General features: G+C 44.0%; 3 protein-coding genes and 1 long non-coding RNA gene across 23 annotated transcripts; 2 read left to right on the plus strand and 2 right to left on the minus strand.

Moving 5' to 3' along the window:
* Positions 1-4,904: 4,904 nt before the first annotated feature.
* On the plus strand, positions 4,905-9,384 carry TMEM200B (transmembrane protein 200B). 3 transcript variants are annotated; one of them, XM_019979791.2, is made up of 3 exons: positions 4,910-4,994; positions 6,363-6,461; positions 6,978-9,384. In XM_019979791.2, the coding sequence occupies exon 3, from the start codon at positions 6,998-7,000 to the stop codon at positions 7,919-7,921; it is 924 nt and encodes a 307-aa protein (XP_019835350.1). In that variant the 5' UTR covers positions 4,910-4,994; positions 6,363-6,461; positions 6,978-6,997; the 3' UTR covers positions 7,922-9,384. The 3 variants fall into 3 exon arrangements, with proteins under 3 accessions (XP_019835359.1, XP_019835350.1, XP_019835341.1); XM_019979800.2 differs by lacking the exon at positions 6,363-6,461 and having other exon boundaries at positions 4,905-4,994; XM_019979782.2 differs by lacking the exon at positions 4,910-4,994 and having other exon boundaries at positions 5,003-6,461.
* Positions 8,774-190,410, minus strand: EPB41 (erythrocyte membrane protein band 4.1). 18 transcript variants are annotated; one of them, XM_070775013.1, is made up of 23 exons: positions 190,255-190,410; positions 110,054-110,514; positions 106,634-106,846; positions 103,874-103,978; positions 100,900-100,942; positions 89,702-89,777; positions 87,720-87,938; positions 79,711-79,798; positions 76,234-76,386; positions 74,135-74,232; positions 69,972-70,144; positions 57,499-57,692; positions 54,169-54,225; positions 53,944-53,985; positions 52,762-52,824; positions 47,742-47,918; positions 45,932-45,982; positions 25,507-25,956; positions 24,245-24,373; positions 16,548-16,649; positions 15,343-15,423; positions 12,464-12,568; positions 8,774-11,814 (listed from the first exon to the last, which is right to left on the minus strand). In XM_070775013.1, exons 3-22 carry the CDS (start codon positions 106,685-106,687, stop codon positions 12,470-12,472), a joined length of 2,454 nt encoding a protein of 817 aa, XP_070631114.1. In that variant the 5' UTR covers positions 106,688-106,846; positions 110,054-110,514; positions 190,255-190,410; the 3' UTR covers positions 8,774-11,814; positions 12,464-12,469. The 18 variants fall into 18 exon arrangements, with proteins under 18 accessions (XP_070631114.1, XP_070631137.1, XP_070631070.1 ...); XM_070775036.1 differs by lacking the exon at positions 190,255-190,410 and adding an exon at positions 186,185-186,201; XM_070774969.1 differs by lacking the exon at positions 190,255-190,410 and adding an exon at positions 185,250-186,173 and having other exon boundaries at positions 110,054-110,531.
* A 97-nt stretch (positions 190,411-190,507) lies between these two features.
* Positions 190,508-199,228, plus strand: LOC139178172 (uncharacterized). The gene is made up of 2 exons (XR_011562560.1): positions 190,508-192,642; positions 198,931-199,228. It is a non-coding gene; the product is annotated as an uncharacterized lncRNA (long non-coding RNA).
* Positions 199,229-210,837: 11,609 nt separating this feature from the next.
* Positions 210,838-250,991, minus strand: OPRD1 (opioid receptor delta 1). Its single transcript, XM_019979809.2, has 3 exons — positions 250,499-250,991; positions 214,240-214,589; positions 210,838-211,413 (listed from the first exon to the last, which is right to left on the minus strand). The coding sequence occupies exons 1-3, from the start codon at positions 250,723-250,725 to the stop codon at positions 210,872-210,874; spliced, it is 1,119 nt and encodes a 372-aa protein (XP_019835368.2). The 5' UTR covers positions 250,726-250,991; the 3' UTR covers positions 210,838-210,871.
* Positions 250,992-287,134: the final 36,143 nt, after the last annotated feature.

The raw sequence follows: 287,134 nt of genomic DNA on the forward strand, positions 1-287,134 counted from the left end.
GATGCCTCTCTGGTCCCCAACAGCCAGCCCAGAGGAGGTGGCTAAGGAGACACAATCGCCAGCCTCAGCTTCACGTTTTATTGGTGTAAGAACCAGCTAAAGGCCAGAAAAACTCTAGCGTGGGGCTCCATCCTCATCGTAGCCCTTTGGGGTCGTTCCAGCCATTGTCCCCACTTTGCAGAGGAGGGAAGAGAGGCAGAAAGCAGGGGAGCTGATTGGGCTGCAGTCACGGGACTAGTGGCAAGCTGCGTAACATCGTGGTTAAATCCGGTCCCCAGCGGTGCCACCAACCGGCTGTGTGACCGTAGGCAAGCCTGGACCTCACTGTCGGGTCTCTGTACGTGTGACAAGGGGTGACGACGATGCCTCACTCTCAGAGCTGCCTGGCACACTTAGGGAGGTTAACAGGTATGAAGAGCCCGGCAGCAGGGAGCTCTGCGCGGTGGTGGTATTCTTGCTGTTGTCTCTCTGTCTAGGGGCTCAGGTAGGGGGCTGGCCTCATCCTGTCCCCCCAGGGCGGGGATCTCAGCTCCCTGCCCTTCCAGTGTCACATCGGCTCGTCTCTGGACTGCGGAGGGCAGCGGAGATGGGGAGCTGGTTCTGCCTGTGGCACCAAGACACCTGGTGAGAAGCCCAGCTTGCCAAGCTCAGAGCTTCCCTGGGTGGGAGGAGATGGCTTTGGGGTCCATATCCCAGAGCCGTCTAAGGCCTTGAGCCCCAGTGGGACCTGTGACTCTGGGGCTTGAAGCCCAGCTCGATATTACCAGCCGGGTCACCCTGGTCGAGGCCCCGCCCCTCTGGGGCTGTTGGTGTCCATCCCTGTAACAGGGGGCCTCGGGACTGGGCTTCTGGACTCTACTTACCCATCAGTTCTCTCTGAATGGGCACCCCAGCCCTTTCCTCCCTGGGAAGGTCACGTTACACAGGCAGGGGCTGTGACCTGGCTGAGGGCACCCAGCAAATGACTGAGCAGCATAATCACACCGGGGGCTCAGAGCCAGGCTTCCACTCTGAACCAGGGTTCTGGATTCTTAGTTGAGCCTGTGGTTCCGTTGCAGGTTGGGGGGAAGGGGAGCCCACTGGCACAGGGTTGTGAAGGTTTTAGAAACCTCTGGGGCTCAGGCAAGAAATCCAGGGCACACTAGCCCCAGGCAGATGCACTGTTCTAAAAATGATGATGAGAGAAGATGGATTCCCAGGTCCTGCGGATGTGTGGCCCCAGGGTGGGGCTGGGACATGCAGGCGTCACTAGTCGCTTCCTCCCCATGGTGGCTTCTGGAAAGCACCTGGAGCCTCAGTTAGGCAGGGACCTCAGGGTCACCGTGTCTGTTTCTCTGCCTTCACGAAGAAGGCTCAGGGTAGCACGCTGACCACTGTGGTCCCTAGGGGACAGCTCACCCAGGCCCCTCCTGGTTCAGAAGTGGAGGGGTCCAGGTCATACAAGACCAAGGCACAATTTGAGATCAGTGTCCCAATATTGAGACACTGGCTGTCTACACACCTGCACACCCACAGGGCTAAACCATCAATGGACTTCCATCTGTGGAAGGTTGGGGGGCACCAGTCAGTCTGACTGCGTGTCTGTGGGCAGGTCTCTTTGCTCCTCTGAGCCTCATCTGTAAAGTGGGCATAATATTGACCTCCCTGAGCCCTCAAGAGAATTGAAAAGGGTTGTGTCCAAGAAGAGGGGCCCTTTTCTCCCCAACCACCCCAAATGACCAAAGAAAGTTTCTCTGACCCACAAACTCTGTCTTTGGGGTCTGAAGCCCACAGGCAAAGGGGGAGCGGCTGTTCAGTGGATGTCCGCTTTGTGCCAGGGGCTGAGCACGTGGACTCTAACCTTCGAAACACTGGGAGTATTACTCCCCGCTTTTTTGCAGATGGGGAAACAGAGAGTTTTGTTTCTTTTCGTTTTCTTACCTCCTGTTGCCTGAAATGGGCCCCAGGGGTAGAAATTAGGAGGGGGCCCAGTGGCGGGGGAGATGGGCCAGTTGAGGGCCAGTGGTGGGCAGGCACTGAGCTGGGCACAGGGGTGAGCAAGAAAAGCCGAGTCCTGCCCCTCAGAGCTCATGGCCACAGGGGACACAGACAGGACATAGACTCAGTTCCCTAACACTGATTCCAATTCATCTACGTGCAGTGCTGCTGCGGGGAGTCTTGTGCGTGTGTGGGTAGGTGGGGGTGGGGGGGGGGCGGTGGTGGGGAGGAAGGTAACAGAAGGGTAGAGGACGGGCTGGGCTGGGCTGGGGGCTGAGGGGAAGCCCTGCGAAGGTCTGAAGGATGAGTAGGAGGCACGGGGACAACCAGGGGCGCGGGAGCTCCCGACAGGGGGCAAGGCACGTGCCAGAACGCAGAGGATTTGGGGATAGAAACAAGCTCAGCTACCCAGGAGGCATGAGTGAGAGGGGCAGGGCTGGTTTGTGGAAGGAAGAGGGATCTAAACTCAACTCCAATACTCTTGCCCGGAAAATCCCATGGACAGAGGAGCCTGGAGGGCTACAGTCCATAGGATTGCAAAGAGTCGGACACGACCGAAGCGACTTAGCACACAGTACACAAACTACACTTGGGAAAAAACTGGGGAGCCCCCTGAGGGCTTGAAGCAGGGAGTGAGTGAGGAGTTCAGATTCACCCACCTCTGAGACCTGGGTTCATCTGATCGTGAGTAGAAAGATGCTTGGTGCCCACCTGGGGAAGAGCAAGGCCTAGCCTGCAGCAGGACAGGGGCACTGGGGCACTGATTCAAGATCCCTGGACCAGGGTCCACAGGGGCTTGATGGATTAGACAGAACCGGGAGAGGAAGGTGCCCAGATGACCCTGAAGTATCTGGCCTTAGGCTGGGTGATGGGTCCACTCACAAAGTGAGAAGAAGGGAAAGAGCAGGAACCGACTGCTCCCCGCGGTCCAGGCAGATGGCTGGCTGCTGGAAGCGGGGTTCCTCCTGGGGCCCAGAATGGAAGAAGCCCCAACACTGGGGAGGGCAGAGTCCTGAGGAGGGCAGAAGGCGGGAGGAACAGGTGGTAAACGGCGGGGCAGAGGGGGCAGCGGGACGAGGCCCGGGAGACCCCGGGTTGGCCTCTGGAGTTGGTGACCCAGTGAGCCGAGAGGGGCAACGGGGTCGGGTGGGGCTTGGGGAAACGCTGAGAGGGCGGATGTGGGGTCCGTGTGTGAGGAGCGCACCGAGGGCGAGACGAAAGGTTCTCCAGCGGAGCAAGAAGCGGGAGGAGGCAGGAAGGGGGCTGCGGCCCCTGCGGAGCGCCAGCCACGGCCCAGACGCGAGCTCGGGCCGCAGCAGCCTCGCGGCCCACGCGGGCGGCAGGAAGGCGGTCTCGGACCCGCAGGGATGTGGCTCCGGGGGCCGAGGCTCGGCCTTGCCCACTTGCGGCCTCCTCGGGGACCCCGGCCTCCGCGCGGTCGGCCTACGGGGGAGGCCCCGCCCCCGGCGGTGGCCTCGGTCTCTCCCGAGGATGCTTGGTCACCGGTGGCGGGGCAAGGCGGCTTCCGGGGCGCCTACGCCACCCCTGGTCTCCTCGGTCGAGCCAGAGGACCGGAGCCTGGGTTCGAGGCCCAGTTGTGCAGTGTGGCTCCAGGACCCGGCAGCGGGCTTGGGGGTGGGGGGGGGACCGAGTTTCCCCTCCTGGCCCCCCGGCGCACAGCCGGGTCTCATTACCGCCCATCCCCCTTCACGAGCGCCCCGAGGGCCGGGGGGTCTCGGCGACCCGGGGAGGGGCGGGTTATAATCAATCCCAGGCCGGAAATTCCTCCCGAGGGGCCCTAGCTGGGCTGCGGGAGTGGGGTGGGGGGGCGGCCGGCGCGGAGGCTGGCAATCTGCCCGCACGTCCCCGCCCCCTCCTCCTCCGAGTCCGCCCCCCGCATCATGGAAACTGGGCCGCCGGCCGACCCCCTGGCTCCGCGCCACATTCTTGCCTCTGGGGGCGGGCGGGACACGAAGGCCTGGCAGCCCCCTTTGGGCCGGTCCGCGGGGGGCGCCGCGGATTTCCGAACCCGCCTCCTCATTTGAGACCAGCACCGCCTCCCCACTCCCGCTAGGCAGCATCTTCTTCGGGGAGGCTAGGGAGGCCGGCGACGCTCCATCCGATTCCCTCGGCTCTGAGAATCCGGTTCTTCTCTATTTACCTCCCCGCCAACGTGATTGGAGCAGGGCATGGCCACACACTCCAGTATTCCTGCCTAGAGAATCCCAAGGATAGAGGAGCCTGGCGGGCTACAGTCCATGGGGGTTCCAAAAGAGTCAGACACTACTTAGCAACTAAACAGCAAAGTGATTCCTCTCCCGAGCGCTCGGGGGCGTACCCCGGGCTGTGCCCCTCTAGTGTGCCCTGCCCTTAACGCCGAATTTTCACCCCTCGGCATCTTGTGAAGCAGAGACCATCACGCCCATTTTACAGGTGAAGACTGTGAGGTTCAGATTCAGGAAGGTTCAGATAGTAAGGTCGGGCGGAGCAGGAACTCTGGCCGCCTCCTCGGGAAGCTCCCCGGACGGCGCTTGGCACCTGTGGGCTCTCAGTTGCCCGAGGGTCCTCTCCGGGGCGCCTGGAAGGGATGGACTGTGCGAGGCGGGGGAGGACGTGCGGCTTGCCCTGGGTCTGCTCGCTCCGGTTGCGGGGCGAGGCAGGGGTCTCAGTCTTCCCACGTGGGGAGGGCACCCTCCCAGGCCTTCTGAAAGACGTCAGCCGGGGACTTGGGGCCCTCGGATCCTCCGAGTCACCGGGCGCGTACACAGCGCTTACCTTCGAGCCTCGGCCTTGAGACTCGCTGCCTCCTTCCAGCCGTGGGGCCGGGCCGGACACTGGCTGGACACCGGCCGAACTGGCCCCGGGGCTCCCGGTGGGCGGGGCGGGGGCGGGGCCGGACCGGGGCGGGACCGGGCCAGGGGGCGGGGCCGGGCGCCAAGAGTCCACGGAGACCGCTGCAGGGCTGGAGCCCAGGCGTGCGGACTCGGACCCGGACCCAATCCGGCGCTGAGCGCCAGGTAAGCGAAACTAGGGGCCTGGTGGGGTTCGCCTCTCCACTTTCCCCAACTTTTTGTTTGGTCGCTACCTCCAGAAAGGCCCTGGGGGTTGAGGGGGAGCGGGAACGGGGTTCCCTTTTTTCCCGCGGCAGGAGTGTGGACGCGCGTGGAGGCGGGACCCCGGAGTGTTAGGAATCCGGCCCTCGGCAACTTCCTGCGACCACGGATCTTCGAACTGTGGCTCCAAGTTGCTGCCTCTCCCGGGGTCCCCAGCGTCGACTCACGCCCTCCAAAATCTCAGTGTCTCTGAGCTTGTCCCCATCCCTCTCTCTACAGGCCTCCGTTTCCTTCCCTACCCGCCGGGACCGGAGGGTGGCTCGAGAGTTGGGACGGGGGCGCCAGCTCTGGGCTGGGGCTGGGGTGGTCATTTCTCCAGTTTGGGGCTGGGGAAAGAGCTCCATACTCAGAGACCAGGAGGGGAACGGGCCTCCCCTCCTCCCAGGACGCTCCCAGGGCTGTGCCGAGAAGTGCCCGGGGTTGGGTTCTGTGTGGACGTCCCCCCGTCCTGCGTGGCGTGCGCTGCGTGACCCCAGCAGACCCGTCCACTTCTCCGGGCCGCAGTTTCCCTCTGTGAACCCCAGGCCTTGGACGCGGAAGACGCCGGGCTCCATGCTAGGGCCTGGGCCTTCAGCGCTTCTGTCGGAGGCAGGGATGGGATGTCCTGCTTTGAGCTTTGGGGTGCGGATGGGGAGAGAGAAGGGTAACAAGGCCGCCTTGCTGGGGCCTCAGCTACGGGTTCCAGCGATGCAGCTGTTGGGAAACCAGACTGGGGCAGTCAGGACGCACTACCGGACAGCGAGGTCCTAACCCTCCTCTCCTGCGGGGCCCGGAGCTCCTGGGCCGGGGCACCGTTTCCTCCCACACCCTGTCTTTCGTGGGGGCTACATCACACGTATCCCGGCTACTCCCGCCCGGCCTGGATTCAGTCCCTCAGGCCGCAGGCCGGGTCGCACCAGCAGCTGGGAAGGGCTTACGCCTGGCGGCCCAGACCCTGGGGTGCAAGGGCGGTGCTGCTCTGGCTGGGACGCGGGCCACTAAGGCCTCGGGCTGAGGAGGCCGGAAAGGAGGCCAGGCGGCGGGAAAGGGGGATGATTCATCCGGAGGAGCCCGAATTGGAAACGCTGCAACCTGGGGGCCAGGAGAAGCTCACCGGCAAGGCCCGGAGCCTGGCACCCATGGGCCCCTGCCTCCTGCCCGGACCGTAGATGGGCGGCTGGAGGAGGGGAAGGGGGCTCTTCGCGGAGTTTCAAGAAATCCTGCGCAAAGTCTGCCGCTGGTTTTGGTCTGAGCGGTCTTCTCAGAGTCTAGCTCAAGTCTGTCTTGCTGCAGCTTCAGTGCTGACTGAGGAGGTCTGGAAGGAGGGGGCGGGCAGGAAGAGGCTGGAGTCCGTGACAACCCCCACCACCACCACCACCTTCCTCCGCTGCGGTACGTGTAGCGCAGAAGGGGGAAGGGGGGCCCGCGAGCGACCCCGGCGGCCCCGGGCGGCCAAGTGCCCCCTCCCTCCTTTACTATATGGTGCAGCCACGTGCGGGGGTGAGCTCGATCGCGGGCGGGACTTACCCTGCAGACGCCGCTGCCGGGGGCCCTACGCCTCCCTGAGCCAGGGACCTGCAAGCTGGCCAAGAGGGCGCCGGCGGCCGGAGCCCCGCAGCCGAGGATGCGCCAAGGAGCAGCCCGCGCCCCCCTCCCTCGTCTCCGCCCGCGGGTCCGGCCAACTCCGGCTTCTGCCGCGCGTCCCTGGCTCGGAGCTCCGCTGCGGAAAACCCGAGCGGGGGCGGCTCCCCGCCTCGCAGCCCGGGAAAATCCGGGGGTGGCCGCCAGGGATCTCCAAGCGTCCTGGGCGAGGCGGCCCCATCTTCCCTCCCAGACTGGGGCCCCCGACCTGGCGCTCCGACCGTAGGCCCGTCGGTTCACTCCTTGCCTCCCCACTTCTCTCCGCAGAGCGCCCAGACGGCGGCGAGATGACGGCCGGGAGCCCTGGAGACTGCGGGGAGGTGCGGAGGAGCCCCGAGGGCCGCGTCTCGCGCCTGGGCCGCCGCCTGGGCCGCCGCCGGCGCGCGCGCTCCCCTCCTGAGCCCCTGCGGGTGCGGGCGCGGCTGCGGCTGCGCTCGCCGTCGGGGGCGTTCGCGGCGCTGGGGGCGCTCGTGGTCCTGGTGGGCATGGGCATCGCGGTGGCCGGCTACTGGCCGCACCGCGCCGGAGTCCCGGGACCCCGGGCTGCGAACTCCAGCGCGCCTCCCCTGAGCGAGCTGCGGCGCGAGGGTCGCGGCGCCGGCCGAGCTCACGGCCCGCACGAGCGGCTGAGACTCCTTGGGCCGGTGGTCATGGGCGTCGGCCTGTTCGTGTTCATCTGCGCCAACACGCTGCTCTACGAGAACCGCGACCTGGAGACGCGACGGCTTCGCCAGGGGGTGCTGCGGGCTCAGGCGCTGCGGCCCCCGGACGGCCCAGGGTGGGACTGCGCGCTCCTCCCCAGCCCCGGCCCCAGGACTCCCCGAGCCGTAGGCTGCGTGGAACCAGAAAGCTGGGACCTGTCCCCGCGTAGGGGTACCTCACCCGTCCCGTCAGTGCGGAGTCTGCGTTCAGAGCCAGCTAATCCTCGCTTGGGGTTACCTGCCCTGCTTAACAGCTACCCACTGAAGGGCTCAGGACTGCATCCACCCTGGGGTCCGCGGCCCCAGGCCGGCCATGTGATCATCACCGTGCAGCCCTCTGGCTCCTGCATCGAACATTCCAAGTCTTTGGATCTGGGCCTCGGAGAGCTCCTGCTGGGGGCCCCAGCGGCTCGGGACTGTGCTCACCGAAGCTGGCCACGGCTGGACCGCCTCAGTCTGGGGGGTTATGCCAAGTTGGGAGCAGGAGGGGACTTGGGGGCCCGGGTCTGAGGAGGAGGGGCACAGCCTGCTGTGAGGCTGCAGCGTGGACCGTGGTACAGCCCTAGGAGTCCTGATGTCTAGTAGAGGTTTCAGTCACATCCCAGCGGGGGAGGGGGATGGATGCTCCAGCCCCAACAGCTGCCAAGGCCTCCTGACTTGCATGTCGGCAAAGAAATGCCAACTGCACAAGGGTTCAAAAAGCTAGAGAGGTTGTGTTTTAATGTGGACTCTGGAGACCAGCAGGACTCAGCCTCAGGAATTCCTTCAGCCTCCAAAAGTGGCCTTAGCCCTGGACAGATATGAGGGGGCTGGAGGCCCAGGGGATACATCTGGTGGGTGTCTTGGCACACCCCAAGTGATGGGTGAGGGTCCTCAGACCTGGAAGGTAGGTTGTGGTGTTACAGGCTGGGACAGGCTCCCTCCAAGGTGGCACTGGTGCTGGGGTTTGGGCCTCTGGGAAGATGGGCAACGCTGTAGAGTTGAGACCTTCCACTGCCATCTGGGACTGAGCCTTTAACTCCCACCACCTAAACCTCTTTCGCCCTCAGCCATGCTGGGTACATCTGGTAAGGGCTATACTACTGCCAATGCCTCCGTACTAGGCTCTGGCCCTTCCCCAAACAGGCCTGAGAAGCCCCCTTCTCTCCTTTGTCGTGTGGCCCATGCCGTGAAATCTTTCTCCGGGTGGCAAAATGCATTTGTCAGTTCTCAGAAATCCTTTTATATGTTGAAGCACCCTTTTGGTCAGTGTGGATAGCCTTAGAAAATGGCTTGGATTTGGGTCTCCCTGACCCATGTTTTTCCTAAGTTGCCAGTAGGGGAAGAGAACTTTAAAAGTTGATCAATCTTCACAGAGTCAGGTTTTTTTTTTTTTTTTGAGTTTATTGAAAAATGCAATACAAGAGGAAGCAAGACCAAACTAAACAGTAGTATCTAAACACTACCACCACTTCTCTTACTACAAAAGACCCAGATGGCAGACCTAAATATTGCCTATTTAATCTAAGGTTGTTGTCAATTTGATTCGGCTGCCATAGTCTCCTATTTTGTTGAGAAATGAAAACAACTACTTGATATGATTCATAATTTTTTTTTTTTTAATTTACAAAGCTCCTTCATTTTTGTCACCAAAATAAAACATTTGAGAGAGATTTGTAAAACCAGCCAGCCCAGGGACTGAGATACTGGGCAGGTATTTCCCATGAGCATTCCTTGGTGTTGGTCAGGCCGTAGCTCTGGCTCCATTTCCAAAGGTGGACTGTTGCCTCGCCACCCTTAGCTGCCCTGAAGAACACACGGCGGGGACTGGGGGCGGGCAAAGATTCCCTGACAGGTCCCTGCAGCCAGGCTCTGTGGGGCCCCAGCTGATAAATTCAGGTTCTGCTTTGTGGGTGGGTGGGTGACAGAGACCTCAAGTGGCTTGGAGGAAATCTTTATTTCTCAAGTGGAATAAAAATCAAATTGCAGCGAGAGTTGGTACTGTGGTGTGTCTGAGTCACTTTAGGAAAATGGCTGCTAAGTTGTTGACCCTGGAAATGAACTCTTCTCCCCTCTTCACCATTTCCACCTGGACAGTCTGTTTTTCTTCTCACGCACGCACGCACACAATTGCAAGAAGGAAAAAAAAAAAATTCAAACAACCGCCAAACACCAAGTTCGGTAACCAGAGAGGGAGGAAGGTGAAAGAGGCTTGGGAGGATACCCCTCGCATTGGCTTGTCCATATCATGGCTTCACAGTGCGGCAGGGCATTGGAGATCTTCTGGTCCAGTTTATAGTCAGGGAAGCAAGGAGAAGTGAAGTGAGCTGGTAACAGACCGAGGGGAAGTTCAGGCCCCCGATGTGTGGTCCAGGGCTGTGAAAGCAGCCACTCTGAGCAGGTATCACGGGATACAGGGGCATCAGATTCCTGACGCACGTGCCCTGCCCTCTTCCTTTGCCCATCTCCATTCCACAGGTGTCAGCTCTGGGCTCCTGCAGGTCTTCCAAGCAGCAGAGCTGGCCACTGGCAAGCAAGCTCATCTGGCACATCTGCTTGATGTGAGCTGGATTCCCAAGGTCGCCACCACTCCGGGTCACAAAGCCCTTGGCTTGGGCACCGCCCAGAAAGCCCCGTCACTCCAGACCTACACTCCCAGGCTGTCAGTCTGTTCCTGAGACAGGGCGCTCTCCTTCCCCTACGGCCGGTGACACATCCTACCTGAGCTCCTCCCTGTCCCTGCCCAGAGAGAGAGCTACCTGTGGGTTAGTAACAGTCTCAAGGAAGGACTCAGAGAAAAACGCACACACGTGAGATCAGTTCAAACCAATTGCATCTGTTGAGACAAAGTTCAGCCAGTGGACTCCAAGCATGTGCTGCTGGGTCCCATTGCGGGGAGCAGAGGCTTGTAGCCGCCTCTGCTCACCGCCCTGGAGCCCCCAGCGATGGCTGGGTGTGACCCACTGTCCACCTCAGGGAGCTGACCTTCTGTCCTAGACTTAGGATTCTAAGACCGTGTAGGCAGATCTGTCTACTGGAAGATTAGAGAAGGCCTACTGAATAAAAATGCCCCCCGCCCCCAAATCTTTACCAGGAATAGTGGGATTGGGGACATCAGTTCCTCATTTTCAAAAACAAACAAAAAGAAACCTTAAACACACCACAAAAATCAAGCCATGAAACTGGACAGACCTCAGATGGCAAGTGGGGATGAGCGGAGCTGGTGTTTGTGCCCCTTTGTCAAGGGAGGTTTTGTGGGGAGGGAGGCCCGTGAAAGCCATCCCCCTGCTCCAGAAAGGATAATCTGCAAGCAGGTGCCGCTGGTGAGGAGTAAGGTCATGGACCACAGTCGCCTGCTGGGTTACACTCCCTGTCACCCGAGGATTAGAGAGAGAGGCCCAGGGGTGGTCTCCTGGAAATACATCCGAGCAGATCTGGCTGAGTGAGGCAAACCCCAGCACACCCCCGTGTCAAGTGCACGTTCCCAGAACTAGAAAACCTTAAAAAAAAAAATCTCGTCAGCTTGCCTTGTCCACATCACCAGTAAAAATGTGCCATCAGTGCTTCTGGCCCAAAGTGCCTATTTCCCCGTGAGTTTTGGTCTCCTGAGATGGGAGGTGGCGGGGGGAGCTCTTAGCTGAGCCACTGCTTCTGATGAGGTAAGAGGGGAGGGAGGGCAGGAAGGTGAAGGCCACGGATACAGTCAAACATTCACAGTATCAGATATGTCTGAAGCAACGTCTTATGTCTTTGATCTAAAGAGGCTCCAAAGAGAAAGAGTTGGGGGAGAGGAAGGGAAACAGCGCTGCATTCTGAGCAGAGTCTCCACCTCCGCAAAGGGATGGGGGGCACTTGCCTAGGGCCTGCGCCTTAGGGCAGCCGCCCTGCCTGACATTCTGGTACAGGGACATCATTGGCTCTGAGGAAGGGCTGGTTTATGAAGTTTCTGCAGTCGCCTACAGAGTATAGACTAGGGGAGGATCGGGGAGGCCCCGTTAAGCTGGCTTTGTCCCCCCAGCACAGCTGACAGTGTCATTGGAGGATTTCCAGGATGCTATGGACCCTGTCAGTGTAAGTGGGGAGGGGCTGGTCTGAAGGGGTTCCAAACCACCCCATTTAAAAAAAAAAAAAAAAGAAAAAGAAAAAAGCTCTTTAAAAACAGTCCATAGAGTGAAAAGTTGCACAATTTCTGGTATCACAATATAGAAAAAGGTATTCAAAAGGATCAGTGATGTCTAGAAGACTTTCTTGGTATAAACTCCAAATAGAAAAAGAAATTGATTTTCTGGTGGTTTAGAATCAATCATCTTAAAAGTCTGAAGTCTAACTATTGCTGGTTAGCTTCTTTATCATTCCGCTGGTTTTTCTCTGGGATGGCAGACGGGCAGGGGGTCAGGGGTTGGGGGGAGAGGGTGGGAGAGTTCCTAGAGGGAAGAAAGAAGCAAAGTTTTAAAATCTTGCAAAGGAGACCTCCCTGTCCCCCTGCCAAGTTCTTGAGGCCACAGGTGACAATCAGGGCCTGAGTGGGTTTTACAGGGCCCCGTCCTACCTGGTGACTGATGGCTTCTTCAAATTATTTGTAAACTACTTTTAGGCATGGATTTATCTGGAACCCTGGCTCCTCAAAAGTCAGCTACCCTGCTTCCAACTCTCTAGTCTGGCCCCAGGTCTTCAGCCATCTCTCTCCTACCCTCCCAAAAGCCTCATTTCTGGACAAGTAGTCCTGGTTTTCTTGGTTTTGTTCTCTTCCTCTGACCTCCCAGGTCTCGACTCAGAGAGCCCTGTGACAGCAGAGAACACAGCAGCAGGGAGAAAGGGAGGTGGGAAAGCAAGAGGGTGAGGGATGATTCAAGAGGTGGGTGGGGTTTACATCCACGTGTGGGGAATCTCTTCCAACCCATCACTGACGGGACTGCTGGGGCAGGAGGAGGACATCTGGCTGCTTTAGTTGGGCGCCAGGGACTTAACAACCACCCACACCCTCCTCCTCAGCCTTCCTCCGCCTTCAGTTGATCAAGTGCTGATGTGGACCCCTCTGGAGGGATAGGTCCGCCCCCCAAGAACAGCCCCTACCTGAGCTCACTCCTCAGAGATTTCGGTTTCCTGGTGGACGACCACCTTGGTCACTGACATGTCTGGGTGCTGCTCCTTGGCCTCCTTGATGGCCTGCACCAGGACCTGAGGAAGACAGAAACGACGCCCATCAGACAGAAGGCAGGCTGGCTAGTGAAGAAGGAAAGGGTCACGGGACACCACTTCTCTGGCAAGTTCAACCTTGCTGTCTGAAGAAGCAGGGCCGAGGGCGGGCTGAGCCACACTGATGACAGCTGAACCCATCCCGGGCTGCTTAGGGAGGGCTGGACACAGGGAAAGCTAAGAGCTGTCTTCAGGAAGTCAGGGGGACTTCAGAGGTGACAGGCTGGGTGGCTCTGGGAGGATTCACTCAAGACAGGGTGTCTAAAGAACAAAGCAAAATCTGTGCTCAGTGCAGGGTAACCGGGAGGCTCAGGTCAGGAGAAGAAGATAATAAAGCATGCTACAAGAAGGAAGAGATGTCTTTGGCTGAAGTAGAGAAAAGAAAGGAAGGGAGAGTGGGAGGGTGTGTGATATGCCATTACTGATTATTATTTCTTGATCTTCACAACTCAATGAATCAAGGTAGTATCCTTAATTCCATTTTATAGAACCAAGGTTCAATGGTTAAAATGCTTAATGTTTCAGAGCTAGTAAGTAATACAAAGGGGATTTTCACTTACATCCATCAGACTTTCCCCTTTACCAGACTGGTTTTCAGTTTCAGCAGGAGGTGGAAGGGCATGATGACCCTGTTTTAGCATCTGGAGGAGTTTTGATCATTTTAGGAAAGCAAAAAGGAGCAGATGAAAAGTTAAAGAAGAGTAATGACACCACTGGGCTTCCCTGGAGGCTCAGCGGTAAAGAATCCGCCTGTGATGCAGAAGACACAAGAGACCAGGTTCAGTCCCTAAGTCAGGAAGATCCCCTGGAGGAGGCCATGGCAACCCACTCCAGTATTCTTGCCTGGAGAATCCCATGAACAGAGGAGCCTGGGCTACAGTCCACAGGGTCGCAGAGTCAGACCCGACAGAAGTGACTGAGCACGCATGCACGCACAATGACATCGCTACTCCCCTCGGGCTGCAAGTCTCGGAGCCTCAAGCTCAGAGCACCCCAAGGTGGAAGAGCCCAATACAGCCTTTGGGGGATGGCTGCATGGGATTCTCAGAGACAGCCTGTGCCCCACCCCACTCCTCCATCAGAAAGGGCTTGAGCTAGATTTGACTGGCTGATTGTTGAATCTGGCTCTTAAGACTACCCCTAGGAGGGATGGGAAGAAGGGAAATCCCTCTTTTGGTCTCCTGACTCCATGAAAGCCATTCCTGGAACTGCTACCCCTACAGAGCCCTGCTCATCCCCCCTCATCCTGTTTGCTTAACCAAGGCCCCGCCCAAGCCCTCTCTCTGGTTCCTCTGGTCTACACCTGCTCTCTCTGACAGCCTGCATCTTCTTCAAGAGCCCCCTCCCCATCCAGAGCCCACCATGTCTTGTTCCCTCCACGTGTCCCCATGTCTCAGGGACTGGAGGACAATCAAGCACCACTCTGAGCTATCAAGATGTGCATGTCCCTTTGTCACCTGAAAGAAACCTATGATTATTTTTGTTTTACAGATGGCAAAACTACAGAAGAGAAGTCAAATAACTCACTCAAGGACATATAACCAGTAAGTTACAGAGTCAGGATTCAAGCCGGGTCTGTCTCACAGCAAAGCCAAAGCTCCTTCCCAGGCCATCTAGCACACTAAGCACGTGGCAGGGGCTCAGAACACATCAGGCCGCGTGGGTGGATGCAGGCTGGTAACGCTGCACGATCCCCTCAGCTGGGGCAAACAGGCTGCCAGGGCTCACACCTGGGCTTCTGCAGCCTCGCTGCTGGGACCCTCAGTCCAGTGTTTTTAGCTGTAAGTCTCAACCCTGCTACCAAGGGAATGGTCAGCACTGTAGCTCAGTTTTGTGTTTTTTTTTTTAAGGCACTCAGCATATCAGCATAAAGGCCACAGAACTATGGCTCCGCGCTCCTGTCAATGATTCCAGAAGCATTTGCATGCAGTCTCTTCCACCCCCTCTTCTCTGCAGCTTTACTCTTCTAACTTCAGCTCCCAAAGAATTGGGAACATTAATCCTGACCTTATTATTTGCTAATTGCTTCAAGCACACAATTAGCACCTAATTAACATAAAAGCATAGAATTTTAGCACTCACAAGGGCCCAGAAATGATCTAGATCAACCTACTCTCTTTTAGGAGACGAAACAACAACAACAAAAAATCAGAGGTAAAGTGATTTGCCCAAGGTCACACAGCAAGTTCGTGACAGGTCTGGGAAGAAAGCAGGTTCCAAGTCTCCTGAGTCCCATCCTCTCACACGCTGTCCCCGCTGGCTGGCCCCTCCCAGTGCAGAGATCACAGGCTGGTCTGATCGCCTCTACTGCCTCCAGCACAGGTTACAGGATCCCCCCCCGAACAGCGGCAGTTTTTCCATTAGCTTGGAGTCCACCGCGTGCCACACGATGTACATCTGTATCTCACTTGATTCTCACAACATCCTTGAAGGAAGATCTAGCTTATAGATGAGGAAACAGAGGCTTGAGGGAGTTAGAGCTAAAATCTGGTAAGAACTAGGATCCGAGCTCAAGTCTTTTTGAGTCTACAGCCCATGTTCCTTTTATTCCACTTCGCTGCTTCCTCAATCTGCAGTGCCCCACTACCCCAACAGGTCTCGTGGTCTGATTCCCTTTGTCCTCCTTAACTGAGGACTGGAGAAGCTGGGGGGCTATTTGGAGATAAAGCTGTTGTCTTGTGCAAGCCAACTCTGGTATCCATCGGTCAACCCACTGGGAAACCTTCCCACATTCAGAATCTCCTTGGCATCCCTACCTGATCGTGGTCAATATCTGCATCTCCTGTGATCACAATTCTCTTTTCAATCCGAGTCTCTGAAATCCCACCTTTTACAGTCTGCAACCAAAGAGAAAAGTTATCATGTAAGAAAGAAATAAAGAAAGGAAGGGAGGAAAGAAGGAAGGGAGGAAGGAAGGAAGAAAAGAAAAACCCAAATAGCAAAACAAATAACATCAAGCAATCAGTCTGAAAACTATACTCCAAATTTTAATCTGCTGTGGGGTACTGCATAGATAGCCTTCTCACACACTTATTCACAATTTGGACTGGATCTGCTAAAATGAGCACACCTCTGTTCCTCTGTATTGCTAAAAATTCTTAATAAGCTAAACATAATTCTTTGAGTAAATAAAACAGGTGTTTCTTTTTGCTCTTTTCCTGTATATTTTGATTATTTTCAAGAGGAAAAAACTCAGAAGACTATAAACAAAAATGTCATGCAGCTTGAAACTAAGCTCTTTGTTTTAAAACAGTTTCCTATGACTAATGTCAAAAGATCCTCAAATAATGCCCCTACTTGACATATGAGGAAATCAAGGTCCAGATACACGAAGTAACTGGCTTCCAGTCATCTGTGTGTTGATGAAGGAGTTTGGTCAGGAATCTAGATTTCTTACTTACAAGAAAATGCTTTTTCCTCTAGTGCCACTGCAAACATGGATTCTCTATAATTTTCTGGGAGTAGTTCCAATTTTAGATACTTTGTCCCTCTTGCCCCCATAAACAATAGTCTAATGATTCTAATATTTTAGCATCTGAACTAGTTCCCATGGCCTGGATCCTCGATGTGGCATAAAAATTCTTTGTGAGACCTTCTTTGTGAGACCCCCAAGTTCTGATTTTTGGCTTAGAAAATACGGTTGCTTAATAATCCCAACAAAACTTGCCTTTAAACTGACCTCCCCAGCCAGACAGAGGAAGCACTGACCAGGGAGACAGAGGAATGTGTAAAGAGAAAAACATGTGACTCTATGAGACCACTAAGGAGGTAGGGATGCTCAGGGTCTCCCTGGGTTTATTACTGGGGAAAGCACCAGGGCCTTTCCACCTGAACATGGGGAATAACTTGCCTCAGTAAGGATAAAGCTGAAAATCCTTGTTTATGGACTGGGGTTCTTGCAGAGAGGCAGGAAGCCTGGCATGCCACTTGATTTCATAAGGAATTTCTAGCTGTCTGTTACCTTGGTAATTTGAGTTGTGGTGGTGCTGCTGGTGGTCTCGGATGTGATGGTCTGAGCTGTCAGCAAAACTCCTGGGTCCAAGTCACCGTTGCTGTCATCCGTCTGCAGAAGGAGACACAACACATCAGCATGCCTCTCAGGAAGCCTTGGGGGCAGATGCTGGAGATGCAGCTTTGCTCTGCAGTTGTGCATCCTAAAGCAAACCCCCAATTCCCTTCCAGTGATCTCTTACTTAATAAATAAAAATAATCTCCTGGGAACAAAGCTCCTTCCAAAAAAGCTGGACGAGTCCAGTTTCCTCAGCATTGGGTCAGGGATAGGAGTGGATCAGAGACCGGAGGAGGCTGTGTAACCACAGATTCAAAACCAGTGACAGTAACTATGCATAAGTATACAGCATGTGACAGCTCACAAATGACTTTCAAAACTTCAGCTTTTTTTGATGCTTACATGAGTCCTATCAATATGAGTAGAAAAGGCAGAAACTTAATAGCACTCCCAGGTAAGGTGTGTGTGTGTGCGTGCTTCAGTTGTGTCCAACTCTTTGCAACCCTATGGACTGTAGCCTGCCAGGCTCCTCTGTCCCTGGGATTCTCTAGGCAAGATTTGAAGTGGGTTGCCATGCCCTCCTCTAGGGGATCTTCCCGGCCCAGGGACCTAACCCACATCTCTTATATCTCCTGCACTGGCAGGTGGGTTGTTTTTTTTTTTTACCACTAGAGGTTAAGACTCAGGCTCAGAGAAAGTGAATGGTTTGCCCAAGGACTCAAAACCAATCCTCTCTACAAATCTAGAGCTATTTACACACCACCCAAGGCAAGAAGGAAAGGTATAAACTCTTGGTTGCTAAAGCAAGGCTAGATTCTGAGTCATATGCCAGAACTTTCCAGAAAGAACCAGGAAAGGTCCCTGATGGGGTATAAGGAATCTCGGGCTATCTTCTTTGAAGATCAATATGAAAGACTGGAGCACGTGAGGTATGTTCTTTCAAGGCTAAGTAGGGGGAAATACATAGAATATCTCAATGACACTTACTGAGACCAAAACTATCATTGAAATGGGTCCTCCTCATTACAGGAGGAGTTTAAAACTATTTAAAATGCTGGGCTACACAACTAGTCTACATAGAGAACAAGGGCTGGGGCTACTTCTTGTTTCTCTGGAGCTCACTCTACTAGGACCAAGATAAATATATTATGATCAGGCTGAGAAACGACATTAGCAAAAAAGGAAAAGAAATGTTTGGCAGGAGCCAGACTCCGCCTGATGAACAGTTATCAGCAACCATTTGGGCCAGTAGCAGACTCAGAGCTGCTGACAATCCCTGACCAAGATGAAAAGAAACGAGGGGAGGAGGATGGAGGCTACCTACAGCTACACGCTTTTCAGACAGGCGAGGCCGGAACTGCCTGACACTGGCATCAAACACTGACTCAGCAGGGGATTTAGAGAACTGCAATTGTTTTCATAAAGTATCCTGCAGCAAGCAATGTGTTGGTTACTCTCTTTCTCTGCCTCTTTACAGAAGTCATTTATATTATAAGTAGAGGCCTCCAACCCTTTTGAGTAAGGACCACATTTCATTGAGCCAAAAATTTGAGGCATTGAGGGGAGGGCAGGAGGAGAGGAAGAGCATTAGGGAAGAGTCCCTGGCTGGGCTCCCTTCCAAGTAGTGAAGTGAAGTTGCTCAGTCGGGTCCGACTCTTTGCAACCCCGTGGACTGTAGCCCACCAGGCTCCTCCGTCCATGGAATTCTCCAGGCAAGAATACTGGAGTGGGTTGCCATGTCCTTCTCCAGGGGATCTTCCCGACCCAGGGATCAAACCCCGGTCTCCCGCATTGCAGGCAGACACTTTAACCTCTGAGCCACGGTGGCTCAGATAGGTAGGAATCTGGATAAAACAGAGGGAACTTGATGGTGTCATCTAAGTCTTTCACTCATGCCAGCCACCTCTTACCATATTATTGACTAGTTCACTAACACCTTCTTCAGCCCAGACCCACTGATCTACCTTAGATTCAGACTCAACTAATATTTATTGCACTCATGCTATATGCCAAGCATATAATGCAACTGTTACCTCAATCACACCTATCGATATCTGAAGTAGGTTCTATTATTACACTATATAGAAAGTTAACTTTCTGTAACTTAACTATATAGAAAGTTAAGAAAACTGAGGTCCAGAGAAGTTAAATAAACTGTCAAGGTTCTACACTAGTAAGTGTTTCAACTAGGACTGAGGGCAAAGACATCTTGTCTAAAGACTGGGGTTCGGGTCCCAGCTCAGACAGTGGATGGCTATGGGATCTTGGCAAGTCATTCTGACTTTTCTGAGTTTTAGTTTTTCTCACTTTTACAACAGGAAGTCTTGTGCTCTGCTTCTACTGTAGCTGTGAAGATCAAAAGAGATTTGAAAAATAAAAGTATGTTGTAAGTTGTTAAGAATTTGTGTCCCAATATATACACAATGGATATTACTCAACCATAAAAAAGAATGAAATAATTTTGCCATTTGCAGCAACATGGATGAACCTAGAGATTATCATACTAAGTGAAGTCAGAAGAAGACAAATATTATATGATATCGCTTATATTATGTGGAATCTTAAAAAAATGATACAAATGAACTTATTTGTATAACAGAAAAAAATAATAGACACAGCAAAAGCAAGCTTATGATTACCAAAGAGGAAAGGGTGTGTAGCAGGGAGGGATACATTAGGAGTCTGGGATTAAAATACAAACTATTATATATAGAATAGATAACCAACAAGGACTTACTGTTGGTTATCTATAACCAACAGGGAACTATATTCAATATTTTATAATAACCAATAATGGAAAAGAATCTAAAGAATGTATATATATACACACACACACACATATACACACATACACACACACACACACATATATATATAACTGAATCACTTTGCTGTATACCTGAAACACAATACTGTAAATCAAGTATATTTCAATATTTTTTATTTTAAATTTATTTATATTTCAATTAATTTATTTTTTAATTGAAGGCTACTTGCTTTACAGAATTGTGTTGGTTTCTGCCAAACATCAACATGAATCAGCCAAAGGTCAATAACATTTTTAATTAAAAAAAAAAAAGAATTTGTGTGCCAGGAGGTCTAAATCTTCTTGAAGAGCTCCTCCTCTGCTAAACCTGAGAATCTATTACCTCCACCCACCCCCTTATTCCTCCTTTTCTGTCTTGAGAAGGTAGAAGAGGGAGGAGACACTGTTAAGATTTCTGACTTATGCTCTTCCCACATGGGGCCTCTTTTCTTGCCGGTGTTTCCAAAAAGGGTTCTGTGGCTCTCACAGTTGCTTATAAAGTTAACCATTCCCTCATCCTATGACACAGCAGTTCCCCTCTTAGGTGTTTACCCAAGATAAGTGAGAACATGTGTCCACAGAAAGACTTGCACGTGAATGTTTAAAGCAGCTTTATTTATATTTCCCCCAAACTGGAATCAACTCAACTGTCCACCAAGAAATGAGAGGATAAACAAATTGTGGTATATTTGTACAACGGAATACTACTCAACGATACAAAACAGTGGACTATGGATTCATATAACGTGCGTGACTCTGAAAAAGCATCTTTAGACAGAAAAGGGTATGACTGTATACTTCCATTTATATGAAGTTCAAGAATAGGCAAAGACTGGAAAAGGCTATGAAGAAGTTTTCAGGGGTCATGGAAATGTTCTGTGTCCCCAAAATGTCTTGGTTACACACATAGACACATTTATCAAAACCAATCAAACCGAACTCTTATCACTGTGCATATCGCTGCATGTAAATATTACCTCAAGTACACATACATACGTATACATGAAAAAAGTAAAAAACCCTATTCTGGCTCCCCACCTCCTCTCACCATATCCCAAAGTGTAGGAATTATGGACCAATTGAAATAAGGTTCCCAGGTTTACTTGTCTGGCAAGATAATAAAAACAGGAGCAGAAATAATTATAGTAAATAGTAACAATAGCAAATAATTATCTGGTGCTTATCATGTGCCAGTCACTTTTTTCTACATATTACTTATACCATCTTGCACTGTGCTTTTTCATTTACCAATTTATCATGTAGATATTCCCATTAGAAGCTTAAAAAAATAACTGCAAAGAATTACCATAATTGATGTACTATATATAATTTATGTAACCCGTTCCCTATTGAGGGGCACTTGGGTGGTTTCTATGGTAGTGACAACTTAATCTGAAATGCACATTTTATGTACATTAACTTATTCATTCCTTGCAACAACCCTATGAGGTAGAACTATTATTAGCCCCATTTTACAAATGAGGAAACTGAGGCACAAAGTGATTTAGTAACTTGACTGGATACTAGTAAGTGATGAACAGGTTCAAATCCAGTAAATCCAATTTCAAAGTCAACACTTCCCCACCATACTTCACTGCCTAGTCAGTAAGAAGTAAGACAAACTATAAATTTGTCTTAAGCCTGGTTAAAGTGAAATGAAGGTAGATGTATGCAAGTGAAATTCACTCAGTTGCATCCAACTCTTTGCCACCCTGTGAACTAAAGCCTGCCAGGTTCCTCTGGCGATGGAATTTTCCAGGCAAGAATACTGGAGTGGGTAGCCTATCACTCCTCCAGGGGATCTTCCCAACCCACGAATCAAACCAGGGTCTCCTACACTGCAGGCAGATTCTTTACCAGCTGAGCTACTAGGTAGCTGGTAGCTGGTTAAAGTGTCTTAAGCCTGGTTAAAGTGAAATAAAGGAAGATACATAACAATATAATAATAGCTACCATTCTGGAATAGCCACTATGCACCAGGAAAATATTATCTTTATCTCAATAACCTTATAAAGGTATTTCTCAGAAGAGAAAGCTAAGGCTTGGAGATTGACTTGCTAAAGGTCACAAAGCTAGCAGGTGTTGGAATTAAGATCCAGGTTTCTTGAGGACTTCCCTGGTGGTCCAGTGGCTAAGACTCTGTACTCCCAGCACAGGGAGCCTGGGTTCCATCCCTGGTCAGGAAACTAGATCCCACAGGCCACAACTAAAAGTTTGCATGCCACAGCTAAAGATCTCACATGCCACAATGAAGACCAGCGCAGCTAAATAAATAAATGACTATATATATATATATATATATATTTTTTTTTTAAAGAAGATCCAAGTTTCTCTAACTCCAGGGCCCACAGGCTTTATCTTGTACATCATGGGGCCTCTGTATTTCTCTTACATGCTAGCATATTTTAAAATGAATTTTTGTATGGGATACACTCAAACCATACATGGGCTTCTGTGGGCAGAATGGCACTAACAGTTTTTTAAGTAATTTATTTTGAACCATTAAAAATTTTTTTGATATGCACATTACAAAATTTAAAATATTCAAAATGGAGATGAAATGTCAGTGTCCCTCCCACTCCTGACCACGGACTGAAGTCCCAGGCCTCTTCATCCCAGGCCATCCAGTGGTGGGTTTTTGTGTTTTTGAGCACCCACTCAAGAGACAGTATATTCACATATAAGCCTTTGTATCCATACCTATACATACAACCCTTTTCCCTCACATAAACAGCATATTATTTATACCATATTGTACTGCATTTTCTTCATTTACCAATTTATCACATAGATTATTCCCATCAGAAGCTTTTTTTAATGGTTGCACATAATTACCTTAATTGGACGTACTATAAATTGCAAACCTGCTCTCTATTGACAGACAGCTGTTTCCATGGTTTCCATGGTAGTGACGGCTTAGAGAGTTCCCTCCCATATGCAAGTGCTTCTTTCAAAACGCTCCTGGCTCACTGTGCTCAATCTTAAAGGGACGTCCTCTGCCTTCCTCTGCAGTCCCCGCCACTGCCAAGTCCTGTTCATCCGTCTCTGTCTCTCCTGACATAGCTCTTTCTTCTCGTTTCCTCAGGCTACACTTCAGTTCTTCACAAGCATCCCCCTAAACCTGCCAGAAGCCGTATCCCTGTCTCCAGGCAGCCCCTCCTTTAATAGATTCAGCACACAGCTTTAGGAACCATCTTCCAAAACCACTGCCTAAATGAGGCTACTTTATCACCACTGCCAGAAAACCTGAAGCCATGGAGCAAGTCATTATTTACCAAACTCAAATTCCACAGCTGAGACCACAAGAGGGAGAAGCCGGAAGCACACCACGTTAACTGAATGTCTATGAACACACCAAGCGCTGTCCAGACGCCACTTCACTTCATCCTTCTCCAAAACCTGCAGTGGTAGGTAGGACTATCCCCATTTTACAGGCAGGAAACAGAGGCTTAGAGATTAGTGATTTGTTTAAAGTTATCCAGCTAGTACATGGTTGAGCTGGGATATACATTCCACTTGTCTAATTGCAAAGAATGTGCTTTTAATTGGCAAGTGACACTGCTGCCCAAAGGTGGATGTCATCACCCAGCTTATGGTGATGTGAGGATTAACCGAAAGGATTTGTGTGAAACCAGCCAGCCAGAGCTCCACACGGCCGCCTCCTTCCCATCATGCAGGCTTCAGCTAAAATGTCACCTTTTCAGAGAGGATTTCCTTGACTATTCCAGGCCCAGAATAGCAACTCTTCATGTTATCGCATATTGTCTGACTCTTGATCCTATTTTAGTTCCTTTAAAGCACTTATCACTGTCTGAAATATATACATCTGGGTTTTATTGCCTGTCTCTCCAGACTGGAACGTCAGTTCAGAGAGAAGGGCCTGTGTCCACCCTGTACATTGCTTTGGCCTAATACATAAATGCTCAAATACTTGCTGCAGTAATGAATAAACAGTTCAGTTTATAGACGGAGAAGTTTTTTGCACTTTTGGTTTCTGTGAATGAAAAAGGAAATGACTCAACCTAAGCAAGACGAGTTCATTCAAATTATCAACAAGGAAGGAGAAATTTTACTAAAAGTAGGAAGTAAACAAAATTTTAAGCACTAAATTCTTATATGATTTTAAATTTAATTGTAATAAATTGATTATAAATATTTTAGCTCTTACTTCCTTACTTAGACTTCCCTGGTGGCTCAGACGGTAAAGCGTCTGCCTACAATGTGGGAGACCCAGGTTCAGCCCCTGGGTCAGGAAAATCTCCTGGAGAAGGAAATGGCACCCCACTCCAGTATTCTTGCCTGGAAAATCCCATGGTTGGAGGAGCCTGGTCCTCCATGGGGTCCATAGGGTCACAGAGTCGGACACGACTGAGCAACGTCACTTTCTTTCTCTTACTTACATTTCAGGTGTGGTGTTCAAGTACCATCTTACACAAGTTTCACAACAGAATCATGAGGTAGATACTACCACGGTGCAGGCGGGTATGGGGGGTGCAGCGGGGGCATCAGGGCTCCCAGATGCTCAACCGCTTGTTTAAGTTAATATATGGAGAAGCTGGGACCTGAGCTCAGGTTTGTTTGACCCAAAGCCCATGTTCTCAACCATCACACTGGATTGTCTTCCCTAACTGAACTCGGTGGATATAAGCCATCAGATCCAAGATAATTTTGCTTTTAATAAAGTATCTGGGGACATCTTGAGATGAGTGATCTCTTCTGAAAAGGACTGCCCCAGAAAAGCCTAGTATTATTTGCAGCAAGTGATGAGAAACCCTGTGTAGAGAGGTGATTTATCATGTTTACTGGATAGTCTCTGGTTCTGAAACATTGAACCGTGTCCCACCTGGGCAGCCTCGTACGTGATGGTCTTGGTCTCCGTGTGGACGATAGGGACGTCTTTGGTTGGAATTTCACTTTTCACAGCATTGGCAGTGTCTGAGATCGTGACGGTCTGAGTCTTCACCAGGGGAGGCTGTGAGGCAGTAAAGAAAGAGAGTTACCGGAGTCCTCTGGAGGCTGTGGCTACCTAATCTTCTGACATTGATCTGATCAAAGTGATTGCTCTGATCAAGCAAAGGGCTAGCTCAACCTCTGCCCAAGCCTTGGACACTATTCCAGTGTAGCCCTGACAAGGTGTCGAATCACCAAGGACATTAAAGAACAGCACTACTGTTCACTTTCGCAGGCTTAATGGAAAGCAATGGTATCAGACAGTTACGCGTGGTGAAACAGAACACTTCAGATGGACCTTCAGAATTTGAATATAAAACTATTTGCCAAAGAGCAATCACTTCTGTTTGTCCTTGTGACTGTACCATTAAAATTAAGGAAATCAGCCACATTTCCTCCCCTTAGTACAAATGGTACATGACATAGCACTGGCATTGGAACACATTGCCCTGCAATTCATTAACTTCTTTCAAATCAATGTCAGACATTCACTTTGGAGTTACTGAAAAGAAAACAATATTGGAAAAAGTGGAGAGAAGATAATCAGTTTTACCACCACCTGGTGATTAATCTCAGAATTTCCAGAGAATGAACTTAAGCGAAATATCAAAGGTTTCCTGTCCATCAGCTCACCTTCCCCAAGACTATAAATCACCCTGAAACTAGCATATGATTGTGGTAAAGTTAAGTGGCCATCCACCTTAGCATAGGAGATTAGTGCCTATGATCATGGAAGCTCCCGTGAGTGCGGTCAGTGGGAGTGGTGGGCTGCACTATTTGGTGCAATACATAAGCCATTATTTGGGGCCTGACTCCTCATTTAAAAAGTCAGTTACCCCTTTTAATTGATTAAGAGTATTTGAGTTTGGGGGGCAGGGTCTCAGAACACTGAAGGCCCCTCATCACAGAAGTCTCAGAAATTCGCCTCTTTACGAAGCCCGTTCTCAATCGAGGAAAAGAGTTTTGGGGGTAGTATTAATGACTCTGAATACATTTACTTGTAGTAATCAAGAACTGCAATTTTACTCTGTGATTTTTGAAAAGAGCCAAGAGGCAACTATCCTCACCACTGCCACCACCACCTCCTCCGCAGAATAGATTCTGGCCCTCTCCCAAAGTGAGTCGTTAGATCTGCATCACTGAATCAGTTACTACCTGGAAACTTCGAATGAGGGTGGGGAATTGGTTACCCACACGAGAGTCAAGAAATGATCCGTTTTGCTTTCCAAGTGGCTTTCCTGGTGCAACACGTTGCTCACTACTCTCTGCCTTTTTCTCACCAAGTTGCAGCTGGGAGGAAGCTGGTGATACTGAGGCCCGTAAGGCACTGGCCTGTTCCTCCACTCCTACACACTCCCCACTGGGACCTCTCAGCTCTTCCTTAATATCAAGAGAGCCAGCTGCCCCCAGCTCCTTCTCTTCTGTCTCCTTGCTGCTTACAGGGAGGGAGCCAAAGTCAAAGATTTTTGGAGACTCCGGTGAAGCGGTCATTTGGCTCTTACTAGGAATTACTGAACGCTTGGGGCCCTCCCATTCAGAGTCAGGGTTGGTAGATGGCCCCGTGGTCACGGCAGCCACCTCCTCGGTGCGAATGCCATTTATATTCTACAAATGAATGAACACACACAAGAGTGAGAAGATTAGGAGTAGGTGGGGAACACAGTGAACTCTGAGAATCAACAATGATTTCTAAGAGGGCTCAAAAATATTAATACTAATATAAACCAGGAATCTTAGCTCCTGAAGGTGGTCAAAAGGAAGAATTACTTGCTGTTCACTAAACATGTCAGCAGCTTAAACAATTCCAACCCCATTTTAGTCATAGTTCTACAGCATGGTTAATCTGAGAAATGATTCTGATGTGCCTCGCAGAGGAACAGTTTGTGTTAACTATGGACTTCTCTGTAAAACATACTCTTCATACTCAGAGGGGAAACTGTTCCTAAATACCTTACTCATTACTATGCACAGGACACAGGGCAATTTATGAGTCGATAAAACATAGCTGGATGAGTCTGCTCAGATTGAAAAATGTTCCATACATCTCCAAGCCATATGTATCATCATGCTGGCCCATGATGGAGAAGCTGAAATCTAGACTTTGGTTGGCAGAGATATGGAAGGTGAGTACATCCAGCACAGACAATCCAATCATGGTCAAAGAATTAACTATAATATCAGAAATAGTGAGACAATGCTTTTAAACAGAATAAACATGATTTATCAGTAGTTGAGAAGTATTTCTCCATGGATGAATGACAATGTCTCCAACTCCTGAGAGAAATAAATCCTGGAAACACAGAGTTCCCTCTTGGGCTACATGTGTCACATCAAAGGATAAACAGATCTAAAATAAGAACTTTGAAGAGAACGTGGAAGAGAAGGTAACATCGCAGTGTGTGGACCTATTCCTAATGTTTAAAGAAAAGTGCTGTGGTTGGAAGAAGAGTAGGAACTCACATAGCAGGAAAAGAACACGAAGCATGTGAGAAACGAACAATCTAACAGAAGCCAAATGTTAGGAAAACTGGCATGCGCTCACCAGAGAGCTATAAATAAGCCACGTAGGCCTGAAATTTTGGTAAAATCAGTTTACCATATTACATGCCATATAGGAAATGAACAGAAAAGCACTCTTTTAAAAAGGTGTTCCTGGAATAGACAACTTATGCTTGGACCAGCCTACACGTTTTAGTGCTGCAATCACACTATGTGTATTATATTAAAAAAAAAAAAAATCGTTGCTGCTCCTTAAGTTGTAAACCAGTCTACACTGTGATGAATATAAACCAGCGGCCTAGTAAGAGAAGAAAAGATGCACTGCACTTCAGAACTCCAGGCCAACTTTACCTCTAAGAACAGTCTAACTTAAGAGCATTTCAAAGTGGTACAAGTTGAACTCACAGTAGGTAGGTCTTTCATTGACTGATCATGAATATTACGTAGGACATGAAAAACGGGATTGAAAGATGACAAGAGAAACTGTCTTTGTCTGAAGGTATATCAGAGATATATAAACTATTCATGCTAAGCATATATGAATTTCCTCATATTTAAAGTGAGAATAATACTTGGTTTGACTCACAGGGTTCTGAAAGATCAAATACAATAGTATAGGAAAGCACTCTGTAAATTCTCAATTACCATGTAGATTCACTTAATTCAATCAACATTATCTGAGCACCAATAATAGGCTAGGGCCTGGGGGACACCAGAATGAGTTTGTTGTTACGTTTCTAACACTCTGTACTACTTTCTAAGGCACTTATCTCACCATTTCTTTCGAGTCAGACAAGCTGTTATGGAGCTGCCCAAAATAGATTCACTGGTAATAAACAGTTGGCTTTCTCAAATTGCTGTATGCTAGCTCTAATGCTGTGAACAGCATATCCAAACCCAGTCACATGGAGAGGCTTCTCCAGATAATTTTGTCACAACTGAGAAGGTTGATTAATAACCAGGAAAATGCCTAAGATAATCAAGGAAAAGCCAATTTTATACCAGTCTGACCAACTGATAATCAAACATTGCTGAGGCCAGCACCACCTGGCCCAAAGTTGCCTACTGCTGAGTAAAATTAGATAGATTGATCATTTTTTTTCCAAAGCAGGAATTGAGGAGACCAAGGGTAAAAGCTGTGGCCACAGTAATATCAATTCAACAAATATTTACTGATCACCAAATACGTATTAGTCATTGGAAATAAAGGAAAACTGATAACAGTTGGGTTGGATTACTACTTAGAGCACTCTCACATATGGTCGAATCAGCCGCTCCAGTTGGCTCCGCTGTCGAGATCTCTGGGACAACACAGCCAACTACTTACTGGACACTCTCCCAGGCATATGGGATACAATATGCCCCAAACTAAACTCATCCAGTCCACTTTAGTGTGTCCCTTATCTGCTCTTTTCTATTCCCACACTTAACGTCTCCATTCAGGCTCTTATAATGCCTCACCCAACTTACTGCTAATGCCCTAAACAAATTTTCTTTTCCTTCTTCCTTTCTCATCTCAATCCTTTCCTGAACACATCCTTTATTCTGCTGTGAAAGTGTTTATTTCTAAAAATGAAACACTGAAAATTCCATTTTTCAGCTTAAAGTCCTTCAGTGACTCTTCACCGACTTTTGGTTAACATTCAGGTCCTTTTCTAACACACAGAACATACTTTAAAATATGACTCTTCTCTCTCTCTCCAGCTTCACTCTGCTACACCTCCACACACACCCTTCTCTCGACTAACTCAAGACAATTTGCAATTCTTAGAACAGAGCATGCTTTCTTTTGCCCCTGTGCCTTTGTCAATATTGTATTGTTCCTTCTGCCTGCAAGTCCTTACTCAGCTCATGTTAGTTCTTCTGGAAGTTTTCTCCTGGATGCCTAAAGTATGTTTAGATACCGCGACTTTCATTCCCACTGTACCCTGCCATCATTGGTTTAGTCATCTGTCTTTTCCATCAGACTGAGCTCCATGGGGGATAAAAACTTCTGTAGTTCTTAGCTCTATATCTCTCTTGCACAGTTTCTGGCACATATAGATGTTCAGTAAAAACTTGCTGAAATTATACTAGATAAATTCAGGAGCCCTGAGAACTGTTTTGCCTCAAGCTATTCAAAAACTGAAAAGGCTCGTTTAGAAAGAACATAAAAAGTGGCCCCCTTGACCAGACCAGCATTCAGTGTTCTACATCAGAGGAAAACTAACGTTATGGCATGTTCACCATGTGCCAGGTACTCTAGCAAGTTTTCTCTTTTCATTTTTCACAACCTCATTATGAGGTAGTCACTATTTATATTTTATAGATGAAAAAATGGAGAGGGTAAGCAGGCGAGAGCTGGGAACTAATGGAACTAGAGTTTAACCTAACCCTAAGGTCAGTGTCTGATTCCAAAGGCCATTTCTACCCATGGCAACAGAAAGTATTTCTAGTAGGCCCAAAGGACACATCCTATTACATTCAAAACAATATACAATAACCCTGACTTTTCTTTTGGGAAGTACAAAAATTGCCCAAAGTCCTCTCAGCGGAGTCTGATCTTAGTGGCTGACACCATACTTAAGCAGATGGCTGGAAAGCCAGAAGAAGTGACTGGGGCAAAAAGAAGATATAAAATCCTTATGACATAAGACACACACAATTTGGCATCTAACATGAGTAAAGAATTTTAACTGACAGTGCTGTGCCTTTGGCTATGACCATCAGCATGGACCATTGGATTATGTAAGATTCTGCACAGCCCCATACACCAAACTGGCCTGGAAACTTTAAACAGATCTTCTGAAGGATATGTCACAAGGTTGTCTAGTTGGTTTCAAGAATATGAGAAGGAAAAATGTTAGACCAGTATTTAAGTGAGCAGGAACATTGTTTGACTGAAAACTCTGTTTTACTTAAGAAGTCAGTAGTTCCTGCTAAGTATGATAAACCAGTATTTTCTTTGGGGGAGAAAAAACTCTTGATTTTTTTTTTTTGGAATTTTTTTTTTCCTCCTAAAGGCTTTCTCTTGACAATGACTTACTCAAACAGATTATGTCACAGGATCATCAAGCCCTGAGCATGTATGTGCTTTTATGAGTTATAAATAACCTCTCTCTTGACTTAGGGATTACAGATATTATTAAAAGTGGGATATGGGTGTTTTATATGTATTTCGCTGTTATTTCATTAAATGCAAACCAGTGTCTTCCTTTTTAGGTTATTTTTGAAGGAAGGGATTTATCTATTTTATTGAAATAAGTACAGTTATGCTGACAAGACTCTCTTATCCTATAAGCATCACAGTGAAGATAAATCCTGAAATCGTTCTAAAATTTTGCTGCATAAGCAAGAGCCATATACTGTTTTTTTTTTTTTTTTCTGGAGGGTCTATGTAGTAATTCTCTCCATTTTGTCACTTGTTCCTTGCCTAGTAAAGTCCAATTTTACCTTTAGTTGGCAATGGGAAAATAGTTCCTTTCTCTGTTAAAAAAAAAAAAAAAAAGAACCTGCTATTGTCTCACTTTATCTTCGTATATATTAAAACCCTGGGTAGGCAGTTGAGGACCAAGTGAAGAACAGCTTTTTCACTGTCAACCTTGTCACATGATTCCAGGGATACATTTTGATTTCAGGACCATGATTAGATTGTTGGAATGAGGGAAGAAGGCAAAAATGCTAACTTCAAAGACTAAATCTTCCTCTTGATAATATACTATGTTTTATTTCTTATCCATTTAAGAATTATACTTTCTAATATGTGTAATTATACACATGAAAAAGACCTCAAGGTATACTAAAATATCAATAGAGGTAGGACTGCAAGTAATTTAATTTCTTTCTTTGTGTTTTTCTGTATTTCACAACCTTTTAAAAATGAATATGCATTACCTCTATAATAAAAATGCTATTAAATGATTTTTCTTATGCAAGCTTTTACACTGGTTTCATAATGAAATGATCTGTAAAACCTGAGGAGTCTGGTAAAAAAATCTATGAAGGAAGTGCTAATAAATCCTTAATATCCTCCAAGCCTTTGAAAACAGTTAAAAATAAACCTTAATGGTTTCCTAAATGAAGAAGTAGTTAATGGAAAGAATAATAAGAAATGTCAGCAACTGGTAATGGTATACAAATTCTTTTATATGGAGAATATAATATAAAACACTAGTAATTTAGTGTTTTGAGTGGGTTTTGAAAGTCAAAGTCAATGGTGATGGACTTAATCTATTTGAGTGGAAAAAATAGCTCATATTTAAAGTGTAGCTTAATTACATTTTGTTTAATGTTTTCTGATTTAGAGATGGCAGTGATATTCTCAGGCATATGAATAAAAATATGGCTGTATCTGTGAGTTGTCACAGATTTTCTGAGAATGTCTTATTAGACATCTGAAGACACATGGAAAATGATCATTCACTTGCCAAAGTCACAAAAGCACTGGGAATATAAAATATTAAAGTATCCCAAGACCTGATCTGAACATTAGCTCTAGATTAGTGATACTGACTATGGATAAACACATACTTCACATCAGAATGCTTTATATTTCTTTTGTGTGTGTGGGTTTTATTTGTTTTGGCTGAGTGCTCTATACCTCAGGTTGAAATCTTCTCTTACTAAAATTAAGTACAAGACATCAGAATGAACTGGCCAAATTCAGTAAATAGCTGTTTAATTGTCACCTCAGAAGAGAATCCTCTTTTAGGAGATTTTGAGATAAATAAAAGAAGGAAGTCATCCAATTTCCAGGGTACTTAGATTTAGCTGAATGAAGATATTAACAATGATATATACAAACAGCAGTTAAGTATGTCTGCATAATAAACTCGGAGCTATGTGGTGGTTGGGGCAATGATGAAAGCTTGGGGAGAAGGCAAACTTTAACAGAGCTGGTGAGTAAGCTTAATTACGGTGTCGTGTGTGTGTGTGCGTGCATTTTCAGGTATTATAACATGACATAAACACTGAAATAAGCCAGTCAACAATGTTATTGAGTCCACCATTAGCAGAATTAGACAGCTAACAGAACAATGTTAAAAGAAGGAAGAAAATAGAGTCACATCAGCTACAAAGCTAACTTCTAAAGAGAGCCTTGGAATCAAGGTATGCTTACGTTTTCAGAAAAATGCTTCTCCTTCATATTCTACTCAGTGGTTTCCAGGATCTATTTTTAGAATACCAATGAAAATTGTATCATCAAATATACACATGCATGTGCAGTCATTATAGACAAATTAATAAATATTGCACTTGCTGAAATCATACAGGACAAATTTTAAGAGAAGGGCAATTAGCAGGATAAGGTGACATTTTGTTTTATCAAATTGATTAAATTGAGAAGCAGGAAACATAAATGATGACTGTGAAATAATTTTCTTAGTCTGGCCAGACCAAAATACAAATTCTGTCACTAAATGCATAACTATCCTGTCTTAATCCACTTTACCAGTGCCATCTTAAAGAGTCTCTAACGCTCGCTTCCAAATCAGCAAGAGTTTCACTTTTACATAAATATACTTAGAGGCTTAAGCACAAAAAAACAGAAATACTCTTTGATGAAGAACAAATAATTATTACCGTTATAAAATGTCTTTTGGTTTGATGACATCATGTTTCTAGTTTGTTTGCGTTTGGACCCAAATCTGATTTGCCTCAGAACTGGTACTTGAAGTCTGATTTAATTACTGGGAATTTGAACTATTAATCTATCTGTTAATAATATTTCCAATAAATGTGTAAATGAAACAACTATTTTCTTCCAAACAAACTATTTTCTTCCAAACAAACTATTTTCTTCTGAATGATTTTAAAGCCAAGAACCAGATTACCCCCAAGGCCAAAAAAAGCTGTGAGACTCTCTGTCTCAACAGTAGGCAAGGCTTCTTTTCTTTTTTTCTTCTGTATTTTGGCTGCACCATGGCATGCATGATCTTAATTCCCCAACCACGGATCAAACCCATGCCCTCTGCAATGGAAGTGCAACATCTTAACTGCTGGACCACCAGGGAAGTCCCAAGGCCTCATTTCTCATGCCCATCTGCTGGTTCCTACTGACTGAAAGATCCTATTTCAGGTTCTAAGACTTTCTGTGAAATAACCTGAGGGATTTAAGGCAAGTTAAGGGCAGTCCAGGGTTAATAAATCAACTCATTAGTGGTTGGGGATCTTAAAGCACCATTTTTAATATGTAGTTTTATAAGTCACTAGAGTCTCACAAATTCCAGCCTTCTTAATTTACTTTCTGTAACTTTCATCACATTTTTACCTGGGGACTAAGTGACTTAGGGTATAGCTGTGGCATAACAGAATACCATTGAACTGAAACATCAAAGACCTGCGTTGCAGCTCTAGTTTTCTCACTTAAAAACTGCCTGTTCTTGAGCAGTCCTTGAACTGCTCTGAGACTCAGTTTTATCATAGAAAGCCAGAACACCACTATATACCTGATATGGGTATTGTGAGGGTTAACTGTGTACTGTGTTCAAAATGAAGTGCTAAGCAAATACTAGATATTATTTGTCGTTGTATTTCTCAAAATATGCCTTTTTGCAAAGAAACACAACCCAGAACTAGTCCCTATATGAGTGTTTCTTAAGTATCCAAATTAGCCAACCCTATGGATTTAACTAATCGTAAAGGAAAGCAACCCTGAATATTCACTGGAAGGACTGATGCTGAAGCTGAAGCTCTAATACTCTGGCCACCTGATGCAAAGAGCCAACTCACTGGAAAAGACCATCATGCTGGGAAAGACTGAAGGCAGGAGAAGAGGGCGACAGAGGATGAGATGGTTAGATAGCATCACTGACTCAACGGACATGAATTTGAGAAAACTCCAGGAGATAGTGAAGGACAGGGAAGCCTGGGGTGCTGCAGTCCACGGGGTCGCAAAGAGTCGGACACTACTTAGTGACCGAATAACGACACCATGGGTTTAACTGAGGCCGGTCTTCCTTGCAGCTTAGCACGGTCTGAGTCAGGTTCTCGTTATATTTTAGAGGATATCACCAGGTAGAACTTAGAAGAAAGAAACTGTGACAGAAGATAATAACTAAAACTGATACACTCTGAAGATATTTAAGTATTCCTGAGCCAAGATTCTCATGAAGAACACTGGATAGGCTGTTTTTAATAGTTTTAAGAATATTTCTGATCAGTTACAAAAAGTACTATTTTAAAGCTTCATAGATTTATTGCTGTTTCTAAGCCTAAAGTATATCTTTTTGTGTTACTACCCAGATTCTGTTTCCAGAAATTACTGAATTTTCTGTAAAAAGAGGCTCAGAGTCAGCATACTGTCTCTATAATCATTTCACCCAAAGGAACCCTAAATCTCCTACATCTGTTAAACTATCATTGGTTTTCCCATTTTCTTCCTTCTATTCTGCCGTTCAATCAAGTAAACCGAGAGTCAGAACTGACCTTAGAAATCATGCTTACTGATATGATCAAATCTGTAATGTCACCATCATCTTTGCAATGACTGTGTGGCCTGGTGAAATGCAAATGTCTCAGGGAAAGTTAATACATTAAACGTTTATCAGCTTTTCTGTATGTCTGAAAAAAAGGGGCTTGGGGGACTCGTTAGACTTACTTATACAATTTTAAAAAACAGGTTTTGATAAGGCAAAGGGAATGAGCAGAAGGTGGCAGTGGGATTGAGGGGGAGGGGTGTGCACAGACACACATACGCCCACAGAGCACATTACCCTTGCTTTGCAAACCCAGTAAGAAACGCTTTGCACTGCAAATGACCACAGAACCAGCAGGAATCGAGGTTATCTTGCTAAAGCACAGAAGGAAGATACCCAGCAGAAGAGTCCAGCTCCTGGTTCTGAACTAAAGTAAACAATAAATATTACAGTCACTTAAATGATCAAAATGTATTTAAATAACACCCCCAAAAGGTCTACAACATGCAAACTAAAAAATGTAGACTCCAATCCTGATAAAATCAGTTAATTGCGAGTGCTTTCTTTCCACATACTTCTCTCTAACAAAATATGGCAAGTTTATGTCTTAGCAAAGAATGGCTTTAAATGCCTTGGGAAAAAGCTCTAAAAAACAGAACATATGTCTTTATACATTTACTATATTATTAATAGTTATAATCTTATCCCTATTTTGAAAAATTAATAATATCAGTATTTCCCTTGGTTGTATGACAATGCTAACTTGGTGATTTTTTTTTTTAATGCTTTTAAAGGGGCACTTGCAATAAGAGATAAATCAGATGTGGTAATAGCTTCTTTTGTAAAAGCCATGTGTAAACAGCACATAAAGATGACAGGTCAAGCAGCAGTAGCCCATTCTTCAGCCAAAAAAGGAAACAAATGAAGAAAGGAGAACAGAAATCACCCAAAAGAAAAACGCCCCCTGGCCCCTCCACTCCCAAAAGCTTCATAAATAATAGGTTTGATACACTTTTGGTGGAAAACTCAGACCAACTGGCAGTTTAGAAAAGGATATTAGAATCACAAACACTCAAGATGGGGATAAACTAACAACAGAGTGACCAAGCAGCTAGCAAAAGATGATTCTAAAATTCCATCTTTCCTCTCTAGCGTGTTGTTTTTTTTTTGGCCACACCACACAGAGAACAGGGATGGAACCCGGACCCCTGACAGTGAAGCGCAGGGTCGTAACCACTGGATTGTCAGGGATTTCCCCTCTATGGTGTCATTCCTAGTCATACAATATGTTTATCTTCATCCTACATTTTCTTTCTTGTCTATATCCTCTCCTGCTCTTTTTTTTTTTTTTTAAATAAAGCTAGTGTGCTACTGGTGGTCCTTGGCTAGAAATACATCCTTGGGGTGCTCGCTAGCTTCTCCACAAAATTTGAGTCATTTTCATGGTCCACTACTATTCTGTCATATAAAAACTACATCTGGATAAAGGAGCTTATTTAGGAAGACACTGGCCTTTATTAAATTACAGTTGGTAGAACTGCCTATTGCAGGAAAATCACTCGAATGCAGCCTTTCATGAATGCCAGCAAATGGAATTTGCCAATGACAATTACCCTTCAAAAACAGTTTTTATCATTTCCTAAATAGAGCTGTTATTAGATTATCCCCAGAATAGGTGAATGCAAAAGCAAATTGCTGTAAAATATCAGTGCCTGATGCAAAATTTTAACTATTACATAATAGAAAATTTTGCCTTAACACTGCACTCACCAGCAAGGACTCCACAGATCAAATGAGGGCTCTCAAACCTGAATAGAGCTACAGAAATCAAAGTGATTGAGCATACATTAAAGGTTATACTACACACGTCTAGGAGACCAGAAGCCTTTGGTCAGCCAATTTTATTTCATTATACTAAGAAGGGTTGAGTTGAAGAGATGGAAAGCAAGAAGCTATAATCAGCATAAAAACTCTGATCACTTAGTATGGAACACAAACATATTTGGCAGGATTTCTCAGAAGTCCCAATTCCAAAAATGATTAAAGCCAATAATAAGCACTTAAGAAAAACATGATACCCCGATCTGATATCTAGAAAACAGCATCTTGGTTCCACAGAACTACATACAACAGAAAACAAGGATCAGATATTAATTAGCTGTGTCTTCTTTTCCTGAAAAATCCTATAACAATGAAGATGGCTTTCCATGTTAACACTTTCAATCAATTCCCAAGAGGAATGTAGAGAAACACTACAAAATTGTATATTACTCAGACATGGCCACAAGGTACATGCTTTGTGCTAGTAAACAGACCACTTCAAAGTGTGTAATGTTGGTTTTAAGTAACCACCTGCGTAATACAATAGACCCTAGGACTGTGAGAATAGATAAGAGGTAAGGTTTGCCCATGGTTAAATAAGAGATTGAGCAGTGAGCCTTCTGTTAATTATAAAAGCAAGCTCTCTTCACACCCATATGTCCATACCTGTCCATCTGCTGCAGTAAAAAGAGAGAAAAGGAAAAAAATCTCTTTTTCCTGCAACATATCTTCGTTTCTCAATATGATCAGAGAGGTATTAATAACTACTAATTTGTAGAGTGCTTCTTAAAAAAAAGACAAATTCAGCATATTAAAAATGCTTCTAACAGATGTGATAATTACATGTGTTGTAGTGACTGATTATGTGGGTTAGAAAAAAGTTATTTTTAAAACTTGGTATAAATAAGTCAAATCGTTCCAAAGCAGATTTAAAACATTAATATTCTCAGAACTGAATGCATGTCAATAAATTATCTCTGTTTTAGGACTGAGCGTAAGACAATTACTGGGCCACAGAAAAGAGTGAAAATATGGGGAAAACAAGAGAATTGTTCTACAAAGACTGGCTGACAGTATCTCTTGCTGATCTGCTGAAGCAGAGGTTCCTCCTCACCCCGCTTTTGGGTAGTGGGTCTATATATGTGCAGTTTCGCTGACTCCTGTTTCTTTAATGATTAGTATCAACCAGAATCAGACTTGCAATAAGATTTATTCATGACCAATTTACATAATAACAGAGCAAATAACGTGAAAAAACATCAAAGAAAATATCCCCCAAAGAGAAGTATATCTTGCTCAACTGCTAATGGATAAACAATTTATTCCACTGAGTGTCGTAGCTGAAGGATCCTGGACCAGGGCACTCAAAGGAACATAGTTTTAGGAATGTATTACAGAGCACCTCCCAAAGCTAGTCACAGATATGAAGAAATCCTTTAGAAAACAACCATGTTGACTAGGGCACAAAGATGCCTCCAAAAGGATATAACTTCCTTTTAACTTATTGATAAATACTGCCCAAGTAGGCCCTGAATTAAGGAATTCCTCTCAGAGAAATTTCTTTCTTTTGAAAGGGGAACCTTTCAAATACCTCCTTTAGTCACCCAACCTTAAATTTATACACTTTTGGTGTACCAAAAGTTCAGAGTGAAAATCATGTCATCTTCTTACCATGTTCACTAGATATCTTTAAAACCTGGCTAAAGAGAAGGTGAATTTGGGAACCTTAAAAATCCAACAGAACAGAGGGGTTAACTGAATCTGTCACTGAATATGTTAAGAGCACAGTTAATAGAGAACAGTCTAGAAACTGCCAGAGGCAGGGGTGCTGTGGGAGTGATGATATTTTAGCTTTTAGTTCACGTGTATCCTGGCTGCCAGATAAATAGGAATGAGTGCCTCGTCTTTTGTTTTCCATTTTCAATCATAAACAAGACCAAAAATACTTCAACACTGAATGAAGATGCTAAGGTAGTGACTACAGCTCTTTGAAACAATACAAAGGAATAAAGTCTAACTAATCAGTTTTGTTTCTCTAGACCTATGTTGGGGGGTCAGCAGACTACAGCTCGCAGCCAAAGCCAGCCCTCTCCTTGCTTCTGTACAGCTGTGAGCCAAGAATGGTTTTACGTTTTTAAGTGGCTAGGAAAAACAGAAAAAATATTTAGTGACACAAATGATAAGAAATTCAGATTTCAGTGTCCACAAGTAAAGTTTGATGGGAACACATTCATGTTTCTTGGTTTATTCTTGTCAATGCTGTTTTTACTCTACAATGGCAACGTTGAGCAGTTTTGACAGAGACGCTATGGCCTGCAAAGCCTAAAATGTCATCTGGTCCTTTACAGAAAAAGTTTGTGATCCCCTGGCCTATCTGATACACAAAAACTCTTGACAGCTCAACAGTTTGATACATTTGGTGTTTTTATAGCATGTAAAACACAAGACAAATGTACCAAACTGCTCTTGGAAATGTATTTTAGATAAACAAAATGTCAAATAACAGGTACTCTTAACGACATCACACCCCGGGATGAATTTACACATATAAACAAGTACCCTGGTCTCGATAATATTAACATTCTGTAATGAAAATAGTTGATTATTACCGTGATAAATGGACAAGAGCTTTTAACTGCATCAAATTATAAGACATTAACAAGAGAGATTGACAACATCATAGAAGTATATGTAGATTCTGTGAATAAACCAAGGACTGTGCTACAGGATTAACAGGAGGGAGAGAGGCTTCTGGGCTGAAGAGGGATTGTTTGGGCTACCTGCATGTACTGACTGCGCGTGTGGGGATCACTTGGTACAAATTTGTGCCCCAGTACAAGAGATTCTAAGTGAAAAGTTAGACTTTATCCATTACTGTAGAACTATTTAATTCAATTTAACAAATATTAATTATTTGTTATGTATCTGAGATACAGAGGTATCTTTGGCAAAGAGATGAAACAAGGTTTCACACCTCTGAGAACCTCATGGCTTTGAGGAGACAGGCAAAACTAAAAGAGAGAGATTAACATTTCAAAATTTTAGTATCACTTTCTCTGGTGGGGCTCTACATCATCATCAGAATGTTATAAGTTTCCGTAACTGTATCATATCAAAGTGGAATACATCAAAGCATGTGGGGGTATTACAGGATGCAAACCAGAGAAGGCAAGCCCCAACTCCTTCATCTAACAGACAAACACCCCCGTGTGCCTTGTGATCTCTGGTGAGGCTGAGATCTCCAGGAACTTCACAATGTTCTTTTAGAGAGGGAGAGTCAATGGGAAGGGACATAAAACTGAAAAAACCACTGGGAATTAACCAAAGGATAATGGAGCCAGAAGGAAAAAGAGCCGATAAAACAAGAAAAGCTAGAGGAAGAAAGCAGAAGGATAATCTGCTAGGGGGAAAACTGGGACAGACCTGGATATCAGATGGCAAGTTATCTGAGGGCAAGAACTGTGACTCGTTCCAGCACGACTTACTTTTAACTCTGTGAAGAGCTTATAACGTGGGAAATGGAAAATTCTTCAGAATGCCTCCATTTAGGACCCAGACTTTTGAAAGCTACAGGGAAACAGACTTTGACTGAATACATCAGTGATTAATACCCAAAGATCTGGGATGTCCAAAGACACAATGTGTTATATCCTGGGAAATAATTCATCACAGGCTAATCTAAATGATACAGCACAGAAGAATCAAGCACTGGAAGGGAGAGGAGTTGGACTGGGGACCTATCCAATCCTAAATTTCTGATAATGCTGCTTCTTTGCTTCCCATCCCTGCAACACATTGCCTAGAGGGCAGTGATTGAAGAATGGATATCAGTAAACAGTGGTTTGCCTTTAATTCTAATCCCCTGTGTTGCATTGAGATGGATTCTGTACATATGGAAACTCTTCTTTAAAGAGACAGTAGAGGAGAAGGCAATGGCACCCCACTCCAGTACTCTTGCCTGGAAAATCCCATAGATGGAGGAGCCTGGTAGGCTGCAGTCAATGGGGTCGTGAAGAGTCGGACACGACTGAGTGACTTCACTTTCACTTTTCACTTTCCTGCATTGGAGAAGGAAATGGCAACCCACTCCAGTGTTCTTGCCTGGAGAATCCCAGAGACGGGGGAGCCTGGTGGGCTGCCGTCTCTGGGGTCACACAGAGTCGGACATGACTGAAGTGCCTTGCAGCAGCAGCAGCAGAGGTGAAAATGAGAGATTTAACTGCATCCTTTATTGATTTGGGGGACCTGAAAAGAGAGTTGGGACTCTATGCCTCTCCACCTCCTTTAATCTTTAAGAGTAGATTTAATCCTGTTATTTACCCCAAATGGGATTCTGACTATGATAAACTGGAGGGCTCCCTTCTAGGATATCAATCACAAAAGATTAGAAAAGCATTCTCAATGCAGATGTTTCCCTGGCAATTTGTCATCTGTATGTTTGGTTAGACTATTATTAAAGTTATTTAGCTTTCAACCTTTATTTCTGATCTGTGGGAGTAATAAACCACTCTACTTTCTCTTCTTTTTATCTTTCAAGTTCTAGTATGGCAGGAATTTCATTTACATAATGAAATACTCCATGAATCATAGCTACCCCCACTTCCTCTTCCAACCTAACTTTCTATGGCTTCCTCACTTAAACAACTTCTTAACTGTTTCAGGCATCCAATCCTAAGGTCCACACCAACCTGTTTCTTTTTGCACTGTTCTTTGTTCTGACACAGTAAAAAGAAGATCCCAAGGCATGAGGGGTAAAAGCAGCAGAAATGAACCAGACTTATGGATACTCTTCCCTACAGTGTAGCGGAGGCAGATTGAGTCATCCCACAGGTAAAGAGTTGTCTCTGCTCCTACTACCAAAACTACAAACAACAGGGCTCATTTGAGTACAGTGGGAAAAGGCAGAATTTCTATATGTAATAGAATCAACATAACAATAATCTCTCTCAGTATGACAGAGAATGCTGCAAAGAACTTTGGGACTTTAAAATTTCTATGAAGAAGAACAAAAGTGAAGAAAACTTGGTAGAAAAGTTCTATATAGCTTTACTCTGCTCAATACCCTAGGCAAGAAAAAAGCAACTTCCTAGTGTTTCATACTATTTTTGAATTTTCTGTCTTCCTTTCATAATTACATGGTCACTGGTAAAGGCTAAATATAAATTTTGACTGGTTATGCCTTCAAAAAATAACCAAACCTCTGATGCAAAAAATGTCTTATATTCTCTTCTGTAGGAAATATTACAAGAGTGACTTAGGAATGTAGGAAAAGGTGAACTGTCTTACATCCACAGGAATTTAAGTAGTATTTAATAGGAAGAAATGTACTAGGATCTAAGATGACAACAAAATCTAGTCCACAGATAATCCCTAGTCTCATGTTACTCAACAGAGTTGGTATCTTCTCCCTTCAAAACTTTTGCTAAAGATACAAAGAAGTAATAGAACTGACCCATGAAAACTGAAGCTCCTTCATAATCCACATGTCTAATAATCCATATGTCTAGCATAAGAAGATGGCTAAAAGACAGGTCCAAAATATAGATGCGGGATTTATTTTCAAGTATGGTCCACTCGAAGTATACCACAGAGGTAAGATGAATTGCTTAAGAGTAAGAGGAATTCTTAACTTTAGTTGTTTTAAGTGTTTGCTCAAATGTCAATAAGGAGTAGATGGAAATAAATACAGCTATCTAATTGCTTACTTTTATTTTAAAAAAATCCAGGAAGCAAATGTGTCTTTGCTTTTTTTAAAAAATTTCTAGTCCCTAAAAGGCCAAGCATTCCATGCCCACCAGAGCTCCTGGTTCCTGGAACATTCTCAAGAGGTAGGTTTGTCTCTACGTTATTAGGTGGAACTCTGGGCACCAAGGAGTTAAGTCAGCTTCTCAGAGTCACCCTAGGAATAAACTACTAACAAAACCAAGGCAAAAACCCAAGACTTTTTACTTAGTCCCAATTGTTTTTCACTCATCAACCTATTGTTAAGAAGGTTGAAGAAAAAAAAAAAGATTGAATCAAGCTAAAACCAACACACAGTTCTTTGGATCTGTCTCTGGTATCAAGAATGAAATGAGATGTGAGAGGAAAACCAAGACTATTTACAGCTTTATGTTATACATATGGACAGCAGTGTAAACTATTTTCCCTAAGATAACTGTGACAGGCGTATCTTTTGAGACTGCACCAGCCAGCTTATTAGTCAAAGGACTGGCCCTTCTCTTCTCAACCATTCTTACTCTATTAACAGAAGAAAAGGCCTCTCCTTTGACCATCTGAGAACTCCTGCTGCACTTCAGAAAACCGAAAAGTATTGCTGGCTTACACTAGAATTTTAATGGACTTGAAATCAACTCCAATACAAAGGGAAACACAACTCAAGGTGATGCTTACAATAATGAGTAAAAAGCTATGTACAAGGATGAAAACTGGAAATATAATCTGAAACAGTTATAAAAGCATCAATAAAATCCTAAGGTTATTTCTTTGTTTCTTGAAAAAAATTTAAAAGAATCTAACCGATAACTATAGTTTTGTTATTTCATAAGGAAAGTCCCCATGTCTATTTCAGATAAAGAGGAGTATTATTACGATCACTTTCTGTCTTACAGAACAGCTCTGCAATATCTCAGGTTGATTCGAGGTCTCTCTCTCCTTATTATTAGTATAAACAAATATGCTTAATTACAAAATATTTCTAATAAACAGACGTAGCCTGTGACATGAAAGATATACACTTATACCAGATTTTAAATTTTAACTTGCTTCTCACTTCTTTCCCATCTTTTTGGAGAGCCTATAATAACCTAGTCACAGTTTTCAGGAAATGCCATAGTATTATTTCTACATGTCTCCAGAAAAAATAGAGTAGCAGTGGTGGGTACTGAAGAACTAAAGAGTCTTGGCTCTACTGTTCTCTCTTTTTTTTTTTTTTTTTTAACTCTAAGAAGCTACCACCTTAAAAAGTCTTGTTTAGAAGTTTCATCAGCTGGAAAGTGTTGAGAAGTAAAGTGCAATAATCTCAGTTTGACAACTCTATGAAATCAGATTTCAAAACAATATTTGAGACATTAACCAAATCATCCACATTGGTACATTCAAGTGCCATAAAAAACAGGCTACATGCAAGATTTCATTAATACTGAGGGGAGAAAAACAGGTTAGGCATCTGAGTTGGGTTGTGAAGAGACAACACACGCATATTTACTTCAGGGAAGCCTTAAAAATCAACATGCAAACAGAAGACACGTACTTGTCACAACAGAGCCTTAGCTCACAAGACCATGGATTAAAGACAATTAATTTCAACGCACATGTAAGAATAAACAAGTCTGAAGTTTATCAGAAAAACAAAATATATCAATATATACTTTAACCTTATCATAATGGCTAAATATTGCTTTTAGCAATATAATTACTTAATTCAATAAAGAAGTAACACAGTATTCTAATTCAGAGAAGGGTATGCATATGTCCAGATCTTCAAGAAATTTGTTATTCCAGGACTTTTGAAGATGGGCAGAGTAGTCTGGAAAATTCAGCCCTGGCTGGAGGTTAAAGGGCACCAGCACCATTTTCCTTATACCATCAACATTACATTTGTGGAAAATGCATTTAACTTTTGCAGACCTCTTCTGTACATTGGGCAGGATAAAAGTTGTTTGTCCCTGTACACCTCAAAAACATACATAAGAAGGCCACGGAAGTCAAAAGCCCTTTTCAGAAAAAGGCTTTTTTATGTACTGACTTGATATCTCAAGAAAAGGAGTGGTTATGGATTCATAGATTAAAATGTACCATTTTAAGGCTTTGGAAAGTTTAGCAAGTTGAATTTTTTCTTAAACTACAAAGCCCATGCCACACAAGTAACTATCAAGGATTGGGAAGACATTCCATCAAATGTGTCTACAGGATACCCTGCTTTGTGAGAAGCACTGGAGAGGAGTACTGAGCAACAGTAAACAGTAAGAACATGCAGGATAAGAGAATTAAAGCTTCTGGGCAAAGTACCAACCTGCTGCATGCTTAAATCCAATTTGCCTAAACTTGTTAAACTTCAGTGAGGAAAACTGGCTTTGGCAATCCATGGCTACTCCTTTGTACCCCATGATATATCGTCTATAAAGAGTAACATTGTATTCACAGGACATGATCACAAGCGCTCCCCTGGGACAGGAACTATCAAGATCAGAGGGTAACACACAGGAGGTAACACAGTAGAAGCAAACGACAAAGTTCAATGGTTTTAGTCTTGACATTTCAGACGAGCCCCCTGTTTTCCGATCACAGAAAGACCAACCACCAGACAGCCAATGCAAGAACCAGGAGAAAAGACATCACGAAAGGAACACGAGGAGATGAAAAAGTACTAGAGTAGAGGTGGCACTTTTTGAGAAACTTGTGATCCTCAGGGATTGGAATAGAAACCTTGGGAAGAGTTTCTTCATTTTCTTGCTGGGGCAAGGCTCTTTCAGTAGATCTCTCTTGCCTTTTAACTTTCTCTTCGTCCTGCACTAACAGAGCACGTTCCTGTGTCTGCTTTCACGGTAGAAGATCAAGAAAGACAGAGAAAGATGAACAAAATGACAGATGGAAAATGCTCAAAAATGATACTTGGGGATGTGCAAAGGATTTGGGAAGATCTTTTGGACACTGTATTTTACTTTGCTTTGGCAATTATCCTAGCAAAGTTTCTAGAACACAGTAGGGTACTCAATAGGTAATTTTTTGAGTGAATGAATGAAGATCAGAAATCCTCAAAGTTCAAGGAATCACTGGACTTCATTAGTTACAGTATTTATTCCTCTTTTAAGGATATTCACACCAATTTTCAGTCATATTTCATTGCTTTGGTGCTGCCAGTTTTTCTTAGATCAACTGGGCAAAGCCAATAATCAAGCATTCTTCTTGCCATCAAAAAAGTTACTTTTATTACAAATAGAATGGCAGAATATAAAATGTTATCCTCATATCTCTTCATATAGGCTTAAAAAAACTGCAATAGTTCATTCAGTATGGCAATTAGCTTTTGCTCAAGGGAATAAAAATCTTAATCCTATACATTTCAAAGATTGCAAAAGAAAAACAAAAGTATAAAAGTTTATATGAGCCTCCAAGATCTACCAGAAAAAAAACCCTAACCCAAACCCTCACAAATCTCAATAGTTACAAACTCCCTCCCCACCCACTCAGAATCATGATTTAAAATAATAATAAGGACCATCACAAAGGTTTATACATCACATTAAGCAAATGTTTTTGATACTTTTAAGGAAAATTATTTTTTCCCAATTGAGAAATTTTTCTCCCCCAGCAATTCCTGTACTCTGCCATCCAGTCAAGACAGATGTTTGCTATGAAAGGAAAAACTTGGCTCTAAGTTCTCTCAGTTGAGCCAGCCTTCTCTGATCTGTTGGGAAGTTCGACACTGGTTCTTTGCACGCCCCTAAGTGATATGTATCAGGGAGAAAGTAGCTGGGGGACTGGTCAGCAAAACAAGGAAGAAAAGGAAAATAAAGGATGCAAAATTATAATGATTTTTAAAAGAACATAAGAGGGAGAAGAAAGACAACATAAAAAGAACAGGGTACAATTAAATTCGTTTTTCTCTCTGAATACATATTTACATCTTCATGCAGCTTTTCAACCAGCCATGCGCCGAAATAAGCAAATTGAAAGCTGCAAAATGCAGCAGTGAAAATGCTACATGTGTTAGGTCCAAAGGCGGTGGATATGAATTTACTAGTATTGCCAAAAGAAAAAAATCACTGAGCAGCTGCTGTTCAGTTTGGGGCATTATCTGCTTAGTGCCATGACAAGAGCAAATTCTGATTGAGAAGCACAAGTCATAACAGCAGCTTTACCTCTGGCCCACCAACCTTTCTTTCCGAGGGAAGGACAGAGGTTTTCTTCACCTGGTCACACACAAATTATATAAAATTCAGTTGCCTTGCAATGCAACAACAATGCTGTCAAAGGTGGAAGAGGTATCCCCAGAGAACAGAAATACTGCCCTAATTATCAAAGAAAAAGTAAGATATGCCAGAAAGTGGGATTAACCTATATAAAAGGTTATCACAGTATAGTCCTTATGTATTACATTATTCATTCAGGGGGTAACACCATAACCCTAGAGCTAAAGTACTCCATATTGATCTAATTTAATTTGTAAAAGTCATTTCTTCAAAATCCACAGAATGAAACAGATATTCCCTAAACCAGCCCTGAGATGGTTTCTGAAGGGTTTCTATTAAGACACAAGATTATTTTCTGGAAATGGAGACTGGTTTGAATTTACCAAACTTCATCCAAGAGAGTACTAAGTTACTTTTTCAAAGTATTTGAGCATCTTTTATTACCTGCAACGAGTCAAAAAGAAAACATATTTAGAAAATATGCAGTTATAGGTTGCAGGGTTAGCCAGGTGAGGTAGCAACAAGTGCTTTCTCATGAGGTCATGGGCTTATAGAAGGTAGTCACTGTCTCATGCCCCAGATTTGGGATATGGAACTAAGGACCAGGGAGTGGAGGCTGAGAGGACAGAGAATAGGAAAAATTGCATCCTATCATCCCCGGTAACATTTTCACTGCCCATCATTCAGGAATTCTCCACCCTTCTTGGTGAAGTGGGTTCAACTCTCTTTGGACAGCTGTTAGCCAGTTTTAATCACATTTTGAAAAATATAAAATGTATCCTTTGTGAACAAACTTTTACTATCTTCTCCAGTTCCAGAAACTAAACAGTAAGTTGGAATAGTTTACTATGAACTCTGAATATAAAAACTAAATTTTGAAAAATTATTAAGATATCATTTTACCTTTCTTAAATAGAACTGCTATTGTTTTTAGGGAAAATAAACATATAATTTTAAAATCATTACACTGTGACTATGACTATATATATACATACACACACGTACATACTTAACCTGTACAGGGTAAAGATTAAGTAAAGGATTTTTGAATACATGCTCAAAGTAACTTTCAATATGTTCTCATTACACAGATTCATTTATTCAGGTGTAGGATTTCTAAAATAGGGAATGACAACAATAATAGAAAAAGGACAGCCTCTAAAAGGTATCACCACCTCTAACTGTGACTATCTTAAAAAAAATAGTATTATTAAATTTGACGTTACTCATAAAATAAATCATCAATAGTTCTTCTAAAACTGACATACAATCATTAAGACTTGGTATTCTCCATTTTCTGGCTTAGAGGCCGCCTCAGTTTATTATATAATTGTGGTCAACCATTCCAGACATTTCTAAGTTGTGCAAGTGTTCAAACAGAGTTTTTAAAAAATGCTTATCCCTTTCCAATTTTGATCTTACTAAATTTAGTAAACTCTCTGGCCCTTGAAGGCACAGTTTGGACATAAAGTTCTACTGGCTTATGGTCAATTTGTAAACATACACTAGCCAGAAGCATGCAGCTGCAGAGACAGATCTCAGGGCCTAATCATCAACTGGTCGCTCTAAATGGCTCCCATAACTGGACTGGGTGGTCCACGTGACTTAAAAAGTTAAGTGTCTGATCACGAATGTTATAAAGCTGGAATGAACTGATGAGACACCAAAGCTAAATTTCAGCTCTAAACTTTCAGGTACAGATTATCAATATACAAAAGCATTTATTTCACTCATTCTCACAATTCATCAAAGTACTCACTCCTTCTCCTGTAGGGATCTGCCCATTGATGTTAAGTGTTCGAAAGGGAGAGTGAGTGGATAAGCGTTTATCCCATTCACTAGGCCGTGGTTCTGGTACGGATTCCATGAAGTTCTTTTTCAGCTCACTGATGCTGGCATGATGTTTTTTGATCTCTTCTTGACTTTTGTCTAAATCCTGTAGTTGAAAGGACAAAGATGCAAAACAATGAATACTCATGGAAAAGACCACACCAATGGAAGCCCACAGAATACTATGGGCACTGGTAGAAAATAACTCCACATCCAGGATAGATGTTATTAATCCATAAATTACATTCAAATTGTAAATATACAATATGGTATATTTTCTTGTTTTTTTTTTTTTTTTAACATGGTGCTTTTCTTGGAAGCAGTAAAGCATCATCACTCTATAGCTCTTAGCAGTTATAGAACCTATAAAGAGCTCACTCCTTAATGTTACAACTCTTTTTCCCATCATGTCACAGCGCTGGATCTCCAACTCCTCATCCCAAACAGGTAATCCTACAGCCCAATCAGCCTCAGCTTGATAGAAACTGATTAAGGCTCAGCTCAGGCAGGATGGAGACAGCAATAGATAAGGAGAAACTGTTAAAGGAAGGACATGGTGAAAGATTTGACTCCCACTACTGGCTGCCTTGCCTTAATGAACTGTTACTGCACAGTATCCCTCTATCTCTACCTGGAGAGAGTTTTGCTTTCTTAATACCTGGTAGCTGTTGCTGGGTTTCGGTAAACAGGAATAACCCCTTCTCGATACAAAAATGTATTATTGAAATTCCTGGCTCAAGCCTCCAGAGCAGATTGTTACTATCTCTGAGTAATTACTCAGGATATACAGTATAATGGAATTTTTTTCTTTGTCAATAGTATCCACACACACTAAAAGCCTTATGTTTTCTACCTTCTGACAGCTTTACTTCATCCCTTAGTACCATTCAAAATAAGAACTGTCTTCTAGTAACTGTCAATGGATAGGGAGCAATTTAATAAGAACTTGTCAAATACCTTATTATATCTCACTGACAACTTAAAATAACTATTCGAGCAGATGTGACTACCGGACAACTAGGGGAAAACTCTCATGGGGGATATTCCAAGGAGAAATGATCAAAACTGGACAAATAAAGCTAGAAATGATATAATAAATAACATTCAAGTTTATGTAACAGGAGGCAGTAACCAACTTTCAAAAGACAGACTAGGCCAGAGATAATCTGGGAAATACAATGTGAAGACAAAACCTCAAATGTTCTTTGTCCAACATATTTCTTCAAAAAAACTCAAAAGATCTGTGCTTGAAATCAAAACATGTGGGAGCCTGTCACTTGATGACTGCTAAAAATTCTGTGTTTATTATATATCAAGGCAGTTCTGTATCCAAGAAAAGCACAATACTAAATATATCTCTTAATACGCTCTGTGAATTTTGAGGATTAGTCTTTTTTTTTTTTGGCTCCATGGGAAACAGCCTCATTTAGGGGGTGGGGTGGGGAAGGAACTTGTTTAAACAAAAAGTTGCTTAAAAAGTTTCTCCTGGGGCAATAGAGGCTTCAATTAAGTAAATTTTCTTCAAAAGCAATGTCAAAGAGAATACAGTAGAAGAAAAAGAATCAGTGAAGCATATGACACAATTTTGATTCAGGAGATATTCATTCAGAAAATTCATTTAGTAGTCTATTCTTTTTATTTTTGCAAAACTGAAAGAGGCTTACGTGATCTGAGATCCAAGAGAAAACTAACCCCAAAAGGGCAATCCTGTAGCTCCCCCATTGCCTGCTGGGGTGACATGTGAGTATAGCTCATGAAAATGGGCATCACCATGGGGAAACCACAGTTTGCACTTTTGTTCTAGCTGAAAGCAAGAAAATCATGATTACTAGCTAAAGAAAAGCAGAAACAAGCTCTGTCAACGACTCCGAAGTTGGCTGAACAACTGAGACCCACCAGACATGTCCGGCTCTTGACCTAGCTTCTGAGAAAAATCAAATCTGCTCGGGCCAAGAACAACTAAACAGATTTGGGAGGGTTAAAGGTGGGAATGGAGCAAAACAAAAATGATCAAGAGATGCTACGATAAAACCATAACTCTCTGGGTTATTAGCCTCTTACTTATGAGAGGCTGGTGATTTGTTACTTGGCCTGCTTAGCTTTTGTTTGGCTTGGCATCTAAGAAAATAAATGTTTCAATAAAATCAGTAGCTTCTGAGGGAGCTTTCTCCAACCTTTTTAGCTGGCTCTGTTGGAAACCTGTGGGGGCACGGAGGAAAATTAAGATTTCAAAGGGACCTGTTCCAAATAGAAATTGTCATAGACACTTGCTACAGGTTCTCTTTGGGAGATGGAGGAGGCGGCGGCAGATCTAAAAATGAACTCGACCTTATTTGTGCCAGAACAAAGCATTAGTGGGGGTGGGGTAGGAGTAGGGGGAGGAGAGAATACTTTTAAAAATCTGCTAGTATGACAGATAACTTGAGAGAACTTCCTTAAGTGGCGGGGGTGGGGGGGAGCGGTGTAGGGGGGAACTTTTACAATATAGAGAATGATGGTTAGCCAAACTGTTTTGGCTGTTTTCAGGTGAGACACTTTTTGATGCCTATCATCCTACAACTTGAGCAGCAATCAAACCAAACACGTCATTAAATAGAAAATATTCTGAAAAGGTAGTTAGTAGCTTTAATTTTCACACACACACTTGTTTAGAAATCCCCTCTCATGGCTGTCAATGAAATGCTGGGAAAAACACATCACACACAGGGACTTTGTGAGTCTCAGAAGCCATAACACACCTCACGGAACAAAGGACAAATATATGATTGGTACTGCAGGTTCCAGTTAAGAGGAGGGATCAAAGACGGGCAAGCCAAGAAACAGGCATGTTTGGAATTGGGAGACGTTACACTGCTTGATAATAAGGAGATCAACTGACATCTGTTATTCTTCCTAATCTCAGAAGTGGAACCATTCAGGTCTAGTTTCAGTTACATGCTAAAGCAAAGAGATCTAGCTACCAAGTTTAAAATGTCTTAGGATCCAGCCTAAGAAACTCCATGTTACATGAGGTAAATATATATAAAGTACTTGGTATTGTGCCCACCATGCAGTACACGGTTAATGAAAACTGGCCATAGTTTATTTTTATCAAAGTATATTATATTATACCTAGCAGGCACTCAAAATATATGTATTGATAAAGAATAAGATGAGATTAATTAATTCCTGGAGGCTAAGTTCTATCTAAAAAAATTTCTTCAAACTTCCACTTTAATAATACTTTCTGTTACATATGTTCATCTTTCAGGTCTCAGCGAAGTGTTACCTCATCAGAGACAACTTCCCTGTCCACCTTATTTGGAGCAGATCCTTTTTATTAGCATGGCATACTATTTTCTTCATAGCTTTTATAATAACTACAATCATTTTATCAGTTTATTTATTCACTGTTTCTCTCTTCCACTTGTCCCTACACTGTATGCTTCCTGAAGGCAAGAGCCATTTATCATCTTCCTGCTGCTGCTAAGTTGCTTCAGTCGTGTCCGACTCTGCGACCCCATAGATGGCAGCCCACCAGGCTCCCCTGTCCCTGGGATTCTCCAGGCAAGAACACTGGAGTGGGGTGCCATTTCCTTCTCCAATGCATGAAAGTGAAAAGTGAAAGTGAAGTCACTCAGTTGTGTCTGACTCTTAGCGACCCCATGGACTGCAGCCTACCAGGCTCCTCTGTCCATGGGAGTCTCCAGGCAAGAGTACTGGAGCAGGGTGCCATTATCATCTTCCTACACAGTTATATTTCCTTTGTACTTGAGTTAAATCCATGATGTCAGAATTTATATTTGTTTCTTGTGGTTCTGTCTTGAGTGGAGTCATAATTAGGTCATTAGAGAAGAGTTTCTGATGTGTAAACATGATCTGTTTTTTCACAGAATGACTCCAATTTCCTTCATTTTTCCTCATAGAGTTCCTCCAATCTTCTAGTTAGTTTTATATTTCCTTATCCAGTGTGGAGTCTGAAACTAGATAAAGTATACTAATATAAGTTTGGTGAAAATCTGATCAATATTGAATATAATGACCTTACAATTCCTATAGCAGATAGTATGTTGCTATTTCTGAATGGGAGAAAAGTGTAGTTTAATAATTATATGGATCCCAACACAAATCCGAGCTTTACCAATTTACTAGTCTATAACAACCACAAATAAATTACTTAATTTCTCTAAACCTCAATTTTCTCTTTAAAATAAAAATTCCATACCCATAGACTTGTTTTGGGCTTCCCTTGTGGCTCAACTGGTAAAGAATCCGCCTGCAATGCAGGAGACCTGGGTTCGATCCCTGGGTTGGGAAGATGCCCTGGAGAAGGGAAAGGCTATCCACTCCAATATTCTGGCCTAGAGAATTCCATGGACTATACAGTCCATAGGGTTGCAAAGAGTTGGACACAACTGAGCGACCTCCACTTTCAGACTTGTTTTATAATTAAACTATCTTATATCATACGAACTACTCATTAAATGCCAGCCTCCCTTCTTTCCTTCCTGTATTTTACTTTTTTTTCCCTGACTACTCTTTTGTCATTTTCACACGTCCATTTTGAATTGTGATCATACTTTTCCACACTCTCTAGGTTCAGAAGATTAAAAAACCATACAAATTTGATGCTTGAGACATATAGGAATTTATACTCTTGGACAAGTCAAGAAACTTTTAAACAGTGATACAGTTCTTTCTGAAAGTGGGTAAAACAATGGAACCATGGGATGCAGAGAGGTAGTCCCAATCATATATTTTGGATAAGTATGAGAAATGGAAACTAAAGATTCACAAGTAGAGATGGTTGCATATCTTCATGTTTACCAACATGCAAAAGCATCTTAAACCTAAAGTTCTCTCATGCAATGGCATGCAAAACCAAACGCAGCACAGAAAGAAGAAAGGGGATCAGCGAAGAATGCAGGTTACAGGCAACCAACTGAAATAAGCTTCAAGTTCATACAAACCTCCAACATTAAATTGCTATGTCTGATATAAATGTTTTCACCATCTAGTCTCTCTCTCTTTTTCTGTGAAAATGAAAGAGGGAAAAACAGAAAAGCATAAAAAATTAAAATGTTGTTCTTGCGGGAAAAAACTGCAAATTGGCAAACCAAAAAAATATTTAAAATTAAATGTCCACAGCGAAGCATATGCCAACATGAAATGGTCACAGAACCACAAGGACACACAGAGGACACAATTACCAGCAGAAAATGGATGGCCTTGTTCATGAATGATGGGAGAATGCGATGATGATATTTAAACAGACAGTGCTCCTGGCTTCATTGGCTTCTTACATAACAAGCTGTTTTATGTTGCTTTTTGAAGCTAAGCTGTTTGAGGGTTATCTTAAAACGCATGACTTTAAGAAGTCTTGAATCTCTGTGTTCCATGGAGTAGGCAAATGCTTTAAAATATTATTTAGCTTTTTGACATTGTTTCGTATTTAGTAATACTGCAGGACATACATCTCTAATGCCTTCCATAAGAAAGATCTAAGGACATTTTATACAGAGTCAGTCAATATTCTATTCAGTAAAAACATTCATCCCACTCCCTAGCTAAGAAGAGTGAGACACAGAACAGCCAAACCCATAATTATTAGCAATACTGGGAGTTGCTGCTATGATGGTTTCCATAATGCTGTTGTTTAGTTGCTAAGTCGTGTCTGACTCTTTATGATCCCATAGACAGAAGCACGCCAGGCTTCCCCATCCTTCACGGATCCCCAGAGTTTACTCAAACTCAAGTCCATCGAGCATAAATACTGAATGCATAATGTTGATTCCAAGCATATGGTGCCACTGTGAAATATTTCTTATATAGTTTAAAGGATAGATTTGGCCTTCACTTATTTCATTGTATTTAAGAAGGTGTTTTCATACTGAAAAAGTTTATTTTAATGACATTTTTCAATATACAGTACAGGATTATAATTTCTTTAATATACATATGTGTGTGTGTATATATATATATATACTTTTGTGTGTATATATGTGTGTGTGTGTGTGTATACATCTGCTACTTGAAAGTACCCTAGCTTAAGAGAAATCAATGAAAAGAATGGATCACTGTCTTTTTAATGCAATATGAAAGTCAGCAGGGGTGATGGTAATATGATTTTGTGAAAGTGAAAAATGGCTAACCTTCCTCATTCTTATCAGATCTTCAGGTTTCTCTGCAAGCTTCTGTTTTGCCATTATTAAAAAAAAAGAAAGAAAAATGATAAAGTATTGTCTCATTGAAGTTTGTTTGAACCTTCATTTTATATATATATATAAATTTTTTTTTTTTTTAAGGAGCAGGGAAGACGGGAGAAGAAAAAACTGGGGAGGGAGGGAAAAAGGAACAAGCGGCCCGCTGGCACAAACCTGCGTTTGGTCACCGTTTGGGGTGGGTACTGTGACCTCGATGTGGGTTTTTTCCACCTACATTTAAGAAATAAAGTGGTAAAAACATTTCAGGTTAGTAGGTTTCTATGAATGGCAATATTTCCAAAACAGCCACATCTTTAGGTGGTTATGAAATAAACTGATATGATGCAATTGTACAGGGGGTGTTACAGGGAAGGCCGCTGTTCTCAATAACAATCTGTCAGTTCACCATCACATTCTCAAGGCTGAAGAGGTAATATGGACAGCCAAAGGATAAAAAAAAAAAAAAAATTAAGGTAATTATTCTATTGATGAATAAAACATGTTTCTACTTGTTTCTTAAAAAGTATTTACTAAAAACAATAATTTAGGCTTTAAAAAGTCATGTTTTCTTTTTTAAAAAATGATGTAGAAGTATTTTAAATGACAGTTAAAAACAAATTTACAAATGAAGATACACATGTGTGACATATATGACAGAAACAAAAACAAAGTCTTTACACTTAAAGGACACATAAAATAAATCACATATGACACCAAACAGGTAAATACAAAAAAATTCTGTTAGTTGATCAATCTACTTAAGAAAGCAGTTTAACCCTTGAGTTTATTAGGCAACAACATATCACAATAAACTCAATGCAAATGTTACTGATGCATGCAGTTACTTCCAAGGCTGATTTATAAATAAGCACACACAGGGCTCAGCTGCAACATTCAACACACTGTACTCCCCTCTCCAGGGAGTGGGAGCCCATGTGTTCGGTGGGTGTGAAAGATTCATCCTGAGTAGTAGGAAGATAGTAACTAAGGCCTCCTGCTTAGCTTTGAAATACCTTTAGTAGCAGTCATTGTATATGCCCCAAGTGGAGTAAGCATAAATTTAAAAAACAAGACTGTTAAGAGAAAGCATAATAGTAAGCAATGCCTAAAGCACTGGATATATCAAAATGAGAAAAATGTTTTTATTAAGGGTCAAATCAATCACTCTCTATCTTTACATTCTTCACAGAACTTCATTAATTTGTGATTTTGACATATTCTTTGTTTTTGGCTTCCAAGCGGCTTGCTGGATCCTAGTTCCCCAAACAGGGATGGAAACCTGGGTCCTCAGCAGTGAAAGCGCAGTCTTAACCGCTGGACTGTCAGGGAATTTCCTTGACATCTTCTTCTTGATCACATTTGGCAGCCTTACCTCAGAATATTATGTCATTGTGCTGTTTTCTCTGGGACTGAATATAAGGAACATAAGATGACAACGAATTTTGTGATGCTGTCAAATCATAAGCACATCTGGCTACAGCCCTTTTAACTGTGGGGGTAAGTAACAACTTGGGTTACTTCTGCTCTGAATCCCACCTGCTGTGTGGCTGTTCACAAGTTATTTCACCTTTCTGAGTTTCAAGTTTTTTATTGATAGAATGGAGACAATATCTCCATAGAGTTGTGAATGCTTAGCAAATGTAAGTTTTGAATTATTTGGTAAAGCTTAAATTACTTGTTTAAATGAATAATGACTTCTTGCTTTGGGTCCTTAGCAATCCAACAGCAAGAAGTTGAGAGCCTCTACAGTTTAAGAATGGAGACCAAGTAGTTCTGCATATGCTCCTATAGAGAATATTAACTGAGATAAATATGCACACGAAGAAAGGTACTGTCTCCACACCTGCAAAATAGGTCTTGTCAAATGACTCAAGATGCCAAAAGCTCTCTCTATCTGGCACCAAATTAGTGTTAGGTAATAAGATTTCCACAATTACAGGGCTACTTTATTACTACTGCTGCTTTATATAGTAAATACAGCTTCAGGCACATGTCATAATTAGTTTCTAACTGCTACAAATAAAATTAACTCAAGTCACTGTTAGCTCTGTCACTAGTAGTAGAAGGTTATCAGAAGTGGCTTTCAGTCTGATCTCAATACAAGTATCTGAAAATGTATTTATATAGAATTAACCAGCAAGAAGGCCCCCTACTGGCACCTAAATGGTGAGCATATAGCAGGAAGTGATCTCTCCACTCTGCTGAGGTCCCAAGAGCAAAGGGAGGGAACCTATTCATGAAGATACTTTTGTCTGCCAGATAGGTGAAAGAACAAGGAAGTAAGCACAAAGCCAAAGGAATCTTAGCCACCAGAAAGATTCCCTTGCCACTTCTGGTAATTCAACATTTTCAGTTAGCAATATAAATGAAAAGATAGTCAAAGTGCCAGGTGAGCTACCCTAACATTAAAAACTGAAGTAGTCTAGCATCAAAAAGGCACGGTTGATACTGAACCTTGTGGCCAATGTCAAGCACATTTGGCTAGATACAAAAATGCAAACACTTACCCTTCATTCAATCTCCCCCTACCTCTGGACTCGAGTTGGTCTCAAAGGACAGTGAGAACTATGTCACACTGAATACTTTTTTAATACAATCAAAACAGAGCCAGAATGGCCACGCTTTATAGATGAACTAGATATTGAACTGGCTCCAAAAGAACAGAATTAATCAATCTATCTGCCAAGGTGAGAGCATTTACTAAGGTCTTACACAGTTTTACATTTCTTAACAGACATATAAAAATGTAGCTTTTCTTATAAAGATTGTTTCTATTAACTTCTGTTGTCAACAGTGAGACTTGTATTTACTTTAATAAATCTGAACTGACACCTCAACTCCATAGCTGCTTAAATGCATTTTTAAAAGCTCATCAACATATAAAAGACTAGTTCAGGTACAGTTACTCCTGGGAAATCTACTAATGAAACTTGAGATTTTTCAACAAAGTTCAGTGACTGTGGTACAATCAACTCAGAACTATAAACAATTCAGTAGCATAACTTTCCTTACAGAATGGATCTTCTTTTTATAAAGTTACTTAAGATTTGAACAACCACATATATGTGCTTCATATAGTATCTGGATATTCTTCGGGCACATTACATATATATCCATTTTAGGAGATCAAATTATATTTTAATCATACTAGCTGAGCTTACTCTTAGAAAGGAATGTGGAGATTCCTTCTGGATGAGTAAAAATTATTTTTAAAAGCAGATGATCACAGTGCTGGTGACTTTTACAGACTCAGTTTTTAAAATTTAAGTTGGGTAAAGCTGTGTGTCACCTGAAAACATCTGGGAGAGCTTACAGTCTTCATGACATAATTCTTTGAAAATATTTTACAGGTTTACAGGGAGTTACCTTGTTTCAGAAAGAGTAAGGAAGAAATAACTTCGTTAGGATTTAACAAAAACCAGTGCTTTGAGAACCCTCCTGCTCAAGGAGTCAACACCTCTGAACCAAAAGTGAGTGAGCTGGACCTCTGGGCTTATGACATACCTTCCATGCTTCCGAGGGCTCTGGCTCAGCATCCTCAGGCGGTGCCTCTTCCTGTTTCACTTCAACCTGCACTGTTTCTTTCTGCGCTTTCTTGACAGGCGCTCCTGGGACACCGCCTTCTGCGGCTGGGCTCGGAGCAATGGCTGGTGCAGAGGTGGGCCGAGGACTTCGGTCTGCTGGCTCAACGGCCGCTGCTGCATGAAAGAGACAAAAGTGACAGAGAAGTGAAGGCGAGAGTCACTGTACCACCTTCACAGCCACCAGGTCAAAGAACTGTGGCTTCAGGACACATATGAGTGTTACCGTGTCCAGTGGTTAACACACAGAAGGTAAAAAATGAATTATCAGTGTTCTGGCAGGAGACCAACGGCTATAATGGACAAAAAAGTTAGAAGAACCCTGACAGAAAAGCTAAAAAACTCCTGATGATGATCATATTCTATAAAGGGTGGGATGGGAGGCAGGACGGGGGTGAATGTGGACAACAAAATATTAAAAAAAAAAAAATGAAAAGCTCATTTTATTAAAAAGTTGGCAACATTGTTTAACCTTGTAATCTATTAGCTTTAAGAACTTGTTAGGTAGTCTATGAAGGAGAAAAAGGGTTAATTAAGTCTGATTTCTTCCAAGAAGACTTTTTGAAATAAAGATGCATTTATTAATAGGTGATTTCAGTAACCTAAAAATATATTCTAGAAAAGAGGATTAAGTCTGATTTTTCTGTTAAGCCTCCTTGGAATGATTACAAAATAACTTGGGATAAAGGAATCTTCTTATAAGACATGCACACTTTTTGATGGTTATTTAAGAGCAAATCTTTGAACCAGACACTTTCCTTTTTAACTTTTTCATTAAAAAGTAAAATTCAATCCATTCAGCTAGTTTATGCCTTTCGGCTGGGGCATTTAATCCATTTGTAGAATACTCTCTGACATAAATTGAAGCAAGATATTTTTTGATCCACTTCCTAGAATAATGAAAATAAAAACAAAAATAAACCAAGGGAACCTAATTAAACTTAAAGCTTCTGTGCAGCAAAGAAAACTATAAACAAAACGAAAAGACAATCCACAGAATGGGAGAGAATATTTGCAAACAAAGTGACCAACAAGGGATTAATTTCCAAAATACACAAACAGCTTATGTAGCTCGATATCAAAAAAACAAACAACCTAATAAAAAAATGAGTGGAAGATCTAAATAGGCATTTCTCCAAAGAAGACATGCAGATGACCAAGAGGCCCATGAAAAGATGCTCAACATCACTAATTATTAGAGAAATGCAAATCAAAACTACAATGAGGTATCACATCAGTCAGAACAGCCATCATCAAAAAAGTCTACAAACAATAAATGCTACAGAGAGTGTGGAGAAAGGGAACCCTTCTACACTGCTGGTGGGAATGTAAATTGGTACAGCCACTATGGAGAACAGTATGCATGTCCCTTAAAACACTAAAAACGGAGCTATCATATGATCCAGCCATTCCACTCCTGGCCATATATCTGGAGAAAATCATAATTCAAAAAGTTACATGCACCCTAATACTCATTGCCCCATTAGTTACAACAGCCAGGGCATGGAAGCAACCTAAATGTCCATCGACGGATGAATGAATAAATAAAGAAGCTGTGGTATGTATATACAATGGAATATTACTGATCCATAGAAAAGAACAAGAAAATGCCACTTGCAAGGACACAGATGGACCTAGAGATTGTCATACTGTGTGATTAAGTCAGACAGAAAAGACAAATATCATATGTTACCACTCATATGCGGAATATTAAAAAAAACAGTGTTATTGGGTTGGCCAAAAAGTTTGTTGAGGTTTTTCCTCAACACATGAAAAGATGCTTTTTGGCCAATCCAATCCAAATGAGCTTATTTACAAAACAGAAATAGACTGACAGATGTAGAAAACAAACTTACGGCTACCAAAGGGGAAAGGGGTGGAGAGGAATACATTGGGAGATTGGGACTGACATATACATACTACTACTATAAAATAGATAACTAATAAGAACCTACTGTATAGCACAGGGAATTCTACTCAATAAGCTGTGATGACCTATTGGGAAAGCAATCTAAAGAGAATGGAGATACATATATATTATATATATATCAGGTGCATATATGCACCTAATTCACTGTGCTGTCCATCAGAAACTAACACATTGTAAATCAACTACACTCCAATAAAAATTAATTTAAAAATAAAATAAATTCAAAACCTTTGGTCTTTACTCCTTAAAATAATCAAAACAACACTTTGAGTTCTACCCTACTCTCTTCCAGAGTCTTATCAATCTGCATCATCACTCCCATTCTCTAATATATTCAGAGCAGCAGTTCTCAACCAGGGGTGATTTTGCCCCCCACTCCATGAACATTTGGCAATATCTGGAGACATTTTTGGTTGTCACAACTGAGGAAAGACGTAGGAAGGGGTACTGGCTCTAGTGTGTACAGAATAAGCTTGCTGGTTCAGTTCAGTTCAGTTCAGTCGCTTAGTCGTGTCTGATTCTGCGACCCCATGAACTGCAGCACGCCAGGCCTCCCTGTCCATCACCAACTCCCAGAGTTTATCCAAACTCACGTCCATTGAGTCGGTGATGCCATCTAACCATCTCATCCTCTGTTGTCTCCTTTTCCTCCTGCCTTCAATCTTTCCCAACATTAGGGTCTTTTCAAATGAGTCAGCTCTTCACATCAGGTGGCCAAAATACTGGGCCTTCAGCTTCAACTTCAGTCTTCCAAAGAACACTCAGGACTGATTTCCCTTAGGATGGACTGGTTGGATCTCTTTGCAGTAAAAGGGACTCTCAAGAGTCTTCTCCAACACCACAGTTCAAAAGGATCAATTCTTCTGTGCTCAGCCTTCTTTAGTCCAACTGTCACATCCATACATGACTACTGAAAAACCACAGCCTTGACTAGATGGACCTTTGTTGACAAAGTAATGTCTCTGCTTTTTAATACGCTGTCTAGATTGGTCATAACTTTCCTTCCAAGGAGTAAGCGTCTTTTAATTTCATGGCTGCAATCACCATCTGCAGTGATTTTGGAGCCCAGAAAAATAAAGTCAGACGCTGGTTCCACTCTTTCCGCATCTATTTCGCATGAAGTGATGGGACCAGATGCCATGATCTTCGTTTTCTGAATGTTGAGCTTTAAGCCAACTTTTTCATTCTACTCTTTCACTTTGATCAAGAGGCTCTTTAGTTCCTCTTCACTTTCTGCCATAAGGGTGGTGTCATCTGCATATCTGAGGTTATTGATATTTTTCCCGGCAATCTTGATTCCAGCTTGTGCTTCAACCAGCCCAGCGTTTCTCATGATGTACTCTGCATAGAAGTCAAATAAGCAGGGTGACAGTATACAGCCTTGACGTACTCCTTTTCCTATTTGGAACCAGTCTCTTGTTCCATGTCCAGTTCTAACTGTTGCTTCCTGACCTGCATATAGGTTTCTCAAGAGGCAGGTCAGGTGGTCTGGTATTCCCATCTCTTTCAGAATTTTCCACAGTTTATTGTGATCCACACAGTCAAAGGTTTTGGCAATAAAGCAGAAACAGATGTTTTTCTGGAACTCTCTTGCTTTTTTGATGATCCAGTGGACGTTGGCAATTTGATCTCTGGTTCCGTTGCCTTGTCTAAAACCAGCTTGGACATCTGGAAGTTCACGGTTCATGTATTGCTGAAGCCTGGCTTGGAGAATTTTTAGCATTACTTTACCAGCATGTGAGATGAGTGCAATTGTGTGGTAGTTTGAGGATTCTATGGCATTGCCTTTCTTTGGGATTGGAATGAAAACTGACCTTTTCCAGTCCTGTGGCCACTGCTGAGTTTTCCAAATTTGCTGGCATATTGAGTGCAGCACTTTCACAGCATCATCTTTCAGGATTTGAAATAGCTCAACTGGAATTCCATCACCTCCACTAGCTTTGTTCATAGTGATGCTTCCTAAGGCTCACTTGACTTCACACTCCAGGATGTCTGGCTCTAGGTCAGTGATCACACCATCATGATTATCTGGGTCGTGAAGATCTTTTTTTGTTTGTGTGTGAAGATCTTTTTTGTATAGTTTTCCTGTGTATTCTTGCCACCTCTTCTTAATGTCTTCTTCTTCTGTTAGGTCCATACCAATTCTGTCCTTTATCGAGCCCATCTTTGCATGAAATGTTCCCTTAGTATCTCTAATTTTCTTGAAGAGAGCTCTAGTCTTTCCTATTCTATTGTTTTCCTCTATTTCTTTGCACTGATCACTAGGTTAATTAACCCTAATTTAGGGCAAAGACTATATATAGATTGCTTTAGAGGGAATATACAATATATGCTTATGACAAAAGCTTGATCTCACAGAGTTAAGAGCTGTTTTGGTTTGGATTACTGGGCATCTAAGTTTCACATCACTCACTTTAAAACAATCACTCATACTCTTTTTATGATTTTTATCTTCATTCTTTCAGGAACTAAAAGAGGACATCCATATACTTTGTAGTAAGAGCTCGCTGGCAATGTTTAGAAATGCAGTGTGTTTCCATATGATTTAATAGTTCTGATCATCAACCTTCATGTGCTGAGACTTTAAAATCTTAATTAAATTACATAGAAATCTGTATAAGTTTTTATTACACACTTTCCAGCATTCTTAAATTAAGTATACTGAATTTAACTTTTCCTAATAAATTTAGACTCATAAGCAATACAAATTAGGTAAAATAAAAGGAATTCCAAGAATCAGGACAGATTAAAAAATTGAGATTCACAAGTATGTCATATACACAACACCAAAGAAGAATTGCTTGATGTACTGTAATGAGCTCTAGAGAAAGAAATCACTCCTCAGGGCATACACAGGAAAAAAACAACAGAAACCCAAGGATCTAATTTATCTTTCAGTAGAAACTCTGTAGCCTCTTGCAAGTCCCTGCTCCTCATGGGTGCTCTAAGCCCGTCAAGGCAAGAATGGCAGATGGCAGACCAAATCTAACAACACAGGGGAATGTGACAAAATATTTTGCTCACAGTTGTGTTAAAGTATCATTATACATGTGTATTCACACCTCCTCTCAAAGAATTAATTCGACTCTGTCTGGCATCAGAGAAGCACAGCCCATTCTTTCACCATGTGTTATTTTGCCACTTGCATTTGGTTTTAATCCAACACTAATATTGCAGAGCCAAATGATTTAAGTTTTCAGTATTCCTAGCCCTGGCAATCTGTGCTATATGTGGAAAAGTAGGTATAAGTGTGGTAACTGGCAGTTAGAAACAGAGGCAGAAAGTTGCAACATTTGCAAAATATGGAAGATATTAACTCTATGGGAAGTTCAGCTCAGCTGCTCAGTCGTGTCCGACTCTGTGACCCCATGGACGGCAGCACAGCAGGCTTCCCTGTCCATCACCAACTTCCGGAGCTTGTTCAAACTCATGTCTATTGAGTCAGTGATGCCATCCAACCATCTCATCCTCTGTCCTCCTCTTCCCACCTTCAATCTTTCTCAGCATCAGCATCTTTTCCAATGAGTCAGTTCTTTGCATCAGGTGGCCAAAGTATTGGAGTTTCAGTCATTTCAATGAATATTCAGGACTGATTTCCTTTAGGATGGACTGGTTGGATCTCCTTGCAGTCCAAGGGACTCTCAAGAGTCTTCTCCAACATCACAGTTCAAAAGCATCAATTCTTTAGTGCTTAGCTTTCTTTATGGTCCAACTCTCACATACGTACAAGACTACTGAAAAACTATAGCTTTGACTAGACGGACCTTTGTTGGCAAAGTAATGTCTCTGCTTTTTAATATGCTATCTACATTGGTCATAACTTTTTGTCCAGGGAGCAAGCATCTTTTAACTTCATGGCTGCAGTCACCAGCTGCAGTGATTTTGGAGCCCAAGAAAATAAAGTCTCTCACTGTTTCCATTGTTTCCCCATCTGTTTCCCCAACTCTATGGGAAAGTTGGATATAAAAATACATTACAAATCCTAAATATTAGTAACTTTAAAGTCACACCTAGATCTTTGTCTTTTTTTCTTACAGGTTAATATTATCCCAAAAGTATGTTGAGCAAAAACTTAACTATGTACACACTGATATGCAATTCAAGCATAAAATATCACCTAGGACCTCTGGAGAGAAGCAAATTCCTTTTCTCCATAAAAAGTTATAAAAAGTATGGATCACAACAGAGAATCATGGTAGTGACTGTGGTTCTTGTCTTTTTATCTTTTTATTTTTCTTGTATTTTTAAGCAACTTGATATATAAGTCACATACTATAAAATTCACCCATTTAAACTGTATAATTCAATGCTTTTTCATATATTCAGTGTTAGAGGTAGTGATTACTTTTTAAGATATTCTGGCTTTTCAGTTTTATGAGTTCATTTGTTAGCTATTAAAAGATTTTGGTGCATATATAGAGAACACTTAACTCTAAAAATTTGAATTATTTCCCATTTCTGAAGGTCTAGACAAAGAAGAGTCCTGGTTGTGATCAGTTTGTGGGCCCATTAACTCCAGTATTATATTGCTCTTATCTGACAACAATAGAATCAAATTATTTATTAGAGCAGTGATGAGTAAAACTCAAAGCGATCATATTGAGTAAAAGGACTCTTAAATTCTAGTTCTAGCTCTGTTCCTAGCACAATTTCTGCTAGGATGGCATAGGTACAATGGGTATGCAATGGGTCAGTGGTTCCATTATCAGAGGAGCATGATTCATCTTTGGATCTTGAAGAAACGAACAAAAAAACCCAGCTGATGCTCATCTCCACCACAGACAGATGTGGTATCTAAGAGTGAAGCTTGGGCATTTGTTTTGTTTTAAAGCTCCAAAGATGACATGGACATATTCCCCCAGCAAGAATCACTGCAACCAACTACTCACAGGACGGATACGGCTTGGCATGTGAACCTGGGAAGTTATATGACTGTTCTGTGCCCCAGTTTCCTCAATCATAAAACAAGAATTCCTAAACGCTTTTTGTCCACTAGATTGTTGGCACTAATAAGAATATATAGAAATGATTTGAAAATCAAAAAAATGCAACAAAAATATAAGCTGAAAAATCCTTGTCATCATTATTAAGCATATTCTTGTGACCTCCTACTCTATCATATAAATTGGGATCTGAATCAGTTTTAGTTCTTTAGCTGGTGAAGCAGATGCTCTGAGCACCAGATATAACAAAAGAGAAAGGGAGTGTTCATTAAAATGAGGTCTCTTATAAGTAATACTTACTAAGTTTCCCTAATACACCATCTTGAGCTTAGAGGGTTATATTATTGAAAAAAAAGGGAGGCCTAAGAGGGGAAAGTTTCTCTGTTAAGAAGAATGGAAAAGGATCTGGGCAAAGGAGGAAAAATAGTTTTTATAGACACGTTTTCAAATTCTTATACTGAGCAGACAGTACGCAGAGAAACAGAAGATGTTTGAAAACAGAACTACAAAAAAGTCCTACTCAGTTTATATGCAATTTAGATGTTTAAAAGATAATATATAAAAAACATTTAGAACAGTACCCAGAGCACGCTAAGTGCTCAATGAACTGCCTAATGAACTCTTTTATCCTTCCTCTTCCACAGAAAAGAAGTTATCCTGGTGAAGGATAAAAAACATGGCACTGGCAGAACAGTTTTAGATATTCTTAACTCTGTCACTGACTATGTGACATTGGGCAAGTCACTTAAATTCTAAGGTTTAGAATTTAATAATGATGAAATAATAAACATCAATGGATATTCTTTTAAGAAATTAGAAAAAGGACAGTTCAAAAAAGTAAAAAGAAAATAATAAAAATACTAGCTGGCAAAAATTAAATTAAAAATATATTACAGGAAGAAAACAAAACCCAAAACTGGTTCTTTGGAAAGATTAATAAAATGAACATATCAGTTGCAAGCTTGTTAAAAAAAAAAAATAGGGATAGGTGTATAATACCAATATGAGGAACACAGAAGGGGACACTGCTGTAGATCTTACAAATATTAAAAAGATACAACTTTACTGCAATAAACTTGAAAATTTAGATGGATTGGGCATTTCCTAGAAAAAGCACAATTACCAAAACTGAAACAAGAACTAGAACATCTTAATAGTCCTTTCTAATAAAGACATTGAATCTGGAAGCAAAGAACCCTGCCACAAAGGGATCTTTAGAACCAGCTGGCTAGAATTTATAGGTGAATTCTTCCCAAACATTAAGGAAGAAATAATACCAATCTTACCCAAACTCTTCCAGAGAGCAGAAAGAGGGAATACTTCTCAATTTACTTTGAGGCCTGCATAAACTTGATACTAAAACCTGACAACATTTACAAGAAAGGAAAATTACAGGCCTATCTCTCATGAATATCATTGCAGAAAGCTTTAAATGACATAAGAAGAATATATTATGATCAAATTGAGTTTACTTCAAGAATGCCAAGAAGGCTTAACAATGGAAAGGCAATCAGTTTAAGCCATCATGTAACATAAAGAAGGAGAAAAATCCTACTACTATATGAACTAATGAAGTGAAAAGCATTTGATAAAAATCACCATTCATTCATGGTAAAAACTCTCAGAAGTTTCCTTCTCTGATAAGAGGTAGCTATGTAAAACCCAGAGCAAACATCACACTTAATGATGAAATACTGATGCTTTCTCCCTGAGATTGAGAGTAAGACAAGAGTATATAAAGAATACCCACAAATTAATAAGACAGGCAGCCCAATAAAAATACGAGCAAAAGATTTGAACAGGCACTTCAGAAATAATGATATGCAAGTAGCTATAAATTATGAAAAGGTACTTAAGTTCATTAGTCATCAGGATATGACTGAAAACTTTTTTATGGTCAAAAAAGTTCATTCAGGTTTTTCTATAATATCTTACAGATTTCCCCCCTAAGAACACAGTGTATAACTTAATAAGAACTGGCCAATATTAGTCAATAGACAGAGACATCAAGGTTTTTTAAAATCTTGAACTATGAGGTTTCTACAGCCAGAAAAAGAGAAACAGTCAACATATGATTTCTATAAGTAATAGAAGAGTATTTCTAAGTAAAACTTTCTAAATTGGTCAAAGTACCAAAGCTCAATAACCCTTGAACTGTTGATTATTTTGCTATTAGAAAAGATACATCAGGCATAATATCTATATAACAAGGAAATTTCATTAAGTGGAAAATGCCATGGAATATGGTATTGGATAGACATGGGTTTTTGTTTAAGCTATCTGTGAGATCTTGAATAAGCTGCTTAAAATTTCCAATTACAGTTTTCTCACTAAAAAATGGGGATAAAATAATGGGAATGATAGCTCTCCAAAACTAAACTGGAGGTAGGGTGATTTATTGGACAAGAAGGCAATGCCTGATGCCGTTATAAGAATATGGCAGGATTTCCCTTGTTAAGGGAAGAATCTGGTTGAGAATCCAATCGCCAATGCAGGGGACATGGGTTTGATCCCTGGTCCAGAAAGATTCCACATGCCACGGGGCAACTAACCGTGGGCCACAATTACCAGGCCCGCATGCTACAACTACTGAAGCCTTTGAAACTAGAGCCTGTGCTCAGCAACGAGAGAAGCTACTGCCCTGAAAAGGCCGTGCACGGCAATGAAGAGTAACCCCTACTCACCACAACCAGAGAAAGCCCACGCAGAGCCACGAAGACCAAGTGCAACCAAAAATTAAATAAATTCTTATTTTTAAATAAGAATATGGCAGACATGAGGACTGAGTCTTCATACCTTAGACTTAACTTGTCCAACTCTGCTCCTCTCTCAGACTTTCGCACTGTACTAAATGATCAAGCCTAGGAAAAACCTTGATTTTCTTTTCCTTACCATCTCCAACACTTAATTTACCAGTAATCCTGTCAGACCTGGCTTCTGAATTATATCCCTGATCAGTTCGCACTATCTTTAATGCCAATATTCAAGTCCTAGCTGCTGCCATCTCTCATGCAAATCCAGCAACAGACTTCACCATTATTCTGCTTTTCTACCCCTGGAGTGGAGTAGATCTTTGCACTAGCCACATGTGTCTATTTATATTTAGTTAAAAATGAGTTTCTCAGTTTCATAGCCACATTTCAGGTTCATAATGGCCACAGGTGGCTACTGGCTATCAAACTAGACATCACAAAATAGAAGAAAGTTCTATGGGACGGCACTGATCTAGACACCTGCCAAGCTCACTCCTACCTCCAGGGCTTCATACTCACTGCTCTCTCTTCAGGAATGTTCTTCCCCCAGATTTATTTATTTAACCTCGTAATTCAGGTTTCAGTTCAGATGAGGCTCCTCAGAGAAACCTTCTGAATTCAGATTGGACCACTCAGTCTGACTTATTAGAAAAGACCCTGAAGCTGGGAAAGATAGAGGGGAGGAGGAAAAGGGGACGACAGAGGATGAGATGGTTGGATGGCATCACCAACTCGATGGACATGAGTTTTAAGCAAATTCTGGGAGATGGTGAAGGTCAGGGAAGCCTGGCATGCTGCAGTCCACGGGGTCACAAAGAGTTGGACACAACTGAGCGACTGAACAACACTTCAGCCTGAAGCAGCTTCTCAACTGCCCCATCCCCAGACACTGTCCCTCCCATCACTCTGGCTGTTTTCTTTACAGCGCTCACCACTATCTGAACGTGTTTTATTCTGCTTCTGTTTCTACCCATAATCATAAGCCCCATGAGAGCAGGGCCACGTTTGCATGTTCACACCTGTATCCCCAGTAACTAGAATAATACCTGACACACAGAAATGTACAACAAATTGCTGAACAAATAAATGAGTTAAGTATCCAACAACCAACATGTACTCCAATCCACTTACCTGCTATCATATCTTGAGAAAAATTATTTAATCTCTGAGCTTAATTTCTGTGTGTGTGTTATCCACTCAGTTGTCTCCAACTCTTTGTGACTCCATAGACTATAGCCCACCAGGCGCCTCTGTCCAAGGAATTCTCCAGGCAAGAATACTGGAGTGGGTTGCCATTTCCTTCTCCAGAGAATCTTCCTGACCCGGGGATCGAACCTGGGTCTCCTGCATTGCAGGTGGATTCCTTACCATCTGAGCCACCAGGGAACTTAATTCTTAGTGCTATCATGAAGAATAAATAAATCAAAGACTACAATCTGCCTTGTAGAGAAAAACCAGAAAGAAAGAAACCTGACGTGCAGTACAGGAACAGAAGTTCTGCTGCTTGATAATTTCCCAGCGTGGCTAACCCGTTCCTGATTCCTTTAAAGTGAGTTAGGCGTTTCTGATATATCCTCCCACAATGCGACAAACCAGAATACAGCAGCATAGTTCTGGATAATAATTAACAAAATAATAATTCTGTGGCCAGAACATTAACAATATCTTAATGATACTTAATATTTTAGTATCAATTATTAAGTGCCAACCACTGTGCTAAGCAGATCATCTCATTTAGTTCTCATGAAAATGAGGTAATATTATAGCCTCATCACACCCACTTTATGAATGAGAAAACTCAAACAGATGAAGTAACTCATTCAAGATAGATCATAAATGTAGTGGCCGAGACTGGGAACCAGGTCTGATTCTGTAACTCGAACCTTTAACTACCGTACCACGCACCTTGCTTTTACAGTAGACAACACAGAGCTGCAATCAGCGATACTCTGTTTTGTTACTGCCTTCTGAACTTTTATTTATTAGCCACCTCTTTTTAGCGGCATAAAGAACTGAATATGGCTTGGGAACTCCCTGGATGTTCAGTGGTTAGGACTCGGCACTTTCACTGCTGGGGCCTGGGTTCAATCCCTGGTCAGGGAACTTAGATCCTGCATGCCATGCGGCACAGCCAGGGAGAAAAAAAAGAACTGAATATGGCTTATTACTTCATTTCATTAATGTTAATGCTCTAAAATCCTTAAGACTAAACTTAGAAAAACTGAAACAGGTCTTCTGTCAGTATATACAATCATGAAACATTTATTTCCTCCTCCTTGTATTTAAACAAAATTTGGAGACTCCAATAATATGATTGTTTTTTCTGTCTATAATTGACACATGACAAATATTCTAAACTTTTCCAATGATTGCCACAGCACTAGAGTGAGGCAGACTCTCTCCTTCTTTTCTACTTCAAAAATAACTATTTAAGAATGTCCAAGAGGGCGTTAGTATAGTATTTTACATTCGGTTTCTCCCTGTGGCAGAGAATTTTGAATTCTAATTCTAGTGGTATTTAACCCACCACTACCTGGCAGTGGGACCCTGATCTAGTTACTCCTCTCTCTGAACCTTTTTTCTCCTTTTCTTAAGGTGATTTCACTAAAGTATACAATTAGTAAGATCCTTTTCATTTTCCACTGACCTTCTTTGATTCTTTTATAGATAACCGTACTTTCTTTGCACCTGATCACATCCGATAACACATTTCCTTTCTCTCTCTCTAAAGAGTTAGGATGACAAGAAATCATTAATTCTCAGTACAAACCTCCATCAAGGCTTCGGGATGCCCGTTTGCTTGCTGTGCGCTCAAAGTGTGGGGCAGGCCTGTCAATCAGAGCACTAGCTTGCCTGGTCTGAGCCTGAGTTCGGCCACTGTATCGGAATTTGGATCCCAGGGCAAGAAATTTGCTTTTAGGAATGGTGTCTGTAGATGTCAGTCTGGAGGGAAAAAAACATAATAATCATATATTATATACATTATCTTACTCTAATGAGACTGAAATTAAAGCCAAAATCAAGAATTAAAAAGTTTCATAACTCTCATCACTTCAGTTCAGTCGCTCAGTCCCGTTCGACTCTTTGCGACCCCATGGACTGCAGCACGCCAGGCTTCCCTGTCTATCACCAACTCCCAGAGTTTACTCAAACTCATGTCCATCGAGTCAGTGATGCCATCCAACCATCTCATCCTCTGTTGTCCCCTTCTCCTCTAGCCTTCCACCTTCCCCAGCATCAGGGTCTTTTCCAATGAGTCAGTTCTTCATATCAGGTGGCCAAAGTATTGGAGCTTCAGCTTCAGCATCAGTCCTTCCAATGAATATACAGGACTGATTTCCTTTAGGATTGACTGGTTGGATCTCCTTGCAGTCCAAGGGACTCTCAAGAGTCTTCTCCAACACCACAGTTCAAAAGCATCAATTCTTCGGCACTCAGCTTTCTCTATAGTCCGGCTCTCACATCCATACATGACTACTGGAAAAACCATAGATTTCACTAGAGAGACCTTTGTCGGCAAAGTAATGCCTTTGTTTTTTAACATGCTATCTAGGTTGGTCGTGGCTTTTCTTCCAAGGAGCAACTGTCTTTTAATTTCAAGGTTGCAATCACCATTGGCAATGATCTTGGAGCCCAAGAAAATAAAATCTGTCACTGTTTCCATTGTTTCCCCATCTATTTGCCATAAAGTGATAGGACCGGATACCATGGTCTTCATTTTTTGAACTTGAGTTTTAAGCCAGCTTTTTCACTCTCCTCTTTCACTTTCATCAAGAGGCTCTTTAGTTCTTCTTCACTTTCTGCCATAATGGTGGTGTCATCTACATATCTGAGGTTATTGATATTTCTCCTGGCAATCTTGATTTGAGCTTATGCTTCATCCAGCCCAACATTTCATATATAAGTAGGGTGACAATAAACAGCCGTGACATACTCCTTTCCCAATCTGGAACCAGTCTGTTGTTCCATGTCTGGTTCTAACTGCTGCTTCTTGACCTGCATACAGATTTCTCAAGAGGCAGGTAAGGTGGTCTGGTATTCCCATCTCTTGAAGAATTATCACTATACCCCTGTAACATTTTCATCATTTTATATATAAAAGAAACTGAACCTCAAAAAAGGCTACTTGCTTAAGGTCACATAGCTGTTAAGAAATAGGGTAGTCACAGAATTCAAGCCCAGGGCTCTTGTTCTACACTCCTAGAATAATTTTGTCAAACGCACTCCAAACTCAATGCCTGGTAATCTATTTAATAGGTTTTTTAGTGTATTTTCAACTCAGAAACCTCATCTTCTTTCTACACAGTACTCTCTGCTCTCTTTTGTCATGGCATTTACTCCACTGAATTGAAACAATCTATGTTCTAGTCTCCACTATGAGACTGTGAGCTCTCTAAGGATAAAGAATAAAGACTGACTTATTCATCTTTGTGTTTTAACTTCTGGCATAGTGCCTGGCTGAATCTGGCCATTCAGTGAATGTTTGCTGAATAAATGTATACATACATTGCTACATCAAATACTACCAAAAAGAGAGTCCTCCCCGCCCCTCTTTGGGGTAGCTTATTTTAATTCAGCAAACACTTTCTTTTATGTAATGAAGCATTGTTGTTTAGTCACAAGATATGTCCAACTTTTTTGCAAGCCCATGGATTGTAGCCCACCAGGCTCCTCTGTCCATGGGATTTCCTATGCAAGAATACTGGAGTGGGTTGCTATTTTCTTTTCCAGGGAATCTTCTCAACCCACAGATTGAACCTGAGTCTCCTCCACTGGCAGGTGGATTTTTTTACCACTGAGCCATCTGCTGCTGCTGCTGCTGCTGCTAAGTCGCTTCAGTCGTGTCCGACTCTGGGCGACCCCACAGACGGCAGCCGACCAGGCTCCCATGTCCCTGGGATTCTCCAGGCAAGAATTCTGGAGTGGGTTGCCATTTCCTCCTCCAATGCATGACAGTGAAAAGTGAAAGTGAAGTCACTCAGTCGTGTCCGACTCGTAGCAACCCCATGGACTGCAGCCCACCAGGCTCCTCCATCCATGGGATTTTCCAGGCAAGAGTACTAGAGTAGGGTGCTACTGCCTTCTCCAACTGAGCCATGAGGGAAGCCCAATGAAGCATTACATGTCAATATATCCTCTTATTTTGATGCAGTGGATATAAATATGCTATCCTACAAGCAAATACACCAGATGCAACTGAAATCTATACCATAGATATTAAACATTAAAAATAACTCTTTTTTTTTTTGGTGGGGGGATAAACTAGGAGTTTGGGATCAACATATACACACTACTATATTAAACAGATAACCAACAAGGATCTATTATATAGCACAGGGAAGGATACTCAGTATTTGGTAGTCATTATAAGGGAAAAGCGGAGAAGGCAATGGCACTCCACTCCAGTACTCTTGCCTGGAAAATCTCATGGATGGAGGAGCCTGGTAGGCTGCGGTCCATGGGGTCGCTAGGAGTCAGACACGACTGAGCAACTTCATGCATTGGAGAAGGAAACGGCAACCCACTCAAGTGTTCTTGCCTAGAGAATCCCAGGGACGGCGGAGCCTGGTGGGCTGCCGTCTATGGGCTTGCACAGAGTCGGACACGACTGAAGCGACTTAGCAGTAGCAGTAGCAGTATAAGGGGAAAGAACCTGAAAATATATATATATATAACTGAGTCACTTTGCTGAACACCTGAAACTAACAGAACATTGTAAAGCAACTATCATTCAATTTAAAAAAAAAAAGAAAAAAAGTTCTTTTTATTCTTCCTCACCTTCATTTAAAACTATTTCTTGGTTTTAAAGTAGATGATGGAAGCATAAAGAAATATCTTAATGTCAATAATTAAGATTTTTTAATTTAGTGTAACGTGTAACCTGATGGTTTATTTGAAATGAGAATTGAAATGTTATTTTCCCTGACTTATTTTTCTGTACACTGTTCTTTAGTGCGAAGTATGACATAAAAAATACAAATAGAAGAAAAAGATATCATGGTTCTCTCTCTTGAGAACCATTTAAAAAGAGTCAAGTTTATTTATGAATGACATGGCATAAGGTCTGGCATTTGCTTCAAAATAATCTGGGAAGTAGTAGGAAAGAGTGGGTGGGGATACAGATGAAACGAGATTGGCACTGGGGTGATAATTATTGAAGCCGGGGTTTGGTACAAGGAGAGCTCATTATATTATTCTCTTCACTGTGCTATACATGCAATTTTCATTTTCTTAAAAAGGCTAAATGACAACAACTAGTTGGCTCTCCTTTCAATGTGAGTAATGATCTGCCTGCTGGATTTTAAGTTCCATTAGGACTGAGACCAGCACTACTAGAGGTTATTCCCAATGTCTGTATGAAGGGTAAGCACACAGGAAGTGCTTGGCAGATGAACAGAGGGGCTAAGCATGTGGCCTCAGGAAAAGTAAAGGAGATGAAGCTTTCTTCTGTCTTCTGTTTATCTGATACAATTGGGCTTCAAAGGTGGTTCTCTCTGCTCCCTTTCTGGGGTTGATTAGAACCAAGATAAGGATCAGCTTCAAATCTTTAACCTTGTTAGAGTAAGAGACCCACAGCAGGTAGTTAGGCACTCCTTAGAAAAATTGCACATGGAGGTCAGTCAGAGTCCCTCTTCCTGGTAGGGCCGGATTTAGCCCCCTAGGGCAATCCCAGAGCCTCTTTTAAACACAGGCTCCTATTCCTCACTCCCTCCTCCTTCTGCCATACACAGAAAGATGCTCTGGGTGTGTGGAGGCCGTGTTTTTCAACCCAAAGGAGGGAAACTAGATTCATTTTGTCTTGCTTAAGATGATCTCACCTCAGCTAAAGAAAAGACTGCCAACCATACAAAGAAGGGAATTTCAACAGCAGGCTTAAAATAGAAACACGCATAAATAATTTAATCTTGAAAAATACTGAAGTGAGAACAATACCTGAAAAACGTGTGATGCTCTACACAGACTTTCCATAATTTCTTAGCTGCTCGGTAACTGGGAAGTTTGAATCCGATGGTACTTTCGTACTGTTCTTGCTGTAAGTATACAGATAAACACGGAGCACAAAGTATTAGTCAACTACTGAAACAGGACCAGAGAAACGCGGTGCTACGAGGAGATGGCTGCAAATGAAAGAATGTTACTAATCTAAGGACATAAAACAGCACTTGAAATTTCTTCCAACTTAACAAAAGAAATTTGTACACTGAGGGTGGTTTTGCTATACTATTTACACATCTTATTTTGTTCAGAAACACACACGCATACATACACCGTACATTTTCTGAGACATAAATAAGTCATGTTTTGATTATCCAGACACTGTTCTTCCTGCATTTAGGATACTAGGCTACTCAATAATCAGGGACTGGGATAACAGATGATTCTTCCAATGAACTAATATTATTATGCAGTCATTTTTAGAAATAGAAACTAAAGATTGTGGTTCAAACCAGATTCTTGAATTACTAAATATTTTTTCTTTGATTGCTTGTTAATTTATCTAGATAACCTCTTTGACTGAAACAAACCACATCCTGCAGGGCTACTGGAAACACTGTCCTGCTCCCCTTGCCTCTGTTAATGTCAGTTAACTTCTAGTGCCTATTATGGCCAATAGCACTGTGATTGGATAGTATCATCTATATTTTTACACACGAGTTTCTTCATGTGTAACTGAGATTAGAGAAGTTACTTGCTCAGTCTCACACCTCTTAACTGGCAGAACCGGAATTTCATGGTTTCCCCTACACCACACTACTTCTAAATCATCTATTGCAGTCATAATACTACATTACACTTCTCAAAATCCTCCTGTTGTTCTTTATTGCTTTCTAAAGTAAGACTTTTGCATTTTTAGTATATATTATATAGTTAACATTTAAAAAAACAGAGGACTTTCTGTTTTTTAGTATATATTATATAGTTAACATTTAAAGAAACAGATGGGAAGTGTATATATATATATATATATATATATGGTGTGTTTTCTTTTCTGCCTTCCAACATAAAAAAGGAAGCCTGCAGAGGGAGAGACTCTTCTATTCACTGTTCCTAGCCCCTAAAATAGTGTCTGACACAAAGAAAGCTGTCAAAAAACATTTGTTGACTGAATGACTCTTGTATTTGGAACTCTTTAACTAGGCACAGGTAAATTATTACAGTCCTAAACAAATGCTTCAGCGATAACCCTTATCCGAAATTTTAAGGCTGCACATTCAGTATTTCCATGCTGAAACGACGAGTCATTTTTCACCAGTAGATGGTGATATACACACAGAAAAGCTTCTTTACATTAGTAGGGTGCTTTTCTGCTGAGAGCTTTTACAGCTGTCATCTCATTTGATCTTCAAATCAACCTTGACAGAAGAAGGTACTATCCCCCTTGAGTGATAAAGAATGCCTGAGATCTGTCAAGGGTCTTTTACTTAGTAGGTGGCAGAATAAGTGTTGGAACTTTTTTTAAAAATTTAATTCCTACGTGAACAAGTTTCTGCTATACCATGACAGGGCTTTAATATAAAAGTTAGACTTAGCCAGCAATGGTATATCCTGAAAATTGACTAACAACTGAGTTATCTGGTACAAAGTTGAACATCCAAGTCTACTACAAATCTAGAACTTGACCCTGGAACACATTTCCAGTCACTACCAGAAACTACACATACAAATAAATTTATTTATATAGATAAGGGATTTGTGGTGCAAAATGAAAGTAATTTAAACTCACAGGTTAAATATCTCATGCTATTTAATTTAAAAATATTTTCCATCAAGTTTTTACCTGAAGCAAACAAGGAACAAGTTTATTAATCCAAATTTCACTGCTGGCCTTGGTGTATTTGCTTACATGAAGAGAACTGTCCAGAAAACCAACAACAGTAAAGGAAGGAAGAAGCATCATGGGACTGATTACTTTAGGAAACAAAATACCAGCGCCTAAACAGTTGGCTGTAGAGAGGGAAACAGGCGTGAAGAGCTGTTTTAGACATGATCTGTGTTTGATTCAGGAGGAAAGGGAATCATGAGCTCTGTACCTCTCCAGGCCGAATCTTAATGAAAAAGCTGCTACGTTTGTAAGAAATCTTCAGCACTTTGGGCCAAGGAAAGCGGTTAATTCTCAGCTTTTCTTTGTAAACCAGAAGGCCACTAGAGCAGACACCTAGGATGATATCCACGCCCTCCAAGTCCTGAGGAAAAAAGAGTTAGAATGTCAGTCTTGAGCCAAATGCTCAACATAGCTGACTCTTATTAGACAATCTGAAGCTATCAACAACCCAAAATAGTTACCCTAACAACTGTAACCCATGGAATTACTTGGTCTACGTCAAAATGTTGTTACTATACCGCGTTTTAAAAAAATCATCATTATTACCTATCATAACTATCTTTAAAATTCCAAATGACACTCCTTAATACTATTTCTATAATCTGCTCTAAGGAAATAATTCAAATCACAGAAAAAGCTTTATACATGATAATGTTCAGAATGTTTTAAGAGTGAAAAACTGTATATAACCTAAATATCCAAGCATTAGGCTTAAATTTTGTCCATCCATACAGTGAAATATGATGTAGCTGTTAAAATAGTTAGATTAGACTTTGGAAGATAAATGGGAAAATAACTATGTTGTTAACATTAAGTGAAATAAAGCAGGACAAAATTGCATATATAATTTGATTCCAAGAATATAAAAGATTTTCATAGAAGAAAGATGTGTACACCAAAATGGTAATAATGCCATTCTTTAGGTGGTACAATTACGAGAAATTTTTTTATTTTAGTTTTCTATACTTTAATTACAATAGACATGTATTGTCTTTTAAAAAGCATTCAAATGTCAAAAAACTAACACATGTATGTAAAAAATTCAAATAATACAGAAATGTGTAAAATTTTAAAAATCTACCCTCATCCTTCCATACTCTTTAACTGTAACCAGTACTACTTTGAAAATTTCCTGAATTATCCTATTTTCTAGGCACATACAATTATGTGTGCATAATACATATGTGTGTGCTGTGTGTGTGCTAAGTTACTTCAGTTGTGTCCAACTCTCTGTGACCTTATTGACTGTAGGCTGCCAAGGTCCTCTGTCAAAGGATTCTCCTGGCAAGAATACTGAAGTGGGTTGCCATTTCCTGCTCCAAGGGATCTTCCCAACCCAGGGATCGAACCATGTCTCTTATGTCTTCTGCATTGGCAGGTGGGCTCTTTACCACTAGCACCACATGGGAAACCCCAATATATACATACATACATGTAAATGTATTACTTATATATATATGTCACCTTTATAACGGAGAAGGCAATGGCACCCCACTCCAGTACTTTTGCTGGAAAATCCCATGGACGGAGGAGCCTGTTAGGCTGCAGTCCATAGGGTCGCTAGAGTCGGGCACGACTGAGCGACTTCACTTTCACTTTTCACTTTGATGCTTTGGAGAAGGAAATGGCAACCCACTCCAGTGTTCCTGCCTGGAGAATCCCAGGGACGGGGAAGCCTAGTGGGCTGCCGTCTATGGGGTCGCACAGAGTCGGACACGACTGAAGCGACTTAGCAGCAGCAGCACCTTTATAATGAGGAAAACAACTAGAAAAAAAATTAAAATTCAGTCCTTGAGGGTGGAAACTATATCTAACTCATTTCTGTATCACCCCAAATCCTGTTATTGACAATATGCTTGGTAAGTGTTTACATTGAGTTTGTCACCTGCCCGTATTATCAATCACAATTGATTCAAGGAAAATAAATTTCACCTGAGTTCATCTCTACAGCTGACTATTTATTTAGATAAGTAATAAAAACCCAACGTTACATGCTTCTAAATGACTCCTTTCCCCAAAATGAGTACAGAGAAACATATTAGTGTCTACATGTGCTATGTACAAGCACAACAGAGAGAAAAAGAAATAATATTCAGCTTCAACTCAATGACTACATAACACAATTTCCCAGAAGATGCCCCCTTAAGTTCTTAAAGCCTGTGGGTACAATTACATCCCTCTTTTAACTAGATGTTTTGAAGAAATAATTTGCTTTACAGCATTTGGCAAAGGAATATGCTGCCTGATTGCTCATGCATTCCTGATACCTACTGAATTCACACAAGCCTCCAGCAGAAATTGAGAAGCAAAACCTCACCAGTTCAGTTCTGGACCTGACCTGATCTTCCTACCATCTACTTCTGAGAGTCACAGAAGTTACAATACCCAGCCCCAAACAATCCAGAGCAACATCAAGAAAACTCACTAACATACATAGGAATCTTATTAGGGTTATTAGAAATCCAAATAAGGAAGAAACTTCAGATACAGATATTCAAGTTGGGAGAAGCCTGAAAGGTCACTTTAGTCCAATTACCACAAAATGTTTGAAGGTCCTTTTCTAAATTGCTACCAAGTGATTATTCTGCCTAACCTGGAATATCTCCAAAGAACTCTGTCCCTTCTGAGGTAGCCCATCCCACCTTTGAAATAGCTCTGTTAGACAAACTGCCCAACTGAGTCAAACAGTATCTCCCTGCAGCTCCCAGTTTACCTGCTCCAGTGCTACATCTTAGAGGCACAGTAAAACCTCTGCTTCACACACTAAACCCAGAAAGACTGCTATTATATCTTCCCTAAACTTTCCCTTCTGTGGGTTAAGTATCCCTATTCTTTTGCCTGTTTCTCACTGGACATGGGTTTGATTCATCGTATATCCTAGTTAAATTTCACTGAATGAACCTCCGATCATCCCTTGAGTCTTTTCCCTCACAAACTCCTCAACCTCCCCAGCCACTTCAGTAGCTGAAGGTGAGAGAAGTCAAGCGACATCCTGGCATTATTCACTGTGTTAGACTGTCTTGGGTTGAATGGGGATGAAAGCTCAAGTTTCCAGTTACCAGTGGTTCTCAAGTGAGCCATCTGTGTTCCTCCTGTGTGCATCAGAATCACCTGGAGAGCTTGTTAAAACAGAGAGCTGGGCCCTACCCCCAGAGTTTCTGATTCAGTAACTCTGGGATGGGAACTGAGATGAGCATTTCAAACAAGTTCCTAGACAATGCTAAGTGATTCTCAGATTCAAGCATGAAGGGATATTCATTAAATCTGGAGACTAAGCCTCTCCTCCACAGTCAATCAGAATATCTGGGAGGAGCTCAGGAATCGGTATACTTAACAAATACCCCAGGTGATTCTGAGGTAGGTAACTGGCTATGAAACAAGCCTCGCTGTCACTCTGCATTTGCAAATGTATCTGCATTTTAGGAAGTTACCATTTCTTCTGCTCTTGGCACTGTATCTTTTGATCTTTACAGTTGCTTAGGTGTGAAACCTCGTTCTGCTGGTGGAATTGCAAACAGGCAACTCAACTCATATACTTAATACCCTTGACTGATTCAATGGACAGACAACATTCTAACAAGAATTACTATCTCCTCTGAATGTTTCATAATACCCTAGGTAAAGGTTGGTATGAGGTACTATATGACACAGGTCTGATACATGCATATTAATAAGTTACCATTACCTTTGCTTTATGAAGGTCAACACCATACATAGACAACTTTTTGGCATTCTCAAGAAATTCCAGGTCAGCCTGAGCTGGAGTCATGGACCTTTGATAGAAGAAAAAAAAAAGCTTTCAGTGTCACAGTGTCAATGTTTATAATAATAGCATTTGTATATCACTTTTACTTTGCATAAACATATAAATGTATACATACCAATAGATATGTAGATGTATTTCATGTTCCTAAAAATAGAATATTATATATGGAAAAGGACTCATCCCTACCTGTGTCTAAATAATTGAAATATGCCTTAGAAAAAGAGCTCTTGGAGAAATAAAAAGTTACCAAAAAGCTATTAGAAGAAAAGTTTTTTTTTAATCCTACTAAAATTCTTTAAAACTGCCTCATCCACCATTAGTTCTGTTCCTCTCTCTCCTTAGCCCTTTTCTTCAACACACATAAACTCCTCCCACTAATTTATCTTGCCAAGGAGGTGACCAAATTAAATCCTCTGAGGGCATGATACAGTTTACAATATCCTCTTAGCTGCCCTTTTCTCTCCATATCCCTGAATTGAGTTATTATGGAAATTAAACAGGAGGGCAGCTGAAGTTGCTTAACTGGGGATTCTTAATGGGGGCAGGCTTGATGAAAAGAAAATTTCTGGCAACAGATGGTGTCCTGCCCACTGATCTAAACAAAATAAATTGGTTAATAGAAGCATGTAGATAAAAGGGCTGCTCTCTCTGTTATTAAGATGTCTTCATTACAAAGCATATAATGAATCAAATTTGTTTGAAAACAATCAGCCTCATAGTCTAAACACTCACTATGACAGTCTTTCCTTCTTCTTTATAACTTTCTTCTCTTTTGAAAAGAGCTCATGAGCTAGGTTGAGCTTTAAAGAAAAAGATATTACTCTTAGTGCTGCACAATTCAGGACCAATCAAATAGAACTTCATAGTAACAATAATGCAGCCACACCCCTGAAGAAAAACCACCGTAAATGCCTGTTTCCCAAAAGACTGCCTGCCTCAAGCTATGAAAAAGCAGCGGTGACCTATTCATTTAACAAGAGAAAGTCTCTTTCAAAACCATCTGTCTTTATCCTCATTAAAAAGAACAAAGGAGGACTTCCCGGTGGTTCAGTGGTTAAGACACCATGCTTCCAGTGCAGGGGGTGTGAGTTTAATTCCCGGCTGGGGACCTAAGATCCCACATGCTGCCTGGTGCCGCCAAAAAAGAAAAGAAGAACAAAGGGTTCCTTGGAATAACAAACCCCCTCCCCAATTAAAAAAAAAAATCTGGAAAGAAACTGCATACTTGTTAATGACTCAGCATCCCTGAATAAAAACTTCTGCAAGCACAAAAATATCACACCTGAATGCTATTAATGACTTAAATTGAACATACACACAAAAAGAACGGGGAAATAAGCACTTGAACAAGCAATTTTGCATGTTCAACTCATTAAGAACGTCTCAGGAAAGTTTTACAGTTTTTTCTCTCACTTTAATTATACACGTTTCTAGTTAAGGTTACTCCCACTTTCCAGATTTGGGGCATTTTGTTGTTGTTGTTAGTATTATTGATAGCTTGAAGTTTAGAATTTGAAGCTGGAATGGAGCTAGATTATAGAGTCCAACACTTTCATTCTGCTGATAAAGAAATAGGGCTCAAGGGATTACATGCTCATGGGCAAGTTATAAGTCTTAGTTTAAGGCAGCAGGCTTTAGCCAGGACCCAAGTCACATCATTAGAGCTGGCTCCTGCACTTAAGAGTATGACATCAATCTCCTATAAAGTAAGAACTGTAATAATACCTACTTCCTGAGACTAGTATCAGAAATGATTTTTTTTTTAATCTTTGGATGTAGCTGGAGCGTGTATGTGTACTTATTTACATCTCTATCTATCTATCCATCCATCTATGCATCAGAAACAGTTATTGCTGAAACCTGCAGTTTTAACGCAATACCATAGGAGTCATTTTAGTTTCCTTCTCACTGTAATTTCTACCTCCCTTTACTGACAGTCAGAAACTTGACTCCCATTATCCTTACTACACTAATTTGATCAACCCCGCCCTGCTCCCCCATACAGAACCAATCTCTACCTCCTGCCACTGACTCCTCCCCGACATGGATGCCCTCTTCACTGGCTTAGACTCTGAATTCCCCATGCTAGGCTGCTTCCCACACGTGTCCTCACTCAGATTCTGACCCCTGGGGTTAGGCTACCCCTTCCATAGACATCTTCACCCTGCTCAGGATTCAACACCAGTATCAGGTACCACTCCATACGGATGTCCTCTGCAGGCCTTACCCTTACATGGACGCCCTTCTCACTCTCTTCTGCGTCTGATAACCACAACCACGTGCCCACCCATGACTCCCTTTTCATCCTATTTGAGCTCTGACTTCTCCTGCAAGGCTGGCCCCCCACAACAAACACTCTCCTCACCCTGCTTAGGCCCCAGTATCCCCAACCAGACTGCCTCCCAGCATGGATGACTATCTTGCTCTATCCCACCTAATGGCTGTAGAACACAATTGATTCAGGAAGCTTTTTCTGATTATAAAAATCATACATTCATTGTATAAAATTTGGAAAATATCTTTAAGAGCATAAAAAAAAAAAAAAAAAACAGAAGAAAGTTTCCCATAATCCCACCAACCACAGATACCTGTGCATGTCAATGCAATCATATTTTACAATTAAACCACAAATTAAACTTAATTATTTTTGACTTAATGTTTTAAAGATTGTGTTTTTTCCTATATTTTCCAAGACTCTTGAAAATAGTAACAAACTAGCTGGAAAGAGATTAGACAGCTCTAAACTATTAGGAGTACTGTTTTGAATTAATTCAGTACCACTTAATAATTTACTATTTGAAATTATTGCAGCTTACAAGAAGTACCTAACTGGAGAGTTTGGCACAGGTTAATTTTCGCTCATTAAAAAGAGAAGTTATAACAAAGTTTCCCTGTATTTATTTTGAGCAAACTGAGTCAGGATACAGAGCCACTCAGTGAGTTCCAGTGTTAAATGACAGCTTTTTTTCCTTTTTTTTTAAAATGGGAAAAGCTGCTTTATTCAGGAAGCCAGCAACCTAGGAAGATGGTGGACTAATGTCCTAAAATCATCTCCAAGTTGCTCGTTAGGAGACAAGGGTTTTTAAGGCATCGTGAGGGAGGGGGTACAGTTTGCATGATCAGCTCGTGTACAATTCTCAGGTTGGTTGGCATAAAGGCAAAGTTTCAAGCATCACCCATCTTCTGGATTTCAACCAATTTGGGGTCCACATGCTTGCAAGTCAACAGTTTTCATCTGGTGGGGGATGTGACAGCCTTTTAATAACATTGTTGCATCTCCAGATTAAAGACTGTGGTTTCAAATAATTACGTAGGGGACAAGTGACAACTTTACATTATCTTCCTAGTCCCCATAAATGTAGGACAATTAATTTTAAGCCTTGATTTGCTAGTGTACGTTTAATGTGAATTATAGCTTCACAGTTTCTGTCTCGGCAAACAAAGAGCCACTACTAAGGATTCCATGTATGTAGACTGTCTTCTCTTTATCTGAGGAATGGGATCAACACATAGTAAATGCTTCTGCCTAAGCAGAAGTCTCTTTGGACTGGTTAAAATGTCACATTGTCGGGACATAATTAAAATTCCCATTTGGCTTTCTGTTTGTAAGGACTGCCAATCTTTCCAAAAAGGAGCAAGTAAATTCCAAGATGACAGACCTCTAAATTTTCTGATCATGGAGATACATCACTGCTCAATTTCTACCCATACACCTCACAGAACATCAACTGGAACATATCCATCCATCTGTCCTCTGAGATCGTTTCACCTATTTGGATTTAAAGTCAGTTCCCAAAAGCAGTTCTCTAAACCCAGACTCACACTCATTACTGGCAAAATGGAATAAGAATTATTATTTTCCTAACAAATATTGGAAATTTTATTATATACTAATCATTGTGCAAAGCACTTTACATGAATTTCTGATTAAATAATCACAAAATTCACAGTATCATCCTTTTGTTTCAGATGGAAAAATGGAAACTTGGAGAGCTTAGGTAACTAGCATGCATGTGTGCTACGGTTGCTGCAGTTGTGTCCAGCTCTTTTCGATCCTGTAGACTCTAGCCCGCCAGGCTCCTCTGTCCAGGGGATTCTCCAGGCAAGAGCACTGGGAGTGGGTTGCCATGCCCTCCTCCAGGGGATCTTCCCAACTCAAGGACTGAACCTGGGTCTCCTGCATTTCAGGCAGATTCGTTACCATCTAAACCACCAGGGAAGCCTGGGAAGCCCTTAAGTAACTTACTAAGAATCATAAAGCTAATAAGGAATGGAGACTGAATTCAAAGTAAGACAGGCTGACTCCTGAGCCCAGGCTTTTGCCTTAGTGCCTAGCTCAGTGGTTCTCAAAATTTTGACCTCAGGATCCCTTCCCTCTCAATAATTACTGAGGACTCTAAAGAGCTTTTATTAAATGTGGGTTATTTCTATCAATATTTACTATAATGGAAGGTAAAACTAATAAAATTTGAAACTGATTAAATCTTTAAAGAATAACAATAAAAAACTCATATTTTAACAACTTTTTTTAAAATAACAACATTTTCCCAAACTGTTGTTAAGCAGCGGCATTGTTTTCCATATTTATAAAATTTTTTTTAATGTGTGACTTAGAAGACAGCTGGATTCTCCTGTCTAACTACTTCTGAATTCAATCTATTGCAATAGTTGAATTTGGTTGTAGTATATGAAGAAACCTGAGCTCATACAGATATGTAGTTGGAAAATGAAGAATTGATGATTAAAAATCTTCTTTGATACTTACTACACTAAAACTCAACAATGGCAATTTTCTAAGGGGGTTTCCAATGTGAAATCTGAAGACATAATGGTGAACTTCTGTAACCTGTTATATTAAAATCCATTGGCCTATCTTGCCTTTTGAATGGACTTTTTATTGTTATGCATGATTTTGTAACATCATGCATTTCATATCTGAAAAATATTGGCTGACTGAATAATCCAAGTCCTCCAAATGCTGACACATATCATTGTACAGTATTAAAAGAAGATAATCACATTCATTAAAGTCATCACCAACTCCATCAGAAAAGTCTTTTAAGTAGTTGGAGCCTGTCAAGACCATGATGGCAAATATAAGTTTTACAAAATTCTAATTTTCTCTTAAAAGCTTGAATTTTATCATTAGCAACAAACAGTCAGTTGTTTACCAACCCTTAAAGGACTGGCTCATTTCTTTTTTTTTGAGAAAATGTATGCCAAACAACCAAGTCTGAATAATCATAATCATTAATCATAGTTATTTTTTTTCAAACGAAAAAGGTGTTGCACTAAAAAAAAGTGACGAATTCAGCTGAGAATGTAAAACGATTATACAAGTGTTTTTCCTCAAGATAACTGTTGTACCTCAGTATGTAGCACAAGTGCTTTCTGGGTACTTCCTGTTAAATCACACAGAATATTAAACAGAATGTATTTAAGATTTAAAATAATCAATACTTTTTACTACTTCATCATGAAAATTTTTAAGTGAACAGGCAGATTTTAAAATATTTCACCTTTCAACTGCAAGTTAAAAAATAAAAGTGCACCCTAGTGAAGCATACAATGACCAGTAGTACAGTTTGGTGCCAACTGCCTTGATTTGTGCTCCACCATTTCAACAAAGGGCTTCCCAGGTGGTGCAGCAGTAAAGAATCTACCTGCCAACACAGGAGACACAGGTTCAATCCCTGGTCAGGAATATCCCCTGGAGTAGGAAATGGCAACCCATTCTTGTCTGGAAAATTCCATGGACAGAGGAGCATGGCAGGCTACAGGCCATAGGGTCACAAAGAATCAGACATGACTGAAGTGACTGAGCACACATGGCTTAATTCAAACAGTGGTTATAAAGACTGAATATGATACTATACATAAAGTGCTTAGCATGGTATCTGGCACATAATAACACACACATAATAATTAGCTGCTTATGATATGATGATGACTATGTTAACAATGCATAAAGGAGAATAAGCATTGCATGAAATTTAGACTGCAAAGTCCTCCCAAACCTGAAATTCCATTATGATCAAATATATGTCAAAATCATCAGAGACAGAAGTAAGGCATCAATCATAATCTAACACCACTATTTTCTGCTGTTGTGCTCCACAGCAGCAGTAAAATATTTTCTTTTACCATTTTATTGATTGCTCAAAGATTATACTACTAATAAAAATTATTTTTAAATTATTAGATAAAAAGAACACTTCCCTACAATCCTGACATTCTAACAAATAATTTTAATTGCTTCTTCTACCACTTACTTTTGCATACATGTATTTGTGTGCATAATTACATATTTTACATATATATATAAATTTCTAGAATTATAATCAGAATATTAATAAGTTTCTTAAACACATATTTTGCACTTCCCTGGTGGCTCAGCAGTAAAGAATCCACCTACAGTGCAGAAGACATAGGTTCAGTCCCAAGGTTGAGAAGATCTCCTGGAGAAGGGAATGGCTACCCACTGCAGTATTCTTGCCTGGGAAATCTCATTGACAGAGGAACCTGGTGGGCTATAGTCCATGGGGGTCACAAGAGCTGGATACAATGTAGTGACTAAACTGCCATCACCAAACACATATTTAAGGACAATACAACATCCTTTAAGTTAGAATCATCAACTAGTTGACAGTGATTCATTAGTGCTCTTAGATATCAAAGTATTGTAATGTATATACCCAAACTTGAAAAACTAACCTTGGCAATTATCTGTAGAAACAGCATGATCTCATTAGAGTGGGGTAATTGTTATAAGACTACTGTTACATAGATGAAAGACTTTAAAGTTCTTATTATGGTTCTCATGACTGAGGGACTGGAACCTACAGCGGGAATAAGGCAACTAGAACTGGGGGACCTTGAGTTAACACTCTTTTATCTGAAGCATCTTAATCCATGCAATCCTATTGAAACCACTCTAAGGAAAATAAGATGGTTCAACAGCTAGATAGACTACTGTATGACCATTCGGGATTTCTCAGCAGTGTGACCTTCAAGGGCATCCTAGCCTAATTCATGCTAACATAATTCAAGGTGCCAACTCAAGGCCAGGATCAGACATTCTCCTTGATATGCCTTAGGCAGCTGGTAAAATTTAGCTCGGAGAAGTCACTCATATAACAATGGGATATATTGTAGAAAGAAACACTTTTTTTCTGGGACATTAATATTAGCTAATGTTTATTAAATTTTTACTGTGTGTAAGACGTTGTATTAAGTTTTTACACCTATGACATTTTCTAACCCTATGGATCACCCTATTTCCTCTGAGGTAATGATCTCTATCAGACATATAAGGAATCTGAGGTTCAGAGAGATTAAGTGAATTACCTGAGGTCACAAGGCTAGGACCAAGCAGAACAAAAATTCAACCCAGCTCAGTCTGACTAAAGCTCTTGTTCTTGACCACTGTGTTATATCTCTCACATTACCAATTATTTTCAAGAAAAAAAAAATTAGTGAATTCAAGAAAGAATTTTAAAATATCTTCAGGGGTTTTATGAGGCCTCTTAAGTCTATTCTTGCACAAAGACCCCAAGTTAAGAACCTCTGCTCTAAAGATCTCAAGGTCATCTAATACAGTATAATACATTTAAATCTAAAAAAGAAAAGGTAAAAGGCAATAGTAATAATAGCTTCCATTTATTGAGCACCTGCTATGTGCCAGCCACTGTGCTTAGTGCTTTACATATATTACCTCATTTAGTTTTCATCCAACAGTGCAGCACCATTACTCCAAAAACTTAGGTTCAGAAGGCCTAGAATCCCAAAGAACTGGGAGGGGACTGAGCTCAAGCTGACTCTTTCTCTGTCACCAGTTCCCACTGAGACGAACACTAAAATCATCCCAGGTCAAGGATTTAAACTTACTGTCAAAGTGAAGATAGCTCAAACTCTGGAAACATATTTACCTGTACGACTTATGCAGTTCCATGACCTTCTCTTCAAGTTCCTTGGTCTGATTTGGGGCCAGTTTAAAATCACTAACATAATCTGCACCATGGAGTTCTGGGTCATAGTCTCCCAGCTCAGACTGGATAGTGTAAGAACCTAGTAACGCTAAGGTTGCGAAGGAACAGGGCAGACGTCCTGAAACTATGTCCTGCCGAAGCTGAAGACATAGGTAATACCTATAGCCAAAAGAGAAAAGACGTTACTGTGTCAGTGACAGAAACAATAACAAAATATATAGAGAGAGAAAGGAAGAAAATGGGAAAGACAGGGAGGGAGGGAGGAAGAAAAAGAGCAACTAAGTAAAGATGAGTTAATATTAACAAACTGTTCAATCTAAGCAGAAGGTATATGGTTGTTCATTGTACTGTTTCAGTGTCAGATAGCCCAAACTGGGTTCTTTCAATTTAATCATACCTTCCAGTTTTCCTGTTTGGTAAAAGTCTGAATTGGTTAACTCAGTCAGAACAAGGGCTAAGGAGGTCAGGGCCATGATTAATTAGAATCATATCTCGGCTTTGACTATAATAAGATATTGAATAACATATGCATCAGCAATCATTTTTGCTGTCTATGATTAGTCACTACATACATGTTTTTTAAAAGTCAGAACAATGCCAATCAAATCATTTGCTGCGTCGCTTCAGTCGTGTCCGACTCTGTGCGACCCCATGGACTGCAGCCCACCAGGCTTCTCCGTCCATGGGATTCTCCAGGCAAGAACACTGGAGTGGGTTGCCATTTCCTTCTCCAATGCATGAAAGTGGAAAGTGAAAGTGAAGTCGCTTAGTCGTGTCTGACTCTTAGCGACCTCATGGACTGCAGCCTACCAGGCTCTTCCGTCCATGGGATTTTCTAGGCAAGAGTACTGGAGTGGGTTGCCATTGCCTTCTCCAATCAAATTATTAAGAGTCTTCAACTCCTCTAAAACATAGGTAGTTAGTACAGAATTTTAGGGATTTGTTATTTGTATATATAATAAACCTTAACAAAGAAAGATGAGTAAGCAGCAACTCTAAGAGAAAGTATTACTTGTGAAACAGAAATAACCAAGATAACTTTTTCAGACAGAGATATGGCATCTCAACTTCAAGAATGTACTAAGAATAACTAGATAACTTTTTTAATGGTATAGATACTTAACAACCAGACTTTTTAGGAGTCTTAGGTTATTCTCTTATTTGGGAGAGTATATGTGTCTGAAATCAGACGGTTGACAGCAAAATCAGAATTAGAAAGTAGTTTCTCAACAACAATTTGATTGAACAAACACTGCCAAATACCTACTATGTATATATAAGGCTCTACATAAGATGCTATGAATAGAAATATTTACTGTAGTACTTTTTATTAGATATTGTTCTTCCATTTTCCTTTTTTGCTAATATTTACATAGAATCCAATAAAGGACACTTTCTTAAAAGGAATCAGTTAGCTGTTTTTAAAGAGTACAAGATTTATTTCATAAATTAAGCAGGCCCAAAAATTACTGAGAAAGATCCAATTCATGTATCTAATCCTACAATTTAAAAGAGGAATAGGAAGAAAAAATAAGAACACTGAGACTTTAGTTTTTTTGATCCCTTAAAAAAGAACATCACGAGAGAAGAGTATTTAAAACAAAAAAACAGCAGAGCCCTATTCTGCCACTCTATTTGTGTCCTATTCTTTGGAGGATGGCATGGTTTATAGAGTCCCTGTCAACAGCATGGCATAATATCCTTGATAAGCAAGGTTAATTCCCTGCCAATTTCCTCCAGGTAAGTCACAGATATTTGAGGTTTTTTGCCTCACTTATTTGTAAGCCTGCCTTGAAGTAACTAGAAATTTTTTATCTTAGGTTTAATAATTCATCATTTTTCTTTAATTCTGAATGAAGAACTCCCTGGACCTTATGATAATGAAATTACTTATTACATATTTAACTTAATACATTATTTACCTTGTTATATCTTCTGTTAACTGTGCTGGGTCAGGTGGGTAAAACTTTACATTAAATGTGAAATTCCAGGGGACACCTGTAAAAATAAGCGAAGAATTTTATACTTATGTCCAAGTTTCTGGTTGTTAGAATTACCTAAAAGTATTTTTTTTTGATCTTTTTTTCCCCTGAGGTCTTCTAATATTGATACTTCTTTGCTCTGTGGATAAAATACTACCCTTATTTAAAAAGAAAAATAAGAAAGTTGTTTAGAGACCATCTAAGAAGTTATCTCATTTTTTATTACCAGACTTAATAGTTTTGCTTATAAAATAATATAAGCAAAATAACATGAAACTATCCTCTAGGTCAACATGTTTGTAGCAATGGTTTTCAAAATGTGATCTATATACCACTCTGGGTCCTTAAAAGCCCTGCAAGTGATTCATGGATGTTTTCTTTTGGTATTGGTATTATTTATTTGTGACATCTCTCAATATTATGTCAAATAAACAAAAAACATTCTTCCCAGTCATATGGGTGAGATTAGGAGATTACTTTAGAAATAGGAAGGAAGAGGCAATATACGTGGCTCTTAGAAACTATAGCTCTAATAAAATATTTTGGGTATGAAAACTACAAGAGTTCAATCCTAAAACTCATACAAGTGTTTTACACTTTTCATATGCAATGAAAATCAGGGATTATGAGTAAAAATTAAGTGGAGAATGCATTTCAGTTTCTCCAGCTATGTGCTACCAGTTCTAGGTTTTTCTAACGTGACTGTTAGTTTCCCAAACGGCAGTGCCTGATCTTAGTAGGATTGGTTATGATGCTGAGAGCTGCATTTAGTTCAGTACTTACTGCATTACCAGGCATTAAGCTGGCTCTCTTATACTTCATTTTATTTATGAAGAAATAGAGGCTTAAGAAAATACATAGCTAATGAATCCAGGGTTCTCTTACTCCAAACCCCATGCTTTTAACCATTGGACTCTATACCCTATAACATACATCCGTTTCAAACATTGTTATGTTTTACATCCATAGTATTTAATCTCCAAATATCATTTTTATTACTATTGGTTGCAATGACAAAATGCAAATTACAACCTGAAGTAGTTTGAATGTCTTAATGAATATGTAGTTTTAAACATCTGAAACATTTAATACAAGAGTCTCTTGGAAATGGTTGAAATTTTCCTTCAAAAATTGAGTTAAAAGGCAAATTCCAGACAGTACAACAAACCTGTCTCAAATCTAGTCACTCTTAATGTCTACTATCAGCTCACTTTCAATGCTTCTTCATATCCCCAAAACTTAAAATGGAACTTAGATTAGAAAAGCAACCACATAATTGTTTCTCATAAAAGGGGCAAATGGATAGGGGGGCAGTATTTACAGTTCAAATACTGTAAAACATTGTCTATTGTTTCATTTTCTGATACGATAAAAACATCAATCTAATCACCGTTAACTCATAATTCCCACATAGGCTTTTTAAAAAGGTGACTTCCATGCTACCTATAAAAAAAAGTATTGGCTAAAGGAAATCAATATGGGAAACAAGATAGCTTAAAAAATGTTCAATAAATGTGAATTCAGCATTTAAGAACTTTAAACATAAATTTAGTTGTTTCATAACATACATAAATGGCAATTTTTTAATAGGGTAGGAAGACTAACATTAAGGAAAGCAAATAAGCAACAGTTTACAAAGTGTGATTTTTTCCCCCCTCTTTGAGCTAACTGATATAAAAAGCTTGATATCACCCACAGTTGGTAGGGAAAATAAGTACTTTCTTCCATTGCTGATGTGAATATAAAATGGTAGGACACTGCAGAGAACAACTGACAACGTCTATCAAAATGTAAAATGTATATGCCCTTTCACCCAGCAGTTCCACTTCCATAAATGTATCTAAACACACACTTAAAAGTGGTCACGTGATACACGTGCAAGACATTGTAACAGGGTCTGGAAACAACCTAAATGTACTTATTTAGCAAGCAAACGTTACATCAACGTGACATGCTGTGGAGTGAAAAAAAAATCAAGGCAAAGAACAGTACACATAGAAAGCAACTGCAAAAGGTGGGGGTAGAAAAAAGTACATATTACAGGAATGATTATCTAGGCAAAGATTTTCCCTATGAGGATACACAGTAAACCGGGTACAGTAGCTACAAAACTAGAAAGGGGAACTCCTGGGGAGAGAAACTGAGAGGTGAGGGGAAAGTGGTGAGAGAGACCCATTTTCACTATATACTCTTTTATACCACTTGAACACACTTTGTGTGTGTGTGCATGCACACACATTTTCTAAAGGGTAATCTTTGTCTCCCACTATAAAGGAAATTCCTGAAGGTAAGATTTTTTTTTTCTGTTTTATATATGGTATATACCCCGAGCACCTGTAACAGTGCTTGGCATATCACAGATGCTCAAGAAATATTTGTTGAGTGAACAAATGACATAAAGTAATGATCTCACAGCTTTGTTGTGAAGGTCACATGAGAAGGCTGCTGCCATTGGTGCGTCACTAAGTTGTCTCCGACTCTTTGTGACCCCCAAGGACTGTAGCTCGCCAGGTTCCTCTGTCCTCCACTATCTCCTGCAGTTTGCTCAAATTCATGCCCATAAAGTCAGTGATGCTATCTAACCATCTCATCCTCTGTCACCCTCTTCTCCTTTTGCCTTCAATTTTTCCCAGAAACAGGATGTTTTCCAATGAGTCAGTTGTTCACATCAGGTGGCCAAAGTATTAGAGCTTCACCAGGACCAATTTCCTTTAGGACTGACTGGTTGGATCTCCTTGCAGTCCAAGGGACTCTCAAGAGTCTTCTCCAGCACCACAAGTTGAAAACATCAATTCTTTGGCGCTCAGCTTTCTTTATGGTCCAACTCTCACATCTGTACATGACTACTGGAAAAACCATCGCTTTGACTATAAAGACCTTTGTTGGCAAAGTGATGTGTCTGCTTTTTAATATGCTGTCTAGGTTTGTTAAGCCTTTTCTTCCAAGAAGCAAGTGTCTTTTAATTACGTGGGTGCAGTGACCATCCCCAGTGATTCTGGAGCCCAAGAAAAGAAAATCTACTGCTGCTTCCACTTTTTCTCCTCTATTTGCCATGAAGTAATGGGACTGGATGCTATGATCTTAGTTTTCTGATTGTTGAGTTTCAAGCCAGCCTTTTCACTCTCCTCTTTCATCCTCATCAAGAGGCTCTTTAGCTTCTCTTCACTTTCTACCATCAGAATGGTGTCATCTGCATATCTGAGGTTATTGGTATTTCTCCTGGCAATCTTGATTCCAGCTTGTGATTCATCCAGCCTGGCATTTCACATGATATACTCTGCATATAAGTTAAAGAAGCAGGGTGACAGTATACAGCCTTGTTGTACTCATTTCCCAATTTTGAACTAGAAAAAAATGGAGACTGGAAAAGCTCTAATATTTTTTAACACTAAAATTTCTGCCTTCTACCTCAGCAAAACTTTAATGATGTTCCTGACAAAAGTGTGTAACCTGAAGATTCATATACCATGAGGAAACATCAGACAAACTCAAAGTGACCACTCACAAAATAACTAGCATGGACTCTGCAAAACTATCAATGTTATGAAATATTTTAAAGACTAAGGAATTGTTTCAGATTAAAGAAAACTAGAGCAATGTGACAACTGAATGCAAAGCATCACCTTGCATTTTCGCTATAAAGAATATTATTGACACAAGTAACAAACAAGGTCCATAATTTATAGTATTGTTTCAATGCTAACTTCCAGCTTTTAGTAATTGTATTATGGCTATGAGAGAAAAATCCTAGCTTTTAGGATATGCAAACTGAAGTTTTTAGGGGTAGAAAGCTATTGCAACAGTAATTCACTCTTTTTTCTTTTTAACTGAGGTGGAATTCACATAATATTAACCATTTTAAAGTATACAATTTAGTACATTTAATGATACAATTCACTGGCATTTAGTATATTCACAATGTTGTATAACCATCACCTCTATCTATTTCAAAACATTTTCATCACCCACAAAGGAGACTCTGTAGCCATTAAACAATCGCTACTCCCTTGCCACCCTCCTCCTAGCCCCTGGAAACTTCTAGTCTGCTTTCTGTCTCTATGGATCTATACTTCATATGAATGGAATCAAACAATATGTGGCCTTTTACGTCTGGCTTCTCTCATTTAGCATCATGTTTGAAGCTTATCTATGCTGCAGTATGTATCAGTGTTCCATTCCTTTTTGAGAATAAACAATATTCCATGGTATACATGGAATATATATAACATATATATATATATATATATCCATCATTCATTGGTGGACATTTGGGTTATTTTCTCCTTTTTGCTATTGTGAATAGTGCTGCTATGATGCAACTTACTCTTAACTGGTTCAGAAAAAAGGTCATGTGTGTGTATAAGAGAAAAAAAGATAAAATGAATGTAGTAAAATACCAACATCTGAGGAATCGAATGTATTCCTGAAGGGTATCCAGGAGTTCTTTGTACCACTCTTTCAACTTTTAAGTCTGAAATTATAGCCAAACATTTTAAAAATTTCTGCCTTCTAAGTACACAGGAAAACAGGAACTATCTCATACACTATTGGTAGAGATGTAAGCTAGTACAATCAATTTAAAGGAAAGCAATTTGGCTATATCTGAAAAAACTGAAAACAAACATACTCTATAATCTAGCAATTCCACCTTAAGGTATATAGGTTAAATCAGGGCTGGTTTAAACTGTGAACTCATGATCCATTGTGAAATCAGTTTAGTGAGTCAAAATAAGCATTTTTAAAAACGAAAGAGTATAAAAGAAAAAAATTCAGAAGAGGAATTCCCTGGTGGTCCAGTGGTTAGAACTTGGTGCTTCCATTGCCAGGCCCCAGGTCCAATCCCTAGGCGGGGAACTAAGACCCTGCAAGCCACGTGGCACAGCCAGAGAAGAAAAAAGTCAGAGGATATCACTTATAGTGAAGAATAAGAACTGTTTTTTGAAATTTTCTTTTCAACTGAGATGAATTTCAATATCATGTTCATAAGAAAAGCTAGCCACTATGATTGCTATATAATTTAATTTATATACATAAGAAACGCAGGTTCAATCCCTGAACCAGGAAGATCCCCTAGAGGAGGGCATGGCAATTCAATCCAGTATTCTTGCCTGGAGAATCCCACGGACAGAGGAGCCTGGCAGCCTCCTGTCCATGGGATCGCAAAGAGTCTGACATGACTGAGCTATTTGAGCACACAGCACATGATGTTCAAAAAGGTAAAACGTAAATTTTAAAATTTCAATATGTATTGTATGAAACATTGAAACATCAGGTACTAAAAAAACATTTTAAAAATACAATGGAATCATTAACACAAAATTCAGGACTTCTGCAGGGGAAGGAGAGGGGGGTGCATTTAGAAAGAGCAAACTCTGGGCTACAGAATTTCTTAAACATAATTTGTGTTCTTTTATATATCACTATTTTTCAGCGGTATAAGGATTTCTTGCTTTTGCTCTGTGCTATGTCAGAAAGAGATGGAAGTAGCTAGCCCAACTCAGCAGGTAAGAGCACTCTCATTCACAACCAAGGAAGTTAAAGAAAGCTAAAATCTAAGCTGGGAGAAGGGAGAGAGACTGATTGACCTTGAAAGAAAGTTCAAATGGAAAAAATTAGGTTGGAGGGAAATTTCAAAAACACAGCCAAAGCAATACTGTCTATTGTATATGGGTATGTATATATGAATGAAAAATATAACATGGACTGAATCACCCCAAATTCATTAACATACATTTCCATGAATAGATTTTGCAGAGGAAAACAAAAGAGATAAACCTTACCTGTACTGTTCTATTTTAAATGTAAAATATTAACCCATGTTAATTCTGGGGGATGGGTACATGGGTATATGGTACATTAACTTAATACTTCTCTATATATTTTTTGAAATACAGAAAAAAATCTTGCTGGTGAATGTCTATTACAAATTTAGATATTCATACTTTTTTATTCTACTTCTAGGAATTTACTACAGATACATCTAGGTGAATGAGTGCCAAGTGCTAAGTCGCTTCAGTCATGTCCAACTCTTTGTGACTGAATGGACTGTAGCCCATAAGGCTCCTCTGTCCATGGGATTCTCCAGGCAAGAATACTGGTGTGGGTCGCCATGCCCTCCTCCAAGGGCTCTTCCTGACCCAGGGATCAAACCCGCATCTCCCATGGCTCCTGCACTGCAGGCAGATTCTTTACCACTGAGCCACTGGCCAAGTCCCCACATCTAGATGCACATATACATATATATGTTGCACATACACACATACTATACATATATATATATATATATGTACATGGAACAACAGACTGGTTCCAGATAGGAAAAGGAGTACGTCAAGGCTGTATACTGTCACCCTGCTTATTTAACTTCTATGCAGAGTACATCATGAGAAACGCTGGGCTGGAAGAAGCACAAGCTGGAATCAAGATTGCCGGGAGAAATATCAATCACCTCAGATATGCAGATGACTCCACCCTTATGGCAGAAAGTGAAGAGGAACTAAAAAGCCTCTTGATGAAAGTGAAAGAGGAGAGTGAAAAAGTTGGCTTAATGCTCAACATTCAGAAAACTAAGATCATGGCATCTGGTCCCATCATCACTTCATGGGAAATAGATGGGGAAACAGTGTCAGACTTTATTTTTGGGGGCTCCAAAATCACTGCAGATGGTGACTGTAGCCATGAAATTAAAAGACGCTTAGTCCTTGGAAGGAAAGTTATGACCAACCTAGATAGCATATTCAAAAGCAGAGACATTACTTTGCCAACAAAGGTCCGTCTAGTCAAGGCTATGGTTTTTCCACTGATCATGTATGGATGTGAGAGTTGGACTGTGAAGAAAGCTGAGCACTGAAAAATTGATGCTTTTGAACTGTGGTGTTGGAGAAGACTTTTTTTTTTTTTTTTTTCTGGGTGACTTAACAACAAAAGTTTATTTTCTCACAATTCTGGAGGCTGAGAAGTCCAGGATCAAGGTTCTGACTGACTCCGTTTCTGGTGAGATCTCTCTTCCTGACATGCAGACAGTGCCTGCTCACTGTGCCCTCACGTGGTGGTGAGAAAGAGAAAGATGCCTCTCTGATGTTTCTTCTTGCTGCTGCTAAGTCGCTTCGGTCATGTCTGACTCTGTGCGACCCCAGAGACGGCAGCCCACCAGGCTCCCCCGTCCCTGGGATTCTCCAGGCTAGAACACTGGAGTGGGTTGCCATTTCCTTGGAGAAGACTCTTGAGAGTCCATCCTAAAGGAGATCAGTCCTGGGTGTTCATTGGAAGGACTGATGTTGAAGCTGAAACTCCAGTACTTTGGCCACCTGATGCGAAGAGTTGACTCATTGGAAAAGACTCTGATGCTGGGAAGGATTGGGGGCAGAAGGAGAAGGGACGACAGAGGATGAGATGGCTGGATGGCATCACCGACTCGATGGACATGAGTCTGAGTGAACTCCGGGAGTTGGTGATGGACAGGGAGGCCTGGCGTGCTGCAATTCATGGGGTCGCAAAGAGTTGGACACGACTGAGTGACTGAACTGAACTGAACTGGAAAAATGAAAGTATTAGTCACTTACTTGTGCACAACTCCTTGCAACCCCATGGGACTGTAGCCTGCCAGGCTCCTCTGTCCATGGGATTTTCCAGGCAATAATACTGGAGTGGGTTGCCATTCCCTTCTCCAGATCTTCCCAACCCAGGGATCAAACATGGGTCTCCTGCACTGGCTGGCAGATTCTTTACCACTGCACCACCGGGGAAGCCCTTTATATATATTCACTGCAACCCAAAATATATATATGGTGCTAAAACTTTATAATCATTAAAAAAAATTTAAACAAATGAAATGAATTTATATATGTTAATATAAAGAGTACCCAAATTATATTAAAGATTGCTTGCATATGCATATTAAATACATATCGAATATACATATTTATCTCAAAATATATTTGTAAAGTATATTATATATAAAATATAATATACACATTAAATACATATTTATATTAAAATGTATTATCTATATACACTCAGAAAATCTCTGGAAAGAACACAAGAAGTTAGTTAAAGGACAGGGGAAGAAGGGAAATTTATCTTGTTTCATATTCATCTGGGTCTTTTAATTTCATACTTCATATTTTAAAATTTTAAACTATTAATACATATGACATAATACACAGAAGACACAATATAAAACAATGTACAACATAACTGTATTTTTAAAAAGCAAAATTTATATATGCCTAGAAAAATCTTGCAGATTACACCAATTTAATAGTGATCCATCTGGAGGGTAGGATTTAGGGGTCTTTTACTTTCTTCATGATATATTTTCATTATGTTTCAATTTTTCACAATGAGTATATATTACTTATAGGATAAAATTATCTTTTTAAAAACCCAAAATCTTTCCATGGACATCAACAGTGGACTGGTTCCAAACTGGGAAGGGAATACATCAAGGCTGTATATTGTCACCCTGCTTATTTAACTTATATGCAGATTATATCATGTGAAATGCTTGGCTGGATAAAGAGTAAGCTGGAATCAAGATTGCCGGGAGAAATATCAATAACCTCAGATATGCAGATGACATCACCCTTAAGGCAGAAAGCAAAGTGAAACTGAAGAACCTCTTGATGAAAGTGAAAGAGGAGAGTGAAAAAGTTGGCTTAAAACTCAACATTCAGAAAACTAAGATAATGACATCCAGTCCCATCACTGCCTGGCAAATAGGTGGGGAAACAATGTAAACAGTGACAGACTTTATTTTCTTGGGCTCCAAAATGACTGCAGATGGTGATTGCAGCCATGAAATTAAAAGACTCTTGCTCCTTGGAAGAAAAGCTATGACTAACTTAGACAGCATATTAAAAGGCAGAGACATTACTTTGCCAACAAAAGCCATCTAATCAAAGCTATGGTTTTTCCAGTAATCATGTATAGATATGAGAGTGAGACCATAAAGGAAAGCTCAGCGCGGAAGAATTGATACCTTTGAACTGTGGTGTTAGAGAAGACTCTTGAGAGTCCCTTGGACAGGAAGGAGATCAAACCAGTCAGTCCTAAAGGAAATCAGTCCTGAATATTCATTGGAAGGACTGATGCTAGAGCTGAAGCTCCAATACTTGGGCCACCTGACTCAAAGAACTGACTCGTTGGAAAAGACCCTGATGCTGGGAAAGACTGAAGGCAGGAGGAGAAGGGAACAACAGAGGATGAGGTGGTTGGATGGCATTACCGACTCCATGGATATGAGTTTGAGTAATCTCTGGGAGTTGGTGATGGACAGGGAAGCCTGGCGTGCTGAAGTCCATGGGGTTGCAAAGAGTCAGACACAACTGAGTGACTGAACTGAATTGAAAATCTTTGCAATCGGTAAATATCAATCTTCTCTTTGGAGCAATGAAATATTTACATTTTGATATTAAGATTTTTGTTACAGATATGGTTTTTCTTTCCCATATTGAAGGAAAGAGGTTTATTATTTTGAAAAGTTCTTTTTTAAAAAATGACACTTAGGTTATTTTTCTTAGTAAGAGTTTTCTTCCCCAATAGCCTGAAAATCTACTAGATAGTCTTCTCTACTCATCATAAACTCTGTTTTAACTTTTCTCCCTAAAGAGTTTTCTAGTACAATCATTTACTCCTGAGTAATATTGAATATAAAAAGTATCCTCATTGAAAGGGGCTTGGAATCAAGTTTTTTCTTGTCATGTCTCAACTATTCTAAATATTTTTTACTCTGACTTTCATTTTAAAATGAGATTTTACAGGCAGGGAACAAATATGGAGAGTTGCCAGTCCAAATTAAGAAATATAAATAAACAGGGTCTAAAGGGAAACATTCTACCATAACAAAAGTGTTTTATTTCAAAAACAAATGAAAAACAAAATTTGTTTTCAGGTGATACAGTTAAAATTTACTAATCATGATTAATAACATTTACTGCAGTTCCTACAAGTTTACTGAAAAATAAACAAAACTCAGGAAGGCCTGGCATGCTGCAATTCATGGGGTCGCAAAGAGTCGGACACGACTGAGCGACTGAACTGAACTGAACTGAATTGAAGGACTTCCTTGGTGGTCCAGTGGCTAAGAATCCACATTTCCATTGCAGGGGGCATGGGTTCAATCCCTGGTCAGGGAACTAAGATCCTGCATGCTGTGGTCAAAAAATAAATATAAAATAAAATAAAAGGACATCTAGTCATAAAGGAGGGGAGAAGTCTCTACCCCTTTAGATACTGGACCAGGGGCTACAAAATACCATGTATGGGCTTAGTCATGTCTGATTCTTTCTGACCTCATCAACTGTAGCCTGCTAGGCTCCTCTGTCCACGAAATTTTTCAGGCAAGAATACTGGAGCGGGTTTCCATTTGCTATTCCCAGGGATCTTCCCCACCCAGGGATCGAACTCACGTTTCCTGCATTGGCAGGCAGATTCTTTGCCACTAGTGCCACCTGGGAAGCTCACAAAATACTAATCTAGACATTTTCAACCTAGAAAAATCTATCCCAAGGCACAAGTCTGAGCATGGTGTTTAGCAGTATTTTGTGTCAATGGGCTCAGGGCAAAGAGAAAACCACAATGACAAAGGGCCACTGGCAAAGGATTTCCATTCTTCGATCCTTTTTGTTCCTTCCACAGTTCCTTACATACTTTGATTTGAAAGAAGACTGCTGAAAGGGAACAAAAAAGAACTACAGAGAGGAAAACACGGAGAAGGTTAGAACTCAATAGTCCAGGACAATTTAAATGGAACAGGATCAGGCAGCAGCTCTCAACTGTAGGCTGCTACAGTTTCAATCACTACCATTTTGAGAACTGACTTCATATCCTTTTCTTTTCTTTGTTCGTCTCCATCTTCTGTTTCTCTCTGTCATTCCTATCTTCCCCTACTTTGCCTAGTTGTAAAAAAAAAAAAAAAAGAAAAAAATCAAGATCTGACCTACATCTCAATAGTGTCTACCTCTGCTGTGCCTTTCTATTATGGAATCTCTACCTTTCAAAGGAAGGCTTTATCTCAATTTCAAAGCCATATGCCATAGCCAGGATTCTAAAGTGACTCACCACTAGAAAAGGTTGGAAATCCTCTGACCTACTTTAAAAAAAAGAGAGAGAGCCATAAAATGGCTATATTCACTTACCACGAACTTGCTTTTTTATTTCTTTGGCAGAATCCAGCCATGTCTGTAAAAAGAAGAAAAGGCATTCACATAGAACTCCAAAATACATTAACCACAGAGTACCAGTAGCAGGGTTACGGACCATCTCCAATAGTGTCTCCAGGTCAACCTACATTTCCAACGTTCTTTGCATTTGTTTCACGTAGCATAGGGCTTCTGATCAGAGAAACAAGGAGTCAGACAATTGGGCTTGAATCCTAGGTCTACTACTTCCTGGCTTAGTGATTTTAAGCATCTCTGTACCTCAGTTTCCTCATCTATTAGAGGAAATAAAATGCGATATTAGAGGTAGTGCCTACCTCAGAGTTATTGTGAAGATTAAGAGAGTTAATATATCAAGTTTTTAGTAAATAAGAAATGTTAAATAAGCACTTGCTATTTTTATTATTCTGTAAAGCTCTACAACCAGGATTATTGATATCACCCGGACCTTAATTTTCACTCCAACTTTAACCTCCAGTATCATTCGAGTTCTCCATGTCAGCACAGTACCTGGTACACGGTTCCTGCTCAGTTAACGTTTACTGAATGAATAACTATTTTGCTTTCTCTGACTACTCTTGCCCACACTAAATTCTTCCTTCCCTGTTCTCCAACCACAGTTAAAGTCTGCACACCATGAAGGCAGGACTCCTCAACCCACTGTGGACCATGCAAAACTAACAGCACTTAAAAAGAGCCTCACCATTTCATAGGCAACTTGACTAAATTGAATTGTCTAAGAGATTTTTTATTGACATAAGACATATACAAAAAAGTACATAAAACATACGTACAGATCAATAAATTATCAAAGTGAACATACATCATTATAGGTACCCTAGGAGCCCATTCCATGCCTCCTCCCAATCCCCGCCCCCTCACTATTCCCTCTCCCAAAAGTTTAGAATGGAATTTCAGTTGTATTTAGAAGAGTTAGGTATCTCTTCCTCACCCTGTACCACCCAGGGCAAAGTCCAAGGTGGCCATCCCTGCTCTACCCAAGGAGTGGGCTTGATCACCACAATCTTACATTATATATTATATTATTTTGAGGGCTCCTTTGGTGGCTCAGATGGTAAAGAATCTGCCTGCAATGCAGGGGACCCAGGTTTAATTATTCAATTCAGAGCATTTTATTTAGCCAAAAGGTATTTGTAGAATACCTCCATGTGCTAGGCACCAAAGTTACAAACAAGAATTTAAAAATAGTGATTGTCCTCAAGGAGCTGTCAGTCTAATGGAAGAGGTGGGTGGGGGTGTGTGTGTGTGTGTGTTTGTGTGTGTGTGTGTGTGTGTGTGTGTGTGTGTGTGTGTTAGCCACTCAGTCATGGAAGAGGTGTGTGTGTGTGTGTGTGTGTGTGTGTGTGTGTGTGTGTGTGTGTTAGCCACTCAGTCATGTCTCACTTCCTGGAGAGGAATATCAGAGAAGGCAATGGCACCCCACTCCAGTACTCTTGCCTGGAAAATCCCATGGACGGAGGAGCCTGGTAGGCTGCAGTCCACGGGGTTTCAGAGAGTCGGACACGACTCTGCGACTTCACTTTCACTTTTCGCTTTCACACATTGGAGAAGGAAATGGCAACCCACTCCAGTGTTCTTGCCTGGAGAATCCCAGGGACGGGGGAGCCTGGTGGGCTTCCGTCTCTGAGGTTGCACAGAGTCGGACATGACTGAAGCGACTTAGCAGCAGCAGGACTGTAGCCTGCCAGGCTCCTCTGTCCATGGGATCTCCAGACAAGAACGCTGGAGTGGGTTGCCATTTCCTTCTCCAGAGGATCTTCCCAACCCAGGGATCAAACCCGGGTCTCCTGCATTGCAGGCAGATTCTTTACCATTTCAGCCACCAGGGAAGCCCATAGAAAAGGTTAATAATGAACAATCAATACGTCTTTAATTCTTAGAGACAGTTAGAAAATGTTTCTCAAAAGAATGTTTAGGGGGGAAAGGCCCTATGTTTCCCAGGATTCACTAGTCCACTGGCTTCCCCAGAAGGGGTTTTTGCAAAGATGAGAGAAGCTGAAACTAGATTATGATTCAGAGACATCAACTTTTTTGCCCAGAAATATTTTATCTGAGGAAGGGGGACAATAAGCCCTTTTTTACACAGCCAGGTTTGTACTTTGCTGTATAAATAAACAAATTCAGCTTTTTTATTGGACACTTTTAACATGACTTTATACATAAATATATCAATGAATATAAATAAAGCAATTTAATGTTTTCTCATTAAAAAATAAATAGGCTAGTAAGAGCTACTATAAGGAAATAAAACTTGCTGATACGACACAGGGCAGATGACACTAACAAAGGCGAAAAGTTTTCAATGCAACTAACAGTTTTGTACCAATGTAAGCCCTGGAAGTTCAACTGCAAACTGAAAGAATTTTCACTGCTGAATGCCTTCAGATGAGCCAGTTCCCAGCAATTTAAGAATATTGGGTTCATAGAAAAATTATAACAGTGATTTTTTTTTTAAAGTAGGTACCAGTACTTACTGACTTTATTTATATGCCAAATTCAAGTGTTCTCAGATACTGTAACATACACCTGAATGGGGTACACACACATAATATAAAAACATTCGATTTTATCTCACTGAGACTGTATAACACAAAATACTTCTCAGAATATTTTTCTCAGTTCATGGGAGAATTTGCTAACTCACAGCGGCAGAAAGCTTTTCCCTGTGGTTTTAGAGACATTGAGTTACCTTCGATCTTCCCTTACTAAGTTACACTATATCTTGGAGAGGCAGGCAGGCATAAATACATTCTTAACAACAATAAATGAATTAAACCAATTTTGGCAATGAGGACCAACCTAATTGTTGTAGTTATCTGCTTCAAAATCAGCATAGGAAGAAATACAAATATATGTTTAATAAATACTTTCTGATAAGAAAAAAAAGCAAGTTGGGGAGGTCAGTTTCTTATATTACAAGCAGTCTTCTCACCTTTGAGGTTGCATTATCCCAAATGGCCAGACCAAAGTAGTCTTCTTCCAAAAGATTGAGGTGTTCACATACTCGTTTAAGTAAATCTTGTCCCTTAGCATGTTTCTGCAAAGATATACATATTTTGGTTGAGGTTTCCACTTATTCTTTTATTTATTATGAAATAACATAAAACATCAGGTTCCAATTTCCTCTTTTCTCCTTGGTTACTAACACTTTCAGATGGCTACCCAGTGTAAACAGAACAATGTAACGAAAGTCCTGTTTCTTAACTTGTCAGTTTAAATATGCATCACAGAGATGGTTGCTTGGAAATGGTGCTGCAATTCAAAGCAAAATCCCACATTCCCTGCATCAAGCATCCCCCATCCTCCATCTTAAACATTACATTCTTTATTTTTGGTGCAATATTTCCTGAAGCTTGCTGTGGGCTACTGTCAGTCACCGTGAGCACCTGAAACAGCTAAATCAGCTGTCGACACTGATGTTAACAGTGGCTGTGGAAATCATCAAGACTATCATTCCCAGATCAAAAGTCTCAAGTCAATGAGCTGTGTCTCAACTCATGGCCAGCTCTTTCAGAAAAATGCATAAAGTATAAGATTTTAGATGCTCTATAGACATTACTCCTACAATTGTGCTCCAAATAATTTAACATTCTTCTACCTAGAAAATCAAACCACCACCAATTTGAGATACTTATATTCCTGTTTATAGGGCTGCTGCTGCTGCTAAGTCGCTTCAATCCTGTCCCACTCTGTGCGACCCCATAGACGGCAGCCCACGAGGCTCCCCCGTCCCTGGGATTCTCCAGGCAAGAACACTGCAGTGGGTTGCCATTTCCTTCTCCAATGCATGAACAGAAAAGTGAAAGTGAAGTCACTCAGTCGTGTCCAACTCTTCGCGACCCCATGGACTGCAGCCCACCAAGTTCCTCCATCCATGGGATTTTCCAGGCAAGAGTACTGGAGTGGGGTGCCATCGCCTTCTCCGGTTTATAGGGAGGAAATGCCATAACTTAGAGACTGAGATTTAGAGTCAAAAAGTCCCAGCCTTTTCATTTACTAGCTAAACAACATGAGTTGATTCAATTAATATTTCTGAACATTACTTTCTCATCTGTAAGATAAGATTATTTATATCTGCTCTACCTAACAGCTGGAAATGTTGAAAAACTTAAACATGATAATACCTTTTGAGAAATAGTTTTAACATTTCAAAAAATTAGAAATCATTGGCACATCTACATGACACATACCCTTCTCTCAATGAGCTGTTATTTTTAATGACTATTAGTAATTCACATAGTTGCTAATTCATTTTTAGACTTATCCCATATCATTACATCATTTTCTTCATTTTCTCCCTTCTGTGTTTCTAAAGGACAGAGATGATTTGAGAATTCTTCACATACAGGTCCCTACTCTCTTCTTTATACTTCCAAAATTCAGAAGTCCTAAAAAGTAAAAGGTGACGTTTATTTTGTTTTTGTTCAAAGCTCATCTGAAGGGAAATTCTAACCTGATCCATTATGGGCTACTTTTCATTTTTATTTATCCAACTTAGAGTCTTCATATATTTTACCATAGAAATAACATGCTTGGTCATGTGCCTACTGCTACACACTTGACTGGGTGTATTATAAAATTTCCATGCCACCAGGGAAGCCCGAAAATTTCCACAGTATGTACTTATTGCTTTTCTAAAGCCCCAAATATTTTGAATACCGAAACACATCTGCCCCCACGTGCTTCAGATAAAGGGATTCCTATCTAGATCTTGATCTGAGTGTGAAGAATGAATGCGGAATAGCTTTCTCCATCTCTAGACTAGTTAGTAGTGAGAAGCAGAAAGAGCAGACCCTAGATCTCCTCTAGTTACCAGGAATAGTAGCCATTTTTAAAATGCAACAGTGTATTTTTCTTGTTTTTCAAAACTTCAAAGGGGAATTTCTATTAATAAATACAATATAATATTTTAGACTACTTATTTGTGCTTTGATATATTTGCATATAAATAAATCAAATTCAAAATAATGTTACATACCTAAGATACAAGTATATATGAGTTATATGTATTAGAAATAATCTCAATAATTGCTTTTTATCAAGCATATTATAATTGATAATTACTTCTCTAATTAAAAAAATAGCTGATAGATTTTCAAGGATTTTAACTTGTCTTGAAGCAAAAGAATAATTAAAATATTAATAACTCTGACATTTCTATTCTTGATTCAATTATTTATTCTTCCTGGAAATAAGAGAATTTTAACAAATGGCATTACTTGATGTAAGCTTTTTATATCCTATCTCATGGAGCTAAAGAAATACATTCAATAAACCAAAGCTTATTAGAGTTTAGATCTGGGAGAGCAAAAATGAACAGGTAGTAATTTTTTTTTTTTTGACAAGTACAATTATGGGGACTGCCAGACCTAGAAACTGAGGCCATCCTGGGAAATCTCGTCACGGAAGGCCACTCTATAAATAACCTTTTTTTTCTTAAAATTATTTTGGGTTATAAAAGTAACACATACTCAATTCACAATACATGTATTTGGCAGATACAGAAAAAACTGGAGATGAAAATAAGACTCACTCATAATCCTTCCACACCTCCACCCCTAGAAAATCACAATTAACATTTCAGTCCATAGAAACAGTCATTATACAGGGTCTTACCTCAGACCACAGCACCGCTTTGAAACATGAAACAATCTGTACGCGTTCTAACTACTGGAAATCGAAACGCACCCACCTCCACCACACATTCGTAAACTGTGTCATCCAACAGAGAAACCTTGCAGTGCATGCTTCCGTGCCTTCTGAGGGATTTCTGGGGAGCTTTTAATTCTCTCTCTGCTTTTGATTCAGGACCTTCTTCTTTTACTTCTATTTTAGAGCACTCCTCAAGTCCTCCTTCTTCCTTAGTCTCAAAATCTGGATCTTCTCTGTGTTCTTCCTGAGCAGGCTACATAGCCATGACATCACCAAGTCAGTAATAAAGACACTTCACACAACATGCTGTACACATGTTTGCTTATAATGTGGCTACCAATAAAAGCACTAACTGTAGAAGAAAACTGTTAAATACAAGTGATAAGAAGATTAAATAATTTTTTTCTATAAGAGATAGGATCTCCCCAAAGATCCACAGATTCTGCTAGTCTCAAAACTTTATAATATAAGGTAAAATTTGCTCTTTTTCCCCTAAAACTGAAGTGGGTAGCCATTCCCTTCTCCAGGGGATCTTCCCAACCGAGGGATCGAATCTGGATCTCCTGCATTGCAGGCAGATTCTTTACCAGCTAAGCCACCACGGAAGACCCCTGATACAAGGTAAAATTCTATCTTCAGGTGGAATGTCATTTTTCAAATCAATAAATGAAGGTTTCAGGTAAACTAGAGCATACCAATCTGTTGCTCTCAGCACTATACATTTTTACTGGCTATACCATTATCTATTCTTAAATTCTATCAAAATCTAAACATCTTTGCCCCTTGCTCCTCAATTCTAATGAGGTAGCCTTATGAATTGCAAAATAGGCTGTTATTTGTCATGCGGTCTAAATTTTATGAATGGCTAAGAGGGGTTCCTGACCAATTTAGAGCAAAAGGCAACAGATGTAGTAGGCTAACAATTGCAAATACCAGTGATCTAAATTTTTACCAGGTATCAACCATGACAAATGCAAAGAAGATTCAGAGAAGCAAGAGATCCACTGAAATCTGGATCCCCTAGGGCAATCATTAAGTCATTCCAAAGCAATACAGGTAAGTGAGACATTTTCGCATACCCCTACTTACTTTTTACACAATAAAACTGCTGAAAGATTCTTAACCGAACCTCACTAATCCTTTTCTTTCAAAAGAAAACATAGTTGACATTTGAGAAGGAGGATTTAATTATTTGGCTCCTGCTCCTCCTGCATTAGATACTAGTGAAGTGAAGTCGCTCAGTCGTGTCCAGCTCTTTGCGACCCATGGACTGTAGCCCCCCAGGCTCCTCTGTCTGTGGAATATCCTATCTGGCCTATCCCCACTCTACTAGTACTCTTCATGTCAGTACCCTGTTTGTTGCCTTTGTAACATTTATGACGATAAATAATTATTTTGTATTTACTACTTTTTTTGTCTCTTCCATTAGACAATAAAGTTATCAAGAGTAGAGATCATGTTTGTTCAATAACAACAACAAACATTTATATAGAAATTACAATGGGTCATTACTGTTCTAAAAGCATTACTTATATGAACTCATTTAACCCTGTGGGAAGTGTACTATTGTTATCTCCCCTTGACAAATAAAAAATTGAAGGCAGAAAAGTTAATAAGGTAGGATCATACAGTCAACAAGTCACATACCAGTCAGACTCCAGAATTCATGATCTCTTTGCCGTATTGTAGTTTTTTATTTACCAATGTCTGTCCAGCTTAGGGCCTGGCACACACAGTAGGTTTTCAGCAAATTTGTTGAGTGAATAAATTAAAAAATATTAAAAAATGACGCATGGTTTCCAAAAAACCCAAAGTACCCTAGATGAAGGCCAGTGCAATCCTACAATGCAAACTCAATTTTAAAAAATCCTGTATAGAAAAGGACCATTAAAATGAAATTCTACTATGAAATCAATGAATAAGATTTTAGTTAAATCTAAAATTTGTCATTTGTTTCAACTTTAGTACAAATGTTATGATCTTTAGACAAAACAGACTAATCCTGATTCAAATGCTAACTAAAACAAGATAGAGATTTTTCAGTACATAAAGCAAAGGGGGAAAAAGGCAGCTAAAAACCTCTTGAAACTACCAGGCTTCCTGAAACATAACATAATTTAACTCCTTTGGTAGTCCTAAAATTAAATTAAATTAATGACACTAAAATATGTGGTTTCTCTGCCTTTACTGTTTATATATTTTATTAACTAAGTAATAACAACTAACATTTACTCAGTGCTTATAGTATGTCAGACAATGTCTCAAGAGCTTTACATATGTATCTTTTTTAATCCTCATAATGCCCAAGTATGGTGAATATTATTATCCTCATTGTACGGAGGAGAAAATTAATAAAGCAAAAGTGTCACTTGTCTGTGACTGAATCTTCTAGTCATGTACTATAAATAAAACTTTGTCTTCAGCCTACTTTAACTAATAACAAATACATAATAACAACTTTATCCTAAATTTTACTTAGAACTTTTAATATACACACAATATTTTCATAAATACATATATTATTTTTTAAATCTAATAAAACTATATAGCCCAAGTCTGAAACCTATAATAGAAACATATAGGACTTACACATTTTACAATGTATAATGCCCACATGTTTCAAAAATAAAATACTTAGAAAACAACTCTTAATTTGTAATTTATTAAGCCTGAAAACAAATGACATGCCTAGAAAATAGTTTGAGTTGCAGTACTAATATTTTCCCAAGTGTTTTGGACCGATGACCAGGCTCACACTCATTCTCAGTTTAACTACACTAACAATTAAGCCTCCCCACAACTACTATATATTACAAAGGTGATATAAAAGAGCTAAATTTCTGCATCTGTATCTTACACTCTGTGGAAATATGACCTAGTTGTAGAAAACAACAAAGATAAGGTAGACACAGTTCAAACTTATTACCTACTTCTGGGTGGCCTGAATCTATCCCAAGGCTTTTATAAAGATTTCCATAAAAGAACTATGTTTGTTGATAAATTATCCCATTTCTAATAATTCCACCAAAATGAACTCTGAACCACTTCACTTCCTTCCCCCTCACCATTAAAACTCCTGGACTTGTTCCATTATTATAGCAAAATGTAAATTCATTTGATACATTTCTTTCATTTTCTCTTTTTTGATTTAGACAGTGTAAGTATCTTTTTTTAAGTCTTTATTGAATTTGTTAAAGTACTGCTTCTGTTTCATGTTTTCATTTTTTGGCCAGGAGGCACCTGGGATCTTAGTTTCCCCACCAGGGATTGAACCTGCGACCCCAGCACTGAAGGTGAAGTCTTAACCACTGGACTGCCAGGGAAGTAACATAAGTATCTTGACCACGTGAATTTCTTTAGAGCAGAAATTCCAAAGCATTATGTTACTTATTACTAACAATACTTCAATCAACTAGCTAGTAAGAAATCCTTCACCTCCCACTCAATCCCATCCTCTTACCTGTGTTTCTGCACTGCTTAATGAATGGAGATCCAAGGATGGGTCTGTTTTGAGCTCAGGTTCAGGAGCTGCAATTGGGGCCTTTAAAATGATTTCTTCATCAAGACTGGCTCCAAATTCTATCTCCTTCTGGCCTCCTTCACCTTTCTCTTTAGCTGACTCTACTTCTTTGCCTTCCTCCTCAGACACCTGAGATTTAGGCCTTTTGAGAAATGAGGAGAACAGCCGTGACAGGCCCCTGTTTTCTGATGTCCGCTCCTTGTTCTTGGTCAAGTCTTCATGTGTCGGAGTGTCTCCATTAGATGTTTTCAGCTTCTGCTCACACTGATTATCTCCCTCAGCTGCTGCTTGAGAAGCCTCTTCCAACTGAGTTTCCTGTTGACCGGAGCTTGTGGCTCCCTCACCCTCTTCCTTCTGCGGTTGGTGCTGTGGATTTTCAGCCTCAGCCACTAAACTCTTCTCTGTTGTCATGATGTTGCTATTAAAAAGAAGATGGCAAAGGGGGTCTCTTAGAAACAGAATGCATTACTGAAGGCAAAACCCTCAATCAGGTCAAGGGTGACAGAGTTAGTATCTTTAGGTATTTAACCACCAACAGACAGTGCTCTCATCCATTAAACATGAGACTTTCCATTAAAGCACAAAAATATCTTACCTATACACCCTGGATAAATTATTAATGCTTGACTTGCTAAAGTTATGACATAGAGAAATTAGCTTAAAATAGGACCCCCTGAAAGCCAGCTTAGTGAAATGCATATTTTAAATTCAAAGCTCAGAACTATGTATAGCACAGTTTTATCCCTCCTAAAAAAAGATCTTATTTATACACTGTTCTTTGACAGCATCAATCTGCGGGTACAAGGTTTGTAGAAATTATCTGCAAAATTCTCTACATCCCAAGAGATGATGGGATTAAGATTCCCCAGCTCTTCAGTCTTATTGTTTATATTTCTCAGAATGCATATTAAGAACAGAAATGTAGAATTCTGATCATTTATCAGGCTTAGCAACAGCAATGACAAGTATACAGTTAAAATAATCACAAAACAAATCCTTAGGATTTCGTGTTACAACATTAAATCGCCAAAGTCTCTGACTTGAAGTTTTTTAAGATCTTTTTTCCTTCTGACAAATATGATTTAGAATACTCATCATTTTTAAGAGCAGCAGGTAACTATTACAAGAGAGGAAAATAGATAATAGAGAAAAATAAAGATGCAAAATAGAGAAGAAAAATATTGATTAGAAAGCAAATACTGATTCAACTGTAAGAGAAGAGAAAGCAAGCTGTAGGCCTCACATATTCAAAAACTTGTTGATTTCTAGCTTCTTTCTCTCACAACTCCCAGTGCTATTAGTCAAGTTGCATAATAATGCCAAAGAGTAATGTCACTAAAGGGTAACCACCATACCAGGGAACAACTGAGTAATGAAATTGACTAATTACTTTGCCTAGTCAAGGCTATGGTCTTTCTAGTAGTCATGTATGGATGTGTGAGTTTCTTCACATGTATGGACTGTGAAGAAAGCTGAGCGCCAAAGAATTGATGCTTTTGAACTGTGGTGTTGGAGAAGACTCTTGAGAGTCCCTTTTACTGCAAGGAGATCCAACCAGTCCATTCTAAAGGAGATCAGTCCTGGGTGTTCTTTGGAAGGAATGATGCTAAAGCTGAAACCCCAGTACTTTGGCCACCTCATGCGAAGAGTTGACTCATTGGAAAAAGACTCTGATGCTGGGAGGAATTGGGGGCAGGAGGAAAAGGGGACGACAAAGGATGAGATGGTTGGATGGCATCACCGACTCGATGGACATGAGTTTGAGTAAACTCCGGGAGTTGCTGATGGACAAGCAGGCCTGGCGTGCTGCAATTCATGGGGTTGCAAAGAGTCGGACACGACTGAGCGACTGAACTGAACTGAACTAAATAATGACCTTACATTTTGATTCACTGCTATACCTAAAAGTACTCCACCCAAAAAGCAGTGTTTACATTGTCTTTGCTTCTGCTCCATGCTGTTTAGATGAAGTACATCTAGTTTGGATGCCAAAAATCTGAACTGATGAACCATATTTGGCCCATTCCATCCTCAGACCCTTTACACTTGCTGTTCTCTCTCTGATTTTCCACTCCTGTATATTAGAAAGCAGGTCCCTCCTCCTCATTACTGCCTCTGCTCAGATGTCACCTCTTTACAAAGGCTTCCCAATCACATCCTATCTAAAATAATGGCCCCCCAGATGGTCTCATAGCATTTATTACTATTTACAATTATCCTGTTAACCGGTTTTTGTCTTCTTTCCCCCCAGCTAAAATTTAAGTTCCATGAGGACAGAATAGTACCTGGCACATTACAGGTATTTAAAAAGTCTGTTGAATAAATTAATTTCAATTGAATACACTTGACAAAAACTGCAAAGGTCTCCTCTAAATTATTTAAGTAAATCTACTTCAAATGCATAGGTCCTATGCTAGGGATACAACAGTAAACAAAACAAGTAGGTCTATGTCATCATGGAGTTTATAGTCTTGATTCAACTTTAATCAGTATAATGAAAGAATATTTAAGAGAATTCTTATTTACAATATGCTGCTGGCTGCTGCTAAGTCACTTCAGTCGTGTCCGACTCTGTGCAACCCCATAGATGGCAGCCCACCAGGCTCCCTTGTCCCTGGGATTCTCCAGGCAAGAACACTGGAGTGGGTTGCCATTTCCTTCTCCAATGCAGGAAAGTGAAAAGTGAGAGTGAAGTCACTCAGTCGTGTCTGACTCTTAGCAACCCCATGGACTGCAGCCTACCAGGCCCCTCCATCCATGGGATTTTCCAGGCAAGAGTACTGGAGTGGGGTGCCATAAATCTAAATAATTGTGTATAAGTGGAACAAAGTAGTGCAAAGGGAAGGAAGCTAATGGCATCAAGCACTATTTCTGTGTCAGGCCCCGGGGTCAGGGACATTATCTACATTATTTAAAGTAAGCCTTTCAATAACCCTGAAAGGGAAAGTGGAACTGCTTAATCTCATCGTTGAAGAAACTAACTCAGAGTAAAACTGGCCCAAGGTCACACTGATAGTAGGTGACAAACCACTGTAAGTGATACTGAAATAAATAAAGGCATATTAATAAAAGGAAAAGCCTTTATATGAGTTCTTACTGCTGATCTACTCAAATTATTCTATTTTGAGCATTAAAAATATTTTTAAATAATCAAAATATTCACAGAAGCATATTCTCCAGTTTCATCTACTAAGTCACCAAAACTAGTCTATGCTAATAAAAAACACAATAAGGCCTTTATAAACACTACTTAAACATTTACCAACCAATGTATATTCTGAATTTGCTACCCTTGAGTGAGGTACACTTGTCTTAATTCCTCCTTATATTAGGAGTAGGCAATTGATTTTTCCAAGGTTCTTTTTCTTTAATCTCTAAATAAGCAAACTTGACCCAGAAAGAAAACATGAATATCAAACCACCAGTTACTCTTAAAGAGTTATGATTTAAGAGCACCAATTTACTTCAAACTTCCTTCGCAAAAATAAACAAGAGGACAGGCTGAGGATTGAGTGCTATTTTCCACAGATTTTGGATATGACTTTATCATTCATCTTACTGAAAAGACACAGAAACCACTTCTACATTGAAATGTTCCTACACAACAGACTTTACAACAAGGTCTCTCACAAAGATCCATAAAAAATTATAAATCTTTCGTGAACATTTTAGCAGACATGAAAATCGCTTAAATTCAATTCTAACAATCTTTTACTTGTATTTTTCAATAAATAAAGAGTATTTTTCTTGTGTTTTCAATTTTTTATCATTAAAAAAACTGAAAAGATCTTCTAAGGATATTCCTATAATTTCTTTCCCATGAAAAGATGTCATCTCAAAATAGCTGAATGAGTATGAGTACTCAATTGTTTAAAACACACACATGGTTACAATTTGTATGCTATATGTGTGCTTGTTAAATTTTAATGTGTGCTGAATCACCCAGTAATCTTAAAATACAGATTCTGATTCAGCAGGTCTGGAACAGAGCCTAAGACTCTACATTTTTAACGAGCTCCCAGATATTGCCAAGGCTGCTGGCCCACTGACCACACTTTGAGTAGAAAGGCAGAGAAAACTATTATCTCTTTGGAAACATACTCAAAATATCTCAGAAACAAAGATGGGAGAAAGCTACCTTCAGAAAGTAGAATGTGAACAGCGAGAAATAGTTGACACAATAAATGCCCAACAAATGCTTGCTGAATTAATGAATGAATCAGCAAAGAATGCAGTATACTATTAAATGTGGAAGCTGACCACTAACATGTTTTTAGAACTCATTTGGTATTTAATCAAAAGTTAATCAAATCCTTCTACCACAGATCTGTGGCAATTTCAAGTTGTCCATGCAGCCCTGACACCTGATTACTTGACACCTGACTTTCTCCATCGATATGATCTCTTGTGAGGCTTCCCTGGTGGCTCAGCAGGTTAAGACTCTGCTTCCAATGCAGGAGACATGGGTTCAATTCCTGGGTGGTTAGACAGCTCCATTGATATGAACCTCTTTGCCACATTTAGGAAGGAATGATCAAGACATATGAATAAAGAATTAGAAAACAATATCTATCAATATAAAACCAATATACTTTGCCACACATAATTACACTCATGCTTAAAAAAAAAAAAAGCTAAACACAAGTAAAAAAGAGATGAGAACACATTATAAAGAACAGGTACACAAGCAGAAGGGTAAAAGAATTCTCTTAGAACATACAGAAACCAACCTCAGGTAATACCATAAATGCAAGAAAACAACCAGGGAATCAGACGACACATTTTCAGCAGAGACGCTACAATTCAGTCTATACAAGGATAAATGGAATAAAATTAATTATTAACAACAGTTTTCATATATGTCCTTTCCAGCCATGCACACGTGGGTAGCAATGCATTTAGTAAGCGTCACAAGAGCAAAAGGAGGTAGGGAGGATGGGGAATATTACAACTGAAACCAATAAGTCAGGCAAGTATCTCCAGTTAACTCTGAGACTGATGAGAATTAAACAAAAAATAAAAAACACACACAAAAAAGTCCTACAGGCCATTTCCTAAAAGCTCAAATAAACTCATCCTGACAAATCTGTTACACACGCAGCCAGGTTCTTCACAGTACAATAGGTAGGATGGGTAACCAGGAACAGAGATACAAAAAAGTCAAGCAGCAAAGACAGGATAAATGCTCCATAAACAGGCTCTTCCTGTGTAAATGATACTATTTTTATTCTGGATACAAAACCAAAAGGAGTTGTCTGTTTATTTAATGTCAGAAAAACGTCTTCTGATTTTAAAAAAGGGAATAAAAGATCAACATAGCCAAGAAGACAGTGATGAGTGGTCTCATTCCATTGTGATCCTAATCCTTCAAACCCGAGGAATTATACTCCATCTGTTCTCAAAGATACACTTACTTTAATAGTGTACATCTGTTGACTTCAGGCAAATCAGATCTTCACAAACCTGATCCTGAGCAGATTGCAAGGGCCGGATGACATCTTTCATTTTTTTGGTATCTCTTTCTAACAGTACAGTCAGTGCCCCACTAATGTTTTTTAGGTGGAAAACTTGGTAAAAACACGACAGTTTGAAATGACTAAGAAAATTTCCCTTACAGGCACCATTTAATGATAAAATTTAATTATTGGTAATACTCCTCAACTTAGTTCACTGAACATCTATCAGTGTTTACTGGGTGCTAATCATATATAAGGTTTTGGCTCATCTGAGAGGGAAACAAAAAGGACAAAATACAATTCTCAAGGAGATAAGACATATACACAAATAACCAAGACACAGGTAGTACTTGGCGCTTAATCAGGCAAGGCTTCATGAATGGAACCAATTAAGCACCAGAGAAGTACAAAGTACTTTCAACTAGAGTGATCACAAAAAGTCTTGTAGAAACCGTTTTTTAAGCTGTGCTTTGGAGGGTGAGCACAAGATGTCAATAGAAAGCAACCTGAAGTGTGAAGAACAGATGAAATTCCAGATGTGGAACTGAACCAGCACTAGTAGAATACTGTAGCTATCCAAGAACTAGTTAAGTAGTCCAGACTAGGTAATATGGGGCTACAAGGACATAAGGTGAGAACAGGTACAATTTAAAATGAATCATAGGAGAAGGAAATGGCAACCCACTCCAGTATTCTTGCCTGGAAAAGTCCATGGACAGAGGAGCCTGGCAGGCTGCAGTCCATGGTGTTACATGACTGAGCATGTGTGCATGAGGGTGGAGGGTCACGGGTTGGTAGCAATAAACTGGTAGAACTAAAAAAATAAAAATAAAATGAATCATAACTGAAATACTAATAATAGTAGCTACCATTTATTGAGTACCTATGAAATACCATACATTACACAATTTACCACGTTATCCTAGAATCACTCTAAACGGTAGGTGTTTTCATTGCCCAGATAAATATAAACTGGTTCTGGGAGGTTAAATTTTTTGTCACAGATCACAGAATTAAACCATGTTTTAATGAAACTATTAATATACTACAAGCTGATGGTTCTATTGTAAATTCCCAGAATAATGTCTATCTTTCCAAATCTGGGTACTTCTATCCACTGTTCTCTGCTAAAGAAACCCCTATCTGGAACTCTCCTACGCTGTTGGTGGGAATGTAAATTGGCACAGTCACTATAGAAAACAGTATGGATGTTCCTTAAAAAACTAAAAATACAGCTACCATATGATCCAGCAATCCTACTCTTGGGCATCTATCCAGAAAAGACAAAAACTCTAATCCGAAAAGATACATGTACCTCAATGTTCACAGCAGCACTATTTACAATAGCCAAGACATGGAAATGACACAAGCCCCCAACAACAGGTGACTGATTTAAGGAAACGTGGGGGGTTGTGTGTGTATGTATAATGGAATATTACTCAGCCACTAAACGAATAAAACATTGCCATTTGTACAACATGGATGGTCCTAAAGAATATCACACTAAGTGAAGTAAATCAGAAAAAGACAAATATTATATCACCCATATGTGGAAGCAAAAACTAATGCAAATAAATCCATACACAAAACAGAAACAGACTTACAGACACAGAAAACAAACTTGTTACCAAAGGAGAAAAGGGAAGTGTGGGGAGGGATAAATCAGGAGTACTGGGTTAACCAGAAGCAGAAGATATTAGGAAGAGGGGGCAAGAATACACAGAAGAACTACACAAAAAATATTTTCATGATACAGATAACACGATGGTGTGATCACTAACCTAGAGCCAGACATCCTGGAATGTGAAGTCAAGTGGGCCTTAGGAAACATCACTATGAACAAAGCTAGTGGAGGTGATGGAATTACAGTTGAGCTATTTCAAATCCTAAAAGATGATGCTGTGAAAGTGCTGCACTCAACATGCCAGCAAATTTGGAAAACTCAGCAGTGGCCACAGGACTAGAAAAGGTCAGTTTTCATTCCAACCCTAAAGAAAGGCAATGCCAAAGAATGTTCAAACTACCACACAACTGCACTCATCTCACATGCTAGCAAAGTACTGCTCAAAATCCTCCAAGCCAGGCTTCAACAGTATGTGAACCGTGAACTTCCAGATGTTCACGCTGGTTTTACAAAAGGCAGAGGAACTAGAGATCAAATTGCCAACATTCACTGAATCATCAAAAAAGCAAGAGAGTTCCAGAAAAATATCTACTTCTGCTTTAGTGACTCTACCAAAGCCTTTGACTGTGTGGATCACAACAAACTGTGGAAAATTCTGAAAGAGATGGGAATACCAGATCACCTGACCTGCCTCCTGAGAAATCTGTATGTAGGTCAAGAAGCAATAGTTAGAACTGGACATGGAACAACAGACTAGTTCCAAATCAGGAAAGGAGTACGTCAAGGCTGTATATTGCTACCCTGCTCATTTAACTGATATGCAGAGTACATCATGAGAAATGCTGGGCTGGATGAAGCACAGGCTGGAATCAAGATTGCTGGGAGAAATATCAATAACCTCAGATATGCAGATGACACCACCCTTAAGGCAGAAAGTGAAGAAGAACTAAAGAGCCTCTTGATGAAAGTGAAAGAGGAGAGTGAAAAAGTTGGCTTAAAACTCAACATTCAGAAAACTAAAATCATGGCATCTGGTCCCATCATTTCAGGTCAAATAGATGAGGAAACAATGGAAACAGTGAGAGACTTTATTTTTTTGGGCTCCAAAATCACTACAGATGGTGACTGCAGCCATGAATTTAAAAGACGTTTGCTCCTTGGAAGAAAAGTTATGACCAACCTAGACAGCATATTAAAAAAACAGAGACATTACTTTGCCAACAAAGATCCATCTAGTCAAGGCTATGGTTTTTCAAGTGATCATGTATGGATGTGAAAATTGGACTATAAAGAAAGCTGAGTGTCAAAGAATTGATGCTTTTAAACTGTGGTGTTGGAAAAGACTTTTGAGAGTCCCTTGGACTACAAGGAGATCCAACCAGTCCATCCTAAAGGAAATCAGCCCTGAATATTCACTGGAAGGACTTATGCTGAAACTGAAACTCCAATACTTTGGCCACCTGATACAAAGAACTGACTCATTTGAAAAGACCCTGATGCTGGGAAAGATTGAAGGCAAGAGGAGAAGGGGGCGACAGAGGATGAGATGGTTGGATGGCATCACCTACTCAATGGACACGAGTTTGAGTAAGCTCTGGGAGTTAGTGATGGACAGGGAAGCCTGGCGTGCTGCAGTCCATGTGGTGGCAAAGAGGCGGACATGACTGTGTGACTGAACTGAACTAAAAGATACAAACTCTTATGCAAAAAATTAGATAAGCAACTATATAACACTGGGAACTATATTCAGTTCCTTTTAACAACCCAAAATGGAAAATAAGCTGAAGAAAAAATATATATATATAACTGAATCACTTTGCTGTATACCTGAAACTAATACAATATTGTAATTCAAGTACATTTCAAGGAGGAGGAGGAGAAAGAAAGGAGCAAATTCCTATCTGTTAAGAATTTATGGATAGGCTTTCAATCTGGCCAAGACTACCCCTATTGCCACCAATTTCAAGTTCACAATTTACGTACATATTTCTCTTCCCATGGAGTGTATGTGAAGGTGGAATGGGGAGACAAGCAAAGACAGACAAAGAAAACAGATTATGAAAGAATGTTATGAAAGATTATGAAAGAAAGGCTAAATAGTTCAGACTTTATTCTGAAGGCAGTGGAGAACCACTGGGCATTTTTAAACAGGGAAGCGGGTAAACAAAGTGGAAGCAGGACAGACCTAGACGCAGAGAGAGGCTCAACAAATGACTGGGTAAATTCAGGTTATCAGTGAATAAATTCACAGTGGGTATCCCTGGGGAAGATGAAACCAATCCTGAGCAGATAAACTTGAAAAGCCTTGCAACTGCCCTTAGTTTTTCTAGCTTGTTCTCATTAGCATGTTTCTCAACAACCCAGGCAATTTTATGTCTGAGCCTGAAGGCATTTTTATAACACTTCATTAACCCACTCTGATAAATGGCTTAACAGACGAGGTCTAGCATTAGATCCAAAATAGAAAAGAGAAAAGAAGTGAGATGGATATCTCACAGGCATCTTCAATACATGTCCAAAATTAAACTCTTGCATTCTTTTTCCTATACCAAGTTCAAACACACCATCCAGATGTTCTAACCAGAAAACCTAAGTGCCATCCTTGGCTCAGCCTCCTCCATTTCCCTTCCCAATCAAGTCCATCTGTTAGTCCTATAACCTCCCAAATAGATTCAGAACCAGTCTATTTTCCACCTTCTGCACCACTATCCCATTTGTGCAAGCCTCCTTCACTTCTCCTTGTATGATCTCAACAACCTCACCTTGTTCCGTTTTCCTCCTGGCCTCTATTCTATGGTCACGCTAGCCAAGTGCTTTCCTGGCTAAAGTCGTTTGTGCGTGCCATTTCCTTGGACTGGAATACACCCCACCCCCTGCAATAAATCTGGTTTCTTCTTATACCTTGCAATTCAGCTTGAATAATTCCTCCTCAAAGCAATCTACCTTGACAACCCTAATGTCTACATAAGTCTGTCCATAAGTCCCTTCCCTAGTTCTCTATCCCAGTACCTACTTCCTTCCTTCACAGTCCTCTTCTCAATGTATACAATCACACTTGTCATTTACCTGTTTAATGTCTGTCTGCCCCACTCCAGCACCTCCAGCCACACTGTAATAGCCCTGAGAGAAGGGCTGTTTTCTCTTCCATGGTATACTTAGTACTTAAAACAGAACTGGTGCTGCTACTCAGCATAGAACCTAGGACTTTGAACAGAACCTAATACCTAGCACAACACTGCAGACACTCAATAAACATTTGTTCAGCAAATGGATAAATAAATAGGAAAAATAATAACATACGTTTGTTGTTGTTCAGTTGCTAAGTCATGTCTGACTCTTTGTGACCCCATGGACTGCAGGATGCCAGGCTTCCCTGTTCTTTACTATCTCCTGGAGTTTGCTCAGATTCACGTCCATTGAGTCAGTAATGCTAGCTAACCATCTCATACTCTGGCACCTCCTTCTCCTTTTGCCTTCAATCTTTTCAAGCATCAGGATCTTTTCCAGTGGGTCGGCTCTTCTCATCAGGTGGCCATGGTATTGGAGCTTCAGCATCAGGTTAAACTTAGGTTTAACCACATTAATTATACATATACAGGATGGAGGTTGTCCAATTTAACAATGAAAGTGAAAGTCGCTCAGTCGTGACAGACTCTTTTCAACCTCATGGACTATAGTCCATGGAATTCTCCAGGCCAGAATACTGGAGTGGGTAGCCTTTCCCATCTCCAGGGGATCTTCCCAGCCCAGGGATCGAACCCAGGTCTCCTGCATTGCAGGCAGATTCTTTACTAACAGAGACATAAGGGAAGCCCACTCAAGTGGGTAGCCATTCCCTTCTCCAGGGCATCTTCCCAACCCAGGGATCGGACCCAGGTCTCCCACATTGCAGGCAGATTCTTTATCAGCTGAGCCACAGGGAAGCCCAATTTAACAATAGTTCATAAGAATTTTAAGGTTTTGATTGTACACACTCCAACAGAGATAAAATCCTAAAGGAGCTAACAATCTTTAGCTACATTTCTAGATTTACAGTGGCCAAAATGCTCATTTGATTCTTCAACATATATTTTCTGAGAATGTCACAGTATTCTAGGCAATATGGTAAGCAGTGGGCTACAATACTGAGAAAGATAAATGTAATTCCTGACCTCCTGGCCCACAATCTCCAATCACAAGATCATGGAAAGTAACAATGTCTCAGTTCTTGTTATATATATTACATCTTAAACCTTACATTCAGCTCTGGGCAGTTTAAAGAAGCCAGAGTCTGTCCAAAGAAGAGATATAAAATGATGATGGAATTTGAAAACATGTCATAAGGTAAATAATTGAAAGAAACTGGGATACTTAGCCTAGAAAAAGAGAACAGAGAACAGGGAAGTGATTGCAGCCCTCACAAATTTCCAGAGTTGCCAAATTCTATGTGATTCCTAAAAGAAAACTCAAATTAGTCAGTGGAAATTACAAAGACACAGTTTTCACCTCAATATAAAAGGAAGAGATTTCTAATAATTAGAGATACCTAATAATTAAATGACTTGCTTGAGAATAGTGAGCTTATTATCACTGGAAATATTTACTTAAAAGCTGAATGACCGTCTGTCATGGATGCCAGAGAAAGGATTCTTCCACTAAAGTGGGTTCTTGCATTAAATGACCTCTAAGGGACCCTGGGTGTTCTTTGGAAGCAATGATGCTAAAGCTGAAACTCCAGTACTTTGGCCACGTCATGCGAAGAGCTGACTCATTGGAAAAGACTCTAATGCTGGGAGGGATTGGGGGCAGGAGGAGAAGGGGACGACAGAGGATGAGATGGCTGGATGGCATCACTGACTCGATAGACATGAGTCTGAGTGAACTCCGGGAGTTGGTGATGGACAGGGAGGCCTGGCATGCTGCGATTCATGGGGTCACAAACAGTTAGACACGACTGAGCGACTGAACTGAACTGAAGGGACCCTGATGCTGGGAAAGATTGAGGGAAGGAGAAGAGGCAACAGAGGATGAGATGGTTGGATGGCTCACCAATTCAATGGACATGGGTTTGAGCAAACTCTGGGAGATAGTGAAGGACAGGGAAGCCTGGTGTGCCACAGTCCATGGGACTGCAAAGAGTGAGACATAAATTAGCGACAGAAAAACAAGGTTCCATCCAATGCTAAGATTTTACAGATAGGAAGGAAGGTAAGGAAAAACACAAAGGGACATTAGAATAGTGGTGCAATTGGGTTATTTTTTAAAAGACTATATTATAAAGTCAGAGTTACTATTTGGGTTTAAATAAGAGGGGAAAAACCAAAAGTAAAAAAAGGATAAAAGGCCATTTTACTTCTCTAGTCAGAAAACAGAATTCAGTAACATTCCTTCACACAGAAAGAAAACAATGTTCAAGTACTGAAGTGTCAGAAAATCTGCTATAAAATAGTTTGTTTCCCAATAAAATCAATAGTTTGTTTCCCAATAAAGTCACTCTCCTCAAAACCACAGGGAAAGTGTCTTTCATTTGTAACTCAATTTAAGTAAGCTAATTAGCACTTTTAGAAAAATAGGAAAACTATTTATGTAAAATATTAAAATGGTAGCTTAAAATATACAAAAGAAGTTCTTTGTGATTCTTCTTTCATCCTCCCCAAATTATTTGGACCTTAAAGTACTCCTTATGTGAACTTTTCTTGCCATATTGAGTGAATCAGGAATGTCACTCAGCATGAACATGCTGTTTTCAACAACTTTATTTTTAATTTAAGTCATTTCCATGGTGACTAACACCATTGAACCAACTCATTCAAAGATATTTTTAAATAAACAAACTCTTACTCATCTCCTTCTAAGAAGACCAAAATATACTCTTTAGTTCCCCACAGAATTCAAGCTTGTACTTAGATGATGTCTAGACATATTCTCAGAGAAGGCAATGGCACCCCACTCCGGTATTCTTGCTTGGGAAATCCCATGGATGGAGGAACCTGGTGGGCTGCAGTCCATGGGACTGCAAAGAGTAGGACACGGCTGAGCGACTTCACTTTCACTTTTCACTCTCATGCACTGGAGAAGGAAATGGCAACCCACTCCAGTGTTCTTGCCTGGAGAATCCCAGGGACAGAAGAGCCTGGTAGGTTGCCATCTCTGGGGTCACACAGAGTCGGACATGACTGAAGTGACTTAGCAGCAGCAGCAGCAGACATATTCTAAAAGTATAATACCTGGGCTCTCCCAGAAGAGTGCACTACCCTCATGATAGTGCTATCACAATAGGAATCACTGAAGATGTGACACCAAAACATTCATTTCTCACAGAACTGAGTTTTACTCCCTTTAATTGTCAAAATGTGTTAGCCATTCTGAACGGAGATCTTTATTAAATGGATTATATGCCCCTTGTTTCATTTAAAAAAAAAAACCAGAGAACATATTAAATCTTTATTGACTTAGTCATCATTATGAACCTCAATTACTATGCAGAGCTAATGTCCTCAAGGACTAGTTGGGTTTATAAGGATGGTGAACTCTGCCATATGGATACCTGAGAACTGGGGTTGGGGGGCGGGTTATGTATGTATCTGCCTTTAACAGTTTTCCTGTTTGTTCATTTCAACAATTAACTTGTATTTCTTGCTGATGTCAAGATGGTCTGCCAATGAGTTGTTGTTGTTCAGTCGCTTAGTTGTGTCTGACTCTTTGCGACCCCACGGACAGCAGCACGCCAGGCTTCCCTGTCCATCACCATCTCCCGGAGCCTGCTCAAACTCATGTCCATTGAGTCGGTGATGCTATCCAACCATCTCATCCCTCTGTCATCTCCTACTCCTCCTGCCTTCAATCTTTCCCAGCATCAGGGTCTTTTCCAATGAGTCAGGTCCTCACATCAGGTGGCCAAAGTATTGAAGCTTTAGCATCAGTCTTTCCAATGAATATTCAGGACTGATTTCCTTTAGGATTGACTGGTTTGATCTCCTTACAGTCCAAGGGACTCTCAAGAGTCTTCTCCAACACCACTGTTCAAAGGCATCAATTCTTCGGCACTCAGCCTTCCTCATGGTCCAGCTCTCACATTTATACACGACTACTGGAAAAACCATAGCTTTGAGTAGCTTCCGACATTTCCTTTTCTAATCTGCTGTTAGTCTACCATTGAATAGGAGGTCAAATTGACAAATGTGTTAAAATTGTGTAAAAAATAAAAGAAGTGCAAAGGAAGAGTAAGATTAATGCTTCACATTATTCATTGAAATAATTTAGTCCCATGGATTTTGTGGTATCTACTTCAGCCCTTCAAATATAAACCTTTGAGGTTACCATTATACTGTGACTAGTTGAGACTGTTGGATGACTTTCAGATAAATCACTCCAATATAATGACATTCTCTTTCTTTACAAGTAGAGATCAAGAGTCTTTAATACTATTATTTATATAAAGTGTTACATTTCATATAAACTCTTTTGGAAAACCAAAAACAAAGTAACAGTTTAGCCTGAAAATGTAACAGAAAAGGAGGAGAACTACTTAATAGCATCAAAAATCTCAAGGCAGATACGGGAAAATTTCTAGCTGCAAAGGGGGTTTGGCTAAGACTATGGAACTTTTCTTACACTCTTGTTTTTATTTTATTATCTTAGAGAATTCAATCTAATAATACTTACTAATTTTAAACTCAAGAAATTCCCTAAGATTTATTATACTGGCAAACTTCACTTTAGCCAGAAAACTACAGTAGAATAATTAAATATCAAATGTCATCTGATTAGAGTGTACGTATGAATAAAACACTGGATCATAGCTTGCATTAGCAGATATTGTGAAGATTGGAAAATGTGCTGTGGCTGTCATTCAGTATTGTTAAATGTGAAAAATACACTATAGTCTATCAGAAGATAAAATGCTTTCTCATACAGTGTTAACACTGGCACAGAAACAAGATTCAATAATGATGGAGTATTTCAAACAATCCACTATTTGCTAAAAGCATTCAGTAAAATTATTGACTAAGCTTGATGACATTTTTCTCTCTCAAAAAGGAGATGTCCTATTATTGTGTTCTTAATTCTGAGCAATACAGAATAATTTGTTGGTGACATGAATGTATCAGGAAACTTGGCAGAAAAAATAATTTCATAAAGTTTTTTTTTTGGCCACCCCAAGTGGCTTGTAGGATCCTAGTTCCCCTACCAGGGATAGAACTCAGGCCCCCTGAGTGGAAGCATGGAGTCCTAAACACCGGACTACCAGGGAATTCCTCACAAAGTTTTTGTACTGAGAAAAGAGGTAGGTCATAGTCAAATATGTGAGCTTATTATAAACAAATTTTTAATTGTTTTAAACTTATTTTATTTAGCTGCATTGGGTCTTAGTTGTGGCTGCTGGCTGGCTTAATTGCCCCATAGCATGTGGGATCTTAGTTCCCCCACCATGGATCGAACCTGTTTCCCTGCATTGGAGGGCAGATTCTTAACCACTGGACCACCAGGGAAGTCCCCATAAACCAATCTGTAAACACTTAAAGAAAAGTAAGGCATGACTGCATGGCCAAGGAATCTACACGCATATAGAATTTGTAAGGATAAGGCAATTCTGGAAAGTAAAGTTCATTCATTACATTTCACAGATATACATTAAGTGCCAGATTCTTTTCTAGGCCCTGGGGATATGGCAGTGAAATTTTCTCTACATGATCAGAAATTTTTAGAAAACATGAGGAAAGTATTAGAGACAGTCATGAACAGCAGGGAGATTATAGAAATATATAATGAAGTTTTAAAAATAGCATTCCAAAGGACTACTTACAAAAATGATCAACAGTCTGAACCCTAACAAAGGCTAGTGTGATTCCCCCACACCCGAAGGCAAAAAAAAAAAAAAAGAACAAACAAAACAAAACTTCTAAAAATGGCAAAAAAGAAAGGAGAGGGGAGGAAAGAGACGAAAAAAGGAAGGTCAAATTCAGACTATAGCTTTGAGAGAAAAACAGAATAGTGTTAATGTGTGCCAGAGACAAAATTAACTGTGCTCTTTGAAACCAAACAACATAAAGGAGGGTTTATAATCAAAGATAATTTAGGCTATTATACGTAACCTTATATGTTAAAATGTGTTTAGTTCTCCAATCCCAGAAAAACCTTATTTCAAAGTTCAGAAGTGACTTGCCAAATTTGATCTAAGATTCACTAATAAACCTGAGTCTTTACCAAATTCACAGTTAGTATGACTGAATCAGAGTTCAAAAATATCTCAAGCTGGAAAGATGCATCAAAACCAACAAGAAGGAATTTAAAACAATGTAAGGTTTCCACACTGAAGCTTGAAAAATAACGACAAAGAAAAAGAGTGGAAACAAATGTCCGTCAATCAGGGAACAGATGGGGACTTCCTTGGTGGTCCGGTAGTTAAGACTCTGTCTGTACTTTTAATCCAGGGGACACAAGTTTGATCCCTGGCCAAGGGATTAAGGTTCCACATGGTGTGTGGTGCAAGCCCCCCAAACATTTTTTTAATAAAAAAAAAATCAGAAAACAGATGAAGTTATTAATAATAAATTCATAGGATGGAACTATAGCAGTGAAAATGGACTGTAACTATACATATGAACACAGTGGAATGTCACGTTTGAGGGAAAAAGCATACTGAAGAGTATGTTTTGTGTAATACTACCTATATAGAATTGAAAAACATGCACTATCATATAAACTGCTTAGAAACACATAGGTAACAAAAGTACGAAAAAATGCAGTCACAAAATGTAAAAGAGTGGTTATTTTTGAAGAGCGGGAGAGTAATGAGAATGGAGACAGGTACCGCAGGAACTCAGCTTTATCAATTATGTTCTATTTTGTAAACTGGGGAATGTTTATCTCCTTCTATTTCTTAAACATTTTACAAAAAAATTTTTTTAAGAATTACATAATTATATTATGGGAAAGACAACTTGGTAGCATTATTTTTAAAAGATTTCTTATGAGCCAAAAATGCAGTGTGGTTTCTAGAAAGATTAACATAATCTTGATGAAAGTGTGGTATCCAGATTATGGAATTAACTGAACTGTTGCATTCCTTATAGTTAACCACAGAGTATTATTTCATTCTGAGCACTACAATTTAAGCAGGACATTAACCAAACCGAGAATATCCAATGACCAGAATAATGAGTAGTCTCGAAACCATAACTGCAGATAATCCATCAAAAGAGGTGAGGATTTTTTTCTCATTTTTTTTTCCAGGAGGCTAGAGACTGAAGGGAGAAACTATAGTTATCTAAATATAAAAGCAAGAGTAAGATGAATGGATAAAATATGGTGTATATATGAAATGGAACACTACTCAGTCTTAAAAAAAAATGAAATTCTAACATATACTAGTATGAAATGGCTGAACCTTGAAAACATTATTCTAAGTAAAATAAGGCAGACACGAAGGGACAAATATTATATGATTCCACCTACATAAGGCTCCCAGAGTAGTTAAATTCATGGAGAGGGCAAGTAGAATAGTGGTTAGCAGGAGCTGGGGGGAGGGAGGAATGGAAAGTTATGGTTTAATGGGAGAGTTTCAGCTTGGGATAAAGAAGTTCTGGAGATGGACAGTGGTAATGACTGTGCAATGATGTCAGTATACTTAATGCCACTGAACTGTACACTTAAGATGGTAAACTTTATGTGTGCTTTCCCTTTTTTTTTAAAGGGGAGAGTACATCCTTTCTAACTTTTCAAATCCTCACTCGCATGTGCCCTTGCAGTTCTAATATTTTCATATATATTACACTGTCCTTATAGCAATTGCTTATTTAAAATGTTTTACAAAGGCAGCAATTGTATCTCTCTTGCTAATCTTTACATCATTTGTGTTTATCACAATGACTGACACTCAGGTTACTGCCGAATAAAAACACTTTCTAGATACGTGAGGGAATACAAAAATGAAAAAGATACAGTTCATTCATGTCTTCAAGGAATTTACGATCCAGTAGAGGAATACATTTTTTGTTTTCTGACTGATAACCCAGTGTTGAAATGGCTATTCCTTCATTTTAGTTAGTTTGGTATCACTATTAAAATCATGTATTAATAAATGTATAACTGAAAAATACCTTAATTATCAACTATCTTTCATTGAAATACAAGGTCACTATGGTTCAAAAAAAGATAAGCAAAGTCATTTACCTAAGGTCACTCAGCTAATAGCAACTTAAATAACAAATAACTTAATAACTATTAACTCAGCTAATAATTAAGTCTGGGTGGTAGGAATGCAGGCCTTGAAACCTTCAGACCAATGCTACTTTAATTTCATCAACATAAGGCTTTATCCCTATGAACTAACTCAGAGTTCCCCTGGAACTCAGGGTAACAATGCACGAGACAGAGTTAAGGAAAATGAATCTCCTTCTTAGCTACAATGATCTCAAGTTAACACCAAATACCCTGAACGATGCTTTTAATCCAAACACCACAGTCTACCCAAATGGAACGGGAAATCCTACCCACTGACCCCAAACCCTCCAGGACATTTCATATCATTCGGAAAAATAGCAAGTCTTTCCCACCACCTCCCCTGCTCCATCCACACTGGTCTTCGCACTGTTCCTGAAACACGCTAGGCACTCTGCACGCAGCCTTTGTGCGTGCTGTTCTCTCTGCCTGGAAAGTTGCTGCCCAGGTAGCCACAAGGCTTGCTTCCTTTGGGTTTTTACTCCAATACCACTTTCTCAGTGAGGCTCTACTCAACCAGCCTACCTAAGCTGGAGTCCCCACTGTACTTCTCCTTTTTCTACGTTAATTTTCTCCATAGCAATTACTACTCCTGCTGCCGTCTAGGGGTTCACACAGAGTCGGAAGCGACTGAAGCTACTTAGCAGCAGCAGCAGCAGCAAGGACATACTATATAGTCTTTACTAGTTTGTTTTTTGTCTGTCTACCCCACTAGAATATACAAAATGAAAGTGAAAGTCACTCAGCCGTGTCTGACTCTTTGCCACCCCATGGACTATGCAGGCCATGGAATTCTCCAGGCCAGAATACTGGAGTGGGTAGCCTTTCCCTTCTCCTGGGGATCTTCCCAACCCAGGGATCGAACCAAGGTCTCCTGCATTGCAGGCAGATTCTTTACCAGCTGAAACTCCACTGGAAAAAAGAATTTTGCCTGTTTTATTCATTACTACATCCCTGGTACCTAGAATGCGGAGCCAATAAATATCAGTTGAAGAAATAAATGAGCAAATGAAAGAAACTGATACTGATAGGCTTAAAGGCCAGAAACTATCTTCCTCATGATAAGAGATATCGTACATCATTTGGTGAAGGATAAAGAAATTAAGATACTCCAGACACTCGAGAAGAATACAAAAGGTTTATTTACATTAACAAGATACTCAGATACTACAGATGTGGACATGTTAACTCCTTCTTTCAGGATAAACTGAGGATGGGCAATATATTAGAAACTTTGTGTTACTCTTCTAAAGTTTTGGTTTTTTTTTTTTAACTTACAAATACTATCTGAAAGAAAAACATTTGCTCACAGGAAAATGTTTTTGTTATTTAATTACAAAACAATTAGCTAAATTACTGTGTCGCCTAGCAGCAAAATGAAATCAATGTGCCAAAACCTTGAAAATGCTTGTTCATTCTAAATATTTCTTGGGTCATCCAGATAGTCTATAACAAAGGTAGCACATAAAGGAAATCAGAATGATGAGGGTCAATACGAGTGGTGAAGACCTCAGATTCCCTAAGGGTATACAGTTCTGGGTCAGCTCCCAGGAGTCTGAGTCCAAAAAGAAGCAGGTCTAGCCATTCCTAACTAACCTCTAGGTCATTCTTCATTCATATGTGTTCTAGAAAAAAAAGAAAAAAAACGAGGTTGTGTTTCAGTGCTGCCGAGAGAATTGTGAACCAAACTAGATACCCAGAAACACTGTTAACTCATTCTGTATCTATTCTGATTCATTCATCTTCTCTTGAATACAGTCTCAGAACTAAAATTGATTCTTTTAAGTAATTACCCTGTAAGAAACCCTATCAGGAAATCACTTTCGAAAAAATTCTTTAAAAGGTAATTATATAAAAAAATAAATAAGTAACTATAAAGTGGTTCCCTGCATTAGATTCTATGAACATTTTTAAGCAGTATCATAAAATTCTCATTGGATGCCAAGAAAATTATAGTATCGAAAACAGAATTTTCCCCCTTCCTTAAGTAACTAACTAGTATTGTAGGCACCAAGCTAAAAGCTCCTAGATGTGGCTGCTATTCTTAAACAATGCACAATCTATTTTTAAAAAGACAGGCAAGAATAAGCACTAATGTAGTAATATATGCAGAAACTAAGTAGGGCAGAAAAAAGTCATTTAAACCAGCTATCAGGGAAGTCCTTTTAGAGACAATCCATGCTAAGTCTTAAAGGATGAGTAGAAAGAGGTGAAGAAAAGAGGAAAATGCACAGTCATCTGGATGAGCACCTAGAAAGGGCATGAATACCTGAATGGGGAACAATCAGCGGTTTCCTACAACTGGAGTGTAAAATTTAGGATGGTAGAAAATAGTACAGCAGTCCTCCCTTATCCTCCCTTATCCATAGGGATACCTTCCAAGACCTCGATGGATGCCTGAAACCGTAGACAGTACCCAAACCAGACAGAACCAAAACCTATATATACATATAAACCTATACATACGTACACATACATACACACATACATACACACATACACACTAGGTTTTTCCTATACAAACCTATGATAAAGATTAATTTATAAATTAGGCACAGTAAGAGATGAACATCAATAACTAATAATAAAGTAGATAATTATAAAATAAAAGTTAAGTGAATGTGATCTCTCTCTCTCTCTCAAAATACCTTATGCAGGTATTTTCAGGAAGCAGTTGACTGCAGATAATTGAAACCACAGAAAGCAAACAGTAGAGAAAGGGAGACTACCGTAGAGGATATGACAAGCTTGCAACTATTAGAAAGGGGTAGATTAGAGTAGACCCTCCTCTGCAACTTCAAAAATCTATACTTTACTCTCTGTAATACAGGGAGCCATTAAAAGATTTTAAACATGGAAGTACCACAGGAAAAACTGCTTTAAGAGAATCTTCTTTGGTGAGTGAGTACAGAAGATGGGAGAAAACAGAAACACAGAGACTGGTCGGAAACTCGCAAAACAAGCCAAGATTGAGCCAAGATTGTTGAGGCAGAAAAAGAAGATGGATTCTAAAACTACTGAAAAAAAAAGACAGCGTGACAGAGTGGGCTACAACCAGCTGAGAGTCAGAAAAACTACTCACTGGCAACATGGCCTTTGGCAAATTAACTTTTCTAAGCCTCAGTTTCTCCATATGTAAAAGCTTCACAGTGTTTTACAAGGATTAAATGAGAAAATGGAAATCACTTAGTTCAGTAATTGCTCTTGGTAAACACTAACTTTATGGTAGCAATTACCATTCATAAAGTAATGTGACCAGGCCTTCATGACTGAATATAAGTCATGAGAGAGAGGAAATTAGGGTTGATGCACAAGTTTTTACCAAAGCAATAGATGAGAAAAGTACAAATTTAAAAGAAGAAACAGGTTTAAAGTGAAAGATGGTTATTCTGTTTTTAGACATGTTAAGGAGTCTATAGGACATCCAAAATAGTTCTGAGTTTTCAAAAACAATCCTGAGTGTAAACACAAGTATACATGCTTAACCTTGGGTATGTAAACTGATCTACCCAGGATTATAATGAAACATCAGAGAATGCTAAACCTCAATCAGAACTCATAAATCATCTAGTTGAGTGATTCTTAATCTTTTTGTTATCATGAGAATCTGATGAAAGGTAAAGACCTTCTCCTCAGAAATCTTCAAAAATAAAACTTCCCAATAATTGGTTAAGAACCTCCTGGTCTATTCTCCTCAAGGAACATGGAAATACAATTTGGCTGTGTTCACTTTTACTGCAAACAAAAGCAAAGTCCAAACCCAAACCCAGGTTCTCAATTCCATACGTTTTTTTCTCCACTATTCCAGCAAACTGACATGATCCTCTCAAGCTACGACAAACCTAGACAGCATATTAAAAAGCAGAGACATCACTTTGCTGACAAAGGTGTATACAGGCAAAGCTATGTTTTTTCCAGTAGTCATATATGTGAGAGCTGGATGTGACAGTTGGACCTTAAAGAAGGCTGATCGCCAAAGAATTGATGCTTTTGAACTGTGGTGCTGGAGAAGATCTTGATAGTCCTTTGGACTGCAAGATCAAAACAGTCAGTCCTAAAGAAAATCAACCCTGAATATTCACTGGAAGGACTGATGCTGAAGCTCCAATACTTTGGCCACCTGATGCAAAGAACCAACTCATTGGAAAAGACCCTGATGCTGGGAAAGATTGAGGCAGGAGGAGAAGGAGGCAACAGAGGATGAGATAGTTGGATGGCATCACCGACTCAATGGACATGAGTTTGAGCAAACTGAAGGACAGGGAAACCTGGCGTGCTGCAGTTCATGGAATCGCAAAGAATCAAACATGACTTAGCAACTGAACAACAACAAATCAGTTATGCAAAGTTAAAACCACACACACATGCAAATTTAGATTTTACTGACTACAGCTTGTAGCCCTCATCTGGCTTTCTAGATCCATCGGCATTTCCCAATAGTCAATTGTTTCCCATTTGTGCTAAGAGAATAGGCATTAGCACATCGAAAGAAGTAGAAGCATTGGTTGTGGGTTGTTTTTGCTATTTCCCTTTTCTAAAAAAATGAAAAGCTGTTTTTACTTCTGAAATTTTTCTTCCTAATGAGAACTGATTATTTCCATGTAAGAGAATCCTATTACAATTTAATTCAATAAATGCTACTACCACCTACCAAGAAGGTACTAAGAACACAAAGATATATAAGAGTCCCAAGGTCATCCATTAAAAGCAAAATAAATAAATGCCTAAAACTTTAAGTGAAGGAATAAAAAACACCTTTATTTGTGCCAACATTTATTTAATTTTGCCTAATTAAAAAAATAAGATATGTGGCAAAAGAGAGTCCCATACTCAACCACTGACAGTTCAACATAGCCTGTGAGCTCAGTCATAAAGACCTTGACTGAGGAGCAATGGCTCTGCATTTTGACAGATCTGAGATCTAATCCCAGTTATGTTTCCTCTAACTTGGGAACCTGAGAAAATTACCTAACTTCTCTAAACCTGTCATCTCATTTGAAAAACATTAATGAACTTAGAGAACTGTTGTTAGGACTAAATGAGAAAATACACATTATAGTCAGCTATCATTCTGATAGAAAACTAGATTAACTTTTATATATTACATTTGTAAGTTATATAAATGACAGGTGTCCATATTAGCTGATAAATTCATTCTGCTTCATTAAAGTGGAATCTGCTTTTGTATCTATACTATATTACCCACTTTATATGTACACACTTTACTGTATCTAGAGTAGATAGGTTTTATGATATTGTCAAAAGTATGAGTGAGTGAAGTCGTTCAGTCATGCTAATTCTTTGCAACCCCATGGATTGTAGCCTACCCAGGCTCCTCCATCCATGGAATTTTGCAGGCAAGAGTACCGGAGTGGATTGCCATTTCCTTCTCCAGAGGATCTTCCCAATCCAGGGATCGAAACCAGTTCTTCCACATGGCAGGCAGACACTTTACCATCTGAGCCACCAGGGAAGCCCAAAAGTATAAATCAAAAGTATACTCTCTCTTAAAAATATACTGCTTCAGAATTCAGTACACTTTAACACAGGCTAGCGTGAACAGATTAAGCAGATATCAAAATAACATAAAAACATATAATACCAAATAAAAGAGATAAGATTTCAAAAGATTATCAATTCCAGTTACTGATAAACATAGTATAATATTTATATTTGGAGTTAAACAATGACAGGCCAGTGGAACAGCGGGGGCCTAATTCTCTCAGGACTAGTCAATATATTTTATTAGGTATCACTAACACACCGTTCTTTCCTTTACATGAGAATACAACACAGAGACTTTTGATTTGCCTTTGGTTAATCATTTATATCAAATAAAACACTGAATTTTTAACTATACCGGTATTGTTAACAGAGAGAAAAGCTGAATAGAAGTTAATGGCATGCAAAAGCGAATAGCCATTTCTCTTACAGCACATTTCTGGTGGTGGTTTAGCTGCTAAGTTGTATCCGACTTCTTGCGACCCCATGGACTGTAGCCTGCCAGGCTCCTCTGTCCATGGGATTTTCCAGGCAAGAATACTGGAGTGTGTTGACATTTCCTTTTCCAGGGGATCTTCCTGACCCAGGGATTGAACCCAGGTCTCCTGCACTGCAGGCAGTTTCTTTACCAACTGAGCTATTAGGGGATTCCCTAAGAATATATAAAGAACTCTTACAATTCAACAATGAAAAGAAAAATAATCCAATTTTAATACGGGCAAAGGATGTGAATAGACAAGTCTCCAAAGAAGGTATACAAATGACCACCAAGTACATGAAAAGATGTTCAACATCACTAATGCAACTCAAAACCACAAGGAGATAACACTTCATACCCACGGGGACAGCTACAATAAAAACAATAAAATAAATAAACAGAAAACACCAAGTGTTGCTGAGGATGTGGAGAAACTGGTACTCTCATACTTTGCTGGCGGGAAGGTAAAATGGAATAGCCACTGTGAAAAACGGTGCAAAATGTAAAGTGGTGGGGCCACTGCGGAAAGCAGTGCGGAAGTTCCCTATAAACACCGTTACCATAACTCAGCGCTTCCGTGTATGAACCCAAGAGACCGAAAACATGTTCACACAAAAACCTGTACATGAATGTTCACAGCAGCATTACTCACAACAGCCAAAAAGCAGAAGCATTCCAAATGTGCATCAACTGAGGAATGGACAAACAGAACATGGTATGTATATATCTATACAGTGAAATATTATTCAGCAATACAAAGAAATGAAGTACTGATACATGCTATCACATGGGTGACCCTTGAAAACATTATGTTAAGTGAAAGAAGTGAAGTGAAAGTCGCTCAGTCATGTCCGACTCTTTGCGACCCCATGGACTGTAGCCCCCAAGCTCCTCTGCCCATGGGGATTCTCCAGACAAGGATACTACAGTGGGTTGCCATGCACTCCTCCAGGGGATCTTCCCAACCCAGGGATCGAACCCAGGTCTCCCGCATTGCAGGTGGATTCTTTACCAACTGAGCCACCAGTGAAAGAAGCCAGACACAAAGGCAATGCATTGATGATTCAATTTACATGAACGTCCAGACCAGCAAATTAGTAGAGAAAGAAAGTAGATTAATGGTTGCCAGGGGCCTGGGGGGAGAATAGGAAGCGATCACTAATATGTTAAGATGTTTTTTGAGGTGATGAAAATATGCTGGGACTAGATGGTAGTGATGGTTGTACAACTTTTGACCATATTAAAACCCACAAAATATAATACTTTAAGAGCAAAAACCATAACGAAAATGTGTGTGTATATCTATATATATGACACACATAAATGTGTGTGTATATACATTTAACCATAAAGAATACACACACACAATGGAATACTACTCAGCCATAAAGCAGAGTTAAATAAAGCCATTTGCAGCAACATGGATGGACCTAGATATTATACCAGAGATGATTAGTGCAGTAAGTCAGAAAGAGAGATACAGATACCGTAGGGTATCATTTGTATGTGGAATCTAAAATATAATACAAATGAATCTATCTACAAAACAGAAATAGATTCACAGACACAGAGAACACACGTGTGATTGCCAAGGTAGGAGGTGGAGGAAGGAAGGATGGGCGTTTGGGATTAGCAGATGTAAACTGTTGCATATAGGCACAGCATGTATGCTCGGTCATGTCTGACTCTTTGCAGCCCTGTGGACTGTAGCCCGCCAGGCTCCTCTGTCCATGGAATTTTCCAGGTAAGAATACTGGAATGAGTTGCCAGTTCCTACTCCAGGGGATCTTTTTGACCCAGGGACTGAACCCACATTTCTTGCGTCTCCTGCATTGGCAGGCGGATTCTTTTCCACTGTACCACCTGGGAAGCCCATTATACATACGATTGATAAATAAAAAGGGCCTATTGTATAGCACAGGGAACTATATTCAATATCCTGTGATAATCCATAAAATGGAAAAGAATACAAAATATATATATATAAAACTGAGTCACTTTGCTGTACACAAAGTCACACATTGCAAATCAAAAATATTTCAATAAAATTATATTTTTTCTTCAATATTTTTTATTGGAGGTAAAGTAAGCTTTCCTTGCTAAAAATAATATGTAATGCAGAGAATTTAAAACAATGAAAAGCATGAAAAACAATAATTTAAATTATATAAACCCTCACCACATATAACCATTGCTAACATTCTGGTGTATTTCTTCCTATTTTTTCCTATTCTATGGTATTCTAGTCTACTGATATGTGTCTGTATTGTTGTAAAAGCATTATATTGTTACAATAAACTTTAAGTATTAATATAGCAGAAGTTCCTCATTTATTATTTCTCAGTTTCTAACCTTTCCTGGCTAGTCTGTTTATTCCCTTAGATGAACCCTAAAATTTTTTCAAGTTATCAAAATTCCACTTATATATTTCTCATAATATTAAATTTGTAAATCAATGTTTGGAAAATGACACTTTTACACTATTGGGCCTTTTAACTAAAGTATGCTATATCTCTCTATTAATGAAAGACATTGCATATCTTCTTTTGTATAAGAAGAACAAATTGATAACAGTTTCCTCTAAAAATTTAAAAGCACTCTCAAGACATACAGAACTCCTGGATCTGGATCTGGAAAGGAAGACTCAAACTTGAGTTATGACAGTAATTTGCACGAGTATAAAGCTGAATTTTTTATTTCTCCTTCATGAAAGTATGAGTTGAGATAAACATTCATATACATAGCTTTTAAAATTGTATTACACGTTAACACACACGGAAGACACAACTTCAGCAGTCAACAATGGTACCTCACTTCATCCTATGAAGTAGACAGAACAGACATTATCCCCATTTTATCAAAAAATATAATCTTAGAGTGTAACACAATCTATTCAAGATCCTAGGATGTTAAAGCTGGGACTGTAAACCAGGTGCTCTGATTCCTAGGCTGGTTTACATTCATTAGGGCTTCCCTGGTGGCTCAGCTGATAAAGAATCTGCCTGCAATGTGGGAGACCCAGGTTCAACCCCTGGGTTGGGAAGATCCCCTGGAGAAGGGAACGGCTACCCATTCCAATATTCTGGCCTGAAGAATTCAATGGACTGTATAGTCCATGGGGGTCACAAAGAGTCAGACACGGCTGAGAAACTTTCACTTACATTCATTAAACTAATGTTCTTTAGCTTTAGTGTGCTACTCTCTCCTTCATTAAACAAACCACTCAACCAATGCAATACATTGTTTATGGGGAAACAGAACTAATCTCCGCATTCTTTTCTTTCTTTACTTTGGCTGCGCTGGATCTTCACTGCTGTGCACACAGGTTTTTCTCTAGTGGCAGGAGCTACTTGCTCCTGTTGTCCCGCACAGGCTTCTCATCGCAGTGGCCTCTCGTTATGGAGCACAGGCTCTCGGACCCATGGGCTGTGGTAGTTGCCGCTCCCAGGCTCTAGAGCAGAGGCTCAATAGTTGTGCACAGGCTTAGGTGCTCCACGGCATATGCGATCTCCCCTGGATCAGGGATCAAATCTGTGTCTCCTGCACTGACAGGTGGATTCTTTACTATTGAACCACCAGGGAAGCCCCAGCTCATTGTTTTTAATAACTGAACAGTATTCCACTGTATAAATGTCACAGGTTTTACTCAAAAAGTGCCATACACTTTTTTTAAAAGCAAGGATGCGTGTTCAGTTGCTCAGTCATCTCTGACTCTTAGAGACCCCATGGACTGCAGTCCACCAGGCTCCTCTGTCCATGGGACTTCCCAGGCAAGAATTACTAGAGTGGGTTGCCATTTCCTAATCCAGAGGATCTTCCCAACCCAGGGATCGAACCCATGTCTCTTGTGTCTCCTGCATCAGCAGGCGGATTCTTTACCACTGCACCACCTGGAAAGCCCTTTTTTAAAGCATTACTTTTTTTATATGAAGAAAAAAGTTCTATAATCCCACTGGCTGGATAATACCTGTTGATCCTTAAAAAAAAAAAAAAAGTAATATTCGAAAACTCAAACAGCACAGAAAGAAATTTGCTAGAACTATAACGGTTACTTCCACTATATAAAAGGTTAAGGTAATCAAACTATAGAAAGAAAAGGGTATGAAGAATTGAGGGAATAGCACAGGTTCATTAACTGTTCACTGAAATTGACTTTTTTTTCCCCATAGTGAAACTGGCTATTTTTAAAGACCCATTCTTAAAACCAACAGCCTGTCATAAAAATGTTCTTGCTATGTTTCTGTCAAGCAGATTGAGCATTCTTTTCTTCTTTTGCTTTTTTTTTGACAGTCTCTCCATATGCCACGATGACGTCTAAAACTACTTCAAACATTCTCTAACTTCCCCTGCACAGCATCCCTCATGGGAAAGGCTTTTACTACATAGTGTGGTTCGACCCCATCAAAATAGGTATGACAGACCTAAGGTGCGCCTACAGGGTACACTGCTCACACCAACTCAAGCTTCAGTGCAAAAGTCTCCTAATAGGACTGACATTCCAGATTCAACCACACTCCAACCCATTCTTCACACTACATATGATCTAGTCTTTCTCAAGCAAAGCTTTCTTCATGTCTTGCTGATAGAATTCTCACTGCTTATTTCAAGGCCAAACTCAAGTTGCAGCTCTTCCAGGAAGCCTTCCCTAAACTCTGCTGCTGCTACTGCTGCTAAGTCGCTTCAGTCGTGTCTGACTCTGTGCGACCCCATAGACGGAAGCCCACCAGGCTCCCCCGTCCCTGGGATTCTCCAGGTAAGAACACTGCAGTGGGTTGCCATTTCCTTCTCCAATGCATGAAAGCGAAAAGTGAAAGTGAAGTCGCTCAGTCCTGCCCGACTCTTAGCGACCCCATGGACTGCAGCCTACCAGGCTCCTCCATCCATGGGATTTTCCAGGCAAGCCCTCTGTAATTGCTCTTCCTCTTTTGGGAATTTAGAGAGCTTGTTTATGTCACATTATCCAGCATTTTATTAAATTCTGCTTTGCCCTCTTTATTTCATGAATATTACTAGACTGCAAACTCCTTGATGGTGGGGTTTATATCCTAAATGTCATTACATCCCATAGAGCCTAATCAGAGGAACTGTACAGTAGGCACTCAGTGTTTTTAGATGATTCTTCCTGTGAATTACCTTACAGTCACATAAATAGTAAACCTTCACATGTAATTTTCTAATCGTGGAACTCCTAAAGGGTATTTGTAGTTATGTGTTGCATAAAGGCCGTAGTAGTAATACTGATTGCAACCCAACACAAAGATTAATGTCAAGCAGCTTCCCAAGAGACAAAGAGATCAATCTGTGACAGTTCTATAGTTTCAAGGAAAAGTTCGTGTTCTTAGATCTGCTGAATAAGCCGGCAGTTATTTACTTTCAGTTCCTCAAAACTAATTTTTCCATACAGCTGTGTTTACTCACACCATGGCTCATTTATGCGAGAGGTGTAAAACAGCAAAGCCCAGATCGCTCCCTCTTTTCTCTTCATATTTTCCCTCGCCTTTGTTATTTGCCTTTCCGCGGCTTGCTAGCCAAAGCTGTAATTAGTACCCCACAGGGATCTATACTTTTCTAATAAAGAACAGCCTACAGCACAATGACATTGTATACACACACAGCCATGTGTGTTCCTAACAAATTAGGAATATTTTGCACATGCAAGACTTCAGTAGCTGAATGGGAACGTTTTACACAGCAGCTGCAACTGACTCACAACACTGACAGCAGATTGATGCATCCCTTTCTCTTACCCTATCCACATCTAATTTCAAGGAGGGACTCATTTTACTTGAGACAAAGCAAAATTATGAATACAGGTCCTAAAGCAATCCTTAATAAAGTTACCTAAGATTTGTTGAGAAAATTGCTTCTCAAGTTACAACAAAAGTTATAGTATTTGTTACTTACCAGTTTTCTGTGATTTTCCTGCAAAGTCATAGTTTTCAGTCAATCTGATTGATCGGTGCTTAAGACAGTTACACAGACAACATATACAAGCAGGATCTCTGGACCTTGTTTACAGTCCCATCACTGCCCAGTCTCCTCTGACTCCCACCCAGCATCACTGTTCAGTCTTCTCTGCAGCTTGTCATTAACCTTGTCAAATTCCGAGCCACACCCATTCAGAAAATGGAGGAGAGCCAAGCAGCAAAATAAATCATCAGATTTTAAAGAACAAAACAACAACAACTCACTTCTTAACATTTAATTTACAAGTAGAAATAGGAAGAAAAGATTTGCCCCTTTTTCCCTTATGGCAATAGGAATGAAAATTCCTTCATTCTTGTACAAACTCCCATTTTAACTGGTCTGTGAGCCTGCACTAGCAAGTGCTGTTAATAATAAAAAATAATAACCAATTTTATTGAAAGTAAAGGCCCCATGGGCTGTTGGAAGCTTTGAAGTTTATAAGACGTTCAAAAAGCCACTATTGCCTGTAGACTAAATAATGACTCCCATATATATTGGTAGTTGCTCAGTTGTGTCTGACTCTTTGCGACCCATGGACTGTAGCCCACCAGGCTCCTCTGCTTACAGAATTCTTCAGGCAAGAATACTGGAGTGGGTTGACATTTCCTTCTCCAGGGGATCTTTCCAAATCAGGGATCGAACCCAGGTCTCCTGCATCTGAGCCACCTGGGAAGCCCCCGATATATATTACTGTTTCTCAAATGTATACAGATGTTGTTACGCTTAATAAAATCAAAATATACTTAAAAGATGTACTGATTTATAATAGCTTTGTCATGTATTTTGTTAATCAAGAATTACTAAAATTATAGCTACAATCCCATGAAGATCTACTAAAATGTTTTATCTAAAGAGGAGTCTACAAAATTAATGGTTATTGAGGTTGAAAATAAGAGTTGAATATCTTAACCTTAGGTAGAAAATCACTTCATGAGACTGGGCTCCTTGAATTAGAACTGTGCATAAGTCATTTTTGTTGCTGGTGACACATAGAAGTTATTTAATAAATTAGTTCTTGAACTAAACTGAACATGGCCTTAAATTAAGTATGTGAACTCTGGAATCACCCTTCTGCATGTTTTTTCAAGTTGGTGAAAGAATTTTTCAGCCCTAAAAGTCGGAGATCTGTGGAATGTAAAATAGAAATATTAGGGTATCATATGAAGCTAGAGCCTTTCCTTAGAAAAATGTTACTCAGGAACTGGAATTTTCTTACCACACTAATGGCATGTCTAATCTGTTAAGATTCTACTGCAAATGTGATTGAAATGATATTACTCACCACTGGCTCACACAACACACACACAACACTGGATAATGAAAGTTCAGGATCTAAAGCTTTTTAAAGTAGAGTTATCTCTAAAGAAAAACCAAACTATTACATATAAAATTATATGTCTTGGATTTGCTTCACAATAACATGGGGAAGAGAAGCAGGTAGATGATAGAGATGAAATAAGATTGTCTGTGAGTCGATAGCTGTTGAAGCTGAGTGATGAGTACCTGGGGTTCATTACAGTATACTGTCAACTGTTCTATTATATATGTTTAAAATCATTCAAAAATTTTATGTAAGTTTTTAACTAAATCAAGTTTAAAGAGATTGGCAAAGCTATGACAGTAACATTTGTCCCAAGTATTACCTGAAATACTGCAATCAGGAAAAGACTCAACATTTATGTCTATTTAGGACTTTTAGAACTTAAAAACACACATCTGAGCACTGTACTTTGCAATTTAAGGGAAGAAATGGCTAAAGTATATTCTTGTGACGAGATCAGCCTTCCAAAGTCTTCATAATTCTCTAGCAAACAATATGACCAGTATTTTACCATCCCAGGGTCTAGGTCCACACAGATAATTACGCTGATGACCTCAGCTGCCCAGGGCGTTATTAAGTGTTTGTAGTGTGTAGACATATGCTGGTTCTTCCCTTGAGCCACTCTATCAACTTATCCCCAAATGGGGAGATGGAGAAACCACAGCTGAGGTCCTGCATGAAATCTGTCACACTGTTTCCAGGAAAAGACAAGTTAAATCTTTATCTTTAGTCTAATTTATACAAGTAATTTATTAACAAAAAGAAATGGGTAAAAAAAAAAAAGAGAGAGAAACTTCTAGAGAGCAGCCACTATCTATAAATGCTTTTCTTTTGAAATGTGTATAATATACAAAATTGGTAACCTAACACCAACATTATGGATATAGCATATTTTAAAACAGTCTCTTGAATAAATGGTGCTTATCTTTCTGTAAAGGGATGTTTTTCCTTTCCCCTTTCTTGTATCTTCCAGATTTACAATGATGAGTATTATCACATTGATACCCAGGGGAAAGAAGGGTCCCTACAGTTCAGGAACAGAAGAAAACTTAAATTACCACATTATGTAGTGAATTATAAGTCCCACTGCACAACTCAATCTGGCCCAGTTTAATACATAGGCTACAATCTCGTTTTCTTTTAGTCCTGCCCTTGCTCACAGTCCCAGTGTAAACTAGACATCTTTTTCTTCATTCTCCTCATGAGTAAGAAGACAGAGTCATCTCTGTTTCTCCATAGGTTGATTTCAAAGGGTAGGTAACATTAATCTTCAAATAATTTCCGAATTTGAAATCTCCTGGTTTCAAGAAATATTCAGAACCTAGAATCTTTTACTAGACCAATTCTGGGCCATATAACTATCCCTCTCATTTCAAGGCTTTCTAACTGATTTGCTTCTGCTCTATTATTGTTCTCCTGTCAGTCTCTTGCTTCACAGTCTCCAAAATATATCAGATCACTTCATTTTTCGGTATCTTTTTTGCTTAAAACCTGCCCTACTTCTAAGCACTAATATACAATGGGATAATGCAAAAATAAACTAAAATTTCATGAGTCTACCTACAATGTTCAACCTGATGCTGGGTTCAATCTGATTATCTGATTCAATCTGATTATTATTCACATGTAGAAGTAGGTTTTTATAAGCACATTTTTCTCAATAATTAAAAAGCAACAACAATAAACCATCCTTAGTAAATGGAAGAGGGCTGTATTTCTTCACTTGGCCTTGATACGCATGTGTGGAAACTGCTGGGTGCCTATCCTTTATGTCACTTTTTTCTTATTAACAAAATCCCCATATAATTAAGGGCAGAATGTGCTCAACTAAAAGGCTACATTTCCCAGCTCTCCTCACAGACAGAGGCACCCATAGGATATAAATGGAAGGCACTGCCCTTTGGCCTTTTACCCCTCCCCCCACTGCCTTCTAGCCTAGAACACAGATGGCTGGCTACAGTATAAGTAATCATCTTACGACCTTCAGAATAGAAGCCATATGTTGAGGCTGCTAGAGCATAAATTTAGAAGACCAGGTCTCTAATTTCATGGGACCGAGAAAGTTTGTTTTTTTTTTTTTCAAATATACACATAGGCAAAAGGTGAACAGGGCAGCAGAGGATGAGACGGTTAGATAGAATCACCAACTCAACAGACACAAATTTGAGCAAACTCCAGGAGATAGTGAAGGACAGGGGAGCCTGGCATGCTGCAGTCCATGGGGTCGCAAAGAGTCAGACATGACTTAACGACCGGACAACAACAATACACATAGGTTTTTCTCTCTAAAATAGATCCATGACTTGAACATTCACACGAAAAAACATTCTGATACACCATATCAAAAATCTGGCTATGGACACTTACCATAGACAGGCAAAACAATTGACTGATTTTTAAGAGACTGGTTCTAAATTAGACAAACATTAATCTGAACCTCTTCAGCCAACTGGCTACCATGTGGCTTCTTGGACACATAACATCTCTAAGCCACTGTTTCTTTGTTAAACTGTTGCTAAGTCATGAGCTATTCTGATTATTAAATACTAGCTCTTAGTGCCATGCCTGGTATAATCTTGCAAAGCCAAACATGTATGCTCTCTCACTCGTGTGCTATCATGTCTGACTCTTTGCCACCTCATGGACTATCGCCCGCCAGGCTCCTCTGCCCAAGAAATTTTTCCAGGCAGCAGTTCTACTCCTAAGTATCTACCCTAGAGAAACTCTGAGGTGCTCATCCACGGCTACTCATCCAATACCCACAAATACAAGTAAATATGTAGAAGAATGTTTATGGCAATGTCTGTCCTCGGGAAAATGAACACATTAATTGAGGAGTAGTTACACAATGGAATATTATACCATGGTAAACGTAAGTCAACTACAATCACATGAAGTAACATACATGGGCCTCTTAGAAGCAACGTAGAGTGAAAAAACCAAATAGCAGAAGGATTCAAAACACACCATTTTCATAAATCTCCAAACAAGCAAAACTAAATGCTATAATTTTAAGGATACATATTAATAGATTATTTTTTTAATTACTGTAAAATACAAAATGCACAGCAGCAGTTGTCTCTGAGGGGAAGACAGGAGAATAGATAGGGGAGAGGAGTAGCATTGGTAATGTTCTTGTTCTTAAGTTGATAGTAGGTTCACAAGCATTCCTTTTATTATTATACTTCCTAAATTACATTTTGTTTCACATATTCTTTTAATGTATCAAATGTCACATGTTAGGCATATAAAAATAGTGTGAAAGAATACTGAGTGCTGATTTAAATCATTAAAAAAAGACACTTCAGGAAAAAAAAAAGATATTCCATTCTTGTTCCACTCACATACTTGCCATTTCAGAGCCTCAATAGCCAATTTTTACCATAGTATTGTCCTTCCCAGCTTTCCAAGAACTGTTGATATGCTTTGTTTCCTCTCAAAGTCATGACAAATTTCACTTGAAGAAACAAAATTTCTGGGCTTCCCCAGTGGCTCAGTGGTAAAGAATCCACCTGCCAATGCAGGAGACACGGGTTCGATTCCTGGTCCGGGAAGATCCCACATGCCACAGAGCAACTAAGCTCCTGAACCACAACGACTGAGTCTGTGCTCTAGATAGAGCCCAGGAACTGCAACCACTGAAACCCGCGCCCTCTAGAGCCTGTGCTCCCCAACGGAGGCCACCGCAGCGAGAAGCCCAAGCACCACCGTACAGAGCAGCCCCCTTGCAGCAACTAGAGAAAAGCCAGGGCAGCAGTGAAGACCCAGCACAGCTATAAATTACTTAATTAAAGGAAACAAAATTTCCACATGATCTGAGACATACAAAGTATAGCTTCTATAGTATGAATAGTATAAAAGCTAAGGTATGACCATCTCCACAAAGATGTTTTATAAGGAATCAGGGGAATGTTTAAAGAGAACATGAAAAACACATTTGTAATTAAGTAACTTCAATTTGTGGCAAACCAAAATGCCCTCTAGTCAATATACTAAAATAATTTAAGCAATTTAGTTAACCAGAATTAGTACAAAATACCCTAAAAAGTAAACATTAAGATCTCCAACCTATTCTGTAGAATATCTAAAATTAGCTGCATTTTTAATAGCATCTAAACACTGGAAGAGTCCCTAGCTGTACCTAACAAAAAGAAAGCCATTCATCCTCCAAGGATTAAGAGATCTATTTAAAATTCATAATTAAGCAAAGAATTTGAAGTTATACACATCCATGAATTTGGTCTCCCCTTTTGCACATGCCCACAGCTGCTGCATGCCCACTTCTGAACAAGCATGCATTCTCCCTTGTCTCACTTTTTCTGGTTTTGCCTCACTCTGCCTGTCCTTGCCATACACAGGAGCTTTCCTTTCAGCGTGATGTAGGCTTCTCCACCTCTCTCTTTTTGTGTGCGTTACTTCATTCCACATTAAAAACGTAAAACACCTGAGGTATTCACTGAGCCCCAACGTGCCCTTATAAATGTCTTTAATAGATCAGTAGCACAAATGAGGCCAGTGAACCCTTGGAGAGCCCTTTGAGAGTTGAACCAGCTAGCCATCTTCTTCATTACTTGATTTTTATCGGTCAGAGCTTTATGCTGAGTATTGGGGAGAGGAAGGCGTACAGGAGGAGGCATTGAAACAAAACACAGTCGCTACCAGAACGAAAGGAAAAGTGGAGTCACTATTGCAAGTGCAAGTCTGAGCAGCTGTTAACAGATCGAATGATAACTTCATAATACACATCAACACAATAAGTATAGCTCATCGTTTAACTTAAAGAAAATAAAAGAAAAAGAACATTAAATACCTACACCTAGTACATTCTACTGGTGCACACTGCTTTCTTCTTTTAAACTCCTTTTGTTTCCTTTAGAGTGTCACTATGTTACCATGTAAGATATTCTTCTATCTATTCTCCTTTACAATATTCTGGGTGGGGAAACAACTCCTTTAAAAACCATCAGTTTAAAAACTGCCAAGTAGTCCTTATCATAAACAAACATTAACTGAACTCATATTATGTAACAGGTACATCCTTAAAGATGTACACAACCATCTTTATCAACATGAAGAAGGAGAAGAGGGAGGGGGAGAGGGAGGGAGCAAAGGAGGAAGAAGGACAAAGGGAGGAGGAAGGAGAAGAAAGAGAAGAAGGAAAAGATGACAACTTACGTTCTAGGTGAGGTTCTCCTTAGCAACATATATTATACAAAGAATGGTCTGCATGTAATTATCGCCTGAGAACTAACCAAGTAACAATAGTAGGGGTTGCATGGACATAAAGCCAATTATAGCATAATCGGAGATAATTCAGTTCATATCACTATTAAAAACTACTTTTATTACTCCCAAATTTATAGATGTTATAAATAGAATTATAGTCTGCTTCTACAAATTCATTTTGAAATCTTGATTTTCTCCCTTAGAACCAAATGAACTGTTATCTTCAAAGGCTTTTACCAAACTAACATTAGATTTTCTTTGTTTGTTCCATAGACCAGGGTTGAAAGCTATACTCCTAGCATGTGTGTAGGGAAGGAATTTTTCTTTTCTCTTTTTTCTAATAAACTGAGTTTCCTATTATTATTCCTATTATAATTAAAAGAACAAAGTAAGACTTCCCAAAGAAATCAGAATGAGAGGGGCTGGAGGGATGAAATCCATAAGGCTCCATATTATCTCAAAAAGGGAAAATATAAAAGGCCAGAGAGAAATACCATCAATATGTTTACAGTGCTACTGATATTTGATGATTACGGGTAATTCTTAATTTTGCATTCATACTTTTCTTTTTTGCTCCAAATTTCTAAAATTCTAGTTATTACTTTTAAAATTTAAAGACAAGACATTTTAAGTCATTTATTTCTATGGATCTTCTTTGCAGAAAACTATCTCTGCTGATAAATTAATACCATGGTATAGGTAATTTTTGAAAAATATGTCTTAAAACTCGGTGTAGACTCAATAAAAAAGCTCTTCGTCCAAAGAATATTCATTTAATAAAACCTGCCTACAACTACCTACAACTCATTCTTCCTCATCATTTGTCTCCACAACAAAAGTTATTATAATCTGATATACTCTCAAATACTAAGAAATGTGTCTCAAAGACAAAATCACCATCTAGTGATTTTCCTTGAGGCCTTCTTGTTTGCTTTTCATATCCCATACCTCTGGGTAATGGGTAATTCATTCGTTAAGACGTTGAGACATGAAAAGTCCCCAGTAAAAAAAAAAAAAGTAAATGTCATGCTTTCATTTTCTTATCAAGCAACACATTGAATATCCTAATACATATTTCCTGGCACATCACAGGTCAGACAGTTGTAAACATTTTCTTTTAGTCACACAACATACAACCAATCTCTGAATATTTTGGTTGCCCTACTTAGGACTAGAGTAACTCATCTCATAATTTAATGTAATTGGAACCAGACTAGAACAGTTTCCCCAACAGACTTGAACCAACCAAACATAATATCAAAACTGGTTATTTCAATCATTTCCCAAGAAATATTTTGCTATCTGATTTCAGGTGACATATTTTAATGTTAGTTACCTAACTTTCATCAGAGCATTAGCAAGAATTATTTTGAAAGTAGTGTACAGAAAAGGAAAGAACAGTTAAATTCAAGATTTAAGCTCTCAGTTCAATCCCTGGGTCAGGGAGATCTCCTGGAAAAGGAAATGGCAACCCACTCCAGTATTCTTGCCGCCACCCCCCGCCAAAAAAAAAGGCAGCTCAAAGATTTAAGCTCTCAACCCAACTTAACATTTGTTTAAGAGCTACGGTAGTTTGCTTACAAAGACAGCCACCAACTCTTCCTATCAAGAATTAGAGTCACAACATGAGGCCCTGTTTTCCAGCCAGCCTCCAGATGATGAACCACCCTAGCTGAAGCATCAGACATGAACCCAAGCCCATCTTGTGCCCTCCAGCTGCAGCCCCGCCACTGGTGCTCACACCGCATGAAACAGAGACAAGCTGCCCGAGCTCACACCACATGGAGCGGAAATGAACCACTTTCACAAAGTCCTGCCCAAAGCCTGTCAGGCTCGTCCATCCCTGGAAGTTTTCAGGCAAGAATACTGCGGTAGGCCTTTAAATTTTTAAATATCAAGGTCTTAAAAGTACTTTCAGTGATGGACAGAACAACTAGACAGAAGACCAACAAGGAAAAAGAAGAGTTTCAGAACAGAATCAACCAACCGACTGTGCCGCACAGACATCTTATAGAAAACTCCACTCAACAACAGAAAACTACATATTCTTCTCAAGTGCACACAGAGCATTCTCCAAAAAAGACATAAATTAGATCATAAAACAAGCTTTAATACATTTGAAATGATCAAACTCATACAAAGAATATTCTCTGATCACATGGAATAAAATTAGAAATTAATAATGGGATGAAATTTGGAGAATTCACAAACATAAAAATTAAACAATACACTCCTAAATAACTAATGGATCAAATAAGAAATCACAAAAGAAATTAGAAAAGACTTTGAAATGAATGAAAATGAAAATACAACATACTTATGCAGAGAAACCAATGCTCTGAGGGAAACTTACAGCTATAAACAAGCACACTAAAAAAGAAAAAAGGTACCAAATCAATAACCTAAACTTCCACCTTAAGAAATTGGAAAATAGAAGAGCAAGCTAACTAAAACAAAAAGAAAAAAAAAATGTAAGAGTGGGGAGAAAAGGTAAGAGTAGAAACAGACAACATGGAGAACAGAAAACCAATAGAGAAAACCAATGAAATCACATTTTTTCTTTGAAAGTTTGGATCAATGTACAAAAATCAATGTAATACACCATATCAATAAAAGTTCTTCATGATCATCTCAATAGATGCAGAAAAAGCATCTGACAATACCCAACACCCTTTCATGATGGAAAAAACACACACAAACAAGGAAGAGATGGAAACTTCCTCAATCTGATGAAGAGTATGAAAAACTTACAACTAACATCAACACATACCACACACAGGGAAAAGCTTTCTCCCTAGTATCAGGAACAAAACCAGGATGTTTGCTCTTACCACTTCTATTTGACATTGTACTTAAGGTTCTAGCCAGGGCCATTAAGCAAGAAAAAGATATAAAAATGATTAGAAAGGGAGAAGTAGATTATGTCAATTTACAGATGACACAATCTTGTACATTGAAAATTCTATGGAATTCACACACACACACACACACACACCTACTACAAGAAGCAAGTTTAGCAAGATTGCAGGATACAAGGTCAACATTCAAAAAGCAATCGTATTTCAGACTTCCATGGTGGTCCAGTGGTTAACCAATGAAGGGGACACAGGTTCGATCCCTGCTCTGGAAAGATTCCACACGCCATGGGGGCAACGAAGCCCATGGGCCACAATGAGCCCACATTCTAGAGCCTGGGAGCTACTGAGCCCACACACTCTAGAACCCATGCTCAGCAACAAGAGAAGCCACCGGAAAGAGAAGCTCCCGCACTGCAACTAGAGAGTAGCTGCCGCTGGCCGCAACTAGAAAAGGCTGATGTACAGTAACCAAGACCCAGTGCAGCCGAAAACAAATATTTTTTTTTTAATGAATTCCATTTCTATACATAAGCAATAAACAATGCAAAAATGAAATTAGGAAAACAATTCCATTTATAATAGAATCAGAACAACGTTATTTTCATGTGTCCTTCAAGAATTTACTCAGTCACTTCTTGGAAGGCCTTCCCTTGGCCACTCCCTGGTGCCTAGTAGAATTTTCTTTTCTTCCTCGGTTTTCCTCCTCTGTAATCCCATAATGTCCTGTGCATATCTCCTTATGGAGCTATTCCCACTTTTACTGGTAGTATCCTTGAAGGTAGCAATTGTGCCATTTTCATCTCTGAAATTCTTATTTCTAGTACAGTGACTAGCAAAGAATAAAATATTGGATAGATGAATGGTGGAGAGAGATGATGGCACAAAATATCCAAACGGAGTTATCCCAGAGACAGTGAAAAGACAGAAATGGAATATGGAATATGGGTGTCAAGATTGGAAAATACAGATCTTCAACTGCTTCAGCCAAGAATCGTACCCTCATTTCTTGCATCTCCTGCGTTGGCAGGTGGATTCTTTACCACCAGCGCCACCTGGGAAGCCCCAATAGAACCTCTAAGAATACATAAAATCTTAGAAAAATAGATGATGAAATATGGAGAAAAAGGCAAAGTTTTTCAATGTGTGAAGGGTTACTTTTATACACTAAAGTAAACCCAGTTTGTCTTGGTCATAGAACATGGTCTCTAATGAGTCAATGATCTATCATTTGTCATACCTGTTTTTCTAGATAATTTAAAATGAAGTAGAAGAGAAACCTAAATGAGAAATCGTTCGCTATTTTAAAGTTTAGTAAAAAGGGAGCAAGGGAAACAAAAAAAGACTTTAAAAAATCAATATGGACTTCCTTGGCAGTCCAGTAGTTAAGACTCTCCACTTGCAACACAAGGGCCATGGGTTTTAATCCTGGTGGGGGAACTAAGATCCCTCACATGCCAGGCGGCATGGCCAAAAAACAGAATATGTACTGACCATGTCTAAGATTTCTAGATGCCACAGGGAATGTGACAAAGTACAAGACTAAGTCCCCCACTTACAATCTTGTCACATACAGGAAAAATGATACAAGGCAGCAGATGTCACATATATCTGCAAGTTTTCAGAAGAAAATGAAAGAAATCCTTCTTTGATGAGAATCAATTCTCCCTGGGGCTTCCCTGGTGGTCCAGTGGTTAAGAATCTGCCTTGCAATGCAGAGGACACCGACTGGACCCCTGGTCTGGGTTCCACATGCTGTGGAGCAACTAAGATCACGCACTACAACTACTAAGCCCATGCTCTAGGGCCCGAGAGCCGAGACCACCGAGCCCACGGGCTGCAACTACTGAAGCCCGAGCGCCTACGGCCTGCGCTTGGCAACAAGAGAAGCCCCTGCAAAAAGCCCACGCCCCGCAAGTCAAGAGTGGCCCCTGCTCACCAGAACTCAAGAAAGCCCCTGTGCAGCAAAGAAGACCCAGCACAGCCAATAAATAAATAATAATAATAAATTTAACAAACAATCAACTCTCCCTAATTTACCTTTTTTTTTAATTTGGATTTTCATCAATTGAGCTTTCCTAAAAAGATTGATTGTGTTTAGAATGTAACTACATAAAAATCAGAACAGAGATTGCCTCCTAAAGTGGGTAGGGAGGCAGGGATTAGCTGGGAAGGGAACTTGCTGAGATTGTGATAATGCTTTCTATTAGTGATTCTCAGATTCCCAGAACAGTATCAATGCGTCACTGGGGACTTGCTAGAAATGCAAATTCTCAGGCCCCACACAGACCTATAGAATCAAAAACTCTCAGGATAGGGCCCTGTAATTAGTTTTTAGAAGCCCTCCCAAAATAGAAAATCACTATTAGAACACCACAGCAACGGTCACTGCAGGCAACATCCCTGATAAAACTAAAAGTAGGCAGCAAAACTTTACAGAGAAACATACTTGCAGGGCCTCCCCCATGGCTCAGCTGGTAAAGAATCCACCTGCCAATGCAGGAGATGCAAGTGACGCAGGTCAGAATGATCCCCGAAGAAGGAAAGGGCAACCCGCTCCAGTATGCTTGCCTGCAGAATTCCATGGACAGAGGAGCCTGGAGGGCTACAGTTCATGGGGTTGCAAAGAGTTGGACATGACTGAGCGTGCACACACACACATGATATTTGCATAGCTTCAAAGTATGTCCCCCAAAATATTTATTAATTCCTGTGGCAGTTTTAACATATGCCCATAAATTTTTTCAGATTCTCCCCTTCAGGAGATGGAGCTTGATTTCTGCCACCTTGAATCTAGGCTGGACTTAGGGACTCACTTTTTAGGAAAAGTAGATATTTAGAAAAGACACAAAAAAATTAGTAACTTTACAGTGGAGAAACCTAGCAGACTTTACCTTAGTGAAACTGAAAGTCACTCAGTCATGTCTGACTCTTTGCAACCCCATGGACTATACAGTCCATAGAATTCTCCAGGCCAACATACGTAAGTGGGCAGCCATTCCCTTCTCCAGGGGATCTTCCCAACCCAGGGATTGAACCCATGTCTCCCACATTGCAGGCGTACTCTTTTCTCCCACATTGCAGGCGTACTCTTTAGCAGCTGAGCTACCAGGGAAGCCCAAGAATACTGGAGTGGGTATCCTATCCCTTCTCCAGGAGATCTTTCCAACCCAGCAATCGAACCGGGATCTCCTGCATTGCAGGTGGATTCTTTACCAGCTGAGCTACCAGAGAAGCCCAGACTTTACCTTAACCAGGAATAATAACTACTGATACCATATATCTCCTGACATGATGTGATGAGGACACATTACCTCTGTGGTATTCTCCGCAAAAATGCACAACCTATCTAACCATGGGAAAAAAAAAAAAAAACTGGCAAACTTAAAATAAAGGGCATTCAACCAAATACCCAGCTAGTATCTGCATCTGGGATGGGCGAAGGAGTTAAAAAAATACCCTTTACAGTTTAGGATGATTCATTAGTACTGTACACTCCTGAAGGAAAAGATATTATAAAAATTTACAAAGATAAATGGATAAGTAAACATTAAATCCAAGAATGATTCACAGGAAGTATCTTTCAACAAATAATTGTAATCAATGATTAGAACACAGAATAGGCATTTTACAATCTCCTGGATAATATCTTAAGCTTATTTACTATGCAGAGGTAGGTTTACTATAAAGCTAAAGAAGCTTAAGCTTCAAGGTCCTCATTTGTATTGGTCCCTGCCAAGGCCAAGTGGTAGAAAAAAGACTGAATTATCTTTCTATGGTCTCTATAAAAATGATATTACAAAGTCATAATATGAAAATCTTTAGTAGCATGAATATAGGGGAAATTATAGCAGTGTATAAGGTAGTTAAAAAATATTATGCTGTTTTTCTGAATTTTGTGATGTTTGGGTTTTTCAGCTTTTAAAAGATATAGTTTAGGGAATTCCCTGGTGGTCCAGTGATCAGGATTCAGTGCTCTCACTGCCAGGGGCCCAGTTCAATCTCTGGTTGGGGAACTAACATCTTACAAGCCACTTGGCACAACCAACAGAAAAATAAATAAAATATATAAATTTGTTGTGGTTTATTTTCTCATTCTGAATAAACATTTGTTTTTATCTCTAATTTTGTATTCTTTTTCTTTTAAAAGCCCCTGTTGTTAAGCATTTTGAATATGGATGGAATAATTTAGCCTGCCTCATACATTTAGTACCAAATATTCATTTAAGTCTCTCTCCTCCTATCATAGATCTTCAGTATTATTCATAACCAGGTAAAGTAAACCGAAGTATGGATCAAATTTCAATAGAACTTATTTAGAACTTTTATTTCTAAACCCATCTTCAGCCGGGGAGAGACTACAAGTAACAAGGGTGATGAAACAGAAAAGAACATTTCATGGATAGGAAGCATAATCTATTAAAAAAACACAAGAGGTTCATTTGCAATGACTAGCGAGCTGAGCAAAACAGGGTACAGTTGAACAGTAAGAAGATAATAAAAAGAAATTCAGTAAGCTCTTGGTAACTAACAGTGAAGATGGCTATGGCTGTCAGCCATAGCAAAAAACAGAAAATCATGCAGTCAAAGAGGAAAACATGATTAAAACCAATCAAGGACAGTTCTACAAAATGTTAACATAGAATTACCATAAGGCCTGGATCCACTCCTAGGTTCATACTCAGGAAAAATGAAAACATATGTTCACACAAAACACTGTACGTGATTGGTCACAGCAGCATTTTTCATAACAGTCAACAAGTGAAAACACCCCAAATGTCCATCAGCTGATAACATGAATAAATAAAACGCAGCATGGCCATACAATGGAATATTACTCAGCAATTAAAAGGTATGAGCTACTGATACACTACTGCACAGTCAAACCCTAAAAATGCTATGCTAACTGAAAGATGCTAACCACAAAAGGCCAGATATTGCATGATTCCATTTACAAGAAAAGTTCAGAACAGACCAATTTACAGAGACACAAAGTAGTTAGTGGTGCCTAGTGCTAGGATTATTACAGGTTGGGGAATGGGTATTGACTGCCAATGGGTACGGAGTTCTTTCTTGGGGGAGAAAAATAACCTAAAATTAGATTGAGGTGACAGCTGCACACACTAGAAAACACTGAATTGTATATTTAAATGAGTATATTGTTAATTATATCTCAATAAAGCTATCAAAAATAACAAGGTCAGAATATGTATAAATCAGAGAAGATGGATTTTACAGAAATGTCACTGAAAACCATAATTATTTTTTATTCATTAAGTGCCCACTGTGTCCTGGCACCAGGTGTTGTGTGTGTGTGCGCACGCTCAGTTGTGTCCAACTCTTTGCCGCCCCGTGGACTATAGCCCACCAGGCTCCTCTGTCCACAGAATTTTCCAGGCAAGAATACTAGAGTGGGTTACCATTTCCTACTCCAGGGGATCTTCGTGACCCAAGGATTGAACCTGTGTCTCTTGTGTCTCCTGTATCAGCAGGTGGCTTCTTTACCACTAGTGCCACCATATTATGTATTATTGCGTCTTTTCAGCAGTTCTAAAAGGCAGGTCATGTTAAACTTTATATAAATTTAACAAAGAGAGACTGAAAAATAGGGAGGCTAAGTTACTTATACACAGCTGCTGCTGCTGCTGCTGCTGCTAAGTCACTTTAGTTGTATCCGACTCTGTGCGACCCCATAGACGGCAGCCCACCAGGCTCCCCCGTCCCTGGGATTCTCCAGGCAAGAACACTGCAGTGGGTTGCCATTTCCTTCTCCAATGCATGAAAGTGAAAAGTGAAAGTGAAGTCGCACAGTCGTGTCCGACTCTTCACGACTCCATGGACTGCAGCCTACCAGGCTCCTCCATCCATGGGATTTTCCAGGCGAGAGTACTGGAGTGGGGCGCCATTGCCATACACAGCTAAACAGTATCAGAGCCAGGATTATAAAGCAAGTTTGTGACTCCAAAGGTCTTTGACTCTGTTGTACTTTTTCTATATTAAAACAAGCCAGAAACCTTGTATCAATAGCCTAGTTATATGTCCCCCTCTGGAAATAATAGTCTGTGATACGAGAGACACTTCCTTTAACATTTACACTTAGACTGCTCAGAGCACCCAGTGTTCCATCTGGATCACAACAAGTTACATTTATTGCCACTGTGCTCAGCCCAACTCTGGACCTGATTAAGGACTAGGATCTCTTCAAGCAAACCCTGAGATAAAATTACAACAAACGCAAAGGATAGCTCCTTAGGCATCCAACGATGTTAAGAATCAAAACATGGGGAGGGAATACTTACTGAGAGCTATTTTGTGCCAAATTTCTGAGTTACAATCAGAGATTATATTATCTGAGATAAATGGTCAAAAAGAAGCTCCCCCTCCCACCTCTATTCCCAAACTCCTCTACTGTCTTTTTTTTTTCTACGAATGCTAATTAATAAGCTATGAGTAACAGTGGTCTCCCTTAAGGGTTGTATACACCTAGTGTTGATCACAAGCAAGAAGTGGCTCCTCTCTCAAATATAACCAAAGGCTGGCAAAACAGAGAACCCCTTTTCACCTCTTGGCCTTCCCTCGGTAGAGCACTCTGTATATGATGTAGGCACTCTCAGGTAGAAATATTAGTTAAGACAGCTTCTGCCATTCGAAGGCAGACATGTGCGTTGCAGTTAAAAGGCGAGGCATCCCAAAAGAAAACCACCAATTAAAGAGGAGTTTTATCTTGTGAAACAGATTATACAGAAACATTCCAGTAACTCAGTGCTCATTTCTCTTTTGTATCTCCTAGACAGAGGAGCCTGGTAGGAGGCCATCTATGGGGTCGCACAGAGTCCGACACGACTGAAGCGACTTAGCAGCAGCAGCAGCAGCCTTTAGCAAAGCCCTAAATGTTCCAGCCTGGTCTCAGCTGTGTACTACAAGAGTATTAAGAGAAGACTCACCTCTGGGGCTGAAAATTAAAAAGAAAGCAACACTCCCTGAGGCCAGCAAAGGATTCCCCAGGGAAAGCTGAACCTTTAGGAACAAAAGTCCTTGCTGGGAGCTCCAATTATCCCACCCCATGTGCAGAATCTCCTTCAAAAGCCAACTCTGGAGGAGCCTGGCTCTTATTTACTAAGAGAGAACGTAGTTTTTTTCTATCAAAACAGCCTAACTGTAAACTCAGGTCTATCTGATTCCAAAATCCATATTGTAACTGGCTGCTACATCACACTGCCTCCGAAATAATATTAACAGAAAACTGTTCAGCAAAAATATGGGAGAGAATGATTTAGGAGGAGGAGGAAGGGAAGCAGAGAGGAAAGGGAAGGAGGAGAAAAAGGGAAAGAGGGAGAGATTTCTCCAAAGCAATGAAAACAACTCATTGCAGACTGAATGTCAAAAATGGAAATAGTTAATAGTAATGTATGCACTTAGCATATATGAAGAGCAGTACCTACTACACAGCTAACATTTAACATGTGTTAATTCCTTTCCTTAAGAACAAAGAGCATAGTAGAAAAATGCCGTCTCAAGTTTTGGATTTTAAAGAAGTTAAAGTGTGATGACATTAGAACAGATACCCAACAGCAACGATGACAAAAACTCTGTATCTCCTTCTTGAAAAAATACTCCGCAAGTGAAAAAAAACAGAATGGGGCTGACTATAAAGCTATTGATCAGTCCTCTGTTTCAAACAAAAAGAGGAACACATTATCTCACTTCTCCAATATGTTTAAACACAGAAACACAAATTCACGAATTCATTAACTGCACAATCATTTACTGTTTTATTAGTCTACAGCAATAAGGTAGAACATCTTTTGTATCTTCTAACAGTCAGAAAGATTCAAGGCACTTCAAATTTCAGGTGGCTTGTGTACAGTTCCCCTGCAAAAACACTCTCCCAACGAACACCAGCCAGACCTCTTCCTGTTTTTCAACCTCGTATGTTTACTTTCACATCTGCTGTGAAAGATAAAAGCAACAATGGGGACATCAACCACATGTCTGCGTCCTACCAACCCGGAAATGAAGCTCTGAAGCCAGAGGTGCTGTGAAATGGGTCTTTAGAAAACTCACACGCAAGCTTAAAACTCTTACAGCGTAGGTCTGAATCAAATCCAAAGGTAGACAAAACCATATATGTTTCTAAAGAGCTATATTGTATTTGAAAGAAAGTGGAAGTGTTAATTGCTCAGTCATGTCCGACTCTTTGCAACCCCATGAACTGTAGCCCACCAGCCCCCTCTATCCATGGGATTCTCCAGGCAAGAATATTGGAGTGGGTTGCCATTTCCTGCTCCAGGGGACCTTCCTGATCCAGGGATCAAACCCAGGTCTCCAGCACTGCAGGCAGATTCTTTACCAACTGAGCACCACAGATGCCCAATTGAAGTATGGAAAATGTAAGGGGCAAGATATAAAAATTCTTCTTCTTAACCAAAGATTATTTTCCCCATGTTCACAAGTCAGATTTTATCAAGGGTAAAAGGGAACTAACGTTCACTGATTACCTGTAGATGACGGGCACACTGCAAGGTTTGTTTCTGTCATTATTATGTATTCTGCGTAATGTATCATCCTTATTTTATAGAAGAGTAAACTGAGGCATAGTAAAGTACTTTCACAAGATCACATCATTAAGAAATCATCTCAGACTGCATCTCTCCTAACAAGTTTGTGGTTGTACTAAGTAAAGCTGCAGCAGTAAGGAATCTGGGGGTCTTCCCTTGGAGGTCCAGTGGTCTTAACCACTGCACGGGGCATAGGTTTGATCCCTGCTCAGGGAGTTAAGAATTCGACTTTGAGGCCAATTTTCACTTGCTAATTATAAAACTTTGGACAAGTTACTTAACTTTTAACCTGCTACTTAAAATATAAAATGGGATGACTCACACCTACTTCACAGGGCTGTGGTGAGGCTTAAATGTAAAAATAATGGCTAACATTTATCTGGTGCCAGACACTGTCCCACATACCTCGCATATATTAACTCATTTAATCATCATAACAACCTTAAAAGGTATTTTTTATCATCCACACGTTATACAATGAGCAAACTGAGGTACAGAAGTAACTTGCCCAAGGTCACCACCAGTTTAAAAGTGACACACCAAGAAATTAAAACCAGGCATTTAAACCCTCAGGCTCAAACCTTCAATACCTATGTCATCCCTATAAAGAACACAGTCCAGAGCACGGCTCATAATAAGTCATCATTAAATACTAGCATTATTACTTTATCAAGCACATACAATGCCCCAGTAAATTGTGGCTGAAGGTGTTAAAACAAAGAGGCAGAACGTTAACCCAGGTTATACTCCATGCTCTTCCCATAACCATATGTCTTTTGGACCTAATGCCTCTATTCCTAAGCTTTAGGCATACACTCAGTCATTTTTTAAATTAATTAATTAATGTGACTGTGCCAGGTCTTAGCTGCAGCATGCAGGATTTTTGGTTGAGGCATGAGAACTCTTAGTTGTGGCATGTGGGATCTAGTTCCCTGACCAGGGATCGAACCCGGGCCTCCTGCATTGGGAGCACAGAGTCTTAGCTACTGGACCCCCAGTGAAGACCTGCCCAGGCGTTTCTAATACTGGATCACTAAACTTCCTTAGGAAAGAAGTCATGTCTTCTACATTTTTGTGATCACATACACCCACAAGGTCCTGCTCATTGTAGATAATCAATTGTGTGTGTGTGCCCAATCGCTCAGTCGTGTCCAACTCTTTGTGACCCCATGGACTATAGCCTGCCAGGCTCCTCTGTCTATGGGATTTTCCACCAAGAATACTGGAGTGGGTTGCCACTTCCTTCTCCAGGGGATCTTCCAGACCCAGGGGCTGAACCCACATCTCCTGCATCTCCTGCACTGGCAGACAGATTCTTTACCACTGAGCTACCTGGGAAGCCCAGACAACCAATTAATACATATTAATTAAATGATCATGCCACTCCTCTGCTCAAAACCCTTGCAAAAATTCTCATCTCAGAAAAAAGTGCAGTCTGTAGCATAGCCACCAGGGCACCACACCAACTGTTCCTCTCACTTGCAGACTCTCTGAACTCAGCTCCTACCATTTGCCCCTAGATGATCTTGATCTTGCCATGCTGGCTTACTTAATGCTTCTCAAACACACCAAACATCCTTCACCTTTGCGCCTGTTGCGCCTGGAATGCTCTTCTCCAGATACCATTCAGGACTCTGCTCAAAAGTTACCTTACCAGAGAGGTTGTTTCTGACCACTGTACCTAAAATATCCACCCCACTTCCCTCCCTCTTCACTCCCTTGTTCTGCTTTCTCTGATCCTCACTAAAACCTTATATTTTATCCCTGATTTGTATACTTTGTTATTTGTCCTCTCCCACTAAATGTAAACTCCACAAGAACAGACATTTCTAATCTACTTTCTTCACTGTTATGTCCCAGTGTGCTTAGGATAGGACCTGGTAAATAGCAGATGATTCATAAATTTTTATTAAATTAATAAATGGTAGATGTATTGGGGCTTTCCCAAGGGCTCAGTGGGTAAAGAATTCACCTGCAATGCAGGAAACGTAGGAGATACAGGTTTGATTCCTGAGTCAGGAAGATCCCCTGGAGGAGGAAGCAGCAACCCACTCTAGTATTCTTGCCTGGGAAATCCCATGGATAGAGGAGCCTGGCAGGCTACAGTCCTTGGGGTTGCAAAGAGTTGGACACGACTGAGCATGAATAGATGTATTAGTTGTCTCCTGTCATATAACAAATTACCTCTGAAATTTGGTGATTTAAAACAATAAACATTTATTATCTCCATTTCTATGGATCAAGAATTCAAGCGCATGGCTTAGTCCGACACCTTTGATTCAGGGTCTCTGGTGAAGTTGCAGTCAAGCTGTCAACCAGGTTTACGCTCCTCTCAAAGCTCAACTCTGCCGGAAGAATCTGCTTCCAAGCTCATTTTCATGGTAGTTACTAACAGACTTGGTTTCTCACCATGTGGGCCTCTCCATAGGCTGCCTGAATGTTCTTAGGATATAGCAGCTGGTGATCCGAGTGACAGGAAGAGAGCCAGAGATGAGAGATGAGAGAGCCCGAGGGAGAAACCACAGCCTTTTGTAACCTAATCTTGGAAGTGACATCCCACCACTGTGCTATATTCTATTCATCAGAAGTAAGTCACCAGGTCCAGGGCACACTCAAAGGGAAGGGATTACGCAAGGCATAAATACCAGGAGACAGGAATCACTGGGCCATCTTAAAGGCTGCTTACCATAGTACAGATAACAAAAATCCAAAAACACCCTGCCCTTTGGAAGACCAGCTTTTATCCTCATCAGTGGATATCCTCAACTGTGCAGTAGAATTTCAAATTAGACCAGATGTGAATCTCAGGTGGCCTGGGAGTTTGTTCACTGCTGTATCCCCAGGAAACAGAACCACACTAAGTCTTTGTTGCATGAATGAAAACAAAACAAAAAAACACCTTGACCTTTGGAAACCCGGTATATCCTTTAAGATATGCATTTAAATATGATGCTATGGTCATTATGCAATCATCGCCCCAATGCTAGTTTTTTCAATCTATAAAACACCAAAGGGAGTACATTAACTATTAAACATTTCTAGTTAACCAGTGTACCTTAACAGTCATGTTAGAGATAATACAACTAGCAAAGAGACGTCAACAAAAATAGCATCTGGAGAAAAAGGATACTATTGGATGACTCTTTCAGTAGATGAGATACATCTTTTTAAAAATGGATTGGATATTGATTGTTATTATGTAAATATTGTTCATTTTCTTAGGTGCGATAATGGTACTATGATTATGTAGAATAAAGTCTTTATTCTTAGAAGACGCATAATGAAGTCTTTTAGGGGTAAATTTTCATATCTGCAACTTACTTTCCAAGAAAACACACATACAGAAAGGGAATCAGAAGCAGTCAGATTCATAACCCGGTCTTAAATCTCAATTATGCTCGAATTCACATTCTCACTACACTTCTACATGTCTAGGATGTCCCCAGTGTTATGTATCTAACTACCGTTCTAAGCAGTGTCTGTGTCTGGGGGGCTGAGGAGGGCAGTGAAAGACAGGATATTGACCCTCTGCTCTCCAGAAGCTGACAGTCTTACTGGGAAGCACCAGTTTCAAGTGCAATACAAAGCAACACGTGACAAATCGGGTTTGTAACAAATGCCACAAGAGCTCAGAAAAGGACATCAATAAACTCTCAGAGAACAAAATACCTTTGAAACCTCTTTCTTCTAACAGTTCTCTTATTCTTGGCATCCTTTTCCTTTAACCACTTCTCCTTTACTTTATCTACTTGGCAACAACTGAGTGATTATTTCCTACTAACAAAACTATCTTGAGATGATCTAAACATAAAGCACATATTTTGCCTGTTTGGAATGCAAGATATGATTTTTTAAAATAAAATACTATTCACATTTTCACTGGAAAAAAGCACTAAATATACTGTGTGAATTTTCTTGCCTTCAAAAGCAATTGTGTTATTTCAAGTGTTGAGGATGCCAGAAAGCTTGAAGATTTAAAAATAACCTCACAAAGAGCTTGTTTCCAACACCAGATGGAAAGAAATTACTCTAAAGACACACGTGTGGGAGGACATATATACAATACAACATCATATGACACCATGCAAAAGGTTTATATAATTATGTAATACCATCAAGATTCGCAGGACTCTGCAGGTAGTAAGTTAGCAACAGTGTCGATTCTCTGAATCATTAAAAATCACAAAAGGGCAAGAAATTGCAAGTGGGTGGTAGCAAAAAAAAAAAAAACAAAGAGCCTTCACTTTAAGCTGCCTTCCATGTGTCTCCACTACATGATGAAATGGTTGGCAGGTAAAATTTGAGAGCTTAAATCCTTGGAGCTCTTGACAGTTCTGCCTGTGTCCATATGGTCAAAACAACCAGGGGAAATGAATTTCAAAAATCTGTACCAAGTGTATTATCAAGGTGAAACACTTTTAACTTGAATATATGTAGAATTTCAAACTGGTTAACTGAAATACATGCCTGACATATAAATTAAAATAGCATTTCTTTATAAGATGATGTACTGTTAAAATCCCATTGCATTAAAATGATTATAATAGTGTTATTAATTTACACAAGTATTAATAGCTGAAACACAATCACAACTGAACTTTGGCATAGTACTCCCTAGTCACAAATTAGCAAAAGTATACATTTTGTTACAGTTTTGGGTAACAGGCTCAAATGCAACCAATTCAAAATACTGCTATGCTGTATTGTTGCTAAATCACAGAATTTCTCACTTAAAACTTTTATAACTTTATAATGGTGATGCTATCAAAATATAATATTAAAGTGTCTGAGTGACTATTAAGGCAGAAAGTAACTAAACCTTAGTCTATACTGTGTCCAATGTTACAATTCAGACGAATAAAGGGCCTACCAAAAAGTTTATTTGGATTTTTATAGGGGATGGAAGACACAAGGAGAGACAGATTACATTTATAAATCACAATAAACTATAGGAATATATACTATTCCCAATTTTTTATCTTATTATTTCCACCTAGTTCCAAAAGAAATTGAGGTGTTCCTGTCCCTATTAATAGATAATATTTTTAGATAATACAGCTAATCCTTGAATAACAGGGGTTTGAACTGTGTGAGTTCACTTATACTTAGATTTTTTCATGCGTGAACTCTACAGTACTACATCATCCAAGGTTGGTTGAATCCTCAGAGGCAGAATCACATACAAGGAAGAACCACACATACAGAGGTCCGACTATAAGTTACACATGGATTTCCAACTGTGCAGAACGTTAGCACCCCTAACCCCTGCATTAAGGATCAACTACAATGCAGAATTATGGACATACATTGAATGTAGATAGAACAGAATTAGATAATATAAATAGAGCATCTGTTGCTTCTTCCAATTTTATCATTATATTTAATCACAGTTTCTATTTTATCAGATAATCTTGCCTCTTCCTCCCCACTCTGCCAAGATTACACTATCCCTATCCAAGCTCTACTCTACACAGTTCAGAAACAACGTTAATTTCTATAAGCAGACGTTGCCCTGAGAGGTGAGAAAGAAGACAGCCTAGATTAATTGGGAGGAAACGACCAAAAGAACCCTCAACCATGGAAGGAAGAGAACGGCAATCCAATACACAAATCACCATTTAATCCACATGGATTTAGGTTGGAGATAATCAAGAGGTACCTGCAGAATCAGGACTGGTCTTAATAAATACAATAATAAAACAACAAAGAATGAAATAAACAATAAACATGATACCAGAATGGCTCTGGAATTTCTCCTTGGAAAGGACTTTTTTAGGGGGGCATACTTACTTAGGGTGACTTGGGGGAAACTGATGAAAATTAGGAGGTAGGGTATATTAAAGTCTCTCCAAGTCATTCCTTGAATTGTTCTGGCCACAACCATGGAATGTCGCTTTTCTTTAAAGTTCAAAAAGTAGTCAATTTATTTTCAAATACTTCAAGGTGGGTACAATCCCACTTAAATAAAAATAATTAGCAAAAATAAGTGTAAACAGACTTTTATCATAATCAGATTTTCCCACTATAACTTCCCTAAAACCAACATTTGAAGTAGTGTCAGTGAGGAAGTAATTCTAAGACCGGCACTCAAAACATCCAAGTTCTCTTTTCCAACACCTCCAATTTCTGAATAGTGTTTACTGCTATACCTCTTTTATCCTTCTCCCTGTGTATTCATTAAATAACAGCACAGTAAATCAAAACAGAGCGTAGTAAATCAAAATACTGATCTAATGCAGTGTGCATACCAGGCAGATTGTTACAGTGCATTTCCTGCGCACATTCTGAAGCCACTCATAAAGAGTCACCAGTGACGTACCGACAAACTTAAACAACAAAACTTAACATTCTATTTAGAATCTGGCTCTTCTCTAACTAAAAGCTATTACAAACACAATGAACCAATTACCTTCCAGTACTTCTAGATTCTCTACATAAATAAGACTCGTAACTTATCAATTCACAGGGCCCTTTAAAAATTTTTTTAAATTTAATCTTCGGGGGCTTTATTCAGAGAAAGAAAGCAAAGTTGTTCATGAGAAAAAAACTTGCTAGAATTATTCTTGTTTAGCTCACAAATAAAATTAGATGATTCTAAGCTTAAGCAGTAGGTGGGAAAAAAAAAATCCTTTAGAGGTAGCAATGAATCTGTATCTGAATAGGCATGTGACCAATCACAAATTTGATGGGACTTTTGGAAAAATACACTGGCAGCATTTGCTCTGATCTTCTTAGATAATAAGGAAACAGATTGTGATCTAACGTATGCACCTCTTGATTTCAGAACCACATTCAGCCCCTGATAGCTGCCAACATTCCCAAGTTATAAAACCGGATCACCAATATTAAATTAGATTTGGACATTCAGAAAACAATATAAGCAAGCCCTATCACAGACTTCGTATTTTAAATCACAATCTACTGATAAGCATATCAAAGTACCTAGAGAATTCAAGAATCCTGTGACTTGTAGGGAACTCTTCTGACAAGCTTAACTCCGAAGCTTTTTTTTTTAGGAAACCAAACAACACTGTAAGCACACTATCTCCCATAAAATGAATCTGTTTAAAATGAAGTCCATAAGCTAAGGAATGAAATGGAAGGCTGGCTCTGTAGTTTCCAAAAATGTTAAAGTCAAGCTGCATACAAAACAACACACTGCTGAATTCTAAATGTGAGGTGCAAACCTGACAAAAGAGAAAAACAGGAAAAACACATAGGTCATATCTCAACAAAATGCCACAACTATTTTTTTTAGAGACAGGAATCATTTAAAATCATTTTTTAATTTAGATATTAGCTTAGAAATGTTTCTAAAAAGAAAAAGGAGATACAAGTACCTTTAAAATGAAAAGAGGAAGATTTGTGTGCTATTCTGTTTATATATAAATTATCATATCACATTATTTTATATATTATATTGATGATAAGCCTACTTTGTAAGTCCCTTGGACTGCAAGGAGATCTAACCAGTCCATTCTAAAGGAAATCAGTCCTGAATATTCTTTGGAAGGACTGACGTTGAAACTGAAACTCCAATACTTTGGCCACCTGATGTAAAGAACTGACTCATTTGAAAAGACTCTGATGCTGGGAAAGATTGAAGGCAGGAGGAGAAGGGGACAACAGAGCATGAGGTGGTTAGATAGCATCACCGACTCAATGGACATGAGTTTGAGTAAATTCCAGAAGTTGGTGATGGACAGGGAGGCCTGGTGTGCTGCAGTCCACGGGGTCACAAAGAGTCAGACACGACTGAGCGACTGAACAGAACTACTTTATTAAGGCTTCTCAGGTGGCGCTAGTGGTAAAGAACCCACCTGCCAAAGCAGGAGACAATCCCTGGGTCAGGAAGGTCCCCTGGAGAAGAAGGAAATAGCAACCTACTCTACTATTCTGGAGAAACCCCATAGAAAGAGGAGCCTGGTGGGCTCCATGGGGTTGCAAAGAGTCAGACACAACTGAATCAACTGAGCAGGCACACAAGCTTACTTTAAAATATAGGCTTGTTTACCATATCTACTGCTGCTGCTGCTGCTAAGTCGCTTCAGTCGTGTCCAACTCTGTGTGACTCCATAGACGGCAGCCCATTAGGGGCCTCTGTCCCTGGGATTCTCCAGGCAAGAACACTGGAGTGGGGTGCCATTTTCTTCTCCATACCATATCTACTACTTCGACACAATAAATATGATTTGAGTGTTTAACAAACATTAAGGAAATGTCAGCTCTTAGACCACCAAGAAACGGAAGAGATGTAGAGAAGCCCACTTAAGAGATAAAACTTTCTTCTATTAGTTTAGTCTGTTTGTTGACAGCCAGAGTTTTCAAGTGTCCAACCAGTCAACTGGTGGAGTTCTTAGCTCTGAGCAGAATGGAACCCTAAGAGGTTTTCTTAATCTACCACCAGCCACCTTCTACCACAAGGGTTGCGCATACTGATGGGGCATTTAGGACCTAATCCTTTTAACAAACACCACTTCAAATTCAACCAGCTGGCCATATTAATGAAGCTCAAAGAAAACTCAAAACAAAACCAAAAGTTCCATCAAGTCCCTTTCACAAAGGGACATTTTCCCCACACTTCAAATTATTAATATGGAACATTCTTAAAGAGAACTGAAAACAGAAGGAATATACTGATAAACGACAAGCACAGATGGAAGCTCATGGCCAAAGGTACAAATGAGAAAGCATGGGTTATTACTGAGTAGTTAGTTCTTTTTTGACTGGAAAATACAAGTAATAAAGAGAATAAAGGTAGAAAGGTAGACCAGGGCCACACTATGTACAGACATACCTAAAAGACATTTGGTTATAAAACACTGGTATAAATGTTGGGAGAATTTTGGTGAGGTCTAAAGAGTCAGATCATTTATTGATATTTCTAAGCCTGAATTCAATTATACAAGGGGAAAAAAGTATAGTTTTGTTCTAGAAGAAAGAGGAATCAGAAGGTTAGCATGCTGCAGGTAAGTTCACTTTTAATAGTAACAAAGATATACCATACTTCAGTTTCCCCAGGGATATAAATAATGCTTATCTTTACCTTAATTATAATCTTGCTGTAGAACGCATTCTGAATTAGCACCTTGATATCAAGGCAATGTGATGCTCAGTGTTTATATTCACTTTTTAATCTGTCATTTATTGAGAGCTTATTGTGTACCATATATTGTTATGTACTCCACATGGATTATATTAATAACACCTCAAGAAACTATTTTATATAGCCAAAATTGGTCAGCTAGCAAAGAACTTATTGTTTCCAACTTACAGAGCAGGAAAATGAAGAGTATGTCAAGTTTCCCTAAAAAGTAAGAGTTAATGCTGCATAACAAAACTGAGATGAGAATTATATTGACAGCACTGGGTACAGTGTACATCCTCAAGAGAGTATAAATTCACTATAATAATATCCAAGATAGAAGACATCACCATTTCTTCCAATCTTCCCTAAAAACAGAACAGAATAGCAGCTGTGAAATCACACAGACTACTAAAAAAAAAAGAAAAGAAAAGCTCGGCATCTCTTAAAAAGAAAAAAACTAACTCCTAATCAGCAATACATGCCAAAAAACGACAAGTCTCCACAGACTAGTCATTTACGGTTGGGTACAGCTAGAGAAAAAAACAGGATGAGAGTCGCTATTCATGTGGCCAGAAATCAATCCCTCGGCAATTTGTTTCACGTGAGATCACTTTCACTCTCAAGAGAACGCTGGTTTCTGGGAAGAACAAACCTGTTTTGGCAAACCCCCACCAGGAATAACAGCCTGGCGATACATCTCGGTGGACAAGCCCAGATACTACCCTCTCCACAGGTAAAGGCAGCCCAGCGAGCAGGAGGAAATACGTCCAAGCCGACAGATGCACAAACTGAAAAAGGAGGTCACGAAGCTGGGAGTCGGTTTAACCCCTTGGTCTCTGGGACCCGGGAAGACTCAGTGGGAAAGCATAGAGACTTGGGGGTGGGGGGGGGGGATTTTTTTTTTTTTTTTTTTTAATGATATGGGTATCTGTGGCGGGAAGGCCTTCAAGTCCTTGCAGGCTCCCTCCACCCCTCACAACTGAGCCTGACTTCAGACCGCCCAGCTACCTCGTCACCGAGAAATCGCTCTGCGGCTGCACCCCACACCTTCACCACCCGAAACCTGCAACTCGCCCCCCACCTGCTTTCCTTCAAGGGCTCCTGCCCACTGTACCATGACTGCCTGACCAGACGGTACCGATCGCCCCCTCGTCAAAAATGCACCCGGAGCCTAACTTTTAAACGCTCCCCTCCAGCGCCACCCCGGCCTTATTTCCCCCTCAGGCCGACCGCGTCCCGGCTCCAAGCCTTCGGTCGCCGGCTTGCAGAGAGGGCTTTGCGGAGGCCGTGCAGCCCGCGCCCCCCGGCCCGGGCCTGCGGAGGGGCTGGAGACAAAGAGGCAGGGGCACCGCCGCGGCCTCCAGGACCGTCCCCTCGGGGACAGCTCCGAGCCCCCCACCCTCCTACCCTAGTTCCGCTCGCGCGCCGCCACAGCCTAGCCTCACCGGTGGTTCTGGGGCCCGGGCTCCTCGCGCCCGCCGCCGCAGCCGCCAGACGAACAATGGCAGGAGAAGGCGCGGGCGTCCGAGGCTCGGCCCTCTGCGGCTCGCTGGCCCTGCGGGCTGCAGGCGGACTGACTGACTGACTACTAACCCGCCGGCCGGAGGGAGGGAACGAGCGAACGAGCAAAGGGAGCGAGCGGGCGGCCCCGGCGCGCGCCCTCCCGCCTTCCCTCCGCGAGGCAAGGGCTGGCCCGGCCCGCAGCCAGCCCGCCCCGCGAGCCCCTCCCCCTCTGTTCGCCACAACATTGTAGTAAATTTCTATTGGACGGCGCCGGAGGGAAGGAGGGGGCCGGGCCCGCGGCCCGCCAGCCCATTGGCTAAGGCCGAGTTCTCGCTCCTCACGTTTTCCCCCGCCCTTCCCTAGGCCGGTAAAGAGAGGGGAGCGGAAGGGAAAAGAAGGGGAAAAGGCCAGGGGCTAGCCGCGTGTGCGCAAGCGCAGGTCGAACCGGCTCTCAGGTCCTTAAGTTCCCAGGGGCCCCGCGCTACCTACGTGGGGAACAGAGTAGCTAGTGCCCAAGACGAAGGTGACGCCCTTTCCCGCTCCTCTCCCCACCCCTTTACCCCCCAGGAGGGCCAGATAAGGGTCCGAGATTTGGAAGTTGCTCCCAAGCTAACCACGCTCGCTGGCTGTCCCCCAAATGCACCTACTGACCTTGGATAAGTCATTCAGTTTTTCCGGGCCTCGGTTTCCCCACCTACTAACTTGACATCTCTAGGCGCCATTCGAACCCTGACAATCGATGAGACTTTACCTCTCCTGGTAGCTGTGTTAAGACCTGAAATGGATGCTGAGTGTTGCGGCCACGCCAAGATTTTAGCTGTCTTCTGCATTTACGGGTCTCCTAATTTTGCTGTGGCACCCTCAAAATCGTGAGAACTTAGCTTCAGAAATCTGGTCTCCAGCTGAGCTTAGAATAGCTCTCACAATTGCCTGATGTGCCCGTTATTTCCTTTCATTAGCTTCAGAGGCCACTTGAACCTTCCACACTCCCTGCCAGGCTGGTGTCTAAACCAGGGAGCAGAAAGAAGGCTCAGTTTTAAGCATGGTAAGAGGTAAGAGAGTTCTGGTATTCCCATTTTAGAGATGAAGAAACCCAAGCAGAGAGGCTTAGACCTGCCAGGATAAGAAGCCAGGCAATCTGACATGGGAGCCTGTATATGCCAGCTAGGCTGTCTCCTTGTATCTAATCCTAGACCCCTCACAACTCAGCTTGGCCTCTAGAAACAGACTGCTGCTAAGTCGCTTCAGTCGTGTCCGACTCTGTGCGACCCCATAGATGGCAGCCCACCAGGCTCCCCCGTCCCTGGGATTCTCCAGGCAAGAACACTGCAGTGGGTTACCATTTCCTTCTCCAATGCCTGAAAGTGAAAAGTGAAAGTGAAGTCGCTCAGTCGTGTCGGACTCTTAGCCACCCCATGGACTGCAGCCTACTAGGCTCCTCCATCCATGGGATTTTCCAGGCAAGAGTACTGGAGTGGAGTGCCATTGCCTTCTCCAAGAAACAGACTACTTGAATTCAATTCTCAGTCTCCCTGATTGTTTGGCCTACTCTGTGCTTGTTCCCAACCCATAAAAGGGGATAGTAACAAACTCCTACCTACCTCATAAGAGTTACTGTAAAAATTAAATGAGTTAAAATATGTAAATGGCTTAGCTCACAGTAAGATCTACCTAAGTGTTAATTATTCCTGCTATTTGGAGACTAAAATATTGACTGAGAGGCGTGGGGCTCGCTGACATAACAATAATATATTTGGTAAGCACTAAATTGTCAGCACTGAGCTGAGCACTTTACATGGTTACCTGTTTGAAACATCCTAAGAGACCCTTTAGGATCACCTGATTACCCTATCTAAAACAGCCTCCACTAACACACCCTTATTGGAGAAGGAAATGGCAACCCACTCCAGTATTCTTGCCTGGAGAATCTCAGGGACAGAGGAGCCTGGTGGGCTGCCGTCTGTGGGGTCGCACAGAGTCAGACACGACTGATGTGACTTAGTAGCAGCAGCAGCACACCCTTGCCATGCTTTAATTTTGCTTCATGGCACTTCTACCTGACTTTCTACTGTATACTTATCTGTTTGTCCCTCTCAATAAATTGCTGCAGTTTAGACTCACTAGATCACAAGCTCTGGGAGGGCAGGGACTTTGTCTTTTTGTTCATCCCCCAGAACAGTGCATACTCAATAAATATTTGCTGAATGAGTGAGTGAGTTATCCCCATGTTATATAAAAGGAAGCTGAGACTTAGGTGGCTTGGCCAAGGTCATTCTGTGTAGTAGGGTGAAGCACCTGTGCTTGAATATTCTAGTCCCCTGCCTCAGGTCTTCAGGTTCAGGGAGCTCTAGCTCTACCACCTATGTGCCTCAGAGGTCCCCTTCACCTGTCAGACCTGGAAATCTGGTGCCATGAAGGATAAATCCTGAAGATCAATCACAAGACAGCTAACCACTACCATCCCCGTGTTATCCAGCAAATACAGATTCATGAAAACCAATATTCTCTATGCCATGAACTGCTAGGCAAGGATAATAGTTTCTGTTTAAAGAGGCTTGGTTGGAGTGGGTAATATTTAATAATCATCACCCTGAAAAAAAAAAGTGGGGTTCTCAGACTAGAAGAAAACAGCGGAACATAAGGCAGATGTAAACCACTCAAATTTAGACTGCCGTGTGACACCACATCAAAAACTGTTGGCGCAGGCTTTAGAATCTTAAAATATTTAAGTCCAGTCCTGGCTTTTAATTCTTAGACTGGAGATGAAAGGGCTTTGGAAACTGTAAAGTACTATCCACACATGAGGGATTTTTGTTAATTAGTTAGGTATACACCATAGCTTGTTAGGCTAAGTGCCAGATCCTTGGGCATAACTGGGCCTAACACATAGTACAGAATGAGAAGAAAAATCATGCCCAATCAAAGGCAGAGAAACTACTCTAACTCCTGTGCCCATCTGCCCTCTCAGGAGAGGCCTCTGCAAACCAGACATCTGGTCCCAGCTCACCCCACAGAGGCTGCCTTTGAGTACAGGGTAAAAGGTCCCAAGCACCATCTCTGAAGCTAATTTCCTTGGAAGAAACTCAGCTCCCTCCTCCCTCCCTGTCCTATGCTCACACCTGGGTGGCGGCTGTGCCACGCTCCAAGCCCCAAGACGGGGTCTCTAGCGGCCATCTCTATGCCGCCTGCCAGCTGAGCCCGTTGCTGCCTCCCCCACCATCCCTCCTGTTTCAGGCCCTGCAAGCCGCCTCTCAGCCCCTGAGCGGTCAAGGGCACTAAGGGGAAAAAGAAAAAAGACGGCATGAAAGGGTCCTAATCCTTCCCCATTACAAACTGAGCTCCAGCAAAAAAGCAACACCAGCTGCACAGAAGAGGGTGAAATTAAACGGTGAAATTAGGTGGTGACCACTGAGGAAGGCCAGGGAGGGGAGATGGGGCCTCCGATGACCTGGAAGAGATGAGATTGGAAGAAAGCAGGGGTAGGTGGGGGAACAGTTGGAGACTGAACCATTCCCAAATCTGGGACGTGGGTGGATTAGGGACACAGCTGGCCTGAAGCTCCAGTGATAGGGCTCATGGAAAGCATTTGTTGGTTATGGGGGTAGCAAGAGATGAAGAAGGCTTTGAAAAGCTGGGCCCACCAGCAAAGTGTTCTGAACAGTCACTACTGAATAAAAACCAACCCTGGTACCAAAAGTACATGAAGAGTAGAGCTTTCCATACGGCCCCTGATAATAGAATTGAAGTCATTTTATAGCTTTTAAACACAAATTATAAACAAGCTATAACAAGGCAGAAAAACTGCTATTTTTACAATGATATGCCTTTCTAGGGGATTACTTTTAGTAGTACTTGCATTGTTCACAAAAAAATAGTCAAATAATTTAAAAATTTTAATCAGCATAAAGCCATCAATCAGAAATAACTACCATCAATATCTTAGTGAAAGATTTCCCTTCTAGTACCTCTCCTATCATATACTTTTTTGTATATATATATTAAGTCACATGAAATTGCTGATTTTATAAGTTATTAGCAATTGCATATGGTTCGGCCTAATGCTTTTTTAAAATTTAGATCGTATTGTTTCAGAACCAACTTTTTTTCCTCCTAATAATATATTATGACACCCACAGTGCCCTCAAGTGGATGTACCATAATTTAATTAAATTTAAATGTTAATCATTTAGGTTATTTCCCCTTTTTCTCTCTTTTTACTTTTTTCTTTTTTCTCTTTTTTCTTTTCTCATTTTTTTCTTCTTTCTCTTTTTCTGTTTTCCCATTTGTCTCTCTTAATACTTGACAAATATCCTTTTTATATCTAAATTATACCCATGATTATTTTTTAGAATGCATTGACTGCAACATATGTATATATATTTTTTAGTTACAGCATACAAAGCTGCCTGTGCTAGCCTTTGTCAAGAGAAAAGCAAAAGAAATCAGCAAATGCAATGAAAGACAACATCTTAAATGAATACTCTTACATATTTGAAAACACAGAGCATGTTTTGACCCCTCTGATAGAATGCACTTTGCTTACAAAAACTGTGTTAAGCTCTGTTTTAGAGAGTTCTCTGTGCATAGTAAAAGAAAAAAAAAAAAAAAAACAGTAAATATGATTAAAATACATATATTGGAGTTGGCAAGTTATGTCCTTTCTTCTATGAAGACACTCCAAGAAACAAGGGGCAAAAGGGAAGGAAATTGAAATTGTAAAAGAGATTCCAGTGGACAGTCACTGAGGTATTCTTTAGGCCTCCAGATTCACAAAATGTAGAACTAGATAGGCCCTCAGAGATCAACAAGCCCAAGCTACATGTAAACAATTTGGAAAAGGAGTCCAGAAACTGGAAGAGGCTTGCCTGAAGTCACACAGCACAGGGGTGGCAGAGTCCAAACCAGGACTCAAGTTTTCTGACCCCTACTACAGATTCTGTTCACTTCCTTCTTATAAGTCCAGCTCATTCCTCTTCTGAAGTTGGAGGCCACAATAAATTGTACAGCCATAAAACCTAGGACTATCTGAGCCAGAAGGGAAATAACTTATTATTAAAAATAATGACCATTATATTTATTAGATATTTACTATGTGCCAGGCACATACTGAGTACTTTATATGCATTAATGCACTTAGCCTCATAGCACCCCTGAAAAGTGTTATTAGCCTCAATTATAGTCTAAGAAACTACAGTCTAGAAACATTAGATGATTTGTGCCATGTCACACAGCTTTAACTAAATCTGTCTTCTACCTCTGTCCTCTGCTACACACGGCTTTCATGTCACTCTCAAGAAAGCACTTTGGAAATTAGATGAAGGAGCAACATCAACGTCTGTCCCAAAACCCCAGGGAAAGGCTGCTGCGGCTGCTTCTGACTGGAGCCCTGGGACATTTAAAGAGGGACCCAGGGATCTGACCTCCCACGACCCTTCCAATCCCCTTCTCTCACCAGCTGGACTGAGCCTAATGGCCCTGATCCAGCCAAGCTTCCAGCTCACTCAACCTTAACCCACTAATTCTCTCTCTCTCAGGCAGGGAACCCTCCAGGCCCAGAGGGTTTCCCAAGAAACATGGGGACAGGCTCAGTGCCACCAGCTAGCTGAGCCCCTTCTAAACCTGCTGAAGTCAGCCTGCCCCAACCCTCCCTTGGGAGAGGGCAGAGGAGGAGCTATGATGAAGCAGGAAGGAACTGGGGGCCAGGCTTGACTTGCCCTAAGATCCTCCAAAGTTGCTGAAGCAGGACAGTTCCTGAACTGTCTGTCCTGCATTCAGCTAGTCTCCATTTCTAAGCCTTCCAGTGACTGAAGTTTTTCCGTGGGGGAAAAAAGAGAGAAATCACTACAAATAAGCTCCAGCCTTAGCTCTGCAGTAAGTTCACTGTGTGGCTCTGGGCAAGTCACTTACCCTCTCTCTTAGCACAGGCTGCCTTAACAAAATGCCATAGACTGGGTGGCTTAGGCAATAGAAATTTATGTTCTCACAGTTCTGGAGTCTGAAGTCCAAGATCAGGGTGCCACCCTGGTTAGATTCCAGTAAGAGCTTTCTTCCTGGTTTGTAGACAGCCACCTCTTCTCAGCCCCCCACATGGCAGAGAGACGGGGAGCTTGCTGGTGTCTCTTCTCACAGGGACACTAATCTCATCATGAGGGCCCCTCCTCATGACCTCGTCTAACCCTAATCGCCTCCCAAAGGCCCTGTCTCCAAATACCATCACATTGGGATTAAGGCTTCAACGTGAATTTTGAACAGGACACAAATATTTATCCATTACACCCTCTCTGGGCTCCCATTTCCACATCAATCAAACGGAGGTGCCTATCCAGGATGTCACAGTGTAGCAAGAAGGATCAATTATGTAGGAGGTGCAAAGGGTTTTTCAGATGACAGGCCCACATCTGCACTGAGTATGAGTTATATTGTTTATTTTTATTTTATTCTGCTGTCAACCAAGCAAGGAAAAAACTCTCAATCCCAAGGCAAAAGCCTCCCTGGAATTGAGGACACACTGGTCCCCCTTTCCTCAGCCCGCAGACATTTATTGAGCACCTCCTGTGTGTGGGCACTGGGGACCATGGAATGAATGAGGTTAGTCCAGCAGCCCCAAGAACAGACATCCTCCTCCTCATCCCATATTTGGCTGATGGCAAGAAGAGGTAAAAGGATCGGGGGCTTTTGAGGTAGGCAGACCTGGGTTTAAATCAAGGCTCCACCAGGGACTTCCCAGGTGGCCCAGTGGCTAGGACTCCACACTCCCAGTACAAAGGGCCCAGGTTTGATCCCTGGTCAGGGAATTAAATCCCACACGCTGCAACTACAGATCCCACATGCCACAACTAAGATCTGGTGCAGCCAAATTTAAATATATACATTTAATCCTTATTAAAAACAAAACAATAGCTCCAGCACTAAGATGCTATGTGAGTTCAGGAGAGTCACCACTCCTCTTCCTTATCTATAAAATGGGGATGACACGTGCCAACCATTGTACCAAGTACTTTTTATGCAACATGTCACTGAACCTTTCCAACAGCCTCTGGAGGAAGGTATGACTATAATGCCCATTTTACAGATAAGGAAATAAGAGTCTCAGAAGTGAAAAACTTCCCCAAGATCACCCAGGTAGTAAGGGTCAGAATTAGAATTCAAACCCACATCTGCCTGGCTTTATTGCTGGTGCTCTTACAGCTTACAGATTGTTTGCATTCCTGTAATGGTCATTACAATAATACCAGTGTACAGAGCACTCTCTGTGTGCCCAGATCCTTTACCTGCATTCTCTGATTTAGTTCTCACAGCCCTATGGAGTGGGTACTATTTTAACCCCATTCTTTAGCTTTGGGAACCGAAGTCAGAGAGGTGAAGCAATTTGCCTAGTGTCACACAAGCTTCCCTGATAGCTCAGTTCGCAAAGAATCCGCCTGCAATGCAGGAGACCCCAGTTCGATTCTTGGGTGGCTTGATTCCTGGGTTGGGGAGACCCCTGGAGAAGGGATAGGCTACCCACTCCAGTATTCTTGGGCTTCCCTTGTGTCTCAGCTGGTAGAGAACCTGCCCCCAATGTGGGAGACCTGGGTTTGATCCCTGGGTTGGGAAGATCCCCTGGAGAAGGGATAGGCTATCCACTCCAGTATTCTGGCCTGGAGAATTCCATGGACTGTATAGTCCATGGGGTCACAGAGTCGGACATGACTGAGCCACCTTCACTTTCACACAGCTAAGGACAGGTATAGTGGGGAAGCCAAGTATGTCTGATTCTAGAACCCTATCCTTGCCCACTACACTATCCTGCCTCTCTTTCCCAGTGAAGCCATGTAGGTGTCTTTATCTGTTTATCTCTGGACGAGAAAGCTGAAGCCCCACAAAAGTTAACAAAAAGCCTATGGGGACCCAACAACTCAGCTAGCAGCTAAGCAGGGACTTGAACTCAGGCTCCTGAGTCTTAAACACTGGATTATTTCCTTTACCCATAATACCAGAATCCTGGGCATCAGAAAATGCCTCTATGGGACTTCGCTGGTGGTCCACTGGTTAGGAATCTACCTGCCAATGCAGGGGATATGGGTTTGGTCCGTGGTCCAGGAAGATTCCACATACTTCAGGGCAATCAAGTCCGTGTGCCATCACTACTGAGCCCACACACCCTGGAACCTGTGCTCACAACAGGCGAAGCCACTGCAGTGAGAAGCCTGAGCACCGAAACTAGAGCGTAGCCCCCGCTTGCCAGAACCAGAGAAACCTGTGTGTAGCAACAAAGCCCCAGAGCAGTCAAAAAGAACTTTAAAAATTTTTTTTTAATTTTTTTTAAAGAAAGAAAATCCCCCTGTGAGCTAGACCTTTGGAAACCACACCCAGCTTCTCCAGGGGCAAGGGGATCCCTTCTGAACCAAGCCAGGCATGGAGAACCAAAGGTGTAAGGGAGAAGAAACTTTCCAGAACACTGCTTGGAAAAGACAGCAATTAAACTAGTTATGCAGCTGCCCTTAGCTTTGGGCACCTCTGCCTTGGTCTCTCTAAGCCATGGACCCATAGCTGGAAGTGGGGGGTTATAGAGGAAGCTGCTCCAGGCCTGGGGCCCCACTGGCCAGCACAGCTGTCTGCTGTGATTTCTGCTGAGAAACAAAAAGCTCAATCCTCTAGGCCTAAGTGCTAATTACCAATAATGACATAATAACCATGTGGGCCCAACAGCCAAACAGTCCCAACTAGAAATTCTGCATAGCTCAGACTTAGGAACAAAAGATCTGGGCACTCCAACGGAAACTGATGCCCTGGCAGAAAATGTCAGAAGCTAAAGGGCTTCAGGATTGACCCAACCAAAGTATTATCTGGCAAATGGAGAGAATGATGACCACTCACGCAATTATTTATTAATTTATTGTGTTTGTGTGTATGTATGCATGCTCAGATTAGTGCTAGAGAAGAAAGCTTCATTTATTCATTAATTCACTCCACAAGGACCTCCCTGGTGGGCTAATGGTTGAGAGTCCACCTTCCACGCAGGTGTTTGATCCCTGATCTGGGAAGAGTCCATATACCACAGACCAACTAAGCACATGTGCCACAGCTACTGAGCCAGCGTTCTCAACCCTGTGCTCCGCAACAAGAGAAGCCCTCACAAAGAGAAACCCGTGCACCGTATCCAGCCCCTGCTTGCCGCAACTAGAGAAAGCCTGTGAACAGCAACAAGGACCCAGCACAGTCAAAAATAACTTAATTAATTTTTAAAAATTCACTCCACAAATATTTGTTGAGCACCTACTATGTACCACAGACTCTTCTAGGTACAGGAGATATGACAATGAACAAGACAGACAAATATCACCATCATCTCTGAGCTTACATGCCAGTGAGGGGAGTCAAACAATAAGCAGATACTCCATAAAATATTGTAGGTCAAAGAATGGTAAGAGATGTGGATAAAAATAAGCCGGGAGGGAGGAGAGGGAGTGTTGGCATTGCAGTGTCACACTGTTAAACAGAGCTGTCTGGAAAGGCCTTACTGAGCAGGTGACATTTAAACAAAAACATTAAGAAGATGAGAGAACAAGTTATGGAAGGATCTGGGGTAGGTGTTCCAGGTTGAAGGGCCAGCAAGTGCAAAGGCCCTGGGGTTGGCGGTGTGGCTGGTAGATTCAAGGACTTGCCACCTGAGATCAAACCTCCAAGTCGTTAACAGAAATAGGAAAGAAAAGGCATCAGCTAGACTGATCACCTACTGTATACTTGAGCTCTCTTACACCTTAGGACAGTTCTGGAGGTAAGGATAATGCTCACTTGTCTCGCTGCTTTACGGTTGAGGAAACAAGACCCAAAGAAGAGAGGTAATGATCCCACAGAGGCTTCCCAGGCGGTGCAGTGGTAAAGGATCCACCAGCCAGTGCAGGAGACTCAAGAGATATGGGTTCGATCCCTGGGTTGGGAAGATCCCCTGGAATAGGAAATGGCAGCCCACTCCAGTATTCTTGCCTGGAAAATTCCATGGTCCCAGGAGCCTGGCGGGCTACAGTCAACGGGGTCACAAGAGTTGGACACGACAAGCACACACACACACAGTGAGCCCACGCCACACCACTAGAACAGGCAGGTCTGCTTGCCTCCGGTTTTCTCCAGCCTCCCTGCTGCTCTTCTCTGTGCCCCGCCTGGGCGAATCTAAGTATGTCTGTGTTGAGTGAATGAACAGATGGGTGAATCCTGCACATTCTCAAGCCCTGCCTTCTTCATGAACTGCTCCCTAACTGGCCTTGGCTGATTTCTTCTTGCCTCTGCTAATCTCAGAATGACAACAATAACAGTCATTTCAGTGTGCCTGCTATGGAAGGAGTACTCTACCTGAATTATCTAATTTAGCCCTTAAGTACCCATGAGAAGCTGCTAATATTTTTCCCATTTTACAGGTGAGAAAACTGAGGGAGAACACCTTGCTAGGGGCCCCATGGCTGGTCAGTGGTGAAGCTGCAATCTAAACGGAGCTCTCTCTTGGCCCCCAAATCCCTTCTTTTAATCCTGTAGTGTTAGTAGAAACCTCTGACATCAATCCATCCCCTTCCTTTTATAAATCAAAAAAAGGCTCCAAGAGGGCGTGGGGAAGGGACGCCGCCCTCCAGCCCCCAGTGTAGCGGTCCTTCCACTCCACCAGATTTGGGGCCTGGACCAGGTCTGCCCTTCGAGACCTATCTCGCAGCCTCTGCGAAAGTCTTCATGTCGCCTTAGCTCCCTGAAGACAGTGCCAGAGAGCTCAGAAGCCACCTCTGCCCCTGAGCCCTCAACTGTCCCCACAGTAATAAAACCAGCCAAGGCCTGGGTGACGCAAGATCCTCCCGACTCTGCTTTTCCCAAGCACTTGCAGTGGTGATGGAGCAGAGGAGGCTGCAGAAGGGCAACTCTGTCCTCGTGTGACTCCTGGAAGAGAGGCCGTGCTAGGCATGGTGCCAGGAGGGCAGAGACGGGCCAGGGGCAGAGGCCAAAATCAGGCCAAGGGTGAGGCTAGAGTGTTCCAGCCAACCAGGAAGGGGGAAGTGGGGGTGTGGGTGGGGGGGGGATGCTGAGCCTCTGACTTTGAAACCAGTCTACTGGATGTCATCTGTTCAACAAGAAACTATCGACTACTCCAAGTCCCTAGATTGAGACGTTCTCAGAGGCAGCAGTTATCACAGTTGCTATAACAGCTGTCACAGCAGCAATCACAGTTGCTCCCTACCACTGGGAATTCCCAGGTGGCTTGGTGGCAAAGAATCCACCTGCCAATGCAGGAGATGCGGGTTCGATCCCTGGGTGGGGAAGATCCCCTGGAGAAGGAAATGGCAACCCACTCCAGTATTCTTGCCTAGGAAATCCCATGGACAGAGGAGCCTCGGGGACTATAGTCCATGGGGTCGCAAGAGTCAGACATGACTAAGCAACTGAGCACACACACACACACACACACACACACACACACACAATGATCCCGTATCAGTGAGCGACTAAACAACAACCTACCATTGAGGCCTCATTGTGCTGAGCCCCGGACTGAGTGCTCTATTCACCTTACTGCCAGTCCTCACAGTAAAGTCACCCCGTTCCACAGCAGAGGAAAGCGAGGCTCAGGGCGGTGCCATAATAGCCAGCATCACAAGCATTCACAGGACAATGCAAAACAGGTCCGGAGACCTACGTTCCTGCTGTGTGACCCTGCGCCATCAGCCGCCTACTCTGATCTGAGTTTCCCACATCTGTACCAAAAGAGACTTGGTCACCAGCCTCTGCTGTAAAATCCAAGAGACTCAGGGATCCAGTTCCACCCAGACTACGGGGCCACCCACAGATAACAGGACATGACATTTGCTCCTCTCCCAATCACACAGAAAAAAAAAAGGGCCTGATTATCAGCTTGCAGGGAAAAAAATTAAGCTACATATTTTCAAAATTTCAGTCCCCTTTTCAGGGCTGCTGCTGCTTTTGGCCTCTAGTCTGGGAGGAGCTTCCTGGGTGGGGAGCTGGGAAGAGTCCAGGCCTTAAGACCACATGTCCTAGAGCCTGAGGCCAAGGGGGGCAAGGGACAGGAGGGAACATGCTCGGCTGAGGGCCAGGACCCCTCTGGAGATACGGGGCTGTTTCTTAATCCTTTCCTTCCTTTGTTGGCCAGCGCTGGCTGCCAGGAGAGGCAGGGGAAGCAGTGGGCAGAACCAGGGAGACCAAGAAGTCCAAATCATCATGATTTCAGTAAAGCTGCCTTTGACGGGGGCCTATGACATTCAGACACCACACAAGGCCATTTGTGGGGCTTACCTCATTGAAGCCTCCACCCTTCCCTGTGAGGAAGACCACTGTCCCCATTTCACTGAAGTGGAAACTGAGGTTCAGGGAGGGCAAAACAACCCATAAGTGGCAGAGCCAGCAGGGACCCCAGTTTGTTGACTCCTGAGAGAGGCAGCTGCTGGGTGTGACAAGAGTTGGGGTGAGAGGAACAAGGAGGGAAGCTGGAGGGTGGGTGGGGAGAGGGCACAGTGGAAAGGGCCCTGGCAGTCTCGGGGGGTGGGGGGGGCGGGGCCAGCAGTTACGAAGGCGCAGGAAGAAAAGGGTACCAAGTGTGGGATCTGGGCCTGCCTCCCTGTCCAGCCTCATCGAAATCAGCACCGACCTCTCCCTTCCTGCTCCGGCCATACCAAACTAGGTACTTAGGACCTGAGCACATGGGGTAGGTTCGAGCCTTCACACATGCTGTTCCCTGTGCCTAAGAGTCTGTTCCCTCCACTGCCTACCTAGAGAGCTCTTATTCATCCTTCAAATCCCAGCTGAGCTATCTCTCCCCCTGATGCCCAGTGTTAACCACCTGCTGGTCTGGGCTCAGTCACTTCATGCTTCCTGAAGGGGAGGAACCTCCTCTCTGCATCATCTTTGTGCCCCGCTAGAACCTGGTACACAGTCTATGCTCGATAGATGTTTGTTGTCTCTGCTTGTATTTTCTCATTGAAACACTGAGGCAAGCAAAACAGGTTTTCTTTTCTTGAAAAGTTTATTACTTTTCACTTTTTTTTTCCCCTTTGGCCTCACCTCACAGCATGCGGAACTTCCCCAACCGACTGACCGGGGATCAGACCATGCCCTCTGCAGTGGAAGCACAGAATCTTAACCGCTGGACCACCAGGGAAGCCCCCAAAACAGGTTTTCTCATCCACACTTCCAAGGCGAGGACAACAGGGCAAGAGAGGAGGTGATTTCCAGGGGCCACACAGACATCAATGGCATTGGCAAGGCTAGAACCCAAGGCTTGTCTGCATCTCACAGCCCCACCCGGCCTCCACCCCCAAAGAGCTCCCATCCCTGCCAGAGTCACCACAGGGGACCCCTAAAGCAGGAGGAGGGGAATGGGCCCTGGGGAACTGAGGCAGAAGGTGCCAGGAGCAGACAAGGGGCTTTTACCCCCTGACCCAGCTGTGTCCCTCAGCAGAGACTCCAGCAGGTCCCATCACCCCCTGACCTAAGACATCACCCTCACCTCTGTCCCCTCCTGCCTGCCCACAGGGGTCCTTTGACGCCCTGCAGGCTCTGGTTCTGCTTCCTGGACAGAGCTCACAACCACCCATGGTGCGTGTTCCCCGCTCCCCAGCTCAGTCCCAGGCCCCATATCTCAGCACCGCTCACCTGGAGAGTTGCCCTGCCCCTTCCCTCCTGTCTGTGTCCACACCCAGTGATCCAAATGCAATACAAGCCTGACCACCCCCTTCCCCAGCTTCATGTCCAATGGCCCCCATGGCCTCCACGTCAAGTCCCCTAACTCCCCTGAACCTGTCTCTCCAGCCGTGTTCCCCCAAGTGCAGGTCACGGCTCTGTACATAGCCAAGCAATTCCTTCCACTAGGATGGCTCTTTCTCCTTGTCTTTGCCTGAAGAGACAGTCGCAGGCCACACTTTGCATCCATCAGAGGTGGAGCTGGTAGTTCCCGTTTCCTCCTCCCCAGCCAGGCTCCGACATCCTCAGGGCAGGAGACAGTGGGGGCAGAGATGACACAGATTCACCTCTGTGCCCCATGCCCAGCACGGGGCCAGGCACAGAGTGGGTGTAAGTGAAAGCAGACAGATAGGAAAGGAAGGGACATTCTTACTTCCAAGAGGCCTCCTCCCTTCCCACATGTGGGCGCCTTTCAGAACCTGTTAGATTGGTGACTACCTACCCATCCCCAGCGGGTTCCTCCCAGGCCTGGTCTCCACTGTCTCAAGAGGGATGTTTTTGTAATCCCAAAATAACACTCATAATTATAACTATAATAACAATAATTGCTATCATTGAGTACTCACCGTGTGCCTTATGTACACTATTTAATCCTCATAAGAATTCTTAAAAGGTAGGCAGGTTATTTCTTTATTCTCATTTTACAGATAAGGACAGTATGGTTCTAAAGGGTTAAATGTCTTGCCCAAGGTCACAGAAAGAAAAGCAACAGAAAGCAATAGATCCAGGATTCAAAGCCATGTCTATCTGACTCTCGACTGCCACGCTATCAGGGCTTTGGCTTTCTGTTCTCTCCTTTCAATACTTTTGGAGCACCAGACTGGGTGGGGGTGCCGTGTGTGTGTGTGTGTGTGTGTGTGCGCGCGCGTGCGTGCAGCAAAGAGTCCAGCAGCCCCCACCAACCCTGTGCTGGGCGATGGAGACAGACAGAAAAGACTCAGACCCAGCCTCTACCTTCGTGGGGCAGGTGAGTTACACACAAAGAACTGTGGCCATGGGGTGAGCAGACTTGGGTCTGAGCCCCAACTCTACCCCCAAATAACTCTGTGACTCTGTAACTCACTTGCTTTACTCAGCACCAATTACATCATCCATAAAGTAGGGGCCATAATGCCTACCTCATAGGGTCACTGGGAGGACTAGATGAAATAATGTGTCTGAAATAACATATAACAACCAGCCCAGCATATTAAAAAATCCAATAAGCAGCAATAGTACATATGAGGACTCGAATCTCAGAATCCCCAGGCCAAGGTAGGATGCAATTCTCCAGGCTCCCTCACTGGAGCCTCCTCAGCCAGGGCCAAACACTAACAGTGAGGATAGTCCCTGCTCCACCCCGTTTGCTCATTGAATAATCCTTTGAGGGAAGTATGTTTTACTCACCCTATTTTAACAGGTGAGGTAACCAAGGCCCAGAGATGGTGGGTTATTGAATCAAGTCACACAACCAAAAAAAAATGGCAGAGCTGAGTCCTCCATTCAGCTACTTCCACACTGGGCAGAAGCCAGCCCTTATCCCTGGACCCTGGCCAGCCTGCTGGGGAGTCTGGGGCTCCTGACTCCTAGATTCTAGTTCCTCCTGGGTGTGAAGTTAAAAGTAGGAGAAAGGAGCCCAAAAGAGGAACCCTTTACTTTGTCCCCTCCCAGAATGAGCCCAGGGTGGGGAGGAAACCAGCAGTTACCAAGCAGGGCCTTGTGCCCAGCACTTCTCACTAGCTCTTCCCGCTGCCCACGTGGGGCAGGTGTTAGGATATGCATGTCTCTGATGAAGTCTCCAGGACTCAGAGAGGGTTGTGTCTTGTCCGAGGTCACACAGCTAGGAAACTGGCAGTCTTGGGAGGCAGAGTCCCTCCTCATCCCTCCCGCCTTCAGCCCTAGACCTCCCCAGCAAGCAGCCCCACCCTGCTGATGAAATCCAGAAGCTCCATCACTCCTTCCCCAGACCTAAGCAGAGGGCCCTGAGTCTAGCTGCCTAGGCCACTATCTCTGCTCCCTGATGCCTGCTTGGTACTTGACCATGCTCAGTTCAAAGGACTCAGGGCTCACTTAACAGAGACCTGACCCCAAGGAATTCACCATCTTGGGAGCAAAGCGAGGACTCGTGTTCACTGAGCCCCTATAACGCTGGGCACTTCACATGTGTTAGCCTTTTAATCCAATACAAAGCACATTGATGGGTGCACCGTGACTCCGAATTTATATGTGCTTTCATTCAGAAATATTCACTGCACATCTACTACAAGCCATTCTATCCTCAGTGCTGGGGGACAGCAGTGAGCAGGAGAACAAACATCCCGGCCCCTTGTGGGGTTCACAGGAATAAAACAACAAACATGCTTGTATCAGGCAAGTGTGAATATTCCCACCTCACAGAGGCAAAACTGAGACGCAAAGAGCCACCTAGCTTGCACATGGCAGAATGAGGATTCTAGTCCAGGCCAATCTGCCCCAGAGACCTTTGCATTGTGTCACGTGACCCCAAAATCACCACATCAGCATGCCAGGCATCCGGCGAGAAGTCAGCTGGTTGCGACAGGATCCTAACTTCAGAGTTAGGACCCTCCCTCGTCTCTTCCTCCCCAACCCCAGGCCTCCCTTTATACTTCCCAGTGGCCATTCCTTAGGAGAACCAGTACTCACCCAGAAGCAGCCACAGGATCCCGCAGCCGTCAGGGAGAAGCCATGGAGCCATCGCCACGGTGACACATGGAAAGAAAAAACAGCAGTGAGACACAGTACAGCCAGCAAATGCATCTTCGGGGTCCCTCCTCGGCCTGAGCGTGGGCCCAGGGGAACCCTGCCCTCCCTATGACTCAGGGGTTCTTTGGCACAGATACCCCCTTAGTCAGAAATCTGATAATCTACCTTGAGCTCACGAGCTCTCCCAGGGCCCAGCCCACTGGAAGCAGCAGGATCCCTGTGCACAAACATTAGCTGAGCACCTACTGTGTGCCAGGTGTCAGTCCTTGCCCTCATGGAACCTACAGTCAGTGAGGAGGCAATCTTACAATAACTGAATTGCAATTGTGATGAGCGCTTCAAGGAGGAGACTTGAGAACTTGGCTCCGTACCCTGGCTCTACGACATACTAGCTTTGTGATACCAGGCCCATTTCTTCATTTCCTTGCACCTCAGTTATTCTTCTGTAAAATGGGGAAAGTATTGGTACCCACCTCCAGGGCTGTTGTGAAGATTGAGTTAATATATGTAAAACATTTTGAAGAACGCTTGGCACACAGTAACAGAGGAAACTCTTCAGAAATGTTAGCTACTGTTACCATAGGGAGCTGTAGGCGTGGGTTTCAGAGACCTCTAGTGTGGGTCAGGCCACCACTGACCTGAGAAGGTAGAGATGAAAAGAGATGAGAGGTGAAGCTCTGAGCCCAGTGCCTGGTGTACGGTAACTAATTCCTCAATAAATAGTGGTGACATTTATTGGTGACATAAATAGGACTGTTCTCCAGTGCAACCCCAGGATAAAGCATCCCTGCAGAGCTGCTGTCAGAAATGCTCCCTCCCCACAAACATGCACCTAGAACTACAGCTTTGAACTGAAAAATAACCAGCCTTCTCACCTGATTCCACAAACGCCTCTTCTCCTTTGACCTTCCCAGTGACCAAGGAAGTGGACAAAGACAGAATGATTACTATTCCCGTTTTACAGATGAAGACAGTGAGGTGATGGAACTCTTCTCTGTGTGTTCTTGGGCCCTCATTTCACATCTCCAAACCGAGTTAAGTGGTTGAGCCAAGAGTCCAGCTGGCACCTGCCTGGATTTTGCTCTCCCTTCCATTTCCCCTTCAGTCTCTGCAATACTATGTGTCCAGTCCCAAACAAGCCTTTGAACATCTCCAGCTTCAGTCCCTTCCTCTGAAATCTCGAATCATAATTAGAACTGCAGCCTCCTGAGCACTTACTGTGCATGGCACTCTGTGCCAAGCCTTTCAAATGTCAAACAGCCAGCCCAGGATCCAAGCTCTCCCTCCACAGGCTCAGTCACTGCTACCTGACCCCTCCTCTAACCCTTGACCCCATTGCCAACTTCAGCCACTCACCCACAGGCCAAGGAATGTCTGCACTCAACGACTCCAAACCCATGCTTCACTGATGGAGAAACTGAGGCCCAAATTGGCCACATACCCCAGGGTGCCTTTCATGCCTAGCTCTTGCACTGAGCATAGTCAGGCGGGGCTGGCCCTTTGGAGAAGTTCCCTGTGAGGCCCTGACCCACAGTTGCTCTTTCTGTTCCTTACTCCCACCCCCGCCCCCGTTCATTGGGCCCAGAGTGCACCCACACAGCCTGTCCCCCACCTCCCTAGCTTGAACATCTCAGAGCTGTGAGCTCACCCAGCAGGGGTCAGGCAGGTTCTGCAAGTAAGGGTTAAGTAATGCAGGCACCTCAGTACCTACTGGGTAGAGTCACCCTCTTGTAGCTGAATCTGGGCTTTGGAGTCAGACAGACCTGGCTTAGAATCCCCAACCACTTCCTAGTTATGTGACTCTGCTCAAGTCAATTCACCTCCCTGAATAGGGATAATACCTATTCCCTCATGAGGATGTTGGGATTATGAGAAATACATAATGTTGCATATGAAAGGCTTGGCACAACACACCCTGCATAAGTGCTCAAGAGGCTACAGTTCTATGATTCAAGAACACAGGCCAAGAACAGGACTTGAGTGCCCATTACACTCAACTTTGCCCTTTATCCCCATTCTCTCCCCTCCCCTCACGTGGGGTGAGGATAGTCCCAAACTAGGTCCTGGGGGCTGCAGTAATGAGTGCTGGAAGATCTTAGAGACTCTATGTTCCTTCACAGAAAGAAAACTGAGACCCCGGAGAGAAAAGTGACTGCCCACAGATGATCAGGCAGTAGAATCCTGCCCTGTTAACCAACATCAGAATCTTAGGCCCTGGAGAAACTCTGAGTGACCAATCCCCCAGGGGACTGTCATAAAGGTCTACTCCGTAAACCCCCAACAAGTCTCAGGCCACCATGACCTCTACGGTGAGCCTTTCATGGGTATCCTATTCGGCTCTGGTGGCTCAGACAGTAAAGAATCAGCCTGCAATGTGGGAGACCTGGGTTCGATCCCTGGGTTGGGAAGATCCCCTGGGGGAGGACATGACAACCCACCCCAGTATTCTTGCCTGGAGAATCCCCATGAGGATTCTGGTGGGCTATTGTCCATGGGGTTGCAGAGAGTCAGACATGACTGAGTGACTAAGCACAGCACAGCACATTTAGCCCTTTGGCTAGCAGAGCCATACAAGTCACACTGGAGGTGCTCCGGGAAGGCTTGGGGAATAACCACATGAAATTCCTCTCTGGTTCCATAGCTCTGCTCAGGCTCCCCCTCCAGGGGGTCTCTCCATGCATCTCCCTTCCTCGCTTCCACCCTGGCCAGCCTCTGTCTCAGATCCTATCAGCACCACCCAACTCCAGCCAGCAGCACTCTGGGCCTCCAGAAGTCTCTACAGTGTCAGCATCTTCCCAGCCAGGCTGGGATGTTCCTGCCCGGTGCAGCCAGCCAGGCTCCCGGCCAGTGTCCATTCTGCAAACAGGGTGCTGGGCCCCATTCCCACTGGCCTAGGGACCGGGGCAGCCTGAGAGCTTCTGTTGGTACCTGGGGCCTTCAGGAGGGAGACTAGCCTGGTCTAGGCAGTTCAGGGATGGGCTGATCAGAAAACAGATGGGTGTCACCCACACAAGACATTCCACCCATATCCCACATCTCCAGGGACCTGGCAGGTCCTGCCTGACTCTTCTGTATACACAGAGAAAACCTCAGGGCTTCCTCACTCCATTCCCTTCTTAACGCACCCCCGCTGGCCTGTTCCCAGACCAGCTACCATTCCAGTCACTGCACACTCAGTGCTCATTTGATTCTGCTAATGCCTGTAAGATCTGGATTATTGACGAAGGAGGAACCTGGGGCTCAGAGAGGTGAAGTGACTCATGCAAGGTCACATAGCAAGGAAATGGCAGGACCAGGCTTCAAACCCAGTTCTGCTGCATGAAAAGCCTATAGGATCCCTGAAGTCCCCTTCTGTCCCTCCTCTCTGCTCCCTACGGCTTCGGAATGCCCTTCTTCCCCTAACTCCCACCTCCTCTGCCAAGTCTCTCCTCCCCACCCCTGGTCAGAATGAACAACTCCCACCTCACCGGTGCCCTTAACACCTTGTTTACATGCACTGGACAGCTGCGATGCAGGAATTATTTCTGAGGTGTCTGTTTCTCTGACACTCAGAAGGACCCTGAAGGCAGAGAGTGACCCCACCAAGTGCCCCTTAGACCTGAGAGTCTGTCACTTATACCTCCACCCTCCCGCACCCCCCCATGAAAAGTCTTCTGGTGGCCTCCTGTTGATCCCCTCCCCACCCCAGCCTCCTGCCAAGGCCAGTCCCCAGCCTGTAACTGGGGTGACGGTGGGAGCATGCAGTAAGTAGCCTTTGGGGCTCTGCTGCCAGTGCTCTGGGCGCCCCGGGGCCCCACCCTCATCCTTCAGTAGCTGAGCAGTTCTTCCAGGGACTTCCAGCTGCCCGAAGCCCCAACCCAGGTCAGGCTCTCCCTGAGCCTGGAGAAAACCTCCTCCTGGAGAAAAGGGCTCAGAAGCAAAGGGGGGGTCGGGGGGAGGAGCTGCCTTCAGTTCTAATCTGGGAATTTAAGGGGTCACATTCAGTCACTCCTTTCCCAGAAGAATCTGTGGGCCTCCGGAGTAACCTCCCCTAATCCTACCAGGTAGTCCTCCCCGCCCTCCTTCTGGGGCAAGCTTGGGCTGAGGTTGGTCTGGACACGTCCTGGCCTCCAATTTGCTGGAGAGAAGAAGTCCTATCCCAACCCACAGAGGTGGGGTCTGCTAGAAAGTGTAGATGAGGGCAGGACAGGGAGAGGCCGGGCCACACACAGAGGAGACGAGAGACACAGGGAACCGGGAGATGAGATCTAGCCGGAACCAGAGCCCGACAGGGAGACCCGGCCGACCGGAGGCAGAGAGAAGTCCCCTAAACCCAGCCTGGAAAGGGAGCTGTGCGGCCGGGGCGGCGACAGCAGAGCCACCCTGGCCGGCAGAGCCGGCGCCCCAGCTCGCGGGTCCCTCAGTCCGGAAACTCAAAGTCAGTTACGTAAGGGCCGGAGCGGGGCGCGGGGGCCGGGACCCAGCTGCCCGCTCCCGGCGCGCGCCGCCCTCCCGCCCGCTCCAGCCTCGCTGCAGCCCGCCCGGCAGGAGCACGCAGGGCCGACAGGGCGGGGTTGAGGGGGTGGGGGGGTGGGGGGAAGCCTGGGCTGCAGCCCTTCGCAGAGACCCGCCCGCCCGCGCCTCACCCCGGACCCCTGCCCTGGACAGGCCCGGAACCGGCTGGGACCGCGCGCCAAGCACCCAGCTCCGGACGCGAGCTCTCGGACCCCCTTCCTGCCTCCCCTGCCCCTCCCCGCACTCTGAACTTCGGGAATCCCAGACCCCCCCAACTGGACCCCCAGTTCGGAACTGGGGACCCGGAACCTCTATAGCGCCCCCGATCCTGAGAACCAGACCTCTCCCCGCTCCCCGCGGGACGCCCCGGGCCCTTGGGGAGTGCGTCCGTCTGTCTCTCACCCCGTCCCTCCCGGGACCCGGGCTTGTCCGCCAGGAGGTCCAGGCTCACCTGGGTTGGACAGGGCGGGGACCTGGCCGGGCCGGGCCGGGCCGCGTTCTCGCCCTCCGCCGCTCTCGCCCTTTAAGAGGTTCCTGCCACTTTGCCCCTTCGGGGGCCTCCACCTGCACTGACAGGGCAACTCTGGCGTGAGGCCCCGCCCCCGACCCGGGGTGCCTTAGGATTGGTGCAGGCAACTGCCAGTCAGCAGGGCGGCGGGGAGGACGGGGGAGGAACTGGGCGGGGCAGAGAGAGCGTCGCAACCGGGAAGGGGCGAGGGCTCCAGGTGCGGCCTGACGGGACGCCCGGCGATGGCCGGTAGGATTGCTGACCCGCTGGGTCTGCGGAGGCTCGCACTGGGAGCTCCTGAATTGGCTGGCGCGGTGTCTAACGTCGTATGGCAAAAGTATGATGCAATTTGCCACGTGGTGCTACCCCCTAAGGCTGGAAGGGAGACACGGACTTGGTCACAGGGGACTAGGGAAGTAATCCTGAAGAGGACACCTGGGTGACCTGTGCCATCTGTGTCAGAGTCACTACTCTGAAGCTGAGTTTCCTCAACTATAAATCTTGAAGAATATTTTCCTGAGAATTAGAAATATATGTTAAGTACCAAGCGCAGGGCTGGGCCCAGCACGGTGGGTGGTCTTCAGTAAATGTGGACTCTGGTCCCCTTTATTCGCATCTTCCCACTATGAGACTTTGCCTTCCTTATCGTCTGTCCCATCAGCGCTGGAAGGGGCTTACATAGTCACTGGTCCAAATCCCCTCCCCTCTGTATCGCATTTCAGAGCTGTGCTCACAGACTTCCAGGTGGCTCACTGGTAAAAGCATCTGCTTACCAATGCAGGAGACGAGGGTTCAATCCCTGGGGCGGGAAGATCCCCTGGAGAAGGAAATAGCAATCCACTCCAGTATTCTTATTGGGAAATCCCATGGACAGAGGAGCCTGGCGGAGTACAGTCCATAGGGCCATGGACATGACTGAGCATGCATGAACGCACACACTTTCAGTGATGGGAAGCTTATCACTTCCCAGTCAGGCCTCCTTCACTTTAAACCCGTCCGAACTCTGCCCTTTAGGAGTCTTGCCCACAGAGAACAAACCTAATCCCTCTTCCTTGCTGAGGACTTAGAGAATGACAAAATCATAGGCTATTTCAAGTTGGAGACCCATGAATTCCTTTTGGGGGCAAATGGGACATAGAGAAGGTCACTGACAAGTGACTTCCTGTGACTTCAATGGTCTTTCTACTCGATGGACTCAGGAATCAGATTGCCGAGAGTCAGAACCTGCTACTACTTACAAGCTGTGGGCCATTAAGTGAAATAACCCATGTAAAGTACTAATAAGAACAGTGCCAGTCTCAGGGTAAGCGTTCCCGAAGTGTCAGCCTTTATTGTAGAAATTCATGTTTTGCCCCCCAAATTCACCGAAGCCCCCTTTGGGTCAAGTCTTAGTCTTTAGTTTTCAGGCCCCAGTCCCTGCCTTCAAGAAGCTCACAGTCTAGCAGAGGAAGGTCTGAGCTCCCACATCTTCTGATAAAGGTGCACAGTCTCCAATGCACCACAGGAGCTATAGTTTCTTTAACCAGAAATCTGGACCCTTGAGACCTTTTCAGTCCCTCACCCAGTGGACCCCATATGGAAAGCTGACACACACCAGGTTCCCAAGCCTACCGACACACCTTTCACTTGTCCACATTCTCACCTGCCCACCAGGTGGTATGGCTCAGCCCAGTGGTTAAGAGTTTGGGATTTGCAGATGATGGAGTCTAGGCTCTTCCACTTAGCCGCTCCGTACCTCTGGGTAAATCCCTTTCCCTCTGGATTAATAATAGCCCCAACTTCACATAGAGCTGTTGGGAAAATTAAATGAGCATGTGAAAATACATATGCAAATACCCGGTAATGGTTCCAGTGTTATTTTTTTTAATTGCTCCCACGTGTATTCGCGCACCCTGGAGAGAGCAGGCTGTGAATGCCTTGATCTAGCCTCCGCAAAAGGGGTTTCCTTCCCCTTTTCTGACTCTCCTCCTCTATCGAAAGGGCGGGGCGCGGAGAATCCCGCAGCGGCCCAGACGCGGCTATTCTAAGGAACTGCCGCAGGCCCCACCCACTCCTGATGGGGGCGAGCACTTGGCTCCTCCTCTCTGAGGCTGGAGCTGCCTGTGGGTGACTCAGCAGCGCCTGCGCCTGCCCCGGCCTGATAAGTGTGTGTGCCTGGGAATGTGTGTGTGTCGTGAGGGTGGCCAGGGAGGGCTCTGTATTTCTGAGTTTGTGCCTGGGATGTCCACGTGGGAGTGAGCTTGTGATCTTGACCTAGTGTGTGTCTCTCATCTCTGTGTATTGTTGGAGCGGGATAGATGCATTTATGGGTGTGACAGTGTGCCCTTGATGGTGAGTTTGCACAGAGGGTGTGCCTCTGTTTGTGTCTCTGTGTTGTCATATAAACTGGTGCCTCCCCCACCTCCAGCCAGGCCCTGGAGCCCTGGAGCCCTGCCCAGGACCCTCTCTCAGGACACAGCCTGGGTTTCTTGTTGAAGTGACATGTGCACTTGTGTGGGTGAAAGTCGCTGGCTTGGGCGGGCCGGTGGGATGGGTGGATGCTGTCCCTGCGTGGACTTCAAGCCCCCTGCCCCCCTGCCTCTGCCAGTGAAGTCTCCATCTCCCTCCCCAGACTTGGTGTTATTTGCCTCCTGAGATGCTCCCTCTCAGGAAGTCCTCCAGAGGAGGTGATCACTGTTATTTTACCTGTATTCTTTCATTTGATTCCTTTGAATCCTTATACCTAAAGTGTTCTAAAGAGGGTCTGAGAGCAGAAGACAGCCAAGGTCACACAGCTTTTAAGGGTTATAAGCAGGCAACAGATCTCTGCCCCCCCGGGCTGAGTACCAAGTGTGCCTGGAGCCTGGGGGGGACTGATAAGCTTGGGGGGCAGGGAAGGAACCTGTTTTTGTCTCCCCCTCCTCCTCTGAGTTGCCTGGGCCTCCAGCCAACTCCTTATCCTGCCAGAGCCTGGGCCCTACCATCAGCCTCCACTGGGTGATTGGGTCTTGAGTTGGGTGATAAAGAGGCCAAGGAATGGGCTAGGGGCTTAGAGGGTAGAGGGTGGGAGGCAGGGCCAGTAGGAGAGCGTCTGTTGCATCAACAAAACTTAATTGAGCTCTTTATTCAAAACTGACCAATGCCCAGTCTAAGTGAGGAAGGGTGTCACAAGACCAGGTCACAAGGAACAGTGGAGACAGCATGGGAAGCTCAGGCAGGAGGCAGGGGCTGGAATCTGTTGCAGGTTTGAATCCCGATCTCACCATTCTCAGGGGTGGGCGTAGGACCCAGCCAGTCATATTTCTCTCCTAGCCTGACTGTCTCCTCACCAGTCAAATGAGGTCATGGCGCTCATCCTGTCATCCTTTCCTGACTCCGGGACATTAAGACTCTAAGATAATTAGATGGAAAGCCATTTGTAAATTGAAAGTTGCTCTCCATACATAATGGACATTCATTCCTGTTGAGATTCACGGCCTCCTGTGATGAAGGCCCTAAAGCAGCTGTGTACCCAGAGCCCAGGGAAGGGAAAAGGATTCCATCTGCAGGATTAGGGAAGATTGCCCGGAGAAGGGACCTTCCAGCTAGACTTTTAAGGGTGACTTTACTGCATGGAAATGGAAGAGGGCCTTCCAGGGGAGGACAGCCTGCACAAAGGCCTGGAAATAGAATAGTGAAGGTGTGCTCTGGGAACAGAAAATGCTCCAGTATATGTGGAGCACAGAGTGCATCGTGTGACCGAATAGTGGAAGGCCTTGAATGCCGGGTTAAGAGCTGGGCAGGTGGGGGGGAGAAGAGATACTGACATTTGGGTCAGCCAGGGAGTCTTGGAGGTAGAGACAGCCATTTGCTGGCTGGGCTTTGGCAGTCACTTGGGGGCACCTGAAGTGGAGAGAGAGAAAATTGATGAGTGGTGGTTCAGGGACCCTGTTCCTATCCAACCGAAGCCCACGGCTGATCCCCAGGATAACATTAAGGTGGGCAAGAGGCTGCAGAGCCCCCTCCAAGGGAGAGATGGGGGTTGGCAGGGATGCAGAAAAAGCCAAGTCAGATGCCCCAGTCTGGGGAAAGATGCATGCAGGGGCAGAGAGGGTGCCCACCAATAAACACGGAAGGTCTCTGAAGGCCCCGCTGCCCCCAGAGGGCCTCTGCTTTGCTAAGGTGTGGGGAGGGGGCCAATCCCTCCAGGAGAACCCCTTCCCAAGGAAGGTGCCATCTCCAAAAGCCCCTTTTCAAACAGCAGTGGTTGCCAGCGATTGGTTTATTGTATATCTGCCAGGTATGTCACTAACCAATTCCCATGAGTTCCCCTTATTTTATAGCTGAGGCTGGGAGAGGTGAAATGATCTACTTGCAATCACACAACTAGCCAATGACAAGGCCAGGACTTGAAAGCAGCATTCCCTGTTTCCTGAGAGGGAAGGAAAGAGCTGATGGGATATTTGGGGGGAAGGCTTAAGATTTGGCTAGTTGGGGCCAGGAATCTGGGAGGAGCGAGGAGGAAAGATGGTGTCTGCTGCCACCTTGTGGTCCTTAGAGCTGCTGCAGTGGAAGTGTGGAGCCCGGCCACCCAGGCTGCCAGAGGGAGCTCGGCCTGGGACTGAGGCTGCTTTGGGTGCCTGAGGGTCAGCTCCAAGGCAGGGGTTGTCATGAGAGGGTGGGCATTCGAATGAGAGTCTCCCAGATTGCAAGCCCAACTCACTGTGATGTGTGAGGCCCTTGGCACGTCTCTTACCCTCATTCCTCAGTTTCTCTCACTGCCTTTGAGAGGATGAAAAGAGATCCTTTTTACTCCTGTGAAGACCCTCACAGCCTTTACTCATCTTTGAAGTTGGAAAAACTCAGGACCTAGTGGGCAGGTCCAGGATTGTGGGGCTTCTTTGGGGGGTCTCTCTTTTTTTAAGTGAATGTAAAGAGTAAATGAACAATGCAAAGGGATAGAGGAAAACGATAGAATGGGAAAGACTAGAGATCTCTTCAAGAAAATTGGAAATATCAAGGAAACATTTCATGCAAGGATGGACACGATAAAGGAGAGAAACGGTAATGACCTAACAGAAGCAGAAGGGATTAAGAAGAGGTGGCGAGAATATACAGAGGAACTACATGAAAAAACTCTTAATGACCCAGATAACCACGATGGTGTGATCACTCACCTAGAGCCAGACATCCTGGACTGTGAAGTCAAGTGGGCTTTAGGAAGTAGTACTAGGAACAAAATTCTGTACTAGGATGTGACAGAATTCCAGCTGAGCTATTTCAAATCCTAAAAGATGATTCTGTGAAAGTGCTGCACTCAACATGCCAGCAAATTTGAAAGACTCAGCAGTGGCCACAGGACTGGAAAAATCAGTTTTCATTCCAATGCCAAAGAAGGGCAATGCCAAAGAATGTTCAAACTATGGTACAACTGCACTCATTTAACATACTAGCAAGGTAATGCTCAAAATCCTTTAAGCTAGGCTTCAGCAGTATGTGAACTGAGAAATTCCAGATTCATAAGCTGGACTTCAAAGAGGCAAAGGAAGCAGAGATCAGACTGCTAACATTAGTTGAATCATGGAGAAAGCAGAGGAGTTCCAGAAAGACATCAACTTCTGCTTCATTGACTACACTAAAGCCTTTGACTGTATGGATCACAAAAAATTGGAAAATTCTTAAAGAGATGGGAATACCAGACCACCTTACCTATCTCCTGAGAAACCTGTATGTGGGTCAAGAAGCAACATTTAGAACCAGACATGGAACAACTGATTTGTTCAAAATTGGGAAAGGAGTACAACAAGGCTGTATATTGTTACCCTGCTTATTTAACTTATATGCAGAATGTGTGCTGTTGCTTAGTCATGTCTGACTCTTTGCAACCCCATGGACTGTAGCACACCAGGCTCCTCTGTCCATGGGATACCCTGGCAAGAATACTGGAGTAGTTGGCCATTTCCTATCCCAGGGAATCTTCTTGACCGAAGGATCGAACCCTGGGTCTATATGCAGAGTACATCATGTGAAATGCTGGACTGAATGCATCACAAGCTATAATCAAGTTTGCTGGGAGAAATACCACCAACCTAACATATGCAGATGATACCACTCTATAGCAAAAAGTGAAGAGGAACTAAAGAGCCTCTTGATGAAGGTGAAAGAGGAAAGTGAAAAACCTGGCTTGAAACTCAACGTTAAAAAGCTAAGATCATTAAAAAAAAAAAAAAACCTAAGATCATGGCATCTGGTCCCATCACTTCATGGCAAATAGAAGGGAAAAAAGTGGAAGCAGTGGCAGATTTTATTTTTGGGGGCTCCAAAATCACTGTAGACAGTGACTGAAGCCATGAAATTAAAAGATGCTTCCTCCTTGGAAAGAAAACTATGACAAACCTAGACAGTGTATTAAAAAGCAGGGACATCACATTGCTGACAAAGGTGCCTAGAGTCAAAGCTATGGTTTTTCCAGTAGTCATGTACAGATATGAGAGTTGGTTCATCAAGAAGCCTAAGTGATGAAGAATTGATGCTTTCGAACAGTGGTGTTGGAGAAAGACTCTTGAGAGTGCCTTGAACAGCAAGAAGGTCAAATCAGTCAGTCCTAAAGGAAATTAACACTGAATGTTCATTGCAAGGTCTGTTGCTGAAGCTCCAATACTTTGGCCGCCTGATGCAAAGAGCAGACTCATTGGAAAAGACCCTGATGATGGGAAAGTTTGAGGGCAGGTGGAGAAGCGGGCAACAGAGGATGAGATGGTTAGATAGCATCACCGACTCAGTGGGCATGAATCTGAGGAAGCTCTAACCTGGCATGATACAGTCCATGAGATCACAGAGTCTGACATAACCTAGTGATTGAACAACAAAGAAATAAAAAATGCCTGTAGCCACTTAGGGCTTCCCAGGTGGCGCTAGTGGTAAAGAGGCAGCCTGCCAATACAGGAGACATAAGAGACATGGGTTCGATCCCTGGGCCAGGAAGATCCTCTGGAGGAGTGCATGGCAACCTTCTCCAGTATTCTTGCCTGGAGAATCCCATGGACAGAGGAGCTTGGCGGGCTACGGTCCATAGGGTTGCAAAGAGTCACACACAACTGAAGCGACTTAGTACGCATGCATGTAGCCACTCAAGGCTGCAGGACACAAGTGGGAAGAAGGGAAAATCAGAATGGAAAGAGACGGTGCTCTTAACCAACTGAAGTTAATGTATTTCACTTTTGCAAATTTTATAGACATTTACGACCTTGTGAACACAAGGCCAGGGTCCTTCCTAGGGAAGGACCTATGCGAGTGCAAAGCCTTGACTGACACATAGACCTCATGGTGAGTCCACCCCTAGGCCTGGCAGGGTCAAGTATTAGGTACACATGGGAGATGTGGGAATTCTGAAGCCAGAGCAGGAGCTGGGTTCGTGTCTCCCAACCAATCCCCTTCACCCCAGCCCCACTGCCATACCCCACAGCCAGGCTCTTCACCCATGTCCTCCAGAGCTGCCAACCTGGACCTTGTGTGTGGCCACATCCTAACAGCTAGGTTGCTCCAGCCAGGACTGCTCGGGGATCTTCTGTTCCATCCAGGCCAACCCTCATTTGCTTTCCAGACTGGGAGGTCCCAGGCCATAAGCCCCAGGAAGCCTTCTTTGCCTGCCCTCACCTCCCCAGGCAGTGCCAGCACTGTGCTTGGCACTTTGGTCCGTATAGAGTCATTGTCTGAATCCCTGAAGTGCTGTCCATAGGGTGTCATCCACGTGTGGTCAGCCTAGATGGACATCCTAAGGCCCTCCTCTTCAGCGAGGCCTGAGGGGTGGAGGGTGAGAGACAAAGAAAGGACTCAGACCCAGTCCTAGCCCTCCTCTAGCTCATAATCTGGTGATCAGGTAAGATGGAGACTGAGTCTTAAAATTTTCAGGCCTGGCAGTAACCTTGAGATGGACGAGTCCAAGTGATATCAAACTCATTTAGCCACAGAAGCTCAGTGTAAGAAACAGAGAGAAGCAGGACTATGCTGAGTGAAGCGATGGGTGTAAGAGGATATGGAAATTCTGTTTGCTTGGCCTCCCCCAGCCCTTCTAAGAAACTAAGAGTTGAAACCACTAAGATCAAGTTGTTCTAACAGAGGCCTAGCAAGGATAACGCTAGGAGTCGGACACAACTGAGTGACTTCACTTTCACTTTTCACTTGCATGCATTGGAGAAGGAAATGGCAACCCACTCCAGTGTTTTGCCTGGAGAATCCCAGGGACGGGGGAGCCTGGTGGGCTGCCATCTATGGGGTTGCACAGAGTCAGACATAACTGAAACGACTTAGCAGCAGCAGCAGCAGCAGCAGCAAGGATAACGGATGTGACCAAGGTCACAGAACAAGTTAGTAGCCAAGGATATATTCAAACCTAGTGAAACTGTACCCCATAGGATTAAAAAATCCTGAAACCATGCCACATAGGGTTAACAGAAACAGGTAACTATTAGAAATTCTTGGGCTTGTCTTACAGAACAGCAGGTAAGGGAATGGTTTGAAAAAAAAAAAAAACCCTCTGCTTGTAACCTGCCTCCACTGACCAAGCTGACTTAATTATTTTCTGACTCCTTAATCACCCCTATAGATAACACCTCTGAGATATGGGTCACTACGGTAACAGGAGCTTATGTTGTTTTCCAGGAGCTTGGAGTCAGCTCCCGTCCAGTTCAAGCTGGCTAGGACTGGATCAGACCACTCACCCTAAAACTGGGCCTGCACAGAAGTCAGATGAATGACCTTTGGACAACAAAGGCCAAAAACTCCACCCTCAGATCCTACTGCTGCTGCTGCTGCTAAGTCACTTCAGTCGTGTCCGACTCTGTGTGACCCCATAGACGGCAGCCCACCAGGCTCCCCCGTCCCTGGGATTCTCCAGGCAAGAACACGAGTGGGTTGCCATTTCCTTCTCCAGTGCATAAAAGTGAAAAGTGAAAGTGAAGTCGCTGAGTCGTGTCTGACTCCTAGTGACCCCATGGACTTCAGCCTACCAGGCTCCTCCGTCCATGGGATTTTCCAGGCAAGAGTACTGGAGTGGGGTGCCATTGCCTTGTCCCCAGATCATGCTAAGCACCTCCATTGTTGAGCATACATCCTAGAAAGAAGCCATGTCACTCAGATGCACCTGCACAGAACCCCGATTACCTCACCTTTTCCCCACCTCCAACCACCTTTACCAATGCTGAGACTCTGCTTCTTTATCCCATAAACATCCCCAGCCCTTCACCTTCAGGGAGGCAGATCTGAGATTTCTTCTCCTGTCTCCTCACTTGGCTGCCTTGTTAATAAACCCTTTCTCTGCTGCAAATAGTGGCAGATTTTGTATTTTTTGAGCTCCAAAATCACTATGGATGGTGACTGTGCCATGAAATTAACAGACCTTGCTCCTTGGAAGAAAAGCTATGACAAACAGCATATTAAAAAGCAGAGACATTACTCTGCTGACAAAGGTCCATCAAAACTATGGTTTTTCCAGTAGTCATGTATGGATGTGAGGGTCGGACCATAAAGAAGGCTGAGTACCAAAGAATTGATGCTTTCGAACTGTGGTGCTGGAAAAGACTCTTGAGAGTCCCTTGGACTGCAAGGAGATCAAACCAGTCAATCCTAAAGGAAATCAACCCTGAATATTCATTGGAAGCACTGATGCTGAAGATGAAACTCCAATACTTTGGCCACCTGATGCAAAGGACTGACTCACTGGAAAAGACCCTGATTCTGGGAAAGACTGAGGGCAGGAGGAGAAGGGGATGACAGGGAATGAGATGGTTGGATGGCATCACCGACTCAATGGACCAGTTTGAGCAAACTCCAGGAGATAGTGAAGGACAGGGAGGCCTGGCGTGCTGCAGTCCATGGGGTTGCAAAGATTCAGACATAACTTAGCAACTGAACAGCAATAACTGCTGCAAACTTCTGCATCTCAGCATCTGACATGCTGCATGTCAAGCAGATGAACCTGGTTCAGTAGCACTAAGTCTGCCTGCCCAGGTTTCAGGCTGTCTTTGCTCAGCCTCAGTACTGGACAGTCAGGGCTGAACCATCCTTCCCACCCCTGACTCACATCTCCCTCCAGTCTCATTCTGGATTCTGTATCCACTCAGCACAGCCAGGATGGTGAAGAGAGGCTCAAAGTGGTCCCAGGGGCCATGGGAGTGGGACAGCAAGGAAGAGGGGCCCTTTTGGAGCCCATGCTGAATAAGGGGAAAGACTGGACTTTTGTCTGTTTGCTCACTGCTTATCCTCTGTCTTAGCACAGAGCCTGCCACTCTGTTGGCATTATTAGTTGAATGAATGGATTTGAGTTAGCAGCTCAGGGGATTCTTCTTGGGTGGGAAAATCATCCCTCCAGGTTGACTTCATCCATCTCTGGGTGTTTCCTCTGGTCCTCTGGGGGTTGGAATCTGGGCTGGATTTCCTGTAGGTCCTAGTAAATATTTCAGCTTCATTGTGTCTTCCTTCTCTTTCTCTCTGGAGCAATGTCTTATCAGAGGAAGCTGTTGTGTGACTTTGGGCAAGTCACTTCCCCTCTCTGAGCCTCCAGCTCCTCATTTGTCAAAAATACTCACTTTAAGGTGTTTTTAATTATTCACTTTAAATATTTATTATGACTTTTCATGTGCCAGGCACTGCATAAGGCCCATGGGGTAGAAAGAATAAAAGAGGTAATAACTTGAAAGGATAAGAGTGCTTGGTACTAATGGATGGTCAGTCATAGTTCTCCATGCTCATCCAATACTCCCAACAGAATGGCCCCCCTCGTTCAAGACCCTCTTTCAGGAACCAGTTCCAGTCTACAGCTTCCAGGGATGAGAGAGCTTACCAGGTGGATCAGCTGCAGACAGCAGAACAGGGGAACTGCTAAGTCACTTAAGTCGTGTCCGACTCTGTGTGACCCCATAGACGGCAGCCCACCAGGCTCCCCCGTCTCTGGGATTCTCCAGGCAAGAACACGAGTGGGTTGCCATTTCCTTCTCCAATGCATGAAAGTGAAAAGTGAAAAGGAAGTCGCTCAGTCGTGTCCGACTCTTTGTGACCCCATAGACTGCAGCCTACCAGGCTCCTCCATCCATGGGATTTTCCAGGCAAGAGTACTGGAGTGGGGTGCCATTGCCTTCTCCAAGAACAGGGGAAAGTGGGGACCAAATAAGGGTGCTAATGCCACACAAGACCAGTAGGTGGCAGAGGCGTCTGGGAAATGAGCTTGTCTCCTTGTTCAGTTCAGTGGCTCAGTCCTGTCCAGCCAAGTCTGACTCTTTGCGACCCCATGGACTGCAGCACGCCAGGCCTCCCTGTCCATCACCAACTCCCCGAGTTCACTCAAATTCATGTCCATTGAGTCAGTGATGCCATCCAACCATCTCATCCTCTGTCATCCCCTTCTCCTTCTGCCCTCAATCTTTCACAGCATCAGGGTATTTTCAAGAGTCAGTTCTTCTCATCAGGTGGCCAAAGTATTGGAGTTTCAGCTTCAACATCAGTCCTTCCAATGAACACCCAGGACTGATCTCCTTTAGGATGGACTGGTTGGATCTCCTTGCAGTCCAAGGGACTCTCAAGAGTCTTCTCCAAAAGCATTAATTCTTCGGCACTCAGCTTTCTTTATAGTCCAACTCTCACATCCATACATGACTGCTGGAAAAACCATAGCTTTGACTGTACGCACCTTTGTCGGCAAAGTAATATCTCTGCTTTTTAATACGCTGTCTAGGTTTGTCATAGCTTTTCTTCCAAGGAGCAAGCGTCTTTTAATGACATAGAGTGCAGACCCCATTTCAGAGGGTTCTAGAATCATGGTGGACCTCCAGGGGCTCCCCTGGGTAAAGGGAGTACTTTCAAATGTTAACAGAATGGGGAACTATGGGTGATGTTTCCCCCTTCTTTTTAAGCTTATTCTCAGTCTCTATAATGAGCATTCTATAATGACTATAAACATCAATGAAGGGAAAAAAAAAAAAAACCTGTGTTCCTTTCCACTATATTTCCTTACCCCTCCCCACACCCCGTTAGAAAACAGCTAGGTTCCCGAGTCTGGGCAGTGCTGTGGGGGCCCAGCCGCCTTCTGAGAAAGGGCAGGTCTTGCTCAGCATGGGGGTGGGGTGGGGGTCTGATAGCAGATGCAAGATATCCCAGCAGGGCCAAGGGTCAGCACAGAGCAATCCAGGAAGGCTTCCTGGAGGCAGAGGAAGCGGCGCTGACCTGGAAGTGTGATGACGTTGGCACCTGAGAGGAGCCTGCACCACCTGCCCCATTTCTCTGAGAACTGCCCGTCCTTGGGCTGGGCCTCGGTAGCCCTGTCCCTGTAGAGGGTCCCCTTCTCTCTCCAAGGGCTTTTGAGGTGGTGGACAGGCAAGACTGAGCTCAGGCTCCTAGCATCCTCCATTGGGAAGGAGCACGGAGAAATCATCTGGACTTTTCAGGCAACTGGAAGCTATTGAAGGTGAAAAGCAGAATGTGTTTCCCCATCAATAATAATGAGCCCTCGTTACACGACAGCTGCTGTCTTGTTGGGTCCTGAAGAGAATCCTGGTTACAGTAACTGCTCTCCTATTTTACAAATAAGGAAAGAGATGCCCGGAGTGGTCCCGCAGATATGCTTTTCCTCGGGGCATACATACAGCGATGAAGAAAGAAAATCTCTAGCATGCACATACTCAAACGCCTAAAGCTCTGGTGCACGCTTCCCTCTCCCTTTCCCTCCCCCCACACACACCCTCAGAGCTGTTCTTTCCAGCCTCTGGGAGGATTGGCTCTGGGCAGAGCTGTAGGGCCTCTGGGCGGTTCTTTGAGGAGGGTGAGGCCAAGCAGTCAGGCCCCCTTCCTCCCCGGAGCAGCCTGGTAGCCCCGCTGCCATTGCCGCCCACACTGCCGCTGGGGGTCGCGGTTGAGCTCCGAGTCTCCCCCGTGTTGGACCTCACCCCCTCGACACAGCAGGCCCCAGGTGGGCAGCCCAGGACTAGGGCTCCGGGCTCAGAAGGGAGGCTGTCTCGAGGGGAAGAGGGGCTCTGTGCCTCGATGCTTTCTTCAGGACCTGGTCTCACACGGCGGGGAGGCAGGTCCTGGGACAGGAAGTCCACCTTCCAAAGTTACAGAGTAACCTCGGGGCCAGCATCTATTTGAGGAGAACCCTGAGGAGGTGGGGACGCTCTCTGAGGCTTCAGGCTCTGACTTCCGCTCCTAGGGGGGCCTTGAACGCGCACAGAGGAGATTTGGGTCTTCTATGACCAAAGGCTTCCCTGGTGGCTCAGCTGGTAAAGATATCTGCCTGCAATGCTGGAGACCTGGGTTCGATCCCTGGGTTGGGAGGATCCCCTGGAGAAGGGAAAGGCTACCCACTCCAGTATTCTGGCCTGGAGAATTCGATGGACTGTGTAGTCCATGGGGTCGCAAAGGGTCGGACACGACTGAGAGACTTTCACTTTCATGACCAAAGGCAGGGCCATTGTAGGGCAGGTGGGAGGGAGAGGGGAGGGAGAGGGGAGGGAGAGGGGAGGGAGAGGGGAGGGAGAGGGGAGGGAGAGGGGAGGGAGAGGGGAGGGAGAGGGGAGGGAGAGGGGAGGGAGAGGGGAGGGAGAGGGGAGGGAGAGGGGAGGGAGAGGGGAGGGAGAGGGGAGGGAGAGGGGAGGGAGAGGGGAGGGAGAGGGGATTAGTGGGAGCCCCAACAGGCTTGCGAGCATGTGGGCCCTTAGATTAGGGGGGTGGGCCACAGGGAAGAAGGCGGAGTCAATCTGGAGGGAAGGGGTGGGGCACATGCTAGGAAGTGGCTACAGCTGTCTCTTGTGTCGCCTTCTCCCATCAGATCAGTTTTTGACACGGGCTCAGTAATTGCGGTGGGCTTAGTTGCCCTGAGTTATGTGGGATCTTAGTTCCCTGACCAGGGATCGAACACACGTCCCCTGCATTCTTAACCACTGGACCACCAGGGAAGTCCCAGATGGGGTTCTTCAGGACAGTGTCACATCACCCTCTGAGTCAGGTCCTGAGGGTGGGGCTATACTTTTCGCTCTGTGAGCAGGCAGGTCTAGGTCATCCCCCCACAAACTGGGCTCCCCTCATGAGAGGACCAAAGTGGGTGAGCAAAAGAAACAGCCGGAGATTGCAGACACTGAGAACAGGGCTCACTTTATTGGGAAAACAGAAAGTCGGGTCCTTGGTCCCCAAATGGAACCTGGGAGAGGCAAAAGCCAGGTGTCTGAGTCAAGCTTCGTTTCTGACATGCCTGCCTCCCTCACCCACAAAGGGGGCCAACTCCAATGACACACACTGGACCCCTAGAGGGCCTCTGGTTCTCCCAGTCTCTGCCAAATCCCCAGGGCATTTTACCAATAGATGTCTGTTTCTGGGATCAAGGAACATGAGGGAACCATCTCTTTCTCTCCCAGGAAGACAGTGCCCTCAGAATCCATCAACCCATGTCCATGGTGCAGAGGCTCAGAGAGGGACAGAGCCCTGCCCAGGGGCACACAGCAAGTGGGAGATGGAGAGTCAAACCCACGTTCCCTGTCTACTGGCCTGGGACTCGTTTCAAGAGGAGATTCTAGAAGATGAGCCCATTGGATGGATGTCGCCTGCAATGACACCTGCCGGGGGACTCCATCCCCGTGACTCAACCATGCAAGCCAGGAGGCCCAGGCCAGTGCCACCTGGGGACCTTTCTTCCCTCCCAGGCTGTGCCCCAATCTAGGGTCTCGGAGACCCGGCAAGGACCAAAGGAGCCAGCTCTGTAGAAGGTACTTGGGGAGAAGACATCCTCTTGAAGTTTGCTTCTCCAATGCATGCTGTCCCACCTTCTGAAACTCAAACTCAAGCAGATGGCTAAAAAGGAAAGTTCTTTGCTCCTGACCAACCTACAGCATTCAGAGACGGGGTCGGAGCAGGGATAAACAAGAACATTAGATAATGTTAAAAAAAAAGCTCCATTTGTTGAGCACTCACTGCATGCCAAGCACCTCTCTCCTCCACTCAGTAAAACAACTACTGTGTGTCATTGCAGTTCAGTTGCCAGGAACGCTTGTGTGACCCACACAGACAGGTCCTTCACTCATAGCTTCTTTGTAAATCCCCACAACTTCTTACCAGGGGAGCATCATCGTCCACGATGGACAAAATGGGCTCAAGGAATGAAGTGACTTCCTGAGGTCACACAGCACAGACATGGTAGGCAGCCCACAAATTCACAGAGCAAAGCAGTCTTCCGAGGCAGAGGGTGACTGGATGGGAGAGAAGCAACTACCAAAGTCACAGCAGTTTCTCGGGCGGCCGGCTGGTGCCCCTGCCGCCCAGGTGATGAGACACAGAGCCTGCCAGGGAGGGTGCTCCGTTCACATTTGTGAGCTGGACACGAGGGTCTCCCTAGTACCCCTTCGTGTAATCACAGAGTGTCCGCTTGGGAGTCAGGCAAGCAGAGGAAGTGGACTTGACAGACCCAAGACAGCATTCTAGCCAGACCAGCCATGGACCAGCTGTGTGCCCTTAGGCAAGTCATTGCCCTCTCTGAGCCTCAGTTTTCTCACCTATAAAATAGGGGTAACAGTAATGCCTATTCATAGTTATGCTGTGAAGATGAAGTGTTACCCCACGTCTAGTGCCTAGAACAACGAAGGGCCCTACGTGCTGTCTGTATTCCCTGTGGTGATGACACTGGCCTCTCACCAAGATGGAGATGCGAAGGCACTCCATGTCCGGGAAGAGCTGCACACAGTTGGGACTCGTGGCAGGTGCCGCCGATGAACCAGAGACTGAGCAAGCCCCAAGCGTAGCGCTCTGCTCCATTAGGAGGTCCATCCTGACCACATCAGCTCCCCTCTGGCTACCATTTTGAATTTCCAAGCTGCCCTCCCCAAGAACCACCCAGCCTACAATTCGAGCCCCTGCTAGAGGCTCCTCATCCAACACCTCCCCTGACTCCATACTATGTGCGCAGTGCCCAGAGACGAAATAAAGGAAGAGATGATGATGAGTAAATAAATGATAAGAGAAAAGGGTGTGTGTGTGTGTGTGTGTGTGTGTGAGTGCTGGAGTCAGGATCCACGGGGACCACTTCCTAGGGGTTTTGGAGCCCCTGAGCTGACTCCCAGCCTGGATCTGTGGTAGTTGCCAGGCGGAAAGGCAGGCAGAGGCCAGGCTGAGGATCTGCTGCTGACAACCAAGGGGCTGGTCTTGGGCCAGGGGCCCAGCGGAGGCCCAACCTGGACTGTTGCTCCTCCTCTCTTAGGACATGGTGACCCCTCTTCATCTTGGGGAACATCTCAAATTCCAAGCCAAGCAAACCTCCCTAGACAGCAGCCTCTAGCACCCCCATTCTTATTACAGGAGAACCCTGGCTTGGAGGCCTACTATGCACCCTGGTGGCTCAGTCGGTAAAGAATCTGCCTGCAGTGCAGGAGACCCAGGTTCGATCCCTGGGTCGGGAAGATCCCCTTGAGAAGGAAATGGCAACCCACTTCAGTATCCTTGCCTGGAAAACCCCATGAACAGTGGAGCCTGGTGGGCTGCAGTCCATGGGGTCGAAAAGAGTCGGGCACGACTGAGCGCTAACACTTTCACGTTTCATGTGCCCTGTCCGACCTTCAGAGAGGGCACTTGGAAGTGAAGTGACTTGCTTAAGATCCTAATGCTAGAAGTGGTCAAGAATCCGTCAAAATCAGGACACTTACTAGAAACTGAGCATCATATTAGAGGCTGATTCATTCCCTTGTCTTACGTCTAGAAGGAAGCAGAAGCACAGAGGGGGCAAATTCCTTACAGAGGTCACACAGCCAGACAGTTAACATCAGAGCTGATTTCTGAATCCACTGTCGAGGCTTCCAGGCCACACCTAGGACTGAACCTGAAGGCTCCAGTTTACTCCCTTCACTCTCCTGCCCTCCCCACCCAACCTCTCTTACATGACACTTGACATTATCCATCACTCCCTCCCCCTGGGAACGCCCTCCTCCTCCGGTTTCCATGGTAGCACATTCTCCCCATCCTCCTCCTGCCTCTCTGGCAGCTTCTCACTCTCCATGGTGGCGCCTGAGCCTAAAAAGCAGGGGATCCCCAGGCTGGGTCCCCCATTTCTTCTCTCTTCATCACTACCCCTGAAAGCTCACCTCCTTTTCCATCTGGGTCTCCAGCTCTGACCTTGCACAGCCACTCTACTTTTGAGTAATAATGGATACTTTACACATGTTAATAGCTCATGTGCTGGGCCCTGTACATACATTAATTCATTAAATCCTCACAACAATCCCATGAAGGAAGTCCATTCTTCAGATGAGGAAACAGACACAGAGAGGGAAAACCAAGCTCTGACCCCAGCTTTAACCACTACTTCTATTACAAGAAGAGATATGAAATCGTAGGACATTTTGAAACCAGAAGCGAAAACTTTCCTCCCACCTCTTGAAAAGAGAGGAGTGGAAATTTTGTAGGAAATCAGACCTACTCCACCGCTTTGAGAGCCCGGTGATGATCTAGAATTACATTGTCAATTTGCAGCTTTAAAATGCATCATGCACAATACACTTTGAAACTTGAAGATTTGGAGAGCTTCAGGAGGAACAAAAGTTCACGGAAAATTGCCCTTTTCCCTCAGATTTTTCCATTTAGTTTTAAGTTTTCAAAAACGTCACCCCAGGATACCGGCTACTAAGGCTCTTCTACTTCAATGATGCCCGGAATTCACTGAAAACTTGGACCCTGGAGTTCCATGGACTTGAGTTCTGCGACCACGAATGGGCTCTGTGAATTAGGGGTAAGTGGCTCGACCTCTCTGAGCCTGACTTCTTGTTTAAAATAAAGGCAGTATTACTTGCTCCACTGGGCTGTCATGGACCAGAGAAATGATGGGCATCAAGCTCATGGCATGGGGGCTAGCACACGGAAGCATTCAACTGAGCCCGATGCGTCAGCTGCACACAACTTCTTGGGTTTACCAAGTGCTTGATCATTCTATGCTTTTATACACACTGTTCTCTCTTCTGAGTGGCTAGCTCCTAGTCATCTTTTAAGGCCCTTTGACCCTTTCCACCCTTCTCAGAATTGCTACAAATATGGGTTTCAGTAAAAAGCTAGAAAAGGCATTTCCCTGTGACACCCCCGCCCATCCCAGGGCTCCCTATCACCTCACATGCATCACACTGAGATGCAAAGATTCATTTATGCTTTGGTCCAAGCATAGGCTTGAACCTTCTGAGGATGGGGCCATATTGGACTCACTTCTGAGTCCCAGAGCCCAGTGCGCACAGGAAGTAGATTTCAACGTTTGCTTTACCTTAAATGCACGTGGTCAGGACCCAGCCCCTGCTGACTCCAAGACGAAATTATATACCAGGATTGGTAACAAGCAGGCAGATCCAGACAGCCACAGGAAATGGCAGTGACTGGGTCCAGAGCAGCCTCAAGACAGACCTGTCCCAGAGGGGTTGAAGGGGACCCAGTGTTTGCAAGGAGAATAAACAGCCCTGGCTCCAATGTCACCACCTTCAAGAGTCTTCCCTGGTTCCTAAATTGTCCCCTTTCTATGACATCTCCAGAAAGCACTAGCAGGAGGGGTCCCAAGTGATGATAACAAGTGTCCCGGAGTGTGTCCCCTGCCTTGCTGAACCCCTTACCCATTCAGACACAGAGATCTTTATAGTCACAAGCTCCATCTGGATGGTGACAGTGATCCAGGTGGACTGGGACCCCAGGCCTTGGTAGCTTAGCAGCCTGATCGGAGTGTGGCTATGATCCCACATCTTCCAGGGCACTAGTGGAGCCACTTCTGAAGGAAGGACATTCCCAGGTCTGGGGCTTCTCATCCTGAGAAGGTGACTACGTTTTGCCCACAAAGGGCATCCCTGCCCCTCTTGTGCCCAAAGCCCACCTTGGTGCCTGAGCCCCAACCCCCAGAATGCTAGTTCAGCCCCTGCTGGAGTGACAGCCTCCCAGAGAGGAGAAAGGCTTTTGTTCCAAGGAAATGACTGTCAAAGAGAGAAGAGGTATATCGTTTTTTTTTTTTTTTTTTCCCCTGTTTAAGACAAAGACGTCAATTTCTTTCCATCTGTCCCAAAAAGGGAAGAAAATTAAATTTGTTTTTACAAAGATGTCAGCACACAGCTTCAATAGGGAGTCAGGGTGTATGTGACAGAGGCAGTGTTGTGGAGAGAGGGGAGAGGTGGGGGGATGGTGGAGATGAAGTTTGGGGTGGGAGACACAGAGAACAGACCAGACCCTGATATAGGGGGAAGCAAAGACCTGGGGATGCCAGAATAAAATGCCAAATGAAAAGGAAAACTTCTATGCCTAAGTCTGGTGGACCTGGCCCTCAGCAGCTTGAATGGGGCAGCTCGCGCAGGGGGTGGGGACCTGGGGACACAGACTGATGCTGGCACTGTGGTTATAAAAGCCTTCTTCTCCCCAGTCCCTTCCAAGTCAGGTCCCAGGGCCGGGATGCAGTTCATCAGACATACTGGGTGTAGCAGCCAGATGTTGGGAGAAGGGAGAGAGGATTTCTTGGAGGTTCTTATAGGGTGCCAGTGTCTGAGAGGAGGAAAATGCCACCCTGGTGCTTTAGAAACCACCCCCCACCCCCACCCCCTTCGCCCCCCCCCCCCCCACACACACACACCCCCAGAGCCAGGGGCCTCCTACACTCAGGGAGCTATTAGCGTGGCCCTCTGTCCTCCAGCATCTGGGCCAGAGAAGCCACAGCCGTGGGGACCCCCAAAGTGTCCTCCCTGTGGCTTGAGGACCTAACTTCAAAGTAGAAGCCCCCTTCCTCTGCCTCAGCCCCCCTCACCAGCCTTTGGCACAGAGGCCAACTGGCAGCTCTGGTTTGGGATTTGCAAGCCCTCCTGACTCCTCCCCGTGGGGACCCCGCCGCAGCTGAGGCCTGTCTTGCTTGCTACCCTGTCCTGCAATTCCACTGTCCCATCTCAAGCTCACTTCGATGCTGCGCCTCCCTGCCCATTCCAGGGAAACGACTGTCGAGGAGAGAAAAGGTGTATCCTTTCTAGTTTATTTTCTCTTCGTTCATAAAAATGGCAAATTGGGCCTGGACCTCGGCGAGCCCCTCCCCTTTCTGGAACTCCGGGCTGGGACTCGACTCCAAGCTGCGGCCCCATTGTTTGTAGACAGGCCCTCTCTCCCAGCCCCATCCGGAGCTGGACCGTCAGCCTCACCGTCCCGTCTTTCAAGTCACACCCACAGGAGGCCCCTCCCCATCACACCGGGGCCGGATCTTGAAGCTCGATTCCACCGTCCGCAGCACCGGCCCTCCTTGGTCCTGGGCCGGGTCTCAGACCAGGCTCTCACTCCCGCCAACCCAGCTCCAACTAGAACGAAGGGGCCCCGATTTAGCGGCCCAATCCCAGAGCCACAGGTCCACTCCCCGGGGCTAGCGAGCTCCCCCTGCCCCAACCCAAAGCCCTTGACCTTGAGCTCGGCCTAGAGGCATCGCCCCGCCGACCGGCCCACTCCCAGCCGGTCTCAGACCAGCGATCCACCCCACGGCAGGGCCGCCGCCCGCCCCACCCCGCGTCGTGGCCCCCGCCCCCACTAGGACTCCGCCTAACCGCCGGGTCCCTCCGGAGGGGCGCGCGGCGGGCCGGCCGGCCCCGGGTCAAGCGGCTGCGCCACCGCCGGGGCCGTCGGACGGGGTGCAGGCGGTGACCCGTTCGCGGGCCGTGGCTTCGCGGGCGCGGCTGAAGCTGCTGGGCTCCCGGCGGCCGCAGGGCATGCGGCAGAGCTGGCGGAAGCAGCGCTTGAAGTTCTCGTCGAGGAAGGCGTAGAGCACGGGGTTGAGGCTGCTGTTGGCGTAGCCGAGAGCGATGCACAGGTGCAGCGCGGCCACCACAAGTGGGTCGCGGCGGTTGATGTCCACCAGCGTCCAGACGATGACGAAGATGTGGATGGGGGCCCAGCACACCACGAAGGCGCCCACCACCACCAGCACCATGCGGGTGATGCGCCGCAGACTGCGGTCCTTCTCCTTGGAGCCCGACAGCAGGCGCACGCTGCGCAGGCGCAGCAGCATGAGGCCGTAGCACACGGTGATGACCAGGATGGGCACGACGAAGGCGAAGAGGAACACGCAGATTTTGGTCACCGTGTCCCAGTACCAGCTGGGGTTGGGGAACTGGAGCATGCACACCACTGCTCCGTCTGAGCCAGGGAACAAGGAGAGACACTGGGTGAGGGGCTGGTGGGCCTAAGGACTTTGTCTCCCTGCTCACCCACCCTTTTAGGCTTAGCCAAGCCCCGCTGCCTCCTCCTGGCCTTTTCGATTCTCCTCCCTGCAATGTCCTCCACCACTTCTGCACTTGGTGAACTCCTACTCATCCTTCAAGACCCCAGAAAACTGGCCCTAACCAAGAAGGTCTGTTTTCTATAGTCTCTCCCAGTCCCTTTATCAGCCTCTGTGCCCGTGGGGAGCAGTGATATAATGATAGAATTTAGCTCAAGCCCACTAAATGTCTATCATGATGATAACTGAAAACACTGCACACATTTACAAAGTAGCTCCAGTGGGGACAGTACTGCTAAGATTGACTTAGAGAGCACGTGTTAAGAGTAGGACTCAGGCCCTGCTAACTGTGTGATGTGGCCTGGGCAAATTGTTCAACCTCTACCAGAGTTTCCATAAAGTGGGACTAACAACAGTACCTAAACTCATAGGGTTGTTGTGAGGATCAAATGGGCCATGGTGTGGAAAGCATTTAGCACAGAATGGTTCAAACACTAAGTGCACTCACAGGGCAGAAACATGGGAGTCCAGGGGTCAGAGCTAGGGCCAAGGAGGCAGATCTCACCTTCATGTCAAGAACGTTCTGACTGCCACTCTTGTCCACAGATAAGAGGGGATGGAATAAGCTCCCTTCTCCTGGAGTGTGGGCTCAGGCTGCATGAGCACCTTGGGGATGTTATGGAATTCAGATACAGGGCTGAGGCTGGCCCAGGGGACTCCCAGGACCTCTTGGGATCCCGGAATCTGAGGACCCATCCAGTAGACTTGGAGCCTGAGAGCTGTGAGAAAGGGGCTGGGGTCCACAGACAGAGTGGGTCCACAGGACATCAGGCTGGCAGGACCACCAGCCACAACTGGACCCAAGGACTTTCATGGTACAGATGGCAGAAGCAGGCCGAGAGAGGAACAGCACTTGTCCAAGGTCACACAGCAAGTGGCTTATAGAACTGAGTGCCAATGGCACACACTTAGGGAGTGTGTGTATGTGTGTGAGTGTGTGTGTTTGAGAGAGAAAGCGAGTAGGGGGCGGGGGATGAAGAGGCCCATCTGGCCCAGCCCCCAGGAGGGCTGAAGTTAATGGCCTGTAAACTGAAGGCTGACAGTGAGGAATGAGGTCCAGCTGCTGAGTCAAGACAAATCACTCAGAGACTATATAAGGGCACGGGGAGCTCTACCCTTGTGAGGGTCGAGGGTAGCCAAGAAACTCCCCACCAGGCCTGTTCCCTCTCCTACGACAATGCAAACCTTCACCCTGGCGGCAAAAAGGAGCAACAGTTATGGGGACAGGAACCCTGGGCTCTAGGCCAGATTCTCCCAGATGTCTGCTAAACAAACCACCTGACCTCTCTGATTCTCAGTTTGCTTTCAGCCCAATGGAAGCAGGCGTCCCTGCCTTGTCTATCTCACAGGCTCAGTTATTCTAATAGCTGCTATTTATTGGGCCTTGACAATAAGCCAGGCCTTGTCCTAAGTGTTTTACAATCTATCATCTCATTTAATCTTTTCAACACCCCATGACAGAGCATGGCTCAAGAGAGGTTAGTGACCAGTGTCTCTGACACCTGCTAAATTACTTTTCCCATTTATATCAAGCTGGGGTCATATAACCAGCTATCACTGGACTTCCAATATGGCTCACTGGTAATTCGCCTGCCAATGCAGGATCCCCTGGAGAAGGAAATGGCAACCTACTCCAGTATTATTGCCTAGGAAATCCCATGGACAGAGGATCCCGGCAGGACTACAGTCCATGGGATCACAAAAGAGTCGGACATGACTAAAGCAACAACTAACCAGCTATCACTAGGAAGTGATGGACCCTGCATTTCAAGTAATTGTGCTTTCTCACCACTCCCATATTCATCTGCTGGCCAGAGGCTAGTACGTGTGTGTGCTGTCGCTTCAGTCGTGTCTGACTCGGTGACCCCATGGACTGTAGCCTGCCAGGCTCCTCTGTCCACGGGATTCTCCAAGCAAGAATACTGGAGTGGGTTGCCATGCCCACCTCCAAGGGATCTGCCTGACCCCGAGATCAAATCCTCATATCCTGCGTTGCAGATGGATTCTTTATTCATTGAGCCACCATGGAAGCCCAGATGCCAGCACACTGTAGCCCAAACCATCATTTGGAGGCTGGATCCCTGATTGACTGTGTGGAGTAGAAGGCCCTCCTCCTCTTACTCACACTGGACTGTGATGTGAGTGAGAAATAAACTTCTACTGTGTTAAGCTATGGCTGTTACAGCAGCCACCCTGACTGATACAGGTAGTTACTATACTACACTAATTGGTACAGCATTTTACTCTGAGGAAATGCGCCTGTCATTCTATGGAGGCCATTCTCTAGGCCCTGCTTTGGTCATCTGGGCCAATGGGGTAGAAGGGACTTTGGGATGGGATTGCAGATCTTATGGCCCCCACTGCTCACTGGTCACCCTTACCCCACTGGCTATCCATCCACACATCTGGCCATCCATAATCCCATTCATAAAATTTCTTTGGCCAACCACCCATATGACCACTGACCAGTCATTCATTCTCCCATCAGTCCATTACTCACATTCCCATTGGTTGATTATTCACACTCCCACTGGCCAGCCATCCACCCTTTCATTGATCAGCAACCCACACTCCATTGGTGATCCACCTACACCCACCCTGGTAAAAGGTCTACAAACCCACAGAAGCCTGTGTGCTGCCTCCTGTGGTCAGTGATCTGTACCAAGGCTCCCTTCCTCACTCACCCCGGGGGCGGGTCACAGCCATGACCATGATGGGTACACCGACACCGGAGGCCAGAACCCAGATGCAGATGTTGATCAGCTTGGCCTTGGCCGGGGTGCGGAAGTCCAGGGCCTTGACGGGGTGGCAGACGGCAATGTAGCGGTCAACGCTCATCATGGTGAGCGTGAAGATGCTGGTGAACATATTGTAGTAGTCAATGGAGAGCACGACCTTGCAGAGCAGTTCCCCAAAGGGCCATGTCTCCATCAGGTACTTGGCACTCTGGAAGGGCAGTGTGCTGGTGGCCAGGGCATCTGCCAAGGCCAGGTTGAAAATGTAGATGTTGGTGGCCGTCTTCATCTTAGTGTACCTTAAAAGGAAGTGCATATATAATTGTTCCATTTCATGGATTTCAGTTTCACATGAAACTTACGGAGAGGAATGACTGACCCAAAGTGACGGGAAAGGTCAGGGGCAGAGGTCGGACTAGAACCCTGACCTATCTGATTCAGCATCACTCCTTTCCACTATAACAGATTCAAAAGGAGATCTCCAGCAGGGAGTAATTTTAGTAGGAAGCTACTCAAGGAAAAACCCTTATCTTCTCGGGGGTTCTAAGCAATATGCTTAAAGATAAAACTTGGCTCCAGAGGAAAACAGGTCTCAGTTCTAATACTGTCTCCACTATTTATTAGCTGAGTGACTCTGGGCTAGTAACTTGACCTCTCTAAGCCCTGGTGTCCATATTGTTAAGAAAAAAAAAAAAAGTGATACTTTTACCAACCTCATAGGGCTGTTATAAAATTTAATAACAGAAGATAGAGCATTTAGCCTTGAGCTCAGAGCATGGTAAGTGCTCAGTATATGACATTTGTTATTATTCTCCATATATAAAAATGAAGCTGGGGGCTAGACCAGAGTGACATGACCCTCTGGCCTCTGCCACTGACCTGGCCTTTGGGGAATATGATCAGCCCAACTCTGAGGAAGCCGAGACAAACTGGCTGGGGCCTCAGACTGCCTGGGTGTTCTCCAGGGTTGACCAGGGCTCCCAGTCGGTGGGCCTGTCCAGGCCAACTTAGCCCCAGGTGGCTGGACTCCCCCAGCTGCAGGCAAGGGAAGCAGGTGACAGAGTCACACACTTGACCCAGGGCATGAGTCCAGGTGTCCAAACCAGATGTCTGCAGCCACGCCGGGCACCCAGAGCTCGGCAGCATCCTTCCTTGGTCTACTTGCTGCCCAGCTGCCAGCCCTACAGCTGGCCTCTTGTTGGGCCAACATTTACAGTCATGACCTCTCCTGGGGAGGCCTAGGCTGGGCACCAGGTAGCCTGGAGGAGGCGAAATACACTGAAACAGACCATCCCCATGCAGCATGATCATCACAGAAACACACAGACACCAAGGCAGGGGTAAGGATACATTCCATGATCCTGGAATGATCTGAGAAACCCAGGCATGAGCAACTCTTCAAGTTTCACAGCAAGAAGAGCCCAGAGAGATTGAGGGAAAGTTTTTACTACCCTGTGGTCCAGGGACTCCAGAGGGAATTTCCAGAAGAGTCTGTGAGAAGTGCAGATTCTTAGACCGCACCCCAGGTCTTCTCAATCTTAATCTCTGGAAATCGGGCCTGGAGAATCTTCATCTTCAACCAGACACCACACACACACACACACACACACACACGTGCGCGCGCTTCTCATGGACTCTAATGCTTGAGAAACACTATGTAGCCTAAAGGGCTTCCCTGGTGGCTCAGTGGTAAAGAATACTTGTCAACGCAGGAGACATGGGTTTGATCCCTGCTTCGGGAAGTTTCCTTGGAGGAAAAAATGACAACACACTCCAATATTCTTGCCTGGGGAACCTCATGGACAGAGGAGCCTGGTGGGCTACAGTCCGTGGGGTCACAAAGAGTCGGACATGACTGAAAGACTAAGTAGCCCCAACGCATCCTAAAGCCCACACTGGGGAGAGGTGAGAAAGTGATCTGAGGCCACAGAGCGACGGTGGCAGACCAAGGGGAGAACTTGGCCCTCCTGGCGCCCAGATAGTGCTCTCTCCCCGCTCCACCAAGGCTGGAGCCACACCGCGCACCTCTGTTCTTCTGGGCCGAACCTACCTGACAGCGGCCAAGTCTGGTGCCCCCAGCATGAGCGCGCCCACTGTTTTGAATGACTGAACGAACTCACATCATCTAAGGCTGCTCCTTCACAAAGTGACTGATTTTCTTTTTTTCTTTTTTGGCTAAAAAATAAAAAGGACTCTTTCATTGTCCTCCAGGGCCAGCATCTGTCTCACTTCCTCCCAAAATAGCTGTCATTTGCCCTGGGGCTGGAGAAGCAAAAAGTTTTGCTCGGAGACAGCAGAATTTGCGAGTCTCGGGAAGTCTGCCTTCAGCGGGTGCGGGATCACAGCTGTGTGGGAGGCGGTCCCAACCCCACAGCTGACTCGTCTAATTTCACTTCTTTTACGCAGAACAATTAGAGGCTGTTCTCTGCCTGCTATTTTGATTTGTGAAGGATCCTTCAATTCCCAGAGGGGGCTGGGATAAGGGGAGTGGGTGATGAAGCTGCTGTAGCTGGCCCAGACAGGGCTGAGGCACGGCTGACTCGGGGGGTCGGTGGGGCCTAGAATAGGGAGGGGGAGGTCCACTGGCCGCCAAGCCGGGTCCTCCTTGCCTCCTCAGTGCCAGTCCTGCCACTTGACGGCTCTCAGCCCCCTAGGGACGGTGGTTTAGCCGCTAAGTCGTGTCCAACTCTTGCAACCACATGGACTGTAGCCCGCCGGGCTCCTCTGCCCATGGGATTCCCAGTCCCCTAGGAGCTCCTCAAAGTCCTCTCCACGTTCCACAGACTGGCCCCTACCACCTCTCAGGCCTCAGCTCCCAGAACCTTCCTCTTGGTGGGTGTCCCTTCTCCCCGCCACCCCGGCCCCCGCCCCCTACCCCCCACCAACAGCCTCTGTGCTGTGCCTTGGCCACATCAAGCCCATCCCACCTCAGGGCCACCGGACTGCAGTTCACTCAGCCCGGAACCCTCATCCTCCAAATTTTGCATGGCTTGTTCCTTCTTCTTCTTCTTCTTTTTTTTTTTTTTTTTTTTGCGGCTGTGTTGGGTCTTAGTTGCAGCATGCAGAATCTTTATTTTTGGTTGCAGCATGAGAAGTCTTACAGCACCCGGGATCCCTGACCAGGGATGGAACCCAGGCCCCTGCACTGGCACCTCAGAGTCTTAACCACTGGACCACCAGGGAAGTCCCCCATCCCTTCACTTAATCCAGGATTGTATTCAAATATGTCCTCCTTGGAGCTGCTGCCCCAATATCTTGGTACCCTCTCTCCCCTCCATCGCCTTGTGTGCGTGCATGCTAAGTCACTCAGTCGTGTCTGACTCTTTGCGACTCCATGGAGTGTAGCCTGCCAGGTTCCTCTGTCCATGGGATTTCCCAGGCAAGAATACTGGGGTGGGTTGCCATGCCCTCCTCCAGGGGATCTTCCCAACCCAGGGATCAAACCTACGACTCCTTTACTGCTGAGCCACCAGGGAAACCCCTCTATCTCCTTACACCGCTTCAGTCTTCTTTATGAAGACTTAAGTACGAACCACCGCCTGTCTTTTATCTTCTTTTCTCCCCCTTTGTCTCTCTCACCCACATAAGCTTCCTGAAGGTAGGGCATGTTGCTTATCTCGTACCCTGCCGTATCATCAGGCCTGCCAGATGAATAGCAGCTTCTCCATCAACATCTGTGGTACAGATGTCTCAGTCCAGGCCTCCTCAGCTCTCATGGGGACCATCACAGCAGCCTCCTGCCCCACCATTCATCCTCCACTTGAGTCAGGATGCTCACAGTAAAGGTGAGTCTGCTCAGGCAGATTCGACTCTATCCCTTATGATCCTTCCGTGGCTCCCCATGGCCATCTGGATAAAAACCAAACTCCTCACACTGGCATTTCATCTGGGTGGCCTCCCTCCCCACTGCGCCCCCCATCCTGTCCAATCCCATCTGTGGTTGCCTCAGACATTTGTTCATTCTAGCGTGCCCTCCCTCTGAAGAGCCGGCCGCTGTGTTGGTCTGGCAGGAATCCTCCCGACTGCATACACGCAGTTCCTGCCAGTGTAATACAACGCCCTGGTGTCACAGCACGGTAATGAAACCAGCTGCCCTTCTGCCCCACCTTGTCTCTACTTCTCAGCCCTGCTCCCCAGAGCAACCACTTCTAATGTTTTTAAGTTATTCTTCTAGTGATTATCTCCATAATTCTAAATACTATGTTTAAATGTCTATTTCTTGATGTTATCTATTTTAGACAGTAGCTGTTGAAGTTTGTATTCAGTTAAGTCAGGTTATGGGCTTCCCTGGTGCCTCAGTGGTAAAGAATCCGCCTGCCAGAGCAGGAGACGTGGGTTCGATCCCTAGGTGGGAAGATCCGCTGGAGAAGGAAATGGCGACCCAGTCCACTATTCTTGCCTGAGAAATCCCATGGACAGGGAAGCCTGGGGGGACTACAATCCATAGGGCTTTAAGAGTCGGACATGACCTAGTGACTAAACAAAATAACAAAGTCAGGGTATGCACCAGTAACAGACAATCCCAAAATCTTGATGGCTTAACACATGAAGAAGCTTTATTTCTTACCCTTGCAGAATCCATTCAGTGTCTCCAGGACATCCATATTCCATGAGGCAGTTCCAGCCTGCTTCAATCTTGTGGCTCTGCTATCTTAACCCAAGGCTGCCTTGGCCACCACAGAGGGAGAGGGGACAGACACAGTCATCTAAGCTTCAGTCTAGCTGCAACACAGCACTTTCTCTTGAAGCTGACTGTCCAGAAGTAGTTATATCGGCCTCATCCAATTGCAAGGGACTGAAAAGTAATCTTTTGTGTGTCCAGAAGGAGGGAGCACCAAGTACTAGTGAATACTACTAAGTTCCTCCTTGTTGTTTAGCTGCTGAATCGTGTCACTCTTTTGCGACCCCAAGGACTGTAGACCCCTCTGTCCATGGGATTTCCCACGCAAGAACACTGGAGTGGGTTGCCATTTCCTTCTCCAGGGGATCTTCCCCACCCAGGGATCAAACCTGAATCTCCTGCATTGCAGGTGGATTCTTTACTACTGAGCCGCCAGGGAAACCCCCACTAAGGCCCTCCACAACACAATAAGGATGAACTCTCTTCATCTACCCAGCTTCCTCTCCATCCTCCCAATATAGTTCTACCACAATTTAAAATTGTTTAGTCAAGTTGATATCCAGAGTTTATTTTTTTTCCAGGGTTTACATTCATGGTTTTTAAAAAAAATTATTTATGTATATTTCTTTGGCTGTGCCAAGGTCTTAGTCGTGGCACACAGGATCTTCAGTCTTCGTCGTGGCATGTGAGTTCTTTGGTTGTGGCATATGGGACCTAGTGCCTTGACCAGGGATTGAGCCTGGGCGTGCTGTGGTGGGAGCACAGAGTCAGAGCCACCGGACCACCAGGGAAGTCCCCAGGGCTCACATTCTTATGACTTTCTGGTACTGTCCACTGCTGAGCCAAATGGTATACTATAGTTGTATTTGTTTTTTGGTACTAATTTTTGTTTTTTGTGGAGTTAAAACCTGCCTCTTTTTGAAAACCGAATATCATACATTAATGCACATATGCGGAATCTGGAAAAATGGTACAGATGAACCTATTTGCAAGGCAGGAACAGAGACACAGACATGTGGACACGCCGGGGGGAGGGGGGTGGGGTGAACTGGGAGATGGGGACTGACATGAATACACTACCCTGTGTGAACCAGAGAGTGGGAACCTGCTGTATAATGCAAGGAGCTCAGCTCGGCGCTCTGTGATGACCGAGATGGGTGGGGTGTGGGGAGACGGGAGGGAGGGACAAGAGGGAATATAGGTATACTCGAAGCTGGTTCACTTTGTTGTACAGCAGAAACCAATACAACGTTGTAAAACAACTGTATCTCAATAAAAAAACAATTACTTCTTTTTTAAATTTGCTTACTTCTGTGTACACATTGATAAATCTCTTCAAACACTCCAGCAGACCCACAAAAAGCCTTTTCCGTGCACTCACATAATCTATCAAGTTCCTTTTGCTTTTCTAGTGAATCCACTTCCCGGAGCTTCCCTCCTCCTCTCTCAATCTGGAACTGGTTGCTTTTCAGAGCGCTGAACACCTGTCCTCCTGTGTTAGAGCCCCTGTTTCCTGGATTACAAGTCTTGTTTATCATGGCTTATGCCCTTGTTTTGGTGGAGCACATCCTCTAGTCACTTCCTAAAGAAAGGGTACATAGGAAGGAAAAAATTTACACCCTGGCAAGCCAGCAAATGTCTTTCTTCTATTCTCACGTCTGATTCCTTTGACTCTACGTAAAATAGTGGATTGGAAATCATTTCCATCAGAAAATTGATGGCATGGCTCCCTCATCTTCTAGTTTCCAGTGTTGCCACTGAGGTGTCTGAAACCATTTTAATTTCTGATGTTTTGTATGTAGTCTATTCTTCCCGCCTCTGAAACTTTTAGGAGCTTCTCTCTCTCTCTCTTTTTAAAATTTAATTCCTTTTAACGCTGTAGGCCACACCGCGTGGCATGGGGGAATCTTAGTTCCCTGATCAGGGATCGAACCTCAGGGTTCCCTGCATTGGGAGCACATCTGGACCACCGGGGAAGTCCTAGGACCTTCTCTTTACTCCTAGATTTCTGACATTTGTGATGATATGCCGTAAGACAGCTCTTTTTCATTTTTATCGGGCCCTCTCAGTCCAAAGGTTCATGCCCTTCAGTATAAAACGTCCCCTCATCAGTTCTTCAGTCCTTTCCTCCCCTCTGCTTTCTCTGGAATCCCTGGACAATCCGGTAGTCAGATATTGGGCCTCCTAGATTGATTGTCTCCTTTTCTTCTTTTTTATTTGCTGTCTTTGCAGTACATCTTCTGGGAATTTTCCTTTTCATTACCTCTCAGCCTTTCTATTGACTTTTTTAAAATGTTATTTTGTCTCTCATTTTTATTTCCCAGTGCCTCTTCTTCTCTTATTATTCCTTTTTATATAGCATTTATAGCATCTTATTTCAAGAACGTAATATCTTCTCTTTTGTCTCTGAGGATACTGACAATTTTTGTCTTGTATTTTTTTCTGCTCTCTGCATGGTCTATCTGCTTCACACAGTTTTGTTTATTTGTCTGCTTTGGCCTCCCTCTTTTATCCCGGAGACTTGGATATCTGGTGATATGTGATCAAAGGTTGCCCTTTTCTTTTTAGTGTTTATTTATGTGGCTGTGTCACGTCTTAGTTGTAGAATGCGGGATCCTCAATCTTCGTTGCAGTATGCCAGCGCTTTAGTTGCAGCATGTGGAGTTTAGTTCTCTGACCAGGGTTTGAATCTGGGCCCCCTGCATTGGGAGTGTGAAGTCTTAGCCACCGGACCACCAGGGAAGTCCCTAAAGGTTGGCATTTGAGTGAAGCACTAATTAATTAATTGACAACATTGGGGGCTGGGGAGTGGCTGTCAACTGGTGTGCTTCATTCTAGGTGGACTGAATGGAGATCTGGCTTTTCTTCTAGGAACACTTAAATATCAGTGACTGTAGCTCCCTTCTTTGGGGGCTTCAGAAAAGAATCCTGCCATTTCCTCCCTGGAGAGCACACTTCTGGCTGTCAGGATTCTGGTAGCAGAGCTACCCCTGGTAGCAGAAGGGGTCTGGAAAGCCATTTTTGTTTCCTTTGGTATCTCGCTGTGACCCTTTCTGTGTCTGCAGCTGCAAATTCAGTCCCCCTAGGTTACCTTCTCCAAGGAAAACACCCTCCTGCAGAGTGGAGGGGCGGCCACCTGGCTGTGCAGGGTACAAGGGATGGGGAACTAAGGGTCTCACTGTTCTGTCTATAGGTAATTGATTCCCTACCCCTGTTTTCAGCCCCACATCTCACCCTTGCTCGGCCTGTTCCTCCTGTTCAAATTGCTTTTCATCACCCAAATAGGTGTTGCCATCCCTTAACCTGAGACCTAAGAGGTGAAGCGATTTGCCAAGGTCACGTGGCCATGAAACGGCAGGGCAGGTACTTAAATCAGGAAGTCTAGTGCCAACAGCTGGTAATGACTTTGCTGTTCTGCCCCTCAGTGCTTGCTACCTTCCTCCTCCACTTCCTTCCTCCCCCACATTCCTTGAAAAAGTCAAAGAATGTGAGCTTATTATTATAAGCTGAAGTTTGTTCACTCATCCAACAGGTATCAGTGGAGCAGCTGGTATGTGCTGGCACTGAGGAAGGGCTACAGGAGTGAAGATGGCAGTCTGACTTCTTGAAACTTATGATCTTAAGGAGGGGGCAGACACTGAACAAATTGCTGCACTTCTTAAGCAGGGGAGTGATGGGGTTTGACTTATGTGTGGTTTTCAAAAGGTCATCCTGACGACCGTGTGGGGGCTGGGGTTGGAGGGCAGAGCAAAAGTGGTTGAGAAAATGGACTTCTAGGAAGATAAATTTTATCTCCCCACATCTCAAAATCCTACTGTTGGTTTCTCATTCTTTTTTTTTTCTATTTCAAAAAGTTGTAGATATGACATTGGACCCTTATATCATACCTGATTTAAAAATTGACTCAAAATGGATGAAAGACCTAGATGTAAGAACTAAAACTATAAAACTCTTAGAAGAAAACAGGGGGAAAGTTTCATGACACTAGATTTGGCAACAAAATCTGGGACACGATACCAAAAGCAACAAATTAAAAAAATAGATAAACTGGACTACATCAAAATTCAAAGCTTTTATGCATCAAAGGACATGATCAACAGAGTGAAAAGGCCACCCACAGAATGGGAGAAAATATTTGCAAATCACATATCTGACAAGGGGTTAATATCCAGAATATTTAAAGAATTCCTACAACTCAACAATAAAAAAGCAAACAACCAGTTTTAAAATATGGCTAATGGACTCAAACAGACATTTCTCTGAAGATATACAAAGGACCAATAAGCTCATGAAGAGATGATCAACATCATTAATCATTAGAGAAATGCAAATCAAAACCACAATGAGATACCACTTCATACCTATTAGAATGGCTACTATCAAAAATCAAAACAAAACCAGAGAGTAACAAGTGCTGATGAAGATGTGAAGAAATTGGAGTCCTTGTGCCCTATTGGTGGGGATGTAAAATGGTACAGCCACTGTGAAAAATAGCATGGTGATTCCTCAAAAAATTGAAAACAGAATTGCCATACGATCCAACAATTCCACTTTTGGGTATATACCCAAAAGAATTAGAAGCAGCGTTGTTATGGAAATAAAAACAAAAATAAACAAATAGGAGCTAATTAAATTTAAAAGTTTTTGCACAGCAAAGGAAACCATAAACAAAATGAAAAGACAATACTCAGAATGGGAGAAAATAATTGCAAATGAAGCAACTGACAAAGGATTAGTCTCCAAAATATACAAGCAGCTCAGGCAGCTCAATGTTAGAAAAAAACAACCCAATCAAAAAATGGGCAGAAGACCTGAACAGACATTTCTCCAAAGAAGACATACAGATGACTAAAAAAAAAAAATGCTAAACATCGCTTATTATTAGAGAAATGCAAATCAAAACTACAGTGAGGTATCACCTCACATGGGTCAGAATGGCCATCATCAAAAAATCTACAAACAATAAATGCTGGAGAGGGTGTGGAGAAAAGGGAAGGAGCCCTCTTGCATTGTTGGTGGGAACGTAAGTTGATATAGCCACTATGGGGAACAATATGGAGATTTCTTTAAAAACAGGAATAAAACTACCATGTAATGAGCAATACAACTACTGGCCATATACCCTGAGAAAACCATTCTAAAAGACACGTGTACCCCAGTGTTCACTGCAGCACTATTTACAGTAGCCAGGACATGGAAGCAATCTAGATGTCCATTATAGAGGAATGGATAAAGAAGTTGTGTACATATATATTATGGAATATTTCTCAGCCATAAAAAGGAATGCATTTGAGTCAGTTCTAGTGAGGTAGATGAAGCTGGAGCCTGTTTTACAGATTGAAGTAAGTCAGGAAGAGAAAAATATCATATATGAACACATATACATGGAATCTAGGAAAATGGTACTGATGAAGCTATTTGTAGGACAGAAATAGACATGCAGACAGAGAGGACAGAGTTGTGGACACAGCGGGGGAAGGAAAGGGTGGGATGAACTGAGAGAGCAGCACTGAAACATATACATTACCAAGTGTAAATAGACAGCCTGTGGGAATTTGCTGTATGACCCAGGGAGCTCGGCCTGGGGCTCTGTGACAACCTACAGAGGAGTGGGATGGGCTGGGAGGTGGGAGAGGGGTTCAAGACGGAAGGTACATATGTATACCTGTATGGCAGAAACCAACATGACATTGTAAAGCAATTATCTTCCAATTAAAAATAAATTCTAAAAAAAGACAAAAAAAAAAAAAAAAGCAGGGTCATGAAGAGTAATCGGTACACGCATGCTCATAGTAGCATCATCCACAACAGCCGGAGGTACCCACAGATGAATGAATGGATAAACAAAACGTGGTCTATACATACAATGGAACATCATCAAGCCTTAAGAAGAGAGGAAATTCTGACACATGCTCCAACATAGAGGAACCCTGAGGACGTGCACCAAGTGAAATAAGCTAGTCACAAGAAGACGAAGACCTCTGTGAGTCCACTCACATGAGGTACTGAGAGTAGTCAGATTCACAGAGACAGAAGTAGAATGGTGCTTTCCAGGGACGGAAGCAAGAGAGAATTGAGGGGTTATTATCTAATGGGTACAAAGTGTCAGTTTGGGAAGATGAAAAAGAGTTCTAGAGATGGATGCTGGTGATGGCTGCATGACAATGTGAATATACGTGACGTCAGTGAACCGTGCACTTAAGAATGGTTAATTTTTATGTGTATTTTACTGCAATAAATAAGTTGTGGCTAATCAAGTGCTCTCACTGTGCCTGTTTTCTGAGCTAGAGAGTCTGATGAGGAAGTTCTTTAGTGCCATTCAGATCCTAGCTCCTCAACACACTTAGCTGTGTGATCTTAAATAAATTACTTCACCTCTCTGAAGCCGTTTCCTCATTGGTAATTTCAGAGTAATCACGCTTTTGGAGCCAACACAAGCGAAAGCCTCTAGCTTACTAGCCAGCACAGAGGTAAGAATTAGCAGCCTTTAAGGGTTTATTTTCCCTGATATTTTTATGCTTATTTTTCTCATAGAATTCAATCCTCTCTGAATTGGGCCCAACCCTGGGGATGAACTCTATTGACTCTGAGATGCCTTGGGAAACTCATTGCTTTTCTTTTTTTCTAGGTCAAAATCCCCTTTAGCGCATCTTGAATTACACAGCTGCTAGGGAATTTCCTCCCAACCATCCTTCTCAGGGGCTTCCTTGGTGGTTCAGTGGTAAAGAATCTGCCTGCCAATGCAGGAGATGTGAGTTCGATCGCTGGGTGGGGAAGATCCCTGGAGAAGGAAATGGCAACCCACTCCAGTGTTCTTGCCTGGGAAACCTCATGGACAGAGTAGCCTGGTGGGCTACAGTGCATGGGGTCACAAGAGTCAGATACGACTGACTAAACAACAACAACAATCCTTCTCAGACCTCAGGGAGGCTTCCCTTATAGGAAGCACCGAGTGCCTGACCATGTTGATTTCAGAGCCCTAAACCCATTCCACCATCTGTCAGACAAGCCCCATTCCCCGCCGGCCCCAGGCAGGGAAGAACAGGCACCACCTCTATCCATTTCCCTTTAACTTGATACAGACTGGCCTTGCTCAGTGTCTAACGCACAGCCAGGGCCACAGGAAATCCACACACGCTCCTGGGTCTCTGGAGAGCTGGGCTTCTTGATGACAAGTAAGCTCCTGGTAAGAATTTCCTTCCCCAGGGAAACCCAGAGCGGTCGGTTAGACTGATTGACATCTTAATGCCCAGTGCCCAGAAGAAGACTAAAACATTCCCTCCTATGTACAAGGCCCCAAGGGGACAGGTCTGTTAGCTTTGGGTGGCTCATTTTTTTTTTTTAAAGCAATATTCTCTAAGTGTCTTTTCTCTCCTGTACCAGTGAAAGTGAAAGTCACTCAGTCATACCCGACTCTTTGTGACCCCATGGACTATACAGTCCACGGAATTCTGCAGGCCAGAATACTGGAGTGGGTAGCCTTTCCCTTCTTCAGGGGATCTTCCCAACCCAGGGATCAAACTCAGTTCTCCCGCATTGCAGGTGGATTCTTTACCAGCTGAGCCACCAGGGAAGCCCAAGAATCCTGGAGTGGATAGCCTATCCCTTCTCCAGGGGATCTTCCCGACCCAGGAATCAACTGAGCTATCAAGGAAGCTCGTATGTACCAGGCAGTATGCCAAATGCACTGAATGCATGATTTCATTTCAACCTCTCTGCAACCCTGAGTGTTAAGACCTAGCTTATCACACATCAGCCATGGCAGAGGGGCCAAGTCTGGAGGCAGGGACCAAAGGGAGGGAACTGGTCCAGAGGTGGGCTGGTTCCAGAGCCTTCACCTGCCCTCACACATTCCTCAACTCTGCTATGATCTGGAGTTTGGAGACCACCTGTTCACAGTCCAGGTAGGGTAGGGGAGAGAGACTTATACACCTCAGAACAATGGCACAGATGTCATGATGGGGCCCGGTGGGGCAAGGAAGAGAGGTCAGTTCAGAACAATATGTCCACTTCTGGTCACAAGGGTGGCAGCCAGAATTTGTGGCATTACAGCTGCATCCCAGGTTTTTCTCAGGCATGATTTTAGGTACTTCTTACACCTGTGCTTCGTTTTATTCTTTAATAGATAATAAGCATTTGTTGGACACTGACTCTGTGCCAGGCACTGGGAAAGCATTTTACATCATTTAATTTTCCCAGTACCCTATGGGGTGGATAGGATTTATCATTCCTGATTTATGGGGAGCAATAAAGGAACTTGCCCAAGGATGCAGAGGCAGAAAGAGGCTGAACAGAGATTCCACCCCTGTGGGCATCTCCAAGTCCCTGGTGCCTTCCTCTGGACTTCCATTTCAGCTTCTCCCCTGCAAACCCAGAGTGCGCACCCTTAACATACTCTCTTTGACAAGGAAAACATTAAGTCCCAAAGGCATGGCATTGTCTCGGTCACCACTAAGCCTGGGACTTCCCAGCTCCAAGCAAGTGCTCAAAGCACATCTGTTGAATGAATGAATGTCACTGCATCTGTCCGCCACACTAGACAGGGCAGCCTTCAGGCAGGAACCGTGTCATAAACATAGCATTTACTGGGGGATTCCCGGAGGACGGAGGGTCAGCACCCTGATCCTTGGAAGTAACCAACCACAGACCCAAGAGCTCTGAGATAGACCACGGTGCTCCCTTCATCCCTTCTCTCCTCCACCCAGGCCAACCCAGGGTCCCTGAAGGACATCCGGGCCTGACCCTACCTGCCCTGAATCTGCAGTGACTCAGCTATGCCTTGGCAAAAGGAAATCTTGTCAGATCATTTACCGAAAGGAGCAAATTTGTTTTTATCTGAGCTGAGGGCTATTTTCTTTTACCTCTCATACATAAGAGCTCACGGGGCAAGAGACCTAAAAACAATAACAGCAACAAAGTAAGGGCACCAATCAGGCTGATCGACCTTACGGCACCTTAGGAACCAAATCAAACAAAATGCTTCAGCCTAGATCAAAACTCACTGGGTCACAAACAGCATGGACTGTTGGGAGTATTCAGAGTTAATTTTCTTCCCCAGTGCTTTGTCAGATCTCAGAAATAACAGCTGCTCACTATAGAAGGTCCAAATAATACAGAATCATTTCATAAAGAAAATTTAAAAACCATCAGTAGGACAGACTATCATTGACAGATAACAGGCAAATATACAGGCCCTGTTTTAAATAAATGGGATCTGGCTCTAATACTATTATATAACCTGTTTCTTTCTTCTCAAAAATATGCTGTAATCATCTTTCCATATCCACAGACACAAATTAATATAATTTGGGGGGACTGATTGTTATTCTAATCCAGAGGTCAACAGACTTTCTCTGTAAAGAGCCAAAAAGTAATTATTTTAGGCTCGATAGGCCCCTTAATGGAGAAGGCAATGGCCACCCACTCCAGTACTCTTGCCCGGAAAATCCCATGGACGGAGGAGCCTGGTGGGCTGCAGTCCATGGGGTCGCAAAGAGTGGGACACGACTGAGGGACTTCCCTTTCACTTTTCACTTTCATGCATTGGAGAAGGAAATGGCAACCCACTCCAGTGTTCTTGCCTGGAGAATCCCAGGGACGGGGGAGCCTGGTGGGCTGCCATCTATCGGGCTGCACAGAGTCGGACACGACTGAAGTGACTTAGCAGGCCCCTTAAGGTCTCTGATGCATATTCTTCTGCTTTTTGTTTAACGTGTTTGTTTGTGTGTTTCGGGTGTTTTTTTTTTTTTTTTTTTTGGCCTCAGGGCTTGTGGAGGTCTTAGTTTCCTGAACAAGGATTGAACTCCAGCCCTTAAGAGTAAAAGTGTGGAGTCCTAACAACTAGACTACCAGGGAATTCCTGTTGGGTCGCAAAGAGTCGGACACGACTGAGCGACTGAACTGAACTGAAAAGTGTAAAAAAAAACATTTTTAGCTCAAGGACTATACAAGAACAGACTACAAGCTGGAGCTAGTCTCACTTACAGACACTAATGCTCCCAAAGATAGTTACTTAATAAATCTCCAATTAAAAGACACATAGGTTGCTTCTGCTCTTTTGGTATTATAAACAGTATTGTGATAAATGTCTTTGTGCACAAAGATATCTGATGGTCTCCTTGGGAAATTCCTAGGATCTCAGAGCTAGAAGGAAACTTCCCAGTGAGGGCATTCCCTCTGTGGCACTCCAGACAAATGACTACGCAGTTTCTGCTTATGTACATCCAGAGATGGGGAACTCGCCACCTGCAGCACAGTCCTTCCCATTGGGGACAACTCACAGGAAAACAAGTTCTTGGTTTTATCTGAGCTGAAAACTCCCTCCTTGTCACCTGGCACCATTTTTCCTGGTTACACTCACAAATCACAGGTTCTAAACCTAACCCTTCTCTTGTCCACGTGTTGGAAAATAAAGATGTTAATGGTACTCCCTTCACCCAGCTTGGTGAGACCTGAGTTAATATGAAGAAGAGTAAGTGCTCAGTATGGCTGGTTGGTAAGCTGCCTTCTCACACCGAGTAGCCATTCCTTGGAGCCCCCATCTCAGTTGGGCCTCAGGCATTCAAGAATATGATTATCCAACTTGGTGATCCAGTGGTTAAGAATCCACCTGCCAATGCAGGAGACATGGGTTCGATACCTGGTCCAGGAGGGTTTCACGTGCCTCCAGGCAACTAAGCCTTTGTGCCACAACTGCTAAGCCCGTGCCTAGGGCCCACGCTCTGCAGCAAGAGAAGCCACCACAATGAGAAGCCCGTGCACCTCAAGGAAGAGCAGCCCCTGCTCACTGCAACTGCAGAAAGGCCCATCATCAACGAAGACCCAGCGCAGCCAAAAAGAAACAAAGAAAATCTTTTTAAAAATGGAATGATGCGAGTAAAGACGGTACCAACCTCTGGGTTAAGGGAGGGCCAAGACGATGCAGGTAAGCCACATCACAGACGCTCAGGCCTTCTCCCATCTCTCCAGGCAGGTAAGGGAGGCTGAATCTACTTTCAGTGGGATCTATAACCCCAAAGCCATTAACGTGGACACGGGCCACACCAGGAAGGGTGGCCTCTGTGGATACGTTTTCAGGTTTCTGCCCCTTGGCTGGCTGCATCCACCATACATAGACGTGGTGGGGTCTCTCCTTTTATTTATTTTTTTACTTTTTATTTTCCCCCAGATGCGTTTTTGTGTATTTCTTACTTCACTGACATCACTGCTGGTGGGACATCAGCTTAAGCCATGCTCCCATCACATCACGCACCCCAGACGGGCAACTTTGTTCCAGCTCACAACCTTGTTCCTCTTCTACTTCTCCCTGAGCTCCTTGCACCTCCAGCAGGTAGTGTCACTACCAAAGTTTCAGTAACAACTGTAGTGGGTTAAACGGCAGCCCCTAAAAAGACAAGTCCACATCCCAACACCCAGAACTGGTGAAAGTGGCCTGATTTAGAAAAGGGGTCTTTACACATGTAATTACATTTTTTTTTTTTTATACTTTTTTTTTTTTCTTTTTGGTTGTGCAAGTAGGATCTTAGTTCCCTGACTAGGGATAGAACCCCCTGCATTGGGAGTGCATCTTAACCACTGGACCACCATGGAAGTCCCTAAGTTAAGGATCTTGAGACCATCCTGGATTATTGGGGTGGGCCCCTAGCTCTAATGACAAGTGTCCTTGTAAGAGACACACAACACACAGGAAGAATGAAGGCCATGTGAAGATGGGAGCAGAGATTACACTGATGTGGCCACAAGCCACGGACTGTTGGAGTCACCAGAAGCCGAAGAGGAAAGGAAGATTTTTCCCCAAAAGCCTTCAGAGGGAATGCAGTCCTGGAGACACTTTCTGGACTTCTGGCCTCCAAGAATATAAAAGACTACATTTCTGTTGTCTTAAGCTGTTGGGTTTGCAGCAATGCATTACAGCAGCTCTGGGAAATGATACAGTAAAAGTGCAGCCAAGGAGAAGCATGGACTTTGGCACCAGACACACCTAGATTTAAGCCCCAGCTCTGCTTCTAACCAGTCAATCCTAAAGGAAATCAACCCTGAAGATTCACTGGAAGGACTGATGCTGAAGGTGAAGCTCCAATACTTTGTCCATCTGATGCGAAGAGCTGACTTCACATCAGAAAGTCAGATTTAGAAAAGACCCTGATTCTGCGGAAGATTGAAGGCAGGAGGAGACGGGGATGACAGAGAATGAGATGATTGGATGGCATCACCAACTCAATGGACATGAGTTTGAGCAAACTCCGGGAGATGACGAAGGACAGGGAAGCCTGGCGTGCTGTAATCCATGGGGTTGCAGAGTCGGACACGACTGAGCGACTGAACAACAACAGATGCTTCTAACCGTAAGACACGGGGTGAGTTCTAACTTCTCTGAGCCTCAGTTTGCTCCTCTGTGAACTGGGTATAACCATCCTTCCTCTCGAGGGTGTGGTGAGTGTGGGATGAGTTCATGCCTATGATCTCCCTAGCACACTCCTGGCACATTCGTATCATATGGCTTCTCTTCTTGTCCAGATGAGGAAGATGGGCCCAGAATGATCCCTGGGGTCCCAGGCTCCTGACTCCTTTTCTGGCCCTTTGGTAACCTACCACCATCGAGATGAAACACAGAGCCCTGTTCTGGAACTTCCTCCCTAGAAGAGGCTCTGATCTGGAACACTGAGTTCAAACTTCCCCACCCACTTTGCAGATGGGAAAACTGAGGCCTGGAGAGGGAAAGACAATTGTGCAAGGTCACACAGAATAGCAGTTCCCCCGACTTCTAGGAGCCCAAGTTCTTTCTACTTCTTGAAGCTGCCCTCCCAGGAGCTAAATCTCAGATGAGGGTTCAAGGTAAGAGGCCAAAGGGAAACGGGTTCCTGTCCACGGCTTCAGAGTTCCTGACAAGATTGCTGCCTGCACTGTCCGTCCCTGCGTCCAGTGGTTAACCAGGGAGGGTGGGTCCATGGATGCAACTGTCCCCATCACTGTCAGCATCTCTGCCACCATCTCCAACACAACAGCTACACAGACTCAGTACTTAACACGAGTCTGGTGTATTATACTGCATCCTACCATGACATTTATAAAGACTATCTCATTCAATCACTCCAACAACCCTATGAAATTGCTATTATCATCCTCATAACAAAGGAGGAAAGTGAGCCTTGGAGAGCATACTGGGTTGAATAGTTGCCCTCAAAATTCACACCTAAGGAGTTCCCTGGTGGTTCAGTGGTTAAAAATCCACTTTCCAATGCAGGGGACACGGGTTCAATCCCTGGTCCAGGAAGATCTCACTTGCCATGGAGCAATTATGTCCATTCACCACAACTGTTGAGCCCATGCCCTGCAACTACTGAGCCTGTGCCCTAGAGCCATGCTACACAAGAGAAGCCACTGCAATGAATACAATAAAGTTATTTTTTTAAAAAAAGAAATGGTTGTCCTATTGAATAGATTAAGGTGGGCCCTAAATCCAATGACTGGTGTCCTTGTAAGAAGAGAACAGAGATACACAGAGCGACACGGTCATGTGAAAACGCAGCCAAGAACTGGAGGGACACAGCTACAAGCCCAGAGGATAACAGTGAGTGCCGGCCACTACCAGAAGCTCAGGGACCAAGAACTCTTCCCCAGAGCCTTCAGAGGGAGCAGAGTCCTGTTGATTTCAGACTTCGAGCCTCCTGAACTATAAAGAAAGTATTTCTATTGTTTTAAACCACCCAGTTGATGGACTGCCTGGTGGTCCAGTGGCTAAGACTCCACGCTCCCCAGACAGGGGGACTGGATTTGATCCCTAGTCAGGGAACGAGAGTCCACAGGCCAAAACTAAAGATCCCGAATGCCACATGGAATGTCTAAGATCCTGCCTGCTGCAACCAGCACAGCCAAATAAAAATAAATATTTTTTAGAAAACAAAAATAAACCACCCTGTTTATGGTGATTCGTTATGGCAGCCCTAGGGAATGAATACATAAGGATAACCGTCTTGCCAGCAGTGGCCTAAAACACAGAAGCAATGTCTGTTAAAACTGCTCCACTCCCCTGCAAGACCAGCAAAAAGACTTTTTTCATCAGAAATACAGAATGCTAGCACTGGAAAGAAAGACAGCTGATAAGAGTATTTACTGGGCATTTACTATGTGCCAGTTGCCTTGCTAAGGGCCATATGTGTGTTCACCATCCCACTGAAGGGGCATAACCACCACAGGAGGTGACCATTATTCTCCCCATTTACAGGTGAGAAAGGTTGAGGCTCAGAGGGCTGAAGTGACTCACCCAAAATCCTGGAACTAGGAGTGGCAGGACCTGGGTAAGTCTTGGGTTAATTCCAGAACCCAGAGTCCTGACCTCTACCCCATCTTCTCTCAGTTGGTCAAGTTCAATCCCTTTGTTTTACAAATGAAGAAACCAAGGCATAGCTACAGTGGTGATCCCAAAGGCTGTGCCCACTCTGGGGGATGAACAGCTTAAATAAAGCAACGGCCACCCAGCGGTCCAGCTGAGGCTCCCTGTATTTGTAAACAAGGGGTGCTTGCTCTTCCCACTGGCAAAACAAGTTGGGGTGGGCAGGGAGGGCAGCAAGCTATGACCTGCCCACCATCTGAGTGGCGAGTAGCCAGAAACTAGTTAGTTATCTCAGTTTTGGCAAAGCCTGAGGAAGCAAAGTGGTTAATGACAACGAGGCCCAGCAAGCGTGTCGAAAGAGAAGATTGAAGGCTGGAACATAGAAATACAAGGCTCCTGAGCTGCACATGAGTGAGGGGGGTGGGGTGGCCTCCAGAGAGCACTCAGCAATAAACAGGGCAGGCACCTTGTTTGGTTCAGTTCAAGAACCACAACACACCCATGGGAGGCAGGGAAGAGAAACTCGTCTCCACTCTGGCTCTGCTTCTGGCGTAAGGATGACTGGACCAGCGGATGAGGCAGCTGGACACTGCCCCAGAGGCAGATTTCCTTAGATGTGACGTATCAGCCCATGGGTCTCTGGAAATAGAACATGTCCGTCCTGCAAACACCTACTGATATGCTTACCTGAGTATCAGACCCTAGACTGGGGCTCCAAAGGATGCTCACTGCACCCCCTCATCTGGGGAGACAGGAATGAGTGATCAGGGGTTTGAAAACTGTATGGGTCTCTGATGCGGCATGTGCTGGACACTGTGGGAACACGGAGGAGGCATCAGAGAAGGCTCCCTGGAGGAGAGACTTACTAAGCAGAAAGTGAAAAGTGAAAGTGAAAGTCGCTCAGTCGTGTCTGATTCTTTTCAACCCCAAGGACTATAAAGTCCATGGAATTCTCCAGGTCAGAATACAGGAGCGGGTAGCCGTTCCCTTCTCCAGGGGATCTTCCCAACCCAGGGATCAAACCTAGGTCTCCTGCATTGCAGGCAGATTCTTTACCAGCTGAGCCACAAGGGAAGCCCTACGAAGCTGAAAAGGAAGGGGTGTTACTGTAGAGCAAACAGAAGTCTGAGGTTCCTGCACATCTTCTTTCCCTCTTGTCTTGTCATTGGGAGAGTTTTCTTATACATCCCAGCCCCTCAGAGGGAATCTCATTAACAAAGTCCCAATTAGATATTTAAGAAACACTCAGTGAAGCCTCCTCAGAGCCAGGGATTGAGCTAGAAAACAGGATAGAAGATGATGGGATGCAGTCCCTGCCCTCCAAGAGCCACCAGTGTAAAAGGGAAGACAAGCACCGGAACGTGCGATTACACTACAGCCAGAAAATGCCCAATTCAAGACCACTGATGTTTGTGTGTGTCTCCCCTCTTCCTATATGACAGGCACTGGATGAAGGTACTTGATTTCCATCACTGCACTTAATCCTCATGACAAATTACTCTGGTGAACACTGTCACTGCATTTAGCAGACCAGGGGACTCTGAGGCTCAAAGAGGCAGAGAAACTTGCCCAAGATCATAGAGCCAGTAGGTTATACGTCCAGGACTCAATCCCAGGTCTGTTTGACCCCGTGATGGTCATTAATTTTATGTGTCTATGTGGCTAGGCTACAGTGCCCAGTTACTTACTCAATATTGCGGAGGAACCAGAGATCAAATTGCCAACATCCGTTGGACTACAGAAAAAGCAAGTGAGTTCCAGAAAAACTCACTACTTGTGCTTCACTGACTACACTAAACACTTTGACTGTGTGGATCACAACAAACTGGAAAATTCTTAAAGAGAGAGGAATACCAGACCACTTTACCTGCCTCCTGAGAAATCTGTAGGCAGGTCAAGAAGCAATGATTAGAACTGCACATGGAAAAACAGACTAGTTCAAAATTGGAAAAGGAGCACAACAAGGCTATATATTATCACCCTGCTTATTTAACTTATATGCACATCATGCAAAATGCTGGGTTGGATGAATCACAAGCTGGAATCAAGATTGCCAGGAGAAGTATCAACAACCTCAGATATGCAGATGATACTACCCTAATGGCAGAAACCAAAGAGGAACTGAAGAGCCTTTTGATGAAGATGAAAGAGGAGAGTGAAAAAGCTGGCTTAAAACTCAACATTCAAAAAACTAAGATCATGGCTTCTGGCCCCATCACTTCATGGCAAATAGATGGGGGAGAAATTGAAACAGTGACAGATTTTATTTTCTTGGGCTCCAAAATCACTGCAGACTGTTGACTGTAGCCATGAAATTAAAAGATGTTTGCAACTTGGAAGAAAAGCTATGACAAACCTAGACAGCATATCTAGGCAGAGACATCATTTTGCTGACAAAGGTCCATAGAGCCAAAGCTATGGTTTTTCCAGTAATCATGTGTGGATGTGAGAGTTGGACCATAAAGAAGGCTGAGCAGTGAAGAATTGATGCTTTCAAACTGTGGTGTTGGAGAAGACTCTTGAGAGTCCCTTGGACAGCAAGAAAATCAAACTAGTCAACACTAAAGGAAATCAACCCTTTAGATTCATTGGAAGGACTGATGCTGAAGTTGAAGCTCCAATTCTTTGACCACCTGATGCAAAGAGCCAACTCATTGGAAAAGACCCTGATGCTGGGAAAGATTGAGGGCAGGAGGAGTAGGGGGTGACAGAGGATGAGATGGTTGGATGGCATCACCGACTCAGTGGACATGAGTTTAAGCATATTCTGGGAAATAGTGAAGCACAGGGAAGCCTGGTGTGCTGCAGTCCATGGGGTCGCAAAGAGTCAGACGCTACTTAGCGACTAAACAACAAATTTAATCAAACCCTAATCCAGTTGTTGCTGTGAAGGGATTTTGTAGATATGATTAACATCTACAATCAGTTGACTTTAAGAGGTTATCCATGATAATGAGTTTTGCCTGAAGAGCAAAACTAAGGCTTCCCAGAGGAAGAAGAAATTCTGCCTGTGGATCACAGCATCAGCTCTTGCCTGAGAGTTGCCAGCCTGCCAACCTGCCCAACAAATTTCAGACTTCCCTAGCCACACCCCACAGTTGCATAAGCCAATTCCTTGAACTATATCTCACTGGTCTTTTTTTTTTCTGGTAGGGTTCTGACTGACACAGACCTGAAAATCATGCTCTAGGCTAAGGTGGTGCCAAGAAGCCACCATCTCCTCACCCCGAAAAGGACAATGACAACCACCAGAGTGCTAGGCTGTTTAGGGGGTCGAGTGTGATGAGGGCAGTGGTCAGTGGAGAGAGGGCAGGCCTGGCCAGGGGAACACTTACTAACCTTGGTGTCCTCGGGCAAAAGTCTTACATCTCTGAGCCTCAGCTTCATCATCTGTAAAGGCATATTCAGTGGTTCCTCTCTCATTAAAGTGCTATGAAGATTAAGTGGGATTTTGCATGGAAGGTTTCCAGCATGGCACCTTGTAATACGGCCAAAGCACAGGCTCGTTTTTGCCACAGTTTTAACTGGTTGGATTCTTAATTATTTTGAGTCGTTGCCATTGCCAAGTGAATGTTCCCATCCCATAATTCAGTGTAAAAAATGCCCACAACTTTATCATCCTTAGTGATCTTATATGAACGCTACACAGCTTGCCTGATCTGTCCCTCCACCGACCTCACGCCCAGGGCCACTCCTGGAGGGCGATGGGCAAGGCAGGCCTCGTGCAGAGCACTTCACACTCAGTCTCCTCTGACTCACACCAACCCTGGGAAGTGGGTATCAATACATTTCATTCACAGAAGGAACCTGTAGCACAGAGAGGCGCTTGTCAAGAAGCACAGAGGGAACAGAACCAGGGTCTAAAGTCACATGATCTGAAAAGCTCAGGCTTCCCCACTCCAGGCCCTTGGCCATGCTGAGCATTCCTTATTATATATACCTCCTTCTGCCTGACACACAGCAGTCTTACTTTTGTTTTATTTATTAACAGTTCAGTCTTTTATTTTATTCTTATTGTCTTAATATTTATTTTCATTTATTTCTCTATTTGGCTGTGCCGGGTCTTAGTTGTGGGATCTTTGTTGCAGAACTCTTAGTTGCGGCCTGTGGGATCTAGTTCCCTGACCAGGGATCACACCCAGGCCCCCTGCACTGGGAGAGCAGCGTCTTAGCCACTGGACCACCAGAAAAGTCCCCAACAATTCAGTATTTTCGTAACTATAAATCAACTTACCCCGTTCCACAGCCTCTTGTAATCCCTTGCTGTACAAAAGAGTCATTTTTCCACAATTGGGACCAGAGAGTATCCTGAATTCGACCTCCTTCACGGACATTCCTTCATGGGCACTGCATGACCGAGCTTCAGGAATCTCAGGCCTTGGTTCAAAGGCTGACTTTGCCATTTACCCACTGATGCCCTCAGCAAGCAAATTACCACCTCTGAGGCTCAGTGGCCTCATCTGTCAAATGGAAAGAAACAAGGGACCGTGTATGTCAAAGCGCTGGGAGAATTCAAAGAGACCATGTATGTGAGGCACTCGGTACAGAGCTGCCCAGTGTGTCAGCCCTCGAGAAAGGTCAGCAGTGGTATCTTTGATGTTAAGTCCAACAAGTCGATATGCCATGCTTTGCTGTAGACCTCTCGCTTATCCAGAATGACCAGGCCTGAGCCCACGGAAGAAATGTCTTGGGGCCACCTGCCCCTCCCAACAGGGCAGCCCTGTGACCACATGTGAGCTCCTGCCCTCCTCACCGAGAGGAATGGAAAATCACTAAATGTGGGGCATTTCCCGGCACTTCAGGAGGATGAGTTTGTTTTTTGTTTTTTTTTTTTTTTGAGGATGAGTTTTTGTAACCAAGGGAAACAGATTACCTCCATCTGTCCTGCAGGGGCATCTGGCCTGGCTGGGAGAAGCAGCTTCTTTCCTTTGGCTTAATCCCTACCCCTGCTCCCAAGTCCCAGGCAACCAGCCAAAAGGCATCGTTCTCACCAATAACTTCCTGATATAGGCCAGGCCCTGCGCTAGGCCCTGCATCATTTCCCCTAACGCTCGCTCTCAATGTTGTCTCTGCTAAAACACCTCCTCCCAGCAACTGGCCTCTACTCGATGGTCTCCTCCCCTGTCCCCCACCCTCCTCCCCATCTTTACCAGCAGCCCCGCCACTCTCTCTCCTTGAGCCTGCTTGAGTTGATTTCATTGCCTATGCCATTGGCCTTACATCTATTTCTTTAGCATCTAACTTTTCGCCACTAGAATGTCAGCTCCATGAGGACAGGGACTGCGTCTTATCATTGTTGCACACCTAGCACCTAGAACCCTACCTGGTACTTAGGACGAGCTGCCGAATATATGTTTACCTGCCACGCAGGTGTTTTTCTATCATCCCCATTTCTCAGAGGAGAAAACAGGCTCAGTGAGGTGAGCCCAAGGGTGGAAGGCCAACAAGAAGCAGACCTGGATTTGCATCCCGTCTCTGAAGGACAGGCTGCTTCACCAGCTGCTGGCCTTGCCCCTGGGGGAACTGGGTTCTTTGGGCCCGTTTTGTGTTGTCAGTGGCCCCCAGGCTGGGCTGCCCTGTATAGGAACTCACTTTTAACGTTCCCAGCTACTCCTGTTTCCAGACACCCTTTGGCTCAGATAATCCCAAGCATGGAAAGAGATGTAAGTGAGGGAAAGCAAAGTTCCAGTCCTGCACTGGCCACTGATTCAAAAGACAGAGAACCTCTCCAGGCTTCAGTTTACTCACTGGTAAATCAGAGGGGCTGAACTTGACATACAAGATGGCAGAGGACAGGGCAAAGGCTAAGCACGTAGCTCTACTATTCACAACAGCCAAGATGTGGAAACTCCAAATATCCATCGACAGATGAATGGATAAAGAAGATGTGGTACATATATACAATGGAATGTTACTCAGCCATAAAAAAGGAATGAAATAATGCCACTTGAAGCAACTCAAATGGACCTAGAGACTGTGATACTAAGTGCAACAAATCAGAAAGGGAAAGACAAATACCATAGGATACCACTTCTCTGTGGAATCTAAAATATGAAACAAATGAACATATCTACCAAACAGAAACAGACTCACAGACAAAACAGACTTGTGACTGCCGTGGGGGAAGGATGGAGTGGGAACTCAAGATTAGCATATGCAAATTATTAACATTATAAATAGGATGGATAAACAACAAGGTCCTACTGTACTGCATGGTACAGGGCGCTACATTCAATATCCTAAGATAAACCACAGTGGAAAAGAATATAAATAAGAACATATGTATATATTCAGTTACATATATATAACTGAATCTCTTTACTGAATAGCAGAAATTAACACAACATTGTAAACCAATGAATCTTCAATTTAAAAAAAGAGTGTGGGCTCTGCAATCAGAATGACCTGACTTCAATCCGACTCCAGGACTTTGAGGATGTTATTATATCAAACATTCTCTGAGCCTTGAGTTTCCCCATCTAGAAAATAGGGTAAACAGTACTCACTAATAGGGTGAGGATTAAACAGGATAATATATACACATATCTAAGCAGAGTGCCTGGCACAAAATAAATATTCAGTAAAGAGAATCATCATCTGTGATTCAAAATTCTATGCCCTGGTGAAAAGGTTACTTCTGCAGGGGAGGGCAGCGAGGCCATTTCCACCTCTCCCTGTGTCATGTTTGTTGAATGGGGCTTACCTGGGCCAGCTGCATTGGGAGCATGGAGTCTTAGCCACTGACCACCAGGGAAGTGCCCTGAATGGGACTTTTTGACTTCAAAGGACTCTGAAGTTTGAGTTCCTTCCACTTATCAAGAAAGACTTGGGAAGTTACAGAAGAAAAAATTCTTGCTGTACACACCCACCCCGGCCAGAGACAAAGCTGCTGATTTCTGCAGCTGCACTGGGAGCTCTGAATCAATAGAACACAACCCAGACACCCCGTCCTACTCTGTGCCCCTCAGCTGGTAATGGGGCCGCTGCAGCTTGCATGATGGTAAATTGCTAATTTAAGCCTGGCTTCTGCTCTACCCCTCGATTATCCCTCTTCCTGTGCATGTTATGATGTTCCGGGTAGCCAATTAGATTTAGAGGTCCCAGGACTCTGACGTTAATGAAATCATGTCTTGCCCTTGCACAGCCCTCTTCCTCTAAAGTTCAGGCATCATCCTCCAGGAAGGGGAGAAGGGAAATCTGAGAAGCATTCTTCCTCCAGTCCCAGCTGCGGGAAGGGGAGCCTGAAATTATGTCTGTCTGTCTTTTCTCTACCTGAATCTCCAGTGCCAAGCCTCCACATAGTGGTTTGCCAGAACCCTCTTGCACAGCTTCATGGACAGGAAACTCCCTGTATTACACAGTGGCCCATACCTCCCTGAAGAGCTCTATCAGAAAATTCCTTAAGGAAATAATATGAGATGTGCACAAACATATGGATTTAAGAACATTCACAGACACATTATTTAGATTGGCATAATATGGGAAACAGCATAAGTACCCCCATATAAAAGACATTCATACAACACAGCTATCAAAAATCATGTCTGCAGGGACTTCCCTGGCGGTCAAGGAGCTGAGGGTCCGCCATCCCACTGCAGGGGGCCCGGGTTCCCTCCCTGGTCAAGGAACTAGATCCCACACACTGCAACTAGGAATTTGAGTGCTGCAACTGAAGATTCCACATGCCCCAGTGAAAATGGAAGACATCACGTACTTCAACTAAGACCCAGCACAACCAAATAAAATCATGTCTTCAAAGAAGCAAATTTGGAAAACTCAGCAGTGGCCACAGGACTGGAAAAGGTCAGTTTTCATTCCAATCCCAAAGAAAGGCAATGCCAAAGAACGTTCAAACTACCGCACAATTGCACTCATCTCACATGCTAGCAAAGTAATGCTCAAAATTCTCCAAGCCAGGCTTCAACAGTATGTGAACCATGAACTTGCAGATGTTCAAGCTGGTTTTAGGAAAGGCAGAGGAACCAGAGATCAAATTGCCAACATCCACTGAATCACAGAAAAAGCAAGAAGGTTCCAGAAAAACATCTATTTCTACTTTATTGACTATAACCAAAGCCTTTGACTGTGTGGATCACAACAAACTGTGGAAAATTCTTCAAGAGATGGGAACACCAGACCATCTGACCTGCCTCCTGAGAAATCTGTATGCAGGTCAAGAAGCAACAGTTAGAACTGGACATGGAACAACAGACTGGTTCCAAATCAGGAAAGGAGTATGTCAAGGCTGTATATTGTCACCCTGTTTATTTAACTTAAATGCAGAGAACATCAAGCGAAACACTGGGCTGGATGAAGCACAAGCTGGAATCAAGATTGCTGGGAGAAATATCAATAACTTCAGATATGCAGATGATACTACCCTTAAGGTAGGAAGTGAAGAAGAATTAAAGAGCCTCTTGATGAAAGTGAAAGAGGAGAGTGAAAAAGTTGGCTTAAAACTCAACATTCAGAAAACTAAGATCATGGCATCCAGTCCCATCACTTCATGGCAAATAGATAGAGAAACAATGGAAACAGTGAGACTTTGTTTTTTGGGGGGCTCCAAAATCACTGCAGATGGTGACTACAACCATGAAATTAAAAAATGCTTGCTCCTTGGAAGAAAAGCTATGACCAACCTGGACAGCATATTAAAAAGCAGACATATTATTTTGCCGACAAAGGTCTCTGTAGTCAAAGCTATGGTTTTTCCAGTAGTCATGTACGGATGTGAGAGTTGGACTATAAAGAAAGCTGAGCACTGAAGAATTGATGCTTTGAACTGTGGTGTTGGAGAAGACTCTTGAGAGTCCCTTGGACTGCAAGGAGATCCAACCAGTCCATCCTAAAGGAAATCAGTCCTGAATATTCATTGGAAGGACTGATGCTGAAACTCCAATACCTTGGCCACCTGATACAAAGAACTGACTCATTGGAAAAGACCCTGATGCTGGGAAAGATTGAAGGCAGGAGGAGAAGGGGACAACAGAAGATAAGATGGTTGGATGGCATCACTGACACGATGGACATGAGTTTGAGTAAGCTCCAAGAGTTGGTGATGGACAGGGAAGCCTGGCATGCTACAGTCCATAGGGGTGGCAAAGAGTCAGACATGACTGAACGACTGAACTGAACGATGTGAGAAGGCTGCTAGCAAAATATTATATATGATGTGCCCATTATTTCAACACAGTATGACTCCAATGTCATTAAAACACACACACACAGTGAGAGACACAGAAAGAGATGGGAAGCAAATACATCAAAATGACAAAGCATTTCTCTTTATGGTAGGATCATTGGTAACATTTGTCTCTGCTTAACTGCCTCAGTGTTTTCTGAAATAACTAGTGTTACTTATAGCAACATGTGTTACTGTGTTTATTGTAAAAGAAAATGTTTAGTATTGAGCTGATAGTTTCCCTGTAGTATCCACCCCAAAATTCTAGTTCCTCTGGGGCTCGAGAAATGTCAATCAAATGAATGAGATGCAAGTCTCACTCTTCTTCTAAATAGATAAAATCACGGAAAATATGTACAGCATACTTACCAAGTTCCGGCTCTGTACTGAATTCCTTCACATCCAGCCTCACGAGCTTCTCATAACCACCCTGTGAGGGTTGGGATCTCACAGGGGTCTATTTCTACTCCCATTTTACAGATGAGAAAACTGAGGCCAAGAAAGGTCATGCATGTATCTCCCAAGCTCCCTCTCTTAGTAAATGCGATTCCCAGATCAGTCTGGCTCTGACATCCAGGCTCTCAAGTGCTGTTACCTCATGCAGAGGCCTAAGAGGTTTGCAGACAGCAATCTGCCTTCCGCCCCAGCCCTGGTCCTCCCTCCTCTAACTAGGCAGGCCCAGCCTTCGCTTCCACTGCCCATGTGTCTCACGGACAGCAGTGGTAGAGTGGGTCTGGAGGGGTTTGGGAGCCAGGAAGACCTGGGTTTGCCCCTTTCTGGCTGTGAGAGCCACCTGCTCCATCTGAGCCTTCTGGTCCCCATCTCTCACTCCCTTGCAGGCCCACTGTGGCTCAGAGGAGCCTCTGGCCTGTGGCAGGAATGCGGAAGTTGACTCCTCCGGCTTCTCCCTGGTGTGCCTATGAGTCATACACACTCCCCAGAAAGTAAACCCAACAGGCTAGGAAGCTGGGCCCCGGGGCAGGGCCAGGAGGCACAGGGACACTGGCCAGGACTGCAGCTGCCCTCCCTGCTCAGCGTCACCAGGGCTCATCCGGCCCAGCCTCCGGCCTTCTTCGGGTCCCACAACACTGCAGTTTGAAAGGGACAACCAAGGCTAGGATTTCCAGGGCCTGCCCAAGGTCATCCAGCTCTCCACTGCCCTGATCCAGCCCCGCTACACCAAATTCATCCTCTTGAACTCCATTCTGCACAGACTGCTCCAAAGTCCTCTTCCCCATGTCCTGTGACTCCAAGTTCCCTCATTTCCCAGCATGGCTGCCTTACCGTGGGCCCAAGAACCTGTCCAGTCTCACAACTCGAGCCTCAGCACAGCCTCCAGCCCCTCATACAGCCATGCTGGGCCTGAATCCAGGCTTCTCTTAAGTTCTCCCTCCCCTCTCCGCACCAGAATAGTAGTAACAGTGTTAGTCGCTCAGTCCTGTACGAGTCTTTGTGACCCGCCCTGGACTGCAGCCCACCAGGCTTCTCTGTCCATGGAATTCTCCAGGCAAGAAAACCAGAATGCGCTGCAATTTCCTACTCCAGGGTATCTTTCTGACCTAGGGATTGACCCCAGAAAGGTGAAAGAGGAGAATGAAAAGGCTGGCTTAAAACTCAATATTCAAAAAACTGAGATCATGGGTTCCAGTCCCATCACTTCATGGCAAATAGATGGGGGGAAAAATGGGGGTCCAAAATCATTGTGGACGGTGACTTCAGCCTTGAAAGTAGAAGATGCTTGCTTCTTGGAAGGAAAGCTAAGACAAAACCTAGACAGTGTATTAAAAAAGCAGAGGCATCACTTTGACAACAAAGGTCTGTATAGTCAAAGCTATGGTCTTTCCAGTAGTCATGTATGGATGTGAGAGTTGGACCATAAAGAAAGCTGAGTGCCGAAGAATTGATGCTTTCGAACTGTGGTGTTGGAGAATACTCTTGAGAGTCCTTTGGACTGCAAGGAGATCAAACCAGTCAATCCTAAAGGAAATTAACTCTGAAGATTCATTGGAAGGACTGATGTGAAAGCTGAAGCTCCAATTCCTTGGCCACCTGATGCAACGGCCACCTGATGCAAAGACTCTGATGCTGAGAAAAATTGAAGGCAGGAAGAGAAGGGGGTGACAGAGGATGAGATGGTTGGATGGCATCACCAACTCAATGGACATGAGTCTGAGCAAACTCCGGGAGATGGCGAAGGACAGGGAAGCTGGCATGCTGCAGTCCAAACAGTCAGACATGAATGGGCAACTTAACAGCTCCAGTATCTGAGCCACCAGCGAAGCCCCCACCAGAATGACTCCCTCCAATTCCCGGGGGCTGGCTCATGGAGTTCCTTTAATATGTGCATCCCACTCCCCCAGGAATTTTGGAAAGCAGAGATTGTAGTCGGTGGTTCATCACTAGCCCCAGGGCCTGGCTGCAGCTCAGCTCTCAGCAGGTGCGCCTGACAACCCTGTTGAGGCGGACACCCGCTTGCAAGACCTTTCCCGCTCTGGCGCCTGGCTGCCAGCCCTGCCCTCTAGCACTCCTCGTTCAGCCACAGTGAACTTCCCCGCCCTCTGCAGTGCTGCCTTCTGATCATCTCCTGAAGATTTCTTTGCTCGTGCTGTTCCCCCTGCCTGGAATGCTCCATCCTCACCTCTCTGTGGAGCCAACCCACTGCTCTCACCCACATCACGACTCAGCACAGACACCACCTGCCCTGGCTGGGTGCCTCCAGACTCTGTCAGCTCTGAAAATTTGCAATTGTCCCTGGAACTGTAACTTACTAGGGGGTCCAGGGCGCATGGCTGTGTCAGAAGCCAGGGCCCACGATGCGGCTTCAGCTGAGCATCTGGGCCGTGGGGGCTGCAGCTGGACAGGCCCGGCAGGATCAGTATCAGCAAATGCTTGTTGAATGAGTAAATGTGCAGATGATGCAGGAAGCAGGAAAGGACCCAAGGTGGAAAGTATAGACAATCTCATGGCCACCAGCTCTGCCTGCCTGGAACAGCCACTGGGGTGCCAGTTAATCTCAGCATCTGGCATGTGCTGAAGGCCTACTCTGTGCCCAGTGCTGTGCTATGACCTTTACATGCATGATCTCACGTAGTCCTCCCAAGAGCCTATCCTGATCACCACAATTTTGCAAATGCAGAAAAGGGGCTCAGGAGAGTTAAGCCGTTTCCCAAAACCACGCCACCGGACATGGTGGAGCAGGGATGGTAGACCAGCACCACCTGACCTCCTGGTGTGACCTTCTCCATTGCACTGTCTCACCTCACTGGGATCTCTCCTGGTCCAAGGGCCCCAGGGTCTGCAAGACCTCAATCCAGGCAAGAGAGGGGAGGGAGACCAGAGGGCAAGAGGTTCACGCTGGGTCTCCAAGAGCAAGACAGGAACTCAGGGCTCCCCCCACCGAGCACTTGTTCCAACCACCCCTGGCACCTGGGCAGTAGACAGAGGGGACAACCAGAATGCCTCACTCATCTGTTGTGACCCTGCCCCACACCAGGCTGCCAGGCCCAACCCCCCCCTCCCCGCTTGCTCTGTGCTGCAGCTCCCTGGGATGGGAGGCAAAACACAATGCTCTAGCAACACCACCTTGTCATCTTTAGGACAAAGGTGCCTCTTAGGCAAGTGCTACAATCCACATTTTATAAATGACGAAACCGCAGGGCAGAGCAGCCATCCAGCCTGCTAAAGATCTGGGCAGGTGGCAGAGCTGGCATCTGATACAAGAAGAGTCAGAAGAGACACCAGCCTAGGAAGAGCTCAAGAGGCAGAGTTATGAAGAGACAGGGAGGCCTGGTGGGGGGTTGGTGAGAGACACAGCAAGGTATAAACACGCCCAAACCAGGGTCAGGGAGAGGAGGAGGCAGCAGACAGGGCAGGTGGATGAGCAGCCACACCGGAGAAGCATCGACTCCATTCTCCTCCCTGAATTTGGGGTAGGCAAACCAGGAAGTTCTGGGCCACGTACAGGGAAGATGGCATCATCACTGATGACTTCTAAAGATGGAGTCATCAGAGATGTGGGGATCCTTAAGCCCTTCACACTCCACTCCACCTAGAGAGCTGGGATGGGAACTCTGAGATGCCAGCCCTGCTCAGGGCATGACTCCACCCGGAAGGAGGGGTTGTCGGGCATCTGCTGTAAAGACTCCCCAAGTCCCCACACTGGCTGAACTCACCCAGCAAGGGGAGGGAGGGAGCATCTGCCTGGGGACCACATATCCCCAAACTCCTGCTCACATTTCATGGAAATTTCAGAAACCACAGGCTGTTGGCTAAGAGTGCAATTCCCAGAGGCCCCTCTTGTGTATCCAGAGGCCCCTCTTGTGTATCCAGAGGGTGAACAGGCTTCCCAAGCATATCCTTGGAAGTTGGGATGGGGGAACAGGGAGTGCTTTGTGCTCTGGGATTCTGAGATTCCTGTGATCTTTTTTTTTCCAGCCCCTCATGCATGTCAGCCTTGTTCCTCATCTTTTTACTTAGTTACCCTCTCCATACCCTTCAGCTCCTCAGAGGCCTTCCTGGAATTTCCAGACCAGGTGAGACCCTCCCCGATCCTGGGTCTCACAGCTCACTCTTCCATGGCCCTCAGCACAGCTGCAAACTTCTACCTGTTGGATGACTAGTGGACGAATGTCTATTTCTTCCAGACCTAAGCTCCACAAGGGCAGGGATGGTGGATTTTCTTCCCCACCATCACATCTCAGCATCTAGCATGGATTTTTATTGAATGAGTTAATTCTTTTCATTCCTTCACATAGAAACCCTCCCTGTTCTCAAAGGGCTTAAAGGGCTCAGACACAACATGTCTCCTTTAATCCTCACCACCACCCCAGATGTGCTGCTGTTACATTCACTTTACACGCGAAGAAATGAGTTTCGGAAAGGTGAAGTCACTAGTCCAAATACACAGCAAGTAAGTGGCTTTGAACTCTGGATTTGCACATTGATGTGTCTGGCTTCTGGAGAAGGCAATGGCACCCCACTCCAGTACTCTTGCCTGGAAAATCCCATGGACGGAGGAGCCTGGTAGGCTGCAGTCCATGGGGTCGCGAAGAGTCGGACACGACTGAGCAACTTCACTTTCACTTTTCCTTCCATGCATTGGAGAAGGAAATGGCAACCCACTGCAGTGTTCTTGCCTGGAGAATCCCAGGGACAGGGGAGCCTGGTGGGCTGACGTCTATGGGGTCACACAGAGTTGGACACGACTGAAGTGACTTAGCAGCAGCAGTGTCTGGCTTCAGAGCCCTAGCTCTGCCGCTCACCTCCCTCCTTCTTTGTCCCAACGGCCTTCTGGATCATTTTTGCAAACCCTCCCCTGCTCTCCAAGTAGGCTGAGCTCAGGACTCACAGGCAGAATTCATCCATTCAATCACTCATTCATTCAGCCAATCAACTGACTCACTTACTGGTGGGGCTGAGCTCTGCATGCTCAGAGAACCATGGATACACTGGAGGTTTTCTTCATCCTGGCTCCCCACTGTACACACACTGCTCTTGGGACTTTGCCAGCAGAAGTCGAGCCCCAGACAGTTGCCCTGTCCCTAGCCTCCCTTTCAGTGGGGGAGGACTAAGTGCCAGGGCCTGTCATTCCCCTCCCCAAGGATGGCAGCCTAAAGCACATGTGCTGAATAACATGTGTAGTCACCGTGCTTTTGTCTCCATCATTCTCTGAGAACCCTAGGACAAGAGGAGGGATAGGATTCCGCCCCCTCCTTCTATGCGATTCTTTGTCCCCTACTCCAGGCAGCTCTGGAAAAAGTTCTGGACCTAGGGGAACAAGCCACCTTGCCTCCCTCTGAATTGCGGCTTCTTCAACTGTACACTGGAAGTGACAATGATGGGGATGCTAATGCCTATCCTACCAGGCTGCAGGAGAGGATTCAATCAGTTAGGCCCAGTGATCACATAGATGGCTGCCCCAGGAAATGTCGGCACGACACAGGGACCTAAGGGGCCCGCTATGCTGCTTGCAAGATGCACTTGACACAGGGTGATGTGGGGAAGGTTGATGGGCAGCACCCTAGCACATGCAGCCCAGAGCCTGCCCTCAGTGGACCCTCAGAAGTGAGAGGCCCTCCCCTGGCTCAGTAGGGCGGGGGGGTTCACTCATCAGCCGACCAGTCAGAGGCCCCAGGAAAGAGACTGGAGGTGGAAGTGAGCACACTGACACTTGGCTTTCCCCAGATCAGAGCACTGAGACCTCCGCCCCAGCCCCCCAGAGCGCGAGTGCAGGAACCTGGGACTCCTGGAATCAGAGCTACTCCCAGGCCCACCTTAGGAAAAGCACCCCCTCACTCTCCTTCTGAGAAATCTTACTCCTCCTCCTCACACTTACTGGGTCCAGACACCATGCCAGCTGCATTTATAATGCTCTCTGAGTGCCACCTCACAAAAACACTGTCAAAGAAGACTCTATTACTTCCCCATTCTATAGATGAAGAAACTGAGGCTCAAAGAGGCCAAGCGGTTTACCCCAGTGGCAGAGCCAGTTCATGGACTACTTCCCAAGGTAAAGTGGGGAGAACCACTGACAAAGCAAAGATTGCTCCTGCCTGTGCTTGGGAAAATTTTCCCACTGGAGCTGGTGATGAGTCACTGAAAGAACAGGAAATTCTTGTGCCCTCCACTCCTCCTGGGGGAGCAAAGCTTCCCCCGAAATCATCCAAGCCAAAGCTCCCACAACACCCCAACACCACACAACACTCCAGTGTACTGTGCTCTGTCCAACAGAGACCTCCCATTCTGGAACTCATGGTCCCAGCTACAGAGACTGGGTCTCTATCCCCTAGACGAGGAAACTGAGGCAGGTGGGGTAGATGGTGGGCGAGAAGAAAGGGCCCCCAGTGTGACAGGCATCAGCAATTGGGCCAAGACCACAGTTCACATCTCCAGCCTCTGAATCCACAATCTGTCCCCTGCTCTCTGCCCTGTCTGGTGGCACCAGGCCCCAGAGAGGTTTAGGGTTGTCCCTTGGTCAGCCAGCACAGATGACCCATTTCCAGTTAACCAGGATGGGAGTTTCCTTTCAAGCCCTTTTGCCCGTGTCTGCATTGGTAGGGCTGGGTCAGGAAGACTGCTTCTGGGCAAGCCAATGATGCTTTAGACTCTCTGCGAAGGTCCCTGCACTGAACAGAGAAACAGAAGAGAACTTTACTTCCTGAGATGAAAGTACAAACTCCAGTCCAGCCCAACCACATCACTTTTGCTTTTGCCAGGAAAAAAAAAAAAAAAAAAAGACTGTTGGAGAAGAGGAGGTGAGAGAGGGGACATTTGTGAGGAGGATCCGCGGCCTCTCTGAATCACGTCCAGAGCTCAGAACCAGATGGCCCCGGGGAAGGAAGCAGAGAGTGACTGGCTGGCCCACTGTACCCGGGAACCATGGTGACCCCTCAGCAGATGCACACACAAGTGTCCAGAGCCACTCTGGATGCTCTCCTCCCATGGGGGCTTCAGGGTCCGACAAGAAACAACAGTCACGTTGTCACTCGCTCTTACAGAGAGAATCACCAACTGACAGTGTGAGACAAGCACATACACCAACACTGGAACCCCAACAGATGGTCCCCAAATGTGACTTGGTAAGCGCCTGTCAGCATGATGCAGATACACAAGCGCTCCTGTGCCCTCACCTGCATATTCAGCCCACACACTGCTGTCTCGCCCGAGGCCCAGCGCACCTCGGGCATCTCTGCCCACCACTACCAGGATTGTGGAGGTCCAAACACGCATCGGTACTGTCACAAACACAGAATCACGCACACTCGCAAACTGTGACAGACACACAACTGTCACCAAACTGTCCCACACAGTCTGACACAGAAATAGGGGGAGGCCCACAGATTATCCAATGTTAGTTAAACGCGCGCGCGCGCGCGCACACACACACACACACACACACACACACGCCAGGGTCCCCCTTGCCATGGAAGGGCTCTTTCTGCTGGGCCCCCGGGCGCCCCCTTCAGGAAGCCCAGAGGCCCCGGGTGTGCGGAGTCCGAGGTCAGGGTCCCAGGTCCGCGGTCCCCACCCTCACCCTTGGGGCCTTGCCGCGCGGTCCAACCCGCAGCGGACTCACCGGACGATCCCGAACATGACGAGCACGTTGCCCAGGAGCCCCACGGCGCACACCGCCGAGTAGAGCGCGGTGATGGCGATAGCCAGGGCAAGGGACGAGGCGCTCCGTGCTCCTGGCGGCCCCGACGCGTTGGCACCCGCGCTGGGGAAGGCGCTGGGGAAGGCTTCCGACGCGTTGGCGAGGAGCTGGGGCTGCAGCTCGGGGTCGCGGGAGGGGGCCGGCTCCATGGCGGCCAAGAGGCCGGACTGCGTCCCTGCCCGCCGTGCGCCCTGGGCGCAGAGACCCGGTGCCAGCAACGCGCCAAGGGAAGAGGCTGCGGCCGGGACGGGGACGAGGCCGCGGCCCCGACGCCGCCGGACGCTAAGCTCCGGCCTCCCTGCTACCTCCGCGCCTCCTCAGCCGCCTCGCCGTCCGCACCGGCCCGGCCCCCGGCTCCCGCCCGCTCTCCAAGCCGGGAGAGCTCTGAGCCCGGAGCCGCTGCGGGCTCCTCGGACGCGCCCGCCGCGCGCACCACGTGGCCCGGAGGCGGCCGCCAGTCTGCGCCCGCGACCGGGGGCGGGCGCTGCACCACCGGCTCGGAGTGGAGCCGGGGGAAACTGCCCACTCCCTCCCTAGGGATGCTCCGCCGGCTCTGGTGCGTCCGCGCGGACCGCAGCCGGGACTCACCTCCGCATTTTTCACTGCTTTGGGGGTGGGAAGGACCTGTATATGAATCCCGCCCCTCACCCCTGCGCTAACAAGCAGAGTGACCTTGAGCAAGTCACTTAACATCCCTCGACTTCATTTTCCTTTTCTGTAAAGTGAGAATAATCACACCACCTCCTTCAGAGGGTTGTTGGGGAGATTAACATGATGCGGTTAAAGAATTTAGCTCAGTGCCGGGTACACAGTAAACGCTTCATAAATAAACATTATTATCCTTTTTTTTTTTTTTTTGCAGCCCATTCATTTGCTCAACAGATCTTTTTTGGGTGCGGAATATGAGCCAGGTACTATTGAGGTGAATTCTCCAGGCAAGAATACTGAAATGAATTGCTATTCCCTCAAAGGGGTCTTCCAGACCCAGGGATCAAACCTGGGTCTCCTGCACTGCAGGCAGATTCTTTACCATCTGAACCACCAGGGAAGCCCAACTGAGGGGCCGCTAGTGCATAAAGCCCTGCCTCCTTACAGCCCAGTGGAGGAGAGAGACATCAATCGCAAGATCACACTGAGGAAGATCTGGTCACACACGGAGGAGAGTGAAGGAAAGCAGGGCATTCCTTTGGCAGGACCTACAAAAGTCAGGGGTCAGGACCGCTTCCCTGAGGAAATGACGCTTAAGGTAAGATGTGAAGTGTGAGGAGGAACTGACTCAGGAAAGAGACTGGGGAGGAGCATTTCAGTCAAAGAAGTCACACATGGGGGCTTTCTGGTAGCCCCGTGGTAAAGAACTCGGCTACCAGTGCAGGAGACACAGGTTTAAACCATCCCTGATCCGGGAAGATCCAACCTGCCATGGAGCAACTAAGCCTGAGTGTCACAATTACCGAGCCAGCACTCTCGAGTCAGTACTCAGCAACAAGAAAAACCACGGCCATGAGAAGTCCATGCACTGCAAGTACAGAGTAGCCGTGCAGCAACGAAGATCCAGCACAGTCAAAAATTAAAAGAAAGTGTTTCTAAATTTTTTTTTTAATCACATGTGCAAAGACCCTATGGTCAGAGGGATAAAAAGCCAGGAAGAGCAGAGGACAGAAAAGGAGTGTGGGGAGAAGGGAATGAGGAGGTGGGCAGGATCTCAAAGAGCACCTTAAGGATCTCTGTGGCTGCTATCGGCGCAGGTGGAAAGAGGCCATTTCTGACACCTTCTCTCTGACCTGACCAGCCCCAACCCAGAGCCATCCTCGTTTTGGGGGCCCCTGTCCTTCCCAGAACATTCTCCCTATTGTTCCAGCACTGTGCTGAGCCCTTTATCCAAAGCAACACTTTGACATAGATTCCCCAGTTTACAGACAAGAAGACTAATCTTCTCATATGATAATTTTTATTTGGCCTCAGTTAGTTCTCCAACCAGGCATCAAACCCATGCCCCCTGCAGTGGCAGCAAGAAGTCTTAAATCACTGGACCCCCACATGGTAATTATTTCTAGCCAAGTTTGTTTCCTCCTTGGGAAGACCAGGCTTGATTGATCCCTGAACCCAGTGGAGGGCTGGGGTCACAGTGGATGCTCAGGAAATACTTGTTGGATGAATAAAGGACCCGGGTTGGAGTGGGGGGGGTGGTTTGAATGGGACAATACTGGAGTTCCTGAGCTCTGGACTCTGCTGTGACACTTTTGGCCCTGTGAGTGGCTGGGTGAGGACCCCTCACTCTCTGGCTTGAGTCATCCACCTACGCACAAGACTCTTACCCTTTCCCAGAAAGAACAAAGCCAGAATTCCCAAGATCATCCTCCTCTCCATTCTTTTCTTTTTTAAGAACAGCTTTATTTGTTAGTTTGTTTATGGCTGTGCTGGGTCTTTGTTGCTGCATGGAGGCTTTCTCTAGTTCTGCTGAGTGGGGGCTACTCTTTGTTGCAATGCACAGCTTCTGATTGCGGTGTCTTCTCTTATTGCAGAGCATGGCTGTAGGCGCATGGGCTTCAGTAGTTGCGGCTTTCAGGCACAGCTGCTCCATGGCATGTGGGATCCTCCCAGACCAGGGATCAAACTTGTGTCCCCTGCATTGGCAGGCAGATTCTTAACCACTGGAAGGGGAACCAGCGAAGCTCTCCTCTCTGTTCTCTTTGTCCCTCTCAGCTGCTGTCCAAGTCCCCCTACTAGCTACAGCAGACTCCCCACCCCTCAAGGCTTTCCCACCCAACCATCTAAGGACTCATCAGACAGGTGATTTTTTTACTCTGTGGTCATGTGTGCTGCCAAAACTCTCTCCCTTATCCCAAAAGGCCTGGTATACTCAGAGACTTTTCTGGTGCCAGAGGAAAGAAATTGGGACAGGACGCAGGAGGGCTGTTTTACTAGAGTTCCAGCCCCCTCCCAACTCCTCCAACAAGCCAAATTTTTTCCCACTTCAGGACATTTGCATATTCTATTTCTTCCACTGGGAAGGGCTCCGCCACCTCCTTAGGCTAAATGCTATTCATCCTTCAAGTTTCAGCTTAAATATCACTTCCTCCACGAAACCTTCACTGACTGCCCTCCTCCACTGCCCCATACAATTAGATCAAGCTGTCCTTATCGTTTGTTCTCACAGCATCATGCACCTCTTCCTCACAGAAATTTATCTGGATAATCACGGGATTTGTGTGCATCACCTCTACAATAGATCTCGTGCACTTCTGCACCTCCTCCTTAGTGCTTGGTGTGTGATTGACTAGAAAGCTCAATTCCACCTCTGGTGAGCTCCCCCTTTGATGAGGGAGACAGAGCATTTACAGCTTAATACAGGACCTATGAATTCTCTTAAGCAACTCAAAACCCTTTGTATAAACTCTGCAGTCACATCTTATTTGGAACTTAAGTACAGATCTCCCTCAATTACAATGGGATTGTTGTTGTTCAGTCACTCAGTCACGTCCAACTCTTTGTGATTCCATGGACTACACCACGCCAGGCTTCCCTATCCTTCACTGTTCCCCAGAGTTTGCTCAAACTCATATCCAGGGAGTCAATGATGCCATCCGACCATCTCATCCTCTGTCGCCCCCTTCTCCTGCTCCCGATCTTTCCCAGCATCAGGGTCTTTTCCAGTGAGTCAGCTCTTTGTATCAGGTGCCCATAGTATTGGCCCTGAACTCCCAGCACATCCCAGCACCTCCAGGGCTTTAATCTCAGCCCTGAACTAAGGCTCACAATGGGATTATGTCCCAATAAGTCTACTGTCAGTTGAAAATATCATGGTAACTAAAAAATGTATTTAAGAGCTTCCCTGGTGGCTCAGTGGTAAAGAATCTGCCAACCAATGCAAGAGACACAGGTTCGATCCCTGGTCCGAGAGGATCCCACATGCCACAAGCAACTAAGCCCATGCACCATGACTACTGAGCCAGTGCTCTAGAGCCCGTGAGCCGCAACTACTGAGTCCACGCACCACAACTACTGAAGCCCTCGCATCCTGGAGCCTGTGCTCTGCAATCAGAGAAGCCACTGCAATGAGAAGCCTGTGCACCACAGCCAAGAGTAGCCCTTGCTCACTGCAACTAGAGAAAAGCCCACATGGCAACCAAGATCCAGCACAGCCAAAAAATAAATAAATAAAAATGTATTTAATACAACCAACCTACCGAACATTATAGCTTAGCCTAACCTACCTTAAACGTGCTCAGAACACTTACATTAGCTTCAGTTCAGTTCAGTCGCTTAGTCATGTCTGACTCTTTGTGACCCCATGAACCACAGCAAGCCAGGCCTCCCTGTCCATCACCAACTCCCGGAATCCACCCAAACCCATGTCCATCGGGTCGATGATGCCATCCAACCATCTCATCCTCTGTCGTCCCCTTCTCCTCCTGCCCTCAATCTTTCCCAGCATCAGGGTCTTTTCCAATGAGTCAGCTCTTTGCACCAGGTGGCCAAAGTATTGGAGCTTCAACTTCAACATCAGTCCTTCTAATGAACACCCAGGACTGATCTCCTTCAGAATGGACTGGTTGGATCTCCTTGCAGTCCAAGGGACTCTCAAGAGTCTTCTCCAACACCGCAGTTCAAAAGTATCAATTCTTCGGCGCTTAGCTTTCTTTATAGTCCAACTCTCACATCCATACATGACCACTGGAAAAACCATAGCCTTGACTTAGATGGACCTTTGTTGGCAAAGTAATGTCTCTGCTTTTTAATATGCTATCTAGGTTGGTCATAACTTTTCTTCCAAGGAGTAAGCGTCTTTTAATTTCATGGCTGAAATCACCATCTGCAGTGATTTTGGAGCCCAGAAAAATAAAGTCAGCCACTGTTTCCACTGTTTCCCCATCTATTTCCCTTGAAGTGATGGGACCAGATGCCATGATCTTAGTTTTCTGAATGTTGAGCTTTAAGCCAACTTTTTCACTCTCCTCTTTCACTTTCATCAAGAAGCTCTTCAGTTCTTCTTCACTTTCTGCCATAAGGGTGGTGTCATCTGCATATCTGAGGTTATTGATATTTCTCCTGGCAATCTTGATTCCAGCTTATGCTTCCTCCAGCCCAGCATTTCTCATGATGTACTCTGCATATAAGTTAAAATAAGCAGGGTGACAATATACAGCCTTGATGTACTCCTTACAGTCAGGCAAAGCCAACATAAAGCCTATTGGATAATAAAGTGTTGACTATCTCACTAATTTATTGGATACTCTACTGAAAGCAAATGGCTGTGTGAGCACAGGATGTTGTAAGTATACCAGCTGTTTGTCGTGATCTCCTGGCTAAGTGGGAGCTGTGGTTCACTGATGCTGTCCACACTGCATAGCACAAGCCTGGACAGGATCAAAATTCAAAATCCAAACCACAGTTTTTACTAAATGTGTAGCAGTTTTGCACTACTGTGAAGTCAAAAAATCTTAAATCAAACCGTTGCAAAGCAGAGAACATCTGTACTAGTTCCCAACTCCATTGCCTCCTTGGCTTTTGACTGTTACCAAGCAGGTCTACCGTCACCCCTAGGCATTGCATTTGAGGCCCTTCCCAGTCAGATGGCTCAGGGGGTAAAGAATCCTCCTGCAATGCAGGAGACACAGAAGACATGGGTTTGATCCCTGGGTCGGGAAGCTCCCTTGGAGGAGGACATGGCAACTCACTCCAGTATTCTTGCCTGGAAAATCCCATGGACAGAGAAGCCTGGTAGGCTTCGATCCAAAAGGGTTGCAAAAGAATCTGACATGAGTGAATGACACAGGGACCAGTCTGGTCCTACCCAGGGTTTACTGTTCCCCTCTTCTGACTCCACACCCTCTCCATACTGGGCTGGAGGGAATTTTTAAACATTACATTCCACCATATTTTTTGAGTCCCTCTTGGGTAAGGAAATGCTATGGTGGAAAGTCACAGCTATGGTGAAAGCAAAAGACAGAAAGTTTCCCTTCAGTTCTCTGAGCCTTAGTTTTCTCATCCAGAAAGTAGAGAGAGGCAGGATTGGTGTGAGGATCTGGTGAAACAACAGATGCTGTGCCAACTGAGAAAGGGCTGCATGAGTACCAGTTATGAAACCAAGAGCATGAGTCAGACCATTGCCCTCTTAAAGGAGCTCGCAGTCAAGAAGCTGTGACAGATAAGTAAATGACCAAGTACACGAGGGACACGATTGCTAAGACACCACATATGCTATGATGGGCTGTGCCTTTGCAGAGTTTGCTTGCCATCTCTGTTTTCTCATGGGAGGATACGATGAGACGGCAACAGTCTGCAAGCTGAAAGAGGTTTCTCATCAGAACCCAGTCCTGTTTGCACCGAGACTTTCAACCTCCAGAACTATGAGACATGAATGTCTGTTGTTGATAAGCCACTCCATTATGGTACTTTGTTACAGCAACCTCAGATGACTAAGGCTCATGCCAGTGCATGTGAACTGAGCCCCCCCGACCCCGCCCCGAGGACACTGGAAGGACACATGGAAACTTGAATGGCATCTCAAAGGAGTTTCCCCAATGAACTCCCAAAGTGAACACTTTGAAGAGATCAATTCTTACTCAGATGTGAGCATTCTGGTCTACTTATCTTTAAAAGACAGTCTCATTTCTGTGGTCACAACTCATAAATGATCCCGTTGGCTCCCATTTAGAGAGAGTCGGCTGTGTGCCAGGCGCCGAGGCCAAGTGCTCCGTGGATTATCTCATTTAATTCTCGGCAGCTCTAGAAATGTGAGAGCTTTCTATTGTGGTTCCATCTGGCAGAGCTTAGGTGATATGCTGATGCCGGAGCAGGGACGTCAAGCCAGGTCTGTGTGACCCCAAAAGCCACTCCTGACAGACCTCGCTCCTGCTGCACCTCACTCCTGCTGCTCAGAGCAAAACCTAGAAAGTCAGTCCCCCCAAAACACAAGAACCGGTGGCTGCTGTCTCTGTTCAGCAGACTTTCCCCGGCTGTGAAGGACAATGAGTCATTGAACATCAGGGATTCTTAAGTCCGTCCCTGCTCTTGGTGGAGCACAGAATACACAGCCCTCCATGCCTGGACAGCCAAACAATTCAATTTTGCTTGACCCTATCCTTGACTTCAGGTCAGAACAAAGACACAAACCAAAATGGATGGGGAATCCTGGGCCAACCCAGGGCATCAGAAGGCGTCAGCAGTAGAGAAACAGAAATTACTGAAGGAGTCAGAGCAGAAAGGAACTCCCCAGGGAAGCTATTAACAATTTAGTACGTAGGACTGTGGCTCCCACCTGCCAAAGAGGCCCTGCCTGCTAGGAATGCTGAGACTGCCTCCAAGTGAGAGAGAGAGTGAGTGAGAGAGCGAGCGGGCAGTTCCCCTGGGTTGCCTTGAGTCTGGCTCCATCTGCAAGCCCCAGGAGGGGCAGGACCTAAGCGATAGCCATAAAATAATAACCACTTGCATTTGCAAAGTACTTCTGACTTTCCTGAAGCACTTCCAAATTGATGACTTCATGTTATCTTGACACCATCTGGATAATGGGGAGGTCAGGTTTCATTATCTTCATTTTAGAGCGAGGAAGACAGACAGCTAGAGAGCCTGGGGGAGATGCTTTCAAATCAAGCCAGTGAATAGGGTCAGAACATCCATTTAGTTTCCCAACCCAGAAATCTGAGGGTCACTCTTAACTCCTGTCTCTTCCCCCACCCCAAATCCCCTTCCACTACGTAATCACCAAGGGCTGTCCATTCTTCCTAATAACCCACAAATCCTGCCATTTCTTTTTAACTTTTGGGCCATGCCTGGCAGCACGTGGGATCTTAGTTCCCTGACCAGGGATCAAACCATGCCCCCTGCATTGGGAGCACGCAGTGAACCACTGGACCACCAGGGAAGTCCTTTATTTTTTTTTAACTATTTTTATTACCATCTGCTTAGACTGACCCACCATCATTTCCTGCTAAGCTTATTGAAATAGCCTCTGAAATGCTTCTAGGCTGGCTGCCTCCAAGCAGTGACGTGGCAGCAGGAGTCGCCACACTGGCATCTCTCTCTACCTCCATAACCTCTTGTACCACCTTCCCCTTTACATGCTATGTTCCAGGCAAAATAAACTCCCTTTGGTACTCCAAACAATTAAGAGTGGGGCTTCAGCATCAAAATGGTTGGATTGAAAATCCCAGCTCAGCACCTTACTAGTTGCACGTTCTTGGGCCAGTTCCTTAACTTCTTCTGTCAGTTTCATGAAGTGGGGACAACAGAAGCATCTGCTTCATGGACCCTGGCATGTAGGCAGCGCTCAGTATGTTGGCTCTTGCGGTAAGGATGGCACCTCTGCCTGGAACACTCTACTGCAGGCTTCCCGGCCCCTTGGTCATCTAACCCACTCCTACACTCTTGCCCGTCTCAGCTGAGATGTGTCTTCCTTCCCTGATCCCTCAGACTCGTTTCTGTCACGTACTGTCTGCTCTCTTGGGGTGCTTTTTCTTCCAGGAAGCACAGTCAGGTCTTGGGTTCCTGGAAAACAATCCCACCCAGACATTGTCGGGGAGGCCTGGGTCTGTTAGGAAAAAGAGGGAATGGAGTTGAATAGGGAGGCAGGAGAGAGCTGTATTCTTTGAGAAAAGGAGAGCAGAGGAGGTTTGTAGGTTCCTTTTGTGAAGATTTTGATGGATAGTAAGAGCCTAGAGGTCTTTTTTTTTCGGTCACACTGTGGGGTTTGGGAGAATCTTTGTTCCCCAACAAAGGGTCAAACCTAGGCCCCTGGCAATGGAAGTGTGGGATCATAACCACTGGACCACCAGGGAACTTTCATGAACCTGGAAATTTTCTGCAATAAGAGGGGATCAAGGGAGCAGAGATAGAGTCTCTTGCTTTTGAATGGACACCTGGGTGGGGTTTGGACAAAAGCACCTCCCAAGAAACTTTAATGGACCAAATACCAAAGGCTTTGCCTCATGTTTCCTAAATCATGCAAACCTCAGGGAGAAGGACTAGACAACCCCCTGGCCTGTCCTCAGTGACTGACACTGGATTTTCCCACAACTAGTGGATGGTGGCAGAGTTCATTTTATTTTTGTAAATTGTTTTTTGCATCTGAGTGTTGAGGAAATGCATATGCCTGTTAGTGGAAGCATCATGAGGCCCAGACCAAGCATCAACAAAAGACAGATGAAAATTACCCTCTTCAGAAGAAGGAAGGTGACCTGGAGAAACTGAAGCTGCAAAATCTCCCTTCCCCATCTTGTGCCTGGGATTGGCCCCTGTCTAGACGCAGTCTACCCACAAGCCATGTCCTCCCTTTATTCCCTGCACCTGTACCCTAATCAGGACATAGGGGTATTCCCTTGATTTGGGGGAAAGGAGCGCTTCCCACCCTTAGGGGATGAACTGGCCTAAATGAACCTGGTGGCTCAACAGTAAAGAATCCGCCTGTCAATGCCGGAGACACCAGTTCGATCCCTGGATTGGGAAGATCCTCTGGAGAAAGAAATGGCAGCCCACTCCAGTATTCTTGCCTGGGAAATCCCATGGACAGAGGAGCCTGGCGGGCTACAGTCCATGCGGTCGCAAAAGAGTTGAACTCAACTGAGCGACTAAACGAAACAACAAATCTGTGGTAGACTGCAGAACAGTCACAATTCTTCATCACTCTCTGCATTTGAGCCCTTTACCACGTGACCTTGCAGCTCGCCCATCAAACAGCGGAATGCATTTCCCCACCCCCACACCTGACCTGGCTTGTGACTTGCTTTGCCCAAAAGAATGCGATGGAAATGAGTGTGCCAGTCCAGAGTCCAGGCCACAGGAGGCCTTGCCTTCCTCTACCCAATCTCTTGGAACCCTACCGCTGCCATGGAAACAAGCTTGGGCCAACCTGCTGGATGAAAGACCTAGTCACTCCATCACCCCAGCTGGCAAACAGCCAGCACCAGACATGTGAGTAAGTAAGGCTGTCCTAGACCAGGCAATTCCCAGCTGACCCATCAACTTTCACAGGCACAGAAGGAAACCCAACCAAGATGAGTCTGGCCTGGCTCAAATCAGCAGAACCATTCAGCCATCCACAGATTCATAGCCCTAGTGAATGCTTCTTCAAGCCCCTAAGTTTTGGGATGATCTGTTAAGCAGGAGCCATCATGATATATAGGTACATACATACCTTCCTACATCAGTGATTGGTCTAAGGATGGATGTGAAACCAATGAGATGTGTAGAGAAATCTGCTGACATCCTTTTTTTCAGGATAAAAAGCTAAGCTGCATCAGAAGAAATCTGTTTGCCCAGACCCCTTGGGATGCTGGTGTGATGCCTGGAGCTATAGCAGCCATCTTGCAATTACAAAGCAATAAGCATGAGGATGAAAAGCCAAAACGATGAGGTTGTCAATAGAAAGAAAGGATAAGCCTGGATAGTTGATGAGGTTGTTGAACTCTAAGTATACTGGCTCTGGACTTCAAGATCTTTTGTTTAAGACATTCTTAATGATGGCTTTTTGTTTACTTGTAGCTTAAAGCATTCCTAAAGGATGTAACATCCTTTAGGATAACATCCAAGGGTAACATCCAAGAATGACACAAGAATGAGTAGGCGTGGCTTACTGCATGACTACAACTTTGTCTGGAGACTGGGGGAGGTAGCATTCTTAAAGAGTATGGACTCTGGGTTTGAACACTGGGTTGGTCACATGCTAATTATATGATTTTGGATAAGTTTTTCAACTTCAAGTCTCAGTGTCCTCATCTATGAAGAGGAAATGGTAATAATACATATTTCTTAGGATTATGAAGGAGATAAATGAGGTAATGCAAATACAGAGCTTGTGTGCCTGACACAGAAAACATTCAAAAAGTTCTTATCTTAACTAGTACTACTGTTACAATAATCATGCCCAATACTAATAACAAGAAGACTATGCTTATATCAAGCTTCCTTTCTCAATCTTGTGAGGTAAAGTGATCCCAGATCTAGATGGGCCCACCCCCCCAAGGAGCCAGTGCTGAGTTCATTCCCAAGTGTCAAACTGTAGGATGTGTTTGTTTAGAGTGGAGGAGAGGAAGGGATTAGAAGGGACTTCTGAGTCCTGCTCAGGGACTTCCCCTGGGCGGCAGCAGGGGAGGGATAGTGGCTGGGAAGAGAGTGCAAGACAGGCTCAGAGTCCCCCAGCTCATCCGTGATTAGAAGCCTGGTGCTACATGCAGAAGGTGAGGCCCCTCAGGGGCCCGGGGCCCCAGCAGGCCAGCCCATCCAGGGCAGCCCAGTGGGGGAGAAGGGCCACTGGACTTCCCCTCTGAGGACAGTGCTCAATGCCTCCCAGCCTGGCTCCTGGTGACAGTGAGTGGGAGTGAGCGTGCTCTGTCTCCAGTTTTTTCTATCAAGCCATCATTTTCCTTCGACAAAAAGCAGTTCTTCCCTTTCCTGTCTCTACTTCTCCTCCATCCATTCCCTCCAGCTCCCCATCCCACTGCTCACCTCCTCCTCCCCCGAACGTGGATTCCTGTTTCCTCCACTGGATCCCTAATGCCACCCCCTCCCGTTTCTCCTCCTCTTTCCTCAGTCGTTGCTGCTATCTGAGCGGAGCTTCGACACTGCCCACCTCTCATCTCCACCCACTAATGCTGACAGCATTTAAAATTGCTTTCAGCTGACCTCATCAGATGGGTTTCCCTCACCAGCAAGTCCCCAGCCTCCTTCTTCTCCCTTCCACTCAGCCCTGTCCTCCCCATAACGCCTGGGCAGGACTCTGAACTGGAGGAGGACACTGGGGAGTCAGAATGAGTGCAGCCCCAGCACTCGTGGAGAGTTCCTACCTTCAGGAGCATCCCTTCCTCTCCTGCCAAAGACTCTGGGGCTCTTGACTGGATCCCAGGGCCACTCTGGTGGTGAGGCAGGATGGTGTGGTGAACAAGCACAGCTTTAGGAGCCCTGGGAACCAGCATTCTGTCAGCAGATACACAGAACTGTAGGGCTGGGGAGATGAAAACTGAGGCATCATCTCATCCAACCCACCTTTCGCTTATAGAAAAAGTTGCTGAGGTTCAAGGTGGTGAAGATACTTACACACAGCAAGTTAGCAGCAAAGTCAAGACCAGAATCTATATCTCCTGAATCATGTAACAACATACTTTCCCCCACTCCCGGCAGGGTGACCTTAGGCAATTGCATCTATTCACATACTGGGCACTTGGGAAGCACTTTTATGTATACATATGAAAAAATATGATTTAACCCTTCCCCTAACTCATTCAGAGAAGGAGGGTCATGAGCCCCAGTTTACAGATGAGGAGTGCAGGGCTCAGAGCCGTTCAGGAGCTTGCCCAATGTCAGGCAGAGGCTAGATTGGAACCCAGGTCTCTCTGACTCCAGAGACCTCCTAGCCACAGCACAAAATCTCTTTGTGAAACACTAAGCCCCTGGGCCTCAGTTTCCTCACCTGTGAAATGGAGGAATTAGATTTCATGGCCCTAAAAACCCACCTGCAAGGCATCAAAAGGAATTCCAAGGAAAGGCAAGCTGTTTGCTAGTTGCCCACATTCATGGGAGAATTTCTGTGTTCACCCCTATTTGCTGCAAAACAGCTCGCCCCCAGGTTTACACTGAGAGGAGCCCAGGGAAGGTGCCATGGCAACCACAGCGGCTCCAGGGGGCCGAATTTGCCTGACTTGGCCAGACTGGCAAACTGAGTGACCTGAGACCTGTCCTACTGGAAAACGTCAAGGCAGAGTTGGGGCCAGCCCAAAGGATTTGAGTCAGAGGGTCCAGGGAAGGGATCAGCAGCCTGCACTCTGCCCCCAAGATGCTGGCAGGGCAGAGAGATCATGGGTTTATAGCCTGAAAATAACGTTCTATGGCCAGATCTGTGACACATAAATTTAGAGATCTTGGTTGGGCAAATCACATATCCTCTCTAAGTCTCAAGTTTTTTTCCCCCACCTAGCACGTAGAGTATGCACAAAATAAACAGCAGCTGCTATTATTAATGCTAATATTCAAATTTTTGAAGAGTTGGATGCACATCAGATAATGAACTTGAAAATGCTTTGTAGGGAATCCCCTTGCAATCCAGCAGCTAAGACTCTCTGCCCTCACTGCTGAGAGCCCAGATTCAGTCCCTGGTGGAGGAACAAAGATCCCACAACCCGCACTGCTTGGCCAAAAAAAAAAAAAAAAAATGCTTTATATATGCAGCATTGCAAAAGTACAAGATATTAGCCACATAAGACACTGTGTTTGGAAGAAAGTACAAAGATTTTTTTCACACGAGTCTTTACAGGCTAGAAGGTGACAGAAGATATAAGGGAGGAGTGAGTGTTATGAGTGAGGGTCAGATGAGGCTGTTGGGAGGTGAGAGCCAGAGACCATAGATTGAGTTGGGGAAGGCTTTCCTGGGGATGTAGCCAAGTAGGCAGGCCACAGCCTCACTGCACCCCAGGCTCCGGACACCTCTCTATCAAGCATACACCTCCTGGGTTATAGTTGTTTATAGTCATTGTCTCTATCGGTTAGAAGTCTGCGGTTGCAAGGAACAGAAACCCACTGCAACTGACTCAAGTAGACATAGGAGATTTTCTGTAGGGGAACAAGGGTGTCTGAGAATCCATAGTCAGGGATGTAGATGGCCCCTGGAAAGACCCTGGTACCAAGAATAGAATCCCAGGAACTCGATCTCTGCTTCTCATCGCTCCTCCTTTCTCCTCTCTCTACAGACAAGCATCCTCTGCTGCTCCAGCCACAGTGACAGGTCTGACACCCCCTCCTCACCAGCTCCTAAATTCTCAGGTTTAACAGTCAATCCGGCACACTGAAGATAGGATGATGGACCATCTTGGGACGCTCTTAAGTTTTTCCACAGCAACCTCTCAGTCCTGGGAAAGTCAGGAGGCTGAGTCACCCCGACAATACCTGCTCAAGACATAACTAATACCAGCTAGCACTACCCTGCAAGCAAGGGTAGTGTCTGACCCCCTATTCAGTGATCCTGAGGGAAAGAAATCTGATTGGTCCTGCTTAAGTCAGGTGACCACCCTTCCCAACCAATCAGCCGTGGCCACAGAGTACAAATATGGCTGCCAGGGATGCAGTCATTGGTTCATGGCGTGGGTAGATCTCTCAAAGGGTGGCAGCTGTCATGTTTGTCTTTCCCCCAATAATGAACTCTTTAGGGGAAAGGACCATGCCCTACTTTTTTGTTTTTGTTTTCTTTGGTCCTGCCATAGGGGATCTTAGTTCCCTAACCAGGGATTGAACCTGTGTTTCTTGCATTGAGAGCTCAGAGTCTTAACCACTAGACCACCAGGAAGTCCCCCCTGGTGACCATGCCCTATTTATCTTTGTATTCCAGAGCCTAGCACATGTCTAACAGAAACTGTGTAATAGGTATGAGTTTTTTCTCTCTTCTCTTCTAACACATCAAATTTGTTCTACCTTATACCTTGGCACTTATTGTTCCTTCCACCTAGAGTGTTCTTCCCCCACTCCACACGTGGCTGAGGTCTCACCTCAAACACCAGCCCTAAGCTCCATCTAAATTACATTCCTAGCACCATCTTTCACATCAGCCTGTGTGTCACCTGTTATTACTTCCCGGTTTTCTTCCCAGCACTGATGACCACATGAAATTATCTTGCTCGCTTCCTCGATTGAGTTGTGTCTGTTTTCCCAGTACTAGCATGTAAGTGCTCCAGAAAGGCAGGCACTTTATCTCTCTATTCATCTCTGTGTCCCCAGTGCTAAGTCCTACTACCCGCCCTGTTGTAGATGCTAAGGAAATTTTTGTTGAATGAATAAATAAATGGATAAAATATAGAGGAGGAGAAGATACATTCCAGGTGCGATAACAGCACCAGGTGAAACACAAGAGCAGAGAGAATTAACTGCAGGGCCTGTACCTCACACAGGAAGTAGCTTATTTTGACTGGAGAGGAGCGAGCAGGAAGGGAAGTAGGCAAGGATCCAGCGAGTAGGTTAGTGGGTTAGAGTGAGATCTCCACACCAGAGCGTCCAGCTCTTAGCTTACTCATACCTGCAGGAGAAGGTTTTAGGTGAGGCTCTCCTATTTGTAAAAGAATAAGTTCTTGATTGCTTCAGGTCACACGCATGCATGCGTGCTAAGTTGCTTCAGTCGTGTCGGACTCTTTATGACTCTATGGACTATAGCCCACCAGGCTCCTTTGTCCATGGAATTCTCCAGGCAAGAATAGTGGAGTGGGTTGCCATGCTCTCCTCCAGGGGATCTTCCCGACCCAGGGATCGAACCCTTTTCTAAGATATCTCCTGGATTGCTAGGTGGGTTCTTTACCACTAGTGCCACCTGGGAAGCCCTTCAGGTCACACAGGTAGTGAAAATTTCCATCAAAAGAGTCATTTTGTAATAACAGCAGACAGGAGCGAAGACCTTTGTGGGACGTGAAAGGAGAATGTCTTGTATGCCCTGACAAGCAGTCCTGGGAACCACACAAGGCTGGCTCTGGTCAGCATCCCTAGATGCCCTTCGGTAGGATGGAAAGAACAGCTGCCTGCACTGAGTTCTGAAGACTTGGGCCTTCTTTTTTACCAGCTGTGTGAACCTGGGAAGACTCTCACCCTCCTTAAGTTCATTCATTCATTCATTCAGTCTGTCACTCATTCAACAAATAGTTACCACGTGCCTATTTTGACACATAAAATGTGTCAGCTTGGCTGGGCACTGTGCAAAGATATTTGGTCAAACATTATTTTGAATGTTTCTCTGAGGGCGTTTTTGGATGAGATTAACATGTAAGTTGGTAGACTTCGCGTAAAGTCGATTGCCCTCCATAATGTGAGTGTGCGTACATGCTTAGTCGCTCAGTAGTGTCCGACTCTTTGCCACCCCATGGACTGTGGCCTGCCAGGCTCCTCTGTCCATGGGATTTTCCAAGCAAGAATACTGGAGTAGGTTGCCATTAACTTACTCCAAGGGATCTTCCTGACCCAGGGATCGAAACTGTGTCTCTTGCATCTCCTGCATTGGCAGGGAGATTTTTTACCACTCTACCATCTGGAATCACTATAATGCTGGGGCGGGGGGTGGGGGCTATCTCATCCAATCAGCTGAAGGACTGAATTGAACGAAGTCTAAACTCCCTCAAGCAAGAAGAAATTCCCCAGCTTGACAGCCTTCAGACTTGAACTGCTCTTCCCTGGGCCTCCAGTCTGCCAGCCCACCCTACAGCCCACCCTACAGGTTTCAACTTGCCAGCTTTCATAATTACCTGAGCTAATTCCTTAAAATAACTGAGTCTCTCTGCATATATACATCCTATTGACTCCGTTTCTCTGAAGAAACAATCTACTACGTGATTAATTCTGAAGACAGAGCAGTGAACAAAATGGACAGTCTGTGGCCTCGGTGAGTTTACCTTCTGGAGGAAGGAGGAAAAAGAAACACAATATTAAACACACTAATGAGAGATATTTTCAGAAGTGTGTGCAACCCCAGGGATAGAGCTGCCTGACCCAGAGTCCTGGCCACGTGAAGAGCTGGGCAGAGCAGCCTTTAGGCAAGAGCCAAGATTCATTTCAGTTTCCTCTTTTGTAAAATGGAGGGGGGGAAATATCAGTTTCGTTGTCATAGAGGATGCGTAGAATGAGCTCATTTGGAAAAAAAAAAAGATATGTCTAGCAGAATGGAAAGAATTGTCATCTTAACAGATGGCAGTGGGCTCCTTGGAGAGAGAATTGTCGCTCTTTAAGATAACACTTTGATAAACCACTTGAGGAGGAAGCGTGTACCCAAGGGCATTCACTCTCAGACCAGCCTATGAGAGAGATGCATTAAGAAGAACATGAACTGGGGCGGAAGGAACAAGAAAAGGAAGGAGGGCGGAATGGGCACCAAGGACTTAACAGTATGTCAACCTTCAATCTTCAGTGGCTTCTACTCCCCACCATTATCCCTCCTACCTTAGAAAAGTTTGCAACATGTATACACATGGCTTCTTGTGAAGGGAACTTTTCTGGAAATGGAGTAAAGGAGCTAAATTGCAAGTCTCAGCTACCACCTGGATATGTTACTCATGTGCCGTGTGTGCTCAGTCGCTTCAGGTTGTCTGATTCTTGGCAATCTCATGGACTGTAGCCCACCAGGCTCCCCTGTCCATGGGATTCTCCAGGCAAGAATACTGGAGTGGGTTGCCATGCCCTCCTCCAGGGGATCTTCCTGACCCAGGGATCAAACCTGGGTCTCCTGTGTCTTCTGCATTATAGGCAGATTCTTTACTCCTAAACCACCACGGAAGCCATTTGGTGGAGCTGGGAAGATAGAGACAGAGGTGACTGAGCTCATGTTTCTGCCTGGGGAAACTCCGTTTCGAGGAGGGAATTAGATTTCCAATGGGCATGGGATGAAGGGTTCAAGCCCACCTTTTCTTCGTCTTAAGACCCCAATAGACTTCTGGGTGACCTGCATATGAATACATAAGAAAACAAAGTGTGGAAAGCTTGCCACCAAAATGCTAATGGGAGCTACGTCTGGAGGCTGGAGGGAACACATGATTTTGTTTACTTATAGACAGATGGATAAATAGGTAGGTAGAAAGAAAGGAAGGAAGGAGGGAAGGCAGGAAAGAAAGACAGATATCTTTATGTCACTGTCTAAATCTTTTATAATAAACAGAAAAAAAAAATCCAACAAAGCTATTTTCCTCTAAATCAGTGAATCTCCTCCTGCTGCCAGTCTGGCTGAAGTGGCAGAGACAGCAGGCATGGGGGGTGGGGGGGAGGGTGCAGGTAGGGGCCTGGAGACAGAGGCTGGGTGTCCTGCCTTCACTGCAATTGGCAACGTGACTCAGACTGCTCTTCAAGCGTCTGTGAAATGAGCACAGAGATCCCAAGGACTTGCAAGCTGCCCATCTCTCCCTTGTCTCTTTCCACAGGGAGAGTGAGGGGAACCCAAGTGTCCCGCTGTCTCCAGAGAGCCAGCTCCTGGCCCTTTGCCCACCAGCCCCAGAGACACCTCCCACCTGCCCTCAAGGCCAGGAAAGTTAACGTGGGCTGGGGGCGGGGGTGTTCATTTCCATCTTTTCCCCTCCCAGCTTCATGCCCAGGTCTGTGTTCTGGAGAAGGCCCCCTTTCTCTGCAGCTTCCAGCGCCCTCCTGAAGGCCCCAGCCCTTCCTGCCCGCAGACCCTGCTGTCCGAACATGCAGCCCAGAGGGAGCCAGGCCTTCCCCCCTCCCTCCTCCTGGAGACCCCCCTCGCCAACCCTGCCCTCCCACCCCCCCACCCCCACTTCCTCTCTGCAGCCCAGGCTCTGCCTCACCTGCTTCCATAGGACCAGCCTCCCCCTCCAGTTATGGTCCAGGGACCTCCCTGATGGTACAGTGGATAGATACACACCTGCCAGTGCAGGGGACATGGGTTCAATCCCTGGTCCGGGAAGATCCCACATGTCTCAAAGCAACGAAGCCTGGCGCCACGACTACTGACCCCAAGATCTAGAGCCCACAAGCCGCAACAAGAGAAGCCACAGCAATGAGAAGCCCATGCACCTCAACGAAGAGTAGCCCCCGCTGATCACGACTAGAGAAAGCCCAAGTGCAGCAACAAAGACCTAGCCCACCCAAAAATAAAAGAAATAATAAATTACTTTTAAAAATAACTATGGGCCAGGTAAAATCTGCATGAGGGTGGGACTGAGTGACGGAGTTAGAGGGGCCATGAAAGGGAAATACCTAGAATTAAAGGTCAAGGTACATTTAGTATGTGGTCCAAGTAAGAGAAGTTATTTTCAAGAGGGTAACAATTGTCACCTGAGAGTCCCCTGTTTCCTGAGCTCCCCGGCTTCCCCTTCCCTTTACTATCAGAACCAAACCGCTCCAGTTCCCCTCTGAACAATTGCAGGGAGTCCAGTCTTCTTGCCAATATTTCTGAGGGTTCCCAGAGAGGAGATACACAACAATAAAAATAATGTCCTGTGCTTGTTGGGTCCTTATTGTGTAGTTGCTCTGTCATGTCTGACTCTTTGTGACCCCATGGACCCAATGGACCCACCAGGTTCCTCTGTCCATGGGATTCTCCAGGCAAGAATACTGGAGTCAGTTGCCATTTCCTTCTCCAGGGATCGGAACTTTGTCTGCTGCATTGCAGGCGGATTCTTTACCACTGACTCACCTGGGATGCCCCTCAGGTCCTTGTTAGGCCTAACAATATCAATTTGCCTCTTAACCCCATTTGAACACAAAAAAGGGTATCATATGGTTGAACTGAGGTCTACGTGACATGAATTATACATACAGCATAGCAGTCCCCACCTTGTCCTCAGAGGAATATGTTCCAAGACACTCAGTGGATGTCTGAAACAGGATAGTACAAACCAGATATACACCATGATATTTTTTCCCTTATATATACTTACCTATGATCAATTTTAATTTATAAATTATACATAGTAAATATAAATAAATAGGCATAGTAAGAAATTAACAAAAATAATAAAATAGAACAATTATAATGATATACTATAATAAAAGTTATGTGAATGCACATAACACTCTCTCAGAATATCTTACCATACAAATTTAATACTTTTTTCATCTTACCTAAGTACTTATCACACACTGTGGCCACAACCTTTGCTATTTGAGGTGGACACCAAATGTAGCACAGATTTCCTCTTCCTTCTTCACAACTTCATAGACAGAAGGTTTGTTCCTCCTGTAGGTCACAGCCATCTCAGCATATGATTTCTTTCCTTATTAAGTTTAGAACTTTCACTTAAAAGAAGCAAGTCATGGCTTCTCTTTGGCATATCTGAATTGCCAGCATCGCTACTCTTGAGCTTTGGGGCCATTATTAAGTAAAATAAAGGTTACTTAACACAAGCACTGAGATGCCTCGACAGTCAGTCTGATAACGGAGGCAGTTACTGAGCGAGTAACAGGCAGGATACGCTGGACAAAGGGATGATTCACGACTGGAGAGGCTGAGCTAGACCACTTGAGATCTCGGAGCCGCTTTTTTTTTTTTTTTTTTTTTGCGGGGGTGGGGTGGCGGCAAGAATACTGGAGTGGGTTGCCATTTCCTTCTTCAGGACCACATGAGATCTCATCTCAAACTCAAAACATGGCACAATTTACAACGTCTGTATTGTTTATTTCTGGAACTTCCATTTAATATTTTCGGACTGTGATTGACCATGGGTAACTGAAACTTCAGAAAGCAGAACCAGAGATGAGGTGGGGAGTGCTGTATCTCATTTCAGCCTCATGACAGCCCTGTGGGGTCGGGATTGTTACTCTCATTTAACAGAGGGTACAATGGAGGCTCGGGGAGGTTAGTTAACTTGCTCAAGGTCACACAGCTTGTAAGGTACAATCATGAATCAAAACCAGCTGCCTGAATCCAAAAGTCATAGATTGGGAATTCCCTGGCAGCCCAGTGATTAGGACTCGGTGCTCTCACTGTGAAAAGGAGACCCCAGGTTCGATCCCTCACTGGGGAACTAAGATCCCACAAGACATGCAGTATGGCAAAAAAACACTCATAGATTACAGTTACGTCTTGTTGCCATGTAACCTGAACAGCTGCTCTCGCTGCTTCCGGATGACTCCAGGCTGCCTTGTAATCACTTTTCCAGGCTGCTGCCGCCCTCCCAATCACCTCCACCCAGAGACAGCCTCGGTTCTTCCCTTCATTCCCCAAGACAGCGCCAGCCCCAGGCTAATTGTGGCGCTCACAAGCCTTGCTGACAGCTTGGATACGTCGTGAGGAAATTGCAATTCAGTTAATGAAAGCTGGAAACTGATGCCCTGCTAGATAACTCAGTATGGCCGTCACCAGGCCCCTCAGCCACGCCCCTCCGGTCCTTCAGCCCACCCACTCCAGCCTCTGCCACAGGAGAGGGGACTTCCCTGCTCGAATCAAGACCTTCTTCGTCCCTGCCCCTACTTTACTGTGTCCAAACTGTGCCGCACACCCATTTCTTGGGTCCTCCAGAGAAAGAACCAGAACAGCATCTGTAATCAAACAAAAACAAACAACAGTAACCATGAAACGATCAGCCAGAGGCTGACCGTTTATCTCCTGGTGGGACGCGTTTTGGTCTTTTGGTCTCAGCTTCTTTCTGCACTTTCATCCTGAGACTTGCTTGGCATCATGGGAGGCAGAGTAGGAATATTGTCCCCCAAAAGGCAGTCTTCTGCAGACAATGCTTTCTTTTCCAGTGATCTTTCAGAACAAAGGAAAAAATCTTCAGATGCAGTGGTTTTGTGTAGCATCTTGTCTATCATGTTTTGTAAATACTGGAGAAGCTTTGACTAATTTGACATAAAGATGGAATGTAACTTTGCTTACAAAAATTCCTGTTAAACTGCTTAAGGTGTCCCAATTTTCTGTGAGCACACTAAAAGCGAAAAAGCAAATGTGAATAGAACATTAAAAAAAATTTTTTTAAGTAGTCTTACACCAAGATAAAATGAAACCTGGCAGATTTTTTTTCTTGTTGAATACTGTTATAGTTGTTCAGTTGCTAAGTTGTGTCCAACTCTTTGCAACCCCATGAACTGCAGAAGGCCAGGCCTCCCTGTGCCTCACTATCTCCCAGAGTTTGCCAAAGTTCATGTCCATTGAGTTGGTGATACCATCCAACCCCTTCTCCTCTGTTGACCCCTTCTCCTCCTGCCCATAATCTTTCCCAGCATCAAGGTCTTTTCCAATGAGTTGGCTCTTTGCATCATGTGGCCAAAGTATTGGAGTTTCAGCTTCAGCACTAGACCTTCCAATGAATATTTAGGGTTTGATTTCCTTTAGGATTGACTGGTTTGATCTCCTTGCTGTCCAAGGGACTCTCAAGAGCCTCTCCAACTCCACAGTTCAAAAGCATCAATTCTTCGGTACCCAGCCTTCTTTATGGTCCAACTCTCATATCCATACATGACTACTGGAAAGACCATAGCTTTGACTAGACAGATCTTTGTTGGCAAAGTGCTGTCTTTGCTTTTTAATATGTTGTCTAGGTTTGTCATAAGCTTTTCTTCAAAGAAGCAAGCGTCTTCTAATTTCACGGCTGCAGTTGCCATCGCAGTGATTTTGGAGCCCAAGAAAAGAAAATCTGTCACTGCTTCCACTTTTCCCCTTTCTATTTCCCCCACTATTTCCCTTGTTGAATATACATAACATAAAGTTTACCATTTGGGGCAGCTTTTTTAAAATAGGATTTTTTTCTCATCCCTTCTATGTTATGAATAAAATAGGCACAAGAAATCTGAGGAGAATGTGAGGGACAGAGAAGGGGGCATCGTTTTGCCAAGCAAGGGCCAGCAGGTGGCAGGCACTTCTCCCTGGGTTACTGCTCTGCCTGCCCGGTGGCCTCTCTGCTGGGAGTCACTGGTGATGAGAGGTCTGAAACGCTACTTAGTTAATGATGTGCTACGTTTCTAATCCATGGGGAGCCGCTGAAGGTTCTTGAGCATGATCAGAGCCATGCTGAAATTCCTCCAGGGTGAAGTTGAGGAACAGCAGGGGAAGATTCTCAGGGTAGGGAATTGAGTGGAGAGATGACAAGGGGTAGCTGAGTCCAGGTTCTAATGATACAGGATGAGGAGTTAGAAATGAGACAGGACCCTCCCAGGACTACATCCTTGGCAGAAGAGGAGATTAGGAAAAAAATTTCTTGTCTGGCACAGGGAACAACAAGGAAATGTGTATGTCTTGGCCTGCGTTAGAGTGGAGGGTGGGTATTGCCCTGGGAATTTCTAATCCAAGCTCAGGCTTGTTTTTTGGTCTTTTGTTTGTATGTTTGTTTTTTGGACACACCTGTGGCTTGTGGGATCTTCGTTCCCGAGTAGGGATTGAACCCAGGCCCTTGGCAGTGAAAATGACAAGTCCTAACCACTGGACCACCAGGAAAGTCCTCAGGGTCAGGTTTGTAGCTTGACTTGACACTCCTCACATGACCTTGGAAGCACAAGCTGAAGGATGAACATAAAATGTGTCCTGGGCCCCTAAGGATACTCTAGAAAGACATAGCATACCAGGCCTGTACAGCCTGGGGGTGGTGCTAGACTATTCCTTGGAAGGTGAAGCGGTCTCTAGAGGGACTTCCAAGGAGGAGAAGGCTGGCTTAAGCCTTCTACCAGGGCACCTCCTAGCTTCGTGTTCTCTCACGGGGCATTGCCTTGGGGAATTAGTCTGAAGGCTGCAGGGTCTGTGCTCAGAAGTCTCCCCAGGTTGAGATGGAGAGCCAGCCTCAACCCCGGGCCTAAGAGCTTCCCATGAAGAGCCCTGGACTCTAGTTCTGGAGGGAACACCAAGGACGAAAAAATAGGCCTCTGCCGCGTCTCATTGGAAGACACTTCAAATCAGGAATTTTAAGTTACTCACAGAATATGCAATCAAACTGAATGCATGCCACCATGATGCTATGATATAACCCAGTGACAGGGCTCAGTCGGGGACAGTGCCTCAGAAGAGACGTGTCTAGTCGGGGCCCTGAACAGGGCAGAAGAGACGAAGCTTCACTCTTGGCTCTGCCTCTCCCTGGCTCTGTCCTTGGCTAGTCCCGTCCCTTCCCCAAGCCTCCACTGGTCCATCTAAGGTCTTTAGGTGGCCCAGATGCTAAGATTCTCCATCAAGCTGGGGAAACAGGATGAAAGAGCAAAATTCAGAGGGACTCAACCCTGAGGCAGGGGAAGAGTGTTGGGTGGGGGGATGCCGGGAGCCGGCATATTGCATATTGAGTGCATATTGCATATTGAGTGCAGCACTTTTCAGGATCTGGAATAGCTCAACTGGAATTCTATCACTGCCGGTAGCCAGCGTGAGGAACTCCGCCCATGACAAAGGTCATGAGGAAGGAGGCTTGGCATACGCAAAGGCGGGATCAAGCCTCAGGAGTCTCCCTGGAAATTCTCGAGCAATCTACCCCCAAAACCAGAGTCTGCCTACTTTCTGCTTTGTGCTTTCACCTACACCTCTGACTTTACGGGGGGCTGTCCCCCACTACCTCTCTGAAAAAAGTTAGCTTACAGTTCCAGTTAATAATTCCTGGGTGTGACAGTGTTTAACCTACAAACTCCTTTGGAAATCCTCTAGCCTGCCTGAATAGGTTTTTCCGGCCACATGTGATTGTTCAGAGCCTCCCAACTGTGAGAGGCAGGAGATGTTCTAAACTGTGTAAACACAGATTCTTTTGAATAGTTAAAAGATTGATTAGAAATTGTATTGGTGAAGGGATTTTCACTTGTTGGGCCAATGTTTGCTGCTAAGTCTCCATATCCCTTACCTGCTGTGTCCCTGGCAGTGTATTGATTAATATAATTGGTGTAAATAGTAGCTTTAATGTTTGTAACCTGGGACCCTTGAGTTAATTCTTTTTCTTGTTATAGCCCACCACACCTTTGCTCTGTAGGAATGCAACTTTATCTAATGCTTTTTGGAGGCTGGCGCCTGACTTGAGAATAATCACCTTTAGAGAAAAAGGCCTCCGGGCCAGAAGATGATGCAAATCACCTAAACTTTTGCATATGATAAGTTTGCAGGAAGAAAGCCTGGTTTGCTGCAAGACTCTACCCCTTCCCCCATTATCCTCTGTGCATAACTTAAGGTATAAAAACTACTTTGGAAAATAAAGTGCGGGCCTTGTTCACCGAAACTTGGTCTCACCATGTCGTTCTTTCTCTTACCTTCTGGCTGAATTATTCAGCCTCTTTTCTCCACTGAATTTCCTCACTGAGCTATCCTTATTTCAGCCTCTTTTCTTCACTGAATTTTCCTACTGAGCTATCCTCATTCTATTACTCTTTATATCCTTAATTAACGTTTAATTAAGCAATTGTTTCCTGATCTTCGCCTACGCCGTCTCTCCTTCGAATACCCTGGTTCAGCCGGGGCTGGTCCCCGGCAGGGGGAGATACAGGGAGCCCAGATGGAGCTGAGGACAGTGGTGGGCTGGGGGGGTAGTTGGTGGAAAGCTTGGACTTAGGACCTGTGTTCTCATCTGCCTGAAACCCCGCATCCTCACCCCAACTCAGCCTCTAACATTGCACACTGGCCTCAGCGCACTTCCGAAACTGCTTTCTCGTGGTTCCAGTGACCCAGGCACAGAAGCCCTCTAGGGTCCTCAGCCTCAGCATCTCAGGCCCAGGTCCAGACTCTTCCTGCTTCACACAGTCCTCTTGTGGGTACCAGGTTATTCCTCCTTTGTTCAAAAACCTCCAAGGGGGAACTTCCCGTGTGGTCCAGTGGTTAAGAACCCACCTTCTAATGCAGGGGATGTGGGTTTGATCCCTGGTTGAGGAACTCAGATCCCACATGCCACGGGGCAACCAAGCCCACACACCGCAGATGAGACCCCTGTGTGCGTGCGTGCATGCTCAGTCGTGTCTGACTCTTCATGACCCCAGGGACTGTAGCCCGCCAGACTCCTCTGTCCATGGAATTTTCCAGGCAAGGATGCTGGAGTGGGGTGCCATTTCCTGCTCCAGGGGATCTTCCCAGAGATCAAACCCACATTTCCTACATTGGCAGGTGGGTTCTTTACCAGCTGAGCCACTGGGGAAAGGGAAAGGGAAGTCACTCAGTGGTGTCCGACTCTTTGCAACCCCATGGACTGTAGCCTACCAGGCTCTTCTGTCCATGGGATTTTCCAGGCAAGAGTACTGGAGTGGGGTTCCATTGCCTTCTCCAGGGGATCTTCCTGACCCAGGGATTGAACCCAGGTCTCCTGCATTGTAGGCAGATGCTTTACCGTCTGGGCCACCAGGGAAGTCAAGCTACTGGGGAAGCCCCAAATAAATCCTGATGCAGCCCAATAAATAAGTAAATAAAAACCTCCAAGGATCCTTACTGCCCACTGGCTCAAGTACCAACTCATCACCCAGACACACAAGGCTCTTCATGGTACAGCCTCCGCTTCCCTTCCCAGCTTTAGCTCTCTGCTACCTTGCAACAAACTCAGTTCCCCAAGCACACCTTCAACATTCTTCCTACCTCCCTGCCTCTGCTCATCCAATGAGTCCATCCTGGAAACTCCCTTCTTTGCTGGTCAAATTACTTTCCATCAGCGATGTCCACACTACCACTTACGTGAAGATCTGTCTCGATGATTTCCAAATGTAACCATGACAGTTAAGCTGCTGAAGCAAAGACAGCCTCAAATACCCAGACTTAAGTAAGCTTCCTTTGATTCCTGCCTATTTTCTAACCCTAGTTTTCCAGTTTTCCTGTGACTCTGTGAGCTGTTTAATGACCTCCCAATACACTCGTTCTCTGCTTAAGCTACCCAGAATTGGTTTCTGTTGCTTGCAATCAATAACCCTGACTGATACCCCCGCCCCCCTCCTAGATTGCTGTCATCAAGTGAGACGATGTGCACACAGGTGCTTTGTGAACAGCGAAGCCCCGGCAGAGATATGATTTATCATTCCACTCTGTGTTTCCCCATCCACTGCCTCCCATCATCCAGCCGCCTCCGACAGAAGAGAACCAGCAAAACAACTTGCAATCACATTAGCTGAAGGGAATGAAGGGCCAGAAGAGCTAGCCGTGAGGCCAAAAATAGAGCACTCATGTTACACTTGATAATTACCTCCCTGACTTTAACTTTGGCAATTACATAATCTCAAACTTTTTTTTTTCAATGTAAACAGAGAGCAAATAATCTCCAAAACCACTTACTGATGATTTCTGACTCCATTTAAGTGCTTTGTTTAGATGCTTTGTTATTGAGCCACCAAGAGAGACAAAGGGGTCATTTCCTCTCTGCTATTCCCTCTACAGTCCATGCAGCCTTCCTTGCCCATATGGCTGGAAGAAGTCGCTCCCTTCTCTAAACTACTCTGGTGCAATTTTTTAAAATATAATTTACATACAGTTTACTGTATATAAGATTTCCACAAGTCCGAATTGTGGAATTTTTGCATATTTTGCATACGACCAGGGGTCCACTACCCAGATCAAGACAGAACATTTCCAGAAAGTTCCCTCATGCTTCTCCCAGCCAGTGCCCCAGTGGGAATCACACTTCTCTCCATCACCAGATCTAGAACTTCATAAAAGTGGAATCATGTGGTACAGACTCCTTTGCTTCTAGGTTCTTTCATTCAACAAGTTTTTGAGTCTCTTGGTTTGGTTTGGTTTAGTTTAGTTTTTTTTTTTTTTTTGGCCACACCATACAGCTTGTGGCATCTCACTCAGTTCCCTGACCAGTAATCCAATCCAATAGGACCAGGAGTCCTAACCACTGGACCACCAGGGAACTCCCTTAATAACCTTTGATAAAATAACATTTACCACTTGGCGCACGCTTTCTTATTTATGTCCTCTCTCCCATCCTAGACTTGGGAGACAGGGGGTCCATATTGAATGATACCCTTCCATAAAATGCTCCACAAGTTAGATGCTTGGTAAACAGTTCCGAAATGAACTCACCAGTGAGGATCAGAACTTCAGGTGCACTTTCTGTCTCCTTGACCGTCACCGTCTTGATGCTGTATGCGTCTATGGAGCACTACCAGGCTCTGGGCTGAGCTCTTTATATACATGCTCTTCGCATAAGCACTCACTGGATGTAGGTACAACTTTGTCTGCATTTTCCACGCGTGCAAACTAAGATTAAGAGATGTGACATGACTTCCCCAAGGTCAGATCACTAAGAAGTGACAGAGCCAGGTCTCAGACTCTGGTCTGTCTGACCCAGAACCAAGATGCTAACAAATAATCTGCACTGCCCTGAAGTTACGAAGGAGACTGACATGAATGGCTCCCAAGTCCTCTGTGACAGCTCACGAACTCCTCCCATCAGCCCAGCAACACACATGATTATGCCTGTCTTTCCCACAGGTGGGAAGGCTGTGGGGCAGAAACTAACAAGTGGCCAAGACTGGAAGCTAGAATGCCTCCCCCTGGAAAGCCCTGGTCCTTTGTCTGACACCGCTGACTGCCTTTCTGCAGGACAGGCTGACTGCATGAAAGGCTTTAGCAGCTAATCTCTGTGCAGCCTGGGTGTTTGCTTCCTTGAACGAAGGTGATATCGCAGTCAAAGGCCTCCTTTAAAGCACAGCATTGGCACCTGGTAGACTGGACTGTGCGAGGCTGCGACTAGGGTGGCCCTGTCTATGAGCCTTTAAGGTGTCATCCTCAAATATTCTAAAAGAGCAGACCCAAAGGAAATGCCTGTGCCCTTTCATTCTTCTGTATTGAAATCATGACGTGAGCCAGGCATCGTGCCAGGCACTGGTGAACACCGGAGGTCTGGTTTTCATTCTCATGGAGCCTCTGGTCCAGCAGGGGAAACAGAATGTGCAATGAAGGCAAGGTCAGGACCCCTGGGATCTGTAACAGGAGTCCTAACGGAGCCTGGCAGCCCCAGGAGAGCTTCAGAGAGGAAGTGATGTTCAGTTTTGACCTGAGTAAGGAGCTGGGGTTAGTAGTTGAGGGAAGTAGAGTGTGTATGTTGGAGGAGGCAGTTGAGGCGGAGGGAGCAGTGTATGAAAACAGCCTGAAGCAGGAAGAGGAACCTCGGGAGGGGTCACGAGGGCAGAGATATTCACCTTGTTCACATCCAAACACATAGCACCACACCTGGCACCAATAAGGCGCTCTATAAATACCTGGCTGCCTGAAGGAATGATGAATGAATGCTTATATGAAATTCCTCCTAGCTGAAGTAGAGTGGAGGAGGAGTCTGAGAAGGAGGAGTCTGAGACGTGGGCATCAGCCTGAGAAGGAGTCTGAGAGGTGGGCATCAGCCAGATCATGCAGGGTCTTGAAGGTCATGGTTAACTAGGACTTTATAGAAGGGAAATAGAAGAACAACAATAATGACCTCAAAGAGATGGGAAGGGATACGAATGATGCTGAGTTGTGGCATGATCTTAATGGCATTTTTAAAAAGTCACATTGGCTACTGAGGAGAGAATGACCTGGCAGAGCAGGTAGCTGGAGGTGACAGTAGTGATGACGGGAAGGGAAGAAAGTGGAAAGATTCAGGAGAGTGAGGGGGTGGAGTGATCAGGACTTGAGACAACGATGACTCACACACACACACGCATGCTTCTGGCTGGCTCAACAGGCTGGGTGATGCAGCCACTCACCCTGGTAGGGGAACAGGTAGAGAAAATGAGGAGTTTTTATACATATTGAAATTAAGATGCCCAAGAAACATCCAAACAAAAAAGTCAAGTAGGCTGTGGGATGTGTGGGCTGGTGCCCAGAGGATGGCCGACATCTAGATAGCTGAAACCACAGGCAAGAATATCACCCATGCAGAGAACAAAGCAAGAGGAGGCTAGGACCTAGAACTCAGCCTGAAGTGGCTACAGAGGGGAAGAGAAGTCAGTCGATGAAACGAAAAGGGGAGAGAGGCAGGTAGTAAACTAGAGAGCACGGGGTCACACAAGTTGGAAGGAGAATGTTTTAAGAAAGAAGCAGTCTTCTGAATTAAGAATGAGGATTGAAATGTTTCCAGTGGGTTTATCAATAGGAAAGCTATGGAAGACATCAGTTTCTATAAAAATATAAGTGATGATTACTTTTATCTCAGCCCTAAGGAAAGAGACCTGGAGAAGGAAATGGCAACCCATTCCAGTATTCTAGCCTGGACAATTCCATGGACAGAGAAGCCTGGTGGGCTACAGTCCATGGGGTCTACATGGCTACAGTCCAAAGAGTTGGATAGGACTGAGCGACTAACACACACACACGCACACACAAAGAAGGAGACTATGTTCCAGAAACAGGACTTGGGAACCCTCTAATAAGGGAGGCTCTGGACACTGGGAACCTCACAGGTTAATTGTAATCCTTTCCCCTTTGGGGTCAGGCTTTCTGTCTTTGAGAGAAAGAAAAGCTGTCCGTGAGGAGCTTCAGACACAGGAGGAAAGAGCCTTGGAAAACACACTCATAACGCATCAGCAAGGACATGTGACATAGCACGGAAAAAACCAGAGCCCCATGATTCATTCATTCAACAACACATGTATTGAGTCTCTACTACTTACCTGACCCAAAGATCTCAGTCCATTGACTATTTCTTGAGCTACTAGTGCATGAATCGCATTAATTCCACGAGTCTTTTGTCCTTTCAACAAAAGGGTAAATTCTCAGAGCAGAATGTCTCCCACCAAATTGGGATAACTCAGCTATTCTTGGCAATTCACCAGTCTCACAATTTCTCATGAAGCCATTCCTTCTACCCATAATGTCCTCCAACTGCCTAAACCCTCCTTTTCAAGGCCCAGTTCAGATGTCACTTTCCCCAAATGCCTCAAACTTAATCCTCCCTTCTCAGAGTTCCTAAGGGCCAGAAATAGCTCTTCTCTTCCTACATAGTGTTGATTTCTGTGTGAGGCTTCTGTCTCCCATCTATATCTCTTCTTACAACCCTCAATGCCTAGTAGAGCCGCTTAGTAAGTTTGTCAAAAAATCAGGTACCTGCCGCCTCCGCCAGGTCCCTGGTCAAAATACAGCTCTACACCCAAGACTGGAGGGAACCGACAACCCAGAAAATGCTCCTCTGACGCCACCTCCTGGCTAGATGGGAAATGACAGCTCCTGATCGTGGGCTTTCCACGCAAATTGTTCTCTCATTCATTCTTTCATCACGTCTATGCCAGGCTCTAAGTATACTGGTGAACAAGACAAATGCAGTTCCTGACCTCAAAAAAGTTTAGCATCTAGGAAAGAAGACAGTCTCAGAAGTGGAGTGTGGTATGATCCTGAACGTTTTAAGACCTCAGGAAAGGGGGCTGCTTTGCCTGTCCCTCAGGCTGCCATGTGCCGAGGCCATGACTGGGACATGGTCTAAGCAGGACACTGTCCTTTTGTGGCACTTGGGCTCTCGATTGGGAAGGAGGTTCTCCAGGTTTCACCCACCATACACCCCCCAACACTTTTGTTTTTCAAAGTTTATTGATAACAAGAAAAACAGTACACACTACAAAATAGTTCTCGTTCGGTGCCTCTAAATGGCTGGTCCTTGAGTCCATGTCTTCTAGTCTTGAAATCAGCTTTAGAGCAGGAAGAGACCTTCATCCTTTCATTCATTCATCCTGTAGTTACTTATTGAGCACTGTTAGGTGCCAGGCATTGTGTTAAGTGCTGAGGACATAGTAGGGAATAAGGACATGTTTGTGTTCTCTTTGGGGAGACAGGAAACAAAGCAAGTACACAACTTTTAATATTTATGTTTTTATTTGTAGTAAGTGGTACACCGTATGATTCAAAATACAAAAAGGTACACAGTGAAGCCTCCCATTCCTGCCCCTAGCCACCTAGCCCCCTCCATAGAGGCCAGCAATGTTATCAGTTTCTTCTGTACCCGTCCAGAGAAAACATATGAATATACAAGCAAATATATTCTCCCCACCCCCCACCTCTTATACAAACAGTGGTATTCTACACACTCTACACTGCACCTTGGGATTTTTTTCACTCAACAATATATCTTAAGAAATCATTCTATATCAATACATAGCTATCTTTTGTATAATTGTATGGTATTCCATTGTGTGAATGTTGAGTTATTTAAAATAATAAATGTTAGGATGTAAACAGAAATAGGGAGGTGAATTTTAAAAAACAAAGGAGTACTGGCTTTACCTTCAGTGATCAGGAAAGAATGCTCACGCTCAGGAAATGATGTTGAAGCTGAGTTCGAGAAAAAAAAAGAGAGAGAGAGAGAGGAAATCACCAGGAGACCACAGGAGGAACAACGTGCAAGCGAGACAAAGGACTGCCAAGGCGGAGATGAGCTTGGCATGCTGGAGGGGCTGGAGACCACCGTGGCTGAAACCAGGGCCAGACGGTGATGGGGCCTGCAGGCCAGGAGAAGGAGTGCAGGGTGATTCTAACTGCAGCGGGCAGCTGTTAGAGGGCTCAAGAGAGAAATGGGCATGCTCTGATTTATACGTGTACATTCACTCAGGCAGCCGTGTGGAAGGAGGATTAAAGGACAAGAGTGACAGATGAGAAAGGAGGCAGATGCAGTACCCCAGGCAGGAAATAAAAACAGCATGGAGAGGTGGTGCAATGCAGATGAGAAACACCGACGGTGTGGGAATTTATTTTGGTAGCAGGGTTGACATGATTGGAAGGTCAACCTCATAGATCATTTAGCCTAGTTCGCTCACTTCCTGGGCTGACCAAGCCTAAATGACTTGCTTGCCACAGGTTACAGAGTGCCTTTATGATAGATCCAGGGCTAGAATTCAAGGCTTCTGGCTTCCAGGTCAGTATTCTATCTCCCCAAGAAATCTGGAATTGGAGAATAGAAACTGTATTTTAAAAATTCTGTTAACCAGTAATTGATATTCAATTATTTTAAATTGTGTCAGCTTTTTATTAGCTTTCCTGACTCTCCACCTTAGAGAGACAGATCTGTGGTGAGTGCGATCTCAGGTTTACTGCTGCCCACTCTAAGCCCAGAGCAAGGGAAGCAGGCAGTATGGGAGATGGAAGAGCGAAAGTAAACAGGATAGTCTGGAGAGATCTCACTGGTGCAGGAATCCCTGCTGAAAAAGGGGTGAGTGGGACTTGCAGATAGACGAGGGAAGGTATTCCAGGTGGAAGACCCAACCAGGGTGCAGGCTCTGTGATAGGAACCTGGCGTGTCTGAAGAGAAGCGGGGAGAACAAGGTGAGTGAAAAAGACAAGCACAGTGAGAGGAAAATGGAATTGCAACACTCAAGATGGCTTAAGAATTTGTGAGCTGTTGAAGGCTTTGGCCTCTACTCTAGAGTGAGGTGGGAGCCAAGACAAAGTCTGAGCTCCGAAGTGGCATGATCTGATGTACTTTTCCACAGGATCCCTGTATTGCTGTGTGGAGGACAGAAAGTGTAAGTCGCTCAGTCATGTCTGACTCTTTGCGACCCCATGGACCCCATGGAATTCTCCAGGCCAGAATACTGGAGTGGGTAGCCTTTCCATTCTTCAGGGGATCTTCCCAACCCAGAGATCGAACCCAGGTCTCCTGCATTGCAGGCAGGTTCTTTACCAGCTGAACCACCAGGGAAGCCCAAGAATACTGGAGTAACCTATCCCTTCTCCAGTGGATCTTCCTGACCCAGGAATCAAACTGCGGTCTCCTGCATTGCAGGCGGATTCTTTACCAACTGAGCTATCAGGGAAACCAGCTAAAAGACTGGTGCAGTCATCTAGGTGAGACAGGATAATAACTTGACCATAGATATGCTAAGTGGACAACCAGTAAGACTTATGGACAATTATGACGCAGGATATAAGGAAAAGAGTCAAACATTACTCTCAGGATTTGGCCTGAGAAATGAGAGAGATGAAGTTATTACATGAGATGGGGCAGATGAGGAGGGGAGGGCTGTAGGTTTATATAAGTGTTAGGTTTGAGATGTTGGTGAGACTTAAGTGGAGAGACTGCACTGGCAACTGAATATACCAGAGTGCCAGGGACAGACCTGAACTGACTCTACATTTGGGAGTAGTTGGCACATGGATGGTGTTTAAAGCCCTTGGACTGGATGAAATCTAGTGAGTGTAGGTCAAGGACTAAGCCCCTAGATCACTCTGGCATCAAGAGGGCAAAAAGCAGAGGAGGAACCAACCAAGGAGACTTAAGTAGGAACAACCAGTAAAATAAGAGGAAAACCACGAAGTGTGTGTGCCATGCTGGAATCCAAGTGAAGAAAGTGTATCAAGGAGATCACATGCCACTTATAGGTCAAATAGGGGCTGAGAATTAACAATGTAAGGTCACTGGTGACCTTAAGAGGATCAGTGCCACTGAAATGAAGAGGATGAAAGCCTGATTGGAGTGGGTTAGAGAAAATGAGGGGGAAATGGAGCCAGGGAGTAACAGCTTCCTCTTTGGGGTCTTGCTGCAAAGAGAAAGAGAAATGAGTTGTAACTGACAGAAGAAATGGGAAAAAAGGCAGCACATTTTTATGCTGATGGGAATGATCCAACAAAGGTAAAATTGGGATGTGGAAGATTTGATGGAGTGATGTTCCTGAGATGCTGAAAGACTAAGGTCTGGTGCGGAAAGGGACTCTTTATAGAAACATACATAGTCCCAAACGCATTGGTTCACAAACTCTTAAACTTCATCAGAATCACTTGGAGCACTTACTCAAGCACAGATTGCTGGGCCCCATCCTCAGAATTTGATCCAATAGGTCTGAAGTGGAATCCAGTAATTTGCATTTCTGACAAGTTCCCCAGTGGTGCTGATACTGCTGGCCTGGAGACCAGGCTTTAATAAACATCAATCCACAGTTATGAGGTAAGTAGATGTAGTGGCAGGAGTCAGTGATTTTCATTCTGATTGCTTCATTTTTCTCAGTCATGTAAAGTCATTGAGAGTGAAGATGGGATATGAGGTGTTGGGAGGAAATGGTAGGAAATGGTTATCTTGTGAGTCAGAAAAGTGAATAGATGGGGGAAATGTTGAAATGACCCCCCTCCTGAGGTTGATAATCATGAATCTAAGACAAGACACTGGCTGAATGTTTTTATCCAACCACTGTGAACTGCACAGGTGCGGGTAGGGGTAGAGTTTTATGTAACCAAGACTGTGGTTTGTCAATTAAAACAGATGAAGAGAAAGCGGCATGAGAGCTGACAGTGAACACAAGGTGGGAGGGAGATTATGAGGACCATCAAGTTTAGGAAACGAGAGGGAGGAGGTACTGTGAGGTAAAATGATATTTTTCTCAAAAGTGCTTTCTCAAAGCCTTACCCAGCTTGTCTTCATCACTCACCTCTCTCAATTTGTTAGCATGACTCTTCCAGCCTCAAACATTTGTGTTCTTTTCTCTATAGCACTCATCCCAGAATTGAAGTCCCACTGAAGGAAGGGCTTTCAGTTTTCCGCTGTGGCCCCAGCGCCTAGAATTCTGCCTGGCATTTAGCAGTGCTCCCCAACATTATCCTCCTTATCCCAATCCTGGCCAGCTTATTCTTCAACCACATCCAGGGCATGTCCTAGACTTCTGCATCAAAGTACCTTGACTTGGAATGACATTCATCTGAAAACACAGTGCCTAACTCTTCAAGTTGAAAGACTTTGGGGAAATGCTGGTCTGGAAAATTTGGGTCCCAGTGCTTAAGAACAACAAGATGACAAGTTCAAGGTTCTGCCAGGTAGCTTTTGATGACAGAAACCTAGGTCCTTGGGGCACTACTCACTCCAGGATCCCAGAAGGTCAACCATATTGTTCTATAAGACCTGGGTCCTTCTCAGGCAGACCAAAATAGAAAAATTCCTGAAATTTTGATGGGGAAGGGGCAGGGAGGCACACACTATAGATGGTTTAGTATTATTCCATCTTTGTAAAATAACTTAAAATTATATGCATTATATTCAGGAATACACACATGCTATATACTATATACTGAATTTACATATAAAGCAATCTGTTTAATGGTTTAGAAGGATAGATAGCAAAGTGTTATACCAAGATATACTTTTTTTAGTCTATATATGTAACTGTCTGGACAGGTTGTTTTGATTAGAAAAGCTCTAGTAGTTAAAATGAATCTAAATTCCCACAAAAACCATACATCAAGTGGCTTCAGAGGTCAATTCCTCTTTCCAGTGAGGAAATACATGCAAAGAGTAATTCCCTGACTTTCCCAATCAGACGTCTCATTGATGGAGCAGAGTACCTAGGAGTGAGCTCAAACTGCCAACAGGAAGATGAAGACGCATGGAGCTCATGTGGTTCCCACTAAGAAAAATCTAGGAAGATCCAGTACTGAAAGGGAAACCTGCTGGGTACAGCCCCTCTGTTCTTCCTACTCTGTGTACCTCCCACAACTGTAAACCCGCACTACATTGCAATCCTTGAACTAAATTGAGGGCAAGAATCTTAATCATTCCCTCTCCCCCAGTGCCCAACAGCACTAACAGGGGCCCACAAAATAGAGACTGAATGACTGAATAGATGGGGAAAGCAGATGAACACACTCTCACGAAAAACTGGACAAAGCAGCAAAATTGGGAGTTTCTTTAGGGAGCTTCCCCTTAAAGGGAAACTCCAGGGTAACTTTATTTTTAGAGCACGTGAACACTGCCCATCGCCAGCAGGTGGGGCCACAGTAACAGTTTCACAACCTTCAGCCAGCCACGCGGTTGAGCATTATTTTAAAAGGGAGAAGAAAGCAGCAAGTCATGCATGGCACTAATGTCATCTCTGCCCTGCTAGCAGGACAGTGTGAAACCCCAGTTCCCTGTCCTTTAGGCAGCAGAGACCCAGCTCACCTGTGAAGGTAACAGGCTTGGCACTAAGAGAGGCTTTTGCAAGAGCGCAAAAGCAGTATCTACACCATCTTGAACCCATATTTCTCGCGGTCAAAGTCAGGGGAAAATCAGACCAAATGACAGGGTATGCACAGCGGGCCCCCCCGCCCCCAGGCTGCAGCGGGCTAGTTAGCGGGGTTGCGGGAGTACGGAGAATCAGGTTAGCAGGGCACAAGTTTCCACCTCCCTGCGGATCACGATGCCATGGCCACCAAGTGCAGCACCAACCTGCGCGCGCTGTCCAGTCACGGAGCCCAGCGACGGGAACAAGGGCGGGCGGGTGCCCTATGCTCGCTCCCCTGCAGGCGAGGCTAGAGCCAGTCCAGGGAGCCTGCAAGCAGAGCCCTGCAGGTTTGTGGGG

This window comes from Bos indicus, chromosome 2, assembly GCF_029378745.1.
Source record: "Bos indicus isolate NIAB-ARS_2022 breed Sahiwal x Tharparkar chromosome 2, NIAB-ARS_B.indTharparkar_mat_pri_1.0, whole genome shotgun sequence".
NCBI classification, from domain to species: Eukaryota; Metazoa; Chordata; class Mammalia; order Artiodactyla; family Bovidae; genus Bos; species Bos indicus.

Excerpts from the sequence above, each read along its gene's own strand:
- OPRD1 (XM_019979809.2), bottom strand. The coding sequence starts at position 250,725 with ATGGAGCCGGCCCCCTCCCGCGACCCCGAGCTGCAGCCCCAGCTCCTC. Across the intron at positions 214,590-250,498 it reads GTCATGTTCGGGATCGTCCG|GTACACTAAGATGAAGACGG; the intron begins GTGAGTCCGCTG and ends CTTCCTTTTAAG. Across the intron at positions 211,414-214,239 it reads GGCTGTGACCCGCCCCCGGG|ACGGAGCAGTGGTGTGCATG; the intron begins GTGAGTGAGGAA and ends TCCCTGGCTCAG.
- TMEM200B (XM_019979782.2), top strand. The coding sequence starts at position 6,239 with ATGGGCGGCTGGAGGAGGGGAAGGGGGCTCTTCGCGGAGTTTCAAGAA. Across the intron at positions 6,462-6,977 it reads CACCACCTTCCTCCGCTGCG|AGCGCCCAGACGGCGGCGAG; the intron begins GTACGTGTAGCG and ends TTCTCTCCGCAG.
- EPB41 (XM_070774969.1), bottom strand. The coding sequence starts at position 110,524 with ATGACAACAGAGAAGAGTTTAGTGGCTGAGGCTGAAAATCCACAGCAC. Across the intron at positions 100,943-103,873 it reads GGGATAATGCAACCTCAAAG|ACATGGCTGGATTCTGCCAA; the intron begins GTGAGAAGACTG and ends TTCTTTTTACAG. Across the intron at positions 45,983-47,741 it reads AGATCCCTACAGGAGAAGGA|GTGAAGAAAACCTCTGTCCT; the intron begins GTGAGTACTTTG and ends GTGTGTGACCAG.